Genomic DNA, 288358 nt, shown 5'->3' on the forward strand with positions numbered 1-288358 from the left:
CTGGAAGGGCCTCTACCTATTAAATTAAAGCCCTTCGAGTTAGCTTTCCAATGCAATTGGTTTCACCTCATTCCGAGTTAGGATGAAGGAGTTATGATCATTTTTGTAAAACCTGTCGGAGCAGAATTTCAATTTCCAGTAGCTAAAGTTACTGTAGCGGCTGGACGTTTTTCTTTTATAAAAAAGAGGATTGTCCCATACTTAGTTATATTTCTTTCTAGCTTCAAAACACTCAAAAACACTCACTAATCCCTCTCCAAAATTCCACCAAGATCTTCAACCAAATTCAAACATCTCAAGTTTTAATTCCGGATTCAAGACTCAATCTCAAGCATCAATTCTCCATTCCAATCCTCATCAAGGATTCTCCAAAGTTGAGGTATGTGGGTTGATTGTGGAAACCTTCCTTTCCACAAGTCCAACCATTTATCCTCTATTTTACTTCAAGTTTATGGGTCCTTATGATCATTTATGAACTCTTGAATTATGGAATTACTACTACACATTCTATTATGGTCTATTTTTGCATATTATCATGAAATGGAATTATTATGTGATGTTTATGGTTTTCATGCTTCCATGATCAAATTATGAAGGTTGATATATATATGTATGTTGTTGGTGGGCTGATTTATATGTATTTCGGAATTGGTTGGACTTAGTACTCTTGAAAGATATGATTTTATCTACATGAACAATAGCCCACCATGTGTTTGATAAAATGTCATTTATAGAATTCATAGGAAATGGAAGGTCCAAGGTACATCCTATAAGTCGGATGATTATATAATTATTGAAATGATGATGAAAGTGATACATGTATATGATTTTCTCTATAAAAGTGTTGTGAGTCGACCAAGCCTAGTACGGGGGGTAGTAGGCCCGTATAACCGTATCAAGGGGTTGGTACCTTGGTTGCCTAGTACGGGGGGTAGTAGGCCCGTATAACCATATCGAGGGGTTTGTACCTTGGTCCCTAGCTCGGGGGGTGGTAGGCCCGGGTAACCACATTGAGGGGTTTGTACCTCTTTCACCTCTTCAAGGGGGTGGTAGGCCTTGGAAATACTATATTGATGGTCACTCACCACACATGTACTACGTCCCACTAAATATGATTTTTATGTAAGCGTCATTATATATATCATTTCATTTATGTGCTATCTATCGGGTATGATTATGCATTTTTTCCTATGATGTCCATCTATTGTGGCATTGCATTGCATCTCATATACTTAGTACATTCAAACGTACTAACACATACTCTATGCCTACATGATGTCACCATGTAGGAACCGGAGCACCGCTTGACCATCCTCCTCCGCGTGGCTAATACGATTTCCTATCAAGGTTATTGGTGAGTCCTCCATTCCGGGGACGTTGCTCATGATCTTTTGCTATGTATAAGACTTTTCTTTTTAGTTATGTTTTGACTATGAGGGTGAGCCCGGTAGTTTGTCTTGGCCCCCGCTAAGTACTCATGTTTAGAGGTGGTGTTGGACAAGTTGTGTATTATGCTTGAGCTTGACTCATCTATGGTATTTATGTATCATTTCTTTTTTTTTTCTTGCTCCCTTAGTCCCGATTTCCCCCTTTGATTATGCTTATCGCTTATGGTCATTTTAATTGCTTCCGCGACCAAGGATGTGTAATGATATGCTATGAGGCTTGTTTGGGGTTCCTTCGGGTTCCCCATTCGCCGGTCACGTCTAGGCCCTAGGCTTGGGTCGTGACAGAGGTAACCCGAGAGTTTGTCTTTTAGCATATATTCCCGTTGTATTTTATTTGAATAGGCTAGTTTAGTTTAGTTTTAGTTATAGGTTAGTGCAGTTATCTTAAAAGTTGTAATTTGTAATTTAAAAAACCAAAACAAACAATTTTTGGGGTGAGAAAATAGTGGAGTCCGCGACCTCATAGCGTCGCGGACTTGTTTCTACAAGAGGAGAGCCCCAAGAGAAATTGGGGCGCGAAACCAGTGGAGTTCGCGACAGGAGCGCGTCGCGGACTTGTTTCCTCCAGGTGATGGATGCCCCAGGCAAAGTTATGACAAAAACATCAAGGCATGTCCGCGATAGCTCCGCGGACCTGGTGAGTTTTTTGGGTATTTTTTAATTAAAAAGTCGGGCTTTACCCGGCTAATTGGGTAAAAACCCGACCCCCATTCCCTTTTATTCCCCAAATCCATCTCTTTAACCCTCATTTTCCATTTTAAATTGCTTTCTCTTTCTTTCCCCTTCAACCCTAACTCCTTCTAAGATCAAATCCATGTCACGAAGTGGAAATTTCTCCCCAAGTTCTTCAGTTTTTGTGGGTCTAAGCACACAAGGTATGTGTCCTAATCTTTTATTTCTTTCGTTGGGATGATTCACAAAAGTAGGGCTAGTATTGATGCGCATGATAGATGAGTTCTTGTGATATATTTAAATTGTTGCCTATTTGTGGTTTTCTGCTTCTTTATGGCTATGGTTGATGGGAAAAATCTGTTGGAGTTCACTAGGATAATTATAATGAGGAAAATTTTTGTGGGGAAATTAATAATTGGGGGTTGTGAATTCTTGGGTAGCAACTTGGTGATGGGGGAAGTGATTGAAATAGAAGAATGGGTGTTGGTTCGAATTCTGGAGTAGAATCTGAGATGTTTGGTTTTGTATGTTTAGGCTATGGTGAATTATGTGAATCATATGCTGAAAATGACATTGGGAAGTCTGAGTACCATGTTGTTTGTGAGTTTTGTCTGATTGCAGGTTACCATGTCTAGCACACAAAGGTCGGGCCAAGTGGTGGTGTCTAGCAGCCATAAGAGAGTAAGAACGGGCACCACCATTCCCCCGGCACTCGCAGTCCCAAGAGGACAAACTCAGCGCTACGGGGACAAGGTTGTCACATCGGAGGGCAAGAAGTGGTACAAATCACACACGGAAGCCAAGTACTTTTCGGATGTGATACTTGATGATGTCAACTTGGAGATGGAGTTCCCACACATTATGTGTCGCCTGCAAGAGCTGCACATGGGTGTCATCTTTCAAGATCCATCAGAGTGCAATGTTAGTGTGGTGTGGGAATTCTACGCAAATTGGAATCCCGATGCTCGTTCTCACTTTGTAACCGTGCGAGGCGTGGAGGTCCCTCTGACACCTTCAACTATAAATCAAATACTGGGGACTGCAGATGCCCCTTCTGATGTCCTCATGGGGATCAATATCAGCCCTCCATATCAGCATATCCGACATGCTTTGTGTGGGGTGCAGTCCACTGCGAAATGGATTCGACATGGGCACCGTGGTTATCACCAGTCATATCCTTATGCTCACATCAATCGAGAAGCTTGGGTGTGATAAAAAATTATAATGAATTGTCTGATACCAGGGCTGCATTTTACCGAGGTGACGAGAGACCGAGTATGCTTGGTCCATGCTCTAATGAAAGACCTACCTATCAATGTAGAAGTAGTGCTAAAATCAGTCATACGCAAGGCTAGAGTATATCGAGGTTGAAGGTACGCATTTGGGGGACTAATTACTAATTTGTGCAGGCGAGCTGGAGTTCCAGAGGAGAGTGTGGATTACATGGCGCCTCTATTCACCACACCCCTACATGTCACAAAGACAGAGGGGCCGGAGAACATGCTTGGACCCACCCTCACCACAACAGAGTGCAACCGGAGGGATGAGATGATCATGGCACGCATGTTTGGATTAGAAATGCTGCGTCATTAAAATAGATGCCTAGCTTCAACTCAAGAGCAGTTGGATGAAATTGCAACGAAGTACCCCCTGAATGAACACGCTGATGCATTGCTGGGACTTGGACTTGCATTTATCGAACTCGTATGGGATGATGTTCTAACTGATGAAGACAGGAGGCAAACCATGTTGGATAGTGAATTCGATTCGAAAGCAGAAGAGGATGACCTTTTGGCTCTTGAGGGCACCGACGGTGATGGCGACACAGATGAATGATCAAGGAAGTCCACCCGCCCTACCTTGCTTTCTTTTTTACTTATGTCACACTGTGGACAGTGTTGAGTTTTCAATGTGGGGTGGGGACTATATCTGTGTAAATAGTTTTTGTTTGTGTTTGCTATTTTGTTTTGGGTTCCTTGGTAGTTGTTTTCGGTTCTTTAACCAAGGACAGTCCCGTTGAACCGTAGAAAAAAAGATTTTGTTTCTTAAGATTGAGTTAGTGTCATAGTTGAGTTAAGCCGCCCTATGATAGATGGATGACGACCGTGTTAAGGTCAGTTTTCGTCATTTGGGTCTGTAGGATTGGCTTTTGGCTAAGGCTGCGCAACTGTTTTGAGTTGGAATGAAAGTTGAAAACATTGAATGACTTTGTGTTGAGACAACTAGGCTCTTTTATGTGACTCTAAATGGCGTATGCTTAAAATGAATTTGTGTCAGTGATTGAGAAGTAGTATATAGTGACCAGTTCTGAGTTGAATGTGTGCCAAGTGTGTAAGATTTGTGTATTCCTTGCTATTAATTGAGGTCCAGAACTTGCCTGATTTGTCTGCTTAGCGAAAAAAGAGGATAAGGAATTTGGGAAGTGATATAGGCAATTCTTGATATCCCGGATTGTGCCTTCCTGTACCCACCTTGATGTATATCTCTAGTTAACCCCTTCGAGCCTTGAACTTATTCTTTGGTAGCCTATTTTAAAGCTAATACCCATTCCTTCTCTTGCCTATAAATTTGATCCAAAAGATCCTGAGCACTTTGTGTGAACAAGAATGAAGGAAGCAGAAGTTCCAGTGGCAAGCCCCAACATAAGTTTAGCTCGTAAAAAAAAATCAATTCAATAAATAAATAAACTTTGGTTAATAAAGTTAGAATGAAAATGGTGAGAAGAGGTGAATGTAAAGGCTTTGCAACAAGGGGCCAATGGTTCCAAGAAAAGGAGCTTAAGGAGGAGGTTATTGAGAGAAGGTCCAAAAATGAAGGTTGTTGTGCATTAAAGCGCTTGGGAATACAGTCACTATTTATATCTGAAAAAATAGTTCCTACCTGTCCCCTAGCATGCATTACAATCCTTAAAAGATCTAATTGATCTTGAACTTCTGAATTCTCAAAAGTAGTGAGGCAGTACACTAAGGGAAAGCCTATGGTTCGTTGGTTGTGGCATGTGAATTCTTTCGAGAGTGAGCAAAATTGCTTCCCGCACTTATTTTTGTATGAAAATGTTATGTGTGAGTAAATCAGGGTGTTCATTTGTGGTGAGGGCACATGTTTAATGAGGTCTGATAACTAATATATCTGTGGATCCAGAAGTTGTGCATGAGTTTTCTGCGTTATAAGAGTCTATTCTTGAGGCTAGATGGTCTTGCACGTGTTGTCCTAATGAATGCATAGTATTTGTCATGTTGTGTGAAGCTATGATAGTTGTTGTGGCCAAAGCTAAAATGCCATTAGGGGAAGTGTAGTAGAGTCGTCGTATGTTTGAAAGTGTATAAGTGTTCAAGGACGAACAAAGCTGTAAGTGTGGGGTAGTGATCTTAGGCGTATTTATGTGCCTAATAACCAATTTATCCCATATATAAAACTAAATTGAGAGCATTTTTCGTTGTCGGAATTAAGTTTTGAGAGTCTTTTGATGTCGCTTTTTCTAACCAATATGATTAGATGTTTCAGGGTGAAAAACAAAGAAGAACGAGCCAAAATAAGGCACCTGGTCAGAGGTCGGAAAATAGAAGACGAAGTTGCGGAGAAAAAGGGCCAAGAAGCGGGAGAATACACTACAAGGGAGCATCTCGACGTCGCGAAGCTGATATGTGTGTGCATAAAAGGAACTCCACTTAACAGTGGAGTGCGCGATAGGAGCACGTCGCGGAGAGGTTTCACCTGTGCGCAACTATAGACGAGGGAACAGGTCCGCGTCGCGAACCTGGACACCAAAAATTGGCCACGTGTTTTATTTTAGACTATAAATAGTTTAAGTGTGTTATTTTATTATTATCTAGTTTTTAAAAGACGAGAGCAGTTCAATTTGGGCGATTTGACTAACATTTTCTAGGGCTTTTCTTCTACTCCTTCATTTTGGTAAACCCTTTTATGATCCATAAACATTACTTGATGATCTTTTGTTCTATGAGTAGCTAAAGTCCCTCATTCTAGGGTTGTAGCTACGATTAATGGTATATTAGTATTTGTTCCTAGCATGAGATGGGTTTTCTTGTGATTTATGCTTACATTCTTGTTTAACTATTTTAATGCATGATTAACATTAAAATAAACTCGTTGTCTGCTCTTGAACTCAGAAGATGAATAGAGGGATAGACCAAAGAATGTGGGAAGTTTGTTCACTCTAGAGTAAAATTAGAGTGTTTCGTATATATGATAGTCTTATACCTATATACCGCGCTTGATTAATCTGCAAGATGATAGCTTAATGCTCCGCCAATTGTTCATGCCTATCCCCGCTCAACGATGTAGTTAGGTTGTCATTGGTGGTAGGCGATTAGAATGAGATATGTAGGCGACCTATGTTAGCCTCGGTTGTTTCCTTATCAAAATTTTCTATTCTATCAATCCTCGAGAGGGGAACTACGCTTGACCTGATTCTTGCCTCAACGGGATACGTAGGCGCCACAACGGTTCGATCATATTCCCAATAAGATTTCCATTTCCCTTCATAATGGGAACTGAGACAGAATTTTTGAGAGGATCTCAAAAATTCTATAAGAAGAGTCATTTCCTACAAACAAGAGTCAAGGATCATATTGAAATGTGCAACTGGGAATAATTTTGAGGAGATCTCAAATTCATGACTCCCGTGATCATCATCAGATTTGTTTTTGAAACATCTAACTGGGACAAAAATTTTGAGGAAGGCCTCAAAAATTCCATCAAGGGTACTCAGAACTTCAAATTTAACTTCAAGTACCTCAATGTGACATATTCTTAAGGAGTTCTAAAGTTGCCAGCAAGTTACCTCTCATGTCAAAAATCTGAGACAAAGGATGTTTTGTTCGTGTCGTGCATGTCGTGATAGTTAATTGGCAGAGAACTTTTCAAACTATTTTTCAAAATTTCATACCTAGAAAATGTTTTAATTTAAATATGATCTTTTCTTTTGTCTACGGCGATTCGTAGGATCAACCAAACTTCCAAAGATAACGAGACAAAGAGCAAGGCTGTTGACACCCAATTTTGGCTCTCCACATTTATTTAACTAAAGTTTTAATAATAATAATATTAATAATAGTTATAATAATAATAATAGTAATAATAATAATAATAATAATAATAATAATAATAATAATAATAATAATAATAATAATAATAATAGTAATAGTAGTAATAACAATAATAATAATAATAATAATAATAATAATAATAATAATAATAATAATAATAATAATAATAATAATAATAATAATATATGAAAATTTATAGGAATACAAAAAGATTTTGATAATTTATTTTACCTAATAAATTTATTTCATAAGTGTAATTTCTTATAAAAATTAAAAATATTATATTACTACTTACTTTCTCATTTTTAAATAAGTGTCGTTCTTAAGAATTGAATCTATTTTTTGTTCAAATATAATTTCTTTTGTCGCAATAGATATTTTTCGTACATTGTTTAAAATTAGAAAGCTTAATTAATTAATGAGTTACTAATTTATATTAATTTAATTTTAAGAGTGACTAATTTTATCAAATAAGCTAATCTTGCAAAAACTAATTATTTTTAATTTAATAAATTATGACTATTTAATAAAGAAGAGGTTATAATTTAAATGAATTTAATTTGAACAATTTTGGCAATCCAAGTCCCCTTAAACCGGCCAATATGTGTGTGCCACATAGACGAGCACATGGATTGTGCTTCTTAGCTTTTAATCTCAACCTTCTATTTTAATCCAACGGCTTTAATTAATTCATCTTTTTAATATATATATATATATATATATATATATATATATATATTGTATTAATCTTTTTTAACCCTTGATTTTTATTAACCGTTCGATTAAACAATCGGACGGCCGAGATCAAACCAAAGACTTTTCAACATAGACTCCTACGCTACCTATACTCTGTTTTTGCCCAGAGATCACGTTCACCATCCCCTTTTATCTTTCCTAAAGAACACCTCGACGATCTTCTTTTTTCCAAAAATCGAACGCTCCAGGCTCCTTTTCATGGCCGCCCCCACGTGCTCCCCCATCCCTTTCGTTAGAAAACGGCTCTGGGCCATCGGAAAAATGCCCAATCAGTCACTCAGCCCTCTCAAATCGACCTAAAAAGGTCGATTTTTTCTTCCCCTTCAAGATTTCTTTGTTGTTTCCTCTAAGAGTTGTGTTTCCAAGAATTCAAAGCCCAAACTGACTATAAAAGGACTTCGGGTCTCAACAAAACATGCAGGATTGATCGAAAAATCACCAAGGCAAAAACGTAACAAAAGCTTTCGAGTTCAAAAAAATATTTATCTCATCTTTTCTGGTCCTTCTATTTTCTATTTTGAATTTTAGTTTCGAGGAAGTTTGAAGTTGAAATCGCTTGACATTAAAGCTCTTGTTTGCTGCTCTACATAAGATTTAGATATGCCAACAGATTCAAAATACAAGGTACATACATATATATGTCATATGCAGAAAGGTACAAAATTTCATATTTTTTTAGTTTGCTCTATACGTGTCTTATTACTTGGATACACTTCGTTTTTTTTTTTTATAATTTATAAATTCCTACACTTTAATTTACACATTATTTTACTATAGATTTCCACCCGACTACTATATCATTTTATTTTATTTTTCTTTCACGTCTTAATCCTATATATAAATAAGACGACAAATTTTCATATCATTTAAACTAAACATTTATTTTGGATACACATCTATCTTTTTCAACATATAAAATTGTCATACATTTTTAGTACGTTTATTTATTTATATTTTACTATATGATAAACATATTACTATTAAATTTAATTTAGAGACGTATATATGTCGTGCCTTGTATTTTACTCGTTTTCTTAAACTAGCAAAATTTACTTATCATTGATTTTAAAGCAAACGAATGAACAAATTTTCCTGATTATTTTTCCTAAATTGAGTATAAGGACTATCTTCGGATAGGCTCTGAGGAATGCTTAATACCTTCCCCTCGAGTAACCAAAACCCTCACTTAGATCTCACTGGTTTCGCAGATTAAAACAGAGTTTACATTCACATATTTAAAAAATGGTTTTTCTAATATTTTCGTTAAAATTTAGGAGGCAACTCTAAATACAAAAACAAAATTTTCAAAAAAAATAATCAAAGTGACAGCCATATTATGTTATGAACTATTTCGGCTAGTTCAAAATAGGGTGTGATAGCTTGGCAACTCCGCTGGGGATCTTACTTAGGTTTTAACCTTAGAAAACTTAATTTAGGAGCAATACTTGTGATTACTTGTTCATTTCTGCTTGTTTGCTTTACCGAATTGATATACTATTTTGACTAAAAGGTTGCAAGTGAAATTCAAGCTTGTGTTCCTTATTTGTTTTAAAACACTACTTGTTACTGCTTTCTCTACACTATCATTTGTACTTTCTGCCGAGTCTTTGGCCGTACACGCAAACACTATACATGCGAGGGGTGCTCTGCACTCCTTCGAAACTCTTTTTGGATTCCTTAGTTTCAGAGTTGGTGCAATTAAGATAGTGCACATTTTCGCAATTACTCATTCCCACTCTCAATCATCTAGGAAAAAATATTACTCTTAAAATAGGTCATGTTGCATAGTCTTAGGCAAGACAATATACGGTATTGTCGTTGCGTTTATGAAACCACCAAAATGTCAATGAGTTTCTTCTTTAAAACTCGACGACATAAACTTTGTATGAAATTAATATAAATTATCCAAACTAAAACACTTAACGAATTTGGAGCAAATAAACTCATCACACCCTTTACCCTTCTTTCAGATGAACCTCAACCAAGACTCGTCATATATCCAAATGGTTGTTTCAGCGCCACACATCCTACAAAATTGGTGGCAAAATATCTGCAGGATACATGGGGCTGAGATTCGAGGGCATTTGGGAGCATTATTGTCACTTCTAGGGACACAATGCGACAAAGTCTTTGTAACTCAGCTGATGGGGTTTTGGGAACCGAGCACCGTAACTTTCAAATTCCTAGATTTTGAGATCACTCCTACACTAGAGGAGTTCATTAGTCTTGCCGAGCTACCGGTTAGAGGGAGGCTACCGATGATCCCGTCAGCTATCTGTACATGTGATTTTTTAAGTCTCCTGGATCTGCATATATTTCGGTTATTGAGATATGTGGACAGCGGACAGGTCGAGTTAGACTATCTCTTTCAGAGGTTTGGGCGTTCGAAAGGTTACTATGAATATCAGTGTGAATTTAAATGAACTCGCAGAGCATGAGAACATATGAGACCGAGAGTATTCATTTTGGCTTTTCTGGGAGTTATGGTGTTCCCAATAAGGTCCCATTCGGTTGACATCAACATATTGCCGATGGTTATAAACATCTTCAACGATCCATAAAGATTTTCTTTGGTGCCCATGATCCTCGCCAAAGTTCTTTGTTCAATGGCAGACTGCATTAGGAGGCACAACTTCTTCGGGGGATGCAATTTACCACTACAAATTTGGGCGAGAGAGCATTTCTATCATCGTGATCCACAAATGGATTTCTACATAGGTGCACGTAACAGGATCAAAAGCCATGAATATCTTCTCCAAAATTGGGTGGGCGCACTGACAGGAAGGGAAGAGTGGCGCACATATTCCTGAACTACCTTACATGAGATGCCATCCAATTGAAGTTTTCTTGGATAAGATAAGTGGCGTTGGAAGCTTTTCAAGAGATACTCTCTCTGTGTATTGAAATCTGGCAGAGTCTTCTTCCTGCTTATGCCTGGGTGGGGCAAGTCTAATCTGTCTGTACGAGGACCCGATATTTTTTCTTTATTGAGTTAATTGGGTTGAGGGGAATTTAACAATATGCACCTTTTCGGGTTATGCGGCAATTTGGAGTCATTCAAGACATTTTGCTATGGTTAATCATGGGGTCACATAAAGATGTTTTCACTTCAGTCTCGCTGGAACATATAAGAAATTTGTAAGCCGAGTGGGAATACACGATCGATTTGGAAATAGGAGAGGAAAAATGGTGTACGCCGGAGTATTACGCTTGGTGGAATACTATGAGTCATATGGCTTATCCAAGCGTACTAAGGCACTGGGGTTTGTAGACAACCAACAACTTGATTGGATTAGAGAATCAGTGTTTTATCGCATGAGATTCACCACATCCATTTATAATCAGATTGTTCCCGGATCTATCGATTATTTAATTCAGGTGGTTGAAGAAGAAGAAGAAGAAGAAAAGGAAGAAGACCCGGAAGAGGACCCAGAACAGAATCCCGAAGAAGACCCAGAAGAGGACCCTGAAGAAGAGGTGGAGAAAGACCACATGGAGGTTTCTGAAATGGGTTCTAACATCTATGACCCAAGAGATGTAGGGGTGATAGACACGTCTCCCGAACGTGGCCCCGACGAGTCTCTAGAGTACCACCCAGGGTCATATTATGGTGGGGACGATGACGATGATGATACTCCAACCTGGTCGGAGATTCGTCTTTCTTCTTTGAACTCTTTTCATAAGCTCTTCAAAGTGTCATGTGGCCTATCTCTCTTGTATGCCTTATGGCCCCCCGTGCTTTCATTTATTAGGTTTTTGATTGCCTACCTCAATGTAACATCCAAGACTACCTTAATCAATGAAGTTATGTTTGCTCCAAATCTAAAATGTGTTTAAATAGATAATTTATTATCAAATTGATTGCAACGTAGGCTTACCTCAGGCAAAAATAGGTTCTACATTAGGACGAGTTTTGAATGTCGCCAAATTGGTGTATATATGTGTTATACTTACATATTTGTTACATCTTTCAATATTTCCCAAACTAACATATTTCCCTTTTTCTTTGTTTTCTTTCCTTTATTTATCCCAAGTAGGTTGATTTATGTTGACTTGCAAACTAGATGACTCACGATACAACCTTCGATCCAAAGAAAATATGACTGATAAAGACGAGTTAAACGCTGCTTTAAACATAACGATACCCATTGAGAACCCCGATGGTTCTCAAAACATGACGGACATTCAAAATGAAGAGAAAATGGCTCGCATGGAGCAAGAACTCGAGATCTTGAAAGAAGAATTACGCCAAGTGCGAGAATTGGCCAAACTGTCGGCTACCACTTTCCTTACTTTCAAGACGTCTAACTACTTCGCAAAGGTTGACTTGCCTTCTCCCGACCTGCCAAATCAACCAGAACAAACTCAACACACTCCCGCACACGGTCGAGTTCCACCAGCCTCTCTAACCGCAGTCATGACCATTCCTGACCTCTCTAATCGCGACCCTACCGTACCTACAATGCAGAAAATACTTGGGGCACATGTCGACTGTCACGACACGAGTCTAGGTCCCGAATGCGACACGGCGTACTCGACTCCGAAGGGGGTCTAATACAAGCCTCATAGCATTCATTCAACTCATAGCTATTAGAAATTGTACGAAATTAAAACTTTTCATTCAAAACCATACGATTCAAAAGGTACCAAACATTTAAAACATTGCAGCGGAAGTCTACTTGTCTCACATGGCCATTTTAATACAATCGTAGAAAACCAACATAAGTAGGGTCACGACCCTTTACACTTGAAAAGCCTAGAAAGAGTCTAATACGAAGAAGTAGAACAAAACATAAAGCTTCTAAAATGTGTCCCCGAATGATGAGGACATACCACTCTAACTTGGGAGTCTCAATCCAAGTCTTCACTAGAACTAGCAAGTCACTTGCCGGAACCTACACTTGTAGACATAGAGGGAAATATGGAGTTAGTACACAAAAATGTACTAAGTATGATAACCATGCAAAAACATGCTAAAATAGACATTTTGGTTTGGAAACCATGCATGATACCAATTTCAAGATATTCCATGAACATAAGAATAAGAGGCATCAAATACAAGTATTACCAACAACCAAGACATTATCATCATAATTCCACCAAAGGTGAACTTACCCTTCTCCTCATGCTCCTTCAATGTCAAGACACAATACAAGAACATATACATCAAGCAGGGCATCTCAATCATCTTAGTGTCCTTATCTATAATAGCCCTAAGACCCCACTTAAGTAAGATATGAAGTGGCATCCCATACTACCTCTTCACACCACAACTAAGTGTTCTTCTAGGCCACCACAAATAAGACTCCTTGCATTTCAACATATCATGCTAAACAACTTGTATCACCAACTCAAGTGAAACATGCTTCATATCATTTGTTCAATTACGACATGCATTATATCATGGAAGACATGAGTCATTTCATATAGACACGCGAGACATACATCATATCATGTGAACATAAAGGTAACTTACTTCATTTGTTCATTTAGAACACATTCTTTCATTAGGAAGTAGAGATTCTCACTATAGCCCTCTTGAAGCCTACTCGTGCAAATGCATGGATTGCATCCCATACTACTACCCACGCGTCATAGAACTTGTCAAGAAACCATAATGGGTACCTCACATGATGGGAATAAGCATTTAACCGACATAGACTATGAGAGCTAAATCATAGAATCCAGTGTCATGTAATCCCACACCGTAAAAAGGTGATCAACTTGCCTGGGGTCAATTGGTGATTAGCCTAATGGATCCACTAGCTATTCTATGTGGGCACATAGTTAAGTGACAAAGAGCTTGCTACTTGACACCCCGCCTCGACTAACATATGGGCATCCATCACAAGGGATTGCTACTAGATGCCCCGCTCAACTGTCATGAGAGCATCCATCCTACTCAATGCCTTTTAGTGCTTAGCCTTCATTCCCATTGAGTAGTTCATGTCATTTGTTCATTAAGGAAGAGAGATTGTAACCAGATAACCCACCTCAACTAACTTATAGGTATCCATCTCATTCCAACTTGCGTAAGTCTTTTGGGGATAAAAATTGTTGCTAGATAACCCTGCCTCAACTAACATATGGGCATCCATCTCCAAGGATTGCTACTAAATAACCAGACTCAACTATCGTATGGGCATCCACCTCTCCCAACATGAGGATAGCTCATAGATTCAAACATGAGAATAACCTTTCATATATGAATTTCTTGACATGCTTTAGTGAAGAGTTGAGAATAACCTTTCAAATCAACACATCATAACATTCATGATCATATAACTTCATACATGTTTTTAAGAAAAGAAAACCTATCTCTACCAATTCAAGATACATAAAAAAAAGGAAGAAACCTTCCACATACAAACGTCTTCGTTCATAAGTGCATAATTTAGAATGTCCTTTCAATACTAGCACACTTGCATTCTAGGCATAGACCACACACACATTCTGCATATCATGTTCAGACTTACATTATTCATATCACACATTCATGCATCTATTCTTAACAATTAAGGTAATAAGAAGAGTTCTATTGATTTAATTACCATTATGTACATAGGAAGTAACCACCTCCACCATAAGTGGATCACACATCAATAGATCACACTTCCATATCAATATAAGCTAAATCATGGATTTGCCTTACAAGGCCATAATCAATACATCACCACATACCAACAATTCTTCATAATTAGGCATGCATAATCATATTAATTCAATAAACTCATTCAATTTAAGCATCTCATAGTCACATGCCTTAACAATCCACAAACCCACTTCCTAGGGCGCCATTGAAGAATTTAGGAAAATATGGGTTCTTTGAGAGGGTTTTTCATAAAACCACCATTTAACATCAATACAACCACATTACTTCATAATAAAGCCATTTAAAATAATAAAAGTTTGAATTCATGTTGAAAAGTGAAAGATCTAGGTTTTGAAGTTTTGCAAGCTTTGAAAAACACTTTGATAGGACTCTAGGGTGAGAGATAACCCTAGATAAAGAGCCACGATACCTTAATCCGAAGAAATCCTCAAGAAATTGAGAAGAAATGACCTTGAAATCTCCAAACCCTAGCCTCAATAGCTTCCTTCTTCTCCTTCTCTAATAGAGAGTTTTTAGTGAGAGAAAATTTGAGAGGAGATGGGTTTCTTTTAATTCTATTTGGAGGGGCTTAAAATGAAAGGATTAGGTCATAATAAGGTTATATAGTTTATAGGGAAAGAATAGAATAGTATAGGGTCAATTTCGGAAAAGAATTAAGGACCCTAAAGTTTTAACTTAAAATTTATGTCCCTTGCCCGCTTGAGTTCGCCCTTTGGACACTTGGGCTTGCCAAGTGCACTAGGTGATTCGCCTAATGCACACTTGGTCCACCCTTTGTTCCAGTGGCTCAGTCAAGGGGGATGTCCAATGGGCGTTTGGAGGGGAAAAGGGCGACATGCCAAGCAAGTCGGCGATCATGCACCTAGGTCGCCCTTTGGAAACTTGGGCTTGCCAAGTGCACTAGGCGACTCGCCAAGTGCACACTTAGCTCGCCCATTTTTCCAATAGGTTCACTAGGTGGGCAGTCCACTAGGCGAGGTGGGGAGCCATTGATCCCATTGGGTGACCAAGGCTGCCCATCGCCAAAAGGTTCTAAACAGCCCATACATCAACTCAAGGTCACATTAACCCAAACGTCAAGGCTCTAGTTCATCCTATCATTTTCCGAGTCGTTACATTATCCCCCACTTAGGAACATTCGTCCTCGAATGGCACTTAAACACATGAAGGGAAAAAGACTCGAGAATAGCATCCCAACAAACATACAATATCATAATCCATGCACAAACTAAAAGAAACATCAACTTTATCTCAACATGTATTCATTGCATTCTACAAACTCATTAGGCACACATACTTTATCATTTCGTACTTTAAATGGAGGAAATACCTTCTCTGATCATAAGCATGCTCATTATAACAACATGAAGCTAAGATATTAAATCACTCTCCAAAGCACACATAGGCGTGATCATACATTCACTTCTTGAATTCACAACAAGTATCTCATACTAATTGCACAACAATATGAGGGAATATAGATCAATTACTCATTTATCATTGTATCATAATCTTTTCGAGAGCATGAATAACATAAGGAAACCATCAACACATAATCATGCATGACTCCAAAACATGAAATAAGCTACTAAGAACACTAAGTCTCAAGCTTGAATACGAATAGAAGAAAGTGATAAGGATACCATAATTCTTCACAATCTCATAATCAACATACAATCCCCCACTTAAGGAAGAACTCATACTCATAATATACTAACATGAACACAACATAAAGGACCTCAACATCACATTCTAAATCAAAAGGAACCATCACTTACCGATGTCTTCACCCGGATGACTTTTCTTACTCTCCTTAGCTTGAAGCACATAGAAACGATTTTTCTTGGGAGCATTAGGATCCGAACCACTATAAGAAGCTTGATTGGCCTCTCTCTCCTTATCCATGAGTGTAGGACAATCTCTCATCTTATGTCCCTTATTTCCACACCCAAAGCAACCATCCGTACCGGCAAAACATTTACCCAAATGGTGTTTTCCACAATTAGCACATGCAGGCCTATCATAAGGAGAACCACCTCCACTTCCTCCTTGAGATTTAGGGATAGACACCCCACCTTTGCTCACCATAGAAGAATCATAGGAGGAATTTTGGTTGGTTGACCTCTTTTTGAACTTAGGTTGACCTTGATCATCGAATCTAGACTTTTTCAATTCCCTATTCTTTTCTTGGAGCTTTTCATCCTCCATTTGCTTAGCATAAACCATAAGACGAGATATATCCATGTTAGTATGAAGCATAACCGAATGACATTCTTTTCTCACCAAGCTAGACACACTCGTCACGAACCTACTCATTTCATCTCTAGGATCCGCAACCATAAAAGGACATATTTAGACAACTCAGTGAACTTAAGAGAATACTCCTGAACACCTATACCTCCTTGACGAAGGTTGATAAACTCTTCTACCCTTGCTTCCCTTTTCTGTCTAGGGAAGAACCTATCAAGGAAAGCTCTCTTGAACACCTCCCAACATATAGCATTCGCTCCTTCTGGCCTATTCCTCTTCCATTGAGTATGCCACATTTGTGCCACACCCTTCAATTGATAAGCGGCCAGCTCCGCTTTCTCCCAAGTAGTAACCCCCAGAGCATCTACAATCTTATAAACCTCATCTAGGAACTCTTGAGGGTCTTCACCCACTTGAGAGCCAAAGAACTTAGGAGGATTCGTTCTAGTGAAATCTCGAAGCCATAGTGCTCTCATTAGGGTTCTTATGAGCTCTAGTATCCCTAGTCACTTGAGCCGTCAAAGCATAAGTCAAGATTTGGAGAGCCGTCCTTATCTCCACATTAGTCATAGCTCCTTCATCAATAGGAACTTGAGGATCATGAAGGACTTCCTCATCTTGGGGAACTTCACCACCTAGAGGAACTTGATTACCTTGAGGAGCTTGAATCTCTAGAAGAGGAGCTGCTCTATTCACACCCTCTCCTTCCACCTTCCTCGCGTTATTCCTTCTTGTATTCATATCCTATATAAGGGGTCAGGAAAATGACACTATAAATCTAGCTCTAAGGCATGACATATGAGTATAAAGAAAGTGAAACATCCTAATGTCCTATAGCCTCTCACTCATAGATGTGTCGAGACTCACACCGATGAACAAGACTCTACTATACATGGCTTGTGAGACGACATCCTAAAAGTACTATACCAAAATCTTTGCTCTGATACCATGTTTGTCATGATCCGAGTCTAGGCCCCGGATAGACACGGCGTACTCGATCCCGAAGGGGGTCTAATACAAGCCTCATAGCATTCATTCATCGCATAGCTATTAGAAATTGTACGAAATTAAAAAATTTCATTCAAAACCATACGATTCAAAACATTTAAAACATTGCAGAAGAAGTCTACTTGTCTCACATGGCCATCTTAATACAATCTTAGAAAACCAACATAAGTAGGGTCACGACCCTTTACACTTGAAAGGCCTGGAAAGAGTCTAATACGAAGAAATAGAACAAAACATAAAGCTTCTAAAACGTGTCCCCGAATGATGAGGACATACCACTCTAACTTGGGAGTCTCAATCCAAGTCTTCACTAGAACTAGTAAGTCACTTGCCGGAACCTACACTTGTAGACATAGAGGAAAATATGGAGTTAGTACACAAAAATGTACCAAGTATGATGACCATGCAAACACATGCTAAAACAGACATTTTGGTTTGGAAACCATACATGATACCAATTTCAAGATATTCCATGAACATAAGAATAAGAGGCATCAAATACAAGTATTACCAACAACCAAGTCGTTATCATCACAATTCCACCAAAGGTGAACTTACCTTTCTCCTTATGCTCATTCAATGTCAAGACACAATACAAGAACGTATACATCAAGAAGGGCATCTCAATCATCTTAGGGTCCTTATCTATAATAGCCGAAAGACCCACTTAAGTAAGATAAGAAGTGGCATCCCATACTACCTCTTCACTTCACACCTAAGTGTTCATCTAGGCCACCATAGATAAGACTCCTTGCATTTCAACATATCATGCTAAACAAATTATATCACCAACTCAAGTGAAACATGTTTCATTTCATTTGGTCAATTACGACATACATTATATCATGGAAGACATGCGTCATTGCATATAGACATACGAGACATACATCATATCATGTGAACATAAAGGTAACTTACTTCATTTGTTCATTTAAAACACATTCTTTCATTAGGAAGTAGAGATTCTCACTATAGCCCTCTTGAAGCCTATTCGAGCAAATGCATAGATACCATCCCATACTACTACCCACACGTCATAAAACTTCTCAAGAAACCATAATGGGTACATCACATGATGGGAGTAAGCATTTAACCGACATAGACTATGAGAGTTAAATCATATAATCATATGTCATGTAACCCCACACCATAAAAAGGTGATCAACTTGTCTAGGGTTGATCGGTGATTAGCCTGATGGATCCACTAGCTATCCTATGTGGCCACATAGTTAAGGGACAAAGAGCTTGCTACATGACACCCCGCCTCGACTAACATATTGGCATCCATCACAAGTGATTGCTACTAGATACCCCACTTCAACTGTCTTGAGAGCATCCATCCCACTCAATGACCTCTCGGTGCTTAGCCTTCATTCCCATAGAGTAGTTCATGCCATTTGTTCATTAAGGAAGAGAGATTGTAACCAGATAACCCCGCTTCAACTAACGTATGAGTATCCATCTCATTCCAAATTGCATAAGTCTTTTGGGGATAGAGATTGTTGCTAGATAACCCCGCCTCAACTAACGTATGGGCATCATCTCCAAGGATTGCTATTGGATACCCCGCCTCAACTATCGTATCGGTATCCACCTCTCCCAACATGAGGATAGCTCATAGATTCAAACATGAGAATAACCTTTCATATAAGAATCCCTTAACATGCTTTAGTGAAGAGTTGAGAATAACCTTTCAAATCAACACATCATAACATTCATGATCATATAACTTCATACATGCTTTCAAGAAAAGGGAAACCTAAGTCTACCAATTAAAGATACATAAAAAAAAAAAACCTTCCACATTCAAACATCTTCGTTCATAAGTGCATAATTGAGAATGTCCTTTCAATACTAGCACACTTGCATTCTAAGCATAGACCACACACACATTCTTCATATCATGTTCATACTTACACTATTAATATCACATTCATGCATCTATTCTTCACAATTAAGGTAATAAGAAGAGTTCTATTGATTTAATTACCATTATGTACGTAGGAAGTAACCACCTCCACCATAAGTAGATCATACATCAATAGATCACACTTCTATATCAATATAAGCTAAATCATGAATTTGCCTTACAAGGCCATAATCAATACATCACCACATACCAACAATTCTTCATAATTAGGCATGCATAATCATATTACTTCAATAATCTCATTCAATTTAAGCATCTCATAGTCACAAGCACCCACTTCTTAGGGCGCCATTGAAATTTTAGTAAAACATGGAGTCTTTGAGATAGTTTTTTCATAAAATCACCATTCAACATCAATACAACCACATTACTTCATAATAAATCCATTTAAAACAATAAAAGTTTGAATTTGAAGTTTTGCAAGGTTTGAAAAACACTTTGATAGGACTCTAGGGTGAGAGATAACCCTAGATAAAGAGCCACCACACCTTAATCCGAAGAAATCCACAAGAAATTGAGAAGAAAGACCTTGAAATCTCCAAACCCTAGGTTCAATAGCTCCCTTCTTCTTATTCTCTAATGGAGGGTTTTTAGTGAGAGAAAATTTGAGAGGAGATGGGTTTCTTTTAATTCTATTTGGAGGGGCTTAAAATGAAAGGAATTAGGTCATAATAAGGTTATATAGTTTCTAGGGAAAGAATAGAATAGTATAGGGTCAATTTCGGAAAAGAACTAAGGGCCCTAAAGTTTTAACTTATAATTTCTTCCCCTTGCCCGCTTGAGTTCACCCTTTGGACACTTGGGCTCGCCAAGTCCACTAGGCGATTTGCCTAATGCACACTTGGTCCGCCCTTTGGTCTAGTGGCTCCCTTAAGGGGGATGTCCAATGGGTGATTGAAGGGGAAAAGGGCGACACGCCAAGGAAGTCGGCAATCATGCACCTAGGTAGACCTTTGGAAACTTGGGCTAGCCAAGTGCACTAGGCGACTCGCCAAGTGTACACTTAACTCTTTCCAGTAGGCTCACTAGGTGATCAGTCCACTAGGCGAGGTGGGAAGCCATTGGGCGACCAAGGCTGCCCATCGCGAAAAGGTCTTAACCAGCCCATACATCAACTCAAGGTCACATTAACCCAAATGTCAAGGCTCTAGTTCATCTTATCATTTTACAAGTTGTTTACATCGCCGCTCCCTATGAGCCACATGTTCCACCCATATATGCCGCTGGAGCTCCTACCTTCACAACGCCAACTGTGGTTAATATCCCGTACGAAGTCGATCAATATGTAGAAATGGAGAAAAATGCTCGGTTGAAAGAGGATGCATCGATTAATGCCCAACTTCATGGTCTGAGAAAGGCATTGAAAAGTTTGCAAGTCACTAGAGGAGCAGAGAGTCAGGATTATGATGACATGTGCATCCATCCAGACATTGACATGCCAGTAAGGTACAAACCACCAAATTTTGACCTGTTTGATGGAAAAGGGTGACCCTCACGCACATTTAAGGGCATATTGTGGCAAGTTAGTCAATGTAGGGAGAAATGAGAAGTTGAAGATGAAGTTGTTCATCCGGAGTTTTTCTGGAGAATCATTAACCTGGTATACCCGTCAAGACCCTCGCAAATGGCGTGATTGACAGGAAATGGCTGAGGACTTCATGAATCGTTTCAGACTCAATACTGAAATTACTGTTGACATATTCTCATTGGCCAACATACAGAAGAAGGCATCAGAGAATTTCCAGGAGTACGCACGACGTTGGAGAACTGAAGCCGCAAGGGTGAAACCACCACTAGATGAGAGTGAGCTTTTGAATTACTTTATTCGAGCTCAAGAAGGTGTCTACTTTGAAAAGATGATGTCAATGATGGGCCAGAAGTTCTCAGAATTTTTCAAGATGGGAGACTTTATAGAGGAGGGTGTTAAATCCAAAAATATTTAGTCTATGGTCGCATTGCAAGCTCCAAGTATGGCTATACAATCAGGTTCCATTGGCGGCATCAAAAAGAAAAGGGAGGATGTTTCAGCTGTCACTTACCAACAAGGAGGACCGTCCCACCGGTACCCCAACAATCCCCAAATCGATGTGCATACTTGATGCGTCCCATACCCAGTATATAATACCCAACGATACTATAATCCACCCCAAGCACCAGCATGCCAAAATCCTTCAAGACCATATGTCCCTGTCTAAGCACCAATCCACTAAACTAGACCAGCATATGCACCGAGACCACGTCCAAATCTTGAAGCTAGAAATGCTCACACTTACACACCGATTGCAGAACCCTACACCCAATTGTTTGAGAGGTTGAGGACAATGGGAGTGCTGCAACCAGTAGAAGAAAAACTTCCTGATCTAATCCCTCGTAACTTCGATGGAAACAAGCGATGCGCTTACCACTCGGGAATCCAAGTACATAACACAAAAGATTGTTACGGTTTGAAGAACCAAATTGAGTCTTTGATCAAGAAAGGAGTAATCAAATGCACTCCAGTGCCTCCCAATGTGAACAACAACCCCTTGCCAAACCATGAGAATCAAGAAGTCAACATAGTCACTCTAGATGAAGAATATGGGGGCCCTGACTGTCCAGACATAGATGAACCACATGCCATGACATCTTCGGCTCAACATGTTATCACTGTTCAGCTAAGGGAACCTCTGACTATCCAAACATATCTCCCAAGAGTTGTAGTGACCTCTCTAAATGCTAGAAAGCTTGAATATGACACCAAAGCAGTCCCATGGGACTATCGAGCAGATGCCAAGGGAAAAATGATCAACATTGTCGTAGCTCAAGGGATGACCAGGTCGGGGAGGTGTTATGCCCCCAGAGGATCTAAATCAAAGAGCTCTTGGAAAAGAACAGAATCCAAATAAGAATGTTACTGATGCTGAAGTCACAGAATTTTGGAAAAAGATGCAGTCTAAAGACTATTCAGTTGAAGAGCAGTTGAAGAAGACGCCAGCCCACATATCTATTTTGTCTCTGCTTATGAGTTCTGAAGCTCATAGGAATGCTTTGATGGAAGTGTTAGACGGAGTGAACATTCAGAAAGAGACCACGAGTGAAACCTTAGCTTCAACGATTGGAAGAATAGCTTAAGCTAACAAGATTTCTTTCCATGATGATGAGTTGCCTACAGAAGGGGTTGGGCACAACAAAGCGCTTCACATCGCAGTCACATGTTGTGATAAGATTGTGACTCGAGTTCTAATTGATGGTGGTTCTGGATACAATATCTTCCCTTTCACCACTCTGAGGGATTTAGGTGTTAATATGGGAGATATAAGGGAAAATCGTGTGAAAGTTAGAGCTTTTGATGGAGCGCAAAGAAGTGTCATTGGAGCGATCTATCTCACATTGTAGGTAGGGCCAGCTGAATTCCCCATTCTATTTCACATGATGGATGTATCATCCAACTACAACCTGTTGTTAGGAAGACCATGGGTTCACATAGTGATATCGGTTCCTAATTCCACTATTCATCAACGTGTAAAGTTTGAGTGGGGTCGCACAGAAGTTACCATCCATGGGGAGCTCAGCCACCCCATCCTTTCTGTTAATTTTATCCCAGTCACTGATGAGTTAGACGGAGCCATTTTGCACACTTTGGAAATCATGCAAGCTATAAGGGTCAATGAGAAAGTAGAGTCAGATGATACAAACTTTCCAAGTGCAGCAAAAATGGTTGCGTCAAAGATGTTGAATTATGGGTACCAGCCAAAAAGTGAACTTGGACCAAAGTCCAATGGCATAGTTGAGCCAATCCAGCTGAAGCATCAGAGAGGCAACAACGGACTCGAATATAAGCCTGCCTTGGGAAGAGTCCACCAGGGGGCAAGCGATACAATATTTTTGTACCAGAAAAATCTTTGATTCCAGATCAAGCTAGCGTTGATGACATCGTAGAAGGATTAGGCAATCTGTTCGTGGCCATGGCTGGAGAAGAGGAGGAGATAAATCTCAGTAAATTGACCATTCGTGATACTGAACCCGGAGAACTCTTGCAGAACTGGACCATCAGTCCATCCCTGTTTCAACCAAAGTCCTGGTAGTGTGGAAAAGTGGTCTTAATTTTAAAATTCGCATGATCAAATTAAGGCTTGAATCATGCCTAATCTTTTGTTGCTTGCCTCATCTAACAGCTAGAATGCTTTGAAATAAAAAGTCTTTATTTAAAAAAATTCTCATTATTTCAATATCTATTTATTTTTACTTACCTTTTGCACTTTTCAGCACTCATATTAATAAAAATCCTCGTTCAACGGTTATGACATGTAACGAATCCACCGAGCAAGGTGAAAACGATTAACAAAATCACGAAGAGTACGATGAAAGCATGATGCCGGAATATCTACCACATGAGATCGAGCAGGTTGAAGGTCAGAAGAAATCCAATATGGATGAAACAGAGGTTGTCAACTCAGGAGATGAGAAAATCATGAAGGAGACATGAGTCAGCATATATTTAAAGGCTGACAGAAAGCAAGAGTTAATAGAATTGCTTAAGCAGTATATTGATGTATTTGTTTGGTCTTATAATGACATGCCAGGATTAAGCATTATATTGTCTCGCACAAATTACCGACTGATCCCACTTGTCTACCTAGTAAGCAAAAGACAAGAAAATTCAAGCCAAATTTGAGTTTAAGGATCAAGGAAGAGGTAGCTAAGCAAATTGAGGCGAACGTTGTAAGGGTTACAAATTACCCCACATGGTTAGCCAATATTGTGCCTGTGCCAAAAAAGGATGGAAGATCAGAATATGTGTGGACTATTGAGATCTCAACAGGGCCAGTCCTAAGGATGATTTCCCTCTTCCAAATATTCATATACTCATCGATAATTGTGCAAAACATGAGTTGAAATTGTTTGTCGATTGTTTTGCAGGGTATCACCAAATCCTGATGGATGAAGATGATGCAGAGAAGACAACGTTTATCACTCCATGGGGAGTATTGCTATAGAGTAATGTCATTTGGTCTCAAAAATGCCGATGCAACCTACATTAGGGCTATGACTACCCTTTTTCACAATATGATCCACAAGGAAATTGAAGTGTACGTGGATGATGTCATTATCAAATCCAAAAGAAGTTCAGACCACCTGGATGACTTACGAAAGTTCTTTGAGAGGTTGCGTATGTATAATCTGAAGTTGAACCCAACAAAGTGTACATTTGGAGTACCCACGGGAAAATTATTGGAATTCATCGTTAGCAGGAAAGGCATAGAGTTGGATCCATCGAAGATAAAGGCAATTCAAGAGCTACCTCTACCCAAGACCAGGAAGGACGTGATGAGTTCTTGGGAAGACTGAATTACATCAGTCGGTTCATAACTCAATCCACAGTGATCTGTTAACCCATATTCAAGTTACTGAAGAAGGATGCTTCCATGAAATGGACAGAGGAATGTCAAAAATCTTTCGATAGAATCAAAGAATACTTGTCCAACCCACCAGTATTGGTCCCACCGGAGTCGGGAAAGCCTTTGTTATTGTATCCATCTGTCATGGATAATATGTTTGGATGTGTATTGGGACAACATGATGAAACATGTAGAAGAGAGCAAGCCATTTACTATTTGAGCAAGAAGTTTACACCATACGAGGCAAGATACACCTTATTGGAATGAACATGTTGCGCTTTAACTTGGATCGCGCAAAAAATTAGGCATTACCTGTCTGCATACACCACATACTTGATCTCAAGAATGGATCCACTCAAGTACATCTTTCAGAACTCGATGCCTACCGATAAACTGGCAAAATGGCAAATTTTGTTGAGCGAGTTTGATATTGTGTACGTAACACAGAAGGCCATCAAAGGACAAGCCTTGGCTGATCACCTCACAGAAAACCTGGTGGACCAGGATTACAAGCCGCTCACAACCTACTTCCCTGATGAAAAATTTTTGTTTGTAGGAGAAGACATATCAAAGTCGTATGATGGATGGAGGATGTTCTTTGATGGAGCATCAAACTCTATTGGAGTTGGAATAGGAGCAGTCTTAATTTCAGAAACAGGTCAGTATTACCCAATCTCAGCTAAGATTAGGTTTTACTGTACCAGTAACATGGCATAATATAAAGCTTGTATTCTCGGACTCAGGATAGCCATTGACATGAACATCAAAGAACTTTTGGTGGTAGGAGATTTCGACTTATTGGTTCACTAGGTGCAAGGAAAATGCACCACTAAGAATGTCAAGATCCTGCCTTATCTGTATTGCATAAAAGATTTGAGTAGGAGATTCGCAAGGATTGAGTTCAAGCATGTCCCTCGAGTTCAAAATGAGTTTGCCGATGCTTTGGCAACATTGTCCTCGATGATTCAACATCCAGACAAGAATTACATCGACCCTATCGATACAGAGATATATGATCAACATGCATATTGTTTTCATGTAGATGAAGAACTAGATGAAAAGCCCTTGTACTATGACATCAGAAGATTGATAGAAGCACAAGAATATCCTGAAAATGCCACAAGTAAGCAGAAACGAACTTTTAGGAGGATGGCCAACCATTACTTCCTTAACGGAGAACTTCGAATTTAGGATTTCTGAGGTGTGTCGACGCCGCAGAAGCGACAAGGCTTTTGGAAGAAATACATGTAGGAACATGTGGACCTCACATGAATGGGTTCACTTTGGCAAAGAAGATTTTAAGAGCTGGATATTTTTGGATGACCATAGAGAGAGACAGCATCCGGTATGTGCAAAAGTGTCAGCAATGTCAAGTGCATAGAGATTTTATACGGGTTCCACCAAATGAGCACAATGTGATGGGTTCCCCTTGGCCATTTGCCGCTTGGGGCATGGATGTTATTGGACCCATAGAGCCTCCCACATCAACTAGACTTCGTTTCATTCTGGTGGCTATCGATTATTTCTCAAAAATGGGTTGAAGCTTCGACATACAAGCCAGTGACAAAGAAGGTGGTAGCAGACTTTGTTCGCAACAATATAGTTTGTCGGTTTGGAATTCCAGAATATATCATAACAGATAATGCAGCCAACCTCAACAACGATCTTATGAGGGAAACTTATGAAAGGTTCAAGATTGCTCATCGAAATTCCATAGTTTACCGGGCACAGATGAATGGAGCAGTTGAGGCTGCAAATAAGAATATCAAGAAGATTTTAAGGAAAATAGTGGACAGTCACATGCAATGGCATGAGAATCTACTATATGCTTTACTCGGTTATCGCACCACAATCAGAACATCAACTGGGCAACTCCTTATATGTTGGTTTATGGTTCGGAGGCAGTAATACCTATCGAGGTAGAAATACCATCTTTAAGGATTATCCAAGAGGTTGGTCTGGATGATGCAAAATGGATACGTAACAGGCATGAACAACTGATGCTCATCGATGAAAAGAGGATTAACGCGGTTTGTCATGGACAAGTCTATCAGAATAGAATGAACAAAACATTCAACAAGAAAGTCAAACCTCGACAGTTCACACTGGGGCAATTAGTATTGAAGAAGATCTTTCCTCACCAAGGAGAAGCCAAAGGGAAATTTGCACTAAATTGGCAAGGACCCTACATGGTTCATAGAGTACTCTCTGGAGGAGCGGTAAACTTAGCAGAAATGGACGGCAGAGTGAGCACAAAGTCAATCAATTCAGACGCCATCAAGAAATACTACATCTGAAGATCTCAAGATTAGTGCTCATTTCTTGTACTTTTGCATTTTTGATGTAACAGAACTACGTCTAGACCTGACATCCCACGGTGGGGTACGTAGGCAACCCACATCGGATTCGGTCTTCCTTAGAAAACCCAAAATCATCATTTCCATGTATTTAGAACTACGCTCGACCTGAATTCCCTCGGTAGGATAGGTAGGCAATCCTTGTCAGATTCGGTCCCTTGCATGTCATATTTTTCACTCTCCCCTGTTGTATTTGAACGACGTCCTAACCTGATTCCGCTTGGATACGTAGGCATCCTGAGTCAAGCCCGATCATTGCATTTCATATTTTCACTTTCCTTTTGTATTTGAACTACTTCCTGACCTGACCTGATTCCGCTTGGATACGTAGGTAGCCTGAGTTAGGCCCAGTCATTGCATTTCATATTTTTCACTTTCCTTTTGTATTTGAACTACGTCCTGACCTGATTCCGCTTGGATACGTAGGCAGCATGAGTCAGGCTCGGTCATTACATTACACGTTTCTTACTTTTCCTTCATATTTTTCAATCTTCTATTGTAATTGAACTATATTACGACCTAATTCCATTTGGATACGTAGGCAACTTGAGTCAAGCTCGGTCATTGCATTACATACTTCTATTTCTCCCACTTGTATTTGAACTACGTTACAATCTGATTCCTACTTTGGGGATACGCAGGAAGCCTGAGTCAGGCTCGATCAATGCACTGCATAATTTCCATTTTTTTCTTACCCTCAGGAAACACTTCCTCATAATTAGCATAACCTCATATTATGAAGAATCTCGATCGTTGCAGTGTCTGCAAAAGTGCTAGACAAGCTTCATCATGAGGGAAAAAGCTACAAGAAGACTATGTTGGATATAGCCAACAAAATGGAAAGCTCGATGGACTTCGAAACATATCGTAATCTAAAAACGCTGGAGAATTACTACATATATATATACCTAATATATAAGTAATATACTTATTTTCTAAAAAAACAAGCTAATTTTTTTCAAAAGATTATGTCTAAGAATATTTTATTTAAATTTTTTGTAGGTACACTCAAGATTCGAATCAAATACGGAAGAAAAGAGGGCCCCGTAGGAAAATAAGATAGTTAGTTTTCTGTCAAAATAACTCCACCAACTGGAGCTTGTAATGTAACCTCATCAATAACTCCACCGATCGGAGGCTATACATAGCAAACATCGTCGAACTCTGCCAATCGGAGGCTGTACATAGCAAACATCGATCGAATTTCGCCAATCAGAGCCTGTATATAAGCAAAAGAAGCAACACTCCGCCAATCGGAGACTAACATCGTAGCGACGTCACCGAAGTTCCACCGACTGGGGGCATGCAAGCATAGCGACGTTGTCATATGCTAACAATAATATGTTACATTACAAGCTTTACACAGCCGGATCCAGGCTTTTATATTACAACAGCCCCGCCAAGCGGAGGTCTACATTACAAGTTTGACACAGCCGGATACAGGCTTTCACATTACAACAGCCCCGCCAGTCAGTCTTTACATTATAAGTTACTTTATCTATATCACATTCACAGCACAAAAAGGGGGACATCAACAATCGTTTGAACATCTACACTCTACTCTTTACATTACTATTTCAATTTATAATTTTTGAACCGCAACAGGTACTTTTCACCCTTTTACACGTTTTGCAGGACAACGCATTACAACGAGGAACTCCCTCTAAGCAGCAAACTAGGGCAAGTTAGTGCAATGTCAAGCATCACTAGCTACGTCAAGAATTCACTTTCAAAACTCAACTCGACTCAATTTTCAGAAGTTCAGATTTAAATTTCACTTATAACTCTTTCATGTCTCAGTTCATTGTAACTCGACACTAGGGAAGTCTTTTAAAAAATTCATCTTTCTACCATAAGTCTTCAGTAGAAATTGCTACGGAGCATTTCTCAGTCAAGTTTCTTTAGAACTATATCTCGTCCCTCTATTCGTGCTAATCTCTTCATACCTCGCTACCAAAAGATTTCAGTATTACCATAATTCGATACTGGGCCAAATTTTAATAAAATTTGCTATGTTCCTACACTCTCAAACTACATATGGCCTGGTTTCTCATGAAACATGAGATATGTAGGCAACTCAAAAGCCAGAGTTTGGCCATAACTCCATAAATATTTCTTGCCAAGTTTTGCTCAAGGTGTATTTTGGTGGGTCGCCTAAAATTGGATTGTGTCAGTATTTCTTTGTTCACGTCTTCTTTACTCTCGTCCATGGACAAAGAAATGGGCAAGCTGTTGACACCCAATTTTGGCTCTCCACATTTATTTAACTAAAGTTTTAATAATAATAATAATAATAATAATAATAATAAAATTTTATAGGAATACGAAAAGATTTTTGATTATTTATTTTACCTAATAAATTTATTTCATAAGTGTTATTTCTTATAAAAATTAAAAATATTATATTAATACTTACTTTCTCATTTTTAAATAAGTGTCGTTCTTAAGAATTGAATCTATTTTTTGTTCAAATATAATTTCTTTTTTCGCAATAGATACTTTTCGTACATTGTTTAAAATTAGAAAGCTTAATTAATTAATGAGCTACTAATTTATATTAATTTAATTTTAAGAGTGACTAATTTTATCAAATAAGCTAATCTTGCAAAAAACAATTATTTTTTATTTAATAAATTATGACTATTTAATAAAGAAGAGGTTATAATTTAAATGAATTTAATTTGAGCAATTTTGGCAATCCAAGTCCCCTTAAACCGGCCAATCCGTGTGTGCCACGTAGGCGAGCACATGGATTATGCTTCTTAACTTTTAATCTTAACCCTCTATTTTAATCCAACGGCTTTAATTAATTCATATTTTTAATATATATATTATTAATCTTTTTTAACCCTTGATTTTTATTAACCGTCTGATCAAACGATCGGACGACCGAGATCAAACCAAAGACTTTTCAACATAGACTCCTACGCTACCTATACTCTGTTTTTGCCCAAAGATCACGTTCACCATCCCCTTTCATCTTCCCCAAAGATCACCTCGACGGTCTTCCTTTTTCCAGAAATCGGACGCTCCAAGATCGTCTCCATGGCCGCCCCCACGTGCTCCCCCATCCCCTTCGTCAGAAAACGGCTCTGGGCCACTGAAAATTCCCCATCAGTCACTCAACCCTCTCAAATCGACCTGAAAAGGTCAATTTTTTCTTCCCCTTCATGATTTCTTTGTTGTATCCTCTGAGAGTTGCGTTTCCAAGAATTCAAAATTTGAATTCTTGTATCCCAAATCGACTATAAAAGGAGGACTTCGGGCCTCAACAAAACACCCAGGAATGATCGGAAAATCACCAAGGCAAAAGCGTAACAAAAGCTTTCGAGTTCAAAAAAATATTTATCTCATCTTTTTTGGTCCTTCTATTTTCTGTTTTGAATTTGAGTTTCGAGGAAGTTTGAAGTTGAAATCGCTTGACGTTGAAGCTCTTGTTTGCTGCTCTACACAAGATTTAGATATGTCAACAGGTTCAAAATACAAGGTACATACATGTATATGTCATACGCAAAAAGGTACAAAATTTCATATTTTTTTGAGTTTTCTCTATACGTAGCATATTACTTGGTTACACTTCATTTTCTTTCTCATATCTACTATCACTTTTACAAATGATACTTATTTTTTTTATAATTTATAAATCCCTACACTTTAATATACACATTATTTTACTACAGATTTGCACCCGATTACTATCTCATTTTATTTTATTTTTCTTTCACATCTTAATCCTATATATAAATAAGACGACAAATTTTCATATCATTTAAACTCAACATTTATTTTGGATACACATCTATCTTTTTCAACATATAAAATTGTCATACATTTTTAGTACGTTTATTTATTTATTTTTTACTATATGATAAACATACTACTATTAGATTTATTTTAGAGACGTATATATGTCGTACCTTGTATTTTATTCTTTTTCTTAACTGACAAATTTTACTTATCATTGATTTTAAAGCAAACGACTGAACAAATTTTCCTAATTATTTTTCCTAAATTGAGTATAAGGACTATCTTCGGATAGGCTCTGAAGGATGCTTAATACCTTCCCCTCGAGTAACCAAAACCCTCACTCAGATCTCACGGGTTTCGCAGATTAAAACAGAGTTTACATTCACATATTTAAAAAATGGTTTTCCTAATATTTTCCTTAAAATTTAGGTGGTGACTCTAAAACAAAGAATATTTTTTTTTCAAAAATCAGAGTGGCAGTCATATTATGTTGTGAACTATTTTGGTTAGTTCGAAATAGGGGTGCGACAAAGGCGACTTGAAGATATCAACGCAGATCAGTGTTCCAAAACTAACATTTTTTTTGTGGATGCAGGGTATAATAAGATCATCAAAGATGCTATATTTATCAACCAACTAATTCAAGAGAACATATCGGCAAATATCTGATAGTGAGTGTAACATTTCTTCTTGACCAAAGAGGATGACATTCATAGTCAAAGTCTTTGCATATTCAAATTTCCAAGAAGGACATCATATTCAAATTGCCGAGAAGGCCATCATATCCAAATTGCCGAGAGGGACATCATATCCAAATTGTCGAGAGGGCCATCATATTCAAATTGCCAAGAGGGCCATTTATATTCAAACCGCCAAGAGGACCATTCATATTCAAACCGCCGAGAGGGCCACTCATATTCAAAATGCCAAGAGGGACATTCATATTCAAACTATCGAGAGGTCCATTCATATTTAAATCGTCGAGAGGGCCATCATATTCAAACCGCCAAGAGGGCTATTCATATTCAAACCACCAAAAGGGTCATTCATATTTAAACCGCCAAGAGGGTCATTCATATTCAAACAACCAAAAGGGCCATCATATTCAAATCGTCGAGAGGGCCATCATATTCAAACCGCCAAGAGGGCCATTCATATTCAAACCGCCGAGAGGGCCATCATATTCAAACTGTCGAGAGGGTTATTCATAATCAAATGCTAAGAGGTCCATTGCATATTTAAATTGCCGAGAGGGCCATCATATTCAAATTGCCAAGAGGGCCATCATATTTAAACCGCCAAGAGGGCCATTCATATTCAAACCGCCGAGAGGGCCATCATATTCAAAACTGCCAAAAGGGCCATTCATATTCAAACGGTCGAGATGGCCATTCATATTTGAATTGCCAAGAGGGCTATTGCATATCAAAACGTCGAGAGGGCCATTGCATATTCAGACCATCAAGAGAACCATCAACATATTACATCAGTCTATTTTACTGCTATGATATCAAAAATAGAGTACATTAAATAATTATATTGAAAATATGAGATACAAGCTTTATTTGCTTTGTGTCAAACTGAAAGAAGCCGTCGTTAAATATTCAAAGAGAGCAATTGAGGGTGAAAATAGTAAAATGCACTCTCTCCATTTGAATTATATTTTACTCTAATGAGTTTTATCTCAGTCTTTGTCGAGAGCATCCAAGAGGATGAATTCTCAAATCAAACCACAGGTGTGGATGACATCAAAAGGGATGCAGCACAACGTGGAACTTTTTCTTAGCAGCGAACTGGAACGTAGTCCGAAGAGGAGTATCAAACTCTTAGGATGCGACCTGAGGAGCGACTTCCACCATTATCAAACCACACTCCTATCAAAAGGCATGTGGGCATTTCTTTGGGTTTATCAGTTCCAATTTCGCATCCGAAAAACTTTCCACTCTCACTGGAGGCAACTTTTCAATTTGAGTGACAATGCACCAAGAGTTTTGAAAATTATGTCCGTGTAAGTTCTTGCTTATGGATGTGAATATCTCCACATTCATGGCCAAGAGGTTGCAAGCCTCTTTTTCATAATTCGATTTATTTGTCACTCTTCCAGAACCAAAGGTTATCTAGCATAATAGATTTCCTTTTCAACCGATCGAGTCGAAATACAAACAACCTAATTCCTAAGGTCTAAGGATATGTAGGCAGGCTCAATGTTGAAAACTCAGCTGTATTCTGACATCCTCTCTCAAATCTTATTCTCGAGCATTCCGGTCTCTTCATAATTTGATATCGGGATAACTTCGAATTCTTTCATAATGGTGCGTCAAATCAAGTGTATCAAACTACAAGTGGCCTGAATTCTCATATAGTCTGAGATATGTGGGAAATCCAATTCCAGGGTTCGGTCATAATTCCTAAAGTCCATACCAAAACCCCTTTCCGAAAGGATGAAGATGTGGTCGGTCAAAATTGGATTCGTCAATTTCATTAGCCTCGAATTTCTTTCATAAATCTAAGTCAAACGAGGGACAACTGTTGACACCCAATTTTGACCCTCCATAATATAAATTAATCATCGAGTTCCTTCAATTTCAAATGATTTAAAATAATTAGTTTTATAAAATTTCAAAAAAATAAATAAATAATATAATATAATATAATATAGTTTGCAAGTCACTTTAAATAGTTTGTCATTTTTATAATGTTTAAATAATATATATGTTCTATATAATGATATATAATTAGTATATTTTATAAATATTCAAAAATCATCTCAAAAAGATTTTATTTTTAAATATTTTATTGAATTAGTTAGTTTAAAACTATGGCTAAGATTTTAAATTATCTAGTTTATAGTTAAATTAATTATTTTATTTTGTTAAGATTAAGAAGCTCGTAAATTAATTGTATTAATTCTTAACTAAGCTTGGTTGTGTTTTTAAAATTCCAATTGACTATAATTTAGATTCATATGGTCAAACCTTAAATTCGATTCCCAATCACAATTTAGTTTTATCCTAAACCCACTTCTTTAAGACCAAGTTTTGGGCATGTTGGTATCCAGTAGCCCATTACTTCCTCTTCATCCAAACACATCAGCCCAGTCAGCAAATACTAATAATCAGCCCACCAGCAATACAATTCTAGAAACCCACCAGCAATACAATTCCAATTAAATACCCATTTTTCTCTATTCCCAGCCCAACCCATCAGCAAACATACAACAACAACACCAAATACCCAGTGTACAACAGTAGTGCCAAACAACTCTTGCGCGTGTTTCTTCTTCACACTGCCAAACCCAAAAAAACCAGCAAGCAATAGTCATACCCGACCCCACCCTTTCATATTCTTCGCAAAAAAGTCAAAGAAAGAAACCCAAAATTGCACGCTTTTTCTTCTTTGCGAAGAAATCGGTACGTAACCCATCTGTAAACCCATAACCATATCAACCTAATCCATCAAGTCATTGTTCCTTTTTCCCCATTTTCAGGGATCTTCAAATCTCTTTCACTGTTGGTCTTGGAAAGGACGAAAGAAAATTCAAATTTTTTTTGAATTTTTCCAATGGATTTCCCCCCTAAATCACTCCATTTTCCCCTATAAATAACCCTCTACACTCAAGTGAATGGGGAGAGGTTTTTGAGTTTAGTCCTAAAGCAATAGTCATTATACACTCGAGAGATCTGGTATATTTGATTCTCTGATCTTAATTTTTTTTTAAAAAGGCTCAGATTCTACCTAAAGGTCTCGTTTTGTTGCTGGTATTCAATTTGTGTAGGGGAAGAATCGCTGCCCTCCAAGCTAGTCATAGTCCCAGTCGCTGCCCGGAGAAAGGTAATGCTCCTCTTTCAATAGCGTTATCTTCGTCTCTTTCCTATTTTGATGTGATGATTTTGATATCGGATGATCTTGATTTTGTGGTTGTTTGTTATTAAATACTAGTTGTTTGGTGATATGTATGTTCTTGGACGATTTTGCGGCTTTGTCTTACTGTCGAGCGAAAGATTTTTTACCATTCTGAGCTTAGTTTGGTTGCCTCTCTGGTTGGAGTCGAGTTCCTATTTTGTAGTTTTAGTTTATTTTGATGGAAGATAGTTATTGTTCTTACTTTAGCCTTCACTTTGTAGTATTTTAGCTTCGATTTGCTCTAATTGTAATCTCTCTCCATCTTGTTTCTTTGGTAATATAGTTGTTCTTTTTTAATGAGTCTCGAACCAGACTTCAATGTAAGTTTAGTTACTGGTTTGTTTCTGCTGATTATGATCTGTTTTGATGAGCCGTTTTCTGCCCGAGTTCATGAATGTGCTTGCCCTTTTCTGTTTCCCTTTTTATTTTGTTCATGAGTTTATTTTGAAGAAGCATGTCCCTTAGGCTCACGTAGGCACTGTTGAGAATATTTTGTGCTCATTTTATCACCTATCGGAATTATCAATGAATCACCTAGGCGGCGTGGTTATTATCCTAATAAAGATGATGTTGTAGCCTTTGTCATCTTTCACTTAAATAAAAAAATAAAAATATTAGTCTTGTATGTCAAACTGGAATAAGAGTATATTTAGCACTGATAAGTTTTTCCTCTTAAAACAATTTTAAAATAAATGATGGTATATATATATATATATATATCCATTTGTCGTCTCTATATTTAGATAGTAAGAATCTTGCCTAAATGTAGTTCTGATTGGTCGATTTTAGCTACTGTCTTTGTCACATAATTGCTCATATATATTCATAATGTCCTTGTCTTTAGCATTTAGTATTAATCCATTTTTTATTTTTTGTCATCTACTATTTCTTACAATCCCATATGGGTTTAGGCATTTAAATAATTTGTGAATAAATTTTTGTGGATATACTAGGCGGAAAGCATTAATATTGTTATGCATCTTCCTTTTACTACTTGTAGTTGATTATGAAAGCTTTGAATGAGTTATGTCATTTTTTTTTAATAATAACATTAATTCAAATCCTTACTAATCCTTGTCTTTTTTTCCTACACGAAACGCTCCCGTATGAGTCCATACGGACTCCTCCCTTGCATTTAGAGTTGGGATGAAACCCAACTCCATTATCGAGTCAATCATAATGAATTACGGGTCTCGGAAAGTGAAATACAAGTGATCGGAAGCAAGAAATGCATGGAAAGAGCCGATAAACACACTGATATACACCGGTATACAATTTGTGTATACAAAACAGAAATTGGGTTAAAGCCAATTAATTGCAATGAATTTGGCCCAAGAAAGGCCCAAATTCAATCTCTCCCTTACTCTTAAATTATTTAATTGTGATTATTTATTGTTTATTGTTTATTAACTCTAACTTTAGAATTGTTAATTAACTTAATTAGATTCCCCAAAAGACGAATTATTTTCTTCGTGTTGGTTCATTTTCAATACATTTTTTTTGTGTCGATTTATTTTATCAAGTAAGTAGTTGGTCAAATTTTATCACTTTAAGTAAGTTGAATCTTTTTGTTAAAAAAAAAAAAAAAGGAAAATGTTCTTTGGTGCTTCTTCACTTAATCATATTTTATTCATTTTTAAAATTATTTAAGTTAGAGAATTTTCTCAAATACACTTAAAAATAATTAAAACGTTTTCCTTTCCTTACTTAGTCATTTTCTAAAAAATTTAACCCAATTTACCCTCCAACCAATTTAAAATGGTTTAAGTTCAAATTATTATTTTCTAAAATGATTCGAATAATTTCTAATTAATCTAGTTTTGTTAAAATTCTAATCACTTGTAATTTAATTCAATGTTCCAATTTAGGACCCTTTCTTTTTAAATAATAAAACGAAATGTGTCCTTTATTTAATTATTTTCTCATGTAATTTTTTTTTAAATCATTTTTTCTTAAAAAATAGTCAATAAGTATTTTAGTCAAGTCATAGGATAACCGCATGTTAGCGGACACTTCAAATGCCTTAAAAATCTTTTTGAAGTGTAAATGAGAACCTCTTATCCATTTTCTCTAAATTTATAAAGATTTAATCTGTTAAAAAAAAATTAAATTAAGTTTTCTTAATTTCTTTAAAAAATTAAGTGGCGACTCTTTCTAAGTATTTTTTTCAAAATATTTTATACTTAGAACATTTCAAAAAGTGATTATTCTAAAGATAGTAAAATTACGGCATAACAAGGTGTATTTGACCTGTTCATTCTGTATATCTAAACATTTCTTCTAAAATTAGTATTATATTATCTGTTGGCATTCATGCTACAAGAAGACTAAATAGTTTGATTGGTTAAAGGTTAAAGGTTGAAGATTGAGTTATTTACCTAGAGGACTATGAATCAATTTTCATTAAATACATGTGTTTTCCTTCTGATTTATTAATGGAGCACCCATATTCTAAAAATTCTAAATTCATCACTACGGTTAGTTAGGGTTGAAATTATAAATTTGTCATATCTATTAACACTATTTACATACAATCCCAAATTCTCACAAAAAAGAGATCGTAAATATCTTTTTTAGAAAAATATTTGACACGTGGTATAGAGGGAGAGCTTAGAAAGAGTTAATTAAACTACAAACTAGTAGTTGTACCTTTTGATTTGGAGTTGGCATGCAGTCTTCACTTGTTTGAATATTTGATTGTCTTTTTTGTTGTTGCATTTTTAATTCGTACCTTTAAAATTTGGATTTATAATTTTGTCTATTTTGGTACAATTTTGAATGTATCATGAGCCATATTCATTACACCTAGCTCTCCCCAAAGAAACTATAAATGTTATAGAGTGAAATACATTGCACTTCTTATAGTATGTTCATATGTTATGAGAAGAAATCTTCTCTATTAATGCTTGCATAAGTACGCAAGAGGGAATAAATAAGAATATTTCATGAGTTAGAAATATTATATGTAATTATTTTGTTTTACTTTTTATATGGGATAATAATCTTACTATTTTAATATAAATGATAGGATAAAATAATTTTAAAATTAATTAATACCTTATTTCTAATATAATAAAATATAAATCAAATATATAATAAGAAATAATATCAACATAGCTTATCTTGCGACCAAACAACCCCTTAATTATGAAGGTATTAGTAGTGAATATTGATGACTCATCAAATTAAAATTAATGCAAAGTGGAGTTTACTTGAGCTAATTTCCAAATATCCCTCCCTCTCTCTCACCTTAGAAAATCATTTCCCTAAGAAAATTACTAAAATCAGAAGTAGTTGTGTTCCAGCAGATTTAATCATTTTACGGTTTATGTGGCTATCCAATTTTTGAAACCAAATGATGATCTATAATATTAACTTGCTTCTCTTGCTATATATATAATTGTAATTAATTAAGAGTTAGAAAAATATATAGCGGATAGAATAAAGTTGAGTTCGAAGTCAGAAGAGCTATTTTTTAAAAAGTAAAAAGGTCAAAAGGGACAATGCTTTTTGAGAAAGACCAAACGAGATAATACACTTGAAATTCATAGACAAACAATTTTCTTAAAAACTGAGGGTCATTTCAGTTAAAAAGATATGAAATTTGACTTTATCAAGTTAATAACTTCAGTAGAGAAGGTTCTAAATTGACCTTGACAAGCATACCAAACTTAGACAAAAATGTTTAAAATTTGGCCTTAACAAGGTCATTATTCAGATAAAAAAATCTTAAGTCAAAATGAATTTTAATTCCAGTTAAGTATGTCAAAATTGTTCCCAAATGAGTGTCTTTCCCCCCAAAAAAGGATACGAGTTAAATGACGGCTCAAAATTAAAGCTAATATTTATGAAAAAACTACCCAATTTCTATCATATATATACTAGTCTTCTCTATTTTAAAACTATTACATGTCTCACTAATTAATAATTTCATATCAGATTTTAAGTCAGATACACCATTCCCTCGCTCTATCCTTCTTTCTCCCGCTCTCTCCAATCTTTCTTCTTTCCCTCTTTTTCTGCTCTCTCTGCATGGATACATGCCGAATGTATTAGTGCATTTTTTATACTAGACTAGATATATGTATCCTTGATAGCAGATACATAGGGAGAGAGGCGAGCGAGAGAATCTGTGTATTCCGTATACATGCGAACCACTTTTGGATATAATGTATTACGCCTAATTTGATGCTTATGCATCCTAGATGCACGTATCTAAGAGCACTAGATACATGCAAGTGGCAAAGAAAAGATGATATGAAAGTTAATTTCCAATGAGGGCACATAATCAAGACCTAAACTAGTGAAATTTGTATTTTTAGCTCTATATTTTTACACTTGGGCTCATTTATTAATGCACATATGCATTATGGTGGGTGGTCTTCAAATTGTTTGGCTTGATTTGGGTGCCAATATTTTCTTTCTATAAGAGCAAGGTGATTAGGCCACTCTCACTTGACAAGTAGCACCAGTGCTATAGTGCAATATGCCTCGTTTATTTTTACAGATGCCTAAAAAAGTACCCTAAAAAAGGGCCTAAAGAAGCAATGTATCAATCCATTTGCCTGATTGACTAGTGTCTAATGCATCATACAAAGAGTTAAAGCTGGAGAAAATTAGAGCTGTATAATTCTCAACTTTTTCTATATAAGCCTTTTGTTAATCCTGTACTGTTTGCATTTTTACATCCAAACATCTCTGGTGCAGCTTTCTTACAAGGTTCATTTGATTTAGTAACTCAAACGGTCAAATCAACCATAGCGTATTTCATCACACGAACAAGATATATCCCCTCTCATCCACACCAATTTCAGGTAAGTAGGAAGTTATCACATAGTTATAATAGCCATCGATTTGCCTCGGCCCATGGAGAATCCCTTAGTGCCATCTGGCATACGAGGTACAGAAGATTGCTTGGGTGCTGCTGACTGCTCAAGAACAGGCTGCCCTACACCAGCACGATTGATATTTGAGAGGGCATTTCGCACATTGCTTCCACGATTCACGTTTGATATGGGAGCTCCTAGATGACCTCCACGATTATTTTGATGAGATTGGGGACGTCCACGTCTCTGACCCTGTCCCTTACCCCGACCCCGACCCTGACCACGACCACGCCTCTGCCCATCACTGCCATGCTCCTCCTGTAGATGTAAAATAAAAATGATAATACAATACCCACTACAGTATAAATCTTGTTAAAAACTAGTCTCTGCAGGATTATGTGGTGCAGTTACTAAATACTAACTGGATACGTCACCATGTTCTAGGAATAAAAGGAGATTCACTTACTGCAAGCTCATTGGATTTAGCATCAATATGGTGGCTCGACTCTTCATTAAGCTTCTCGTTGACCTCTAATGCAGAACCATCATCCCCCTTGAAGTTTTCACTTTCATGACCAGCTTTTTTCCCTTGAGCTTGACCAGATTTTTCCTGTGAGTTTAACCAAAATCCTTACATACATGATAGTAATAAAAAATGAAAATCAAATACATCCAGTAATATTTATTTATGGCAAGAAGGCTTAATTTGAACTTATCTCACAACTGGAACAGTAGTCAAGAAACTATTTCTTTTAGTAAGTGAAAAAATTGGGTAAGATCCACTGGATCTGGTAACAGGTAAAGCCCAAAAGCTACTCCTAATACTGCCAAGGGAGATTCCGGTATCCAACCATAGAAATTCTTCAGCAATGACTGCTTCTGAATGGAAAGGCAAGGGATGGATTGGAAACAATGAATAACATAATAAGATATGACTTAAAAATTCAAAGTTTCCTTGTCGATCTATTTCTTTTCCTTCAAATGCTTCAGAACAATCAATTTATTTAGATGCATAATTGACAAACAAATCTTGGTGCACTCAGAACAAACTTGGACTACAAATATGTAGTCTTGAGTATCTAAATGATGCCAGTAACATTAATCATCAGTTCTGAATGCTCATTCTTCTTTCACTAAAACAGAATAATATGCTCCTTAAAAAGAGAAGGGAAAGACTGTTCAAGACTCACTGAGCTTCTGAGGAGTAACCGGACTTTCAGAGCATTTCTCCAGTTATCATCATTTAATTCTACAACCTGTAACATAAGATCACAAAAGAAATTATAGGATGCCAGAGACGGAGATATTGAAAATGTTACTAGAAACAACATTATATTAACTTACCGCCCTCTCGGCCAATTCGGCGGTTTCGTATTCCACAAATGTGTGCAACTGCATCAGGTATTCAATTCAGATTTTAGAAAAGGAAAACCTTTATACCAAGTACAAATATAGACCCTTTGTTATTTTATATGCAAAACTACAGAACTATGTAGCAGTACCAATTGATTCCAGTTATTGTTCTTTGTATACTCGCATTGGTAGTAAAGTCGAGCTTTATTTACCAAAAACAGAATATAAACAACTCAAACATGACAATAACCATTTCTTAAGTTAATTCTGGCTGTAGTTGGGCGAAGGCATCGAGTTCAAAATTTCACATGGATGAATGAACTACTATATTGCACTATCAGCAAGTAAATCACACCATCTGATGCCTACCTTGTTGCTGTGAAGCGTACTATCTGACTTTGCTGTTCTAGATCCTGAAGATGCCCCACCATTGGAAGACTGAGGTAAGCAGGTGCGTATCATTTTAACGCTGATGCAGTAAGCAAGAGTTTTAGAAAGGCTGATGATATTTTATGTTAAGCATATCTTCTGAACATATAGACCATAAAAGGTATTCTACCTTCCAACTGCTGAGAAAATCTTCATGAGATTCTGATGGCAATGATCCTCAGGCAAATTTTCAGCAATCACTATTCGAGACTAAAAATGACAAACAGGAACCAGAACAGCAAAATACTGATAAATATCTGATATCAACTACTAGATGGAAATAAATGTTCCATCAAACTTTGTTTGTTGTAAATCAGCACAGCTAGAAACAAAAAGAGACCTACTTGCAATTCTTCCAAGTCGGTTTCGGTCAAAGGAATTTTGCGTTTAACCTTCATTCCATCTTCACTAACAACCTAGGAGGACAAAAAGCAAATAACGAAATACATTAAAATGAGTAAATTAACGAAGAGCTATGTGTTTGAGAGAAATTATGCTGGAACTTACATGGTGGAAGCTTGTGATTAGCAAAAGAAAAATACTTAACATAGGCAGCGAGATTAATTTTGGGTGGGAAAGGGGTGGAAGGTGAAAAGGAAAAACTCACCAGCTTTGAAGAGCTCCGCAGAACTTGAGCAAGCTGTGCATGATTACGTATAAGAGCTTTAATCTTCTTGAACAACGCAACCACAGATATTGGTACTGTAGCAAAGAAAAGAAGTCCAGGTTGTCTTAAGAAAGATCTCATCAGAAACAAATACTTCAAATATCTATAAAACAAAAATTAGCAAGGAGAAACTCGAAGCACAAAGGCTAAGGACCTTACCCCCACCCACCCACCCCACCCTTTATCACACAAAGTCAAGGCTCAAGGCAGTGTTGTGAAAGACGATCACCTCGTCGCCAATGGCAAGAGGCGAGGCGACCCTCATCGGCTATTAGCTTTGTGACAAGGCGATCTTCAAAAGGCGACAAAGGCAAGAGGCTTGTATTTTCTTAAAAAAAAGACTACCAATTTAGGGTTTTAAAAGTTAAAATTATTTTAGGGTTTTCTTTCCAAATTTGCACAGCTGCACTCTTAGACTGCGACTGCGACACCAACTAGTCGACCCAACTAGACTTCTCCGGCGGCCAGCCAGACTTTTCCGATGACTCCAAGGTCCAACCAATACATGTTTCTTCTTTTCTTCTACCTTTGCTTCTTTTTCCTTCTCCTTCTTCAGACTTCAGAGTTACTTTTACCTCTATATGTTTTCTCATTGTTTTGACTTTTATTTTGTTTTTCTCATTCAAGATCTAGACTTTTAGTATGTACTATCCTAAGTTGCTCGGACTCGGGTGCGGGTATCCGAGAAGGATGCGAATCCGAGAGTCGGATTCGGCAAAATTTAAATTTTAAGATTCGGGGGTGCGAATCCAAGTATGGATACGGGTGCGGGGATACGGCTAATTGGTATACATGGTATATATAATATAAGGTGTAATATATTATATATACATGGTATAATTGTTTATTATTTTTAGAGTACCTCGAAAAATAAATTATATCAATAACAACAATAATAATATATCTAGTATAATCAAATAAGTGGATATATATATATATATATATATATATATATATATATATATATAAAATAAAATATTATTAAAAATATTTATGAAATATATTTAATAATGAATTGCATATTTTGGTATAATTACATACAAAATAAAAGGAGTATAATTGTTAAAGAAAAGAGAGAATATAATAAACATTAAAAGTATTAATTTATTTTATAAATAAAAAAGGACACACTTATCTAGAGAAACCCTTAGCCTTTAGTTTTCTTTTTCAAGAAAAGTTGAAAAGACTTTACTTTTTCAAAAAAATAAAAAAGCTGTACTTCCTGTACTTTTTCAAGAAAAAACTCCTCCTCTTTCTTCTTCTCTTTACTTTTTCAATGAAGAAAAAACTCCTCTTTCTTCTTCTTTTTACTTTTTCAAGCTTCTTACAGCTCCGCCGCCTCTCTGAAGAGGTCGCCGGAAACTGATCTCTTTTTCCCCAAATTTTTTTCTCGGCTCTGGTCAAAGTGTCCGGATCGGATTGACCGAATCCGACACGCACCACGCACCCGCACCCGCACCAGTGTCGCGTCGAGACGGGTTCGCCTTCAAAAATGAAGAGTCCGCGCAACATAGGTACTATCTATTTTCAATTTTTAAATTGAAATATTTGCTAATTTGTTATTCTATTGAGATTTTGATTATTTATATATGCAATTAAATATTATAATTATTTTGTATTAATGAAGTGCTGCCCTTGTCGCATTTTGTCGCCTTTCACCGTCCAAAACAATGGCTAAAGGACAACTTACCGTAACCTTCCTGATCCTCGAGCATATGCTTTATTAAATGATCAGTTGTTGCCAAATTTAAATCACTGAAATAGAACTCCACCTACAGACAACGGAAACACATCGGAATTAGTATAATACACAAAGAAATAACACACCGTGTCTTACTCTTATACAATTTAACACACACTTAGAAACTTTTCTAAAATCTAGCAGCACTATCTTGGAGCTTCAAAAGAGTTCGGTAAGTTAAGAATGTACATTGCAGTATCAGTTTGTTATCTACTTACAGCTAGTACTATAAGCTCAACGGAATTATGAAGAAATAAATCAGTAATGCACACTTCTACTCAATCATACATAAAATCCACACTATATATGCAACTCTAAACACACACCCAAATTTCAATTTAGCATTTGCATAGAACCAAAATCGAAAGAAACAAACACAACATAAGAAACAATACAGGGCACCCAAGGGTGTGGCCTAGTGATCAATGAGGTAGAATAAGAACCATGAGGTCTCAAGTTCAAATTCCAGCAAAGATAAAAACACTATGTGATTTCTTCACATCTCATCAGTTGCTCATGAGTGGTGGCAAGTATCAAGTGGAATTAGTCAAGTGTGCGAAGACTGATCACAAATACTCAATACAGCAAGAATTACTACTACTACCACTCCACTACATCTAGGCGGCTACATTCCAATACTCAATAATTCATCTTTTAGAACAAATCCAGTTTTCTCCTAAACTAGAGATTAAACATCAAGTGTAAGAATCAGAATAATATATACATAAAACTTTATGCTTACTTGATTAACAATCTTTAGAGCAGCTTCATCAGTTAACCCTCCACGTTTACTAGCACTAGCATGATCTAAATCAGCTGCACCACCACCACCAACCTCTTGTACACCACCGCCATAATACGGTGATGGATACTGAACCTGCAACTGAGGAGGATATACATAATGGTTCCGAACTGGATGAAAACCAGCCTGATTCAAATCTGTCAGAGACGGCGTAGGAGAAATCGACGCCGATGACGATGAGGTTCGCGGAACGAATGCCGGCGCCAACGCGTTAAGTCTGGTGGGGGAAGGGAGATCAGACGGTGGAGAACAAGAATCGGTGTGATCAGACGGTGGAGATGTAGCCGATGAATCGGTGAGTAAATCTACGGCAATTGCCGATTCTTCCATAGCCATAATCGATCAAAATCTTGTTAGGGTTTAGAGAAAAAATATTAGTTCTTCATTCATAGAGAAAACAATGAAAAATAATTTCTGGCTTAAAGCAAGTATAAGTAGACAAGTACTCAATGCTGTTATTTGGAATTGATGGGACCAAATCATTGACTCCCTTTACTCTTTATTTCTTCTCTTTTCCACCTCCACCATAAATAAATAAATAACATAATATATTATTATTTTTGGTAAGTAAATTTTATTTATCAAGTAAACGTTTTAAATCAAGAAAAAATCAACTAGTATGGACATCAGCTTCATTCTTGCTAAGCTTGACAATTATAACTAATTTAGCTACATCTTATGGATATATTTTCAAATCATGCATTCGAGCATTTATTCGAGAATATTTACTGTCTCTATCGTGAATTTTCTGAATAATGTGTTCGATAAGTGAACTTGCTGGTTGCTGCTTATGCTGGAAGATTCTGTTATAGCGCTCTAATCATAAACAATAAATTGTGTTTGCCAGTGTCAATTTATACACGAGTGTTGTACTATTTTTGCCATTCATAAACTTGATTGCTCATTGAACCTCATATGTCCAGCTCATAGTGTCTCTACTAACCCTTGCTAAGTTGATACACTAGTTTAGACCTCTGGAGCATATGTACACGGATAGAATAGGCGGTCAAGATCCTCATTCTCCTGCTGACATAAAGGACAAATAGGGGCCTTGATCAAATTTCATTTAGTTGATCTATCTTTAATTACAATCATTTAGGAGCTTCAATGTTTGTACATACCAGTAATCTTCATTCTACCCTCTCCATTTTACCTTTTTCTGTCAATAGAGTACTTTTTCATGCCTCTTACACATGTCTTAGTATATAACTAACCTATTGTACATGTTTAGCAACTTTCAAAAATTATTTATACCACCCAGGAAGCTTGTTTAGCTTGTATGTTCCATACATCATTCTGCCCATAATAGCTAATGAATCCAAGCAATTCATGAATTGTCTTTTTTCTGGCATAAATTTCATAGTAGTTTACCAATAGCAACCTTGTTCCATGCATGTCAAGGAAATTCAGACCTCCACTTGCTTTGGGGCTACACGACTTTTCGCATGCAATCAAAGCTTTTCTTGAGGTCTCAATATTATCACTGCATAGAAATCTTCACATAGCCTTCACTGTTTGAATGATTTTTGGGGAAGGGCAAATTGTTGAGACCAAAACATTTGAATAGCATACAATACACTCTTGATAAGTTGATCTCTACCAGCATATGATAAGAATTTAGGGATGAGGCTCCTCTCCAGTGATGATCTCTTCAGTTTCCCCCAGTGCTATCTTGTATACTTGATGTCATGCCCCAAACTCAAGGGGCGCAACTGGCTCCTAATGTCAAAACTCAGGCCCTAGCCGACCCTGCTGAACCATTTGCTACTAGCGCATGGCAGACACACGCAATCAAGAAAAAAAACTAGTATATCCCAGCTTAAACCTAATCCCTCGGCCGGTAAGTCCCCTGTCAACATATATATAAAAGAAACAGCTACTCCCAAAAGTTCATATAAAGAAATAGCTAATTAGCACAAAAGCCCTGACTGGGCCGTCGAGGCCACCATGATATCTATACAAAAACTGGAAGCAGGTATATATCAAGACAATACATCAAACAGCTCTCAAGCTTCAGTAAACCAACAAAACTAGGCCAGCATGGCCATAACCTAGATGTACACCCCCACACACTAGTCTGCAAGTCTCAAAGAGTAGTAAATATTGGCAGGACAGGGCCTAGCCTACCCATAAAAATATACACAACAAAAACTAACAAACCTCCAAACTATGGCAGCTCCGGAGGAAAGGGGCTAGCCAACCGGATAGAAGTCAATCCTGCTATTGAGGAGGTCTACTCGGTCGTTTGTCAGGACCTGCATGCATGAATGCAGCACCCCCAGGCAATGGGGCATCAGTACAAAATTTTATACAGAGTATGAAAGGTTGTAGACTAAATAAGCAAGTATCATAATATACCAAAAGCAATCAGGTAAGGAAATCAAATTTAGATAAGCATGCCAACCCACTACTGAATCTAATAAAATACAATAATGATCAAACATCAACCTAACCATGCCCCCATAAGCCCGGTAGGTACATATATCATACCACCTACTTAGGCCCCCATAAGCCCAGAAGGTACCAAATCAATCTACATAACCTTATCAGTAGCCCCTTGTCTTTGTAAGAAGTCACATAGCCCTTTTTGGCAACAATATAGCCCTGTAGGCAGCGCATAGCCCTCTTAGGCAACATCATAGCATTGTGGGCTTCAAGTTGCCCTCTTTTGCATCATATAGCCTTGTAGGCAATACATAGCCTCTTTGGCGTCAAAATAGCCCCCGTAGGCAACACATAACACTCTTTGGCATCAATATAGCCCCGTGGGCAACACATAGCCCTCTTTGGCAATAACATAGTCCTATTAGACAACATCATAGCCCCCATAGGCAGTTCATAGCTCAACAGCTAACCACAATAGCCCCAAGGGCGACAACAAATAATTAAATAGGCTGAAGGCGAGCAATTTAGCTATAAACAATATATATGAATAATGTCCAAGTCGTTCCTAACTTAGGGTTGTTCTGAACAGATTATGAGTCCCTAAAATGATGGTTTATAACCACTCAATCAGCCAACCACTCATAATTACATCTACAACATAACTAACATTAACTACCCTATTATATCACTTCCAAGCTCTAAGGAAACATGCCGAACGAAGGGAGTAGCCTTAACATACCTTTTCCTTTATAATTTATGCTGAAAATACCTCTGTCCACACCACTACAACACTAAAGAAAAAGGTAAAATCAATCAATATTTAAGGATAAAAATTACTACGATAATTCGACAATCGATACAGATTCCTATCGTAAACTACAATCCAAGACCTAAGGTATCTGTAAACTGATAAAAGGTGATTCCTACCTTTCTTTAAATGACCAGAACACTTGAATACAATCACTCCACTGGAAAAAAAAAAAACTACTGCCACAACCTCCACGAAGCTACGCCGCTCAATTCACCGTGAAAATTATACCAAAATGATGAGTTCGCGACATAGGGCAATTTTCGATAAGAGGCCAAGAAGAGATCATGAACACACAAGGATGATTTGAGGAGTATTTCTCTGATTTTCGTGGGTTTCTCATGATTTGGAATGAAGAAAAATGAAGAAGATGCTATCTTATAAGCTTTCACCGACTTGGGGACACGCCTCACGTGCCTGCTTGCGCAGTCTCGCAAAAATGTGAATATCTCTCTATGCTGAAGTCGTATGAACAAATCGTTTGATGCATTGGAAACTAGACTTGTAGACCTTCTATATAATGGGTTGTGGGCTGCATAATTCATTATAGATTGGGAGAAAACTTCCAAAACATTTGACCCAAATTTCAGAGAAATCTTTAGAAAGGAACTTACGATAACTTTCGCCCACTTTTATTTTGCAACTTACCTTACTTCAAAACTTGAGATACAACCCTTGAACACTTAAAATATGACATACCACATCATTCTTAATTTATTACTCACCCTCTTTGTCTTTCCACGAATGTACGAATTAATTTAGACGTTTAGAAAAGTCGGGGTGTTACATCCTTCCCCCCTTAGAAACATTCCCCCCGTAGAAACATTCGTCCTCGAATGAAAAATCTGAGTCACATAGTTATATCCTTAGGAGTTGCCAAAGTTTAGACAAAGTATCCTTTGTGAATATGACTATGCAGAACTTGAAACGCATAAATTTTTAACCTAGGCGTCTCACAGGACGACATAAATAGCTAAGCACTATAGCTCCACAATAACAGTGTGAGCAAAAATACAACAACGACAATCATAATAATAAGCAATAATATAAAAAATTTGATAGGTATCTTACCCCACTGCACTAATATAAACTGATATGCCATCAACCTGGGGTATGAAACAAGTGAGGATATTTGGACCTCATGTCATCCTCAGCTTCCCAGGTGACCTCTTCTCTATTCTTGTTTCTCCACAATACATTAACCGAAGCCACCTCTTTGGTCCTCAATTTATGGACCTGTCGATCTAATATGGCAATTGGAGTTTCCTTGTAGGACAAATCCTCTATGATCTGAACATCCTCAACTGGGACAACCCGATAAGGGTCTCTTATGCACTTCCGTAGCATCGATACATAGAAAACTGGATGAACAGATTCTAGCCCCGAAGGAAATTCTAACTCATAAGCCACTCGTCCTACCCTTCGGAGGATCCGATATGGCCCAATGAATCTTGGACTAAGCTTGCCTTTTTTGCCAAATCTCATAACACCCTTCATAGGCGAGACTTTTAAGAATACCCAGTCATCGACACAAAATTCTAAGTCATTTCATCGCACATCTAAGTATGAATTCTGTCGGCTTTGAGTTGTTAGCAACCTCTCTCGAATGAGCTTAACCTGCTCCACTATTGTACTAAGTCGGGTCCAACCAACGCTGATTCACCTACCTCGAACCATCCAATAGGGGACCTATATTTTCGCCTATACAAAGCCTCATAAGGTGTCATCCCGATGCTGGAATGATAACTATTATTGTATGAGAACTCAATAAGAGGCAAATAGTCATCTCAACTTCCCTTGAAGTCTAGCGCGTATGCCCTTAACATATCCTCGAGTGTCAAAATTGTACACTCAGCCTGGCCATTTGTCTGAGGGTGAAAGGTTGTACTAAGATTAACCTGTGTCCCTAGTCTTTTCTAGAAGGACTTCCAGAAGTTGGCGGTAAATTGTGCTCCTCTATCAGAGATAATAAATATTGGGACACCGTGTAGCCTAACAATCTCTCTAATATAGAGCCCTGCATAGTCTTCGGCCGTAAAAGTAGCCCTGACTGGTAAGAAGTGGGCTGATTTTGTTAGTCTATCAACAATTACCCAAATAGAGTCAAACTTGCAACACGATCGAGGTAACCCTGTAATAAAATACATATTAATTTCTTCTCACTTCCACAAAGGAATGGCTATCTCCTGAACTAGCCTAGCGGGCTTTTGGTGCTCAACATTCACCTGTTGGCAGTTAGGACACACGCAATCAAGAAAACAAGCTAGTATATCCCGGCTTAAAACTAAGTCATCGGCCGGTAAGGCCCCTGTCAACATATATATAAAAGAAATAACTACTCCCAAGAATTCATATAAAGAAATAGCCAACTAGCACAAAAGTCCTGACTGGGCCATCGAGGCCACCATGATATCTATACAAAAATTGGAAGCATGTATATATCAAGACAATACATCAAACATCTCACAAGATTCAGTAAACCAACAAAACTAGGCCAGCATGGCCAAAACCTAGTTGTACACCCCCACACACTAGTATGCAAGCCTCAAAGAGTAGTAAAGATTGGCGGGACAGGTCCCCAGCCTACCCATAAAAATATACACAACAAAAGCTAGCAAACCTACAAACTCTGGCAGCTCCAGAGGAAAGGGGCTAGCCAACCGGTTAGAAGTCAATCCTGCTACTAAAGAGGTCTACTCGGTCGTCTGTCACGACCTACATACATGAATGCAACGCCCCAAGCAATGGGGCATCAATACAAAATAATGTACATAGTATGAAAGGTTATAGACTAAATGAGCAAGTATCATAATATACCAAAAGCAATCAGGTAAGGAAATCAAATTTAGATAAGCATGCCAACCCAATACTGAATCTAATAAAATACAATTATGATTAAACATCAACCTAACCAAGCTCCCATAAGCCCGGTAGTTACAAACAACATACCACCTACTTAGGCCTCCATAAGCCCAGAAGGTGTCAAATTAATCTACATAACCTTATCGATAGCCCCTTGTCTTTGTAAGAAGTCACATAGCCCTTTTTGGCAATGATATAGCCCTGTAGGCAGCGCATAGCCCTCTTAGACAACATCATAGCTCTGTGGGCTACACGTAGCCCTCTTTTGCATCACATAGCCTTGTAGGCAATACATAGCCCTCTTTGGCGCCAAAATATCCCCTAGGCAACACATAACACTCTTTGGCATCGATAAGCCCCGTGAACAACACATAGCCCTCTTTGGCAATAACATAGTCCTATTAGACAACATATTTGCCCCTATAGGAAGTTCATAGCTCAACAACTAACCACAATAGTCCCAAGGGCGACAACAAACAATTAAATAGGCTGAAGGTGAGCAATTTAGCTATAAACAATATATATGAATAATGTCCAAGTCGTTCCTAACTTAGGGTTGTTCTGAACAAATTATGAGACCCTAAAATGAGGGTTTATAACCACTCAATCAGCCAACCACTCACAATTACATCTACAACATCACTAACATTAACTACCCTATTATATCACTCCCAAGCTCTAAGGAAACATGTCGAACGAAGGGAGTCGCCTTGACATACCTTTTCCTTCATAATTTATGCTGAAAATACCTCTGTCCACACTACTACAACACTAAAGAAAAAGGTAAAATCAATCAATATTTAAGGCTAAAAATTACTACGATAATTTGACAATCGATACGGATTCCTATCGTAAACTACAATCCAAGACCTAAGGTATCCATAAACTGATAAAAGGTGATTCCTACCTTTCTTTAAATGACCAGAACACTTGAATATAATCACTCCACTGATAAAAAAAAAAACCCTGCTGCCACAACCTCCACGGAGCTACACTGCTCAATTCACCGTAAAAATTATACCAAAACGACGAGCTCGCAACGTAGGGCAATTTTCGATAAGAGGCCAAGAAGATATAATGAACACACAAAGATGATTTGAGGAGTACTTCTCTGATTTTCGTGGGTTTCTCATGATTTGGAATGAAGAAAAATGAAAAATATGTTATCTTATAAGCTTCCACTGACTTAGGGGACCCACCTCATGTGCCTGCTTGCGCAGTCTCGCAAAAAACATGAATATCTCTCTATTCTGAAGTCGTATGAACAAACCGTTTGATGCGTTGAAAACTAGACTCGTAAACCTTTAATATAATAGGTCGTGAGCCCCATAACTCGTTATAGATTGGGAGAAAACTTCCGAAACATTTAATCCAAATTTCAGAGAAATCTTTAGAAAGGAATTTACGATAACTTTCGCCCACTTTTATTTTGCGACTTACCTTACTTCAAAACTTGAGATACAACCCTTGATACTTAAAATATTACATACCACATCATTCTTAATTTATTACTCACCCTCTTTGTCTTTCCACGAATGTACGAATTAATTTAGACGTTTAGAAAAGTCGGGGTGTTATAGTTGACATGTGTTCATTTAATTTTTAATAGACCAAATTAATTTTCTTGGTCAAATATCATTAACCATGGTTATTACTATTTCTCTTTCTCTCTCATTTCTCATCTCTTTCTTTCTTATTTAATTTTATAACAAACTTTTTCTCAATCAGTAAAGAATTTGATTTGTTAACAACAAATCGCTTTTTCTTTCCATTATTTTCACACCGTGATAAAAGAAGACAGAATTCAAAGGATGAACTTGGGTTATAAAATTTAAAAAATCCAACCCATGCGACTACTTCTTTGAAGCTTGGTTCGGTCACAATGGTGATCCACAAAACTCTATCGTCTTCTTCGTAACTTCAATTTTTTCAATTTGGAGTTTCTGCAAAAGCCAACTAAAGGATCTGGAAAGGGTACGAAAAATGGGTAGGAAAATATCTTTTCATATACTATTTTTTTCTAGTGAAATGCTCCATTAATTTTTTGGGTCTTCTTTTCTTGTGGTATTTATAACTGTAATCTTTAATTGGGGCTAATCACTCCATTTCAGTCTTTCTCTTTTGAGACTCTCCCTAGTTGTTCATATGTAAATGTAAAAACATTATAATATTGATGTAATTTTAATTTTCAATTGCTTGATTGCTCTGTATTTCGGAGAGTTTTGGAAGGGGAATAAGTGTTTCTTTGCTGATTGAGAAAGGAATGAGAGGAGAGAATTACTAATAACCATGGTTAATGACCTTTGGTCAAGAGAATTAATCTGATCCATTAAAAATTAAATGGACACGTGTTAACTATATGAAATAGCACTGGGGAAAACTGGAGATGAGCCTTTTCTAGAATTTAGTAATCCAGCTTATAATCTTACCAACAAGGGAGGACCTACGTGGTCTCCAAGGGGTTCACCCGAACCCCCTCGATAAAAAATTACACTGTTTATATAAGGTAAATTTTCTAAATTTATGTAGATATAATAATTTTGAACCACCTTATGAATACGAAGTAAGTTGTAGCATAGTGATAGATCTCCTTTTAGATTGGCCCTCACGTCCAAAGTTCGAATTTCACTGTGGTCATTTTATTTTTTTACTTTTTTACCTTCTCATTTTTTATTTTTTAAAAAAAGAGTAGATTTAAACCCAAAAAAATCCAAATGTGCTAAAAGGTCTCTGTTAGAACTAACCTTTTGCACTTATAAACTATATACTAGTACTTTCTTGAAATTGTATTTTGTTGGCTTATTCACACGTTTATATTTTTATTTTTCGAACCCCTGAATGAAATCTTGGATCCGCCACTGCTTACCAAGCATCTTATATAAAAGTGGCTTGCATTGGACTATAGATATCTTTTTAGTACTCAAAGGTACTTAAAGATATATAAAAGAAGGCTCCCCTATTCCTCTAATATCTAGTCTTATAGTTTTTGCTTAACTTCACCAAAATAGACAGAGAACATCATAAAGCACTAAAAAACACTTCACTGGTTTTATATCTCATATGCAGATTATCAATAAATTATGAATTGTCACGCCCCGAGCCTACACCCTAGGCGGGACTGGCACTCGAGAACCATTGTTGGCCTTAAGCGAACCCTTGCTCTGGCTTACTTACTCAGCGGAAGTCTCAAACACAAGAAACAGTCTCAAAGGATAACTCATACAAATGTCTTTAAGAAATATTAAACTTAGCCAAAATGGCAACTCAAGTCTCAACCATTAAAAATAGGAAATGGAAAACTCAAGAACTAACATCTGACTGTCTATGAAGCCTCTAAATAACTAAGATGGATGTCGGGACAAGAGCCACGACATCCTAATAAAACTAAAACTACTAAAAAGTAATAAAGCGGATCCTCCGGAAGCAAAGAGGCTCACCAACAAGTCTGGAGCTCAGCCAGAATCAACGATGCGCTGGATGTTGATCCTGGTTACCTGTATCTGCGCCATTAAAAGATGCAGGCTAAATGCATGAGTACATTGAATGTACGAGTATGTGAGGGGAATTCTAAAACAAGACATAAGCTTGAAAGGAACTGAAGAACTTACATAGATCAACTCAACTTAACTGAACTCAATTCAATATAAAGTAGTATAATACAAGTACAATATAAAGTAAAGCTTTTTAAAACATGGATGTCAACTATGTGTATTTGAAAATACAATAATACTCTGTGTGTATGCAAAGATACAATATAACTCTGAAATGTATCTAAAAATACAATTAAACTGTTTATATAAGAATACAAATACTATTGTAGGAGTTTCTCTAATCGACAACTATCACATAAGAGCTATTGTGATGATACAACATTTTGCCTCACGCTGCCAGGGCCGTCCTATACCCTGCCGAGGGTATAGAACCTTACTACTAAGTGGATCCAGTAGGCATCCACTAGTCTATGCTAAAAAGCACCAATGAATCATCTAAAAAGTATGACCCTTTTCTACCCATGATGGCTACATGGTTTATGGGGGCTGTGAGTTGTCTGAACTCTCTCCCGTATCGGTGTTCAATACTACTCCCAAAATATGATACTAGCTCTTCTATTTAAAAACATACTTCTTTCTGTGATTTGAGATAATTTCTCAAAAACTTAGCTCAAAGGCTATCTTGGAAATCAAAGTTTCCCCTCTAGCTTAATTGTGAAAGTGTTTACTCTTTTCTGAAAACTAGCTCAAAGGCTCTTTAGAAATCAAGGTTTCCTTCTCTTGTTTAAATGTGAAAACATTTTAAACTCTTTGGGAATACATAGTCCCCATATACTTTTGAAGAAATGAACTTCAATCTTTACTCTTTACTCTTTGCTCAACTTGAACTCTAAGTCTTAAAACAAAGTTAAAACATTGGAAAAGAATTTTGGAAAACTCTAAGAACTTCTCTTGACTTGACTCTTACTTCTCTTGACTATGAACTTAACTTTCCTTGAATTGGATTATGGAATCAAGGTTCATGATCTCATGTTTATGGATGATTTCATGATGTTTAGACGTACCTTAGAGTGTTGGAATCAAATAGAAAATGTAGGTACATTGCTAAGGAACTAGTACGGAAAGATTGGGAAAGAATGGGAAGAACTAGCGTCCCTGGAGCTCTGAAAGGCGCGAGGTGCAAACCTTAAAACTTCAGAGGTTGGGGTGGGGCGCTCTGGCTGGCGCGGCGTCCCAGAGCCCAAACTTTAGCGGCCCCTTCTTGGGGTTCTGAGAGGGGTGACGTCCCAGGCCCCTGCCCAGGTGCACTCCGATTTTTCTCCTTCGTTTTTCATCTTTAAACCCCCTATTTCAACTTAGTTCTTTCCCCCAAATACTTAGAATCAACTATACCATTAATATATGCAAGATTCTATTCGAATTCACACTTAAAATCACGAATTTGGATCAACAACTCCTCAACAATTTCAACAAATCAAGAACTCAATAGAACTTCAACAAAACCCATTAAGAACTCAATTTCTAAAACCTTCAAGAACATAAATTCACTTAAATAAATCATGATTGGCGCGTGGGTGAACTAACCCAAAGCTATGTGATCTCACATACCTCGTAGGATTGAATCCTTGGCGAAATCCATAACCAAACTTGAACGTTCTTGACGAATCTTGACTTTTCTTTCTCCTTTCTCCTATTTTCTCTTTTCTCCAAGCCCTAGCGTGAACTTCAAATTTTCTAAATTGATCTAATTCTGATTATACCCCAAATAAACTCCTAAAAACGAATTAAAATAATTGAGTAAGGAAAAGACTAAAATACCCTTTCAAAAATCCGCTTTAGACTTTCCTTATTTGAACAGCCCAACTTCAAATGGGAATATCTCACTCATACGAACTCAGAATCGTGCAAACTCAGAGACGTTGGAAAGATAATTCCAAGATCTTTCCTATGGTATCTTGGAGCACACCTAAATCATCCTGAGCTATGAGTTATGGTTGTTTTAATTTGACCCAAAAGTTAAACTTAACATTACTTAACCAAATTTTTCACATTTTCATTCTTTCCAAAAATGGCTCTTTCTAATTCTAGTTCTTTCTAGTTATGGACCGTTACATGAACAAAGCTCAACTGAACTATCCTTTGATTTTTGTATTTAGGATGATAGTGGAGATCATAATTTATCTGCAAGGTCCTCAAAATTCTTGTCAAATAATTCATAACTAATACAAATATATAAGGAAATATTGGATCTCTTTGTCTTTCCCCTCTCCTTGCTTCAAATAGTATTGTACTGTGTCCATTAATCTGAATGAAATAAGTGATTGTTGTATCATACTGAATTATCCATTTGATGACTCTTGTATGAATTTGTGGGAAGAAAAGAGGAAGGGGGGGAGAGGAAGAGAAAGAGAAAGAGAAAGAGAAAGAAAGAGAAAAATTATGAAATATTTTTTCGACAAAAAATATGGAGGTTGGTGATGGTAGATTTAGAAAAGCAATACAATAAAGAAGAAAAAAATATAGTTTACAGAAGAGGTATAGAAGCAGGTGTCAGTAAAAGAAGCAACTAAAGTGTCTCCTCAGAAACAGCCAGACCAGATGATCTTGATGAAGAATGGGTTTGATACACTATCTATGTATGAACATGGAAGTGCAAGCAAAGGGGAAGGAAGTTGTCTGTACAAAGGAGAGAACAATCCTTATGCAGTTAGTCACCTGGAACACTAGAGGGATAAATAAACTTCATAAACAGAAGGAACTTAAACTGTTTATGAAGGAGAATAATGTTAGTATTATAGCAATTTTGGAACATAAAGTAAAGGAAGGTACAGCAAATGAAGTGATCAGCAAAATTGCTCCAAGATGGAAGTATGAGGAAAATTATGCATTTACTACTAAAGGTAGAATTTGGATACCATGGAACCCTAAATATGTAGAATGTAATGTGGGAACTAAATCTAATCAGTTTATACAAGCAAAAGTGCAAGTTAAAAGTAGTCGTCTTGAATTTACGTTTGTAGCAGTATATGGATTGCATACAATACAGTATAGAGTGAGCTCTGGGAAGACCTTAGATGTCTGATTGTTAATGCTCAGGGGCCAGTTCTATGTATGGGAGATTATAATGCAATACTAAAGGCAGAGGATAGGCCCCAAGGCAGTCCAGTGGAGGATATAGAAGTTAAAAATTTCAATGAATTTATACTAGATGCTGGGATGAATGAATTGACAACAGTTGGTGGCTCTTATACTTGGCCTAATGGGCACACTTGTAGCAGGATTGATAGGGCTATAGTAAATGTTGAATGGATGCTTCACGTGCCAGTCGTGCAGGTAAGGATTTTAAGGCCAGGAATGTCGGATTATTCCCCTCTGAGTCTGGGTTTGAACACAAGCTGCAAGAACACTGGCAAAGCATTTAGGTTCTTCAATTGCATAGAAGATCACCCTAAATTCCTTCAAATAGTTGAACAAGCTTGTCAAAGACATAAAAGAGGAGACATGAAGACAATTTGGTGGAAACTTAAAATGGTGAAAATTGAGTTGAAAGAATTGAATAATTCTGAATTCAAAAGTGTGAAGGACAAGATCAAGCACATTAGAGAACAACTTCATACAATCCAAACATATATGATAGATCATAATGTGGTACCTGCTAATAGGGAACAAGAAAAGGAAGTGAGGAAGCAGTTGGAGAAATGAAACATGGTGGAGAAAAGTGTCACAAGACAGAAATCCAGGTGCAATGGTTGAACCTAGGGGATGCTAATACAAGATACTACTTTGCTCATATGAAAAATAGAGTGACACAAAATACTATCACTAATCTTACTACTGTTGTAGGTACAATTGTATATTCCCAGGAGAGCATTGAGGAAGAGGCACTCAAATTCTATTAAGGATTACTTGGACAGGCTATTTCATGTCTACCAAGTGTAGATACCACTATAATGAGAAGGGAGGAATGCTAAACAAAGATCAACAGATTCAGATAGAAGCCTCAATAACAAGGATAGACGTGGAAACAACTTTGCAAAGAATCAGTGATCTAAAAGCTCCAGGAATATATTAATTAAATGTTGTATTTTTCAAAAGAACGTGGCTGATAGTGGGGGTGGAGATCATACAAGCAATATTAAAGTAATTTGATACTTGTGAGATGTACCGACCAATCAATTGTACTGATGTAACACTCGTACCAAAGATGGAGAACCCAATAAGAATCAGTGAATATAGGCCAATTTCATGCTTCTCAACAATAAATAAAGTTATATCAAAAGTGATCACTGCTAGATTGAAGAAGTTTGTGGAGAAAAGTAGTGTTTACTTTGGTGGAGTGAAACAAGAGCTGTAAAAGGAGATACTGGAAGAACTTCAATTTATCAAAGGGGTTTTACCTTTCAGATACCTTGGGAGTTCCTCTAGGTACTAAGAGGATATCTTTAGTTCAAGGCAAACCACTTCTGGAGAAGATGTTGGGTAGAATCATAAGTTGGACCACCAAATTCTTGTCATATGCCGGAAGATCCCAACTCATCAAGAATGTATTGTATGCCATCCAAATGTTTTGGTCCCAATTATTCTCTCTACCAAAGAAAATCATTCAAACAGTGGAAGCTATGTGTAGGAGATTCTTATGGACTGGTAATATTGAGACTTCTAGGAAGGCTTTGATTGCATGCGATGAGCTGTGTAGGCGCAAGTCAAATGGAGGATTGCACTTCCTTGATATATATATACCTGGAATAAGGCTGCAATTGGGAAGCTAATGTGGAATTTGTGCAGGAATAAAGACAAACTCTGGGTGGCTTGGATTCATAGCTATTATGGACAGCATGGTGTATGGAACATACAAACAAAGCAAACTTCTTGGATAGTGCAAAGAATCTTCAAAGCAGCTCAATATCTCCAAGAGGTTGGATTAAATGAGGCATGTGTAAGAAACATGGAAAGCTACTCTATTGGTAAAATATATATACAGATGAGGGGTTTCATGGAGATGGTAGAATGAAGGTCATTGGTATGGAAAAATGTGAGGGCTCCTAAATGGTTATTCATAATGTATTTAACAGTAAATGGAAGGCTTGCAACTAAAGATAGACTGGCTAAATGGAGTGTCATACAATCTCCTGAATGTCCTCTCTGTCTGATGAAGAATGAAGACCTTGATCATATGTTCTTTCAATGTCCCTATACTGCAGAAGTGTGGAGAAGAGTCTTAACTTGGCAAGGGATTAACAGAAGCACAATGCACTGGACAGCTGAAGTCCAATGGGCAGGTAAATATATAAAAGAGAGAAGTAGCACAACACTTGTGTACAAACTAGCAATGGCAAGTTCCATATATCACCTATGGCTAGAACGCAACAGCAGAATATTCACACAGAAGAAGCAGCAGACAAGCACAATTGTTAGGCATATTATCCAGGAGGCGCATGGACGAGGTAGTAGATATCCTAAATTAGCCAATAGACTACATACTATGAATATGTATCCGTAAAATGTAAAGTGAGACTGTTGTTTGAAGATAGCAAGGATGGAGCTTATGTTCATGCCTGCTTAGATTTTTTTTCCCGCTTTGTAATGCTCACTTGGTAAATAAAATCATTTACTTACAAAAAAAATACTATAGTTTAAGAACAAATTTGAATAAAAAATTTTGACATTCATTTTAGAAAGTTTAAGTTTGAAAAAATGATAGAAGGTAGTAGCTTGAGAAATGGAGAAGAAGAAGAGAAAAATAAAATAAAATGATTAAATATAAGTCTTTCACGCGTCATTGATGAGTGTATCACACTCACTTTGTCATATCAAAAAAAGTTTCAAAATAACACTTCTAAACCTGATAAAAAATGTATAAAATGAACAAAGCTCAGTTGAAGTGATTAAGTAACATGATAAACCCCCTCCTCCTTAGCCCATGACAGCAAGATCAAGAAGAGTCAACAATACATAAAAAAAAAAGGCAGTTAATTAATTGATACCATTGTCACTTTCTTTTTGATCAATTCAAGATATGTTTCATTGCTTCTTTTACAATGTTCTCAATCATGTATTTTTCCTTAGATGTATTTCAGCGACAATCTCTAATAATTTACATTTGTAGGATACACCTACTAGAGTGATGAACAAAAAAAACTTGCATCAACTTAATAAGATGTGTTCAGATACCCAACATTTGAAGTGTATGTAATTGAAACTAAGAGACAATGATTAATATAGAGTATAATTTTTTAGATGTTGTCATAGTATGGTGTAATATTTTTAAGAGTGAGCACGCACACTTAATGTTTACTATATATTTAATTAAACAAAATAGAGATTAACTTGTGTGCATTGACTATGTAAAGTTTTTTTCACTCAATCAGTTAATTTTAACAGTGATAGTCAACAGTTAAACTTTAGTTTTAATCTATTTCTTTTTTATATTTTAATATACTCATTTATTAAAAAAAAACTCTTTTTACGCTCCATAATCGTTAGACTTGAAAAAATTATATTATTCAAGAGAAAAAGTTCTTTATAAACAATTTATCCTAAGTTGTTATTAAATTCGAGTATTTTTCAAAGTAAAGTATATCAAATATAATGAATGATGATAAAAAGTAACTATGACTTTATAAGTGGAATCATTTTCCATGTTCACATATTTAACATTTGAAATAGAAAAAATAATGAATAAATAGTTACCATAGATTCCATTGATGATAATTTTAAATTGTTTCAATGGTGGAGGATGGTGATTTGAAAAAACGATGAAACAAGAACGATGATGAAATATTTTCAGTAAATCAAAAGTAGAATCATAAACTAATTTGATAAAATAAATTTAGAATCCTAGTTGCCTTATACTGATATACTTAATATTAATGTTCAATTAAATAAAAAGTAAAAGTAAATTGAAAAACTTACTTTTTGTGTGCCTTAGAGTTAAATGACACTGTAAAAAAAGTTTCACAGTCAGTGCACACAAATTACTCTCAAATAAATAACACGTTGGGTATGTGCTATGCACAAGCTTTGCCCAGCTACTAATATACTACCCACTTAAAGAAGAAAAATTACTTGGCAGAGTACTTTTTTAATAAATAATTACTGATTTTAGAGATATCTTTTTATTTATTAACATTTATAACAATATCTAGTAATATTATGATAAATCTGCGCTATGTATTAAAATTGAATTATGCATACAATACAGATTGATTATAAGTGTTTTAAAATATAGTATGCTTGCTTGGTGAGACATTGATACAATGTATTAGAAGTGTATTAAAGTGTGTTATAAATATATTATCTATTAATCGAATTTATATTATATGTGTTTTATAAATTGTTCTATGTAACATACATTAAATTGTATTATAAATGTATTATAAGTGTCCAGTGAAAAAGAAAATATTGTTACTATAGATAGTAAATATTTTCTTAATATTGCATATCAATATAAATTTTCCATTAAAGAATGAAAACGTAATTCAATCTTGAATAGTAAAAAAAGGTATGAATTTATCAATAAAAATATTATGTTTCACCTCAAATTCAAATCGTAGATAAGTGGAATAATGATAAAGATTTAAAAAAATATTCATTTATTTTAAAATATAAATAATATACTACAAGAAATATAGACAAGAGATATGGAGAGTTGAATGTAGAGATCATCTTATTCAATCGTCTTCAAGTCTTTTACAATAGTAAATGGCAATCCTATTTGTAGATTGTGAAATCACTCTAAAAATTACTATATTAAATACTCAAATTAATGGATATATTCTTATCCAAATTAATGAGTAGAAAATATACATAAGTAAATATAAATAGTCCATGTATAGAGTAAATGGATAATCCACCTCATCTTTAATTTAAGTTTTTTTTTTTTACAAAGGGGGATATTATATATTCTCTCTGTCCCAATTTATGTGACTTACTTTCTTTTTTAGTCAGTCCCAAAAAGAATGACACATTTCTATATTAAGTAACAATTTAACTATAAAATGTCTATTTTACCCTTAATGAAATGATTTATAGTCACACAAATTTCTATCATTCATTTTGGACCACAAGTTTTAAAAGTCTTCATTTCTTTCTTAAACTTCGTGCCGAGTCAAACTACCTCACATTAAATGGGACGGAGAGAGTATATATATATATATATAGTTACGTACTGAACATTACATTATCTCTATTAGTACTTGCGATTACATATAGGTTTTCAAAACGAGTTAACTATTACATGTAGACCGTACTACTATTTTACTAGAAGTTACTTCATCTCGATCTTCTGTTAGCTTCTTCTTAAATATATCTGGCGGGGGTAGGAGGATACATGGATTATTGGTATGTGTTAGCTCGCAACCTAATCTGGACAAAACGTCGGCTACCTTGTTCCCTTGACGGAGGCTAAGGCGGACCACTGGATTCCCCAAATTCTTCAATATTGACCTGCAATGCAAAATAATGGAGCGGTAAGTTGGGTGCATATTCTCCAAAAGTTTTATGGCTTCGACGGAATCCATTTGTATTTCAATTGGCATTAAATTATATGAGTGGGTAATGTTTAAGCCATTTAGGAGGGCTTCCAGTTCAGTCATAGTATGATTATGACTAGACCTTCTTTTGTGAAAGCCCAAAATCCAGTTCCTAGTGGCATCACGAATGACGCCGACAATCCCGCCCTTTCTTTTGTGTTTTGAGAAAGCACCGTTCGTGTTTAGCTTGTAAGAACCAATAGGGGGAGGAAACCATTTGACGTGAATATCCACCGTAGCATTATGGTTGCTAGGGGAATGATTGTCGATGATGTATTCAATGGTTTTATTTTTAACCATGGAGGTAAGAGGAAGGTCACTTTTACTGTTATGGGTGTTGTGGTTTTTGTTGAGCCAAAGTTGCCACAGAGCAAAGGGCATAAGGTCAATCCATTGGTAGGAACTTTGAGGACAGCGGGAGTGCTGCAACCAGTCGAAGGATAACTTCCTGATCCAATCCCTCGTAATTTTGATGGAAACAAGCTATGCGCTTACCACTTGGGAATCCAAGGACACGACATAGAAGATTGTTATGGGTTAAAGAACCAGATTGAGTCTTTGATTAGAAGAGGAGTAATCAAATGCACTCCAGTGCCTCCTAATGTGAACAACAACCCCTTGTCAAACCATGAGAATCGGGAAGTCAACATGGTTACTCTTGATGAAGAATATGGGGGCCCTGACTGTCCAGACATAAATGAACTAGATGCCATGACATCTTCGGTGCAACCTGTTATCACTGTTCAACTAAGGGAACCTTTGACTGTCCAAACATATCTCCCAAGAGTTGTAGTGACCACTCTAATTGCTAGAAAGCCTGAATATGACACCAAAGCAGTCCCATGGGACTATCGAGCGAACACCAAGGGCAAGATGATCGACACTGTCGTAGCTCAAAGGATGACCAGGTCAGGGAGGTGTTATGCCCCGGAGGATCTAAATCAAAGAACTCTTGGAAAAGAACAGAATCCAAAGAAGAATGTTACCGATGCTGAAGCCGCAGAATTATGGAAGAAGATGCAGCCTAAAGACTATTCAGTCAAAGAGCAGCTGAAGAAGACGCCTGCCCACATATCTATTTTGTCTCTACTTATGAATTCTGAAGCTAATAGGAATGCTTTGATAGAAGTGTTAGACAGAGTGAATATTCCAAAAGAGACCACCAGTGAAACCTTAGCTTCAACGATTGGAAGAATAGTGGAAGCTAACAAGATTTCTTTCCATGATGATGAGCTGCCTGCAGAAGGGGCTGGGCACAACAAAGCGCTTCACATCACAGTAAAGTGTTGTGATAAGGTTGTGACTCGAGTTCTAATTGATGGTGGTTCTGGATGCAATATCTGTCATTTCACCACTCTGAAGGATTTAGGTATAAATATGGGAGAGATAAAGGAAAGTCGTGTGAAAGTTACAGCTTTTGATGAAGCGCAAAGAAGTGTCATTGGAGAGATCTATCTCACATTGCAAGTGGGGCCGGCTGAATTCCCCATCCTATTTCAAGTGATGGATGTATCATCCAACTACAACCTGTTGTTGGGAAGACCATAGGTTCACATGGCAAGAGCGGTTCCTTCCACTCTTCACCAATGTGTAAAGTTTGAATGGGGTCGCACAGAAGTTACCATCCACGGAGAGCTTAGTCACCACATCCTTTCTGTTAATTCTATCCCAGTCGCTGACAAGTTAGACGGAGCCACCTTTCACACTTTGGAAATTATGCAAGCTATAAGGGTCGGTGAGGAAGCAGAGAGAGGTAATACAAAATTGTCAAGTGCGGCGAAAATGTTTGCATCAGAGATGTTGAAGTATGGATATCAGCCTAAGAATGGACTTGGACCTAAGTCCAATGGCATCGTTGAGCCGATCCAGCTAAAGCATCAGAGAGGCACCAACGGACTCAGATATGAGCCTGCCTCGGGAAGAGACTGTCACGGGTCAAGCGATACAATCTTTGTACTAGAACAAGCTATGATTCTAGATTAAGCCGGCGTTGATGACATCATGGAAGGAATAGGCAATCTGTTCGTGGCCATGGCTGGAGAAGAAGAAGGGATAAATCTCAACGAGTTGATCATTCGTGATGTCGAACTTGGAGAAATCTTGCAGAATTGGACCATCAGCCCGTCCCTGTTTCAACCAGAGTCCTGGTAGTGTGGAAAAGTAGTCTTGATTTTAAAATTCGCATGATCAAATTAAGGCTTGAATCATGCCTAATATTTTGTTGCTTGCCTCTTCTAAAAGCTAGAATGCTTTGAAATAAAAAGTCTTTATTTTCTTTGAAAATTTCTCGTTATTTTAAATATCTATTTATTTCTACTTACCTTTTGCAATTTTCAGCGGTTATATTAATAAAAATCCTCGTTCGACGGTTATGACATGTAATGAGTCCATCGAGCAAGGTGAAATTAATGAACAAGATCATGAAGAATATGATGAAAGCATGATGCTTAAAAATCTACCACATGAGATCGAGCAAGTTGAAAGTCAGAAGAAGCCCAATATGGATGAAACAGAGGTTGTCAACTTAGGAGATGAGGAAATCGTGAAGAAGACACGAGTATGCATATATTTGGAGGCTGAAAGAAAGCAAGAGTTAATAGAGTTGCTTAAGCAATATGTTGACATATTTGCTTGGTCTTATGATGACATGCCAGGATTAAGCACTGATATTGTCTCGCACAAATTATCGACTGATCTCACTTGTCTTCTCGTAAGCAAAAGACAAGAAAATTCAAGCCAGATTTGAGTTTAAGGATCAAGGAGGAGGTAACTAAGCAAATTGAGGCGAAAGTTGTGAGGGTTACAAATTACCCCACATGGTTAGCCAATATTGTGCCAGTGCCAAAAAAGGATGGAAAGATCAGAATATGTGTAGACTATCGAGATCTCAACAGGGCCAGTCCTAAAGATGAAAATATTCATATACTCATCGATAATTGTGCAAAACATGAGATGCAATCATTTGTCGATTTCTTTGCAGGATATCACCAAATCCTGATGGATGAAGATGATGCAGAGAAAATAGCATTTATCACTCCATGGGGAGTGTATTGCTACAGAGTAATGTCATTTGGTCTAAAAAATGCTGGTGCAACCTACATGAGAGCCATGACTACCATTTTTCACGATATGATCCACAAGGAAATTGAGGTGTACGTGGATGACGTCGTTATCAAATCCAAAAGAAGTCCAGACCACCTGAATGACTTACGAAAGTTCTTTGAGAGGGTACGTAAGTATAATCTGAAGTTGAATCCCGCAAAATGTGCATTTGGAGTACCCGCGGGAAAACTATTGGGATTCATCGTTAGCAGGAAAAGCATAGAGTTGGATCCATCAAAGATAAAGGCAATCCAAAAGCTACCTCCACCTAAGACCAGGAAGGACGTGATGAGTTTTTTGGGAAGACTGAATTACATCAGTTGGTTCATAGCTCAATCCACAGTGATCTGTGAACCCATATTCAAGTTACTGAAGAAGGATGCTGCCACGAAATGGACCGAGGAATGCCAAAGGGCTTTCGATAGAATCAAAGAATACTTGTCCAACCCACCAGTATTGGTCCCACCAGAGCCTGGAAAGCCTTTGTTATTGTATCTATCTGTCATGGATAATACATTTAGATGTGTACTGGGGCAGTATGATGAGACGGGTAGAAGAGAGCAAGTTATATACTATTTGAGCAAGAAGTTCACACCATATGAGGCAAGATACACCTTGTTGGAACGAACATATTGTGCTTTGAATTGGATTGCGCAAAAATTTAGGCATTACCTGTCTGCATACACCACGTACTTGATCTCAAGAATGGATCCACTAAAGTACATCTTTCAGAAGCCTATGCCTACGGGTAAACTGGTGAAGTGGCAAATTTTGTTGAGTGAATTTGATAGTGTACGTGACACAAAAGGCCATCAAAGGACAAGCCATGGCTAATCACCTCGCAGAAAACCCGGTGGACCAGGATTACAAGCCGCTCACAACCTACTTCCCTGATGAAGAGGTTTTGTTTGTAGGAGAAGACATATCAGACTCGTATGATGGATGTAGGATGTTCTTTGATGGAGCATCAAACTCTATTGGAGTTGGAATATGAGCAGTCTTAATTTCAAAAACAGGTCAGTATTACCCAATCTCAGCTAAGATTAGGTTCTACTGTACCAATAACATGGCAGAATATGAAGCTTGTATTCTCGGACTCAGGATGGCTATCGACATGAACATCAAAGAACTCTTGGTGATAGGAGATTCCGACTTATTGGTTCACCAGGTGCAAGGAGAATGGACCACTAAGAATGTCAAGATCCTACCTTATTTGCATCACATAAAAGAGTTGATTAGGAGATTCACAAGGATTGAGTTCAAGCATGTACCTCGAGCTCAAAATGAGTTTGTTGATGCTTTGGCTACATTGTCCTCGATGATTCAACACCCAGACAAGAATTACATCGACCCTATCGAAATAGAGATACATGATCAACATGCATATTGTTTTCATGTAGATGAGGAACTGGATGGAAAACCATGGTACTATGTCATCAGAAGATTGATAGAAGCACAAGAATAAACTGAAAACACTACAAGCAAGCAGAAACGAACTTTGAGGAGGATGGCCAATCATTTCTTCCTTAACGAAGAAATCTTATATAGGAGAACTTCAGATTTGGGATTGTTGAGATGTGTCGACACTGCAGAAGCGACAAGGCTTTTGGAAGAAATACATGCAGGAACATGTGGACCTCGCATGAATAGGTTCACTTTGGCAAAGAAGATTTTAAGAGATGGATATTTTTGGATGACTATGGAGAGAGATAGCATCTGGTATGTGCAAAAGTGTCATCAGTGTTAAGTGCATGGAGATTTTATACGGGTTCCACCGAATGAGCTTAATGTGATGGGTTCCCCTTGGCCATTTGCTGCTTGGGGCATGGATGTTATTAGACCCATAGAGCCTCCCGCGTCAAATGGACATCGTTTTATCCTGGTGGCTATCGATTATTTCACAAAATGGGTCGAAGCTTCAACATACAAGGTAGTGACAAAGAAGGTGGTAGCAGACTTTGTTCGCGACAATATAGTTTGTCAGTTTGGAATTCCAGAATCAATCATAACAGATAATGCGGCCAACCTCAACAGCGATCTTATGAAGGAAACTTGTGAAAGGTTCAAGATTGCTCATCAAAATTCCACGGTTTACCGTCCACAGATGAATGGAGCAGTTGAGGCTGCAAATAAGAATATCAAGAAGATTTTAAGAAAATAGTGGACAGTCACAGGTAATGGCATGAGAAGCTACCATATGCTTTACTCGGTTATCGCACCACAATCAGAACATCAACTGGGGCAACTCCTTATATGTTGGTTTATGGTTCGGAAGCAGTAATACCTGCTAAGGTAGAAATACCATCTTTAAGGATTATTCAGGAGGTTGGTCTAGACGATGCAGAATGGATACGTAGCAGGCATGAACAATTGATGCTCATCGATGTAAAGAGGATGGATGCAATTTGTCATGGTCAACTCTATTAGAGTAGAATGACCAAAGCATTCAACAAGAAAGTCAAACCTCGATGGTTCACACCGGGGCAGTTAGTATTGAAGAAGATCTTTCCTCACCAAGGAGAAGCCAAAGGGAAATTTGCACCAAATTGGCAAGGACCCTACATGGTTCATAGAGTACTCTCTGGAGGAGCGGTAATCTTAGCAAAAATGGATGGTAGAGTAAGCACAAAGCCAATCAATTCAGACGCCATTAAGAAATACTACATCTGAAGACTTTAAGATTAGTCTTTATTTCTTGTACTTTTGCATTTTGATGTAACATAACTACGTCTAGACCTGACTTTCCATGGTGGGGTACGTAGGCAACCCACATCGGATTCGGTCTCCCTTAGAAAACCCAAAATCATCATTTCCATGTATTCAGAACTACGCTCGACCTGAATTCCCTCGGTGGGATACGCAGGCAATCCCTGTCAGATTCGGTCCCTTGCATTTCATATTTTTCACTTTCCTTTGTATTTGAACTACGTCCTGACCTGATTCCACTTGGATACGTAGGCAGCCTGAGTCAGGCCCAGTCATTGCATGTCATATCTTTCACTCTCCCCTGTTGTATTTGAACTACGTCCTGACCTGATTCCGTTTGGATACGTAGGCAGCCTGAGTCAGGCCTGATCCATGCATTTCATATTTTTTACTCTCTCATGTTGTATTTGAACTACGTCCTGACCTGATTCCACTTGGATATGTAGGCAGCCTGAGTCAGGCTCGGTCATTGCATCACAAGTTTCTTATTTTTCCTTTATATTTTTCAGTCTTCTATTGTAATCGAACTACGTTACGACCTGATTCCACTTGGATACGTAGGCAGCTTGAGTCAAGCTCGGTCATTGCATTACATACTTATATTTCTCACACTTGTATTCAAACTACGTTACGATCTGATTCCTACTTTGGGGATACGTAGGTAGCCTGAGTCAGGCTCGATCAATGCACTGCATAATTTCCATTTTTTCTTACCCTTAGGAAACACTTCCTCATAGTTAGCATAACCTCAGAATATGAAGAATCTCGATTGTCGCGGTGTCTGCAAAAGAGAAACACAAGCTTCAGCATGAGGGTAAAAGCTACAAGAAGACTATGTTGGATATAGTCAACAAAATGGAAAGCTCGATGGACTTCGAAACATGTCATAATCTAAAAACACTGGAGAATTACTACGTATATATATACCTAATATATAAGTAATATACTTCTTTTCTTCAAAAAAAAAAGCTAATTCTTTTCAAAGGATTTTTCTACTCTTCCACCTAACAAGTCTCTAAGTTAAGAAACTATGTGCATGCTAAGAAGATGTCGAAAGATTCCAGTGACGAGGTTTCAATCCGCGAGTCGATACAAATCAACACCCCCTCCCAAACTAAAAATTTTCTTTGAGCGCAGGAACACATGAATTAAGAAAATAACATCAAGTCTCAGTGCATGACCGGAGGCGCCACTCGACCTCTACAATCATGAGCCAAAATACTATTTCCCTACTTTATTTCCCAGAAGTACTTCAACTTGCATCTTATGTCTAAGAATATTTTATTTAAATTTTTTGTAGGTACGCTCAAGATCCAGATAAAATGCTGAAGAAAAAAGGGCCCTCGTAGGAAAGTAGAATAGTTAGATTTCTGTCAAAATAACTCCACCAACTGGAGCTTGTAATCTAACCTCATCAACAACTCCGCCAATCAGAGACCACCGTCTAACATTGTCGAACTCCACAAGCCTGGGGTTGTACATAGAAAATGTCACTCAAACTCCACTGATTGGAGGTTGTACATAGCAAACATCGTCAAACTCCGTCGATATGAGGCTGTACATAGCGAATATCGTCAAACTCCGCCAATCGAAGGCTGTACATACCAAACATCGACCGAACTCCACCAGTCGAAACCTGTATATAAGCAAAGAAGCAACACTCCGCCAATCAGAGACCACATCATAGTGACATCACCGAAGCTCCACCAACCGGAGGTATGCAAGCACAATAACACTTTCTTACACTAACAATAACATGTTACATTACAAGCTTTACAAAGCCGGATACAGGTTTTTACTTTACAACAGCCCCACCAAGTGGAGGTCTACATTACAAGCTTTACACAGCCGGATACAAGCTTTTACATTACAACAGCCCCGTCAGTCGAGGGCCTTTACTTTACAAGTTACTTTACCTATATCACATTCACAACACAAAAAATGGAGACATCAACAATCGTTTGGACATCTACACTCTACTCTTTACATTCCAATTTTAATTCATTATTTTTTAACCGCAACAGGTACTTTTCACCTTTTTACATGTTTTGCAGGACAACACATTACAACGAGGAACTCCCTCTAAGCAGCAAACTAGGGCAAGTTAGTGCATTGTCAAGCATCACTAGCTACGTCAAGGATTCACTTTCAAAACTCAACTCGACTCGATTTTCAAAAGTTCAGATAACTCTCTCAGGTCTCACTTCTTTATAACCCGACACTTGGGCATTCTTTTAAAAAATCATCCCTCTACAACATTTCTCATTCATGTTCTTTAAAACTATATCTCGTCCCTCTATTCGTGTCAATCTCTTCAAACCTCACCACCAAAATATTTCAGTATTACCATAATTCGATACTAGGGCAAAAATTTTAACAAAAATTTGCTATGTTCCTACACTCTCGAACTACATATGGCTTGATTTCTCATGAAACATGAGATATGTAGGCAACTCAGAAACCAGAGTTCGGCCATAACTCCATAAACATTTCTTGCCGAGTTTTGCTCAAGGTGTATTTTAGTAGGTCGCCTAAAATTGGATCGTGTCAATGTTTCTTTGTCCACGTCTTCTTTACTCTCTTCCATGGACAAAGAAAGGGGCAAGTTGTTGACACCCAATTTTGGCTCTCAACATGTAACTAAAATAATAATATTAATAATAATAAAATATATATGTCATGAAAGTTTTATAGGGATACAAAATAAATCTTTTTTGTTTATTTTTAATTAATAAATTTATTTCATAAATGTTATTTCTTATAAAAATTAAATATATTAGATTACTACTTACTTTCTCATTTTTAAATAAGTGTCGTTCTTAAGAATTGAGTCTATTATTTTTGTTCAAATATAATTTCTTTTGTCGTAATAGATATTTTTCGTACATTGTTTAAAAGTAGAAAGCTTAATTAATTAATGAGTTACTAATTTATATTAATTTAATTTTAAGAGTGACTAATTTTATCAAATAAACTAGTTTTGCAAAATAATTATTTTTAATTTAATAAATTATAGTTAGTTAATAAAGAAGAGGTCATAATTTAAATGAATTTAATTTGAACAAAACTTGGCAATCCAAGTCCCCTTAAACCGGCCAATCCGTGTGTGCCACGTTGGCGAGCACATGGATTGTGCTTCTTAACTTTTAATCTCAACCCTCTATTTTAATCCAACGGCTTTATATATTGTTATTATTAAACATATTTTTAAAACCTTTTATTTTTTATTAACCGTCCGATCAAACGATCAGACGGTCCAAAAATAACAAAGACTTTTTACCTTTCCCAAAATAGACTCCACCGCCCTATACTCTATTTTTGCCCAAAATTCACGTTTTTCTTCCCCAGAGAGAACGTTTCTCCATCAGCCGCCCATGCCTCTTCCTCTTCCCCAAAAACCAACGCCTCAAGATCCTCTCCCATGGTCCCATCACCGCCCCACGTGATCTCTCACCCCTTCGTCATAAACGGCTCTGGGCTGCCGGAAAAATGTCAATTCTAGCAGTTCCTGGCCCCATCAGTCACTCATCCCTCTCAAATCGACCTGAAAAGGTCGATTTTTTCTTCCCCTTCATGATTTCTTTGTTGTTTCCTCTAAGAGTTGCATTTCCAAGAATTCAAAATTTGAATTCTTGGAGCCCAAATTGGCTATAAAAGGGAACCATTTGGTTCCCATAAGGGGAATCGGATCAACATCCGGAAATCAAGGAGAAAATCCAAGAATCGATGTAAAAGATCCAGGAACGAGCAAGAAAATCCAATAATCATCTGAGAATCACAAAATAGCTCCGCTTCATTTCTTTTACTTCTCTGTTTTTCGTTTGGCTTCGAGTTTGAGTTGAGGTTGGAATCTTGACAACAAGCTCTAGTTTGCTGCCCTATACAAGGTCAGTAGTCGTCATTATCTTTTTATATATTTTGATTTTTGGTTTCTGAAACTTTGTGGCCATTTGAATATCCTCACTTCATATAATCTTGTATTTCTAAATGTTTCCTAGAATTTGGTTCATGTAGCTTTGATTAAAAACATCTTGTAAGTAGTTTGTATAAAATTATGATGTTCGTATCTTGTTAGAATTGTGAATTCAAGAATGACTAATGGTCTGTCTTTTACTCCATTAACGATCATCACACAAAGGAGTTAATATGAAATTATTCCCTTTTGAGAAGACTATATGAAGTGTTAAAATAAAACCATACAAACTTGGACATAGCCGTCCTGAAATTAAGTGTTAATACCGTAAGAGATTTATCTTTACATGAGCTTTGTTGGCGAGTAAGCACGTCTTTATGTTTGTAAAGTATCATTCTCACATATGTTCGAACTAAGATTAGAGTAGGGATGGAAATTTTCTCTCTTAAGATGTTTGTTTGAATTCAAGTATGTCTAAATTACTGTAAAGTTGGGTTGGGAGAACCTAACCTTTTTGTTTTGTAGTCATCTTAGCTTACCGTTTGGCTTGATATGACCTGCTAAATAAATGTCATTTATAGACTTCTCCAATTTGTGGTTGTTTTACGTAATTACATTATAGGCATAGTTATTATGTTCTAAAGTCTATAATGATAGCGGAGGAAGTGTTAGGTTAGTCACTGTTTCCTGTTGTTTATATTTGTAATTGAACGCTAAAACGGTCATGTGAATTTCTGCTTCTTCGGACACTTATGTGAGTTTCACTAATTTCCACAAGTTTGTGACTTTGTATAAGCCACGTGTTTTCGAAATCTTTAATTTTTAGAGTGAAGTTTTCCCCGTAGAGATTACATTATTTTTAAAAAAATAAAAAAAATAAAGAATCATTACGTAATAGGTTCAAGGCCAAAGTTATGAATCTAGTTGGGGAAATTACTATCTGATTGGACTCCGAAATGTGATAAATGATTAACTTTGAGCCTGTTCTGCCTTCATATGTTCAGCATACTGCATACATAGTTTTAAATTAAGCTAAACTTTAGATTAGTTATTCACTAAACTGATCAGATTCAAGAGTCTACACTAGTTGTCTTGTCGCTCTTTTTTATTTTCCCAAAGGATTCCTCCATTTTCTATATAAATTTTGATAAGTTTCCCTCTTTGTTCTCACATCTCGACTAAGTGACTTGAAGAATCATGTGTTGGCGCCTAATATTTCACATCTGGGATAGCCAAACTTAGTCCATATATTGATAGTCTAAATAATTTATCATTTTAGCGTCTTACAAGATTCTATGAACTTGTTCTTGTCCAATGTACTTATCATGATTGCGCTCTAAGTATTGACCCCCACCTTGTATTTTCAGTTAGCTCTATTTGATCTGTTGTCGTCAACTCCATGCTCTGTTTCAACCCTTTTTTTTATAGAAACTTTTGCCTTCAAATCTTGATCAATATGCATACAGTTAATGTTTCCTTAATTTGTTTCTTTGGGTGGCATTTATGTGTATCTAAGAAAGTTGAAACATTTATGTTGCTAGTAGAGGACTGTCAATATGTCACAATGGTAGGACTGCAAGGTTTTAAGCTTTATCTATCATTTTTACTATATGATAATTGTGCATGTTGACATTCCTGGATACCATGGAACATTTCTATAAATTAGAAAAAGCAATAATAAGGTGAAAATATGTTTGCCATGCTAGCCACACTCTTCTTTTGGCAGTGTTTCTTTTAGCAACTAATTATTGGTTTATCGTAATTCTTGTTATTATTTGACCATATTTGTAATCTTATTGATAGGGTTAAGGTTGAAACATTGATCATTATTTTATTTTATTTGTCTTAGAAACGTTATATGTGGACATTGTTTGCTTCCTTTGATAGACTAAAAATGATAAATACATTCTTGTGTTTCAATAGACAGTTGCAGATATACTTAAGCTCACTTTATGGTGTTGAAAATATATTAAAAACTATGTACTCCAAATCTAACTTACATAAAGAGGTTAATCTGTAGAAAATCATTGTCGATTAGAATGTGATTGTTGGTACAAGTTAACTTAAATTTGGGTCAACGGATGACTACATGAAATTTATTTTGATTTGCTTTCTTACAAGTTCGATGCTCATTTACTAATTTTATCTATTTTTTTTGCATATGTACCCTTGGGAGCGCGTTTGGAGTTGTTTACGACTCTATCTCTGTCCAAATCAGAGAAGCGATCGATATACTTGCATTCTTCGTGTCTAGAGCAGCTTACTCATTAAAAAGAGTCCAACACTTCCACTCCAACTCGAAGCTTTACATTTTTTTGTATACATATATGCGTTGTTACTTTGACTAACATTTTACACATGAGTATTTCACTTATATTTATGTTTGCTTTCATTTTATTTGGGTTTATAGAAACCGAGAAGGATAGTAAAACATAGTCATTCATCCCCCATCCCTCTAGATATTGAGTTTAGTATGACCATTTGTCTTAGGACGACGCTTTCTAACTTAGTTTCATTTGTTACTTAACATATCTTTTGGTCGTGAAAGCTTAACCCTTTAAAAGTGAACTTGGGAGTGATTTCTTCTATTTCATTAAATAAGAATATATCCATTTAAAATTTCTTTTAATGAGAGTTGAAAACAGTTTTCAGCAACTTAATGAATGCAAATTTTGAGGTTCAAAATTGCAAATTTTAGCTCGAAAATTCCAAATTTTAAGAGGTAAAAAATTGCAGATTTTAACAGCTTTACAGTGCAAATTTTTAGTGCAAATGTGTATATAAAAAAAAAACACTTTGTTATGAGAGTTTTATGAGGCGATATTTTGGGGTACAAAATGATGTATTTTCAGTTTTAAAAAGAGTGCATATTTTAAAGTTAAAGGGCTTTAAAGGTTAGCGACTTGATTAAAAAAAAAAGCAGATTTTGAGAGACGAAACTGTCATTTTTTTATCCCTTTGTGCAGATTTTTTTTTTTAGTCTAAAAAATGTAGTTTTTCACTGTAGTTTAAAAACGCCATTTTTTAGGATCTAAAAGTACATTTTTGGAGCTAACCACTATACTTTGAGAGTTTAAAAGAGCAGTAGTTTGGGTCCAAAGGTGACTTTAAAATACTACTTTCAAAAGGAAAATATGATTTTAAAAGACCAAAATGGATGATACAAGGCTTGCTAGAATTATTACCTTTTTTTTGTCTTAAAAGATACATACAGCTTAAGTTATTTATTTCGAGAAGGACCAAAATGTTTATTGGCTTTACTTATCGACCCTTACTTAGGCCTTTATGTTAAGAAAAACTTATCATTTAAAGACTTTCAAAATGACTTTGAGATTAGTTTAAAGGCGAAAATAATTACCTTTTAGGAAATGTGTGTATATTTTTTTAGAAAATATAAATAAGAAAGCCGACCTATATATTTTTAACAAAAAATAAATAATTAACTATAGAATAAGTCACAATAGTTAGGCCCATTTTATATTATTTTTTTACATTACCCCTTTGTGAAGAAATTATATTTACTATTATTATTATCTCTATTTTATAAAACACATATTGCTAAAATATTTTAATCTCTTAACATGCTATTTTCAAGATCTTAGATATGCAACAGGTTCAAAATACAAGGTACCTACATATATATCTCATATGCAAAAAGGTACAAAATTCTATATTTTTTGTTTTCTCTATACGTAGCTTATTATTTGGTTACACTTCATATTATTATTTTTTCCATATCTACTATCACTTTTACAAATGTTACCTTTTTTTTTTAATCCCTACACTTTAATATACACATTATTTTACTACATATTTACACCCGGTTACTATCCCATTTTATCTTTATTTTTCTTTCATGTCTTAATTCTATATATAAATAAAACGATAAATTTTCATATCCTTTAAACTCAACATTTTTATATTTAGGATAAGTTTATATAAGGTACATCTATACTTTCCAACATATAAATTTATCATACATTTAAGTACATTTATTTTACCGTATGATAAATATACTACTGTTAATTTTATTTAATAGACATATATATGTCATACCTTGTATTTTACTTTTTTCTTAAACTAATAATATTTACTTACCATTGATTTTAAAGCAACTAAATAAACAAGTTTTTTTCCTAATTATGTTATCCTAAATTGAGTTTAAGGACTGTCTTCGGATAGGCTCTGAGGGATGCTTAACACCTTCCCCTCGAGTAACCAAAACTCTTACTCAGAATCTCACTGGTTTCGCAAATCAAAACAGAGTTTACATCTACATATTCAAAAAATGGTTTTCCTAATATTTTCCTTAAAATTTAGGTGGCGACTCTAAAACAAAGAAATTTTTTTCAAAAATCAGAGTGTCAGCCATAATATGTTGTGAACTGTTTCGGCTGGTTCAAAATATGGTGCGACAAGGGGTGATGAGTTTTTGGACAGATTTGGTGGTGAAGATACCATTACTATTGAGGGCCCAGTAGGTTTTGTCGAGAGCACCCAAATCTTTATTAGGGCTTATACCGGAGGCTTGGAGAGTTAATGAGGTGGGTAGCTTGAATGATACCTTTGACCAGTCCCAACCCTCTCCATTCCAAAGAGAATATAAATTGAGGTGATCCTCACCTTGTTGCAAGGGACATGAAGAATAGATCTAAGAGGGGGTGTTTCTGGAATCCATCGATGATGCCATATGTTGATAGAAATGCTTGTCGCATGTTCTAGGCAGTTGCTTGGGAGAAAATTTTTCCTCTGATGAGGATGTTCTTCCAAATAAAGGAATGTGAAGAAGGTGTAGGCCTAGAGTGGTACCGATCAATCAGGGTGTTGGCCCATAGGGAGGTGTGGTTAGTGTAAAGCCGCCAGGTGAGGCTAGTTAGAATAGTTTTATTTTTAACCTCGTCGGGCAGTAACCCTAGACCACCAAAATCCTTTGGTGATGCTACCTTATCCCAAGGACACATAATGTAGCCTTTTCATTTGACAGTTGTTCCCCATAAGAAGTCTCTTTGGATCTTATCGGTTGAGTTGGAAGTTTTTTTGGGGAGATTTAAATACTGCATAGCATAAGCACGAATGGAGTTCAAATTTGATGTGGCTAAAGTCAATTGTCTAGCTATAGTCAATAAGTTAACTTTCCAATTAGCAAGCATTTTCCTCATGTTATCAATAATGTACTGGAAGTTCGTGGTTTAGGTTTGTGATTTAGGATGGAGAAACCAAGGTATTTACCAAAGGAAGTGGTAGTTGTAATGTTAAAGAGTCATTAAACTAAGTCCCTACTACTACCATTGCAATATTTGGAGAACATAGATTTGAATTTTACGGCGTTGATCTTTTGTCCCGATAGATCGCAGAACAGGGACATGCATTTATGCATAGTGTGAATGGAATTATGATTCCCACTAGATATAAGAGTTAGGTCATCTGCAAAAAAACAAATGGGAGAATTGAGGTCCCCTAGGTTGAATAGTGACAAGCTCCCAGAGGATGTCAACTTGGTGGTTTATATAATTGGATAAAAGTTACATGCATAGAATGAAGATATAAGGAGGCATAGGAAAACGATGTTAGAGGTACTAATGCAATTCATAATAAGATAAGAGATTTTTTGAGGGAATTTGAAGTGGTGAAGAGTTCGGTAGACAAACAACCATTCTAGTCGATCAAAGCCTTTCTCAAGATCAAGTTTGAGGATAAGGCAGCCTTTCTAATTTTTTGTCCTACTTAGATGGGAAACGAGTTCTTGAATTACGATGGCGTTATCACAAGCCCTACGACCCTTGAGAAAAATCTTTTGGTAGGGGCCTATGAGTTTGACCAAGTGTGGTTTGATGCGATTGGCAATAAATTTAGCGATGATCTTGTAAATGGTGTTGCAAAGACCTATAGGTCGGAAATTTTTCAATTGATTCGCGTTGAGAAACTTCGGGATAAGACATAAAAAAGTCATCTTGTTAATGGATGGAGAAACAATTTGGGACTGGAAAACATGATGGCAAAAATGTAGGATAGACTTTCCGGGACCAGGTCCCTTGCTGAGTTCTTTGCTACTTGAGTTCTTGAAAAAGACTTGCTAGCTTTCTCTCTTCTTGAATGAATAATATTGTTTGTTTATTGTTGTATATATCAATTACCAACACGGGTTTGACCACTTAAATAAACAACTCTGTCCGCCATTCCTATTGGTGAAGTACGTTGCACATCTCACCAACCAACCTGACAAGACAACTATAAAGATAGCTTTACAGTTGTGCACCACTTTGAATCTGGACGGAGGTACTCTGCCAGGGACCGGGTCCCTGTATTTGTAAGGATCATCAAAACACCTAGAATATAAAATTTTCCCCCTTTTTGATGAAGACACACAAATATTCCTCATGCTGAGTTTATTCATTCACTGCCTATTTTATCAGTCTCAATACTAGAGGACCATTTCCTGGATCTAGTCCCTGGTTAGATTCTACATTTGTTAGGATAATCAAAACACCTAGAATATAGCATTTTCCCCCTTTTTGATGATGACGCACAAATGTTCCTCACGTTGAGTTTATTCATTAATTTTCCATGTCGTTAGTCCCAATAACAAGGATTTGGTCCCTTGTTAGATCCCCGAGTCTGTTAAATCATCAAAACTTAACATCAGCTTCAACATAGCATGTTCCCCCTTTTTGATGATAACAGACTTATTCAACTTCTTTCCCCTATCATCAGTTTCCCTATCAGCATGCCTCTTCAGGTAACTGGATTGGTCCCCTTTTTACATCACTCTCGAAGTTTGTCAAATCATCAAAACTTCACATCGACAACAAAACAGCATTTTCCCCGTTTTTGATTATGACAAACTTTTTCAACTTCTTCCCCCTATCGGCATGATCATATCCTCTTTAAGTAGCACTTTTTCCCCCTATCAGCATGACCATGTCCTCTTCAAGTAACACAGTTTCCCCCTGTCGGCATTACCATGTCATCCATGTCATCATTGATTACCATCATTGATCTCATACCCTAACAATCTTTCCCCTTTTGACATCATAAAAAGGGGTTAAAGTAGTAAACCAAGTTGCCAGAAATATAGTTCAAGCAAATCCATGGCCACTTGGGCAATACTGAGCATGAGTAAAAATGCATAAAGTAATGAGACCAGTCAGTAGAAACAAGACAGTTTTCATTCACAAATAAAAGATCAGCCATCGAAGCATTGCAGACATCATTATGAATGAGAACCATGACAATACCCACTGAGTTTCAATAGAAAAAGAGGAGGACTGACAAGGGAATTTAGGAAGAGATGGGATGGCTTAGAGGCAAGGGATGAAAGGAATAGAATTAGTAGAACATATCCCTTAGCATGGTTGTTTTTTCTTTTTTAGAAGCTTCTCTTAAAGTTCGGCATGCTTTGCTGCCGACCTTCAGGGCTGCCAGTTTTTTTTATATTTTCAACCTGGTCCCTCTAATTGTTCCTTCAGAAGCTAAGCATATAAACAAACTATTTTAGTTCCATGTGCAACTGACATAACTTTCATATCAAGCCCGAGTTTCTCATGACAGAAAGATTAGTAAGATTAAACTTACACAACGCCTCTGAGATGAATAGATCAATAAATGAGAAACCATTTCCATTTTTCATTTCATTTTTTTTCAAGGTCAAACACACTCATATTCAGAATACTTTGAGCTCTCAGAATATCACCCTCTTCCTTTTTTAATATCATTTTTTCCACCTTCTTCTTTGTGCTTGTCGGACCAAGTCCCTCGTCACACTCAAAAATTTCTCCATCCGAAAATTCCCCAGTAGGAACAAAGGGTTGAAACATTTAAAGTATTTTTTAGAGAAGAGAAAAAAGGGTTTTGAAAACTCTGATTTCTGAAAAGGGATTTTAATTTTCTGGGGAGATGGAAAGAAAGGTGAAGTATAAGGGAAGTAAAAGGGTGTATTGTGTGAAACAAAGTGTCATCTTGGTATTCAAATGATGGCACAACGATTAGATAACTGAATGAAAGATATGTGGCAATTTCAGCGGTTCTCATGCATAATTCAAAATGCAATGTTTAGAGTGCTAACCTTCGAGAGCGGACCGAGTCCTTCTCTATAGTTTGAATGTGATTGTCTTGATTTGTCCTGGCCTTCCTTTTCCGTCAGCCTTGCCATGTGTGTATACCTACAAAAGGTATGAAACTGAACTTGCTAAAACATACACAACTAAAAAAACAAGGATACCTGCTCCCTTTTCATAGTCATGAGAGGCTGATTGCTTCAGGCAGGATCCATTCAGTTCAGTTTCAGTATCTCCAACTTCAATTTGTTTATCTTGACCAGGTCTTCTAAGAGCTTCAAGGTGCTGCTTGATCTACAAGAGTTGATCACCTCAAGTTGCACTTGCTACATTCTCTGCCTCAGTTGTTGAAAGAGCAATTGAATCTTGCATTTTAGTTCCTCATGAGTAAGAGATCAACCTAGAACATAAGTCATTCATAAGGTACTCTTTCTACCAACTGGTTATCTAGCATGATCAACATCACAAAAAAAATCTCCTGATGAGAAGAATAGAACCAGGTCCCTATCTTCTTCAAATGTCTTAGGATTCTTTGAACAACCTTCAAATGTGATTCAGTTGGATAATCTTGGAATCTTGCATGAATCCTAGCACTTGCATCATTTACATCTAAACTAGATCCATCTGCATCTAGCTTCGAGTTGTTTCCCATGGGAGTATCAATTAACTTGGCATCCATAATATGAAACTTCTTTAGCAGCTTCTCTAAGCTTGAACCGGGTCCCTTTATGAAAAGTTGGTCCTTGCTTAGGGCTTTACGAATACATCTTCCATCATGCTCAGTTAGAACTCACTACCCATGAGTGCGGCAACCTCCTCATATAACATCTCAAAAGTTGCTTCACAGATGATATCATTAATATATACTTGAATAATCATCAATGTTTTTCCTGTCAGCTTGTCCGGAAACTGAGTGTCATACTTTGAACTGCATCATCTTTGCTCAGCATTGTCTACCGAACCAGGTCCCTCATTAGGTTCATCATCTGCATCAGCTCCTTTGGGATTGCTGGATTCATGAAGAGGATGTTCTTCAGCAAGCTCATTGTTTAGGTCATCTTTCTGAATCTGTAACATCGCTTTCATCTCAGAATCTTCTTTGTTTTTCAACTTGCTTCTCAATTCTCCCAAACTCATCAAAAATCACATGAACATCTTTTTCAATCCACACATTTACTCTTTCAACATTATTGAGATTAAACTTCTCAATATCATCATTTTGGTCACAAAACATGGACTATTCACCGCTTCAGCCAGAACATTCTTTGGAAGATTAGCAGCCTGCTTATTCCACTTGAAGGATGATCTGATATGCTTCTCTTTAACACAAGCATCACAAACTTTGTCATCTAAAAATTTTATTTTGGGCAGACCGTGACCAGTTCCCTCGACACAAGTTTGTTCAGAGAGAAGAGCTCACATGACCAAGTCTCATGTATCATAGATCAATATTCTCACCTTGAGCATCAAGGGAAGTGAGAATGTTACAAGCGGTGTTGAGATCAGTAGTACATTTTCTTAAATCTCCCTTTTTGTCAACATTATCATCTAAGAGATCAAGTTGTGACCACACATTTGTCTGATAAGAGCTTGACTTCATTTCCTTTATCACAGATATGTGAAACACTTAGAGGACTGTACTTCAACCCATTGACATAGTACACAACTTCGAAAGAGTGTTCCACTGACTTTCAAGTCCTGCCTTCACAAAAACAAGTACCATTTCCTGCCCCAAAGAGACACCTCCACCTTGAAGTGCCTTGAGAGAGAGAGGAAGTTTTTAATTTACCAGTCACGTGCTTTGAGCATCCGCCACTCATGAACCAACATTGACTAATGTTACTTCCTCTCACCTGCATACCATATCACTTGATATCCTTGGGAACCCATTTTAGTCTGAGTCCCCAGTAAACAGATGAAGGCATGATAAGTGAACTTTTTGACCAATGAGGCAGGACAATCTTTTCATTTTGGGAGTTCTGGCAGTGGGAGCAGGTCCTCTTTTCTGTGCAGCTTTTAGTCTGGTGTAGGAAGAAAGGTTTTCTTGAGACATTTTAAAGGCTAGACAATCCTTCTTCAGATGACCATTGCGGCAACAATGAAGGCATAACAAATTGTCAAATACAGACATATGGGAGGACTGATGTTTGAACTTCCTAAACCCTTCTTGTTGTTAGGACATTGATTGGTGGCATTTGAGAGTAGTTTAGAAGAGTTAGTCCATCTCAGAGAATTTTTCAGTTCTTCTCTGAGACGGACCAGGTCCCTTTCCATTTGATCATTTCTTTCCAAGGCCAATGCAAGTCTGGTTTCAGCAGTGTTCAGACTAGCTTCTAGCTCCATTTGCAAACTACTAGCCTCTCCTTTCCCTTTGCCAGATTTCTCACTCAGCATCTTCAATTTCTCCTTGATTTCTAGATTTTCAGTCTCTAGAACAGTCAATTGTTCCTCGATAACGGACACATGATCAGTCAAGGCTAACTTCTCTTCATTGAAACTATCTAGATTGTTGTTCATAGAGTCTTTTTCCGTAGTTAACTCTATAACAGAGTCAATCAGAACAGCAGCTAGATTTCTCAACTTCCTAACATAGTAAGCATTCAAGTTTTGTTTAAGGTCAAAGAGAGTTACCTTTTCTTCATCTTCCTCCTCGTCAGAATTTACCATGAATGCGAACATGCCATCAAACACATTATCATCGTCTTTGACAGCTAGCATGGATGCACCTTCGGGACATTCTAATTCTTCTGACTCGCTTGAGGAGTCTCCCCATGCAGCAAAAGCTTTCTTCACAACGTAGTCAACTGCAACTTTTCTTGCTTTCTTATCGGGGACCAAGTCCCATTTTTTGTCTTTCTCTCCTCTAGGTCTTTGATACTCTTTGGCTTCAACCTTATGCATGGGAAAATCTCTAATGAAATTCCCTAGCTTTCCATACGTGTGGCATAGGTAGTTTGTATTTGCAGCTCTGTTTAAGTTTCCTGCCTTCCGTAAACCTCTATGTTTCCTCATTATTTTTTGCAACCTTCTCGTGAGGTATGTCATGTCCTCATCTTCATCAAAAAGTTTCACCAGATATCACCTTGAGAGCTAGAGACTTGTCTTTCTTCAACTCCTTCTTTGACGCTTCTTGATTTTTGTTCAGTGGAGCAACCATCTTTTCACAGGAATCTCTCTTGGTGTTAACCAGCCAGAGAGCACCTGCTCTGATACCAATTGATAGAATATAGGTGTCCACTAAGAATCAATGGACCAGGTCCCTTGACAAAAATAAGAATAGAATGTAAGCACAGGCAATAGCCAGCATCCCCTATACGTCAATGGACCAGGTCCCGTGACTCAGTAAGGACAGTAGCTGAAATAAGTGCAGAAAGTAAATAGTTGAAGGTAAAATCTGCACAAGGATTTTACGTGGAAACGTGCTCAAGGGAGTAAAACCACGGCCTGTCTCATAGGATTTTCAACTGTTTCACTAATCTTCTTTAAGCAAAAGTGAACAACAGTTACAGCCAACGTGAGAAGAAGTTATTAATCTCACAACCAAGTAATAACTCTATTACTTGAAGAGCCTAAGCATATACCACACTGCCCACTAAGCTATCACCACTAGACAACTTAGACTTCAACTAAGCAACACACAGGTTGCCGACTAAACCACCACCCTCTGGACAATTTAGACTTTGACTAAGCAACAACAATGTTGCCCACTAAACCACCTAACTCTTAGATGATTTAGACTTCAACTAAGCAGATACAACACTGCCCACTAAACCATCCCACCTAGATGACTTAGACTTTTAGATGAACTGAACAACAATCTAATTCATTTATAGATTAGGAATAAATTTACAATGTAAGCACGGAAGATATAATCCTAAGACAACTAGACAACTTGCAGCTCTATCAGGTCCATGTTGCTCTTGAGGATAATACTTCTTGAAGATGGCCTTTGCTTTTGAGCTTTTTGGATTTTCTGAAATCCAAAACTTTGTTTGCCAAAACTTGGGTTTGTGTTTTGGAGAAGAGACTATATCAAAGTGGACACAAACCTTTGGGACCAGGCTATTGGCTGAGTGCCTACTGTCATGAAAAGATGTGCACCAACCACATCAGAGTTGGCAGCTTTTTGACAACTGTATTTTCGTCCTTTTCTCGTACGCAGACTTTTCGGGACCAGGTCCCTTGCTGAGTTCTTTGCTGCTTGAGTTATTGTAAAAGACTTGCTAGTTTTCTCACTTCTTGAATGAATAATGTTGTTTTTTTATTGTTGTATACATCAGTTACCAACACGGGTTTTGACCACTTAAACAAATAAATCTGTCCGCCCTTCATATTGATGAAGTACGCTGCACATCTCACCAACCAACCTGACAAGACAACTGTAAAGATAGCTTTACAGTTGTGCACCACTTTGAGTCTGGACGGAGGTACTCTGCCAGGGACCGGGTCCCTGTATTTGTGAGGATCATCAAAACACCTAGAATATAACATTTTCCCCCGTTTTGATGAAGACACAAAAATATTCCTCATGCTGAGTTTATTCATTCACTGCCCATTTTATCAGTCCCAATACCAGAGGACCCTTTCCTAGATCTGGTCCCTGGTTAGATTATGCATTTGTGAGGATCATCAAAACAACTAGAATATAGCAGTAAGAGATATTGTTTCTTCTTCTTCTGTTAACAACTGAGAGGTGAAAATTTTTTATATTAGCATCACCATGCGCAATCCAGTTGATACGAGATCTTAACTTCCAGTGGTCCTCTTCGATTTTAAGGATATGGTTATACTTTTTCCTTAAGTCAGAATCCTGATTCTGAAGCAAGGAGCTTGTAGCGAGGGTACTAGAGTTTTGAATACCCGCTAGTCTAGCTAGGAGTCTGTATTTCTTTCTAAAAATATTTCAAAAGGTTCTCGTGCTCCGGTCAGAAGCACTAGTTGTGAATGTTCGAAGGGCTTCTTGGAGAGTTCTATTCGTCCAACTATCTTTCACTAAATTACTAAAATTTGGGTGATCCATCCAGTATTTTTCGAGTTTGAAGGATTTTTCCCTCCTGCTGGATCTGGAACCAGTGAGAGTGATTAAGGGAGGATTATGGTTCGAGTGAGTCTTAGGAAGATGAATGATATGGGTATTCCAATGGTCAAAAATCAGTGTCTCAACTCAAATTCAAATTACAAATAAGTGAGATAATGATAAAGAACTAAAAAGATATTTATCTTCAATTCATATTTTTGACTATATATTTTTAATTCAAATTGAAGATAAGTACGATTATGATAAAGAATCAAAATGATTATGATAAAATATTCATATTAATTAATTTTTAATATTAAGTCTTGAAAAACGATTTAGAAAATAAGTACTTAATGTTGATGTTAAAAATATTTTTTTTAAAAGTATCTTAATATATTAATAGTGCAAAAAAAAATATTGGACAAATAAAAGAACGGAAGAAATATTTGATAACTTTCTACTATTTTTCAATGGTAAGATCTGTATTGCCCGAAAATTCAAAGGACAATGGGAATGTGTTGTAGCAACTGCGTGTTCTTTTTGTTGATATGAAAAAGAAGAAAAATTGTTTGTATGGTGGCATATTTTCTTTCACTTTTAAGTTACCCGTTTGGCTGTAAAATTATGATTCACATTTTTTGCAAAATAAATTTTATTTTATTAAAAACAATGTTTGTACATGAAAAGTTCAAATTTCAATTTGAAGTTGTGTTTCCAAATCCGGGAACAAGTTATAACTATTTTCAAACTCAATTTTGTAATAATAATACATTCAAATATGAATAGAAATCCACATATTATAAAATGTATAACCAAACAAAACTCCAAGTTCATAAATTCAAATAAAATGAAAAATATTTTAAATAAATTAGTGCCTTGAATAGAAAAAAATTGAAGCATAATTAATTAATTTTTTTATTATTTGTTGTTATTGATAAATATTATTACATTTTATAACTAGGTGTGAATTGTACTCACCTTCCTCTCCCTCTCTTGCTTGCCTCTATCCTCTCATGTTACCTTCTCGCCCCATATCTCTCATCTTCTCCATAATTCAATGTGTGAATCTTTCTTTTTCATCCTTTCTGTTTTATATAAATACGCCTCATTGATGTTTTACTTGAATTATTTTTATCTACACCTGTAATTTTTGGTCCTCAATATTTTTGGGTAACTGCTGATTATTGATTTATTTTTATATTGAATTAACGTCGATATATTAAAAAAATCATTTTGGATTCTTGATTTGTTATTCAATGTTTGAAATTCTCTCTTCTTAGAATGATATAACTAATTGTATCTATGTATTAAAAAAATTGTGTTTGTGATATAAAAAAAAAATGATACACCTATGATCAGACTATATCTTCTTCAATTGATACATCCAATTTTATCTATGTATTAAAAAGAACTAAAATTATATGTGTACAAAAAAATGTTGATACAACTATTATCATATTGTATCTATATATCAGGAAAAAAAATATAATTATTATCAGAAAATGTTATGTTTATAGGTCTTCAACAACTTCTTTTGTCACTAGCCAATAGTCACTATGATCGAACGTTAACATGTCTACTCACCTTGTATGCAATGATGTGGTTGTGATATAATATGTATCTATGTGTGTCTATGTTTCAATCTTAAAGTTTATGTGCACTTGTATATTTGTATGCAAATTTAGAAGAGAGGAGAGCGAAATTTGGGAGAGAGAGAAAGAGGAGGTTCTGTAATTGTGTATATATGATCCGTATATCTCAATTTCAATTGAGATATAGATTGTATCTAAGATACAATTTGCATGTCTCTTTCCTTTGTCTCACTCAACTCTCTCTTCTCTAACTCTGTTATTATTAATTGTAATTAGACAAATTATAACTACTATTTTTTTATGAAAATATCACTAAAATGTAATGATTTCCCAATATTTTCCCCCTAAAATAACAAATGCGAAAAAAAAAAGTTCACCGACATTTTTATTAGGCTGCAACTTTATTTCCCAATAAATAATAAATAATCTATTTGTTTGGACAGTGGTAGGGAATGGGTTGGTGATGATCTACCTTAAAAGATATAATTAAAATAAATATTTTTTATCTTTTTGTCTTTACAATGAACATAATCATTTTATCGCATAATATATTAACGTGTTTTTTAATTTGAATTTAGTTGATATTTAACCTATTTTTTAATTTTGGATGTACATTTGTAGACATTTAAATTTGTATAAAATTGAACAAGTAGACACATGTGTCCAATGTGACATAATACACGTAGAATGTGAATTGCTACGCAAAACGTCATGTAGAACACATGAGTCTACTTGCTCAATTTTATACGAGTTTAAATGTTTATTTATGCACACCTAAAATTAAAGAATATAAATATCAGCTAAAATCAAATTAAATGGCACGTTTACGTAGTATTTCAATTTTTATTTATTTTCAAATGAAACACAATTATTCAGACACTAATCAAGTCATTTCTTGGTGTAGACCAAAGTTCCAACACATACCAAACTAATAATTCTACAAACTGTGGCTGACGTCCACCTTGAAATTATAATCTTGGAGACAATATTGAAAATTTTGGTCCGGTAATTTTAATTTTGTTTTATAAAAATATTATATTATTATCATAATAAATTAACTTAATATGATACGATATTTTTAAGCTAAATTTTGATGATAATCATAGTTTATTTGACTTCGATTTACATATAGATAATAAATAATTATGCCTTAAAATTTGTAAAAACGTTTCAATTATATCATATTGACACCTTAAACATGTAGAAATATTCAAAAGAAAGTACAAGCAATTCTCTGCATTAATCAATTACACAAAAGACATTTCAATCGAGATATAGTCTAGTTTATAAATTTGTCAGTATTATAATAATATACCATATGTATTATATATGTAATAAAATATACTTCAATACGATGTTTCTTATTTTGAAGAAAATAAAATATAAATACATAATACCAAAAAAAAATAAAAAAAATAATGTACCAAATTATGTGGTCTATTCAATTTTCAGCCTACCATAATATTATGATATAAATAATCAAGAAAATTGCCTACAAAACATGGAATAAACTGCTCTAAAAAAGAATGACCTCTTTCTTTTTCGGTAACATTTTAATTTCACCTTTCCACGTAACATGTTTAAGGCCACAAGATTAAAAGGCAATTTTGTACATTTGACATAACTTTAATTTTGGACTACAAGATTCAAAAGTCTTCTTTATTTACTTAAATTCCGTGTCAAGTCAAACCAGGCCATTCTTCGTGAAACGGAGGACTATAATCTTACTCCTAACCAAATTAATCCCAAAATTATTATCTCTTGTCCTTCAAACCAAACAACCCTAAGTCCTCCCCTTTGGCAGTGAAGAATATTAGGAAGTCACAAATCCTAATACAATTATTTTATTTATGGAAAAAAAGACAAATATACCCCCAAACTATCGTAAATGGTATGTATATACCCTCCGTCATTCTTTTGGGACATTGGTGCCCTGTCATCCAAAAACTAGAGCATATATGCCCTTCACTCTAACAGAAGATTAAATAGGGACACGTGACACAATCTTATCCGTCGATCCAATATTTAATAAATGTCGGGTCGGTGGATAAGATTATGACACGTGTATTCCCGTTAGTATAAAGGGTATATATGCTCTAGTTTTTGGACGGCAGGGGCACCAATGTCCCAAAAGTATGACGGAGAGTATCTGCATACCATTTACAATAATTCGAAGGTATATTTGTCCTTTTTCCCTTTATTTATTTGTAATGGATCAAGACTATTTTACACGCACCTCGACTATTCTAGGATTACTTACTTATACTAACAAAATAACTCTATCCACCAAGACTTGACGACCCAAAAAGGATGCCCAAACATTTTATTTCTACGGAGATTTTAAAATCTACATACATCTCTTCTATATTCTTCCTCAAGCTGAAAGATACAAAACCACTCTTCAAGGGTGTGTTCGGTAAATATTTTCCAATTTTCTCATGTTCGGTTGGTCAAATATTTTGGAAAACATTTTCTCTAAAAAGGCAAGCTCCTTAAAAATGGGAAATATGAGCTCCCTCATGAAAGTAGGGAAAACAAGTTGTACTATATCGTGTCCTCCCCACACTCCAACACACCTAATCTTCACCCCCACCTCTCATAGTATGTCTAAATTATATACAAATGCTTTGACGATAATATATTTTGCTTACCTACCGAACACAAGAAAATAAATAGTTTTCCGTCATACTGAACACACCCCTAAATCCAAATAGATGGAGGAAAGATAAGGGAATCAACTTCCTGATATTTCAAATTATAGAAACTACAGATAGTTAATGTTCAAAGCTAGAACTTAAGCTGAACAGAATGAAATAGGATTCCGAATTTACAGAACAAGTTGCAGTTGATAACACAAATAGCAAAACAGAAAAGGGTAGTCAGTATCTGTTGGATATAACCTTTTTATTAGTTAGTCCTGCTACTAAGATGAATATTACAACAATATTGCTGCTTCTGTGCTTTGTTTTCCAGTCAGCTTCTCCTTTATGGCTTCCCAAAATGTCGGTATTGCAACCTCATCAGGAACTTCCTTAAACGATGGGAGGTAATTTACATCAACAATGACATGGTCACCGGTGCTTTCCTGGATCTGAGATTCGATTCAAAAGTCATTATCACAACGTGTGCTGCTCGAGTCCTATTCCCTTTAACTAATATTTATAACTATCTATTTCACTTAGTTGTGGCAAAATTATCAGCTTAGCAACAAGGATATAGAAGAAGCTGAGATTTGAGAACTTTTAGTTTAGAGCGAAATCATGGATATGATTGTTTTTGGCCCTGGCAAATGTTATTTAAAACCTTGTTATGGTTTTACCTTTCAATTAGAAATCAATTATCCCAACAGCACAAAAGCTAATAGGCAACTATAAAACATCAAAGAAGAGGTACCATAGGCAAAGGCCCAAAGAAGAGGCTTGCTGATAAGAGTTAAGTCTGTTTTTAATGTTACATTCATTTTACAATTACATTGCTGAACTGACAAGCACAAGGCCCTCTCTTCGTAGTGGACAGAAAGAAGAATCAAAGCACTACATAAGGGAGTCGAGGAATAATTTATTTTGGTGGAGAGATCTATCTTTACCTAGAGATTGTCAATACTTGGAACTTTGACAAAAGGATAGGGACGAATTGTACATATATGCTTGTCCACAATCACTGAGTGAACCTGTCCTATTTGACGCCTCACCACACAGCTCTCGCGAGATTATTAGATGATTCAGTCTTACTACAAGTTAAAGCATTTCAGTGGGATGTTGGTTTATAGCATGGATGGAAATGATGTATCTTTGTGCATATCTTTTTAACAGCTATTGATGAAGGGCATCTTATTCTCCTAAAGCTGATCCAATTTATTTCTCTTTAATTTCCCAGAAAAAATGAAGACAAAAGGCTAATCAGCTAAAACATAGGTTGTAAGGGGTGAGGAATATGAAAGTACTTACCACAACATCAAAGCCAAAAATAGTAAGGTCAAGCACCCTTCTCAACCAATTTGCAGCATCAGTGACTAGCTCATGATCAATCCGTGTATTATCTTCATTTTGGCTTTTTTGCTTGTCAACAGGTAGAGATTTTAAACTGCAAAAATAGGTGTTCTTAAGAGGCATAGAAAATGCATATAGCAGACAGAGGAATTTGAAGTGGTAAAATACCTATCAAAAAGTAATGGCTTCAACTCGTTTTCTTCAGCTAACTTTATCAAGGTATCTGCATTAGGTGTAGACTTCTTAATTGCAAAGAAAATCTTCTTCCCAACAACGTAAAACTTGAACATAGTGGATGAATGATCCACATATTCCTGCAGTTACACTTGTCTTCATATTTAACTTGGAGGAGAAAGCTTATGTTAGAAGGAAATAATCTATTTAGATGACAACTGTTGTTTGCACAATATCCGTGCTTCCAAAACATCTCGCAAATCCGTATCTGATACAATCAAGTGCCTACCCATTGCCATTTGCATATAAGGAAAGCATCTTACATATGGATGAGAAAATACACAACACTTTCACAAAGGCACCAACTTAGAATGTTCAAGTTAAACCAGTTCTACCATTCAAGAGGCTGATGATAAAAATTATGTTCATTACATATAGCCCCTTATTTACCTGCACAATAGCTGGAAGAGGGACATTGAGGTCTTTGTAGCTGTCTGCCTTAAAGACAATTGCCTGTCCATTAAAAATTCTACGTAAGACTGCCATACAAGAAAAATCACTTATCAAAAAGAAAGTTGCAAAATCAATCGACAATTCACAGGACAAATGGAAAAAAAAAAGATGGAAGATATATATATAAAGGCAAAGCTTGGAGCTGAAGCAAAGATAGTCAGTACAGGATTAAAAAATTTACTAACATCAAAAGGAGGAATCCATATACCAAACCTTTTATGGAGTAGAAGTTCCAAGTATAAATGTACAGAGAGAAAGAGAGAGGGACAAAGAGTATTATTGAGAATTCAGTATTACCATGCTGTGAGCATCAGCAACTCCACAAGCAACTTGGGGTTTTACAATGTTCGGAAGTGACAGTTTTGCATCGACTAGCTTGTCTTCCAACTTGGGCTCACGAAAATCGACAACCTGCACGAAGAAATGCATGTTAAATCAAACATCTAGCAAGTAGAGAAAACTGATGTTCACATACCTACAGATGTATATGATAAATGATGAAATGAGCAGTGAACTTACCATAAACTGAAGTGTTGTAGCATTTTCTTATCCAATTTTTGGGTTCACAGTTCGGTTTTAGATCTTTAAATAGTGAGGCAAAAGGAGCTTCATTTCAGGAACACATACAAAGATCTTAATCTCAAGAAATATAAGATACAGATAAAATCTTTTAAGTATTTATGTTTAATTAAATTTTTCAACTTTAAATTTAACCTGCCTGATCTAAGCAGTGATAAAAACAGAACAAAATGATTAACTTTAAACAAAAATGGTCCCAGGTAAACTCTTGAAAACAGTCTTACAGCCTAATGGTGACTGAAAGATGTCCCCATTAACTGTGAAGAGAGCTCATAATGAGCAAACAACAAAACCCAAAAACGATGCATAAGCATCTAAATACTATATAGTTGAATATGCAACAAATGAGAGTCATGAGACTAAAAAACCAGTGGCACACAATTCAATTAAAATGACTTGTCGTAGCATAATATTTTCCTTCTTTTCGGCCATGTTTTATTCTCAGGTAAGGTTCTATATAACCATATCAACTACTGCATTGGTTGGACAAAAAATTCCATAGTAAAAACAATTTCATCCCAACCAAGCAATTTCAACTTGGATGGCCATTGTAAAGCAACAAAGTGACTGATCTTTCTCATTCATGAAGTGGGAAAAGCCTAAAACTCTCTCCTGGACTAACCAAGCTGATCCACTATTGTTATCACTTATCCCCACTTAAAGACACCATCAACTCAGATTGCAGAAAGCCTATAGCACTTGATCCCACCCAAAACACATTGTAGCCATATACTTGGTGGGAACTGACACCCCAAAATAAGGCATCGCTTAACATAGCTTCAGAAAAGTAGGCTGCTTAATGAAGAAAATAAAGAAACAGATGATGCAATTATGAATCAATAAGGAAAAGATTAGGGACTGAAGTCACAAAGATTTCACCGTAGATTTTTCAATGTAAGCATAACATGGGTACCATTAAGGAAAAGGGACCTTTAGAAAATGGGGACCTCTGATTTTACTGCAGCTTTTACTGTTAAGATTTTCCAAACCACCTAGAATCTGCTGTATTTTCAACCGATCAAGAACAGGATATATGTTGGTGAATGGGTCAATCACACAACAGTCAGGATGGCATCCGATGTACCTGAACAGAAAATAACCAAAGGAGATTTAGTGTGATTTAAACCAACTCCTCTGACATGAACTTATTGCAGCTCAAACAGAAAGTTCTAAATGCATTTCAGAAACTTCCATCCAAGTTTCCAGAAATTAATTCGATACTCATTACCAGTTCAAGCTGAAAACAATGTGATGCAATGCATCTTTCAGATGGATACAGGCTAAAAACAATCAGGAAAAAAAAAGATAATGCAAAAATATTAAAGATGTCATTCAGCTGCTTGAAGAAAGTCATTTCCATCAAGAAATTACAACGATCTATGAACAGCATCCACATTTTGCTATCAACAGATTATCATTATCAGAGAGGCTATAAGAGAATGAATGAAAGCATTAAATCTTTTTGATCGCTCCAAGCCATCATGAGCTTTACAGAGCATAAGGTAAAGATACAAACTTATTTCGACTGACAGGGTATAGCTCTCCGATCTAAACATGAACTAGGGCACATAGTTAGAGCTAGCTAAAACTGTCTTATCATCTACATCGTGTTATTAGTATTATTTAGCTTTTAGATTTTCAATTCTAGCTTAAACAATAGGGTCTCTTGGCCCTCATAACAGTCCTCGGTATGTCTCTATTGGATTACCTCTAACAACTTCATGCTTAGAAGTTTTGAGGATGAGCTTAGTTGGACAGACTTCCAGTGTCTAGTATATAGCTATGAATTTTTTAACACCCTATTTTCTCAGGTTGACAAAATAAAGGGTACTAAGGCGATTCACATAAAGAAATGACAAATTGAGATTCTTATCAAGTAAAAATTTACCCATACCAGGTGTTTACACCAAACAAATAGATGCATGGTATTTGTTTCCTCAAACACTTCTCCGACTAATCACTTAACCATGATATGTAAACACTGGGTGCGGGCAAGTTTTGACCTTCTTATCATGTAGTGTACGGGCAAGTTTTTACCTTCTTATCATGTAGTTGTGAAAGAAGTTTGAAGGCGCTTAAAGGAGATATAGTAAAGAATCATCACCCCTTTTTCTATTCTGCAGTATATTATTAACCCATTATAAGTTAACAACAGGAAGTCACCTTTGTAACTCTTGCATGCCCTCTGTATAAGTAACTTTGTTTTCAAAATCTGAAGAGCCGCTCATTTCAACAGTAATGATGTCATCAGTTGCTTTATGTAGAACACCATCAATTTCTTGTAACTGCTGTGATATAGGGAGCGCGTAGGTAAGGGGCACAAAAATTAACCCGTTTGGTGTAGGTTTTATGGGGAATGCCCCTCTCTGCAAAACATAAGAAAAATGTCAAGTCTCAAAACATATCATGAAAGGTTCCTAAGTCAAGCAAAGCACTAACTACATTTCATCATATGAACCAACAGAAAAACCCTACTTCAAAAATTTTAAGCCGGGGATCATGGAGAAGACATACACAAAACATCAACTATTTGAAATTATGCAAGAAGTTTGGATGCTTGACACCCATTTATGCATAATAAGTAAGTACTCAACTCATTTTGCCACCAGAACAGACCTTGGCAAAATCTTCTTCACGAGAAGGCTTCATCAAGTAACCAACCGTCTTGACATCCTTGCCCATTGCCTGCTTACCCCATAGCATAAAATAAAGAACCCTTAAGAACATTAATCGTTACGCTCCCAAACAATTTCTAAAGGATACAAAAAAAATTCTTCATTAGTTAACTATACTTTTTTTTTAACAATAAAAAAAACTACACTCAAGAGTTAAGTATTGTTTAGACAGCATTAAAATGGCTCTATGTTCCTGCCACTGCCAGTGAATAAATAAATAAGAGGATCTGTTCACTAAATATGTTTCTTACACATCAGTAACAATATCGAATTGGGGTGCAATTTCTCACTAAAGATTCGTTCTTTATGATTTCTTTGGATAGGATAATAGTCATTCAGCTACAGAAGAAACTAACTATTCTAAGATCTTTGAGAAACTAAACTCTTCCACAATTTTCACGTTTCTGGACATATACACTTCCTCTTTATTACATTCTTTTTACTCAAGATGATGAAATATGTACCAGGATCATCCCATCATCCCATGGAATCAAAAGCCTCAGCAAAATATAAATTTTACAATGCCCCTCAAGTAATTGATCCGATGCCATAATGATAAGCAGTTGTAGTAATTGATCATGAGCAATCAATATGGAAAAAAAGAGAATAGCAGAAGTAATGAATGGTAGCGACTTGTAGCAAATCTTGTCTATCAAAAGATAGCAAAGTAATCGGCAACAAAATACCCTCTTTAACTTAGATGTCCTTCCCATACCAATAAACCACTGCATAACCTTCATTGACCACAGTGAAGTGGAGAGGGAGGTAAGATTTCACGCACTGACAGCTGAAGATATTGGGGAAAACTGGAGACAGAAAGCAAAAGAATGACTTGTATATCATGGTAGAAGGATCTGGTTTTATATGAACAAATACTAGCACCAACTTTCTGAAAAATGGTGGGTAAACTGGTCTAGTAAATAACATGAAAGTACATTCTAAGAAGCAAGAGGTAAATGGAGAGAGAGAGAAATTCAGCAACAAGGTGGAGGTCCTTGGAAGAAGAGTTATTGTACCTAAGTATGGCCTCCAAGAGGGAAGGTGGAGGGTGGACATCATAATGTCGCCTTATGGATGCTGATTATAGAAAAATATTTTGGGTGGGGATTATTCAATGGCAACATCATTTAAAGCATGAAATGGAAATAGTATCAGTTGTAACTTTTTGTTAACCTAGTTGGTGCAGTGACGACGCCCTCAGTCATGCCTTTCATGAACTTTAGCATATTGAGCCAGAGAGTTACTGCAATAACTCGAGTACATAGGGCACAAGACAGTGGAACTTTTGGAATTTGAGATTCATGAGAAACCTATTAGATTGGGAGATCTAAGAGTTCCAAAATCTCATGGAATTACTCTACGAGCAAATCATCACATGGTGACCAGGATGCTTGGAAATGCAAAGGAAGGGATGTGAAACTAGCTTGATGAAATCCTTCCACAAACCACTAAGGAGAGAAGATACAATGTTCAAGCACCGATCGGTGTAGATTTCCCAGCACTCGGAAGAAGGGATGAAACCCCACCTAGCCGATAACAAATGTGCTGCAAGGGGGGATTTGTACATCTAAAAGTATGAGGAAAAGAAGGATAACATATGTTAGCTGGTGATACATGTGTGTTACACTGAAAATGCTCCGAAGAAGACGCCGACCACTAGTTTCTAACTTGGTTGGGAATACAGTGGGCAATGTCGGCTATCATCAAGGATGTGATGTTCAGCTAGGTTTTTAAAAGAAGGAAAGAAGACACAGAGCATTGGATGTAGCCCCTTTCACTATCATGTCAGTACTTCGGAGGGGGAAAGTAAAAAAGAGCTTCTCAAAGTGTGAAAATTGAATTTGTACAAATGAGGAACTACCTTTTGTTTCTAGTCATTTTTTGTACAACATGAGGCTCCTGTTAGTATAGATGATTGGGGGCTGGTTGTGTAGAACGAACCATACGTCCACAACCCTATGTAGGCTCCCTACTTTTGTATACCACCTGTATAGCGGTAACTTCCCCACCGTGTTAATAAAACTATTATTTTACTAAGATAAAACTAAAAAAAGGTCATGTTGAAAGCCAGAGGATGCATTGAAGCCCAGCCTGGAGAAAAACATCATGTGGTACAAACTAACAGTAGCTTCAGAAAGGAATAAATGACCAAATGTTTCGGAGAAGCCACTATGGTAGAGCTGTTACAGAGTTTCCAGTAAATCTTATTTAAGAAGCTCAAGGAATTCCAAATGCACACCAGTACATGATATTTCTTCTCACCTTTTTATTCAAATGGCAGATAATCAGAGGCAGTTCTTCAAGCTTGTTAATGAAAATCTTGCTTGGATTTTCAGTTCCAGTACTATATTCAACATCTGACGTGAATGTAGAAATTTTAAGATTCAGAAGAAAACAACAATCTCACCACTTGACAGAGGCCAACAAATTTCTTCAATATGAATTACAACAGCAATTCACAAGCTAGAACAAAGGAGTTCCCCAGAGAATGAGAAAGAAATCCTTTAAACTGTTTGAAACTATTGTTTGAAGGGACAAGATAGTTGTGAGCTTATACCTGATGCTTTTCCAGGAGATCCTGCAAAAATAGGTCAGATGATGAGATGCTTGCAAGCACATATGTGAGAGAATGACAACAAACTTTCCACACACAGTGACTACAGATATCAAACCTCCTGCGGATAATTATCATACCCACTCACCTCAAAAATAAAAAACAGGTTATATGTTGGTAAGGACTTTAGTTTGGTAATGTAAGTGATTTTAAGTTTTGAGGAAAGTGCAGCCTTTTTGAGTTTTGGAACCCTTTCATGGAGCATACATTTGAAAATCCAATGATCCTCAAAAAGAACCTTCTAAATGTTAGGTCTATAGAGTGAAATGCTTTAAGAAATAGGTCGCTATAAAAACTAAAAACAGTCAATCATTTAGCAACAAGTAAAGGAAACATCTCAGTTACTTAAATCAGAAGCTTCATGAGGTTTCTTCTTGTTTCTCTTTTTCCCTTTTTCTATAGGTTATCAATGCATAGGTGGGCTTATCAAAACAAAAAAAGAACAGAAGGTCAATGCATTGGAACTCACGTAGAACAGTGATCAGCCAGCCAGAGCTTATCATTTGGGCAATCTCCTCGTCTTTGTAACTGGAAACTACATGCATATAACTTCCAGTATTGTCGCCCCATTCCAAAGAAACCTCACTTACAAAGCTGTCTATGGCTGATGGCCTGAAGACAAAACAATTGTAGGAATATAGTCTTGCACTTTCTTGGAGGAGGCGCACCTAAAACAAGCAGTTGCAATTGTTTGAGATTCCAATTTTTCTGAAAATATCAGTCCACATCATTGTTGTAGTGCCGCTCATAAGGTGAATAAATTTGGGACTTGAGAACTAAAATAACAAGCCAAGGGCCAAGTATTGAAGAAAAATGTAGAAATAGAAGGAAATGGATATAAAAACTATTGATGAAGACATTTAAACTATTTTGGTAGGAAAGGGAAATTTTGAGACAATAGGAATACTAGCGCAAAAAATTTCTTTACACAACCATATCAATAAACGTGATACACCAAAAGAAATGCAAAACAAAAAAGCAGAAAGGACATCACCTTAGGAGCAGAAAGATCAAGTCCATAGGATATACCCTGCAAAAATTGAAAGGTATAACATTTCATTTATAAAACCAAACAATTCCTCAACTACCGCAAATAATTAATAGGAGAAGAAAAATTACTCACAACCCATAAATCCAATTATTTCAGCAATACAGAAAATTTCCTCAAAAGAATCATCTTTGCCCAAATGAGAATAACAAAAAAGAAGAAACAATTTGGCAAAATTAGATTGAACAATGATTATCGTCAAGCTATTGTAAGAACTGCCAATTACATGGCTAATCAAAAAGGCCCTCAGAAGTTAAACAACTAGATAGAAGACAACTGTGTCTATGTGAGTTACACACGGCCAAGGGCGGATCTAGGAGGGGGTGAAGGTATCCATCCTAACCCCTCGGCAAAAAATTACACTATATAGGAAAGTATGTTTTTTTATTTTTAGTATATAATATTGAATCCCCTGAACACAAGACTAGACGTTAGCTTAGTGGTTTAGGGGTTCAAAATTCACCTTTGAGGTTCCAATTTCAAAACCCAAAAATGAAAAATCCTGGAGCACACAGCACAGTCAATTTCCAAAACCCAAATAAAGAACAACACTAAAAGACAATTCTTTGATGCAATAACCCCATAAACCAAAAGATCCATATACCAAATCCAACTAATTTGAAATTGAAACTTAATTAATTGATTGCATGTAACTTAACAGAAACATAACGCATACACAAACACTCATAAACCCAACTAATTTGCAAAACAATTCTTGGGTATTCTACAATTTTTCAAGAATCAAGAAGAAAACAATAAAATGGCAAAAAAAAATCAAGAAAAAGTTGATATTTTTACAGTGAAGATGTTGGAGTATCGAAGCTTGCGAAGAACATAAACAGCATCAGGTCTAAGAGAGGGACTCCCATTTTCATCATCACCAGCTTTCAACAGAATTGAAGCGTCCAGCACAATACCCTTCACTCCACACATTGTTCTTTCTGTGTTTTCTCCAAAGTTAGCTTTGCATAGAACTGCGTGAGCTTAACATTCATAAAAAGTGGAATCTTTTGGGGAAATTGGAAATGTTTGGTTAGGTCCCAAAACAATTTTATCATGTCAAATTGTGTATTCAATTTCTTTGTTAGTTCTAAAATGATCCTACAAAGATTAATAATTACTAGTTTGTTTGGATGGTTCTTACATGTTGTATCGTACTGTGTATGGTAAATTTATTGTCTCTAAAAATATTTCTATTATTATTTAATGGGTTAAAATGTCTTTTTTTTATGTAACGATCCGATTCATTGATATTAAAGGGCATCTCGTATGGAGTCTCAAAAGTCTAGAAGTGCGGTGCAAGAATTTTTAAAATTTAAGCGCACAACTATTTTGGCCCAAATTTAATTTTGGTCTAGGCTTACGTTAGCCCGCCGTAGTGGGAGGCTTCCCGTTATGGCGGCGCCGCTATAGCGGTCTGAGTTTCACTATAGCGGGTTGGCGAAATTCTGCAACTTAATTAATGCATTATTTTTTATTTTTCTCCCACTTTGAAAGAAAAAAATAGGTGAGGTGTTGGAATGTGTGCATCCACTATTAGTCAACGGACCAGGTTCATTGACTCAGCAAGAACAGTAACTGAAATAAAAGTGCGGAAAATAAATAGCTCAAAGTAAATCAGACACAAGGATTTTACGTTGAAATTCCCTTGCTCAAGGATGGTGAAAACCACGACCTTTACTCACAAGATTTCAACCCAAACTCCATTTCACTCAAACGAAACAACGATTCAGATTACAGGCTCTTGTAACCTAGGAATTTAACTTTAAATCCCTTCCCCCTCTAAGCAACAACTCTGTTGCCTACAGAATCAACTAACTCTAATTGATTCAAACCTCTTTTCTAACTAAGCAACAACTATGTTTCCCACTGAATCAACTAACTCTAATTGATTCAGACTTCTTTTCTAACTAAGCAACAACTTTGTTGCCCACTAAACCAACTAACTCTAGTTGACTTAGACTTCATCTACTGGCCATAGCTAACTCTAGCAATGACTCAAGATTAACACTGAAATGAAACACTAATCTAATTCCTTTATAACTTAGGAATAGATCTACAAAGATAAGCACTGAATATAAACCCTAAGACAACTAAAGACTCTAACAGCTCTATCATGTCATGTTGTTCTTGAGGAAAATACTTCTGGAAAGGATGGTTTTTGTTGTGTTCTTGAACTTTTTAGGAATGCAAAAACTAATATTGTGTCTATTGAAGCGAGCTTTATATGTGATAGACACAAAAACCCTAGAGGCAGGTTATTGGCCAACGACCCTGCCATACGGCACAGACACGCACCACCTCCTGCAGTCCAATAGATGGCAGACTGTACTCTGTGCAGAATACTTTTTCAACTGTCCTTTTCGCGCATAGGAATACCATTCTCACAATAGGATTAGGTACCCTCATCAGGTCCCATGATTTGTCAAATAGCTAACTCTAGCAACCACCTCCGATCTACAAGATAAGTCAAGATAAGGTTTGGGAGTCTGGGCTATATTACTATCAATGGTTGCAGTATGTTAATTTTTTATGGACAAGTCAATGCTTAGGGATTTATTTTCACAATTATTTCAACAATTGAGCTGAGTTTATGTGGACTCAGTTCTTAGTTGTTTCTAATTGTATTTATTATTTATCATGATGAGCTTGGCTTTTAAATGGTGTTGGGTTTAGTTTGAGTATGAAAGAGTCGAAGGTGTCAGTTTTATTTACTGTTTCAAAAAAGGTTAGGGAGTTGACATGATAAATTGAGAATAGATAGCATAATGGTTGATCAGGCTAGTGATGGTCTTGTATTCGTGGATATCTATGTAGTAGAAGGGTTAGGCTATGATTGACATTTAGGATGGTGTAACAGAGATGCACGGGATCGAGGTGCTTTAGTTATGTCATTTACCCGGGGAGGGTAAAAGTATGTGGATTGAAGTGGGGTGGGGTAACTTTTATATTGCATACTTTCTTCTGATTTTTTAGCATTACAGATCAGTAACACAAGCAAATTGGACAACTCTAATTTTGCAACAACATTCAATCTCCACTATCACTACTATAAGTACCTTACAACAATATCATCATTAATCTAGCTAAGTATCGTGCATCTTCACAGTGTAAAAATTCAAAATTTGCAATACATAGCTTAGTCTTGATTTTATTCTTCCTCTTATATGCACATTTTGAACTACTTGTATTGACATCATTGCAAGGGTTCTTGTTATCTTTTCCTGTAAAATAACATAAACACTTACCGCTAGTGCTATTATATATACCTCAGCTCGTGCTTGCTTGCCTTTGTAATACACATTTATTCAAATTGTTTCCTCTTCTCATCCTTAAGTCTCCCTATTGATACTTTGCCAATAGAGTACAGAACAAACATTGAAAGAATATTTGATTATGGCTTTTATAGGACACACTTGACATCTTCTACACATCCCCATATTATTACTCGATCCCTTGTGAGTATCCTGCTTTGTAATGCTAAGTATAAAATGAAAATCCACTTAGGAGAAGTTGTGTTGTTACAAGTAAGCCTTATCTACTCCACCTTGTAGTAATCTCCTCTAAGAGTTTTATATAGTTATTTTATCGAGAACTTGTCAATATGTTTGAAATACTTTTCATTCCAGCCAATAATCGTAAGTTCTTAATGCACTTGAAGTATTTTCCTCACCATCTATGAAGCTTGAGGTGCTAGAACACTCCATAAGGGCCCTTGTTTCCCATAATAAATGTGAACCCACTTTATCCATATTCTATCTTTTTTAGTACTCAAATTTCATAGTGACTTGTTTATTGCAACCTTATTCCATGTATGGATATTCAGTAAATTGAGTCCCCTCTAGTTTTAGGGCTACATAATTGCTCACATGCAATTAATGCAATCCTAGATGCATCTGCCCCTCTTGTCCATAAAAATGTCATGAATAATGTTTCAATATATATATTTGACAACTTTTTTGGAAAATATAAACATATGTGACCAAAACACATGGATAGAGAACAAAATAATCTTAATCAATTGAGCCCTTCAAGCATAAAAGAGAAACCTGAAAGTCCAATTATGTATTCTACTCATAATCTTATCAATCAATGGTTGATATTGTTGATAGACACTTTTTTAGTACTAAGTGGGATTCCTAAGTGCCTAAAGATAGATGTCTGTAACATCTCGCAAATTGAAAGAACTAAAAAGAGTGATTTTTGGAAATAATAAAAATCTGGAAAATTGGTTAAGTTAATTTAAGTTTGAGTTTTTAGTCAACTTCAAATGACCATAAATCCTAGCTCATTATGACTTAGGTGTACTTCCAGATATGGTTAGAAATATCTTGGAATGATCTTTCCAACGCTGCCGAGTTTGCGCAATTCCGAGTTTGTATGAGTAAGTTATGCCCTTTGGAAGTTGGGCTGTTAGATTAAGGAAAGTCTAATCCGGATTTTGGAAGGGTAATCTAGTCTTTTCCTTACCTAATTATTCTAATTCGTTTTTAGGAGTTTAATTGGGGTAAATTCAGATTTTAGTCAGTTTTAGAAAAGTGAATTTCATGCTAGGTCTTGGAGAAAGGAGAAAAGATGAGAAAGGAGAAGAACGTTCAAGATTCGTCGAGATTAGCTTATGGATTTCGTCGGGGTTGATTCCTACAAGGTATGTGAGATCACATAGCGTTGGGTCCATTCACCCACACACCAATCACGTTTAATTCAGCGATTTTCGTCCTAAAAGAGTTAGAATTTGATGTTCTTGAGTTGTGTTCTTGAATTGTTTTCATTCTTGAACTTACATGTGATTGATGGGTTTTCTTGAGAAGTTTTAGCGATGTTAAGAGTTGATTCGAGTTAGATTCTAGTGTACATGTGTTGGGTATCTGAATCTAAGAAAGTATTGAGAAAAGGAATCTATTTAAAATGATTTAGGATCAGAAAACGAGTTGAAAAACTCGTCAGACGCACTTGGGGAGGGCCAGGAGCATCGCGCCCGCATAGCGCCAGGAGGCTGGGGCTGCACGCCTGCAGTGCGCCCAAAGTGATCCCCAGAAAGTTGGGGCTTGGCACGACGTGCCCCGAATGTCCCCGGATAGTCGTTTTTCACCCAGTTTTTGTCATCCAATCCGTTTAAGCCTTTCTAAAGTGTATTAACACTTCCTATTGATTCTAACTACTCTAAATGACTTCTAAACATCTAGAAATCATCTAGAAACATGATTTACAACCTTGAATCCATAACTTCAAATTCAAGGAAAGTTAAGAGCCAAGTCTAGAAAGTTCTTAGAGTCGTTTCAAGAAGTCTTTTGCAAATGCTTTTAACTTTGTTTTAAGACTTAAAGTTCAGGTTGAGTAAAGAGTAAAGAGTAAAGAGTAAAGCTTGAAGTTCATTTCTTCAAAAGTATATAGGGACTATGTATTCCCAAAGGGTTTAAAATGTTTTCACATTCAAACAAGAAAGGAAACCTCGATTTCCAAAAAGCCTTTGGGCTAGTTTTTAGAAAAGAGTAATCGCTTTCTAAATGAAGAAAGAGGGGAAACTTTGATTTCCAAGATAGCCTGTGAGCTAAGTTTTTTAGCACTAATCTCAAATCACAGAAGAAGTATGTTTTTAAACATAAGAGCTAATATTATATTTTTGGGAGTAGTACTGAGCACCGATATGGGGGAGAGTTCAGACAACTCACATCCCCCATAAACCATGTAGCCACCATGGGTAGAAAAGGGTCATACTTTTTAGATGATTCCTTTAGTCGCTTTTTAGCATAGACTAGTGGATCCACTTAGTAGTTCAGGTTCTATACTCATGGCAAGGTATAGGACGGCCCTGGCAGCGTGAGGTAAAATGTTGTATCATCACAATAGCTCTTACGTGATGGTTGTCGGTTAGAGAAACTCCCACAAAAGTTATTGTATTCTTATATACATAGTTATTTGTATTTTTACATACATTTCAGAGTTATGTTGTATCCTTGCATACACACAGAGTTGACATCATATTTTTAAATAGCTTTTCTTTATATTCCACTTGTTTTAAACTGCTTTATATTGACATGAGTTCAGTTATATTGAGTTGAGCCAGATAAGTTCTTCAGATTCCTTTCAAGCCTATGTTGTGTTTAGCATTCCAACTCGCATACTCGTACATTCAATGTACTGATGCCAGTTGGCCTGCATCGTCTTATAATGCAGATACAGGTAACTAGGATCGGCATCCAGCGCACCGTTGATCCAGTTGAGCACCCCAGAGTCAGTTGGTGAGCCTCCTTGCATTCCGGAGGACTCCTTTTTATTGCTTTCAGTTTTATTATCAGTTCATTAGGATGTTGTGGGGTTTGTCCCAACATCCATCTCAGTTGTTTTAGAGGCTTCATAGATAGTGAGACAGTTAGTTATGAGTCTTTTCGCTTTGTATTTCAGATGTTTTGCTATGAGACTTGAGTAGCCATTTTGGCTAGTTTGAATGCTTTTTTTAAAGACATTCTAAGATTTTTCATAAGTTCTTTATTTGAGGTTATTTCTGAAGTTTAAGTCTTCCGCTGAGTAAGTAAGTCAGGCCAAGAGTTCGCTTGGGACCAGCAATGATTCTCGAGTGCCAACCACGTCCGGGGTGTAGGCTCGGGGTGTGACAATACCCTTGTAAGAAACTTAGTTCTTGAAGAATTTTTGTTTGCACAGTTGTTGGCACATCTCCAAAAAAAATGGAGCTCTTATCAAAATTATCATTAGCCCAGAAGGTAGGGAGAATTCTTTAAATATACCAAATAACAGCTTAACTGATCCAATGTCTCCTTTACTAAAAAGTAAAAGATCATTAGCATAATTGAGCTGCATAATCTACATTCTCTCACATTTTGGGTGGAAACTGGAGTTAGGATCATGCTTCAGCGTGCACAATCACAATGAACAATAACACTTGAAACCACAAGTAAATAAGTTCATTGCATGAGATGATCAATATAATGTCGTTTCATGTCATTTCCTTTATTTTTATCAATATGCATCGGACCGGTGATCCTATAAAGCAGTAGACATGTATGCATACATAACTTGGAAAATATACAGTCATCACCTACCGCATGTAACCTTCAAAACAATCCTCGATTCTTCTCAAATTTGTCCACAAATCTCTTCACATGCAACACCCAACCATACCATAAAACAACCACCATTAATTAACAATTGCTATCAACCTAACCTCCTTAGCCACAAGCTTAATCATCGAGACTCCGTGCCCGAAGTCCTATGCATGCAACCTCCAAAAATTCACAAGACATAATGCAGTAAAAATGGGTTTAACTACTCAGTTAAAGGAAATCTAGCCTATTTGGGCGCCATGTATCATCTGATGAACCTCGACTATGAGTTTCCAACTCCGTGAGAGCCTACCGTGATGAAAAAACACCAAAATTTCTTAAGTTTTCACCTACCTTGCACTGTAATTATTTCCCTTCATTGCTCCCTTGCCTCTGGGTGCTTTTGGAGGATTTTTTTTAGCTACCCTCGTCTATTTTCTCCTTACAAAAAGTAAAAGTAAAATAAAAGAGGTCGCATTAACTAGAGTCTGATTTTCCATCAGCCTGTTATAGCGGCCGTGCAGGCACAATAGCGGTGTCGCCATAGCGGGAGGCTTCCCGCTATGGCGGGCTGATGACAGCCCGACTATTTCAAAATAAGTCAATTTCGTCGTGTGCTTCAAAAATTTAAATTTGACACCGTATTTTTAAAATTTTAGAATTCCACATAAGATGACCTGGAGTAATGAAAAATCGGTTGGTTACGTTAAAGTTCTCAATATAAAGCCAAATGCCTAAGATCTAAGCAAAAAAAATGTTAATCAAACATTTCGAAGATTTTGTTGAACCAGAAAATATTGCAAGACAATCAGAACAAGATAATAATTTGATCAAATAAATATTGTATATTTATGAAAGACCGCAATGATAAAATAACTTTACAATGAAGAAGGTAAAACAACTAATGAATTCATATTTTATATTTTGGTACAAAGCTTAGGTTTAAATCTATCTTATCCAAAACAATAATAGGGTGAGAGACATATAACTTTGATCCACTTCCTCTAAATATGGGATGACTAAGATACCAACATCATAATCTTTGAAAGCCTCTCTTCAATGAAAGACATTTAAATATATTGAATCTTAAGTCGGAAAGTATAATTGTTTGATGCTAACCATCAATTGAAATCTATAGAACTAGAGGTTATAACTCTGATGTATCGTTCAAAACAAATCAAATTTAAGAAGGTACTCAAAAAAATCTTACTTATTAGTAAATCTTAAAAGATGCAAAAAAATTAAAAAGTTTGTCGGATTGTCCAAAATGTAAAAATATATTCAAAGCATGAAAAATCATAAAAACCTAATTTATGAGCACAATATATAAATGTATGAACAAATATATCCTTTCATTAATATCCCAGAAATGTACACAATTTTTTTGAGATGCATTATATACACATACAAAAAACTCAAAAAGAATAACAAGGTATAAAAATATGTCACTTAAGTCCTAAGAAAGATAAGCCTTTCAAGTTTAAGAGACACTTTGATATACTTGCAGCCCATAAAATTACCAAAATGAGAAAAAGTTTGAATACACCCTTATTAGATAACTTTACGTGTATCAAAAATTTGACAAGACAAATATCACAACAAAAGGTGATATTAAGTTCTAAAGCTATTAAAGTAAAAAATGGATGAAAAATTATCACTAATCCCTTTGTCGACTTTGTCCTTAGCTTCTTCCTTATCCTTATCGGCAACCTCAATAATCGACAAGAAAAATGATAACAAATATAAAGATAAGGAAGAGGTAGAAGTTGAGGAAGAAGCAAAGCATGAATCTAAGATATGATCGTAGAAGAAAAGAAAATCGATGATAGAGGAGAAAAACTCTTCGTTTTGTTATGAAAAACATAATTAGAAGAATTTTTTGAAAGAGAAAAGTGATGAAACAATTCACAATAAAAAGAAATATTTATAGTAGATGAAATGATATGTTAAAAGATACTTAAAAAATGATAAAAAGGAAAAAAGAAGAAGATATTCTTAGTAAAATCTTATGATGCTTCAAAAGAAAACAAAAAAAGCAAAAAAGGAAATTGAAGATTTTGATAGAATAATAATGCTTCAAAAATTTAATCTACACGAGAAGAACTAATTATATGTCACCACTTGTTTTGAAAAGATTTGAACAACTGACCTATGTCAGAATCATTAATTAGATGGTCACTTCAATACCTTTTACCGAAAGATTCGATTCAAAAACAAGGTAAAAATCTAAAATCCATTAAGCAAAGAAAACACATTATTTACATTCACCAGACAAAGAAAGAATTCATTCCAAAAAACGTGAATACTATATGTATATGACAAATATAAATTAGTCACGTGAACGTATTAAAGAATGATATGTAAAAATAAACATGAGCAATGTTGCTATATCGAAAATCGATAATACAATTCACTTCTCTGGATTATGATCGGATCAAGCCCGAACATATAGAGCAATATCGTCAAAAGACATCAGTCGTTATGTAACTATTTTAGAGGTATCGCCGAGCGTTACTCTTTTTCACTCTTAAATATCATTTGATAAGTTACTTAACATAGGTTAATAGGATATGATCTAGCCATTAGATCTTAATGATTCTTGCCTATAAAAGCACATATCTTCACATTGTAATCAATGAAGTTTGAATACATCTTTCTTGCAATATCAAATTATTAGCACTTGTTTATTAATCTCAAAACTCTTGTCAAGTCATATCGGGCATATCTATCAAGAATATTATCGAATCATGCCAACATAGGTTGCATTTATTTATTATTTCTTATTTTATCATTTAGAATGAATCAATCCACTAATTCTTAAACTTACATATAAATTCAACTATACCTTTTTAGAGGTAAACAATGAAGAGTTCAAAAAGAGAAAGAAAGTAGAACACAAACAACATAGGAGTATCTCAAACGACAACCATGAAATTGGAAAACAAAACTAACATAAATGAAAAGAACTCGATAAATTCTGAACAGTTAGCTTTTCTACGTGTGCCTTGTAGGAAGAATAGATCCAGATAAATGGATAAAAAGTAACAAATTCAACTATAGATTAAAAGAAACGTAATAAAATCAATTACCATGTCAATCTTGATTCTCATTCGCTCTTCTATAATAGTAATAAAATAATAATAAGAATAATAACCTTTTAGATGATACTCATATCTTATTGGACATAACATTAATTTATTATTATTAACATAACTAATTGTTTAACCATTGTTTTTATAAGAGGTACTTGTCAAAATGATTGGTCAATTAGGCATCTAGTATCTTTTTGAGCTTGCAAGGCACTTGTCCAGCAGGATGACACTTATGGTTGTTGTGTTGACTACAATACTCAAATATTGCTTTTTAAAAAAAGTTAGTAAAATAAAAGAGAAGTTGGAGATTTTTGTGTTGAAAAAAATTGAAGTAAAATACTAGTAAACCACAAACACAAAAAGGGAATAAAAAGGGATGTCCTTTGTCCAAAATTTGTAAACCTATCGTCTCTCACCTGTCCATCCGTGTGAAAGAAAGAACTCAAAAAGGGGGCTTTGGATTTGAAGAAAAAGTGAAGTAAAAAGTAGTCAAGAAACTCAAAAAGTTTTTGCTAGTTGTGGCAAAAATCAAGAATGCTAACTTCTTCATTGAGGCTTCCTTTTTTGCCTCTTCCTCACTCTCATCCTGTGTTTTCCCCTTTGAATTTCACTAAAGTTGTTCACTTTTACAACCCCAATTGTCCCCTCAATCCTATTTCATCTTCCAAAAGATGTGGTTCAACAAGTTCATCTTCCAATGGACATACGGTATTACTACTTTTCTCTCTGTGTTAATAGCTAAAATGGGGTTTTAATTTTTGTACTTCTGCTTGCAATTGACTTTATGGTAATTGGGAGAAATGGGTTCTTGTAAAATTTGGTGTTTGATGGTAGGAAAGCTCAAATCTTCTTAATAGCTAAAATGCATATGTTGGGTTTTAATTTTTGTACTTCTGCTTTCTATTGACTTTGTGATAATTGGGAAAAATGGGTTCTTGAAAAATTTGGCATTTGATGGGTGGAAAGCTCAAAACTTCTTAATGGCTAAAATGCTTATGTTGGGTTTTAATTTTTGACTTCTGCTTGATGTTGACTTCGTGATAATTGGAAAAAAATGGGTTCTTGGCAATTTGGTGTTTGATGGGAGGAAAGCTCAAAACTTTATTGTTGTTCTGACTTGTCCAGGAAAAAAAAGGGATATGATGTTCTCCCTTTACTTGGAGTTTGTTTGTGTAGTGTTAGATAGCTATCTCTTGCTGCTGTATTGGTGACTGGTAATGCTTTCTATGTAATATAGAAAAGTAACTTTCTTTTATCAGAAAATCAAATGTTTCTGGATTTGAAACAAGCAATTGTATGCTTTTATCATGGTTGGTTATTGTCATTTGAGTAGGTTTGGGACTTTTGTTAGAAAGGAAGAAGTTTCCCTATTTCATCTTGTTTGTCGTCTTTTTTTCTTTTCATTGTATTGGTCTTTCCATTGTTGAACTGGAAAGTGAAGTTGTTAGAGAAAAACCACTTGGTTAGAATGAGTGGAACAAGTTTGCATATCCTACTACTAACAACAGTCTTAAGTTGCTCGGACTCTTCACTTGTCGACACACGTGGGTGTGGGATCCGTACCCGATTTGGTCAGTCGGTTTTGGGTACTTAGACCAAATTCGAGGAAGAAATTCTGGTCAGATTCAGTGATTTCTATTACCAAAACAAAAACTAAGGTGAAATTGATGAAAATGGAATACCTTGTATATATAAATTTCTATTGTCACTCCTTTTCCTTTTTATCTCCTTCCAAGATTCTCGTCTTGATCAATATTTCTCCTTAAGTTCCACATAATATCTCATAATTTTGGTTTTATAACTTTGTTTTTAGATATTTGAATTATTTTTAGTGAAGTTGCTCGGACTAGGGTGCGTGTGTCCGATACGGGTGTGGATCTAGAGGTCGGATCCTTCATGATTTAATTTTTAAGATTCAGGGATATGGATCCATACGTGTGCAAGGATTCGCCTATAAATAATTAAAATATCTTAAAATCGAGTTATAAAACCTAAATTATGAGATATAATGGGGAGAACTTGAGTAGAATCCTGGAAGGAGATTAAAGTAAAAGGAGTGACATAGAAATTTCTATATAAAAGGTATTCCATTTTATTCAATTTCACCTTAGCTTTTGTATTGATTACAAAAATCATTAAAATTGTCTGGTCTTTCCCATCGATTTTGGTCAAAGTACCCAAAATCAGTTGACCAAATTGAACACGTATCCCACATCCACAGCCATACCCATGTCGTGTCGACATGGGTGCAGCACCAAAAGTGAAGAGTCCAAGCAACTTAGATTTTTAGCCAAATCTTGACACCCGTATCCATGCATGGATTTGTATCCTTGAATCTTAAAATTTAGATCATAAAGGATTTAACCTTTAGATGCGCACCTGTACTGGACATCCACACGGACCACACCCGAGTCTGAGCAACTTATCACATCATCTATGGCATGTTTGGATATTCTTTAGCTCTAGCCTCAAATTGTTGAGCTTTTTTAGGCTGCATAAATTTTCAGTAACTGCCAACCACACAAACTAGAGGCTCTCATAATAATGCATTTTCATGCATCAGTTGGTTTTCACTTATGATTTACTGCCAGGGGCCTCTGTTTTCTGTGTGCTGGTATAGTGGCCAGATGGAGATGCTGAAAGATATTGCAGCAATGATAATTTGAGGAATGAAGATGATTATGCAATTCAGATGTTTGGTTCTGATGAAGAACTCAGCTCTCAGATTCCAACTCAAGCTCAGACTCTTGTTGAAGGCTCAGGATCAGTTTTGGTATCAGAGTATAAGCCAGTTCCAGATGTGGACTATCTGCAGGTTTGACTTCTTTTTACTCTTCGATGGACGATGTATTATATTCCCTCCATTCCAAAATAAATGAATTATGGGGTATGACACATCCCTAAGAAAGTTAATGAAAGACATTAGTTAAAAAGTAATTTGTCAATATCACCCCTTTGCTTCTTCCCAAACTTTTCTTAAAACTATAGATAGTCGATGAAGAACCCATTAAAGTGAAGGGTAATTTTGGAAATTAATAATTAATACATCTTTGAACTTTGAAAAATCCATTCATTTTGGACCATTAAAAAAGTGCCAGAAATTTATTTATTTAAACTGCGATGACATTTAAGAGTATATTGCTTGTTTACCCTCCTCCTTTGGATATTTATTACCTGCAGATAGTCCACTTCAATATTATTTGAGTAATCATCTTCCATTTGGCATTTAACATCTTTAGTTAAGTAAACGAATATGATAGATCAGATCAAATTGCTAGTAATTTTCTACTAAATTACTAGTTACGTCTAATTGTGGTTGGGTTATTATGTCTTTGTTTTGATGGATCAAAATTTTAGATTGGACTTGCACTTTTCCTTAATTTTGTGAATTCCTGAGTGATTCAACCTCTGGTCTATGTAATCTTGGGAAGGAGCTTCTTGGGTAGCCATCTATAAGCCATTCTTCTTTGTTAGGTGGTCTTCTGAAACTGCATTGAAAACCTGAGAGTGATATCTCTTTAGATTATGAGAAAGAAGTAATCCGTCAAATTGTTGCTGGCAAGTAGTCTAAAGCTATTTGGCCAATTCAAGTGTCACTTTGAGCCAACAAAATCGACTAGTTTGATGTTTCTGCTGTGTCTATGAATGTACTTATCCGATGTGTCTGTGAATGTAAATAAGAGAGATATTGCTCCTTTCATGTTTTCAGGAGTTGTTAGCTATTCAACAACAAGGTCCAAGAAATATTGGCTTTTTTGGGACACGAAACATGGGATTTATGCATCAAGAACTTATTGAGATTCTAAGCTACGCCTTGGTCATTACGGTATGGTTCTCTTGTCTTAGTTGAAGGGGATAGTGAATTAATGACTTCGAGCTTTTCAATGTTTCTTCAACTTCTTCTTTTTCCAGAAAAATCACATCTTTACTTCTGGAGCAGCAGGCACCAATGCTGCTGTCATAAGAGGTGCTCTTCGTGCTGAGAAACCGGAGCTGCTAACTGTGATATTGCCACAGAGCTTGGAAAAACAACCTCCGGAAAGTCAGGAGTTATTGTCAAAAGTAAATGCATTTACATTTTGTTTTTGGTTGCTATTCATAAAATTGTGCTTCATTGTGACAGGAATGTCACTCTTGTTATCTTTCCATTAAAGAAAAGAAAAGAACCGTCATTGGTGGTATCACAAAACAATTTGCGAAAAAGAATATATCATCTTTGTTGTTCCTCGTTCAAATACTTTTCTTTCTCTCTTCCCCTGTTATGAACAACCACAGTCGTTGCACTGTGTCTCGTGGATTTAACTATCTTTGAAAGAGTCTTCCTCTTTTTTTGATGTTTTTTTGGGTTTAAATTGTTAGATATGGAGGAGAGAGAACATTTCTTTTAAATATTATTTGCTTCTTACTAGCCCAGAAAATAAGTCTTCCTCCTCTTGTGTATTCCTTTCTTAAGTAGAAGGAATCATTCGTAAGAGCTGCAATCTCTGATCTTCTCTGACTACATGTACTGTTTAATAATCAAATTGTTATATACTGAAACATTTGGAGTCAACATCTCTTGGAATATTTTATTTCAGAGGCTAAATTACTGAAGGTGTTGACCTGAAAGTCGATGGGCATACATACTATTGTGCATCTTATTAAACTTCTTAAGAGTTGATACAAACTGCAGTTGTATGTATTTATTTTATTTAGGTACAAACAGGAACTGCAAAAATTAGTTGAAACAGACCTGTGGCACCATCTACCATTAGGTCTTTTAATTTTTAAAATTTACTTGTACTCCTTTATATTGCTAAGCAAGATGAGTAAGGAGTTGCAAGAGTTAATTTCCTACGTTTTGTTTGTTTAGCTAATTTCATATATTCACCATACAACCAACAACACCTGAGTTCTAAACTAGTTGGGGTCAGCTATATGTATCATTAGTTACCATTCGACTCTTTCTGAAGTCCATTTCATTCAAATATTATATGATTTGATTTTGAAGGAAATTCGGGTTCTCTAAAGCCTAAAGCTATTTCTCTCACTCACACCCTTATTACTAACAGATGAACAAGTTTCTAACTTTGGCATCTCCAGACATAGCATTAGTGTAACAATGACAATTAAGTGTCGTCCCAACTAGTTGGTATTATATACGGATCATTTGAATCCACTATATTATGTTCTTATCTAAGTCGGCATTTTTGAAAAGATTATAGGTCTGTGAGACACTTTCTCGGTGTGATTTTCATTATAGGCCTACCACATCTTTTACCATCTTCGTTCATTCACACCTATGAGCCGGTGCTTGTGGAGGCTTACATAGGACACGGCCAAACCGCCTCATGTTGCATTCTCGCATTTTATCCTTTGTGTGTGTGCTAGAACCCTTTGTTTGATGTAATCATTTCTAATCTTGTCCAATCTTTTGTGACAACATCCATCTTAACATAGGCATTGTACGATATTCATCTTGTGGATGCATTGAGTGCTAATATTTCTGGTCTTACAACTGTTATGTAGACAGTACCTTTTACACTGTTGGGTATTTTTTCATCCCATGCTCCGTAAGTAAGCACTTGTCTGTTTTAGCTATCATCTTCTAATTCGTGTGTTACATCTTTTCTATCATGCTATTCTCTTGGAAGGCTGAGCTTAGATATTTGAATTGTATACAAATATGCATCATAATCCTGTTTAATTTCACTATACCTTTGTTATTCTTATGGGGAGCTAAACTTGCGGCATATATATTATGTCTTACTTTTAGATTTTTTTGATAAAGTAAATAACTTGATTGGGAGAACCCCTATACAAGCCGTATACCAAATGAAAAGAACCTACACCTATGTCTTACTTTTAGTTGTCCTAAGCTATGTTGCTCGGACTCTTCAAAAATGTCAGCATGTGCATGTTGGATTCTCCAAAAGTAGTGTATTTTTGGAGAATCCGAAACGGGTGCGGCAACGAAAGTGGAGTCCGTGCAACTTAGGTCCTAAGAACCTTGTACCAAATGAAAAGAACCTACACCTATGTCTTACTTTTAGTTGTCCTAAGAACCTTTCTCCTCAAAGTGCTTCTCGACAATTCCAACTTTTGGTTGAGTTTCTCACCAGTTTCTTCCGTTGACTCAATCTCATATGAAAATAGCATTTCACCGTGGAATCTTATCGTTCATATTATTGGTTACCTCACCCTATTTAGGTAACAAGTATAGATTTGAGCCTAGTCCCTAGTATACACCTACAGTAATGGAAAACTCCTTAATATCTCCTTATATTGATCCTTCACTTGTGACTGCTCTTTTGTACATGTGTTTTATGAAATTATATATTTGATATCAATTTCTTTCTTCTCAAGCATCCATTGACAAACTATTTCTTGATGCTAATACCATTTGAAAAGCCTTCTTTCTTTCTCTATAAGTTTTCATCTATCTTTATAGCAAAAATTTAGTTTCTTGTGGATCTACAGCCAATATCAAAACTATCCATCTGTCACCCTTCGTATTGTCTCTTTATCTTTGCTTTTTTCTTGTACAACTCATAAGTTTGATACCATGACAGTTTGCAAAACTTTGAAAATCTTCTTTGTTCTTACTCTCTTTATTCCATTTTATCTGATATCATTTTCTTTTTAGTCTATTTGAAAAATAACACCTTTCTTTCTATATTTGGAAACGATTTACTTTAGGCATCCTATTTTACTTTAAATGATATGCTTTTATAGCCACACAGATGTGATGGCATGTTTGATGCCACAAGTTTCAAAAGTCTTTATAATTTTGAAAAAGTTGTATGTGCATACTTTCCACATTTAATGTACATTTATAATTTTTGTTGCCATACTACCACAACCACTTCAAGAGCTTCCAAGACTCTATAGGGATACCATCCAACATGCTTTTCTACTCCAACATTTTCATGGCATCCTTTACCGTAGAACTAATTCTACGAGTGTAACTAAGGTTTCTATATGTCAAGGACCTATGAAGGTCTGTAAAGTTATCCCTGTCATTTGTGTTGAGTGATTGATCTATCTCGTCATTATAAGTTGAATGCTAGATGTTCAATGTATAGTTGCATCATTTTCCATATAGATCTAACATATTATGTAAGTTTTACCACATTCTTATTTAAGCTAAAAATCCAGTTGAATTGAAAATTTCTGTAGGTTCAAACTTCTAATGAAGCAAGTTTTGTATCTCTATAACCCTCAATTAAGATTTGTCATCAAATGACTTCATTGTGGTTAGATTCTGAAAATTAAAATGCACTTCTTCTGTTGCTCTTTTAGTGGACATGAGTATTGGATACCCAGAAGTTTTTGACAAGGGAGATGGCTAAGACGAAATTTTAACGATCTGAATGATGGAGTTTTGAAATTATTTAGTCTTTTCTAAATTTCGTGTTTTGAAGAAAAAAGTAACATGTATACGTAAGATGGCTTGCTAATGTTACTCATGATGGATTCCAAGTTTCAAGAGAGGAGGAACCAAGGCTTCTTCCGCTTTAAACAACTACTTTATAATGACTTCTGATTGAATGTACAGGCTGAATTTGGTCTCCGAGTCGTTTATAACTCATTAAGAAGAGTTCAATCTTCAAGTTGATTTCCACCAAGTTTGTTTGTGAAATGCAACAATAGTGCAGTAGTTAGTAGCACTTCCAAACGGTATCATAATGTTGACTTTCTTGGATTTGCAGGTGAAACATGTGATAGAGAAACCTCACAATGACCATCTCTCACTGCTAGAAGCTAGCAGGTACGAAAAGAGCATCCTTTTTGAATGAATTGGGTATACAATCTCCATTTCAAGTTGAACCAGTTCCCTTGTATGTTTTAGCAGGGAAACATGAACATCTGATGTCTTGTACACTTTTCAAACATCTATAGGTCTTCAATAGTCATTCTTCCATTTTGTAGTCAAGTTGATTTGTTTCTTGGCAGAAACTGCTTTTTATGATATGAAGTTCCCTGCCTTGGTGCAGAACTGTGTAGAAGTGACGTGCTGAAATGAAATATCATGATACGACATAACCTAGCTATGTTCTAGATGTTCTACTTCATATTTTTCGTAAAAGTGGAACTAGTTCTGAATGTGTTTTTTATCATCATACTTCATAACATAGGAGTGCATTGTCTTGTTGTCCGTCCATGCTAGTAGTCGTAGTATTTCTCTTGTAGTTTCTTGTCCTTCGATTTCTCTTACTATTTGTTGTTTCTTGTACTTCGACTATCGTATTATTTTGTCATAGACCTATTTGTTACTATATGTTGTTTCTTGTACTTCTTTAGTTTTTTCTGAACTGCTTTGATCTGTTACTTTTATTTTTTATTTTTTTAAGGTGAGGGTCTGTCGGAAACAACCTCTCTACCTCTGAGGTAGGGGTAAGGTTTGTGTACACTCTACCCTGATCTAGATCCCATTTTGTGGAACTACACGGGGAATGTATGTGTGTTGTCATATTGCGTGTTTTACTGTATCCGTGGTGAATTCTAACGGGTGGTTGATCCCCTTTGAATTGGTTTTGCTGGTGATGTAGGCTGTGTAACATGGACATCATTTCGCAAGTGCAGCAAGTTATTTGCTTTGCCTTTCATGATAGCAGATTGCTTATGGAAACATGTCAAGAAGCCAAGAATCTTAGGAAGATTGTTACTCTATTTTACTTGGACTAATGAGTAGCAACAACTTGTGTTCATAGATTCTTTGCTATTGAATATGTTCTCTGCTGATTAAGGGGGGAATATATACATGCTATGGCAAATACTGCAATGCAGAAATGTTGTTCATACCCATGCCATAGAGGTAGATGTCTGTCTCGTCGATTTCGACATGATTTATAGATGTATTTATTTTTGCATGAGGTTCAATGCTTCCTTGTATTTCTACATATCTTGCTCTACTTAGTTGAACAACTATATGTTTTGTCTGGTAATGTAAAGCAAAGTTCATCTATATGTCAATCTACTAAAGTATAATTTGTCGGCAGAATGACCTAGAAGACCCTTGAACTTTGACGGATCTGTTTGTCAGTTGGATCCTCACACTTATCACTTTACTTGTATTATTTATTTCTGCTGCTTGTTTAGCTGTACTGTTGTATATATTTGCCCCACCATCTATATAAACCTTCCTCTCCAATATCTTCTCTCCACAAAACCTTCTTTTCCTTCTTAATTTTCACACTAGAACCACAAATTTCATGAAACATTCAAAAAGTAGGGGCGTCGTAATTATCTCTGGAAGTCGCCCCTACAACCCCTTGACTCATGCGGGCTACGTTCGTTCCTAACTGCGCGCGGACCGGGCTTAGAGCGCGTGAAACTCATCACTACCTCGTAAGGGCGTTGAGACCATAGCATGTTACACGAAAGCGTTGCTTTTTGTGTAGTGTTGTCACACAGTTGCCCGCCTAAAAGAGCAACTCGCTCTGTAGTGTTGTCACACAAGATAAGCACGCCGCCCGCCTGCTGGCCGGGCGAATCGAAGTTATCTTCTGGACCAAAAATTGAATAATATTGTAAATTGAGTCAAATTGAAAAAATCTAATTAATGGTTTACTTAGTTTGGTATTGGAAAAATAATCTGATTATACTAAAGTTGGTTTGGTTTTAACTACAAAAACTTAACCTGAGATCAAATCAATTTGACCTTATATATATAATTTTTTTAAAACTTTATTTTATATATAAAAATATTTCCTTTGATAAAATTTCTAAATATTCTTTTTATTTTTTCATAATCATTATCTTTTAACATATTATTTCAAGTTTTTGAGATTTAGAATTTTGAACGGTCCAATAAAAGTTATTGTTCGTAGATATTAATAATTTAATAAATCTCAAATCAAAATTAAATTAATACTAATGCTAACAAAAAAAATTAATCCAATACTAAAAATAACAATATTGTTGAATATTGATTCTTTAGATTTATATTGATATAGACATTTAAAATTAATACAATATGTGGTTGACAATTTGAAAATTTACATAATTAATATCCATAAAAATAATGAAAGAATCTGTTTACTATTTTATACAAAGTATAAAATATAATAATTTATATATGAATAGCTAATATCTACATAAATTCATGACTAATCCTTGCTACTAATGACATAATGTCAACTAAGTATCAAATAACTAGAGCCGTTAATATGGGCTAGGTTCGTTGGGCTGGCTGCTGGCCTAGCTTAATATTCATGATTTAACAGGGCTAGGTTCGTTGGGTTGGCTGCTAGTCTAGCTCAATATCCGTGATTTAACAGGGTTAGGCTATAATTTTTGAAGCTCATTTAAGAAAAACAAATTTAAGCCCGATCTGGATAAGCCTGCTGGTTTGTGGGCTTGAGCAATACGGGTTGGACCGTTCTGTGGCTAGATAAAAAAAAATTAAAAAATAAAAATAAAATATAGTATTAAAAATAACAAAAAGTCCAAACTTAAATCCTATTGAAAGTTTGAAATATTAAGATTTAGAATCATCAATCGTAATGTACCTATTATTCCTCTTACACTGTATCATCAGAATCATCATTCAACATTGGTGGACGTATTCTCACCAAGCATAAAAGTTGCATCCATCATGAAAATATTCAAACACTTAATTATAGCTATTCGAAATTGGTTGCATGATTTTTCTCAAACTAATAATATTTTTTGTGTATATTTAAATACTATACGTAGTTCTTAAATTTAGCTATTATTTAATGTTTCACTAATTGATATTGCATATAAATTGTAGATGAAAATGAAGATATCTTGTCCATATTTAAATTAACATTTTTAAATTATAATTTAATTTAAAAAAATATAAAATAATATATTTTAAAAAGTGGGCTGACCTAACACGATCCACAGTCTCCAGCTTGATTTGACCCGTCAAGTCTCAAAACTTATAGGCATAATACATAAATTGGACTCTTAACTTGGCTTCAAATTATAACTTTGACCTTTAACTTTGTGAGTGCACAAATAGGCACTTTAACTATCCAAAACTTAAACAAAAAAAACACTCGGATCCTACCTGGCAAAATGCGTGAAATAAACTCAAATTAGGCGCGTCAGATGTAAAAATCGAGGGGCCCAACTGTAAAAAAAGCATTGAAAGGACAATTAAACCCTCTTTATATTTTTTCAACAATTTCCCCCTTTTTTTTTGCATTATTTGTTGTTCACTGCAAAATGCAAGTGACATTTAATAAAAAAATTTGTTATTGCGAAAAAAAATTATAATGAAGTTTTTTTTTTGGCAAGATGGGTGAGTATACACTTGTAAAAGTCGAATGTAATTTAAGTTCGAAGGTTCTCGATCAATGAATCCGATCCACACTTAAGGGACTCCTTACATTTTGATTAGGTATCAGATTGCTACTCATATTTGACAAAAATCTCTAAAAAATTCATTCAGACAATTTATCAAACATTTTAAGTGCACCATTTTACTTAATAATTTTTAGCACTGTATGTTCATTTTTTGGCCTCCAAAAATTCATAATTGTAATTTGCTATTCACTATGACAATCACAATACACAAAACACCCTATTTTTTCCATTAAGTATTTGACAACTTAAAGCACAAAATACACTTTAACTAAAGAAAAGAAGGAGAAGTTCATTGATTCTCATGTCTTCCCATATTTATGAGCTGCTCTGAAATAATTTTGCAACAAAAACAATAGTCAAAAAATGCTGAAATGACAACTCTACCCCTCGAATTCTAGCCAATCTCCGGCAACGCAAAACCCCCGTTCATTTTCTTCTTTTTCAAGCAAAATGCAACCACCAAATGACCCCCAAACAAGTACCTCCAACCCAGCCGTTCTCCTTCTTCCTCACACCGGAGCACAACCCATGAAGCGAACTAGCTTCGAGCTCGCTAAACCCACCAAATACCCGACCCCAAACCCATCAGATCCACCATCTCCGGCGAGAATCATCACGAAACAACACTGCTGCAACCAGCAGCTCGAACCAGACACAAAACAGCAACCAAATGACCCCCCAAACCCCATGAAAACAGACCCAATGAGCTCCAAGCTAGCAAAACCATTAGGAGGAATTAATTTTGATTCTTGTATATAAATTAAAATTAATTTTGATTTTTTTTAGTTCTAAAATGACGTGTAAAATATTTAATTAGTTGGCAGTCATTGAGTGGTTCACTAATACACGTGGGAGCGTTTGCATTTCACGCTCTTTGGCTTCGAAAATCGTGTGTTTATTTATTTAAAGATAAGATAGTTAAAGTGCCTATTTGTGTATTATGAAAATTGAAGGTCAAAGTTAAAATTTGAAGTCAAATTTAGAAGCCAATATATATATTATGCCAAACTTATATAAGCTAATCCAAAGAGAGTGAATCAGCTCATATCGACAACTCTACAAATAATCAGTACGAAATAAGACAAGTGAGGAGACCTGCATTAATGAGAACACACGGAAGAAACAAAGGGTTTTGATTAAAGAATTCAAGTAGGCAAATGGACTGACACATGATATAATTAATAATCACAAATTTATCATATTTTACTTTTTCATGCTAAAATTTTGTAAGTGCACAAGAATATAATAAATACAAGAAAAATTATGAAATATTGAAGTCTAGAGAAACAATTAGAAAATGCACAAAATGGGGGATCGGAGTAATTGTTTTAGGTTAAGATTTTATTAATTTATAATATATATATATATATATATATTAAAACAATTATTATATGAATTATTAACATAATTTTATAAATAACAAATAAATAAATTTTAAATAAAGACAAGGATTAAAATCATAAAATCTGATTCAACAATTAGATAACTTGACATATCTACTTGTAATATATAGGTTTAATGTAATGATTGAAAATTTAAGAGGAAAGAGATTTTTTTTTATTATCAACATTATTTTTTGACTATTAATTCATATTTTTGACAAAAAATTACTCTATCTTATTAATTAAATATTTGAAAAAAGAGATCAAATGCAAAAGGAGTTTAAAAGAATAAATAATGTGAGTATTTGAAAAGGGAAGGTAAGAAAACAAAACAATATTTTCTTGATTTTTCCATTTGGATAGGGTTAAAAAGAATAAATTAACATACTCTAATTTTTTTTAAAAGAAAAAGCAATATTTTTATTATAAAAGTCTAAGGCAAATACTGTTTATAATTTGAAAAAAAATTTATAAAAAAATTATCACATTATTATACATCATTTTATATAGATCTGAAAACGAAGAATAAAAAAAATGAAGAGCTCTCTATTCTATAATGGCTCGAAAGAGATTTGGCTTCCCGAAATTTAATTTAAAAATACTATCACCGTCTACTTTCACTTGTCATCATTTCCTTTTTAGAGTTAAGCGATAAGTACTTTGACTAATATTTTATGATATATTCTTTTTATCATATTAATATGTAAAAAATTATAATTTATAATATTTTTCGTATATTTTTTTAATATCTAAATTTTTTGTTTACAATATTGAATTAATGAAATCTAATTTCACTTTGAAAATTAGTCAAATTGACTTTCGAAAAGCGCAATATGACAATTAAAAGTTGACGGAGGGAGTATATTGGTAGTTCAAATATTAATAATTATAGGGCTGAGTATGGACATTTCGGATTTTGGGATTCAAGCAAATTTATCTTTGATCGTAAATTTTTCATATATCTTTTAAATATTTTGAATTGTCAATTTTATGACTTATAGTACTTTTTACGTAGTTTACAAATATATAAATTTTATTTTAAAAGAATTGAAGATTTTATACACAAATTTCAGATCAAACTTAAATCGCTTGACTTTCTAAAAACGAAATGTATCACATAAATTAAAATAATAATAATAATAAAAAAATTAAAATAAATATGTTCTACAGCAAAGTGTGCTATTCATAAGTTATTAAACTCCACTGCACAAGGAAGATGCGATATGGGTATCAAAATTGAGGCACATAATTAATTACTCCATTCTTCTTATTATATTAATTGTTCATTTTTCTATACGTCATTTAGAAATTTTAAATAATTTAAAAAATATATTAATTTGTTCTTTTTTTATTTTCTTTTTTGAAACTTTACAACTTATTCACACTTTTAAAAAAAATTAATTAATTAGTTTTGTTTTAATTTTGTACATTAACAAGTACTCTGTCTATTTCATATATTACTTTGTCTGTGCTGACCTGGTAAGTTCCTTAAGAAAATTTTAACTAGAGTGTATTTAATTGAACTAACATTATTAATAATGCTTTAAAATTATAAATTTGACTGCTATTACTTTATGTAATTATTTAATATTATTCTTAAGAATAATATAGAAAAAGTATAATATATTTTTTTTATCTACTAAAATGGTCTGAAAAATAAAATAAAAAATCTATTTTTCTATAGAATACAAATAAAATAAAATAGATCAAAACAATTTTAAATAGCATGAACAATCAATATAAACAAAGGAAAACGAGATGCTATAAAATTTAATGAAGTGCCGTATCGTATAGTGTATTCCCTCAAGGTACAGATTTCCATCAATAAAGTATTATCCAAAGTCCAAATAGCTATAAATCAAAAAAGAAATTCATTGTTTTTATAAAAATACTAATTTTTTATTTATTTTTACAATTGTTTTTTTATAAAAAAAATGTAAATATATTGTATACTTATTTCCAATTCCACAGTGCCGCTGCACCTCAACCACCACTATAACATAGCCACCATTCGTTTCTTTTTCTCTATCGAATCTTATTCTTTTCACCAACGTCAATAATACACTATTGCTATCCAATCACCTTTTATTCTAATGGCATTAAACCTTTCACTCGTTCTATTCATCTTTCTTTCTCTAATAATCATTTATTATCACAATTACATGGGGAAAAAAATGAAGATCTGTCAAAAAAAAAAATCAATAACTTTGCTAGAATATTATTTTCATCGGAAATAATAGAGAGAAAAAAATATTATTTCTGATTGCTCTACGCGCTTAAGGAGGATGGTGTATACATTTTTTTGCCATGTCAGTATTTTGTGTCTTATTGGAATGACTTTTGAATATATATAAAGTGTTCAATAGGACAAGGCTAAATTAAGGTATCTAAGTGAAATTTACGAATAACTTTAGAAATTTGTGTATGACTTGAGCCAAATAAAAAAATATGATAAGATTTTTGGGACTTATCTTCCTCGATCATGTGCATGCGGCTCAAGACATGGCTTGCTGTCTTAAAACTAATCACATGCATGATTAATTAAAAATAAATAAGGATGGGGGGCTAGGGTGAGGGGCTTATTAGGGTTTCATTTGATTCTCACATAACTTATAGTCTTATACCTTATTAGTTACGTGGAATCATAAGTATTTATATATCTTTAATTAGATGTATTGGGTTCGAGCTCAATACTCCATAGACCAAAAGTATTTAAAAAAATAAAAATAAAATACCATCAACTAAAATATGAAATAATTTTTTAAGAAAAGTTTTGTGATTTTCAATTTTTTATAAAGTTCAAAATTAGTGAATAATTTATGGGGTTTAAATTTTTTCTATAAAATTTTAAAATCAAGACGTGATTTATTGGGTTAATTCAAACTTTTATAAATACAAAATCAAGGAACAATAATCCAGGAGATTTAAGCATTTACAAATTCATACATAAATTTAAATAGAGCTATTTTTTATCCGAATTTTATGTTTTCATTAAAGTATAACTATTTTATTAGAGTTTTTTTTTTCTAAATTTTTACATTACTTAAACGGATGGAATTCAATTATAATTGCATTTTACGTCAAAAAGATTTTTTCATTGAGTAAAAGACTATGATAATAGGACCCTAGTTAAGTCTAGATAAGTCTCTGGGATTTCATCAAGTCATAGTCTAGGGAGGTACTTATGCCTTATCCCAAAATAATATATACACAAATTAAGTTATAAAAAGTATACACCAAATTTAAGATTTAAAATTTATATTATAAAGATATACATAAAAATGACTAGGTATATTAGAGACTTGATTAAAGACTTATAATTAATTTTATGTTAAATTAATAGTTTTTTATGATATAAATAATAATAAAAAATAATAAAAAAGTGATTTGGTGTTGATGAATGGTATCGCACTAAATTTGATATAATACTATCCACGAACTAAATTAGTGTTGCGTTGGAATCCCAAAACACTAAGTTTTACGCCAAAAAATTTTGATGTCAGAATTGATATTGAGTTGGAGATGGTCTATTGCTTACCATCTCCATCCCCTTTTTAAATCAATTATATTAGCGTATATTGTATCAACTATCAACGAAGAAGGCACGAAAAAAACTATATGTAGTATGTATATTAGCTTTGTTTGTATTGTGCATTTGCTACGAAACTCAAAATGTAACTATGATCCGATAAGTATTAAACTGGTGGAAAAAAAAGAAATTATAACATTTCATAGTTTTTTAATTAAAACACAAGTTGTGCATAGTAAATACAATTTTGACATTTATCAAGTTGAGTAACTTTTCCTACTTATTACTATAATTAAACAGACAAAAATAATATAATATTCTATCAATATTAAATTTAAGTTGAACTAATCAATGGTCACTCACAATTTTTTCTTTATATATACTTTTACCCTCTACCTATCTCTTTATCTCTTTTCTTTCTTCATCCTTCTTTCTTCTTAGCATTTTTCTCCAAAATTTGGCTAATTATATAGTCATAATTTTCAAAAAAGCTTGAAGTAATGGGAGAGGTTAATGGGTAAATACATCAATCATTCTAATATGAGGGGACAAAAAAGTTTTCTAATTTATTATGATAACATTTCGTAATATTATCGTTGTATTGGATAAAGTTCAGTTATTTTAGTACGAAAAATGTTATAACAAGTAATCAAAATATGTTCACATTTAATTTGCAGATTTAAGGGACATGATATGTTGGCACCCTTTACAGCGGGATGGCAAATTGATATGGGACCTTTAGTTATAGAAAGGGCTGAGGTTAGATATTTTCGTCACGAGCTTTAAGTTATATGTATCGTTAGTATAATAATTTTTTTTTAAGTGTTATATTTGTAATTTTTAAATTTTTTTTTGTGTACATTGTGTTTGGTTTTGCTCTGATTTTCTAATCGTAGTAGAAGAATAAAAGCGTTTTCGTAATTATTTTTTTAATTTTTCTGGAAAAAAAACATAAGTCTCTTTCGTATTAGGTTGTTCTCGTACAAAAATACAATAACATTTTCATAATATATAGGTCACTTGATCAAATCATATTAAATAATATGTCTTTTAGTATAATTATTTTTTGTCATCTGATTTATCGTCATGATGATGCGTAATTATCAACTTATATTTTATGCTTTGATAATTTCAATCCCAACATATTGTTGGTTATTTATAATTTTAAAAATAAGATAAATTATATATCATAACATGTAAGTATTTTTTATAATACGTAATAATGATATATATAACTTAAATTTTGTTGATCATTTACTTGAGAAATTTCAATTCCTTTATATATGTTTTAACATTTGTGTAATTTTTGTTATAGGGTTCTTATGTCTATGATATAAATGGGAAGAAGTATCTTGATTCTTTATCTGGTTTATGGTGCACATCATTAGGTACTTATTTTTTTGGTTATACTCTAAATATTTATTTATAATACATAGATGCCATTCTTATGAATTAATTTTTCCTATTGGCTAGTTATGTCTTTCATTTGATTCTGTTTTCTCTTTTGATTTATGGGGTTTTTCTTTAATTTGTGGAAGCAAATTTACACTCCTTTCATATATTTTTAGTTGTTATATTGCGCTTTTCAAAAGTTAATTTGACTAATTTTTAAAGTTAAATTAGATTATATTAATTCGATATTTTAAACAAAAAATTTAGATATTCAAAAATTATACGAAAAGTATTATAAAATGCAACTTTTTGTATATCAATGTGATAAAAAATATATCGTAAAATGTTAGTCAAAATTCTTGTCATTTGATTCTAAAAAAGAAAATCATAACAAATAAGAATAAACGAAATCGCAATGCAAGAGCATTTATTGGTTGTCACAATCTAGATATTCTCAAAAGATGCTGAGCATATTTTTATTTATTTTGAATAGCTAACCCTAATTGTCGTATTAATATAAAATATTTTTACTTTTACAATACCCATAATACTACTGTACATTATAAGTGTGAATGTTGGGAGCTTAGGGTCAGCTAATCAATTGATCGATTTGTCCTTTTTCTTAACTTTTTCTATTTATATATCGTATTTTATCTGTTTAAATTTATTTGTATTTTAATATTTTCTTTCTATATGTTATGTATTTACAAAAATAGTAGTAAGAATCAACTTAAAATATATAAATTTGATCAACACTCAAAATTTCACCCGTACTGCATATAATTGAGACTGGAAAAGTAACTTATATTATTTAAAAATTACATTAAGAGTACCGTAAATCACAATAATTAACAATTTAAAATTTTTGAAAACATATTAAAATGTGATTAATCCTCAAAATTTCACTTGTGCCATATAAATTGGGATAAAGCGAGTAACATATATTATTTGAAAATTACATTAAGAGTATCATTAATCACAACTTAAAGTATTTAAAAACATATTAAAAATTTGATCAACTCTCAAAATTGAACACGTGTCACATAATTTGGGACAAGAGACATAACATATATTATTTAAAAATTACGTACTTATAGTATTTTTATAAATATATCAAAATTTAATTAACTCTCAAAATATCACATATGCCATATATATTATTTGAAAAGTACGTTAAAAATATAATAAAAATAATCAACAATAAAAATATTTAAAAATTTAATTGACTCATCAAATCTCATGTGTATCACATAAATTAAAATAACTAAACTGATATATATTGGGCCTGAGTGAATTAGCACCTCATTCTACATGGGTGGACCAACCTAATAAATCTTTTCAACAATTATACTTATGGTGTGTTTGACAGAAAAAAACTTTAACTCAATATCCAACATTTTATAAAATTTAAAAATTATTTAAATTAAAGTAAGAGAAAAATATAAGAAAATAAAACATTTTTCTCTTTTAATTAATCTTTAATTTGATTGCTAGAAAATGACTTTTTTTTAAAAATAAAATAAAATAAATTCTTTCATGCTCTCTTTGATTCCCACGTGTTGAAAGCTATCTTTTGATGGATCCTTAAAGCTTGTGAAATTCTTAATTGAATTATGTTATATACTAATTAATTGTGTAAATAATATTTTTATACATTATACTTAGAAGATGACTTTCACGACATAAGAATATGACGTGATAATGAATAAAAATCCTTCATTTTTATTTAGATATTTCGAATTTAAATTCGAAAAAGGTAAAAACTTCTTACAATAAGAGTTTTTTCATTTTAATGAATCTTATGCGAACGAATCTGAATTATTGTAGGAGGGAGTGAGGCCCGTCTTATTGAAGCTGCAAATAAACAACTCAACACGTTGCCATTTTACCATTCATTTTGGAATCGTACCACAAAACCTTCTCTGGTATATATATGAGCAAATTTTTAGTTCAATAATATGGCAATTAATTTATTATTAGTATTACTCCTTCCATCTCAAAAATATTTATTTTGCTTCTCGAGAATCAAATTGTATCAATTTCTACGAACATTTTAAGTTTAAAATATTGAATAAATTCAATTTAATTAAATTATAATAATTTAATCAGTTTGATTCTTGAGGAGCAAAATGTGATAATTATTTTGGATAGAAGGAGAAGATTACTTATTGATTAATTAATTTTTTTTTTTTTTTTTGATATATATACAGGATCTTGCAAAGGAGCTCCTAGATATGTTTACTGCAAAAAAAATGGCAAAAGTTTTTTTCACAAATAGTGGATCAGAAGCTAATGACACTCAGGTTTGTTAATCATCGAGAAAATTTTAGAAATAGCAAAGATAATAAATATAATAAGACTCTATAGTCAGTGGCGGAGGGAGGATTTTCGTCAAGGGGGTTCAAAAAAAAAAATTAATCACATAAATAATATCCACAAATAAATTAAACGGGTCGAATCGGATATAAACGGGTCGGATTAAATTGTCGAATCAAGAAGAAAAGGGTTTTTTAATATTTGACTTTATAATTAGGGATTAAACTAATAAATCCTAAATTCCCAATCAGCGTTTAATTTTTTGGAACTAAACATCATTTTCTGATTGCATTATTATATTTTTAAATAAATTAAAATGCCTAAAATATAAGCTGATAAAAGAAATGCCTCTGCCCGGATTCGAACACGCGACCTCGCGTGCAGTAGAGTGAATTCCTGAACCCCCAACGCCACTGAGCTACGCCTTTGGTGTATGTTCAGGGGGTTCAGTACTATATATATACACATATATTAAAAATTTAATCTAATATATATAGTGTAATTTTTCAACAAAGGGGGTTCAGATGAACCCCCTTCGTCCTACGTAAATCCGCCCCTGTCTATAGTTATGTTTCGGTAATTGTGCTTTATAACTATAGTTCTGTCTGCTATGGAGGTTGTTGTTTGTATATTTCGTTTATTCGTTTGTATATTTCACTTGTGCATTTGCTATGGAGGTTGTTGTTTGTATATTTTGTTTATTCGTTTGTATATTTCACTTGTCCATTTGTATATTTTGCTTGCAAATATACAAATAGGGTAAGTATATACAAATGAAGGTTGTGGTTTGTATATTTCGCTTGCCCATTGGGTAAGTATATACAAATCTATATTTATACATTTAGGAATTTTTGAGAATTCCGTTTATATATTTCTCTTGCCAATATAATTTACTATGAATTTTTCATAAATCATATTCAAATAACTAGTGTAAGCATACACAAATTCTGAATTTTTACAATAAAAAATTGAATTATTCAAATTCTGAGTTTATATAATCAGGGACCGAATTATACAAATTATGATTTATACCATTAGAAAACCGAATAGCAAAATTTCACGAAATTATAGCTACGGATTAAAAATATTATGTAATTTGATTTGTTATGACATGATATTTATTATTTATTTTAATTATTATTAAATAAGTAACCTTTGACTTTACATGTTAATTATATATCTGTAGGTGAAGTTGGTGTGGTATTACAACAATGCCCTTGGAAGGCCAAACAAAAAGAAAATTATTGCTCAAGAAAACTCGTAATCTTTTTTTTTTTTTAATTTATTTTTTTAATATGCTTTTTTGTTTTTAATTAAATTTGGCTGACACAATATTCTTCAAACAGATACCATGGTTCCACTTACCTGACTGCTGGTCTCTCTGGGTAATATACTGTCGATTTTTATTTTCTATAGCGATATTTGATTAAACATAAAATTTAAATAAAAAATAATATTTTTTTATATATTCAATTTTTAAAAAAATTATAATTTTAAACAAATCATAATCATTTTTTTTATAAATAAATTAAAATTAAAGAGTTTTCAAATATATAAAATTTATCATTTTTCTAAAGTAGATTGAAAAAAAAAACATCGTATAAAAATGGTAATATTTGTTTTCAACAGGAGTGAAAATTTTCAGGTGAAAATATAATTCTTTTTATCTATTTAAATTTAGATAGATTATGTAGTACCTTTTAACTCAATCTATTTTAATCATTAGAGGATCTAAAGAATCAAAAAGGTATTTATCTAAATCCTTTCGATACAAAATAGTATCATGTATAAGGTATATTTTATATATATATATATATAATTTTTTAAAATATCTTAAATAATAGGCACAATGTTAACTCAACTCTGTAGTCTAGGACATTGAAATGCACCCCAGCATTCAATATTCAATTTTCATCAGCTATAATATTTTGAACCTCATGAGTAAAAAATCTCCACCGTTAATTTCAATTCAAATAACTTTTAAATATGTTAAATTCAATTTATTTTAATCCGTTCATAGTTAACCCAATCTCATTCAACTTTTTTTTTTTAGGCTTCCTGTACTACATCAAAAATTTGATTTGCCACCTCCACGTATTTTGCACACTCAGTGCCCTCATTATTGGAGCAATCACTTGCCTGGTATACTTTTATTTATTTTCTCTTCTTATTGTATAAGATATAATATTGATCTTATATTATATGGTCTAAAATATAATATGTATGTCAGGTGAGACAGAAGAGGAGTTCTCAACTAGGTTGGCAAATAATTTGGAAAATCTTATACTCAAAGAAGGGCCTGAAACAGTAATTTCCATCTACTTTTATTAACTTATTATAATGTTTGTTTTTCTATCGTAAAGTAAGATATGCGCATATCTTATCTTTACTTTCGTGAGGTCAAGAAACTATAGACCCTCAATCAAGAAAATCATTTTTTAGAAAATAGTTTGAAAAAGAAATGGAAGAGTAAAATTTATGATAAAAATATTGAAGAAGAAAAATACCGACGGATCAATAAATATTAAAGATAATCAAAGTAGGAGAAATACAGTAGTAATGATATCGAAGAATATGAAAATACTAACATAATTGTAATAATATTGATAAGATTACAGATAGATGCTCCAAACTAGAACGCTGCCCTATAACTGTTAAGAAAGACAATGCTTTACTATCTACTAATCGTCCTACCTAGCTCTATCTCTCCTCAAATGTACCACCGTCAACCTCTCGAACCTCTTCATCACTGTCATCTATGCTCATCCTTGCTTCTTATTTCCAAACTATCTTAGTTTTGCTTCCCGCATAATGCCTGCACCTTACCCTACATATTTTTGTTCCTAATTTCTTTCTTCTCTCTTTTAGTATGTCCTCATATCCATTCAAGCATTCAAAATTAGTAAACTTTTTAGTATATATATAAAATTTAAGTAAATTTTTTATTGAATTTACGTGAATTCATACCCAACGTAACTCTCTAAATCCGCTCATAGATATTTTATCTTATTACTTTATTACTTATTGATCAGGTAGCTGCTTTCATTGCGGAACCAGTCATGGGAGGAGCAGGTGTCATAGTTCCTCCGGCTACCTATTTTGATAAGGTTCTGATCTATTACCGTCTCTATCTCAATTTATGTAATGATATTTAATTAAATATAAAGTTTAAGTAAAAAAAAGAAAATTTCAAAAATATGTTATAAATATATTTATGAAATTATTATTCATCTCATTGAGGATAAGATAGACATTTTAAAGTTACAATATTACTAAATATATAAAAATAACATTTATTTTTGGGAAATGGTACTTCTTTCTATTTCCATGCCCAAATTAAAATTCTAACTCCCTCTTCGTCTCATTTTTCTTGTAAAATACTTCCTACATTATATCTTTGTAAATAACTATAAGAGCATTTTAGTTATTTAATATTCATTTTAACTTTTAAAAAAAATGTTGATTTGAATTGACAAAAATAACTCCTTCCTATTTATTTTTAGATCCAAGTTGTTTTAAAGAAGTATGACATTCTCTTTATCGCGGATGAGGTGATATGTGGATTTGGAAGACTTGGGACAATGTTTGGCTGTGATAAGTACAACATTAAACCTGATCTTGTCTCTTTGGCAAAGGTAAGTTGAACAACTATAGCTTGAATTTAATTTATACACACTGATAATATTAATTATCTTTTTACATTATTAATATATTTTAAATATGTTATAACGAAATACATAATAATATTTTTAAGTAATCAAATTAATTAGGGACATAAATTGAATATCCTAATAGTGAAAATACTTTTGTGATAACAGATTAGTTATCCATTTTACTAAATTACCAATTAATACTTATTATTAAGAGATGTATATGTACTTATCTAATAAGCTACTTAGTATGATTATGTAGCATTTGTTTATATTGTTAGTACATAAACTTAAACTCGAGTTAAAAATGTGCACCAATAATATCGATAATATTTATGTAATCAGATCACTTCAGCTTTTGAATTTTTTTTACATTTGTCTCTCTTAACTGTTTTTAGGCTCTTTCTGGTGGATATGTACCAATTGGTGCTGTGCTTGTAAGCCCTGAAATTTCCAATGTCATACTTTCTGAAAGCAACAAAATTGGTGAGTATACTATATTAGTGTGATTGTATATTTTGTTAACCTAATTTTTCAAAGTTTTTTAATTTTATTATATTTTTTTGTGTTCATTTATTTATATAATAATTGTTTTTTTTTTTGCAACTAGGTGTTTTTTGCCATGGATTTACTTATTCTGGGCATCCTGTTGCGTGCGCGGTTGCGTTGGAAGCCCTAAAAATCTATAAGTATGTAACTTTTTATCTATTGATTTATATAAAAAATATGTTATAATTTAAACTTTTTTCGAAAATAAATTTCCATTGAACTGTAATATACATTATCAAGGTCTTATCCCACTTATGATTTGATTGTTTTGAATATTTTTTATATCGTTGATATTATTAAAATATTTAAATAATTATTATTTTTTTCAGAGAAAGAAATATTCTTGAGGTAGTGAACAAACTATCATCAAAGTTCCAAGAAGGCTTGAAAGCATTTGCCGATAGTCCCATTATTGGGGAGGTAAAATACACTTTTTATACATTTAAGTTATATACATCGATGTTTTGCTTATTATTATTGATATCTTAATTTTCTATAACAGATTATTTATCATTTATTTTGTGTTAGCCCTTATCATCAATGATTCAACGCTATTAAATAGTATTACCTGCAATTAACTTTTAACTTTTATGTTATGTTGTAATCAAAATTTTCATTAGAAAAATTAAAATATAAAAAAGTAAATATTCAATATGTAGTATGTATACATAAAAAACATATTAACCTATCTATATAGTAAAATTTACCAAGAAAAGAGTGTTACGATTTGACTCCCCTCATGCAAGAATATGCTTCATCCCTAATTGATTTGATTAGATAAATATCTTCCGTACCATTAATGCAGAAAACTTAACCTAATATTGTTATTCACTTTTTTTTTTTTTTATACAGATAAGGGGAACCGGTTTGGTACTTTCTACGGACTTTGTAAATAACAAATCTCCTAATGATCCATTTCCATATGATTGGGGTAAGTTTTTTTTCTTTTTTTCTTGTTGCTTTTTCAAATTAAGTTAAAATCTAAAGTTCGATTATATTTTACAAATTATTTAATTGTTCATTCTTTGGTTAATTAAGGTGTTGGTACATATTTTGGAGCACAATGTCAAAAGTATGGAATGTTGGTAAGTTTTTCTGGTGATCACGTAAATATGGCTCCTCCATTCAGCATGACTCTTGAAGAACTTGATGAGGTAATAAAAATCACTTTTTATTTATTAGAAATATTCTAAGATATTTTTTGAGTATGCAATGTGCCTTTGAGTCGAGGGTCTTATAAGAAAATAACTTCTCTATTTGTATAAAGTATAGTAATAAGATTTGTGTACATTATGAAAATTACACTAGATATGTTGTTATTATTATTGTTTTGAATAAACAATATCTAGCGATTCCTCTTTTTGTTTGCCTATGAAGTTGTGGAAGTAAATAAATTAAGAACTCTTTTATTTGAACCGAATATTTACACCAAGTCATACTTAATTAGAATAGACATTCATTTCATATAAATTGAAATACAATTAAATTCATTATCATTTTTTTTTTTTTTTTTTTTTGCAGATGATAAGCATATATAAGAAAGCATTGAAGGACACTGAGAAGAGAGTAGAAGAACTTAAGGCTATGAAGAAGTAAAAAGTCATGGCAAAAGGTTGATGATCCTAAGAAAGAAAAGTGAGGAAAAAGGATCATTTTTAGTTTCAATAAAACTGTCTTCTTGTAGTTTGTTTTGGATGGTTGTCAATCGTAATAAATCGAATAATATCGTATTGCTTTTCATAAAAAGAATGGTTAAAATACTTAAATTCCTATTATGTGACATTGAAACGCTGATAAATAATGAGCATATGAGTTCCACGATTGTGTCCACAAATCGTGGTACTAATTCACAACTCGTATGGAAAAAAACTTACAACCTAGGTAAAAATAATAGTCCAAGAAAGTATGGAAATTGTCTTTGGTGTGAATACTTCTGGAGTGGATGTCAGTGTTTGAAACTATGTCTCAAGTGGGCATCGAGGTGAATCCAGGATTTGAAGACGACATGTGCATCAACGATTAATGCACATTAGTTAAAGTATATATTACCAAATATCGATTCATATGATAATTTTATTAAACATAAAAATATAAACTATTGTATTAATGTATAAATATAAATTAAATGACTCTTTTAAATAAAGTTTGCTTTATGGAGTGATGATTTTAAATTTCACTTTGCACCATGAGGTCGCAAGTACGAAACTAGTCATCGAAAAAAAAAGAAAAATAGCAAATGAGATTCAAACCCAGTCCCTCGCGTAAAGAAATTCATCGTCTAAACTAGCAAGCCTAATAATATATATATATATATATATATATATATATATATATAAACATAATTTTCTAAAGTTAACGGGTGCACGCGCACCCTCAAGGGCATACATGAGTCCGCCTCTCAGTGGGAACAACCACTAACATCTCCATCTAGTCGCAATCATAATTGTCATATACGCTGGAAATGAAAGCTCTCACTCTTGATGAGTCAAATTTAAAACTTTGCCTCAAAAATTCACAAAAGGTAGAGTAGGATCAATGACGTAAAGGTAAGTTCTAATTTTTCCTTTTAACTTACTTTTTCCAATGATTATGATGAAAATCGCCCTATGTCGCCTCTGCACTTCCCCAAAACGTCTTAGTTGATTATGGACAGTTTTTGGTTGTTTTATGTACTTTTAACGACCAATCCCACTATAGTGGTGGCATTGTATAGTGGGATATATTCTGGTTTAGAGGGAATTAGTTTGGGCCACCGTAGCGGCATGCGCCCTCGCTGCAGCGGCTTGCATGAGGCAGAACCTCAAAAATCCTTCAAAAATAGCTCATTTCTCCACACACCTCCGAACCTTAACGTTCTTAAGTAACCCATTCATGTCAAGTTCTATATCGAGAGTTCTACTTATCCAAATTCATTTCTGACAAGTCCTACAAACTCCTTAATGTCTTAGCAATAACGAAATTAGACTTTACTTAGATGTTTCCCCAATCCTTTCCCCGGATCTCTTGATCAAATCTTACCTCACTCAGATTTCGTCCAAGCTAGCTAGTCTAGCCTAACATTTATAACTCTTCAAATCAAGCTTTTCTCCCTCATTTTCTATCACTAATGACTCACCCATTCGTTACAGTACAAAGGCCTCTTAGATAATTGTAATATAATTTGAATTCAATATTATACATTGTTGTGAATTCGATAGTTGTTATTATAGAACAAGTATACTACATTTCTAATAACGTAAACTAATTTAAATACTACTTGAATATTTGAAATTCACAATAATACTTATAATATATTTGTATTAAAAATGTGTTAGTTATATATTCACCACGTGCATTGAAACATATATACCTATAATATGTAATTATGTATAATATATTGAATTCAAAATGTATGACCTTTTTTTTATTTTGCTCTTCTTGATAACGATGTTAAAAATATATTACACCCGAATTTTAAAAATTCAAATACTATTCAAATTAGTTGATGTGTTATTACATTAAGATCATGTTAGAAATGTGTTATAAATGTAAGAGAAAATACATAAAAACACTCTCGAACTTGGCAGCAAAACTTACTTTAACACTTTAACTTTACGAGTAATTATTTACCCCCCTAAACTTAATTCAAGTGAATTTAATATCACCTTACACATACAATACCAGTTTCATACCTATGGGTGAAATGCACGCGAGCCACTTAAGCGCCACCTCTATGCCACATCGATGACACGTCAGATAATTGAAAAAAAAATACTTCTTCTTTATTTTTACTTCCCCACGTTTTTTAAAAGTTTTGTTTCACTATTCACCCATCCTCTTCATTATTTCATATGGGTTAAGTTCTTAACATCTAAAATTTCACTCTGACCAATTCATCCTATTTTTCATTACTTTGTAATTATTTATTATTACTTCCATCAATCACCATACTTTCTTTTTTTAGCTAAGTGAAACTATCAACTTATATCAACAATTGACGCTTTTAAATTTGTGCAAAATCAGTGTGCTTAATTTTTTTAGATCTGTTGTTAATTTTCGTGTTTAACTGCCTAATGCATATCCAGGTTTAGAATAAGTAATGTTTAAAGTTAGATGATTAATTATTTTTTAAGGTTCTGACACTTTGTTAATTCTTTATTAATCAAATCATGGTTGAATTATTTTAGAGATTTGCTGTTTTGATTTGAAACTTTCTCTTTTATTATAAACTACTTAGAAGAAGGAGAAAATCGAAGATATAGGATGAAGAAACAAATAGAGGAACAAGAGGAGAGGTGTGGAGGCTGTGAGGAAGAAGAAAAGAAATTGGTTGGGTTTGGGGTAATGGGCGTAAGGAAGAAGAAGAAGAAATGGAAAAAACTGTATTGGCTGAAAAGAAAAAAGAAAAAGGGTCCCATTTAATTTTTTTTCTTTATTTACGCGCTGATATTGTTATAATTTTCCACGTCAGCCATTCGAGTGATATAAAATTCACTTGTAATAAGATAAGGGGTAAATAATTACCCGTAAAGTTAAAGTATTAAAATAAGTTTTACTGTCAAGTTCAAATGTGTTTTTATGTATTTTCCCTAAATGTAATTCGCTATTTCTCATGAGAAAAATAAGACTAATATGTGTAATAGTAAAATATGTACTATAACTCGTACGTTAGACTATATAATATATGCTCCAAATTATAGCTACTTATAAAATTTCTCCAAAAATTAAAAAATAATTCATTTAAAAAACAAAACGTGCAATTTTATGTCTAAAAATCCCTAATCTCAAAATTAATTCGAATGATCGACTCGAATCAACCCGTATAAGAACTGTCATTGTTGACACAAGCATAGATGGTAATCGTGTGTTACGTCCTCAGGCTTCATCATTGATGACTTATTTAAAGGATAAAACGTACAATTTTATGGCTAAAAGATCCATACCCATAGGAAAAAAGTCCAAACCGTGACCCGACCCGACCCGACCCGAATTGCCATTGTTGACACAGGAAGTGATGGTAATCAGTGTGTTGCATCTTTCACGCTTCATCAATGAGAACCCATTTGTCTACCTGCTGTGGCCTTCTCTTCAACACTTTCCCACTAACTTCTCCGCTCAGTAGACTAACAATGGCAAGAAGCAATACATCAAAGCCTAAAGTCGACAAACTGCAACAGCTACTTCATTCTGACCCTTCTGGTAAAACCCCCCTTCTTCTTTTTTTCAAGAAAAGTTGAATCTTTTTATCTCAAATACAAATTTGATTATCTGTAATGATAGGTGGTTGGGATAAATGTTGGGAGAAAGGAATGACACCTTGGGATTTGGGTCAGCCTACCCCAATTCTTGTTCATCTTCATCAAACAGGTACCCTTCCTAAAGGCAGGGCTCTGATCCCTGGTTGTGGCAGTGTAAGTGTCCTGTAAAAGCCCTTTGGGGCAATTTTATTGTTATACTTGATGATTTGGCTTATAAGAAAAAAAAATAGGGTTATCTGCAATTTAGCTTACTGGTAATGTCCAGATATTGAGAGGTTAGCGCGGTAGCTCCCAAGGGTGTGGCCTAGTGCTCAATGAAGTGGTTGAGAGTCATCGGAGACGAAAAAATACTAGATGATTTTTGGCATTTGTCGTAACCTTGGTTGACAAAGTTACCTGGTAGTTGTTGTTGGGAGGGGGCATATATCCTGTGGAATTAGTTGAGATGCGCGAAGCTAGTCTGAACACCAGGTTCACAAAACAAAAGAAAAGAATTTGAGAGGTTTTCCATAATTATGGAATGAAAGTCAAGTAGAATGTTTTCTTCTAATCAATACACATCATGAGCTCAGCCACTAGGCTAGTGTAATCCCACAAGTGGATTTGAGGAGGGTGGTGTGTATGCGGACCTTACCCCTAAGTTGTGAAGCTAGAGAGGTTGTTTCCGTCTTTCCGATAGATCCTCGGAAACACGCCATGAGATCAACCATGTATTTTTGTATGCAAGAAATGAGTCCAATATTGTCATCAGAAGGATATTATACACCCAAATATTCATGGGTATAATCATCCGATTTAGTCTTTCAGTTTTTCCTTTTGTTTCATCACACGCAGAACCACCTTGTTGTACTGCTTAATTGCACGAAAAGCTTATTTTCTTTCTTTTTACTGTTCTGGTACTGTTTCTTTTTGATTAGTTGAAGTATATGTTGTGACAGGGTCATGATGTGGTGGCAATTGCTAGCCCTGAACGCTTTGTTGTTGGCTTGGATGTATCAGAAAATGCTATTAAGCAAGCTACAAAAGTAAGAGCTAATACTTTTGTTTTCCTTGATTTGGTTCTCCAAAGTTTCAAAGATTTATGTTACAAGACTGCAATATTATGCAACCTCTCTGCTTAGTCTTCAGTACTTACCTGCCTTTTGAGGTATAGTTTACTTTTCAATGCAATGTGCAGTGGAAACTAAATGATTTCAAGACTGTTTTTGCCATAGGTGCATCTTTGGCTAAAAATTTCCCTTCTGCAAACAAGCATTTGAATGAACATCTCTTAAAAGATTATGTTGGAAGTCTGTTTCTCATGGACTAAAAGAGATATGGCATATGGCATTTGTCAGAATCCAATTAGGAAGGCGTTAGGTCTGTAACCATTTGAGACAATATGGTGGGAACAATTTCTAGGAGATTGGGTGATGGAAGGTGTAATTCATCTTTAATGGGAAATGTCCTTCTGATTGTATACCTTTATGTTTTCTTTGTTGCTCAACACGGTGGGGAGGTGATGTTTGAGGGTAATGCTTTCTAGGAGACACCATTGTGGTGTAAGGAAGGAGCTTTGTTTAGGTAATTTGGCATGTTCTATAATCGATTGTAGGAAGAGGAGTATCGGATCCTTGAGAGCCAAATGTTATGTAATAGAAACTGACCGGGAGCTAGAAGTAGCCAGCTACAGATTCTGAATGAAACTCAAATTTTCTATTGCATGTATATTTTTATTACATTCTCTTTTGTTTTATTGGGTGGATAATTTTTTACACTCTTCGATCACTTAGCTATGTCTTTCTCAGTTTGGTTGTTGATTGTGTTCCTTTATGAAAATCGTGAATTTTGATCTTGGGTGTTTCACCTTTTTGTCCAGAATTTTGAGTGACACAGAAGCTCAATTATGCGACTGACATTTAATATTTCTATTGTCATTATGGTCAAAGAAATGCAATTCAGAGTAGCACTCTAGCCAACACAAACGTTTATGTTTCATTAGTTGTCTGTTGTTCTTGAGGACCCTTTTCAATTCTTAGTTCTAACTTCTTGAATTGGTTCAGAGGACAGGTTTATAGTAGTAATTTGTTGGTTTAGTTCATACATTCTGATGCTTTCTCAAAGTATCTACACATTTTTTTGCACAAGGTAGCTGTTTTCATCATCAAAAAGTGCGGAGAATTTTGCTTTCCTAGAGGCAGATTTCTTCTCCTGGCGTCCCACTCAATTGTTTGATCTTATCTTTGACTACACGTAAGATTGGCATGACCATGTGTTTTCTTATCTTACGAAATGACCAGTTGTGTGACAGCATTACTTTCAAATTGGCAGTTTCTTTTGTGCCATTGAGCCAGAGATGAGATCACGATGGGCCAGTAAAATTCGAGATCTTCTAAAACCAGATGGGGAGCTTATAACACTGATTTTTCCGGTTTGTCAATAGTTCTTTTGCCGTTAACTTTCTTCCCTTATCGTTTACAACTTGTGATCATTTAAATTCTTCCAATATCATAGGAAGTTTTATGTTATGCTCATGTAATAGATATAATAGAGGATCCGTTAGTTTTCCAAGTGAGTATCCTACAGGATATCAATGAAATTGTCAGTCTTAATGTTTTTGCTGTACCAATTGAAACGTCAGTTACATGTCCTCTTTACCGCAAAGGTGAAGGGGGGAAAGATAGTTGTGTTGCACGTCACACCTACTATATGCTAAACAGACTGGTAGCTCACTGTAATAATTGGCCATGAGTTGGTAGATTGGCTATTCTTGACATTATTTCCTTTTATTTCTTGGTTTTGAGATTCTTGTTGTTTCTCAGATAAGTGACCATGAAGGCGGGCCTCCATATAAAGTATCAGTTTCCAAGTAATCTCTATTTTCTTCTAGTCTATTTCTAGATATGCTCCCCTCAAAGACTTCTCATCTTGTAGCAATAATGTCGTTGAATTTCAGCTAGCTTCTTTCTTGAGTTCATTGATACGAATGACTAACTTTTACAATTTCTCTGACTAGTTATGAAGAAGTCTTGCATCCGATGGGGATCAGGGCAGAGTCGATTGTGGAGAATCACTTGGCTATTCCACCGCGGAGAGTGAGTAAATTTGCTTAATGTTAGGCAGTGACACTTGCATATTTCCTTTACTGGGATATTGTGTATATCAATTTCTCCCTTTGCTAGGAGTCTTAAGTACAATGCTTTTCTTGTTGTCTTTGCAGGGAAGAGAAAAGCTGGGAAGGTGGAAGAGATCAATATGCAAGTCCTTGCTCTGAATATCATTTCACCTTGCAGTGGCATACACAAGATTTTCTATATGTGATATCGACATTTAAAGGAAGTGAACAAATAACAAATCATTACTAATCAAACACAACTCATGTGTAAATTACTATAATTCTCCTCAGCGAGTTTTCATATTATGAAACATATTTATGATTGCCTCATCAGAAATAGTATTTATTGAATGCTTCTTTTTCTGTATAAGCTCTTTCAATTGCAGCTGTAGATTTCCTGAATGAGTTTTCATATTTGTATCTGTATTCAAGGTACCAAACAACAACTTAAAATCTCATCATTCATTTGAGTATGTAAATTAATCTTTATCAACCTGAGACCTAATCCAAACTTAGGACTCGACCCCGACCTCAACTTGGAACTTGACCCTTAACTCGACCTTGGACTAACCCTAAATTGAGACTTGACCAACAACCTCGACCTGAGATCCAAACACCGATCTCAACCTCAATCCAGACTCGAGGTTGAGTTTTGTATTAGGGTCATAGTTGAATCCTTAGTTAGGGTTGAGTCCCACAATTCGGGGTTATAGTAGAGTCTTAGGCCGATGTTGGATTTTGGTCCTGTATAATGTACAGAGTCAGGATTTTGTCGTGGGTTGAGTCCCGAGCTAAAGTTAAGTCTTGAATCAGGATTAGGGTCGGGGTCGAGTTGTCGAGGCATGGGTAGAGGGAGGAACGAGTGGTATAGGCCTTTGCAGAAGGTTGGGGTGGGGTATCGAGGGCAGGGTGGGCCGCGTGGTGAGGTGGTAGGTCGAGGGGCATTGGGGGCCGGGGAAATGTGGCGTTTGGATGTGGATTAGTCTATTAGATGGTGTTAGTGGGGTGGAGAGGTTGAAAGAGAGTTTCTCATACTTTTGGTAGAAAAGTCATTTTTTTTTCTTAAATGGGAGGAAAATAAATTTATTTGAAAAATATTTCTCAAATCGTTTTAGCCAACTAAACATGAAAAAATACGTTGGAAATAAACATCATCTATTTTTCTTCATACCAAGCACCCCCCTAATGTTCATTATTTTAAAGTTAGGTTAATACCTATATGGATACTCACATGATTTTAGTTTTTCTTCCTCTCTTCTTCTGTATTATATTTTCGAAAATAGATAAAAGTAAATGTCAATAGATAATTAAATAGCAAAGTTAAGGAATCGAATTTACCAAATATCTATGTAGTATGCACGTTGAAGTTTATTATTTTTCAAAAAATAATCTTTGTGGTGAACCTCTTTCCTTATTATAATTAATTACATCTATTGGGAAAAAAACATGCCCTCCAATGTTCCAAGATTTAACAACATTAGTATCCATTGTCTATTATTTTTATTTTGGAAAAAATATTCAACATGATTTCTATTTAAGTCTTCCAAAATTAACTAATTCAACACAAAGAACATAAGGTATAAAATAAACAATAAATATATAAAAGAGAAATTTTCAAAGGAAGAACAGTCAAATATCATGGAGAGTAGTGATAACCATGATGATATGTATAGACCAAAGACACAAGAGCTAGTTGTAGTTTTTTAAAAAAATTTATTTTGTAAAGTAATTTTTCAAAAGAAGAGTGGGACAATTGAATATTCTTTCACAACTTGAGTATAAAGAATCTTGTTATTGTAAATACAAATGTTTTATTAAGGTTTTACGACTGATTGAGGCTAGCTAGTTCATATAATTAAATAAGGTGATATATTAAGGTCAGAGTGTACCTCGATTGGAATAGGCATGAGATATTATGACTTATTGAGGGTAAAATATATAATCAAGGAGGTGATATATTAATTGATTTTAAGTGGTTAACTGATCTACGTATGGGCATTTGAAGGCATGTGCAAAAGTTTTAAAAAAAAAATTGAATTGAATGTGTCTAATAAGAATATTTTATCATGTGTGTAGATGCTCAAATTAGAACAAAACGTAATTCAAATTTCTAAATGAATTTTATTGACAAATTTAAGAGACTGTTGATGATGTACTGATCATTAAGCCAAATATTTTTTTTGTAAGGTGGAGAGAGAAGAGTGAGACAATAGTAAAAATAAAATGAAAATGAAGAGAAAAAAAAGATTGAGATTTTTTATTTTGGTTGATTTTCTTCCTTTTCTATTGAATGGCAAAATGCACCTTTACTACGACTTTCCCTATTTACCTCTAATTCGAAATATGGCAATTTTCCTTAAAAGAAAACCATAAGAAAAGAAAGGATGAAGAGAAAATAACCATATTATTTCAAAGGATTGTTAGATTATAATATCAGAAATTGTAATACAAGAATTAAAAATCACTTGATTATTTTATATAGTGCATAAAATTTTCATATATATATATATATATATTGTTAGGTGTATTATAATGAGAATATTAGTACAATCTTTATAAGAAAATTACAAACATGAAAAATGTATTTAAAGAGGGATATGATAACTCACCATCGCACTAACAATTAAGAAGCAAAATTAAATATAGTGAACAAAATTTTGTTATTGATATTAAAAGTCAAAATTATGTTGATGTCGATACACGAAAACATACTCTAAACAATAAGGTAAAAGAAAAAACAAACTACATTATATATGGAAGGAATAATATAACGTTAATTAGCAATAACAGAAAAAATTATGGTAAAACAGAAGGTGATACAACTTATATTTGTGCTAAAAAACCCCCGGAAATCATCTATCAAGAAACTTTACATTATATTATACATAATATATATAAATTGAAGGAAACATCTGTCCTCGATTACCAATTTGTGCATTATTACTTCTCAATGGTGTAGTGAAGTCATATGTACAAATGAATATAAGAGGCTAACAAGGAAAATAATCTTAAGCTTTTATATTCATCTGTACACATAACCTACACCCACTACACCATTAAGGAGTAATGAACAAAATAGTAACGAAGAGAATCGTTCCATAAATTAATCTACTTATTAGATATAACTCTTTCATCCAATTTCACTTCTATAAATAATAATGTAACGTAAAAAACATTAATAAGAATAGTAACATTTTAAAAAAATAATTGAAAAATAAAATAAAATTTTATCATTGTTATCTTCATCTGAATATTTATCTGAATTATATACAAATATTTTTAAAATAATTTTTTTTATTTATAAAACCAAAAAAATTTTTTTTTTTTTAAAAAAACCTAGCCAACACACCCAAAATAGATAATTGCTTTTTTTTTTTTCTTATAAAAAAATATTTCTCTATTTAAAAAATAGAAAAGAGGGACAGTTTTTATTAGAACATTTCTATCCGTAGAATGAGAGCAAGCTCCGCCTAATTCCCTCCTCAATTCCCTCTTCTTTTTCATGCATGTCCACTTTCTTCTCTCTTCACTCATATTTTCCCATTTTCTTTCAATACTACTTCTTCTTTCTCTTTTACGTCAACGTGTTGTTCAAATCCTGAATCCGTCTCTTCAGATTATCTCAATTTTCAAATTTATTTGAACATACAATAGAATACAATACAATGGACGTCGTCGAGAAATTTGAAGACGACGAGAAAAATGCATTAGAAGGTCTAACCGAAGCTCCACCACCACGACGAAAAGCACATTCGTATAGCCATCAACTCCGTACAAATACAGGTACCCATCATAAACGGCATCACCAAGTCCGTAACCACAGCCTCGATGTTGATTATATGCCTAATAGCATTAATAACTCCGGCCTATACGAAGATTCCTCTGATGATGAAAATGAAGGTTTCTATCCTTATTCGACTAATTCAAATGAAATTAGTTGTAGTAGTAGTAATAATAATAGTACTACCACGACGACCACTGCTTGTGCTGCTGCTGTTTCAGCTGATAGACAGGATTTTCATTTGATGACTCAGAATTTTAGTGGACTTGGTGTGATTCCTGATTGTTTGGATGATGATCAGCAACTTCCGTTGCCGGAATTTGCTGCATCTGGTGGTGGAGTTGGAATGTTTAAAGTACCAACTCGTGCTGCTGTGCATCCGTCTCGTCCATCGTGCCACGAGTTGAGACCTCATCCCCTTAGAGAAACTCAGGTAACAAATCTCTTAATTTGCTCCTTTTTTTAAAAATTACATTGGGGTCGGGGAATGGGAAATGGGGGAGGGGATTGTAAGGTGGGGAATTAGAATTCTGACTAATAAGTGAAACTTCAGGTAGTCAACCAAACTAAGCTGCTAATATCTCCTTTTTTACTTTTGTCATTTTTGTACTATTATGTTTATGTGTTTTGGGGGAAGGTAAAAAATGTCCTCATTCATAGAAAATATGTTAGTATGTCTGTTTCAAATCTGTTTGTTTGGTTTTGACTCGACTTGACACGGAAGTTAAGAATGTAACGAAAACTTTTGAATCTTGTAGTTTTAAGCTAAAGATATGTAGACTAAGAAAGGAAAGTAAGAGAAACAAAATTGAAACGGAGGGGGTAATTTTATCCTTCGTTATACTCTTGAGTTGATTCATACACTTGTCTTACCAAATTGTGTTGTAGTTTACCTAGATCCAAATGGAGCTCTAGCTTGAGTGGGAAAATGACGGGAAGTGGTGAGTGAAATGGGAGCAGCCATATTTAGAACCTCCTCCATTTAGATTTGTCCAAGGATGTCCATTGTATGTAGTAATAAACATAATTAAGTTGAAACAATATCGAAAATGGAAGAGATGGTCTTCATGAACAGTAGATGTCTTCATGTTGATTTTCTCCTCGTTTTAATGAAACATAATTTCAGGTTGGGAGATTTTTGAGGACTATTGCCTGCACAGACACACAACTATGGGCAGGACAAGAATGTGGTGTAAGAGTATGGAATTTCTCGGATCAATATGAGGCAGGATTAGGACTTAATGGAAGAGCAAAAAGAGGCGATGAGGATGCTGCACCATTTTACGAGTCAGTAAATACATCGCCTGCTATATGCTTGATAGTTGATAGTGGGAATAAGTTGGTATGGAGTGGGCATAAGGATGGAAAGATTAGATCTTGGAGGATGGACCAACCTAATTCTGATGATTCTCCTTTTAAGGAAGGCCTCTCTTGGCAGGCTCATCGCGGTTCAGTTCTTTCGATGGTCATATCTTCTTATGGTAATATCTAATTTTCCTTCACACATGTGTAATATACATATGTTCCAAGATCAATGTTTACTATAAGCTCAATTTATAGAAAATCTCTCCTCTTTATGAGCTCAAGGTTGCGATATACTTAACATTCTCAACACATATGCTCCAACAAGATATTCTTTGTTTCTTGGAAATCTATGATTTTTCCTTGTGTTATTCTGTTTTACAGATCATTGTGAAACTCACTTGCTAATAACTTATATCAGCGTTTTAAATACCGGTGAATGACTTCTTGCTTCTAGTTGTGTTCCAAATGACAACTATGACTAATTGCTTGTTGATCCAGGTGATATATGGTCTGGGTCTGAGGGTGGAGTCATAAAGGTCTGGCCATGGGAATCTGTTGAGAAGTCCCTCTCTTTATCACCAGAGGAAAAACATATGGCTGCTTTACTCGTAGAAAGGTCAGCGATTGACCTTAGGACCCTAGTCACAGTAAATGGTGTGTGTAACATCTCATCTTCTGAGGTGAAGTGTCTGTTATCTGATCATGTACGGGCGAAAGTGTGGGCAGCTGGTTCTTTATCCTTCTCATTATGGTATGTCCCTCATTGTTGCTTCCATCAGAAATTTTATGCAATGCATTTCTTTCGACGTTTAAGTCATAGGAAATAGTCAAGAGTTTCTTTACAGATTAGTTGTCACTCCTAATAACTCCGATAGTTGGGAAACTGCAGGGATGCACGGAATAGGGAACTCTTGAAAGTGTACAATGTAGAAGGTCAGATTGAGAATCGGGTTGATATATCATCAGTGCAAGACCAATCAACGGAAGACGATCTAAATGTTAAGTTTGTTTCTAAATCCAAAAAGGAAAAGTCACAGGGAAGTAGCTTTTTGCAGCGGTCACGTAATGCTATAATGGGAGCTGCAGATGCTGTTCGTCGAGTTGCAACAAAGGGGGCATTTGTAGAAGATAGTAAGAAAACAGAAGTTCTTGTGCTTGCAGCTGATGGAATGATTTGGAGTGGATGTTCAAGTGGTTTACTTGTCCAGTGGGATGGGAATGGCAACCGTTTGCAAGATTTTCATCACCACCGTTGTGCAGTTCTGTGCTTATGTGCTCATGGTTCTCGAATATGGGTTGGCTACGTAAGTGGTATGGTACAGGCACTGGACCTTGATGGGAATTTACTAGCTGGTTGGGTTGCACATAATGGGCCTGTAATAAAAATGGCAGTTGGGAATGACTATGTTTATAGCTTGGCAAACCATGGTGGTATACGTGGATGGAACCTTACGTCTCCAGGGCCTATTGACAACATTTTACGACCACAATTAGCTGAGAAAGAAAATCTATACACTAGTCAAGAAAATGTCAGGGTTTTAATTGGAACCTGGAATGTCGGTCAAGGAAGGGCCTCCCAGGAAGCACTTGCAACATGGCTCGGTTCTGCAGTTTCAGATGTCGGGATTATTGTAGTTGGGTTGCAAGAAGTAGAAATGGGAGCAGGTTTTCTTGCTATGTCTGCTGCGAAAGAAACTGTAAGCTATCGACTAACACCCTTTGATGTATACTCATGTGTATGTAGAGCTAACAGTAAGATGCTCTATTTAGATGTAAAAACTTATGTATGTAGCGGTATCCTAATAATTCATGTCAACTTTAGGTAGGACTGGAAGGAAGTTCTGTTGGACAATGGTGGCAGGATGCGATAGGGAAGGCATTGAACGAAGGATCAGCTTTTGAACGAGTAGGATCAAGACAACTAGCTGCCTTGCTTATTGCTATATGGTATGAACCTTTGTAGATTCGGATGATCTCTTCTCTATTTTGTAGGCTGAAGTCCTCCCCAGTCTTTCTCATCGTACCTCATCCTTAATTAAGATTCGTCTTTCTGACTGAATGGGGGTGAAATAGCCATCCCATTGGCTCCTGCCTATGAATACTAATAATCTTGATTCCACTCTATAACTCAGGGTGAGAAAATCTATAAGGAATCATGTGGGGGACCTAGATGTTGGAGCAGTTGCGTGTGGAATAGGGCGTGCAATTGGTAATAAGGTAAGTTTAGCTCGGCTTCTTTAGATAATAATCACTTCTCAAACCAGTCAGGAACTGTTGTTTTCTCCTTCGGAACAATAAAATGTCTGATATAACTGTATCATGGTTACACATTTCCAAATGCAGGGTGGAGTTGGTCTGAGGTTAAGAGTCTTTGATCGAATAATGTGCTTTACAAACTGTCATTTTGCCGCACATTTAGAAGCAGTCAACCGTCGCAATGCTGATTTTAACCATATATTTAGAACAATGGTTTTCACCAAATCCTCCAGCCTTCTAAATAATTCTGTTGGTATGCTCCTTTTACCTGTTTTTATCTTCTCCATGTATTGATTTTGGCTCTTTACTCATCTGACTTGTATGGATCCTCCTCTCTTGCAGCTGGTGTCTCATCTTCTGCTCAGATGCTTCGCGGTGCAAATGTCTGGGCCTGAAATTGTAGTAATTATCACATCTTGTTATCTTATGTATTTCATGTTAAACTAACTCTTTTTATTATGACATAGACTGCACAAATTAATCCAGACGAAGGAAGACCCGAGCTTGGTGAAGCTGACTTGGTCATATTCACTGGTGATTTCAACTATCGTCTTTTTGGAATATCGTATGATGAAGCAAGGGACTTTGTGTCACAAAGATGCTTCGATTGGCTTCGAGAAAAAGATCAACTGAGAGCAGAAATGATAAGTGGTAAGGTTTTCCAAGGGATGAGGGAAGCAATCATCAGATTTCCTCCAACTTACAAGTTTGAAAGGGGAAAACCAGGATTAGGAGGTGAGACATATTTGTAATCAACTCATCTTCTTACTTTTTTCTTTACAAACAACCGTTTCGTTTCAAGGACCAGTTAGATACATCTCTTTTTTCAAATTTCAGGATATGATTCGGGGGAGAAGAAACGAATTCCAGCTTGGTGTGACCGAGTACTATATAGAGACAACAGGGCAACTCCTTCAGTAGAATGCAGTTTACAATGTCCTGTAGTTGCTTCCATTATACAGTAAGGCTGCATTCGTTTTAATTAAAATTAAGACGTTTGAATCTAAATATACATCTGAATGATTAAGATGTTGTCTATAGATTTGAACACTGAATGATTAAGACCGTTTGTTTTTTAACAACTGAATATGCATCGTCACATCGGCCCTTCTTGCTTGCATCATCTTGAAACTTTGTATTTTTCTCATGTGTTGTAGGTATGAGGCTTGCATGGAAGTGACAGAAAGTGATCATAAACCAGTAAGGTGCAAGTTTCATGTTGAAATTGCTCATGTTGATAGATCAGTTAGGAGACAAATGTTTGGTGATATTTTCCAGAACAATGAAAAAATCAAGTCTTTACTACAAGAATTTCGTTATATTCCGGAAACTCTAGTTAGCACTAGCCAGATAGTTCTTCAGAATCAAGACACATACAACTTAAGAATCAGCAGCAGAAGCAGAGAAGACAAACTTTTTTTCAAGATAACTTGTGGAGGTCAATCCACCATCAAAGAGGATGAGCAAGCATCAGAGTATCATCCGAGAGCGTCTTTTGGTTTTCCCCGGTGGCTTGAGGTAAGTTCTTCATTTCCTAGATGCTCGTACGTTGTAACTCTCTCTTCTTGTACATGTTACCATGTTTCAAGGCAATGGAAGACAATGTCTATTCATATGCTTAACCAAGTTCTAACACCTCTTCTTGAGTCCAATGAGTTTATTTTATCATTATTATTACTCCCTCGGTTTCAATTTGTTTGTCTTACTTTCCTTTTTAGTTCGTTTCAAAATCTCTTTAGTTCAAGCATTAGAATGCATTTTGATACATGACTCAAAAAGTCCTCCTTACTTTCTTAAACTCCGTGCCAAGTGAAAACCAAACAAACAAATTAAAGCGGAGGGAGTATTATTATTGTAGTTTTGGTACTTCGTTCTGCAAACACTGCTATCTTATGATTTTGTTATTCAGGTAACACCTGCTTCTGGCATCATCAAACCAGATCAAACTGCTGAAATCTTGGTACGTCACGAAGAGTTCAATAAGTTAGAAGAAACTGTTGATGGAATACCACAAAGCTGGTGGTGTGAGGATACCAGAGATAAGGAGGTGATTTTGCTGATCAATGTGACAGCCAGTCGCTCGACAGAGGCAAGAACACATAAGGTGAATGTTCGACACAGCTTCTCAGCTAATGCAGTTCGGACAACTTCAAAAAGCAGTTCAAGAAGAAGCCAAGGTGGTAGCTCTCACCATAGATCTGCACTTCGACATGTGGGAAGTGGCTCTGAATCAATGACAGACCATCAAAGCCTTCGGGGTCCTTGATAGCTAGCATGAAAAACAAAAAGTTTGATTTCCAAGACAATGCTCAGATGTTTAACTCTTGAGATTTCTTTGCTAGCATTACTACTTGATAGGATCTTGATGTAAATACTCATAGACAAATTTAGTATGGAGCTGAGCCTCCACCTCAAAAATCTCGATAGAGGGGTATAAAGTCACCCACCCATTTTTTGTAGAATCATATCTTAAATTTCTGTATTGATATGCTACTTTTTAACTGAAAACTCTAAGATCAATTTTGCATTTTGATCATATCAGAAAAGACAATTTTGTTCCAGATATGCATACTGCTATGGCAGTTCATTTTTGGTTAAGTTGTTTCACAGTCCTATACTGATGTTTGATAAATTCAGAGAGAACCTGTGAAAATCTCTCCATGCCAGGACATATACATGTCACATTAGTAAACTACAATAACTGATACACGAAAATCCAGCTCCACGAGCCATCTCAGTATATTAGTAATTGAAGGCAGAACAGTGTGAAAGTTGTTAGAAACTAACTCAGTTTGTTAGTTGACAAACTTCTCTTCTTCTTTTACTGATCAGAAGCATACGAAATCAAAGGTCAGCAGAGTGAGAACTGAGAAGTTAGTATTTGATCATGCAAAGATACTACCGTCTAGTTGGAGCAAGAAATGTTCTACCTCATCATCTGGAAGAGCAGTGGCAAAAAAGCTGTATTTTATAAAGAGAAGAACTACAATGAATTATATCACAAAAAAAATAAATAACATTTTTGTCTGTACATTTTCATTTAGAAGTTTGTTTTGTATATCAGCCATCTACACCTTGCTACCAAGCTGCTCTCTTGTTTTGCTACTTTTTGTAGCCATATAGTAGGAAACTTCCAGATAACTTGCTCTTGAACTGCTAAATGTTGTGGAAACAAAACTGAATGATTTGTTAGAGCCTCAATCTCGAACTTCTAAGCAAGACTTGCCTCAGGTTGCAAATTCTAGTGTTGCAAGAACACCATATCAGAGAATTGCCATATGACTGCGGTATTATTGCATATACTAGTGGAAGCATTCTCTTTAGTTCCTAACTAGCATAAATCCTTCGTATGCTAGACCATTTGGAACCTCGTGCTATGAAGAGACGTTCACCAAACTTTACGGTTTAGAACTGCATATATTAACTTGTCCTTTTCATCCATGGAGCTTGAGATTTGACACCATAGGCAAAAAGTTTTCTGTTTGTTCCTAGACTGCATACATCCTCTTGTAGCTTTCACCATAGAGCTCTGTATCTGATGCCACAGACATAGCGTATGAATGTGAATGAGTCCCTGCCCTTCTTATACTCCTCATCTTTGACTCTTCTAGCCTATGTCGAACCACACAGTAACACATGGAACCAATTGTAGTGATCATTATGGTGCTACCAATCACAGTTGCAAAGATAGCAAGCCATCTTTCTTTCGATCCAACAACCACATAAGCAAGTGAAATAAAGGACACTGAGATGAAGAGACAAGCTGCCCACATGAGCCTGTTTATCCAAAATATGAGTAGCTTCTTTGCTCTCGGTTCAATCACAACCAGAGAGGTCTGGACAACAACAACAGCAATGGAAATAAACAAGGCCATACTGTCAAACAAGAAGAAGATTATGAAAGCTGCTTTTTCAGCTACATTTGCTTCACCAAGCGAAAAGCCATCTTTTTTCTGTTCAACATACTGACCAGGCACAGTAAAGATGGCAGCAAAAGCTACAGTAGCAATAAGGACAGCAACAACTGTGGCATTGTTTATGGCATTGTTGAGACCACTAATGTGGAGCTTCTTCACTTTCTTAGCAATTTTCCGTACTTTGAAGCCTGTCTGACGACTCTGTTGGAGTTGGGACTGAACATCATGTCTTATATCACTGACAGTCTGCTTGAGTTGCTTAGTATTATTTGGGGGCTTCCCATGATCTTTGGAATGGGCAGCTCCCGCCACCTTCAGAATGGAAACAACCTCTGGCATTCCAAACTTTTCTGCAATATCAAGAGCTGTTTCTCCGGACTTATTAATGGCATTCAGATCGATGCATTCAATTGATATCAGACATTGTACCATCTGCAATTGCAACATAGCAGCATTTCAACATGAATGCTAAAAACAGAGAGAGCAAGAGAAGGACACTTTTCTTAAAAGAAAAAATAAATAGAAATTGGGGGTTGGGGAAGAGATTACAAGGTGGGAAACCGAACCCTCGCCAACAAGGTGAAAATTCAGGTAGTCAACCAACTGAGCTACTAAGATTTCCAAGAAAGAAGGACAATGGATTGCCTAAATGGAGCATTTAATCAACCAAAGAACCTAATATTTTTGTTTGTTTCTAGCTGGGTTATTCTTCATTAACCAGGTTTTGAAACAAATCTGTGCCATAACCAGTAAACACATAAATTCTGAAATGATTTTTTAACAGGAAACATACATACAAACAAACACAAACCTGTGGCCGTCCCTTTTTTGTTGCAATATGAAGAGCTCTATTTCCTTTGTTATCTTCCAAGGCCAATACAGAAGGATTCGGTTTTATTAACTCGAGCACAATGCCAACATTTTGTCCTTTTACAGCCATGTGCAAGGCACTTTGGCCTTTACTATCTGTTCGAAAGCCAATCTCAGGATCTTTGCTCAGAAGGGACTTAACTATTTCCAAGTGTCCCATTCTCGCTGCTGTATGGAGCACAGTTTTCCCATTGTTCCGAGCTATCTTAGCAAGGTTCGAATCAATCTCCAGAAGCAGATTTACGACATCAACGTGTCCCTGGGCAGCTGCTGTATGTAAGGCTGTAGAATTGGATGAATCTGTAGCCATAACCAGGTTTGGAAACGAATGTAACAGTTCCTTCAGTACTTCTGCAATGTCATACCATGAAAAAAGTTACTAAGGGGTTTAAGTAAGAAAAGAACGTTCTGAATTCCAGTTTGACATGTGTCATTAGAACAAGCTTCAAGCAATTACCCACTGAATTTTTCTTTTTCCTAACAAACACCTAAGCTATATTTTTCTGGCGTTACGACCATTGAAGCAATAATATCAGCTTGATGCAGAGATGTATTTTGCCATCATGTTATTCAAATTGTATAGTTATATTGGTCAGACCAATTTGATCTTTAACAATACAGTTTCACAACTTCTCTGAATATTTTACCATGTAATTGAGAATAATAGAGCATAACACGGATTTGATCACCATAAAAAGAAATAACAGAAGTGAAGAAATCATGACAAAACACTACAGAAAGAATGACTAAGCCTTCTGAAAAAAAGGAACAGTAACTACACCAAAATAAGAGATAATCGAAGTATAAGAAACAGTAGATAGTAACAGAAATTTAATAACAAGAAACTACATGAGTAATACTACGACTACCGGTATGGATGAAAGATTAATTGCATCAACACCAAATCAGAACTTCATATGATTAATTGAAACTTACCAAGATGACCTTGCTTTGCTGCAACATGGAATGCATCATATCCATTATTTGCTACAAGAGAAGCAACTTGAAGGTCCAAATGTTTCAAAATCTCTACAACAACCAAAGTATGTCCATTTTCTGCAGCAATATATAATGCAGTCTCACCTTGCTGGTTTTGCAAGGACAACAACTCCTTAACCCCTTTGCTAATATCAAACTTTTGAATAATTTCTTTCACCTTTCCTAAATTCCCTGCTCTAGCTGCAAGATGAAGAGGGGCATCCCCTCTTTTCCCTGGTGATTCCTTATCCCTTTTCTTCTCAATACTAAAACTAACTTGCCTCTCCATTACTATCCTAAAACTTTTCTGCTTCTCCATAACCCCATTTTGCTGTTTTTCCATTTTTTCACTTTGAAAACTAACTTCTTTTTCCATAACACTTGTTTCCACTTTCAAATTGTTACAAAAAATCTTGAAGTTTTTCTCTAAGTTTAAGCAAAAAGATCACATCTTTGGCTCATTTCTAAGTTCAAAACACTTGAAAACATGGAAAATCTACAGACCCACAAAATTTTAAAGCAAAAGGAAGCTTCAAGCAAAATCAAGAACTCAAATTCAGACTAAAAAATTCAAGCTTTCACAAAGTATATTGCTCAAAACCTGATGGTGGATGAAACCCATAAGCTGAAATCAAGAGATATTGTGGAATTTCTGGTCATCAAGGCAGTGGGTAGCTGCTACTTTATTGGGTTCTTGAAAAAAGCCAAAAAATCAAGAAAATGTTGAGACGAAACTTCCTTCCCAGGTGACATATAAAATCACATGTCAAAATTTCTTCTACCTCAAAAATTTTATTTTATTTTTTAAAATATTTTTAGAGGGAAGTATTGGAAACACCATCAAACCTAAATTGTTGACGCCTTAAAAACATACTTCTATTTGATTAACTAAACTTAGATATATCATGATTCTTCAATCTGCCACATGACATAACAAGTAATCTCAAATTCTTGTAAAATAATGAAACTCTTAATTAAAAGTCTACAGAAGTGTCGAAAAGACCTCTAAATTTGGCAAGAATTTAGGAGTATATTTCACTTATATTGCAAAATCTAGGTATATATAAGTTGAGGCAATCAAGTAAAAAAATATTTTTAAGACTCACATAGTTCAAGAATAAAACTAATAATTCACACTAAATTTAGGAATATAATCAATACTTCTCTTCAATTTTTATATCAAATTAAAGTAAACATAAAAATTACAATGAAAAAAATATTTAATATTTATGTCACGTGAATTAACATTTTTATTATTATGTAAAACCCCCCACATATTCCCACTAATTTAGTAAGTACAAAATCATTTTGCCTCTCTCAAGAATTGACTCATACCAAAAAAAGAAGAAGACATAATTTGACTAATATAACTCTTTTATGATTTGATTAGTCAAACTTTCATAAAATCCAGTCAAGAAAATCTGCAAGAAGACCGGCGGCTTTTCACTTTTGAACAATTTAAAAATAAAATTAATACCTTTAAAAACTAAAAAAGCATCGAGAATTTTAGTAGACACAATTGATTGGCTATATAATTTTTTATTTTATCTATGGGATTTAATTCTTCACTTTATAATATTTTAAAAAATAATAATCATATATTACTAATTTTTAAAAATAAATAAAAAATAAAAACTTTTGTACTAAATATTTTATCATTAATTAATATCCTTTTAAATTATAATATTTTCTACCTGAATATTATTTTGTTTTTTTCAAACTATCAGACTAATATATAAAAGAGAATAAAGATAATGAACTTAACTAGCTATAACAGAGAAATTTCATGTGCCAAGTGTAGCTAAATTCCCAAACAAATAGACATTTGATTGGTCTTTAACATATGTATCACATGTCATTCAAGTGTTGTACCTATATAAGTGTAGTTAAATTCCCAAGCAAATAGACATTTGATCGGTCTTCATCGAAAATCGAATCAAACAGCAGATCGAGTTAAATCAGAAAAAAATATGATTAATGGTTTGGTTTGATTTGATTTGGTATTGAAAAAAAATTGATTATATTTGGATTGGTTTAGTTTTAACTAAAAAGTCAACTCGAGATCAAATCAACCCGACATTATATATATAATTTTTAAAAATTATTTTATACGAGAAAAGGTATAGATTCCCTCCTGAACTTGTTCCAAAAAGTCAATTACACGCTTAAGCTATTATTACGCCCTATTATACACCTTTACTACTTAAAAGTGAATTTATCTACCCCCTAAAACTGATGTGGCAAAATAATTTAAAAAAAAATAAAAATAGGAGCATCAGATTTATAGAAGTAGAAAAAATAAATCAAAATTCAATTAAACCCCATCCACCCTCCACATCTCTTCTTCTTCACAACTCATCCCCTTCTTCTTCTTCACCCCACCCTCTTGAAGAAGCACATTTTTCTCCTCTTTCTTTTAAGCCAAAATCTCTCCTTCTTCCTTCTTTGACTTTTCTCAGCTTGCTTAGCAAATTACTTATCATCAATTTAAGTTTTGTGGGTTTGGATTTGTGTTGGTTAACAAAGGGTTTTTTAATGTCATCGGCGGAATAGAATTTTGGGGGATTCTTAGCCGCCACAGTTATGGTGGGCTTCTTTGAGTGAACGGAAGAAGAATTTTGGGGGTTTCTTAGCCGCCACAGTTATGGTGGGCTTCTTTGAGTGAACGGAAGAATGTCCTACTCCATGAATCAACTCCAGATTTTGATTAGTGTTCTTGGCGGCCATTGTTGAAATTTTTTTCTTTGTAATTTTACTATGAAGAAAATATAATTATTAGAGAGTTTTTGTTAATTAATTAGAGATTAATTAGTGTAGAATAAAGTTAACAAAAGAAAAGTTAATTAAAAATAAAAAGGAACATAATTTTTTTAAATTTCTGACATGGCGCTAACATGTCAGTGATGTGGTAGCGAGTGTAATACACCACATATTGTGAGAGTGGTGTTACACATCCCGGGGGTAACTAAATTCACTTTTAAATAGTAAAGGTGTGTAATAGGTCGTCATAATAGTTTAAGCGTGTAACTGACTTTTCGAGATAAGATCAGGGGGGAATCTATGCATTTTTCGTATTTTATACATAAAAGTATTTACTTTGATATAATTTCTAAATATTACTTTTACTCCCTCCGTTTAAAAAAGAATGACCTCATTTCCTTTTTAGTTTGTTTAAAAAAGAATGACCTTTTTCTTTTTTTGGTAACATTTTACTTTCAGCTTTCCACGTGACATGTTTAAGGCCACAAGATTAAAGGACAATTTTGTACATTTGACATAATTTTAATTTAGGACCACAAAATTCAAAAGTCTTCTTTATTTTCTTAAACTTCGTGCCAAGTCAAACTAGGTTATTCTTTATGAAACGGAGGGAGTATATTTTTTCATTATTTTCATCTTTTAACATATTTTTTTCAAGGTTTTTGAAACTTAAAAACTTGCTGCTCACAAGTGTATTTGGTCACGCAAGTAATATAGTGGCTCTAAAAGAACGGATTATCGAACCCAAAGAAATTGTCAATAAACTATTTTACTAAATTATACTAGTCTAATTATTAAAATTCAGGTATGCCAAAAGTATTTCATTTATATTTAAATACTAAGAATGCAAGAATGAAACAATAAAATTTACTTATAATGGTTGGAAAATTTCAGGGCTACAACATACTTAAGGTTTCCTATATCACATCTCATATAATGAATTAACTACGGTTATCAAATTACTGATTTACAGGGTTGATTTTATGATCACGATCTCTCGTCCTCTAATCGCCTACTCCAATTGACTGTCTAATTACATCGTTGAGCCAGGATAGACAGACTAAATTGGTGAGCATTTATATTTCATCTTGTTTGGTAACCAAGCCCGATGTTCGTTCCACTACAAAAAAGTGTGAATTACATGGGGATTTTCATGGGCATTAGTATGAAATCCGCAGGAAACTTATTTTCCTTCAAATTTTCATACTAATCCCTAGGATAATCCCCATGTAATTCACAGTTTTCTTGTAGTGTTCGGGTGTCAATCCTAAACACGAATATGAACAAGTGATCATATGCAAGAGAGATCGAGCTCTTTGTATCCTTTGGTCTATGGTCTATCTACCTCTTCGTCTCCCAAGTTTAAGAGTACGTAGACAATATATTTGTTTCTATGGTGATCAAGCATGAAATACTAAAAAAAGAATACAAAAGTAATGTAAGTGATAACCAACATTAATTCAAAACAATCGATGTTCCAAAATTACCCGTAGCCGCAACACCAGAACAAGAGTGTTTAGCTACTAATATCTAAGAAAAGAAGAAGAGGAGGAACCCTAATGGTGAATTCTATTTGTTGCCTCTTGCGCTACTAAAAAATAGTGTTTAGCGACGGATATTAGCGATGGACAATATTCTGTCACTATATAACGACGGATTTGCGACGGAATAACCATTTTGTTGAAAAATTAACAAATAATTTTTTGATTTATAATATAGCGATGGATTTGCAACGGAATATTTAATTCGTCGCTAAATATTAGCATGAAATTTTGGCGTCTAATTTTCCCTACAGATTTAGTAACAAAGTAGGGGTGACAAATTTAACTAATATTGGGCGACGAAATTAGTGACGAAAAAAGGTTGCTAAACTTTTAAATATATTTTTATAAAATTTATATTATATAGTGACGAAAATATCTGTCAATATAATTTTTTCTAAATATATATATTTATTTGAGAGCGACGAATGTTAGAATCTGTCACTAGTTCTGTTGCTAAACTTTTTAAAGTGATATATTCTAGGGCACAAAATTTTCAACATTTCAAGTCCCTCTCTAGAAACTCACGCTCTCAAGCTCTGAAACTCCAATGAAGACTCTCAAGCTCTGAAGCTTCCATATCTTCCTAGTCTCCATCTCGAAGCTCTGAGGCAAATGTTTTGAAGTCTCCACCATCTCGAAAGGTAAGCGCTCAAACTCACATCTCTATTTCGATTTCATTTAACTCAAACCCAAACTAAATAGGAGTATCTTTCAACTCTTCTCTTTGCAAAATAGGAACCCCAACTAGGAATTTCGATCAGATTCCGGCATTTGGATATCAGATTAACTCGGCATACCATTGTTTTCCAATTTCAACTCGACACACCATTGTTTTTCAGTTGCAAAATATGAACCCTAACTCTGAACTCTTTGGTCAGAATCGTTTCACATGACACACCATTGAAAATAGAGATTTTAGTGGTTTTGGTGTTATGAAAATATGATATTTTAACTTTGAACTCTTTCCATTTCATTCAGCTTGAAGTAAGATTGGTACTTTCTCAAAAATAGGGGTTCTAGAAATTTGAATGCTCCGAAAGTAGAGGATTGTTTAGTAGTAAAGTTTTCTGAAAATAGGTGTTAGGGTTCAAGCAAACATTTGGAGTTAGGTTCAGGCATTTTACATTGATTGCACATTGATTTGTTTTAGTTTTATATTGCAAGTAACTTTTATTGTTGTGACTACTGACTACCGACACATTCTCTATGTAAAAGGTATCTCTCTTTTTCTCACCTCCACAATAGCTTTTTTTTCCATTAAAATGTGTTGATATAAATTTTTTCTTTATACTTTTGTTTGGGTTCATTTTTTGATAATAAATAATGTTAGCGTAATATTGAATCTAGTGCTAAAAAGTTGTTTTTGATTGATTTTGGTATTTCGATTTAGGATCTTTTGAACTTGTGTGTTATATAACTTCTTTTTAGTTTTCCGATTAATATTCTAAAGTGGTTCTCTATGTTTTTCTCACTTGAAATGTACTCGAGCCGCAAGTTTATTAAAACACTCTCTCTATCTAAACCAAAAATATTAGATTAGACATTTATTAATCATCAAAATTTTATGTTCAAGGAGAGAATGAACAATTTATACACTATAAAGTCTAGGCTAGATGTGGTACAGTGAGTTGTTGCTGAAATAAGTAATGTGAAACTTCAATAACATAGTAATATAATGAAATAAAAGATTTCTCAAAGTGTTGAAATAAGCCTCAAGAATCTGTTGAAATAAGGAACTTCTCAGAGTGCATTTAGAAACAACATTGGATAATCTAATGTTCCATGCTGAAATAAGCCTCAATTAAAGCTGACGACTCCTAGAAGTCGACATTATTAGTTGTAGAATTATTTGAAATCAATTTTGGTTACCTTTCAGAAAATAAATACATCATCGCTTTTTCAGTTTAAGTTCATCAGTGTCTTGCTTCTCTGCCAAGTGTTTAGACGTTGACGCTATTTTGTTTTCTCATGGTGCCACAAGTTTTGGAGCTGCTTGATTTACTAAACACGCAGTTAATAATATATTCTAACACGTGCAAGCTAACTCGACTAAATGAACCTCTAGTCCTCATGATGGAAGAGGCTAAATGAAGTCAAGCTCTTTCATTTCATCAATGTTCTGCCTGATTAAGAGAACAAAGTGAAGTTTGTAATAGCATTTGATATGAGGCCTTTACATGTTCTTAATTCGCCAATTAAACTTGCGAAGAAAATTATATACTGTTATTGTTCCATGTTCTTGTTAATTATCAAGACAATCTAATGTTAAAATATTACAGATATTTGTTGCTATAACCTCATCATCAAGATCTAGTTGATATTCGCTTGAAGTAAGCCTTGCTCTTCATTTCTATCTCTGATTTAGCTCAAGATTTAAGTCTCGAGGTATTTACTTTACTAAATCTAATAAGGATGAAGATTGTTGTCATTATCTTGAGACTATTCGAGTTAGAGCTTTTTTTAAGAGATTAATGAAAAGATTGAAGAATTCTTATTCTGTTGTTGTGGTGGGGTTTTTGGCGATTAGTTCCTGTTGGAAGAATGCATTTCTAAATTTTAACTTGTTCATTGATTTTATTTGCTAGAAGAATACATTCTAGACTTTAACTTTTTTCATTGATTTTATTTGTTGGAGTAATTGTTGTACTTATAGAGGAAAGTCATGTGACTGTCTTATAAATTGTCTTTCTGAAATAAAGATTCTTGTTTTTGCTTATTTTTTTGGCATAGCGGGTGCTAAAGTCTTTTAATGTTCATATTTCATATATTGTGCTTTCATGTGTTCGCTGTTAGTTGACTTTAAACACGTTTTTCCCCTGATTTTAACCATCTTAATTAGTCATACCCTATAAGGGTAGAGCGGCTGATCTGATAGGTCCATATCTAGTATAGTATTTGTCTTCAATTTCTTTTCTTCCTCTAGTTTTTCTAATTTCAGACAATTTTAGAAGCATACAACTCCTACCAATTTGAATGATGTTCAGACCATATATAACTTTACTGAAGCCAGATATAAGTTTGTGAAGGAGAATTAGTTCTTTCTCTTCTGATTTGTTTCACTGTTCAGCAGATCTGAAGAGTGAATCTCTTTTCAATTACTTCTTTTTAATCTTGAAACCATTAGTTACATGTCATTTTTTTTAAAACGATAAAATTGATTAGCCAACTACTTGTTCATTAGTAAGTTTTACATGTAATGACCTTCTGTTTGTTGTTGGTGAAGTGTAGTATTTGGCACCAATTTCTTTTCTTCCTCTAATTTTTCACACACAGGAAATGTTGTTTGTACTACAAGTTGACTGTAATGCTTCAATTCCTTTTGTTTATCATCAATTTTGTGAGATTAATATAGTAAGCAGATAGTTTCAATAAGTTGACTGTAACTAGAATGCTTAAGTATGTTGATTATTTGAATTAGAAATTTTTAATTGTTCTGTAAGTTGACTAAAGTTAGAATGCTTTAGTAATTGTTTTGTAAGTTTCCTATAATCACTAACTGCTTTAGTAGCTCATAAGTTTTTTTTAAGTCTGCCTAGTGAACAACTTTAAAAATTGTTCTTGATTTGTCAATATGCATATTTTGTCAGAATTCGATGAATATGAATGAGAATACCTTCGGGTAAATTAGTTTTTGCTTGTTACTAATTACTTTGTAAATTTAAACATTATTAGGAACATGAATAATCTAGAGCGTGATTGGATGTATGAGAGGTTGGATGGCCGAGGGGGTATTAATTCTAATTCCGTAACTGAAGTGGATAAATTTATCCAATTTACATGTTCGCAACAAAATCGATTGCATGAGCGACAACAAAGTTAGATGTCCATGTAAAAAAGGTCACAACTTTTAGTTCATGGATGTTAAAACTATTAAACATCACATTTATAAGTCTGGATTTGTTGATAACTATTTTGTTTGAAAGCATCAAGGGGAAAAAGATGTGATCGATGATATTTCTTCTTATTAGAATTTGTATAGTGGTGCTCAACCTAAATTAGGATATGATAATCCATACCGACAAATGATTTTTGATGCAGCTGGTCCTAACTTTTCCCAAGGTTCGAGTGGCAATCTTTTAGAAATATTGAACCCGAGTCATCTCATCTTTGTGAACCTTCAATGGAGGAAGATCCAAATCCCGAGTCCCAAAAGTTATATGATTTTCTACAGTAACTAATTCAAAATTATATCCTGATTCTTCCCTCTCTCAACTTGAGGTTGTCTCTCGAATATTAAATATTAAAATAGAGAACAATATGTCACAAAAAGGCTATAACCAAATGATGCAATTGTTGAAAGAGGCTTTACCTAAAGATAACATAGTGCATGATAGCTATTATTAGACCAAGAAGCTAGTGCATAGCTTGGGTTTGCCAGTTGAAAAGATTGATTGTTGTGAGTCAAAATGTATATTGTATTGGGGTGATGATGAACACCTTACATCTTGTACATTTTGTGGCCATGAGAGATACAAGTGTTGTGTTGGCTCTCGTAATAGGAAATTGATCCCTTTACACATTCCTGGAGGTAAATTATAAGGTGTGACAATCACTGGCCATGAAAAGTATTTACTCCTAGACTGCCTAAAGGGATCAATTTCCTCTTACGACAGCCAACACGACGCTTGTATCTCTCATGGCCACAAAATTTACATGATGTAAGGTGTTCATCATCACCCCAATACAACATACATCCTGATTCACAACAATCAATCTTTTCAACTGGCAAACCCAAGCTACGCACTAGTTTCTTGGTCTGATAATAACTATCAAGAACTATGTTATCTTCAGGTAAAGCCTCTTCCAACAATTGCATCATTTGGTTATAGCCTCTATGTGACATATTGTTCTTCATCTTAATATTTAACATTCGAGAGACAATCGCAAATTGAGAGAGGGAAGAACCAGGATATAGTTTTGCATCAGCTGCCTGTAGCAAATCATATAACTTTTGAGACTCGAGATTAGGATCTTCCTCCATTGAAGGTTCACAAGGATGAGACGACTCGGATTCAATATTTCTAAAATATTGCCAACTCGAATCTTGGGAAAGTTAGGACCAACTGCATCAAAAATCATTTGTCGGTATGGATTATCATATCCTAATTCAGGTTGAGCACCATTATAAAAATCCTGATCAGAAGAAATCTCATCGATCACATTATTTCCCCTTGATGCTTCCAATCAAAATGGTTATCAACAAATCCAGACTTGTAAAGGTGATGTTTAACAGTTTCAACATCCATGAACTTAAAGTTGTGACATTTTTTACATGGACATCTAACTTTGTTGCCACTCATGCGATTCTGTTGCGAACATGTAAATTAGATAAATTTATCTACTCCAGTTACGAAATTAAAATTAATAGCCCCTCTGCCATCCAGCCTCTCATACATCCAACTACGCTCTGGATTATTCATGTACCTAATAATGTTTAAATTTACAAAGTAATTAGTAACAAGCAAAAACTAATTGACCAGAAGGTACTCTCATTCATATTCATCAAATTCTGACAAAATATGCATATTGACAAAGCAAGAACAATTTCTAAAGTTTCTCACTAGACAGACTTAAAAAAAGCTTATGAGCTACTAAAGCACTTAGTGATTATAGTAAACTTACAAAACAGTTACTAAAGCATTCTAATTTTAGTCAACTTACTAAACTATTAAAGCATTTTAATTCAAATAATCAACATATTTAAGAATTCTAGTTACAGTCAACCTATTGAAACTATCTACTTACTATATTAATCTCACAAATTGATGATAAACAAAAGGAATTGAAACATTACAGTCAACTTGTAGTACAAAACAACACTTTCTTGTGTGTGAAAAAACTAGAGGAAGAAAAGAAATAAGAGCCAAATACTACACTTCACCAGCAACAAACAGAAGGTCATTACATGTAAAGCTTACTAATATACAAGTAGTTGGCTAATCAATTTTATCTTAAAGGTAGAAAATGACATGTAACTAATGATTTCAAGATTAAAAAGAAGAAATTGAAAAGAGATTCACTCATCAGATTTGCTGAACAGTGAAACAGATCAGAAGAGAAAGAACTAATTCTCCTTCACAAACTTATCTTTCTCTGATTTGGCTTCAGTAAAGCTATATATGGTCCGAACATCATCCAAATTGGTAGGAGTTGTTTGCTTCTAAAATTGTCTGAAATTAGAAAAACTAGAGGAAGAAAACAAATTGAAGGTAAATACTACACTAGATATGGACCTATCAGATCAGCCGCTCTACCCTTATAAGGTATGACTAATTAAGATGATTAAAATCAGGAGAAGAACATGTTTAAAGTCAACTAACAGATAACACGTGAAATCACAATATATGAAATATGAACATTAAAAGCCTTTAACACCCATTATGTCAAAAAAATTAGAAAAATAAGAATTTTATTTCAAAAAGACAATTTATAAGACAATCACGTGACTTTCCTCTATAAGTACAACAATTCCTCCAACAAATAAAATTAGTGAAAAAAGTTAAAGTCTAGAATGCATTCTTCTAGCAAATAAAACCAATGAACAAGTTAAAATTTAGAAATGCATTCCTCCAACAAGAACTAATTGCCAAAAACACCCACCACAACAACATAATAAGAATCCTTCAAACTTTTCATTAATCTCACAGTCTCAAGATAATGAAAACAATCTTCATCCTTATTAGATTTAGTAAAGTAAATACCTCGAGACTTAAATCTTGAGCTAAATCAGAGATAGAAATGAAGAGCAAGGCTTACTTCGAGCGAATATCAACCAGATCTTGATGATGAGGTTATAGCAACAAATATTTGTAACATTTTAACATTAGATTGTCTTGATAATTAACAAGAACATGGAACAATAACAGTATATAATTTTATTCTCAAGTTTAATTGGCGAATTAAGAACATGTAAAGGCCTCCTACCAGACGCTATTACAAACTTCACTATGTTTTCTTAATCATGCAACACATTGATGAAATGCAAAGTGCTTTACTTCATTTAGCATCTTCCATCATGAGGACTAGAGGTTTATTTAGTCGAGTTAGCTTGCACGTGATAGAATATATTATTAACTGCGTGTTTAGTTAATCATGCAGCTCTCAATCTTGTGGCACCATGAGAAAACAAAATAGCGTCAATGTCTAAACACTTGGCAGAGAAGCAAGACACTGATGAACTTAAACTGAAAAAGCGATGATGTATTGATTTTCTAAAAGGTAAACAGAATTGATTTCAAACAATTCTACAACTAATAATGCCGGCTTTTAGGAGTCGTTAGCTTTAATTGAGACTTATTTTAGCATGGAACATTAGATTATCCAATGTTGTTTCTAAATACACTCTGAGAAGTTCCTTATTTCAATAGATTATTGAGGCTTATTTCAGCACTTTGAGAAAATCTTTATTTCATTATATTACTATGTTATTGAAGTTTCACATTACTTATTTCAGCAACAACTCATTGTACCACATCTAACCTAGACTTTATAGTGTATAAACTGATCATTATCTCCTTGAACATAAATTTTTGATGATTATTAAATGTCTAATCTAATATTTTTGATTTAGATAGAGAGGTTGTTTTAATAAACTCCCAGCACGAGTACATTTCAAGTGAGAAAAACATAAAGAACCATTTTAGAATATCAATCGCAAAACTAAAAAGAAGTTATATATCACACAAGTTCAAAAGATCCTAAATCGGAATACCAAAATCAAACAGAAGCAGTTGTTTAACACTAGATTCAATATTATACTAACATTATTTATTACCAAAAAATGAACCCAAACAAAAGTATAAACATAAAATTTATATCAACACATTTTACTGGAAAAGAAAGCTATTGTTAAGGTGATAAAAAGAGATACCTTTTAGAGAGAGAATGTGTCGGTAGTCAGTAGTCACAACAATAAAAGTTACCTGCAATATAAAACTATAACAAACTAGTAAAATGCTTGAACCTAACTCCAAATGCTTGCTTGAACCCTAACATCTATTTTCAGAAAAATTTACTTCTAAAAAAAATCTCTATTTTCAGAACATTCAAATTTCTAGAACCCCTATTTTTGAGAAAGTACCAATCTTACTTCAAGCTAAATGAAATGGAAAAAGTTCAGAGTTAAAATATCATATTTTCATAACACCCAAACCACTAAAATCTTTATTTTCAGTGGTGTGTCAAGCAGTGGGGGAGTTAGGATTTTTAATAAGGGGTTCAATATCTAAAGAACTAACACACGAACTAACCGAAGAAGGTTCAACATCTATTATATACATAAAAAAATAATTTTAACCACGTATAAATAATAAAAAATTTCGCCGCAGGGGATTCGAATGAACCCCCTAACAGAAGGCTGGCTCCACCCCTGGTGTCAAGTGAAACGATTCTTACCAAAGAGTTCAGAGTTAGGGTTCATATTTTGCAACTGAAAAACAATAGTGTGTCGAGTTGAAACTAGAAAACAATGGTATGTCGAGTTAATCTGGTATCCAAATGCAGGAATCTGACCTAAATTCCTAGTTGGGGTTCCTATTTTGCAGAGAGAAGAGTTGAAAGATACTTCTATTTTGTTTGGGTTTGAGCTAAATGAAATCGAAATGGAGATGAGAGTTTGAGCGCTTACCTTTCAAGATCGAGACTTCAAAACGTTTGCTTCAGAGATTAGAGATGGAGACTGGGAACATATGGAAGCTTGAGAGCCTTCATTGGAGTTTCAGAGCTTGAGAGCGTGAGTTTCTAGAGAGGGACATGAAATGTTGAAAATTTTGTGCCCTAGAATATATCACTTTAAAAAGTTTTGCAACGGAATTAGTGACGGATTCTAACATCCGTCGCTTTTAAATAAATATATATATTTAGAAAAAATTATATTGACGAATATTTTCGTCACTATATAATATAAATTTTATAAAAATATATTTAAAAGTTTAGCAACCTTTTTGTCGCACTAATTCCATCGCCCAATATTAATTAAATTTGTCACCCCTACTTTGTTATTAAATCCATAGGGAAAACTAGGCGTCAAAATTTTACAGTAATATATAGCGACGAATTAAATATTTCATTGCAAATCCATCACTATATTATAAATTAAAAAATTATTTGTTAATTTTGCAACAAAATGGTTATTCCGTCGTAAATTCATTGTGTTATAGTGACGAAACATTGTTCGTCGCTAATATCCAGCGCTAAACGTTGTTCTTTCAGGAGTGAATGTGACACATGTCGTACTATGTTTAAAAGAGCTTTTGATCTTTTATTATTGTAATGGTTTGACAGTTCGTGATATTATATTATTTTAACATTGTTTGGACATTTTTTAACTGTTCAAATTTTCAAGTATCAAAATCAGTAAATGTGAGGAGTTTTTAGTTTTTTTAAAAAATATTGTTGTCTCTACCGTCTTTGATAATAAAAAATTGTTCTCTCTGTCACCTTCCTCCCCCCTTCATCTTCTTTCACAATCTTGTTTTTAAACCTAAATCATTTCTCTACTTTTTTTATTTGTTTTGTTCTTAGATTTATATTTATTAACTTCACATTGTAATATTGTTATTTTTAAAACTAATGATTAATTACCGTTAACAAGATGTTAGCTATGTGATTGCAATATCTTATCTTGGATGTTAACAGTAGTTAAAATATTATTTATAAATATAAGATTTGAATTATTTAATTCAAAGTTCTAAAATATTTCTGTTTTTTTTTTCTAGAGGTAAACTTTGTACTTTTTTCTTATATTATTTATTACAATTTCCAATAATGTTTAATGTGAAAATTTATATATTCTAGTCTGATTTGGATTTACAGTTTGGTGTTTGAGTTTTTCTAATTCTAGTATGGTAGTTTGTTTCTAACCATTAATTTCCGTCAATTTCTTTGTAAGGAAACAACATTCAAATATAATAGTTGAAATTTAAAAAGTTGTTGATTCTGAAATAATCAAGTGTTATACATATGCGAAAGTTAACAAAACAAATTAATCTAGAATGATGATAAATTATACCAAAAGGAAAAGTATTCTGAAAGAGGCTTGATACTTTTATATAATTTGATCAATTGATATACATATGATAAAATTAGTATAATAAAAAATATAAAATAATAGCAACAATAGTCTCCCCTAAAAAATAATCTTTTAGTGACTATTATTTAGTTAGTAAATATAATTATTTTAATAAAAAATATTTTCATCCATTTATTTTATGATTAGTTAAGTGTGTCAATCACTCATTTTTGGTCAATCAAATGTATATATTAGTGAAATGTTAAATTCGTGTCGTAAATCATGAGTTTCCTACTTAATCAGATCACTAAAAAAAATGCATGATGAAAAACAAATTCTCATTAAATTAGTGGAAAATTTTCAAATTTTTCTGTATGAAAATATTATTATTTTTTCTTTTCTCACCAATTCAATCAAAAAATTTGTGAAAATAACCTCTGAACATTTTTCAATATAACTTTCTGTGGAAAAACAATAATTTTTTTAATAGTAATCAAACCCAATGTAAGCTAGTGAATAATGATTGCTAAACACCTAACGTGTACACCAACTCTCAACGAGGTCATTAAATTGATAATATAGAAGAAAAAAAGACTAATTTGATTGATAATCACCCAACTTCTATTTTATTATACAAAAATTGTCACTAAATTTTTTTGGGGAACTTTCACATATAGCCACTCAAAAAATAGCTTAATTATGCTTCATAGCTATAGTTTGCTAATTACGATTCGTAGCTATATAGGGAGGAGAGTGGCGAGTGAGATTGAGAGAGGGAGGAGAGAGGCGAGCGAGAGAGGGAAGAGAGTGGAGAGAGGTGAATTGTATATGTATATCTGTCAAATAATTGTATATATGTAACAAGTATACATTTGTATTTATATATCTGGCGAGCGAGATGGGAAAGGGAGGAGAGAGGCAAGCAAGAGAGGACAGAGAGTGGAGAGAGACGAACTGTATATGTATATCTGTAGATAATTGTATATATATAACTGATATACATATGTATTTGTATATTTGGCAAGAGAGATTGGGAGAGGGTGGAGAGAGGCGAGCGAGATTGGGAGACAGAGAGGAGAGAGGCGAGTGAGAAAGGTCAAAGAGTGGAGAGAGGCTAATTGTATTTGTATATATGTCACATAATTATATACATATGTGTATAATTTGTATTTGTATATGTATAAAAGAGGACAAGTGACGTAAGCTAAGCTAAAATTAAGTTGCGAGCCGTTATTAATTCAAACTATAGCTATATTAGCTAATTAACTAGTATATGTTTGTTTTTCTACGTAATTTTCCAAAAAATATTTGATGTAATGTAAAGTATATAATTCAACTCACTTTATAAGTATCACGAAAGTTATTAAACCATTTTTTATAACAAAAGAGACACAATTTTGCCTGACTAAATTGTTACCACAATCATGAGAAAATCGATAGTTACAATTATCTCTTTATTTCAAAACTAATTAACGAACAAGACTGAAAAATAAGAGACCTCATGAGAAATGAGTTTCTTTTCCTATATTTTATTTTCAATTGGTTGAAAAGTCGAAAATATAATATACACACAACAAGCTAGTATCATGTATCATATCATCATAATTAGTCAGTACTCCCTTCCATATTATATGGTGTTTTTAGAAACAACTCCGAGGAAGGACCGTGCCACGATGTGTGCCTTGTGCATTTTTACAATATGTTAAGGCTGGTCTTTTCAAATGAGGATCCACAAAAGTGAGCTTTATATCTTGTAATGTGATACCACTACATGGATTTGTTTGGCTGCAATCTAATTTTATTGCTTCTTGTGTTGAAGATGTCCCTTTTATATTCTTGTATGTTACTTGACTCACCTTCACTCCTGAATTCTGCATTAATATATTCAAAATTTAGTAAAATAATAAATAGAATAAACAAAATGAGTTTCACTTTATTAGAGGTGAAAGAGCAATACATTTCGAAAACACAAAAATATAGTACTCTTGATTTTCTAATAATGATCTTTAGTCTATTGGAATATCCGATCTAACAACTAAAAATACTTTTTTGGAACATGATTTTTTGTCGTATAAAACATAATACTAATTATAACAAATAACAATATAAATGAGTAGGCTCTAGTTAATACAATGACCATACAATTCCTCTTTATGGTGGATAATGGCTTGTTGATAATTATGAGATTTTAGGTCTAAATTTTTGTAGAGATAAAAATATTAGGTAATTTTCTCCATTTATCCTAATCTTAATGAATTGAGACAAGTTGTATATTAGGTAATTTTCTCCATTTATCCTAATCTTAATGAATAGAGCCGAGTTGTATATGTTAGGTAATTTTCTTCACATTGTCATTACCTTAGAAGATATATACTTTTTGTACAAATTTAGAATGCAGTAATAACTGTAAATCATCTAATTTGAATTATACCACTTTTAAATAGAATTTATGAACGTATATATAAACATCGACAATATAAAAAGTTATACCTGCTGTGGACAATTGTTATCAGGGCAATAATTTTGATCAATGAGAATAGGGTAGCCAACATTCCTCATAACAAGATTTCTGAAGATGAGATTTTTAGCATAGCTATTACTTGGCCTTGCCCATGACTTAACCCTCACACCATTTTGTGTTTTTGTGAATACTGAATTTGCCACTGTTATATTCTGGACTCCTGCTTCATTTAGGCTATTGGCCAAACTTCCTATGCTGCAATATATATCACAAAACATATAGTCGGCGTTTGGACATAAAAATGTAATATTTACGGTATCAGAAAGATGAAATGTGATGGCAGACGTTGAAATTTTGTGAAATTTTACAAGACGTGTTTAATTCGAGTTGAGACTCTATAAAGTGTGTTCAGTTTCAATTATGATTCTTGGAGGCTACTCAACCCTAAACGCTAGTTCATGCCTATATCAATGGTACTATATTTCCCTTGAAAAGGCATCTCGAAAGTTCCACAAATTAATGGAATATTCATAGAGAGATCAAAATCAATCATCCTAGTTCGAGAAATATGCCACCTAACGACCCTCAAATCATGGATAAATATTATGAGAGTAGAATCAAGGGAGGAACAGATTTGTACCTACATATCTTTATCAATAAAATCATGTTTCTTCATATTTTATTTGTGATTGTAATTTATTTTCTGTCACTTTAAAATTTATTACAAACTGTGATATTTCAAAAACGGATATTGGATGTTATTTTAGAATTTTGTAAGAATATTTTATATATGTAACTATATTCTACATTGAAGGTATTGAATTTCTTAAATCAATAAATATAAGATTTAAATTTTTAATGTTGTGAGTTGTATCCAATGGGGAATTAGAAAGGACAAAAATAAGAATATAAAATGAACGCATTATATAAGTGGGCAGCAAAATGCCCTAACGACTATCTCGATAAATGTTTCAACTTTCAAAAATTGTCAAACTTGCATTATAAAACAGATGGATGAAAATGTATTATTTTAAACAAAAATAAAATATATTTTTTTTCATCAACTAATAAACTTCTATATTCTATTTAGAATTAGAATTAATGAATATATATATTTGTCTAAATTTGTTGCTTATCCGATTTAATTTATTTTTTAAAAAAAATCTGTTAGCTAAAGGTTGTGTGACTAATCACTATTCGAAACAAAGATTTTTCCTATCATCAATCAGTGAAAATTTATGCTATAGGACATAATTTTTTCACGAAAACATCACACTGAAAAAAATGCATAGTAGAAAACAGATTCTCATGTAATAGTGGAAAACTTCCTAATTTACACATATGAAAACATTACTATTTTTCTTTTCTCATTGATTCATTCAAAATATTTATTACTATTTTTTTCTTTTCTCACCGGTTCAATCAAAATATTTTACCACTCATTTTTCTTTTAACAATTTAAAAAACACACATTTCTATATTTAGTAACAATTTAAATATAAAATATATATTCATTTTACCCTTGATGAAATTATTTATACCCGCACATACATATATGATTTATTTTAGAACACAAATTTCAAAAGTTTTTTTTTAATTCTTAAACTCCGTGTCAAGTTAAACTACATCACATATATAAATTGAAACAAAAGAACTGCTATATTTTTTCGATTTAGTCAAAATAATTTAAAATTTTAAATATGCCTCGAAAATAATTTACCTTATGCCATGTCCAGGGCCACAACCAATCTTTTGAATCCACATATTCATAGAACCGGAGCCAATAGATATACAATCATCTCCGGTCTGAATAATGCTATCTGTGATAGTAATATCTCTTGAATTCTCTATATGAATTCCATCAGTATTTGGACTTCCACTTGGAGATCTTATTCTTATTTTCTCAATTCTTACATGGCTACTATAATCAATTGCCATATTCATTATCTGACTATTTAATGATTTTAATCCACTTACCACTACATTATCACACCATGACAATGTAATTGACTGCATTCAAACAAAAAAATTACAATCAAGTAGTGATTGAAGATATTGCACAATATTATAATAACGTTGTTTGTTCAGATATTTTTTATGATACAAAACATATAGACTAAGGATGAATATTAGAAAGTCTAATGCTACAACTTTTCTGAATAGCTTTATTACGTGTCTCACACAACTGATGATACTAGTTAATTATGCGAGACATTTTTTTCGTCTCACAAAAATGTGAACCCAATTCTTATATATACTACTTTTGAGTTTTTATATTTTGTGAGACTTAATTAAAGGCGCCTTACGCAACTAATGGCAGTTTATGTGAGACACAAAATAAAGTTTTCAAAAATAACAAACAATTACGTATCATTATTCAAAAAAATATTGTTTTCCCCTGAAAAATATTCTGTGACTATTTTCACTGATATTTTGATTGAATTGGTGAGAAAAGAGAAAAATAGTAATGTTTTCATACGAAAATTTTTGGAAGGTTCCAAGTATTTCAGTAATAATTTGCTTCCTACCATGTGTTTTTTCAGTGAGCTGGTTTGTTCAAAGGGAAAAAGGACAAATATACCCTCAAACTATTGTAAATGGTATGCAGATACCCTCCGTCATACTTTTGGGACAGTGGTGCCCCTGCCGTCCAAAAATTAGAGCATATATGCCCTTCACTCTAACGGATGATCTAAATAAGGACACGTGGTGCAATCTTATTCGTCGATCCGATATTTAATAAATGTCGGGTCGGTGGATAAGTTTATGACACGTGTATGTCTGTTCATGTAAAGGGTATATATGCTCTACTTTTTGAACGGCAGAGGCACCAATGTCTCTAAAGTATGACGGAGGGTATCTGCATACCATTTACGATAGTTCGGAAATATATTTGTCCTTTTTCCCTTGTTGAGAAAATCTTGTTTTATAGGACAAATCACTATTTTCGGTAGTAAACAATATATATATATATATATATATTATCATACACTAAATGAACTGATATTATAAAATTCTTTACATTAGTTAATATTCTATAGAAATTAAACTTTTGTTATATTAAGTTACATACTAAGTTGATTAAAAACATAATTACTTACCCTAGCTCCAGGAGGACAAGAATGTCCAGATCTTCTACATGACCAAAAACTATGTCCTTTAGCATCAATTGTTCCACCATAGATAGAAAGTCTACTAACTTTATAAAACAAAATCCAAAAATTTGAACTTCCAATGATATTATAATCAACCGGAGCAACAATAGTTCCGTCAATACGGAACTCAATTCTGCTCCGGCAAGGGCCAGTGAATGTCACTGGCCTTATAAGGTACGTTCCCTTAGGAACGTACACGTTGGATGGACTAGTTGAGCTGCATGCAGACATCCAAGCGCGAAGAAATGGCGCGGTTGAGTCTGTCTTTCCATCTCCTTTAGCTCCAAAATTAACCACATTGTAAGCTAAACAAGAAGGTATAAGCAATAAGAGTGAAATTGAAGAGAAAAAGAAAAATTGTAATGATACAATTGATTTGAAGTTGGACATGTTGTTTTGGAGTAATGTGAGGAGTTTAAGGTTGTAATGAGCATGAAGATTAATTATGTGTATATTTATAAAGAATATATAATCCCTTCATATCATATTATGCTGTACACGTAATTAAAAATAGTTGTCCCAAACTATTCGTCAATTTACAAAATCAAAATAGAATTAATTATTTTTTTTCATTTTATCTTTAAAATTAATTCTTGTTTGTTGGTTTCAGATCGATTGTAGGCAAATAAAATATCGAGATTGCTAGCCAGTTTTTAATGGTTTTTTTAACTAGTGTAAAATTCTGAAAAAGTTTCTTAAATGGTAACTTAGTAAAACTATCCTACTTATTTATGGTTTTTAAAAGGCGTGTAAAGAAAAAAATGGACAATTAATATGAAACGAAGGAAATATTTCTTAATTCTTAGTTTGGATCTAATAGGAACAGAACAATAAAGGTAATGATTCAAATGTCAACCGTACGTTGCGTACTAATGTGAAATAATTAATTTCAAATTATTTCTTAGATGAATCCTTGGGAGATGTGTAGGTGTAACTAATTAATGTGACATAAAATATTTTTTCAAAATTAGAAGAAAACTCACGAGATTAAGCTTAATGATTTATGTAAGATCCATGAAGAACGCCAAGAAATGCATTGGTTTGAGTAAAACATCAACATGTGAGTTGCCAATGCTTTAGTCATTAATTAGCTACATCTTTGAATAGAAGACATACTCCCTCGGTGGCAGAGCTAGGATTTTAATAAAGGGTTCAAAATCTGAAGAAGTAAATACACGAACTAATAAAAGAGGATTTGACATATACTATATATACATAAAAAATAATTTTAACCATGTATAAAGAATAAAAATTTTCACCAAAGGAGGTTCAGATGACCCCTCCCCTTCCGACAGTATGTTGGCTCTGCCCCTGTCTCTCAGTCTCAAATTATCTATTGTGATTTTAAATTATACCCTTCATCTCATATTAGATGATCACTTTTTATTTTACACGGTGTTAAAGAAATCATAAATATAAAGATAGTTTTACTAATTTACCCTTTAAAAAACTTGGGAATTTTACAAATAAATGTGAACACTCTAAAAAAAATTATTTGCAAGGGTAATATAATTTTTTTTTAATTCTTTCTTGATTTAACAAGGTAGACAATTACTAATATGTAACAACTATTTTTAGTATGATGATCAATTAATATAGAACAGTGGGAATATCATAAATAATTTATTGTTTTAAAATTTCAAGACAAAATTAATTATTTTTTTCCACTTATCATTAATAGTACTTTCTCTGTTTTATATTAATTACTCCCTCCGCCCCCATTTTATATGCCATCCCTTTCTATAAATAGTTGGTCCATAATACTTGTCATTTCATAAAATCAATGCATAAATTACCATATTGTTCCTTTTTTACCCTTGTGAGTTATTAGCCTTGAAAATATACATTTGACCAACTTAGAAAAGCTAAGTAAATGATTCATGTTTATTGGTTAAATTAATTAATCAAAATAAATTAATTCATATTCATTGATTGAAAACTTGAGTTCCAAAAAAACTAAATAAAGGTAGAAGGGTAAAATTACATCATTTCTTAATGCAAGTGCAAAGTAAAAATGTGACATATAAAATGGAACGGAGGGAGTATATCTACTTTCTCATTTTCATGTACCTTAAGAGATCATAAATAAGAAGGATTTACTTAGTGGTAAAGACAATCTTGCTCACATTTTCAAAAAAGAACTTTAATTGTAAGAGTAAGAAGAAGAAATTAATTCTCTCTTAATTTTGTAAATTTACAAATAATCTGGGATAACTATTTTTAATAAGGTGAACAACTAATATTTTCTTGAGAGTGTGTAAATAAAAAGTACAGCAAGTACTTTGAGACGAAGGAGTAATTCCTAAGCAATAAAAAAAATAAAAACTGAGTTGCGTGATTGGTATGAAAGGAAAATATATTCCTAGAAAATGTTTTATTAGAAAACAAATTGGTTTCTAGCTTATATTTTCATGTTTGGTTGGTGAGTGAAAAATATTTTCTAGAAAATATCTCTTATTTTTTTGCTAGAGAGTAGAAAATATTTTTTAGGAAAATAGCTTTTGACACGAAAACAATCTCGATAACATATTTTAGACCCAACCCGACACCCGAACTAGGACAGGACTTCGATGACAGATTTGAGATTCAACTTGAAATTTGACCCCGACTCCCAATCTGAGACTCGACATTCGAACTGGGACTCGACTCTGACCTTGACACCTGAATTGGGACACAACCCCAATGATCGATCGACTTCAAGACTCGATCCAGGATCTAACTCTGACCTTCGATCCAAGACTTGATCTCGACACCCGAACTTGTACATAATCTTGATGATCGATTCAGAATTTGACCTCGACATCCGATTTGAGACATGACCCCAACTCCTGAATCGAGATCCAATATCCAAACTGGATCTGATCTTGACTCTGATACCAACACCGACTTCCGATCCCGATGATTGATTCAGGTCCCGATACTGATACTGGACTCAAGACCCGTCTCTTAGACTTGACACCCAAATCGGGAAACGACAACATAACCTGACTTCTTAACTAGGACCCAACCTCGACGGAAGACCCGAGACCTGAATCGGGGCCCAACACTGAATCCCGATTCCATACCCGACTTCCGAACTAGGATCCAACCTTGATACTCGACGCTCGGTGTAGACGATCGATCTGGGACCCAAACATGTCCCTTGACCTGGGATTTAACCTCAAACTCTTGACCCCAAATTTGATTCCAACCTCCGACTCAGGACTCCACCCCAACACCTGAATTGGGATCCAACCTCGATACTTGATTCGAAATTCGACCTCGAATCCTAATCCAGAGCCTGACACCCAAATCGAAATCTAATCCCAGACTGACCTGAAATTCAAGAGTTGAGTCTCGCATGGAGATCGGGAGTCAGGTCTCGAATCAAGAATTAAGAGTCGAGTCTTGATTAGTATCAGGAATCGATACCCGAGACTTGAGTTAGGGTGGAAATTTAAGGTGTGAGGTTGATAAACAGTTTTGAAAAATGTTTTTCCTTACTTATTGTAGGTCAGTGATTTTCTTTAAATTTGAGGGAAATAAGTTTATTTGGAAAATATTTTCTAAAACATTTAAGCCAACTATACATAAGAAAATTGAAAAACATTTTCTAAAAAATATTTTCCTTCATACCAAACACACTTTGAAGTTGTGTATGGGCGTTGATTTTTCTTTGTAAAAGGTAATTTTTCTTTTAAAAATAAAAATGATATTAGAAAATTGAGGTTGTAATTGATCATGAATATAAATTAGAGTTGTGTTTTTGACTTTTTCTTAGTAATTTAGAGTGAAATCACTTTTTTTTTTGTTGTTTTTCAAATTCTTGAAAATTCTAAAATTCAATTTGAAATTGAATTCCAGAATTTTATGGCCGTACAATCGAAGTTGAACTCCGAATAAAGTGAAAAAAGTTCATGGTACCGAAAGTGTTAGTTCTACGTTGATTGTTGTAGCCCGTGGCTTATACGTGTAATACTAATTAATAAATGATTTAACTTCTATGTATTTAAAAAAATATACATAAGTTTTACTATGTATTGACAATGTACAAATATTTTATACCATTTAAGTTGACATAAAACTTGTTATATTTACTCAAATTATATTGTTAGTGTAATTTTTATTTATTTTTTTACAATTTTAAAGTATATAACTTAAATTATTATTTACTATAGACCTTATATCTTTTCATTTTTGAATTGACACACCTATTAAGAAAACAATTATTGATATAGTGAGTTTACCATTTTACCCTATTAATTATGAAATAGGTGAATTAAAAATTTAAGATTTTCAAGAAATTCTACATTTTTCAAAGTAATTAATTGAAGATTTAATAAGTAAAAAATATTTGCCATTTCTGACAAATAATTAGGGATAACTATAAAAAAAAAATGGACAATTAATTAGGGATAGAGGGAATAATTTTGTTGGTTGTTTTAAAAACTTATTTTCCTAGATTTGGATTTGGGTGGAAAATTAAGTTGGAAATGGGAAATATTCTTTTGATTGGTTTAACCGACGACAAAGGCGACACTTAAGCTTTATCTAATTAATTAATTAATTATCATTTGGCATGTTATTCCACATTTAAATATTCAATAATAACATAGTAGAGCTGCCATCATGGATGACGTTCACCATCACAAACTATATTATTCCTTTTTTTCCCCCCTACAATTTCAAATCTATGAAAAAAATATTTTTAAAAATAGTTTTCAAGAAAATTATTTATAAAAGATTAAGAGAGAAATATTGAAAATATCTCTGAACTTAACGTGAATTGTTACTTTTGTCTCCGAACTATTGACAGCCTTAAAAACACTCATATATTTGACTAACGAAAAATTTTAAGATGATAGAGATCCAATCAACCATAGGCTCCATTCAATTTTTGACACTTGAATTTGTGAGCCCATTTGTACTCTTTTACCTCCAACTCACCACCCCACCCAGTTCTCCTCATCCGTGCCCCTATTCTTTTTCCCTTTTCTTTACTTTTGTCTTTTTCACTTTTTTCCACAAAATGCAGTTCTTTAAAAATGGAAATGTGAAAGATGATAAAAATATATTCTTTCTTTTGGTAATTGAAAAAAAGTTAAAACTAAAAGACGATAAATGATATATTAAAGCATGCACTTATATACACAGAAAATAAATGAGGTTGATACAGTATAATAGAAGTTAATTTATTTTATTTAATTATTTTTTATTCACAAAGTTTTTGAAAATATTTAATCGTAAGTTCATAACTAAATATTAATAAAAATACTAGAATTAAAGATGATTGATTCAGCTTAATTTAAGTAATTTTTAGGTATACGTACTTAAAAATACTTTTTAAGTGCTTAAGCTCAATTTAGAAATAAAAAGATAAAAATGTTGAAACAGAGATAATGTAATTTATTAAAAAGAATAGTGATAAATAACTTATTTGTTGGAATAACTAAAATGTTTTTAAAATTGTTAATAGTAAAAAATAAACTTATTATCCAATATTTTTAATAGTATCAAACAAACACAAACACAAATAATAGTATTAAACTAAGTCAAAACTTAAATTAATTGCGTTTCATTCACTTTAGAATATAAATTAATTAGATGCAATTATTTTTAATAATACAAACTATTTATCTAAATAGCATGCAATAATTAGCAATTTGACTAAAAAAATAAATTTCTCCATAACTACTTATTCAAAAATACTCCAGCAAACTCATAAATAAAAATAAGAAAAAGAAGACCTTTTTTTCCTTTCTGTTTAGATTTTATTTTGTAAGACAAATCTCTAAAATAAAATGAAGTATTTGTAACATGAACTCAATCTAAAATTGATTATTTTTTAATTGTATTTGGAAGTTAATTTTATTTTTATTATTAGATAGAAAAATGAAAAAGAAAAATGAAGAGTAGTGGGTGGATAAGGGAACTGGGTGGGGTGGTGAGTATGACTCGATAATGTTTAAAAAATGGTCATTTTGACTCGCACAACTCTTTAAAAAATTGAATGGAGCCTCATACAACTCTTTAAAAACTGGTCATTTTGACTCGATAATGTTTCATGTTACCAAAGGGAGCCAATGTATAGCTGATTCGGCCGAATTCATTTAGCTTTTGTCAAGTTTATTTTAAAAATTTATTGAATGTGTTTTTTTTATTATTAATTTAAAATTCAATAATTTTTAAGAATTAAACTTCTAAATTTCAATTTATTGAATGTGTTTTTATTATTAAGTTAAGCCTCAGGCCCAACAACTTGGCCAGCCATTTTCACAACACAAAACACACCTTAAAGATTGGTAATTGCTAATATTATCAACAAACCAAATAATGTTTTGAAAAAACATTTTAACAATAAAGACGATACGTGTAACAAGTCACCATGCACACATTGCTATCTTGTATGATAACACGACTGTTGGTGCTCTTTCAAGCTGAGAGATAAAAGGATTGGAATTGAGCAACTTTAACATCAACCAAATCCCTCATACACCAAGTTAAAACCTTTTTTTTTTTAAGAATGTTACATTGTCATGGTATCTCTTCATAACACTTTCTTGGAGAATCTCAAAATGGCAACAACCAACAGGTTAAGAAAGACATTGAAATTGATCTGAAGATAAATAAACAGTCCAAAGAAAGCATCCATCTCTTAATGAACCATACACAAAACAAAAAAAAACTTATCCTTAACAGATATGTAGTCATCTAGTACCAAAATTGTTGATTTAACTTCAAATATGTTCTTATGAAATCGGTGTATAATCTTAGAACCAGTTTGCTAGCACTTACTCTTCTTCAACTATTCTTCCCTTCTCACTGACATAGATACCATCCAAAAACTTACGGATATCTTTGTTTTTCACATGGCATTTCTGTCAAAAGAAAGAGAGCGAGTTTAGTAAACATGCAGAACTGTATGTATGAATGAATGGACACATATAGAGGGGAAAAGATATGGGAGTTTTACTTGGTTAATGAGGGCAGCAGACCGAGAAACAAGTTCGATGTCATTTCCATCCAATACCAATTCATCCTTAACTTTTTCAGAACGGACAACTGTAACCCCATCAAGCATATCGACTTTCCTCACCTGAAAGCAAAGAAGTTAGTTCCTTACTAACCTGCAGTAACATCTCAAAGGTAGACTCCTGTCCATCAAGAAAATTTGTGACAGACACATATTATGGAAAGCATTTTAAGCATCATAACATTATTCAAACAATAAATGTTATAGACTACTGCAAAGTGATCCCCATAGTATGGTGACAAAACTAGACTCAAGGAAGCAATTTAATTCCAACAATGTAGCAAAATATTATAAACACTTAGTAGCAGAAGAAATTAAAAGAGCACATCAATCCATCAAAGACGGCTTCGTATAATAATGTCATTCCTTATGGGATGAGGCTTAAAGCATCTTCACTTATATTAAAACTCAAACATCCCTCCGTTCATCTATTGATTGCACTTCCCTTCTTTATTAGCAACAAGTATTTCAATCAAGATCTCTAGTTCCTCACGTTTATTTACTCGTGGAGATAAAGCAGAGGCATGAATAGTCAGTCACAAACTACTTCACTTCATAGAAACAATAACCCAAACAATAGTACAATAACATTGTCTAAGTGCACGTCCCTATTTAAACGTTAAGACACAAATTTCAGCAAAACGGAGGACTTAAAAGAGCATTGTTCAGTGCTAATAGAGGCCCTACAACGTTTAGCTGTTGTAGCATCCAAATACACCTAAGTTTTACTATCTACCAACATAAGACTAATTTCTCAGACATCTCAATTGCAAAACAAGCCATTTGATAATTTAACATACAGTTGTGGATAACTAAGCTGTAAAAAGCCCTCCTTTTTTCGAAAAGCAAAAAAGTCGTATTTTAACAGAATTTCCAATTTGCTTTAGGAATCTACTCCACATCAGCAATAGAAATATTAGCAGTTAAATACATCAACTTTATAAGCAAATCCCCTGAAAATGCACCACAGAAACGGTATACTCCCAACGTTTCAATTTGTTTGACAACTTTCTAAACAACATGTGTAAGACCACAAGATTAAAAAGCATTTTGGTACATTTAACATAAACGACTAACAAGATTCAAATTTTCTGTCCCAAGTCAAAATAGGCCAAACAAATTATAGCGGAGACAATAATATACAAAGCAAGAGCAAATAAAACACAAAAAAATTGAAAGAAATAGTAAGAAAGGGTACCTTTTTCTCACCGAGAAAGTTCCTAATCTCAATAGACTTGTTCCCACCAGAGATTGAAGCATTGATAGGAAAATGTGCATACACAAAACGCATTTTGTAACGGTACCCTTTAGTAACACCAGTGATGAGATTCTCAACGTGACTAAGTGCAGTTCGAATAGCAGCAGTAGTCTTCCGAGATCCAAACCAAGCATCAATTTTTAGCTTCTTCTTACAAGTTTCTTCATCCTTTATCAACTGAAAATCAAGGTTCAAGTGCTTGAAATTGCGAGTCAGCTTTCCTCTTGGTCCTTCAACTTCAATTTGCTTTGCTTTTACCTTGATGGTTATCCCCTCAGGGATATCCATTGTCTCCGATGAGAGTATAGTCTTCATTCTTCTTCTATCTCTCGGTGATTCTGCCTTCGATTTCTGCTTATGGAGAATCAGAAACCCTAGAAAAATGAGTATCAACTCGCCATTGATGTTTTATTTGGGGCCAAGTAGAGCTCCGAATGACAAGCCCAATTCATTGAGGGAAGAGATAATTAAGGCCCAATGTCCTTCATAGCCTCAAGTCATGGGCACTTTTGACTCTCATTTTTTCGTGGAATATAAGTTTATGTTTTCACATCATAATATTTGACAAGGTATATTTCGTGCTCTAAAAAAAAATTTATGTCTCACCATACATAAGTTCGATTGTTAAGGACAAAAGAATAAAAATCGATCCAAGTAGGTTGGTTGCACGTTGTTGGTAGTGTGACGTTCGTATTCAGTTATATTATTTTACTATCTTTACATATATAATCGGTACACTATTTCATACTCACACTCTGAGTGTGGTGGCTGTAGATCGGATTTTCACTAGTTGGTTGGCGTTAAGCTTGGTTGGTAAGCTTTACTTCCTCCAAAGTTATTAGGTTTTGGATTTGTGTACATATTTAGTTGTAAAGATTGGAGACGTAAGTAATTAAGTTTGAAATTATTAATATGTCATGTGTGGTGAATATTTGTTTATTCATTTGGGTTAAGACATAAGTGTTATTTATAATATTCTATAGTTTAAGGCTTTGGTTAGTAGATTAATCTAGTCCATTGAATATATAAGTAGACACGTGTAATAAATTTAAAGGCCTACTGGAGGCACCGGAGGAAATCCCCACTGGACGGGATCCAAACCCAGGCAGAGATATTAGGTAAATGATTTTTGAATCTTATGGTCTTAAATTAAATATATATCAAATATATCAAACTATTCTTTAATCTTGTAGAGAATATATTATTTATACATTTTATATATATAGACATGCGCACACACCTCATGTTATATAGATATTAAAATTAGAAAATAACAAAAATGAAAAGGGTTTTATGATAACTCCGAAAAGAAGTTAAAAATAACATTAAAATATTCATGAATTTATGAAATTCAATGTAAAAATTTGTCAATTACTCCAAATATAAAATTTATCAGGTTGTGTTCATTGCAAATTGTTTGCATTAGTCATAACTCATACGTAAGTATCCTTGATGGGAATACTAAATTGAATTTTGTGAGAAAAGGACCTTAGAAAAGTTAGTCTACCTAAGAGAATGGAGTAAATAGTTTTAATATAATCTTTTAAAAGAAATTCTTGTAAATCATAAAGCATAAAGTTATTTGAGTTAGAGTATCTCCTAGATTATAAAATGTAGTCCACAACTATATATAATTTTTAAATTCTTACTTTCTTGGTAGTAGTATATTTGGCATGTTGGAGATATAACTGACTGTAAAGTTTCAGATATTTGTGCAAAGACACACATCCAACACAGATTCCATGGAAGCTTGAAGATCAGATTAAGGGTGTGTTTGGTATGAAGGAAAATGTTTTTTGGGAGAACAAGTAGATTTTTTACTTATTTTCTCATGTTTGGTTAGTGAGTAGAAAATATTTTTCGAAAAAGATTTTTAGTGTTTGATTTATGAATGAAAAATGTTTTTGAGAAATATCTTAAATTTTTTTTTTGGGGTGGGGGGATAGAGGGGGGGGGGGTCGAGGGTAGGGGTGAAAAAATAAAAATTTGAAGTTGAAAATATTTTTAAAAAACAAACTTAAAATTTTTTTTGGGGGGGTGGGTGGTGGCGGGGGGGGGGGGGGCTGGTGGGGTAGTGGGGGTCGAGGGTAGGGTGAAAAAATGAAATTTTAAAGTTGAAAATATTTTTTAAAAACAAATTCAAATTTATTTTTTTGGGGGGGACAAAATAAATTGATTTTTTCAACAAAAAAAATTGTAATTTGAAGTTGGAAGATAGTTTTGGAAAATGTTTTCCTGAAGTTTTGAAGGGAAGTTATTTTCCTTAAATTTGAGGAAAATGAGTTGATTTGAAAAACATTTTCCAAAACATATAACCCAACCAAACATGAGAAAATTAGAAAATATTTTCCTTCATACCAAACACACCCTAAGAGAAAAATGAGAGGAACTTGTTCATACAAAATGAATTGAATCTGTTACTTCAGCAGCTAATTACCCTATGCTTCATATAGTAATCTAACCGACTTATGACAACTGTTAAACGTCTAACTAACTAACCACATAAGATTAGCTAATTACAAAGTGGCCCTGTACAGAACTAAGGCACATCTATCTAATACTTTTACATCCCCTCAAGCTAGGTGCAATGAAGATATTCTTCATGCCTAGCTTGGATAAAAGAAACTGATGTTGAAGACAAGTAAGACCCTTGGTGAGCAGATCAGCAGGTTGTTGATCAGAAGCAAGATACAATGTCTTAATGAGGCCAAGTTGCAATTTCTCCCAAATGAAATGACAATCTCTATCAATATGCTTGGTGCGCTCATGAAAAACAGCCCGTGCTTATTTCACTGGAGGATTAACGAAACAATAGGATTATTGCAATGCGATAGTAGTTTCGTGGTTAATGGGGAATGTGAACAAAAATTTGCTTGCTGGAATTCTTTATGGCTCGAGTGCAGCTATAATTTGGAAGGATCTGGAAGAACGTTTCGATAAGGTCAACGATTCACGATCCTATTACTTACATAGAGAAATTGCCATATTGACACAGGGGATTTCTACTATTTCGGTGTATTTTTCTAAGCTGAAAGACTTATGGGATGAGTACAATACTCTAGTCCCCCCTCCTTGTGATTGTGAGAGATCGAGGGATTTTATTGCACATTTTGAAAAACAACGATTGTTTCAGGTCTTAATGGGTCTAGATGATAGTCATGTTCGTAGCCAAATCTTAATGATGAAGCCATTGCCTAGTATAAATCAAATTTATGCCATGTTAGTTCAAGCCATGGACCTATGCTAACACAAGAGCAGTATGATCAGATTCTAGCAAGGCCTGTGCTCACCCTCGAACAACATAACAAGGTGTTAGCCATGCTGAATAATACATCTGTCAATGAAGGAAGTGCACATATGGCAGCTAATTGTTTTTTTGAACCTGTTAATAAGCAAGATGATCATGAATGGAATATTGTAGATACTGGTGCAACTAACCATATGATTGGAGATAAGAATTTGTTGAAAAGTGATACATTAATAGAAAGTGCAGAGAGAGTTCAATTGCCAACATGAGAGTCTACTAAGATAACACATGTTGGAAGTAGCCAGTTATCTGGAGGTGATACTATATCCAACATTTATTGTGTGTCAGCTTTTAAGTTTAATCTTTTGTCAGTGTCAAAATTGACAAAAGAACTTAACTGTTGTGCTTCTTTCTATCCAAATTTTTTCCTTCTCCAGGATCTCTGTACTGGGAAGGTTAAGGAGATTGGTAGGGAGCTGGAAGGTTTATATGTGATCAACATGAAACAAAAGGAGGATTCTCAGAGGAAGGGTTGCTCATCAGCAAGAAACATGGCGTCTGAGGACCTTTGGCATCAAAGAATGGGGCATGTTCCCATTCCAGTTCTCAAGAGAGTTTATGCTTTACCTTTTCATAGTTCTTCTACTTTGAACAATTGTGATGTCTGTCCACGAGCAAGACAACGTAGACTTCCTTTTCCAATAAGTCATAGCAAGTTCTGAAAATTTTCAATTAGTACACATGGATGTTTGGGGACCCTATAAAACTGCTACTCATCATGGAATGAAATGACAATCTATATCAATGTGCTTGTTGCACTCATGAAAAACAGGATTCGCAGCGATCTGGATGGCCGACTTGCTGTCACAATGAAGAGGAATAGGCATTGAAACAGTGACCCCAAGTTCTTTGAATAAACCAACTAACCAGACTAGTTCAACAACAATGGAGGATAGACTCTTGTACTGTGCCTCAGCCGATCTCCTAGAGACTGTGGACTGTTTTTTTTTTATTTCCATGAAATAGGAGAATCACAAAACTTGATTAGATACCCAGTAATGGACCTTCTGGAGTTTGGGCAAGCCCCCCAGTCTGCATTACAAATGGCCTGAATCGTAGACCCTGCCTGGAAAGATAACAAAATACCAAATCCAGGGGCTGACTTTAAGTACCTCACCACCCTAAGAGAAGCTTCCATATGGGACAACTTGGGAGAGTGCATATACTGACTCAGGTTCTGGACAACATATGAAATATCTGGTTTGGTCATAGTAATGTATAACAGTCGACCAATAAGTCTTTGATAACTGGTAAGATCAGGTAACAAAGAATCTTCAGAGGAACCAACATGGACATCAAACTCAACAGATGTGAGTTTATGGTTCAATTCAAGAGGAGCTAAGACAGGCTTACATCATGATAAACCAGCATCTGAAATCAGTTCCAAAGCATATTTGCATTGATGCATGAGAATACCATCTTTGTTTCTAGCTAATTCAATATCCAAAAAATATTTGAGGGGACCAAGATCTTTGATCTTGAAAGCACGCTGCAAGCAATCCTTGGTCTCCTGAATAAGGCCACTATGACTGCCAGTGATGAGTAAATCATCTACATATACAAGAACCACTACAATGTGGCAATCAACCTTCCTTGTAAAGAGAGAATAGTTTAAGTGACTCTGAGAGAAACCAGACTCAATGAGAGTAGTAGTCAACTTGATGTTCCACTGCCTCGAAGCCTGTTTGAGTCCATATAAAGACTTTAGCAATTTGCATGCCTTCCCTGCCTTATCTGAACATGAAAAATCCTGTGGAAGAGTCATATACACTTGTTCATGCAAATCTCCTTGGAGAAAAGCATTATAAACATCCATTTGATGAATGTCCCAATTCTTAGATGCTGCAATAGAAAAATTGATCTCACAATTACCATCTTAACAACTGGGGAAAAAGTCTCTTGGTAGTCGATGCCTTCTGTTTGACTATATCCCTTGGCAACTAGCCTTGCCTTGAACCTTTCAACGTTTCCATTGGCCTTATACTTGATCTTGTATACCCACCCATCTACAACCTATAGCCCTTTTATTAGGTGGAAGTGTGACAACTTTCCATGTTTTATTGTCCTCCAAAGCTGTAATTTCAGGTTTCATCGCCTCAACCCACCTATCATCTTTTGTAGCTTCACCATAAGATGTAGGTTCAGTTTCTAAGGATGTGTGAGCTATGAAGGATTGGTAAGAAGGAGAAAGTCCAGAATAACATAAAGCATTACCAATTGGATAATGAGCTTTAGGTACTACATAGTCCTTTTGCCAAATAGGAGGTCTAGATGCCCTAGTGGATCTCCTAGCATCCATTATCACATCACCAGATGGTACAGGGAGCACAACAGGATCAGTAAATAGGTACAACACAAGGAGGAACAACATTAATGTGTGGTGGGGAGATATTAGGAGACACTGCTGAAATAGTATCATCCTGTGGAGGTGAAGTAGGAATCACCAATGGAATAGTAGAAGAGTCACTAGAGGAATCACAATTTTAATAATCCCTTCATATTTTAAATATTAGTACCACTTTAATCCACTACGTAATATCTGTTAAAATTTAAACGTCAAGAACTTTTCCACGTGCCCAATCATCCAACTCCTCCTATTGTGAATTGGACAAAAAAATCTTCTTGTGAATTGTGATTACATTCTATACTTAAAATTAGGAAAAATTTTCAAAACAACAATATTTTAGCTTTTAGTGGGTCTCCTTAGCATTATTTTAGTTTGTTAAGGAATTAGTTATGTATTTATTTTATTTTGATTAATTTGAAAGAATACAAATAATTAATAATAGAACAGAGAAAATCATGGAACAAAAAAATTCAAAAAAGGTAAAAAAGATTTTAAATACATATCAGTTACGTTTTGAAGCATAAATAGCCATCTTTCCGTCGAGCGTTTTTTTGCTTTCTTCTTAAGAACATAAAAAAAAAACTAAAATAATTTAGTTTGTCTTCTGAATCATTCATTTGATAACTTTCAAAGCTTCTTCAAGTTGAATACGACATATTTTTGAAACAGAATTTTTTAAAATTGACAACTATAAATTTGTCGCATCTAGTGAACAATCGAAAAACAATCTGGTATTTTTTTCGATTTTTTTATTTGTTTGGATGAGATATTTGTATATGTCGAGTACAAGAGTGTTTTTTTTTTTCCTGATTGAATCAATGAAATCTTTGTATGCATTGGGATTTATAGCTTTTTTTGGATGTTTTGTATCCAAATTATGATGTATAACGAATGAAATTGTTTTTTTTTTAGTTTAGTAGTTGTTTTTTCTGTTTGAATGCATACAATAATTTGTATCCCATTAAGTTAATGTAACTAATCGATCATGAACTATATGTTGAATACAACAATATATGAATACAAAAGTGAGATGAAAATACAAAGTGAGATTGAATATAAAGTTGTGAATACAAAAGAAATACTCTCTTCATTTGAAATACAAAGTGACTTTGAAAGGTAAAATACAACTAACGGATCATGAACTATATATGTTGAATACAACAATATATGAATACAAAAGTGAGATGAAAATACAAAGTTATAAATACAAAGTGAGATTGAATGTAAAGTTGTGAATACAAAAGAAATTAAATACTCTTTTCATTTGAAATACAAAGTGACTTTGAAAGGTAAAGTAGGCACATAAAATACAAAATTTGTTGGTATACAGTTATGTTGAATACAAAACAAAAGAGAAATACAAACTTGTTCACATATAAATTGAGATTGAAATACAGAATGAATACCCAATAAAATACAAAATTGTTAGCATACAGTTAGGATGAATTACAAATTAAGAAGGAAATACAAACATGTTGTATACTAATTGAGATTTAAATACAATGTAAAAACAAAAAATGTAAAACTTGTTGATATATAGATAGAATGAATACAAAATAAACGGTTGATTTAGACATTGTAGACAGACAAATGCTTTCCCCAAATCTGAAACCCTAAAAGCAAATATAAATGTATTAAAAATCAAACAAAATAAAATATGAATGAATTTGTAGATTCTAATAAATCTGAAATATTAAACGAAATCAGAAAAAAATTGTTTAATCGACTAAAAATCTAAAATACATAAATTTTACATGAATATGTAAACAAACTTGCATAACAATCGAAAAAAGTAACGGAAAATCCTTAATATGTACAATGCGAAATATAAATCATAAACGGTGATATTGAAAACAAATCAAAAGAAATCTAAATAACTAATTGAAATACATAAATATTAGATGAATATGTAAACAAACTTGCATAAAAATCAAAAAAATTTACGGAAAATCCGTAATATGTACAATGCGAAATATAAACCATAAACGGTGATATTGAAAATAAATCAAAAGAAATCAAAATAACTAATCGAAATGGATAATGAAAATTACCTTGCCAATCGAGAAATTTGCTTGAATTAATAAAGAGATTTTGTTGAAAATTTCTTGATGAACAACAATTTAGCACCTTGAAGAAAGATAAACTTGAAACGTGAAAGGTGGGGAAGAAATGTGAAAGTTGGGGAAGAAACGTGAATGGTGATGAAAAAAGGTTAATGGTATAGGTTTAATTTTTTTTTTTCACTTTAAACGGTTATTGTTATATAATTTGGTCCAATATAGGACTCTTTCCATAAATAAAATTAATTTAAAATACTAAAATCTGAATACATATTATTTTATAAAAATATTGTCATTCTGTCATTTTAAATAAATATTTTAAATTGTTGTTATTTTGACTAATTATATTAGATATTCATGACTTAATTGCTAATTTTTCCTTAAAATTATCATTAGTGATGATTAGGGGTGGCAATTGGACTAATAAAAATGGATTAGGACAATAAACGGATCAAGATTTTGGGCCAAAATGAATTGGATTAAAACAAGTTAGATAACGAGTCATAACCCAATTCAAATCTAAACGAATTGTGTCGGGTTGGGCGGGTTGGAATTAATTTTAATTTTGCCACCCCAGTGATGATTACAAGCATATCAACAAATTTGAAATAAAATTTTAAAGTATATATATACAAGGAATATTATTCCTTTACACATAATAGATGTGAGAGTTGATTTCTCACACAATTACTTGACTTTTAAAATATTATCTCAAACAATTATTTTTTTATTAAGTTACTAATAATTTGAGATTGTGTGTTTTATCCCTAACAGTAATATATATATTATTTTACTTTTTATTTTAATATCCTTTATTAAAAATCCTGACTTTTGTTGATCCAAAATTTACTTGAGAAATCTCAACTCCTTATCTATATAGCCAATTGTTTAGTTTGTTTTAGTAATATGAAAGAATGTGAAAGGCGATTATTTCGCCTGAAAAAACTCCATCACTCATTGATCCCATGTGTCTATTTTTTTTTCATTTGTCAACTAAAGCCTAATATTAACGTTGACAAAATAGAAACTAATACTCTGTTTTAATTTAAATAACACTTTTTTTTCATTCAATTTTTAAAAAAATGACATATCCTATATTTTGTAACAATATAACTTTAAAATAGTCATTTTATTGTTAATGAGATTTATACTCATGTAAACATCTTTGATTTTTTTTATATCAGAAGTTTCAATTTTTTTTTTCTTAATTAAATTTCATGTCAAGTCAAATAATATGACGTGAATTTGTTTTACTTAATTACAGTCACATTCATGCACTTAACTGACTAATTTGTTGATGAGGCTTTGCTACATCTTAAAGTTTAAGATCTGCCTTTATAAGTTGGTAAAGTTCTAAGTTGTTTGGAGAATATTCATATATAAAACTTTTTTTTTGATTTTATTTTTTAGTATTTTAGGGAAAAGACTTAATATGTCATCGAATTTTGAAAAAAGTTAAGGTTTATCTATATGATTCGTTAAAAGTTTGGCTCATCTATGCCATTTTCGTTTGAGAAAAAAAGCTCATTCATACCATTATTTGTTGACTGAAAATAGTTTTGATTATGCAAAATCATTTTTTAACGTGGTCAATTATGATTCAGCCACGAAATTAATTAAATCATTTTTTAAAAAGGAAAAAGGCTCAAATATGTCAAATCAAACTTTGAGAAAAGACACATGTATACTATCCGTTAAAAGTTTGGCTCATATATGCCATTTCATCCCTCGAGCATAAAGTACACTATATATCCTTGGAGAGACTTTAACCACATCTTAACCTGAATGAGGCGATCAAGAAAGTCCTCCCCTGGAAAAGATAACCAAAGATCTTATCTTTCCTTTTCGTTACAAACAAAGCGAAGGCGCTACTTTTAGCCCTTTCAAGAATGAAGGCCCACGCGACACTCGGAGTTAACAAATATTGACATAAATGAATCGTTTTTCATACAAAAACAATAGATGAGTTGAATTTTTAACGAATAACATAGATGAATCTTTCTCAAAGTTGATGAGATTATTTAAGATTTTTTTTAATGATGATAATTAACTAAGAGTATGTTTGTAGGTCTATTCATGGGATCAAAATCACTTTATATATTTTTTTTACTTTAATAAAAGTTTAACTTGAAAGTGACACCACTGCTTACATAAAATTCTACATTTTGTGATAAAATGATGAATATTAATTTAGAATTTTTTAACTTATCAAGCAGTACTAAAAAAATCAAATAAAAAATAACTTGGATTAATGAACCAATGATGAGACAATCATTGATCAATTTATTTCCTCTTCCATATTCCTTAGTTCCAATTTATGCTCTACATAAATATGACGTTGAATAGCCGTTCTTTAATTATTTTGACTTGGCACATGCAATTTTCCTTTTTTTTTTCTAAATAAATATGCCAATTTAAAATGACTACTTGACTATATTAATTATCATTAGAATATGATTCTTCTCCACTTAATTAAAAATCTCGTGTTTAAGCATTAAAGATGAGTTAAATTTTAATAGGAAACACTTTCTTTTTAATAAATCTTTTACGTGATGCAAATTCAAACTAGTTGACATTGTAAGTACCCAAAATCGAGTGAGAAATAAAAAAAAAAAAACAAGACTATTTATGCTAGTTTCTAATCATAGTTCATTAAATTAGACTTTGAAGATTTATCTTCAAATATCAGTTTGATCAAATTATGAAAATTTGATCTTGTCAAATACAATTTTATTCAAAAACTCAATTTTTTAAGTTTCAACTTCAAAATCTACGACTAAATACATTTGTACATGCACATGGTTAGATGCTACAGGCAAACATGCTCTTATCACATGGTTGCCGTACATATCACAACATGAAATTAAAGTAAGCTTTGACCTTTTATTGGTTAGTTAGCTTTTGCGATTCTAATCATTGTCCAATTATTTCTAAAATTATTAACTAATCAAAACAGTTACGACTTGTTTGGTTGGAGAATAAGTTATTCCAAAATTATTATTTCATCCTCGATGTGAGATAATAATAACATTATAACCTCGAGATAACTAGTTTCAGAATAAGTTATCCTAACCAAAACATAAAATATACTCATTCTGAAAGTAATTTCGAGATCAGTTATTCCTTATCCCTCATACTATATGAGCCCTTAATATAATCCAAAAACAAAATCAGTCCCACTACTTAAAAAAACACTTTAAATACCCCCTTTCCCCTATCCTCTAACATAGAGAAAAAAAAACAACAACAACAACAATAAAATGTCTAAGGTTTTAGTAACTTTTTGGTGTTGTGTCTTCTTTTCATTTCGATTCATTTTCTTGAATTCAAATGCATCTTCAGTAACATTCAATGTGTTAAATTTTGGAGCAAAATCAGATGGCAAAAGTGATGCAACTCAACCTTTTTTGAAAGCTTGGGTAGCCGCGTGTAGCTCACTGAACGCGGCTACCATTTATGTTCCACGTGGAAAATACACGATTAAGTCGGTTACTTTTAGAGGGCCATGCAAAAACAAAATTACTGTACAAATTGATGGAACCCTTGTGGCTCCATCCGATTATAATGCACTTGGCAACTCTGGCTACTGGATTTTGTTTATTAAGGTTAACCGGATTTCGGTCATCGGAGGAACTCTTGATGGAAATGGAGCTGGATTTTGGGATTGTAGGAAGTTAGGGAAGAATTGTCCTGTTGGAGCTAGGGTATGTACTCAATTTATAGCGTTTTATTTTTTTTAAAAATATTTTTTTATCATTTCACATTTGAATAGTTTTCATTTTCAAAGTTTGAAATTCAGACTTTTAATTAAGGATGAAAAAACAACAGTAGAATCAAAAAATTCTAATGTAGAGATTCAAAAAAATTACTAAATGTCACATTTGTGATTTGAACATGTGATGCTGCAATTTTTTTTATTAACATACATTAGAAGCTTGTTTTATGCCCTTTATACTTCATCGTTTTAATAACGTTTAATATTATTTTGTAGTTTAGTAAACTATACATTATGTTTATTACTGAAATGACACTTATTTTGAGATGTATGCAGTAACTTGTTAACTAATTTCTTATTGAATAGTATTTTAATATCTGATTTTGTATGCAGTCTATAACCTTCAATTGGGCAAATGATGTTGTGATTAGTGGCTTAACCTCACTCAACAGCCAGTTAATGCACTTGGTGATTAATAGCTGCAAGAATGTTATGGTTAAAAATGTAAGAATAATAGCACCTGATTTTAGTCCAAATACTGATGGAATTCATGTACAGTCTTCAATTGGTGTTACTATTAGTGACACAAGTATTCAAACTGGAGATGATTGTATATCTATTGGTCCTGCCACAAGAAATCTTTGGATGGACAAGATTCAATGTGGCCCTGGACATGGTGTTAGGTAAATTCTTCTTGTCACAATTTTATGTGACACATTTCGAATTTTAAGATTCAAACAAGTCTATCTTTGACAATAAATTTTTCATATATCTTTTAAATATTTTGAATTGTCAATTATTGTGACTTATAGTACTTTTTATGTAGTTTATAAATATATAAATTTCATTTAAAAAAAATTGAAGATCTCATGAGCAAATTCATGATCAAATTTAAAGTGTTTGACTCTCGAAAAACGAAACGTGTCACATAAATTGAGTCTGTATCGGTATGAGTCTAATATATATTATTCTTTTTGTTTCAATTTATGTGACACATATGGAATTTAGAGTTACAATTTTTTATTTTTTTATAATGAGGAAATAGTTTAGATATACCTTTATATATATATAAAAATTGTTTTATATTTGTCCTTTGTTTACCTTTCGATCCATGAAAGTCCACAGACTATTAGAAATAACGGTTCTTCCCACCATAAATAAGTGAAAAAGATTGTGTCATAGAGCATGATTTTTTTCATACATTTCTTACCGAACCAGTTTATTGAAAAAATGCATGGTGAGAAACAAATTATCACTGAAATAATAAAAAAATTCCTAATATTTTCATATAATAACATTACTATTTTTTCCTCACTAATCAAATCAAAATATCTGTATATGAGAATAATCACTGAATATTATTTACTATGAAAAATAGTGATTTTGAATAAATTCCTAATATTATTGTGTATGATTTGTATTGCAGCATTGGAAGTCTAGCTAGAGATTATAATGAAGATGGTGTGCAAAATGTGACATTAATTAATTCAGTGTTTACTGGATCTGATAATGGATTAAGGATAAAGTCTTGGGCAAGGGCTAGCACTGGTTTTGTCACAAATATCAATTATCAAAACATAATGATGAAGAATGTTGACAATCCAATAATCATCGATCAAAACTATTGCCCCAACAACCAAGGTTGTCCTAGCCAGGTAACTCCTATATTTTTTTTTAAAATAATCTAACTATAACAATATATCCATTATAATCTCACATATTGAATTCGAGAACAATATAGAGTACTATACATATAAATTATTTTTATCTAGTCAAGGTATAAATTTTTTCAAAAGACCCTCAACTTTAATAATGCATATCAAAATAGTGTTAAAAATATAGGACGTAACAAACAATAGGAAAAACGTTACATAATATTCAATAAACAAAGACCGGTACAATAGCCAAATAATATGATAATCAAAGCATAAAAATAATAATCAAACATAAATCCTAGAATAAGAAACTATGAGAATAATGTTATTACTACTGGTATGAAAGGAGAAACACGTATGGTGCATCAAACTATCAGCAAGCTTATTCTGTAGGACCTACTAACCTTCTATTCTATCCTGACATCTAAAAAATAGAAATCAACGATAAATAATTAAATATTATAGTTAAACAATAAAATAAGTTAAGTGATGATTCGACTTGATATTGATGAATTGCTCATGAATTGACAGGCATCTGGCATAAAGATCAATCAAGTGACATACCAAAATATATTTGGAACATCAACAACACAAGTAGCAATGAATTTTGAATGCAGTTCAAGCAATCCATGTAGTGGAATCAAATTACAAGACATAAAACTTACTTATTTGAATAACAAAAAAGCTCAATCTATTTGCAAGAATATTAGAGGAAATACTGGAGGAGTCATTTTGCCTGATAATTGTTTATTATAACCCAACCTTGGGTTATTTTTTTGTTTTTTTTTAGGGGTGGGTGGGAGGAAGGAGGCACATGCTAGGACCATTTGTCGCTATATATATTATTTTTAGCAGCAATAATAAATATGAGTAGTTATAATTTATATTAGTTTATGTAAATGTCGCTAAAGACATTAGAGACTTTGGACACAATAATATCAACTCAATTACCACTAAATATTTTACAACAATGCTAAACAGAATATTTGTTACTATTAAATATCGCTTTTGTTGTAATGTATTGTGTTTCATATGGACCTTTTCTCGACCGTAAGTATGCATATGCAACATTATTATTATTTACTTTAAAAAAAAGCAAGGTAGTTCTTGGAAAAATATGGATAAATCATGGATTGATTATAAGTAGGAGTAGCAAACGAGCGAGTCGAGTCGAATATGAGTCGATCAAAAATGAGTTAAATAAAAATAGGTAAAATACTCGACTCAACTTATATTTTAAATGGGTAAAAACGAGTTACCCAATAGATAATATGGGTATCCATATTTACCCATATTATTATAGGGATCATCTTAAAAGCTTCAAAAGCAAAATCTCTTATCCCATTCATCACCCCCCACCCCATCCCAACCCCAACCCCAACCCCAACTCCAACCCCAACGCCTCAAAAATTAAATTCATATTTTACTACTTCGATCCCCCCCCTCCCCACACACACACACCACCACCACTATCCCCTCCCCCTCCCCCTTCCCCCCCAAAAAATTGTTTTTAAAAAGAAAATCAATTTTTTTTCCTTATCCCACCCATCTCTACCCCCGACCACCTTAGAAAAATATTAATGCCACTTTTATTTCTTTTATAAATGAGTCTCTTTTGTCCATTTTATCTATTTAACTATCTACTTTTAACTGGGTCATATGAGTTTGACTTATTTTTTATGTATTTTAAATGAATTGGATGGATAATTTGAATGAGTATCCATATAAATTACCCATTCTGCCATTCCTAATTATGAGTAAATATATATGGTTGTATGTGTACCTCATATATGGGTTTTTCTTTCAAGTCTTACTAGAGATATGATTCCAAGATTATTTTTTAAAATTCTTAGGAAGGAAAATATTTTATGTGTTCAGTTGGTCAAAATATTCTGATACGTGTGTGATCTTTTTTTTATTACAAAAAGGTGTGATTTTGGCTCTTATTCTTTACTAGAACCAGTAATTACATTAATAGTTGAGGAAATATTCAATGTCTTTAAATAGTTTTATATTAAAAATGGTTGAAGAGTGTTGAATCAAAAACATACAATAAACGTCTTTATTATGGACGCTTTATCCTGTCTTCACTTTATATTAAATAAAATTAGAACCTTACAAATATATGAAATATTTCCAAATTTTATATCCGCATGAATGATGTCCAAAGTATTAGATCTTCTTGAAAAGGCAACATGAACAATATATGTTGAATCATAATCTCAAAAAAAAAAAAACATATTAAATAAATATTGAAGTAAGAAAAAACATCAAAATGGAATTTTTTACATCTATTTATTTTCTCACAGCAATAGGAATTCTAACAAAATGCTTGCCATCACTCCATGCCAAACTTCCAAAATTAAAATTACTCTTTCTTTGGTAAGTTGATATTATTTCAACCTCAAAGGAAATCTTCTTTGTGTTGGAATTGAACTTCAACACAGTTGGATTTACTTTAATCGTGGTATTTTTTAGAGATTTAACCACCAATTTATATATCGAGTTGACATCTCCAACGTTTGTAACAGTTCTCCTAACAATAATCGAATTCTTAAGATTTGGAATCGATATTGAAGGAAGATTCAAATCCAACCTAGAAGGTAAGGACATATAGTCGAATTTTTCATATCGAAAAAATACAAAGTTGCATTTTGAACCATATCATTTTTATAGCCCAAGGTGCAAGATAATTCAAATAATCATTTTTATCCATATCATATATTAAGCCAGGATCCATTGCTCCATTTGGATTACTAATGCCACCTCCAAAATCAAATGGATTAGTAAGGTTGTTTGTTCCTTAGCTTCTGAATAGATTTCAGATGTATATGTATCCTCGTTCCATGCTACACAATTTAAATTGATAAATATTAGGTAATTATAAATTACAAGATTAAAGTGATCAATAACAAATAGGTATTTATCTATAAGACTAAATAAATATTTTCCATCCCATTCCACTGTAAACATAAAAAAACATTAAAATCATAAATATTGTGAATTTTATTAGGGATAGTTTATCCATACAAAACTATTGTTAAAATTCTTGAAACGAGGATAAAACTTTCACGAAATTATGTCTATATAAGATAATTTTAAACACATAAAAAAAAACAACAATTGTAAAAATTAAAATACTTAGGAATCATTGAAAACTAAATTCATGGCCCCACGAGCATCCAAGCTGAGTCCTTGGAGTCGACTAACATTAGTAAAAAACATTAGTATCAGGACTAATGCTTTTGACTAGCATTAGTATCCCCGATTCGATCTTCAGAGGGGTGTCCAAATGGATAAGCATTGTTATCTAGGGTAAAACTCTCAATTTGTTGTTTCAGCACCATACATTGTACAAAGTTCATTAGCCTTTTTCAAGAGATTAGTGCGACGCTTTGGCAAAATGACTTTTAAGAGCCTTCCATTCAACATCCTTTCATTAAGAATTTTCATTATGTCAATTCTCTTCCGACCGGTACTTTTTCTTGGCATGTTTAAACTCTTTGATATAAAATACTAAGATAAGATGTGATTTTGGTCTCAACATAAGAATTATTTATAGTGAGAAAATATTATCTTAATGTTTTGCATAGTCAAAGATATTCATATTTACTCCTTTTTTATAAGGGTTTGACTTTGATCATAAAATACAATCAGATTTCATTCTTTCTATCATTGTATTACTTAGAAATATGTATTGACTTGCATTTAGACCACCATTTATTTATCAAATAAGAACAAGTTGAGAAAAGTAATGAATATACAAATTGGGAAAAGTAATGAATAAGTTACCTTTTATGCAGGGTGGGAGCGGAGAAATTAGATTTATTGTGTATTTCTTTCATGGTAGAAGTTTTAGTAAGTTCACATATAAAATAAATAAAAATTCAATAAACCTTTCTTTTATGATAAAATTTTAGAACCTCACATATAAAATAATAGAGATTTATTTGGTATACGTGGTTGATTATGATTCGTCCACATCATTAATTGAATCATTTTTTTTAAAAAGGAAAAAGGTTCAAATATGTCATCGAACTTTAAGAAAAGATTCATCTATGCCATCCGCCAAAAGTTTGGCTCATTTATGCCATTTCAGTTAACAAATAATGACATGGATATGCCTTTTCTCAAACGGAAATGGAATAGATGAACCAAACATTTAACAAATGACATAAATGAGTCTTTTCTCAAAGTTCGATGACATATTTGAGCCTTTGATGAGTAACTTTGTAACATCTCGCTATTTGAAAGAATTAGAAAGAGTTAGAATTGGAAAGAGTCATTTTAGGAAAGAATGAAAAATTTGAAAATTTGGTATAGTTAAGTTAAGTTTGAGTTTTTGGTCAACTTCAAATGACCATATATAACTCCTAGATTCGGATGATTTAGGAGTTCTTCCAAGGAAAGATCTTGGAATTATCTTTCCAACGCCGTTGAGTTTGCGCGATTCTGAGTTCGTATGAGTGAGATATGTCTATTTGAAGTTGGGCTGTTCAAATAAGAAAAGTCTAATCCGGATTTTGATAGGGTAGTTTGGTCTTTTCCTTACCCAATTATTTTATTTTTGTTTTAGGGGTTTAATTGGGATCTAATCAGAATTACATCAGTTTAGAAAATTAGAAAATTCACGCTAGGGTTTGGAGAAAGGAGAAAAGAGGAGAAAAGAAGAAGAAAAGTCAAGATTCGTCGATTTCTTGGAGAATTGCGTGTGGATTTCGCCAAGAGTTAATCCCTACGAGGTATGTGAGATCACATAGCTTTGGGTTAGTTCACCCACGCGCCAATCATGATTCAATTCAGCGAAGTTGTATTGTTTTGAAAGCAAATCTTATGAGTTATTGATGATAATTCGTTTGAAATCTTGTGGGTTCTTGTTGTTGAAGTTTCTTGAGATTGATTCATGAATTTAGGTGTGTTTTCGAGTAGAATCTTGTGTATTTTGAACATAAAGTTGATTCTAAGTGTTTGAGAAAAGAACTAAGTGAAATTAGAGGATTTAGAGTTGAAAAACGAAGGAGGAATTTCGTCGAAAATCTGGGGAAGGGGCTGGGGCGCCGCGCCAGCCAGAGCGCCCCAAGTCATTCTCTGAAATTTCAAGGTTGGCGCTCCGCACCACTCAGAGCGCCAGGGATGCTAGTTCTCTTAATTCCCCCCCTTCTTTCCGTACTAATTCGTTAGCATCGTACCTATGTTTCCTAGTCGATTTCTATACTCTAAGGTATGTCTAAACATCATGAAATCATCATTAATTAACATGAGATCATGAGCCTTGAATCCATACTTCAATTCAAGGAAAGTTAAGAGTCAAGTCAAAAGGTTAAAAATTAAGTCAGAGAAGTTCATAAATTTCTCCAAAAGTTTTTCACAAACATTTTAACTTTGTTTTAAGACTTAAACTTTGAGTTGAGTAAAGAGTAAGAGTAAAGTTCATTTCTTCAAAGATTATTCGGGAACTAAGTATTCTTAAGAGTTAAAATGTTTTCACATTTGAGCACGAAAGGAAACACCAATTTCCAAGAGAGGTTTTAAGCTAAGTTTTGAGTAATTATCTCAAACCAAAGAAAGAGGTTTGTTTAAAAACATATGAGCTGAGTATATTTTGGGAGTAGTATTGAACACCGATATGGGGACGCGAGTTCATAATAACTCAAGTCTCTATAAACCATGTAGCCATCATGGGTAGAAAATGATTATACTTTTTAGATGATTCCTTAAGTGCATTTTTCGCATAGACTACTGGATCCACTTAGTTAAGGCGTTCTATATGACAACAAAGTATAGGACAGTTCTGGCAGCGTGGGCAAGACACTGTATCATCACTTAGGCTCATAATGGTGGTTGTCGGTTAGAGAAACTCCCATAGTATTATATTACTTTACATGTAAACTGAATTGTTATTGCATTTCTTAACAAATTGAGTTGCTACTACTGTTTTAAATGCTTTGTATAACTGTACCATTATTTTTGTTTTACTTTGCATTTGAGTTGAGTTATTCATGAGTTGAGTAAAGCCAAGGTAAACGTTCTTTTCAGATTTCTTTCAAGCTTATATCTGTTTAGTATTCCCCTCGCATACTCGTACATTCAATGTACTGATGCCATTTGTCCTGCATCATTTTATAATGTAGACACAGGTAACCAGGATCAGCATCCAGTGCCTCGTTGATCTAGTTGAGTACTCATAGTCAGTTGGTGAGCCTCCTTACTTTAGAGGCTTCATAGATAGTTAGTAATTCAGTTGTCTTTACATTGTTATTTCTTATGTTAAGACTTGAGTTGCCATCTATGGCTAGTTGAAATTTTTATCCTTAAACGTTTTGAGTTTAATTTGATACAGTTGTAAGTGCATTTGATCATTGTAATAAGCTTAGAGTCTTCCGCTAAGAGTCTAACGAGGCTAAGGGTTCGCTTGGGGCAAAAAATAGTTCTTGAGTGCCAGTCCCGCCCATGGTGTAGGCTCGGGGAGTGACAAACTTGGTATCAGAGCACAGAGTTCAAGAGTCCTAGGGAGTCTATGAAGCTGTGTCTATAGAGTCCTAGTTATCAGTGTGAAGCGCGCCACATCTATAATTAGAAGGCTGCAACACTTTGGAAATTACCTCACTTCTTTCACACTTATTTCATGTGTTAGAGTTTGATCTCTAAAAAGTTTCTTCTAATTTGTGCTTGTGCGTGTCTTTTAGTTAATCATGCCTCCACGAAGAGCTGGCCGAGGTCGTCCTGCTAGGAGGAACGTTGAGGAGAAAGGGGTACCTAATGCACGTGAAGTGCAACCCCAAGGAGAAGTAACGAATGCTGAGTTCAGGGAAGCAATTCGAATGTTAAGCCAATTTGTGACTAACCAGGTTGGGCAGCAAAGAGGAGCTAGACATGAAGTAACTGATACTTCGAGGATTCGAGAGTTCTTGAGGATGAATCCTCCAAGTTTCACTGGTTCAAGAACTACTAATGATCCGGAGAATTTTGTTGAGGAATTGTAAAAGGTATTTGAGGTTATGTATGTTGCCGATGCTGAACGAGTAGAAGTAGATGCATATCAACTGAATAATATTGCTAGGACTTGGTTTGACTAGTGGAAGAAGGGTAGAGCTGAGGGAGCACCACCTGGTAGTTGGGTTTGTTTTAAGGAGGGCTTCTTGTGGCGTTTCTTTCCCCGAGAACTGAGAGAGGCAAAGGTACGAGAGTTTCTCACCCTTAAGCAGGACTCACTAAGTTTTCATGAGTACAGCTTGAAGTTCACCCAACTTTCCCGATATGCTCCGAAGATGGTTGCAGATATGAGAAGCAGGATGAGTCTTTTTGTTGCTGGGTTGTCCCATCTATCAAGCAAAGAGGGAAAGGTAACCATGCTAATTGGGGACATGGTTATCACCAGGTTGATGGTCTATGTGCAGCAGGTTGAGGAATAAAAGCTGAGGGATAAAGAGGATTTTAGAAACAAGAAAACGAAGACAGGGAATGAGTTCGGGTAATAAAGAAATAATGTGAACCGGTCTTCTTTCTAACAAAAGCAAAAACGACCTGCTCCATCATCTGCTAGTGTTCCTACACCCAGAAACAAATGTGAGTACAATAGTTAGAATTCACAGCACTTCAGAGCTAGACCTGCACAGTGTCAGGGTAGTGTGGCACAAGAAGGTAACTGGGATCCTGTATGTGCTAAGTGTGGTAAAACCCACCCAAGTATATGTCGCGATGGCTCCACATATTGTTTCAAGTGTGGACAAGATGGCCATTTCATGAAAGAGTGCCCTAAGAACCGGCAAGGTAATGGAAATCAGGGCAATAAAGCCCAATCTTCATTAGTTGCTCCACCAGACAGGGCTGCACCTAAAGGATCTACTTCTGGTACTGGCAGAGGAGCAATCTGCCTTTATGCAATCACTAGTCGTCAAGAGTAAGAGAATTCTCCAAATGTTGTCACTGGTATGATCAAAGTCTTTACTCTTGATGTTTATGCTTTGATAAACCTAGGAGCAAGTTTATCTTTTGTGACTCCTTATGTTGCAAATAATTTTGATGTTATTCCTGATAAACTTTGTGAACCCTTTTGTGTTTCTACACCTGTTGGGTAGTCTATTCTAGCTGAGCGAGTATATCGTGATTGTGTCATTTCCATCAATCACAATAACACCATGGCTGATTTAGTTAAGTAAGACATGGTAGATTTCGATGTCATTCTTGGTATGGACTGGCTTCATGCTTGTTATGCCTCCATTGATTGTAGAACTCGAGTTGTTAGGTTCCAAATTCCTAATGAGCCAGTTATAGAGTGGAGTAACAGTTCAACAGTGCCTAAGGGTCGTTTCATTTCATACCTTAAGGCGAGAAAGTTAGTTTCCAAGGGTTGTGTCTATCACTTAGTTCCGAGTTAATGACTCTAGTGTTGAGATACCACCTATTCAGTTAGTTTCAGTAGTAAAAGTGTTTCCAGAAGTCTTTCATGATGATCTTCCCGGAGTCTATCCTGAGAGAGAAATAGACTTCAATATAGACATTCTTCTAGATACTCGTCCTATATCTATTCCGCCATATAAAATGGCTCCAACAGAGTTAAAAGAGCTTAAAGAGTAGTTGAAAGATCTCATTGATAAGGGTTTTATTCGACCAAGTGTCTCACCTTGGGACGCTCCGGTCTTGTTTGTGAGGAAGAAGGATGGTTCCGTTAAGATGTGTATAGACTACCACCAATTGAACAAGGTTACCATCAAGAATACGTACCCTCTTCTGAGAATTGATGATCTCTTCGATCAACTCAGGGTGCTACTTGTTTCTTTAAGATAGCCCTCAGATCAGGCTACCATCAGTTGAGGGTAAGGGAATGCGATATTCCAAAGAAAACATTCAAGACCCGTTATGGTCATTATGAATTCCAAGTTATGTCCTTTGGTTTGACCAATGCACCTGCAGCGTTCATGGACCTTATGACTAGAGTATTTAAACCTTATTTAGATATGTTTGTTATCGTATTCATTGATGACATACTAATCTATTCGAAGAATGAAGAAGATCATGTTAGTCATCTCAGAATAGTTCTCCAAACTCTAAAGGATAGAGAGTTGTATGCCAAATTCCCTAAGTGTGGTTTTGGCTTGAGTGTGTGGTATTCTTAGGCCATATTGTGTCTGGAGAGGGAATTAAAGTTGATACCCAAAAAATAGAGGCAATGCAGAATTGGCCTAGACCCACATCTCCAACTGATATTAGGAGTTTCTTCGGGTTGGATGGATATTATAGAAGGTTTGTAGAGGGGTTCTCACCTATTTCATCCCCTTTGACCAAGTTAAGTCAGAAAAGAGTGAAATTTCAATGGTCTGAAGCTTGTGAAAAAAGCTTTTGGGAAGTGAAAAAGAGGTTGACTACTGCCCCAGTATTGATCTTACTAGAAGGTATGCAAGATTTTGTTGTGTATTGTGATGCGTCTAGAATTTGTTTGGGTTGTGTGTTAATGCAGAATGGCAAGGTTATAGCTTATGCCTCTAGATAGTTAAAAGTTCATGAGAAGAACTACCCAACACCCACGATCTAGAGTTGGCTGCCGTAGTATTTGCTTTGAAAATATGGCACTATTACCTTTATGGTGTTCATGTGGATGTGTTCACCGATCACAAGAGTCTTCAGTATGTGTTTACTCATAAAGAGCTTAATCTCAAACAAAGAAGGTGGTAAGAATTATTCAAGGATTATGACATGAGTATTCTTTACCACCTAGGTAAGGCTAATGTTGTTGCTGATGCCTTGAGCAGGTTGTCTATGGTAGTACCGCCCATTTTGAGGAATATAAGAATGAGCTAGCAAGAGATGTGCATAGACTTGCATGATTGGGAGTTCAACTAATGGATTCCAGAGAACGAGGAGTAGTGGTGATGAATGGGGCTGAATCATCATTAGTGTCAGAAGTAAAAGAGAAGTAAGACCATGATCCTATTTTGCTTGAATTGAAGGCAAATGTTCATAAGCAATTTTTTTTAGCTTTTGAACATGGGGGAGATGGCTTATTAAGGTATCAATGTAGGTTGTGTACCAAGGGTAGATGAACTCCAAGAGAGGATCATGGAGGAAGCTCATAGCTCCAGATATTCCATTCATCCGAGTTCCACAAAAATGTACTGTGACTTGAGAGAAGTTTATTGGTGGAGTAGTATGAAGAGGGCATTGCAGAATTTGTTGCTAAGTGTCCGAATTGCCAACAAGTTAAAGTAGAGCACCACTGGCCTAGTGGTATGACTCATAATATAGAACTTTCAGAATGGAAATGGGAGATGATCAATATGGACTTCATTACAGGTTTACCAAGGTCTCGCAGGCAGCATGATTCTATTTAGGTGATTTTGGATTGAATGACCAAATCAACCCACTTTTTGCCGTCAAAGACTACCCATACAACAGAGGATTATGCTAAGTTGTATATTCAAGAGGTAGTTAGACTTCGTGGGGTGCCAGTTTTGATTATTTCAGATAGAGGTGCCTAATTTACTGCACAGCTCTGGAAATCTTTTCAGAAAGGCTTGGGTTCAAAGGTGAGCTTAAGTACTGCTTTCCATCCTCAGACAAATAGTTAAGTAGAGCGCACAATTTAGACCTTATAGGATATGTTGAGGGCTTTTGTGATTGATTTATGATGAGTCGATAAATTTGACTCATTTAGGGCTATATTTTAATAGATATTGTGTCCTCAAATGTTTATTTTATCTCAATATATGATAAAAACCCTTAGATTTCAGTATTTGAAGTGTTAAGGAAAGCATGGACACTACGTCGCAAAAAGGAACGAAAAAGCTGAAAAAATGAAGAAATGAAAGACTTGAGGATCACCAACTCCACTTGGTGAGTCGCCGAAGGGTCTTACTTCGCCTTTTGTTCCAGTGTGCTGAGCCTTGAAGGAAAGGATCAAGTCGGCGGAAAAAAGGAGCAGTCGGCGCATCGCCGAGAAGTTCCGCAAAACAGTACCATGTCACCCAATGACCAAGAGCATGACGATGCTGAAGGCTGGTGCAAAACGGCGTTGAATTACACCAAAGAGCGAATCGCCGAGTTGATCGGCGATTCCGACTAACTACGCCGAATGATCCGCTGCAACACAAATTTGTGAAAACTATAAATACTAGTTAGATGTGTAGTTTTAGGTGTGGAACAATTATTATAATTTTCATATAAAATAGTACTTTTTGATATTTTTGCTCTAAGTTTGAGAGGGTTTTGAAGACTTGAAGATCCAGGGTGTTCCATCTTCAAAATTTGGATTTGGGAATCTTGGATTCTTAAATTTTGGCCTGTATCAAGAATTAAATCTTCATACCCAGTTGAATGCGAGCTCAATTTGGTATAAATTTCTATCTTTTATACATGTGTGGCTAAAACCCCTAATTCTTGGGTTGTGATTTAACGAATATGGGTTAAGATAATTGTTGGGTCTTGCTTGCTGTTAGTTTAATCGTAGTTTAATTGTGATTTCGTTTAGTAGTTGTGGATGAATTTAATGAATTTGTAGTTGCAAATACACGTTTATTTATGTGTTTTCGGCTTGCCCTAGAGCGAGGTCGTAAAACTAAAACTACTAAATTGACGGTCGGTGGGAGTGGGTCTACATAAGGTTCAGCTCGAGAGAGTGAATCGTAGTCTTATTCCCACACACTCAGCTCGAGAAAGTGAGTGGGTGAAGGCGTAGGCTGGTCTTCATGCAGCAAGTGGGTGTCCAAGAGGAACACATTTGAAACAGGGTAAGTTGCTTGAGAGAGAGAGAGCTTATCCCACTTAAAGCTTAGCCTAGTCACAATTATTCTATGAATCTTCTATCGAAAGCATATACCCAATAATCTAGCTTAACCTGTATTCCCGTCACGTCCCAATGATCCCCTCTCATTACTTAGAAATCCTTGTTTATTTTGCTGTTTTTACTTACTTGTGACAAAACCCCCCATTGTTGATTGACACTCTTGTGTCTTCCTTTAATTTATAATATTTTTAATCGTTAATGTCTTTAGCTACGACTAGTTAGAACTAAATTTTATTTTTCTATTAATTCTCAAAACCACTCCCTTGAGAACGATCCCAACCCTTGGTTGGGTTACTAAGTTATTGTACGATCATAGACACTTACATCGGAAGTTGTGTCTTGATTACACAAACATCAAAATGGCGCCGCAGCTAGGGAGTGGAGTTATTTGAGAATTCTTAGATTATTAGAATTTTTGTTCTTATTAGTCGTAGTCTACATACTTAATTTTCAGTTTTGTTTTTAGTGTTTGTGTGTTTCAACACACATATGAGTGTGAATGGCGAAAATAGCTGCCAAGGAGGCCATCCAACAGGTTATGCTTTTCATCTATACGATATTGATGATATTAATAGTGTGTACAACCCTGCCCAAGTGGGTGATGGGTGCAATTTGCATGTCACAAGCAGGTGGAAGTGCAACAGTTGAAGTTACTAGCACAACACTCCATCTCATACATTCAAGTGGTTTATACGGAGGGTTAGAGCATGAAGATTCATATGAGCATATACGAAGCTTCATAGAAGTGTGTACCCCTCTGTCAGTCAATAATCTACCGCAACAGTTCATACGGCTTCGCTTATTTCCATTATCATTGATCAGGGGAACCACTAACTGGTTGGTCGAGCTTCCAAAGAACTCCATCAAGTCATGGGAGGAGTTGGTTACGACTTTTCATGAAAGATTCTTCTCTCCATCAAAGATGATGAACTGAGAGACGACATTCAAAATTTTAATCAAAAGGAGGGCGAACCAATTCACGAATCATGGACAAGATTTAAGAGATTTTTGCGAAAATGTCCAACGCATGGACTGCCGAGTGAGTTATTGCTCCAATACTTTTACCGTAGTCTGGATTCGATTAATAAAAGGATAGCTGATGAGCTGGTGCAAAAAGGAATAATGTTACGATCATTTGAAGTATCCTGATTCCTCCTAGATGGCATGACTAGAGTAAATCAAGCATGGTACACAAAAGATGACCAAGTTTTCCCACTGTGTTTCAAATTAACGCAAGAACAACTCGATAAAGAAAGGGAGAGGGATGAAAACATCAAAAAGATGTTGTCTCAAATGGAAGTGATACAAGAGCACATGAAGGGGACGTATGGATTATTTCGAGTTGAAGAGGGTTTTTTATCTGATTTCTTAAGACCGGGGGATAATAAAGGTTGGAACTCCACAAGATACGAGGAGGGTTTCCACTCGCGCTATCAACAGCAGGGCAAAAATCAAGGTTGGAACCATCATAGGAGAGAAGAACCAAGGAGATATTGCCACGATTGGGCTGAGCAAGATGACCATGAGGAAGACCATACATAATTGAGTGAAAGCCCGAAATCAAAAGGGAGTGCAAGTAGTCCTCGGGTAAATAATCTATTGTCACGCATACTTGATAAAGTTGAGGGCTCTGATGATTTGCTAAAAGGGATGAGATATGACTTTTCATCATTAAATAGTAAAGTGAATTCTCATGCTGATGTCATGAAAATGCTAAAAGGTCAATTGAGTCTATTATCAGCTCAATTAACATCCAGGACACTGATGAAAGATAATAGAAGAGGGCTGGCTGTAGTTACCCGTAGTGGAAAGATGGCAAAAAGGAATGTGATGGAGGATGAGGAACCTCGAATGCAGGAAGAGAGCCGGGTATAGAGGAACAAGAATTGCCTATTCAACAAAACCTTGCCAAAGAACCACAAGAGGATGTAGAGCAACATGTTCAAGTTCCAAAAGGCACGCACCTTTTGTCCAAAATACCTCCACTATTTCCTCAACGTTTGAAAAAGAAGAATGAAGATGAGAAGTTCAAAAAATTCTTGTCAGTATTCAAGAACTTATCAATTAACCTTCCTCTGGTGGAAGCATTGTTGGAAATGCTGGGATACGCTAAATTCATGAAAGAGCTGGTTACAAAGAAGAGGAGCTTGGAATATGAAACGATTGAGGTGCCCCATAGTTGTAGTGCAATTATGACAAATGAGTCAATCATTAAGAGATAAGATGCTGGGGCATTCACAATCCCGTGCACAAATGGCATGCTCCAATTCGCTAAAGCTTTGTGCAATTTAGAAGCAAACATTAACTTGATGCCCTATGCAATATACAAGCAACTTGATTTGGGTGAACCAAAGGTAACCACAATGAGACTCCTTATGGCTGATCGATCAATCAAGCATCCAGTGGGGATACTCTATGACATATTGGTAAAAGTAGATCGGTTCATCTTTCTGGCTGATTTTGTGATTCTAGATTGTGAGATCGATGCTGAAATCCCGATTATTTTGGGAAGGCCATTCTTAGCTACCGGGAGAGCATTGGTGTATGTCAAAAGTGCGAAATTGAAGTTTCGTGTGAACGATGATGAGGTGACCTTCAATATCTATAAATCCGTGAAGCAACTGAGTTATATCCATGTGGTGTCTACTGAGGATGTTATATATGAGGAAGTGGCCAGTGTGAGCCATTTAATACGCAAGAGTGAACCCCTTGAATATGTACTTGCCAATTATGATGAATCCGAAGTTCAAGGCTATGAGGAAATGGTACCTGCCTTATCAGGGTTAGGAGTATATTCAAGGAATCTAATCAAGTTGGATATCGACTTGAAAACCAGAGAAATTCCTCCTGCAAAGCCATCATCAGAAGAACCACCGAATCTGGAGTTAAAAGCCCTACCCTTTCTTCTCAAATATTCCTTCTTAGGAGCCAATAATACTTTAACAGTGATTATCTCAGCCGATTTGCTTGAAAGGCAGGTGAAATTACTTATTGAAGTACTGCGGAAGCTTATAAAAGCTATTGGATGGACAATAGACGATCTAGTTGGAATTCCTCCTGGCATCTGTACTCACAAGATTCGACTCAACAGTGAATGTAAACCTAGTGTGGAGCATTAACGGAGATTGAACCCTCCAATGCAAGAGGTGGTGAAAAAGGAGATCATCAAGTGGCTAGATGCGGTAGTGATCTACCCTATTGTAGATAGTAAGTGGGTAAGTCCGGTGCAATGTGTACCGAAAAAAGGAGGTATAATCGTAGTCCCAAATGCAAAAGGAGAACTTGTGCCGACAACACCAGTGACTGGGTGGAAAATATGCATGGACTATCGAAAGCTGAACTCATGGACCGATAAAGTCCATTTTTCAATACCTTTTATAGACCAGATGCTTGACTGGTTATCAGAAAGAGGGTGGTATTGGTTTTTGGATGGGTACTCCGGTTACAATCTCTATTGCACTGGAAGACCAAGAAAAAATCACTTTCACTTGCCCTTATGGAACATTTGCATTCAAAAGAATGCCATTCGGACTATGTTATGCCCCAGCCACATTTCAACGTTGCATGTTGTCTATCTTTGCAGATATGGTTGAAGACTCTATGGAAGAATTTATGGATGACTTTTCAGTCACAGGGGATACGTTTGAAGAGTGGTTAACGCACTTAGGGCAAGTGCTTCAAAGATGCGCGAAAACGAATCTGTACCTAAAATTGGGAGAAATGTAATTTCATGGTGAAAAAAGGTATTGTTCTAGGACACAAGGTATCGCAACAATGGCTAGGAGTTGATAAGGGAAAAATTGAGGTAATTGAGAAAGTGCCCTCTCCAATTTCAATAAAGGGTATTCGCAGCTTCTTGGGGCATACAGGTTTCTACCGAAGGTCCATTAAAGACTTCTCAAAGATTGCACACCCACTATGAAAACTCCTAGAGAAGGAAGTGAAGTTCTATTTTGATGATGCATGTATGGACGCATATAAGTTTTAGAAAGAAAAAATCGTACCTACGCCGATTATTGTCAGTCCTGATCGATCCGAATCTTTCGAAGTAATGTGTGATGTTAGTGGTATGGCATTGGGGGTAGTGTTGAGGAAAAAGCGCAATAAACTATTTCACCCAATTTATTACACAAACAAAACTCTGAATAGTGCCCAACGAAATTATACGGTCATTGAACAAGAGTTGCTAGCACTGGTCTATACATTTGAAAAGTTCCGAGCATACTTGTTAGGCACCAAAGTAATAATACACACTGATCATGCTGCACTTCATTACTTGATGGCGAAGAAAGATGCAAAAATAAGATTGATAAGGTGGGTGCTACTATTACATGAGTTCTATTTTGAGGTAAGAGATTGAAAAGGCTGTGAAAATCAAGTGGCTGACCATTATCGCGGTTGGAAGGAAGGGAAGATGCCGAGCGTGAGGTCAACATAGACGACTCCTTCCCCGACGAACAAGTGTTTGCTATATCTCTCAAACCTACACCATGGTATGCAGATTTTGCAAATTTCATTGTGAGTGGATTGATGCCGGATGAGCTGACCTTTTACCAACAAAAGAGATTCATGTTCGACGTTAAAAAGTACTTTTGGGATGAACCATATTTGTTTCGAGAATGTATTGACCATGTTACTATGAGGTGTGTTCCGGAAGAAGAAGCGGTAGAAATTCTCCATGCTTGCCATGCATCTCCAGTGGGAGGTCACCTTAGTGGTATTCGTAGTGCCGCTAAAATTCTCCAAAGTGGTTATTACTGGCCGTCCTTATACAAGGATGCACATGAATTTACGAAGAAATGCTCTCAATGTTAGTAGCAAGGCGGAGTGTCTAGAAGGCACGAATTGCCTCTCACTTCTATTTTGGAAGTCGAGCTATTCGATGTATGGGGGATCGATTTCATGGGCCCATTTGTGAGCTCATTTGGAAATAAGTATTTCTTGGTGGCTGTAGATTATATTTCCAAATGGATGGAAGCCATCACTCTTCCAAACAATGAAGGAAAAAATGTTGTCCAATTTCTGAAACGCTATATCTTCACAAGATTTGGCACTCCTAGGGAAATCATTAGAGATGGGGTGTCCCATTTTTGCAATAGATGGTTTTCAATGGCACTAAGCAAATATGGGGTGAAACACAAGATGTCAACCCCATATCATCCCCAAATAAGTGGCCAAGTCGAAGTGTCAAATCGGGAAATCAGAAGCATCCTGGCAAAGACAGTAAATGCCAACAGAACTGACTGGTCTAGGAAACTCGATGATGCACTATGGGCATATCGGACCGCTTACAAAACACCTACCGGTATGTCTCCATATCAGTTGGTTTATGGTAAGGCTTATCATTTTCTTGTCTAGTTAGAACACAAAGCATTGTGGGCATTGAAAGCTTTAAATTTGTACTGGTCAAAAACTTCAAGGGAGAGGGTAGAGCAGTTGAACAAACTGGATGAATTTAGACTAAGATCGTATAAAAGTTCAGCCATCTACAAAGAGAAGTTGACGAAATGGCATGATGCTCGGATACTCAAGCGGGATTTCAAGGTAGGAGATTGGGTTTTGTTATACAACTCTCGACTTAGACTCTTTCCTAGAAAGCTCAAATCCAAATGGTCTGGACTTTTTAGAGTAATGCGAGTGTTCACCAATGGTGGCATAAAAGTTGAACATCACGAAGGACTTCCATTTAAAGTGAATAGTCAGCGTCTAAAATTATATTTTGGGGATTGTCAAGAGATTTCTTTGGTTGAAGTGGTGTATTTGGAAGACGCCTGAAGGCGCTGCTGCGTCATGCCGCGACGTTAACTAAGGCGCTGTTTGGGAGGCAATCCAAAACCCCTTTAATTTCTTTTTATTTCTTGGTAAAATAATGGTGTGTTGTTTGTACAGGTTACAGTATGAGAAATGTTTGAAAAAGTGAAGGATGGTGAGCAATAGATCTAGTCAGTGAATCGCCGAAAGGGTCAGCGAATCTGACCTTATCCTTCATTTGACTCAAGACATCTTCAACATTGGAGTCTGTAAAACTTGGCGAGCTTTGGAAATTATTGACAAATCACCGACCATGTCTGCGATCACGATGGAAACCGCCGTTTGGACCCTCAGTAAACCAGAGGTCCAGTAAATTTCAGCGAAGAAACAAACCAGTTGGCGTTCCGCCGAGTGAGTAGGCGAGCTTGACTAATGTCGCCGAGTGGGCAAAAACTGGACGGTTTTTGCAAGCGAAATGTTTAAAAGTTTCCACTTCATTCACTTTCCCTTACTTTTTATCTGTCCAAACTCACACCTGCAATCTAGTTTGTATATTTCTTGTATTTTTAGAGTATTATTAGTGCTGATTTATGCTCGGGATTGGATTACATTGCCGCCTAGTGTTTCAATCTTCTCTTTGTCGACACCAATGACATGACTAAATCAAATGCTGTGGAGAGAATAAAACCTGCCCAAGAGAAGTCAAAAGGGAGTGCGATAAATGAGGAGACAACTACGTCGAAAGGCAAAGCTACGAAACTGACCACAACTACTGGGAAAGGCAAGGGCAAAAGGCACACTTCTGCCAGCAAGACCATTACCCTGGACCCTAATATTCCATCATAGGCCAGGGGATTTTGCAGAGCGGTGCATATCTTTCTTCCAGACACACACTCAATAGACCTTGGTGAATCCGGTACCGGTGTTCCCCTTGAGGTGAATTCGGGTACTGATGCCCATATTCAGAGTACTACATCGGGTATTGAGACCCAGACAGATGGAGCGACTGCTTAGACAGGATCCCTTCTTTACCTTCCTCTTTGTCTTTCTTTATTTTACATTTCAGATTCTGTGTTATTTGAATGTGAGGACCAATTATTTTTATTTATGGTGGGGTGAGGCCCACACCTTTTGTTTGCTACTTTTGTTTGTGTTTTATGTATATATTTGGGTTGTTCTGTTTAAAATTGTGTTAATACTGCTTTTCTGTAGATTTTTAAGCTTGTGGCTCATTTTATTTTAAATTACAAAATGATTTTGACCCTTTCGATTTTTTTTGAATTTTTCGAACATTTTCGCTAGCCTTTGTATGCTCGTGTGTTGAATGTGGCTGTTCCTTGGCAAATTTAAGTCTCAGTTTCGATCAATATCGATGACTTGAATAGTGTTTACAATCAAACTAACATGAATGTACGGCTATAATGAGGCCAAATAAAGTTGCATAGACAATATGTGAACTCTTTGCATCTCGCTGTGATTAGCCATTTATCTAATTGATTCTCTTGTGATGACCGTTGCACACTAGAGAAAGTGTGGAGTCTTGTTTGTTTTAAGTGTCGATGCCTTGTGTGATAAGCTTACCTGGAACCGTGCATGACAACACCTAGAATTTGCCATGTTGGTCCGGTTGACTAAGTAAGACTTTCTCTTGATATGATCTTAGGTAACTTCGAAAAGTGTGAACCAATTTGACATATATCTCTTTTGTGATCTACTTTGTGAGCGTGTGATTCTCTCTTGAACACCCTTTGAGCCTTACCTTTCTTTGAAAGAAACTTGATGAAAACTAGACCTTTCTTAATCCATTACCTATAGTCCTCTTGAATTGTGGTTAATTGAATAGCCAACTTAGGCCAAAAGCCTAAGTTGGGGGTGTGGTGAAAAAGAAAAGGGAAAGTTAAGAAGTGCAAGGAAAGTCTCCTTTAACCCATGGTGTTGAGAAAAATGGAACCCCTCCATATATAAAAAAAAAGAGAAGAAAAGAATTTTAAAAAAAAGAAAAAAAAAGAGAAAGTTGTGGAATAAAGTACCAAAGAAATAGGGTTCCGAACAATTCATGGGAAGCGAATAATAGGATGACCTATGATGCCCTAATGAAAATGATGAAGGAAAAAGAAATGAAGTGTTGAGAGCACCACATTTCATGAGGATAAAAGTCATTGAGCCTAAATGACCATACCTTTGCACTCAACCATGTTAAAAGCCTTGTTAAAACCTTTGTGATGTTGTAGAACTGCTGAACTTGAGTTTTACTTGAGGACAAGCAAAAGTTTAAGTTGGGGGTGTTGATGAGTCTACAAATTGGACTTATTTAGGGGTATATTTTAATAGAAATTGTGTCCTCAAATGCTTATTTTATCTTAATATCTAATGAAAATCCTTAAGTTTTAGGTATTTGAAGTGTTGAAGGAAAGCATGGACACTACATCGTAAAAAGGAATGAAAAGACTGAAAAGAACGAAGAAATGAAGGCTTGAGGATCGCCGAGTCCATTTGGTGAGTCGCCGAAGGGTCTTACTTCGCGTTTTGCTCTAGTGTGCTGAGCCCTGAAGGAAAGGGTCAAGTCGGCAAAAAAAGGGAGTAGTTGGCGCATCGCCGAGAAGTTCCGCGAAGCAGTACCGTGTCACCCAATGAAGAGCACGACGATGCTGAAGCCTGGTGCAAGACGACGATGAACCACACCAAAGGGCAAATCGTCGAGTTGATCGGCGATTCCGACTAACGACATTGAATGATCCGCTGCAACACAAATTTGTGAAAACTATAAATACTAGTTAGATGTGTAGTTTTAGGTGTGGAACAATTGTTATAATTTTCATATAGAAGTTTTTGCTCTAAGTTTGAGAGGGTTTCGGAGACTTGAAGATCCAAAGGGTTCCATCTTCAAGATTTGGATTTGGGTCTCTTGGATTCTTAAATTTTGGCCCGTATCAAGACTTAAATCTTCATACCCAGTTGAATGCGAGCTCAATTTGGTATAAATTTCTATCTCTTAAACATGTGTGGCTAAAAACCCCAATTCTTGGGGTGTGATTTAGTGAATATGGGTTGAGATAATTGTTGTGTCTTGCTTGATGTTAGTTTAATCGTAGTTTAATTATGATTTTGTTTAGTAGTTGTGGATGAATTTAATGAATTTGTAGTTGCAAATACAAATTTCTTTATGTGTTTTTGGCTTGCTCGAGAGAGAGGTCATAAAACTAAAACTACTAAATTGATTGCCGGTGGGAGTGGGTCGACATGAGGTTCAACTCGAGAGAGTGAATCTTAGTCTCATTCCTACACACTCAGCTCGAGAGAGTGAGTGGTTAAGGCGTAGGCTGGTCTTCATGCAGCAAGTGGGTGTCCGAGAGGAACACATTTGAAACGAGGTAAGTTGCTCGAGAGAGAGAGCTTATCCACCTTAAAGCTTAGCCTAATCACAATCATTCTATGAATCTTGTATCGAAAGCATGTACCCAATAATCTAGCTTAACCCGTATTTTTGTCACATCCCAAGGATTCCCTCTCATTACTTAGAAATCCTTGTTTATTTTGCTTTTTTTTTACTTGTGACAAAACCCCCCATTGTTAGTTGACACTCTTGTGTCCCCCTTTAATTTACAATGTTTTTAATCGTTAATGTGTTTAGCTACGACTAGTTAGAACTAAATTTTATTTTTCTATTAATTCTCAAAACCGCTCCCTTGGGATTGATCCCGACCCTTGGTTGGGTTACTAAACTATTGTACAATCGTAGACACTTGCATCGAAAGTTGTGTCTTGATTACGCAAACATCAATTTCAAAGGTAATTGGGATGATCACCTACCTCTTATTGAATTTGCTTACAACAATAGTTACCACTCTAGCATCCAAATGACTCCTTATGAAGCTCTTTATGAGAGAAGATGCATATATCCAATTAGATGGTTTGAAGTTGGTGAAGCTGGGTTGATAGGACCAAGCTTAGGTCATCAAGCTATGGAGAAAGTGAAAGTGATTCAAGATAGGTTGAAAACAGCGCATAGTCATCAGAAATTCTACACTATTGTTAGGAGAAGGGAGTTGGAGTTTGAAGTAGATGATTGGGTATAATTAAAAGTTTCACTCATGAAGGGTGTTATGAGTTTTTGTAAAAAGGGGAAGTTAGTCCCCGGTCTATTGGTCCTTACAGAATATCCAAAAGGATTGACAATGTAGCTTATGAGTTAGAGCTACCACAAGAATTAGCTGCGGTTCATCTGGTATTTCATGTCTGCTTGTTGAAAAAGTGCATGTGAGATCCTTCACTTATCATACCAACTGGGGATATTGGTATCAAAGATAACTTGTCCTATAAGGAGATCCCGATTCAGATTCTAGATCGCTAAGTCCGCAAGTTGAGGACAAAGGAAGTGGCATCAATCAAATTCCTTTGGAATAACCAGTTTGTTGAGGAAGCTACTTGGGAAGCTGAGGAGTATATGAAGAAGATATATCCACATCTCTCTTAGCCCGGAGAAATTACTGACCAAGGTACTAATTCTCTTTTTCGTACTCTTTAATTTATATACTTGATGTGTTAGATTTGATTATTGGGTGTTTTAGCTGAATGTTAGATGTTACACCCTTAGCCTACTATGAATAATCTCATTCAAGGATGAATGTTCCCAAGGAGGAGATATTGTAACATCTCGCTATTTGAAAGGACTAGAAAGAGTTAGAATTGGAAAGAGTCATTTTAGGAAAGAATGAAAAATTTGGAAAATTGGTTTAGTCAAGTTAAGTTTGAGTTTTTGGTCAACTTCAAACAACCATAACTCCTTGCTCAGGATGAGTTAGGTGTGCTTCGAGATACCGTAGGAAATATCTTGGAATTATCTTACCAACGCCGCTGAGTTTGCATGATTCTGAGTTCGTATGAGTGAGATACGCTTATTTGAAGTTGGGTTGTTCAAATAAGGAAAGTCTTATCCCGATTTTGGAAGGGTAGTTTGGTCTTTTCCTTACCCAATTATTTTATTTCTTTTTTAGGGGTTTAATTGGGATTTTATAAGAATTAGATTAGTTTAGAAAATAGGAAATTCACGCTAGGGCTTGGAGAAAGGAGAAAAGAGCAAAAAGAAGAAGAAAAGTCAAGATTCATCGATTTCTTGGAGAATTACGTGTGGATTTCGCCAAGGGTTAATCCCTACGAGGTATGTGAGATCACATAACGTTGGGTTAGTTCACCCACGCGCCAATCATGATTCAATTCAGCGAAGTTGTTTTGTTTTGAAAGCAAATCTTATGAGTTCTTGATGATAATTCGTTTGAAATCTTGTGGTTCTTGTTGTTGAAGTTTGTTGAGATCGATTCATGAATTTAGGTGTGTTTTTGAGTAGAATCTTGTGTATTTTGTACATATAGTCGATTCTAAGTGTTTGGGAAAAGAACCAAGTGAAATTAGAGGGTTTAGCGTTGAAAAACGAAGGAGAAATTTCATCGAAAATCTGGGGAAGGGGCTAGGGTGCCTTGCCTCTCAGCACCCCCCAAAGCAGCCCCTGAAATATGACCTCTGGGGCGCCGCACCAACCAGAGCGCCCTAAGTCATTCTCTGAAATTTCAGGGCTGGCTCCCCGCGCCACTCAGAGCGCTTGGGATGCCAGTTCTCCTAATTTCCCTCTTCTTTCTGTATTAGTTCCTTAGCATCGTACCTATGTTTCCTAGTCAATTTCTATACTCTAAGGTATGTCTAAACATCATGAAATCATCATTAACATGATATCATGAGCCTTGAGTTCATACTTCAATTCAAGGAAAGTTAAGAGTCAAGTCAAAAGGTTAAAAGTTAAGTCAAGTCTGTTCATAAAATTCTCCAAAAGTCTTTCACAAACGTTTTAAATTTGTTTTAAGACTTAAGCTTTGCGTTGAGTAAAGAGTAAGAGCAAAGTTCATTTCTTCAAAGATTATTCGAGAACTAAGTATTTCCAAGAGTTAAAATGTTTTCACATTTGATCAAGAAGGGAAACACCTATTTCAAAGAGAGCTTTTAAGCTAAGTTTTAAGTAATGATCATAAACCAAAGAAAGCGTTTTGTTTTAAAAAAATATGAGCTGAGTATATTGTGGGAGTAGGATTGAGCATCGATATGGGGACGTGAGTTCATAATAACTCAAGTCTTCATAAACCATGTAGCCATCATGGGTAGAAAAGGATCATACTTTTTAGATGATTCCTTAAGTGTTTTTTTAGCATAGACTAGTGGATCCACTTAGTGAAGGTGTTCTATATTACGACAAAGTATAAGACAGTTCTGGCAGCGTGGGAAAGACGTTGTATCATCACTTAGGCTCATAGTGATGGTTGTCGGGTAGAGAAACTCCCACAATATTATATTACTTTACATGTAAACTGAGTTGTTATTGCATATATTTAACAAATTGAGTTACTACTATTGTTTTAAATGCTTTGTATAACTGTACCATTATTGTAGTTTTACTTTGCATTTGAGTTGAGTTATTCATGAGTTGAGTAAAGTCATAGTAAGTGTTTTTTTCAGATTCCTTTCAAGCTTATGTCTGTTTAGTATTCCCCTCGCATACTCGTACATTCAATGTACTGATGCCATTTGGCCTACATCATTTTATGATGCAGTCACAGGTAACCAGGATCAGCACCCAACGCTTCGTTGATCCAGTTGAGTACTCAGAGTCAGTTGGTAAGCCTCTTTGCTTTCTGGAGGGCTCCTTTTACATTGCTTTAGTACTTTAGTTGTTAGGATGATCGGGGGTCTTATCTCGACATCCCTCCTTTTTTTAGAGGCTTCATAGACAATTAGTAGTTCAGTTGTCTTGACATTGTTATTTCTTATGTTAAGACTTGAGTTGCCATCTATGACTATTTGAATGTTTTTTCCTTAAATGTTCTGAGTTTAATTTGAGATAATTGTTTTATAATTACATTTGATCATTGTAATAGTGCTTAGAGTCTTCCGCTGAGAGTCTAGAGAGGCTAAGGGTTTGCTTGGGGCCAAAAATGGTTCTCGAGTGCCAATCCCGCCTAGGGTGTAGGCTCGGGGAGTGACAAACTTATAGCCTTTTATAATCTAATAAATTCTAATCATAATATGTACAATAGCTGAAGAATTTTGTGATTCAATCCGTAAACAAAAATGTGGTTTACGTTACATTAAGAATTACCTAACCTTAAAATTGATTCCCAGTTTTAGGTCCCAAGAAGAAAATGTTCTCTGGGTTGAAAGCTTTTCTATCAATGAAGTTTTTCGAATGAGAGAAACTTGACTAGATTTCAAACAAGTATATCTCCTAAAATTAAAAAGTTATGTGTCCCATAACATATCAAATTAAATATATTTGATTCTAGTTTTCAAAGCGATAAATTATTCTTCAATAGGATATTTTTATACAAAGTTATGCCTATTTTACTAGAGACTGTCTTGCTGCACCTAACCAAGCTGCCAACTTTGTGATAGCGCACCCAAAGACAATGGCTACTGCCTTGATATGCGCTAACTAAGCGTCTAAGATGTATTCTGTATGATAGTGCACATTAGAAAAGTTATAATAACCCCTAAAGATGTGGTTCACCTCCCAAGTTAAAAAATTTATCCTAGAAAGAGAAGTTCTCAAGAAATTAACTCACTCCCTCCAAGGTTCATCTTTCATCCAAGATAAGATTTGCCCATAAAATATTGATGATTTATTTATCTTATCACCAATTGACACCTTGTACTCATGAAATCTATAGGTTTTCAAGAAAATTCACCTGTAGGGTTCAAGAAAAAGTTTTTGATATCTTTTCCTCCAAAGATCATACCTTTCTCAATAATCTAGAGTGTTTAAGGTATGTAAGGTTGTCGCCATGTCTGGGTCATCTTGTTTTTCCTCACGAATTATATTTTCATGTTTTCATAGTATCTGCCATGAATGAGTTGGGATTTGAAAGAAACTCTATGTTCTTGAATTATTCTTGATTCTTTATGAAACCCCAAGTACCCTCCATAAAAACATCATATTTCACATGAAGATTCTTACTCCCATGAGTTTACAAGATTTCCTCCGTGAAATTATGAATAATTATGGAACTAACAGTTTCTATTTTGAAAACTAGGTCTAATGATTTTTTAGTAACTTCTTAATTCTCATGTTATAAATCCTAGAATTATGAACTATGATATTCCCCAAATGTAAATCTTATGATGCTATCATATATTTCCTTGACTACATTATTATGATAGAATATATGTCTCTCATCAATGCAAAGTTATAATTATTGTAACCTCATGATATAAAGATATGAAAAAAATTTATAAACTAATGTCCTTGAAAGTTATGATTATGGACATTCAGACTAATCCATGAACACATAAGTTTAAGAGAGCTAAATGATTAATCGAAAAGGCAAAAGTCTAAATGATGAATGCATGAAATCACGTCTATTAATGTAGGTTAAGGATCGTACCATTGGTTTGTATAACTTCTTCTTTTATGTTCCTAGTAAGAGCTAGTTATGGATCTACATGACATGTACACGCATGTCTCATACCCAACAAGGTAAGAGAGGACTTAGCTGATCGAACTGAGATTAGACTACATTCATTCATATGGTAGTTTATATCGAATACACTATTATACTCCCATAATGAACTAATATGATGATAGAAGTACCCCTAAGGAAGTCCAAATGAACTTATCTCTTAACCTTCGTATGTTACGATTATGACTATGTTAGTTTGTTCTGATCTTGATATGTACGACTATGTTTTATTTTGCCATTTTGACATACAATACTTTGTCACATGTATTCAAGTTCTTTTTGTTGGGCTGCTTCATCAATTTTATTGATGCAGGATTAGGTACGCAAACACGTGACAAGCCACTCATTAGGTTTTATATCTTTTGAATTCCTAATATTATTGTGCATGATTTGTTCATTGCAGCATTGGAAGTCTAGCTAGATATTATAATGAAGATGGTGTGCAAAATGTAACATTAATTAATTCAGTGTTTACTGGATCTGATAATGGATTAAGGATAGAGTCTTGGACAAGGGCTAGCACTGGTTTTGTCACAAATATTAATTATCAAAACATTATGATGAAGAATGTTGGCAATCCAATCATCATTGATCAAAACTATTGCCCCAACAACCAAGGCTGTCCTTGCCAGGTAACTTATATATTTTTTAAAAAAAATTCCAACTATAACAATATACCCATTGTAATCTCACATATTGAATTCGAGAACAATAGAGTATACATATACATTATTTTTATCTAGTCAAGGTACACAAAAATTTAAAAATACTCCGGACTCAAATAACAATAGCCAAATAACGGGATAATCAAAGCATAAAAATAGCAATCAAACATAAATCATAGGATAAGAAACTATATGAATAATATTGTCACGACCCAATCCGTCGCGATTGGCACCCACACTAACCCTCCGGTGAGAGAACCATTACTACAACCCAACTAAGCAATGAACATAAAACTAAGCATTTAAAGATACTGAAGCAAGTTTAAATGACTAAATAAAATACGGAGTTCCCATAAACTTTGAGGGTCTAACAAAATAACTATTGCGAAAATTCAATCCCTAGAACTGAAAGTCATTGTACCAAAACTCTACCAATCAGCAAGTCTAAGAAATAGGGGTGCAACCCCGAAAACTAGACATAAGTAAAAGTCTAAACATATAGTTTAAGTCTGAAAATAAAGAACTAAACAAGTGACGGATCCATGGCAGCCTGAAAGAACTGGCTCACCCTTGAATTCGGTCGCGGTCAATAATATCCTAACTGAGGTCTGTCAATAGCAGCCTGAAGATGCCTTGTATTCAACAAAGAAAGAGCAAGTGCAGTATCAGTACACGAAACCTATATTCATCATATGAAAAATTTGGAAAAAAGTAATATCATAAAGCATGGAGGAAGAATGACTAGAAATGCAACGGAAAGAGAGATAAATAGAAACATTCATCTGTTGACTGTTTGTAGATATCCCTGGCTTATTAATGTGCCCAAGTCCTGACCTCATATTATTCAATTCTTGGAATCATTTACCCATATTATTTCTTGCAAAGTTATTACATGGAGATGTCCTATTGCAAGAAGTTATAAATGCAGCACTGATGGTTCTAGTAAATACAATAGTCAATGCAGTTCAAAGGCTTTTTGTGTAAGAGATAGCCAAGGAAGTTTGGTTTTTGCTGAAGCTGAAAGAATTGATTTTTGTGATGATTTAGAAGCTGAAGTTACAACATTCAAGGATGGATTGAATCACTGTGTACAAAATAATCTACTGCCTCTTGTGATGGAAATAGATTCATTGATTATCAGAAGGATATTAGATGGCGATTGGGAAATTCCATGGAATATTTTAGTGCATATTAGATATGTTCAAGAGATATTAAAAGAGAAGGGGGTGGTGGTTGCACACATCTTCAGGAATGGAAATACACTGGCAATTTTTTTAGCTAACAGTGTGTATGGTTTTGCAGGTACAAAAATCCAATTTTCCTCAAATGAAGAGTTACCAATTCAAACGAGAACAATATTACAATATGACAAGCAAGGCAAACCAAATCTTAGAACAAAGATCTATCAACACCTAAATCATGAATCAAGGTAATCGATTCATATGAACAGAACAACTACTAATCCACAGAAGGGTTACATGACAGAAAATGGAATGATCAATCTCAGGAAAGTGTAATATACGGAATTAAAAATGCTTATCGACCAATATTGGAAAATACCTGGGACAACCTTAAATTTGATGTAGTGGTATTAGTTCCCCAGAGCTCAATTGCACGATTTAAGGATGGATCAGTGTATTTCTTCTGATTAAGGTTGACTCAGATATCAATAGAAGGATTGGTCCTTACCTTGAAGTAAGAAGATGACATAATGTTGAACTGAAGAAGTCTTCAGCGAGTTTGGATTCATGGTACTCGTGAGATCTTTGAACACACAAATGAATACCACTCAAGTTCAATGCAATTCCGCCATGCTTGCTTCAAAGAGTGACGGATTTTAGAGCTCCAATGGAAGACCTTCGACGCTATGGAAGGATGCAATTCCGACAACCCATGTACTGTTTTCACTATTTTGTTTCAATAAATAGGCTTTTCCGAGATAAATCTTTAAAAAAGTACACGAAACCAAGGTGTACTAGTAGGATCACGCGGCTACTCCCGTAAGCACAATATATACAAGCAATTACAACATAGTAAGCACACATATACAAAATACACAGTTCAATTATCATTTTAGGAACAACATACAATTACCCAATATCAATAAACGTTAAACATGAATGTAATAATCAAAAGTGTTCCTCTCATGGAATCCACGCCCAAACTGTTAGTGTGTCGGAACGTGACACTCGATCCAGTATACATGAGTTGGAACGTGACACTCGGTCTAATATATGTGTCGAAGCGTGACACCTGATCCAATATATGTGTCGGAATGTGACACACGATCAAGTCAGCACAACCACAGTCACAATCACACCTATAATGAACAGTACTCATAGTCATACAATCAAGTAGCATGTTCATGGCATGTATTGTTCACACATAATCATTTCATTAGATTTGATTCACATTTCCCTATTCACATACATGCACGCATACAATGAAATAATTAACTGACATATATCACACAACAGGAAATCAAACCATCACATACCTCGAAACCAAACCTGAATACTCCTAAGACACTTGAGCCTTCCCTTTCTGAAGTCTTTCACCTTGTTCTTGGTCTATAAACAGGTAATTAACGCAAGGATCAATAAATAAGGCCTAATTTACTCGGATAATAATCAAACTATCAATCAAAGGCCAAACCCAAGATCCTAATACTCAACTAGGGCTTTTCCCACCATCAACTTCAGGCCAAAACCCTCACCTAACGATAATTACCCAAGATTCTAAATTCTAGGAATCGAAATACGGATTAGGGGAGTAATTTCTTTACCTTTAGCGCTGGAAATCATGAAAAACTTTCAAGAATCATCCTGGGTCGTCCCTTAGCTCTTAAGAATAAAGTTTTGCAGAAAATAACGAAATTGGGGTTTTTGCTCTTCTTAATTCGCGACTGGCCCGCCACAGTGGCCCTTCCCTTGCTGCATTACTCCCACCCCAACGGCTTGCACTGAGAAAGAAGCTCGGAATTTGAGTTCCAAACTCCCATTTCCCAACACACCTTCAAACCGGGATGTGCTAAAACTACACTTTCATGCTAAGATCAGTTTCAGGAGTTCTACTCGCATGAATTCGATTTCGTAAAGCCGTACAGACTCCTTAACGTCTTGGATATCCACTCATGTGATCAAATTCATAAGTAGATTCCCCATTCATTACCAGATTTCCCTAGACCTCACCTGACTCAGATTTTGTCTAAGTCTGGCCTAGGTTAGAAATTTCCAAGTTACTACTCAGAAGTATTTTGGCCCAAATTCCTTCTCCATTGGCTTTTCCATAACCACTGGAACAAGTTGTTACAATAGATACCAATTTACCCATCACTCGTTCCCGAGTGACAAACTAGGAAAAATGGGCTAAGGTAATAGTAGAGTAGTACCTTAATCGTCAAATAACTTGGGATACTTTTCTTGCATGTCCCTCTCAGTTTCCAAGTAGCTTCCTCAACCGGACGATGCTTCCATTAAACTTTCACAGACTCTATCTCTTTGGTCCTCAGCTTCCGGACATCGCGATCAAGAATTGGAACCTATTCCTCCTTATAGTGAAGGTCTTTGTGTAACAAAACTGAGTCCCATTTTATGATGTAGTCTCCGTCCCCATGATACTTCTTCAACATGGACACATGAAACACTGGATGGACTTCATATAGGCTAGTTGGTAAAGCAAACATATAAGGCACTGACCCTACACAGTCAAGAATCTAAAATGGCCTAATGTATCGATGACTAAGCTTGCCCTTCTTGCCGAACCTCATCACCCCTTTCATGGGTAACACCTTTAGAAGAACTTGCTCACCAGCCGAAAATGTCATGTCCCTTACCTTACGGTTTGCATACTTATTCCATGGACTTTGGGCTGCTAGAAGCTTAGCTTGGATACTTCTTACCTTATCCTGAGCATCTTTCACTAAATCAATCCCTAAAGGTTTCACATCTCCAGCCTCAAACCACCATAGGGGTAATCTACATCTCTTCTCATAAAGTGCCTCGAATAGTGACATGCCAATGATGGAGTGGTAACTGTTATTATATGAGAACTCACACAACAATATGAATTTATCCCAATGCTCTCCAAAGTCAATCACACATGACCTCAACATGTCCTCTAACATTTGAATAGTTTTCTCTAACTGCCCATCCATCTGTGGATGGAAAGCTGTGCTAAAAGTGAGTTGAGTGCCCAACTCCTCATGCAATTTTCCCCAAAACTTGGATGTGAATTGCATACCATGGTCCGAGATGATGGAAAGGGGCACCCCATGCAGCCTCACTATCTCTTTCACATAAACCATAGCCAACTGTTGAGCATTATATTCTACTCTGACTGGAATGAAGTGGGCGGACTTAGTCTGTCAACCACCACCCAAATGGAGTCAAACTTTCCCAAGGTCTTAGGAAGATTAACAACGAAATCCATAGCTATCCTTTCCCACTTCTATTCCGGGATTGACATTCGCTGAAGCAAACCTGCAGGCCTTTGGTGCTCTTACTTTACTTGCTGACAGTTTTGGCACTTAAGCACAAACTCCTCTATGTCTTTCTTCATGCCAGACCACCAATAAAGCCGTTTCAAATCTCGATCTTGGTCACACCCGGATGAATGAAATATCGCGAACCATGGGATTCTGACAACATCTTCTGAATCAAGTCATCCACCCGGGGAACACAAATTCTTCCCTTAAAACTGAGCACACCTCCCGCATCAAGAACCATATCTTGTGCCTTACCAGATATTGTCTTCTTTCTGAGCTCATTCAAACTCTCATCCTCAAACTGCTTGGCCTTGATCTCCTCAATGAAAGTGGGCCTAATCTCAATGCTAGCTAACACCCTACCTTTCTCTGAGATGCCCAACTGCATGAACTTAGACTCCAAAGTCTGAATCTCCTTGACCAAAGGTCGCTTGGGTAAACCCAAGCAATATAAACTACCCATACTTACCGTCTTCCGTATTAGTGCATCTGCCACCACATTCGCCTTACCCGGATGATACTGGATGGTAACATCATAATCCTTGAGTAACTCCATCCACATTCTCTGCCTCAAATTCAGGTCCTTCTGAGTGAATACATGATGTACACTATGATGATCAATAAACACCTCACACTTGACATCATGAAGGTAATGCCGCCAGATCTTGAGAGCAAACACTATCGCTGCCAACTCCAAGTCATGTGTCGGGTAATTTCTCTCATGCACCTTAAGCTGTCAAGATGCATAAGCTATGAAATTTCTTTCCTGCATCAACACATCACCTAAGCCCGAATGTGAAGCATCACAATAAACAATGAAATCTTTACCTTCCACCGACAATGTCAGAATAAGTGTTGTGGTCAGAAGAGTCTTGAGTTTCTGGAATCTCTCTTCACATTTGCCAGTCCACTCGAAAAGTACCTCATTTTAGTAAGCCTTGTCAAATGCGTGGTGATAGAAGCAATATTTTTCACAAATCGACGATAGTAGCTCACGAGCCCCACAAAAATCCTAACTTCAGTCACAGAGCTAGGCCGGACCCAATTCTCGACTACTTCGATCTTTTGGGGATTTACCATTACCCCTTCATTTGAAACCACATGCCCCAAAAAGGCAACTTAAGTCAACCAGAACTCACACTTGGAAAATTTTACATACAATTTCTGTACTCCAAGGACACCCAAAACGATACGAAGATGGTTGGCATGCTCTTCCTTACTCTTCGAATAAATCAAGATGTCATCAATAAAGATGATATGAAAAGAAATGGTTTGAACACACTATTCGTCAAACTCACGAAGGCTGCGGGGGGCAATTGGTTAACTCAAACGACATCACTAAGAACTCATAGTGTCCATAACGGGTTCTGAATGTCGTTTTGGGTACATCCTCAGGCCTAATCTTTAATTGATGGTAACCAGACCTTAGGTCAATCTTAGAGAAATTTGATGCACCCTGTAACTAGTCAAAAAAATCATTTATTCGAGGCAACATATACTTATTTCGAATGGTGACCTTATTTAACTATCGGTAGTCTATGCATATCCTCAAACTACCATCCTTCTTCTTAACAAACAAGACAGGAGCACCCCACGGGGAAGCACTAGATTTGAGCTTTAAGCTCTCTTAATTCTGCTAGAGCCATGCAATAAAAAGGAATGAAGATGGGGCGAGTGCTCGGTTCCAAGTTAATGGAGAAATATTTATCCTTATCCGGAGGCATACCAGACAAATTAGTAGAAAACACTTCCTTGAATTCAGACACTACATGCATAGATTCATTAGAGGGAGACTCAGCCTCAACATCCCGAATATGAGCCAAATATACCAAACACCCTTGCCCCACCAGTTTCCTATCCCGAACGAAAGATATGACCTTAGCTGGCTTAGGCTTGTACACACTTTCCCACTTTAACTTTTCCCTACCCCGGATCTCTAGAGTCACAGACTTAGCATTACAATTAAACAAAGCATAATAGGGGGACAACCAAGTCATGTCTAAGATTATATCAAAGTAAGTCATATCCAGAATAACCAATTCAACCCAGGTCTGAAAACCCATAAACAAAACAGGACAAACACGATACACATGGGTGACTATGATAGACTCTCCAACTTGGTATAAACATGGATGGGGGCATCAAGTACATCACAAACCGCATCAAATCCCAAGGCAAACTGAACTGACACATATGAATAATTAGAACCCAGATAAATAAAACAGTAGTCATTCGGTCACAAATAAGAATAGTACGTGTGATCGCTGCATCAGACACCTCAGCCTCGGTCTTGCCTGTAAAGGCATAACACTGAGACCTATCATTAGGACAGGTAACCTCCTTGCCTGGCTGCATTGCTCCTTTACCTGCATTACCATTTCCCCGGCCTCAACGACCTCGCTGATTTCCTCCTCTCCCACCTTGTGGACGTCCTCTACCATTACTACCGCTGTCCACTGGTACCACTGCTTTGGTCTGCTGCTGCATGGGGTCAGACATATCTGCTTTGGTCTGATGCTACACGGGGTCAGACATATGTGGATGGGGACAATTTCTTCTCATGTGCCCAGGTTCTCCACTTGTAACAACTGCGGGAAAAAGACAACCTGTTGCCCGATGCAGGTCCGGATCCCTGACTATCCCAAATGGAATTCTGCTGTGGAATTCCCGAGTAACCAATTGTAGAAGCGGGAATGGCTAAATGAATTGGCCGGGCCGCAAGTGTCGGCCTACCTGAACTTCTGGAGTAAGAACCATGAAAGTTACATGCGCTATTGGGCTTCTTAGCCAAAGCCTTGGCCTGCCCATCACGTCGAACTGCTTCCACTTTTTTCATGAAGTCTATCACCTCATTAAAACTTTTACCTGCAGAGGTCATGTGAACAGACAATACTTGTAACTTGGGATTCAATCCTTTGACGAATAGATGAATCCTCTCCTCCTCTGAAGTTACCAACTGGTAGCTTATCTGGACAAGGCATGGAACTTCGCCTCATAGGCAACTACAGTCATACCACCCTGCTCCAAAGCCATAAACTCATCCTTCTTACGATCCCTGAATGTCCGGGGTATATACTTCCAAGAACAGAGCATGGAACTGCGTCCAAGTGAGTTGGGGAAAGATTAGCGATCTGCATTCCACATAGGCCCTCCACTACTACTTAGCCTCACCTTGAAGCTGAAAGGTCACGAACTCTACTCCATGCTGATGTATAATTCCCAACTTGTGAAGCCTCTCATAGCAATCCAAAATGAACTCATAGACATCCTTACTCTCAGAACCATGGAACACATGCGACTTCAATTTCAGAAACTTAGTCAACATCTCATGCTCAGTACCAGTCATCACAGGACCCAATAGGGGACGGAAGATGGCATCAGTGCCTGGTGCTCCATCCATCTTGGGAACAATAGCAGCAATGGGGAGGTTGGCCGGTGGTTGAGCCGATTGCACTGTGGGAAGGACTCCGGGGCTGACCAACCCCTTCAAAATGGTTATGATCTGCTGAGCTAACACTGGGTGGTTAAGCCGCTTGCACTGTGGGAAGGACTCTGGGGCCGACCCCTTCAAAAAGTCCATGATCTGCTGAGCTAACATTGGGTCTAAGGGAGGAATGCCGGTATTCCCAACTTGTGCATCCTCTTTTGGTCTAATATCCTCCTCGTCTTCGATTTCCACATTCTCTTTTAACTCTTCTTGGGGTGCAAGAGGGTCCTCTTCCCTAGGAACATTCTCAGCTGGGACTCCACTCCTGGCGGGTGCCATTCTTCCTCGGCCTCTCCCCATTCATCTTCCCCTACCCTTGCCTTGACCATAGCCTCTGGCTGCAGACTCCTCTATTGAATCATTGGTGGGAGCTACGGGCCTGACGCTATTGTATTATGTGTTAACCATATGCAGACAGAAGAGTGAAGGAGATTAGATACCAATTTGGATCGCCAAATACCAATTGGAATCAAGTCATAGCACGAAAGGAGAAGAAAACAGAGAGATTTCCTAAAGTCCGGTAGCCTCTTGAAGAAAAATACAGACGTCTCCGTACCGTTCCGTAAGACTCTACTAGAATCATTTCGGTACAAGGAGATCATCGAACCTAGGGATCTGATACCAACTTTGTCACGACCCAAACCGTCGCGATTGGCACCCACACAAACCCTCCGATGGCAGAATCATTACTACAACCCAACTAAGCAATGAACAGAAAACTAAGCATTTAAAGATACAGAAATAAGTTTAAATGACTAAATAAAATATGGAGTTCCCATAAACTCTAAGGGTTTAACAAAACAAATATTGCAAAAATTCAACCCCTAGAATTCTACCAATCAACAAGTCTAAGAAAGATGGGTGCCACTCCAAAAACTAAACATAAGTAAAAGTCTAAATATGTAGTCTAAGTCCGAAAAAAAAGAACTAAAAAAGTGAAGGATCCATGGCAGCCTGAAAGAACCGGCTCACTCTTGAATCCAGTCGTGGTCAATAATCTCCTAACTGAGGTGTGTCAATAGCCGCCTGAAAAATTCCCTGTAGTCAACACAGAAAGAGCAAGTGCATTATCAGTACACGAAACCATGATGTACTGGTAGGATCACGCGACTACTCCTGTAAGCACAATATATACTAGCAATTACAACATAGTAAGCACACATATACATAATACACAGTTCAGTTATCATTTAGGAGCAACATACAATTACCGAATATCAATAACAATAAAACATGAACGTAATAATCAAAAGTGATCCTCTTATGGAACCCACACCCAAATTGTTAGTATGTCGGAACATAACACCCGATCCAGTATACATGTGTCGGGACGTAACACCCGGTCCAATATATGTGTCAGAATGTGACACCTGATCAAATATATCTGTTGGAACGTGACACCCGATCCAGTCAGCACAGCAACAATCACAATCACACCCATAATGAACAATATTCATAGTCATACAATCAAGTAACAGGTTCATGGCATGTCTTGTTCACACATAATCATTTAATTATATTTGATTCAGATTTCTCTATTCACATACATGCACGCATACAATGAAGCAATTAACTGGCATATATCATACAACAGGAAATCAAACCATTGTCTACCTCGAAACCAAGCTTGAATACTCCTTAGACACTTGAGCCTTCCCTTTCCGAAGTCTTTCAACTTGTTCTTGGTCTATAAACAAGTAATTAATGCAAGGATCAACAAACAAGGCCTAATTTACCCGGATAATGATCAAACTATCAATCCAAGGCCAAACCCAAGATCCTAATACTCAACTAGGGCTTTTTTCACCATTAAATTCAGGTCAAAACCCTCCCCCAACGATAATTATAAAAAATTCTAAGTTCTAGGAATTGAAATATGGATTAGGGGAGTAATTTCCTTACCTTTAGCACTAGAAATCGTGGAAAACTGTCAAGAATCACCTGGGTCGTTCGTTAGCTCTTAAGAACGAAGTTTTGCAGAAAATAACAAAATTGAGGTTTTTCTCCATCTTAATTCGTGACTGGCCCGCCACGACGGACCCTATCTCGCCACAGCGGCCCCGCCCTGGCGGCATTAATCTTGCCCCATCGGCTTGCACAGAGACAAAAACTATTCTTTTCCCCTCATCGCTAGCCAGTCGGGATGCTATCTCTTTTTTCCTTCGTCACTCAACCACCAAAATATGGTATATAATTAACAAACTCTTTTTTTCTACTTAAAACTATGCTGAACCACCTATCTATTCCTTTTTTGGCACTGTTCCGACACTGATGATCATCACTTAGGCCTTCATTCATGATACTCTGCTAGGATCTGCAACGCTTCAGAAGCTCGGAATTTGAGTTCCAAGCTCCCATTTCACAACACACCTTCAAATCGGGATGTTCTAAAACTACCCTTTCACACCAAGATCAGTTTCGGGAGTTCTACTCGCCCGAATTTGATTATGTAAAGCCGTACATAATCCTTAACATCAAATTCACAATTGGATCCTCCATTCATTACCAGATTTTCCTAGACCCCACTTGACTCAGATTTCGTCCAAGTCTGGCCTAGGCTAGAAATTTCCAAGTTACTACTCAGAAGTTTTCTGGCTCAAGTTCCTTCCCCATTGGCTTTTCCATAACGACTGGAACAGGTCGTTACAAATGCTATTATTACTGAATACTGATATCAAAGGAGACACACGTATGGTGCATCAAACTACCAACAAGCATATTTTACCGGACCTACTAACCTTCTATTCTATCCTGACATCTAAAAAAATCGAAATCAGTAATAAATAATTAAATATTATAGTTAAACAATAAAATAATTAGTTAAGTTATGATTCTAATTGGTATTGAATTGCTCATGAATTGACAGGCTTCTGGCATAAAGATCAATCAGTGACATACCAAAATATATTTGGAACATCAACAACACAAGTAGCAATGAATTTTGAATGCAGTCCAAGCAATCCATGTAGTGGAGTCAAATTACAAGACATAAAACTTACTTATTTGAATAACAAAAAAGATCAATCTATTTGCAAGAATATTAGAGGAAATACAGGTGGAGTCATTTTGCCTGATAATTGTTTGTTATAACCCAACCTTGGGTTATTTTTATTTTTATTTTTAGGGGTGAGTGGGAGGAAGGAGGCACATGCTGGGATCATTCTTTTTCTATAGGGTTCCAAATTGTTGTGGTAATTATTTATCGGTAATAATATAACTGTTGTTATATTATTTTTAGCAACAATAACATATATGAGTATTTATAATCAATACTAGTTTATGTAAATGCCGTTAAAGACTTAAACGACTTTGAATGCAATAACATTAACTCAATTACCGCTAAATAATTTTGCAACAATGCTAAACAGAAAATCTGTTATTACTACTAAATATCGCTTTTGTTGTAATCATTTTGATCTGTATATGATTTTTTTTTAATTACAAATAAATTTGATTTTGGCTCTTATTCTTAACTAGAACCAGTAATTGCATTAATAGTTTAGGAAATATTCAATGTCTTTAAATAGTTTTATATTTAAACATGACTTTATATTAAATAAAATTAGAACCTTACAAATATATGAAATAGTTTCAAATTTTATATCCGCATGAATGATGTCCGAAGTATTAAATCTTCTTGAAAAGGCAACATGAACAATATATGTTAAATCATAAACTCAAACAAACAAAAAAAAACATATTAAATAAATATTGAAGTAAGAAAAAAACATCAAAATGGAATTTTTTACATCTATTTATTTTCTCATAGCAATAGGAATTCTAACAAAATGCTTGCCATCACTCCATGCCAAACTTCCAAAATTAAAATTACTCTTTCTTTGGTAAGTTGATATAATTTCAACCTCAAAGGAAATCTTCTTTGTGTTGGAATTGAACTTCAACACATTTGGATTGACTTTAATCGCGGTATTTTTTGGAGGTTTAACCACCAACTTATATATCGAGTTGACATCTCCAACATTTGTAATAGTTCTTCTAACAATAATCGAATTCTTAAGATTTGGAATCGATATTGAAGGAAGATTCAAATCCAACCTAGAAGGTACTTCATTAGGACATATAGTCGAATTTTTCGTATCGAAAAAATACGAAGTTGCATTTTGAACCATATCATTTTTATAACCCAAGGTGCAAACATAATTCAAATAATCATTTTTATCCATATCATATATTAAGCCAGGATCCATTGCTCCATTTGGATTACTAATGCCACCTCCAAAATCAAATGGATTAGCAAGATTGTTTGTTCCTTCTGAATAGATTTCAGATGTATATGTATCCTCGTTCCATGCTACACAATTTAAATTGATAAATATTGGGTAATCATAAATTACACACAATAGTGCAAAACCTATTTGAATGATGAGATTAAAGTGATCAATAACAATGGGTATTTATCTACAAGAAGCTTAATTTATTAACAGAGAAAATAAAGTAGACAACCTATTAATATTGTAAAAATAACCTATATAAGTTAAAACTATTTTCTCAATGAAATTTGGGAGGGTATAAGTAGTGTAAGTTATACACACAAATATTTTATAAGTATTTTAGCACCATTATGTAAAATTGACCTAAAACAATGGTAAATTGCATGAATGTTGTAACACTTTTAAGTAGTGTCAATATACAGTTCATCTGTATTATTTTATGTGATACTTTTTTCTTTTTAGTTCGTTGAAAAAAATGTCACCATACTCTATATTTAGAAATAATATAATTTTTAAACCCCCTTTTACTCTTAATATAATGTTTTACAACGACACAAATATATATTTAATGATTGTTTTAGATCACAAGTTTCAAAATTCTTTCTTTTTTCTTAAATACCATGCCAAGTCAAATGCTGCCTCATAAAATGGAAAAAAGGTAGGACCAGAGAGCTAAGGAGCTTGTAATGACCCAGTCGGTCATTTTTGGAAAATTTCTTGAATGAACCATTTTGCCCCTCCCAATATTGACCTTGAGTCTTTTATGTTTGAATTTCGGAAGTTAGTTTCAAACTTTGTGTTCAAAGTTGAGAATTTTGTAAGTTTTGAGTTTGAAAGGCTAAAGTGGTTTTCGACGTCTTTTGGAGTTTCGAGGGTCGAAATGAAATTCCGTCGATTCCATCAGTCCTAAATTGTGAAATTTGATAAGTGAGAATTGTCGGTCTAAGGATTTGAGGTCCTAAGTTGTGAAATTATGGAAATTTAGTCTTTGGGTTGACCTTGGACAGGGGTCGGATGCTCGGAGCGGAATTTCGAGAGTACTTCCGTTGGATTCAAGGGATGGTTTTAGGCCTAGGTGAGGTCTTGGGTTGATTTTTGAGAGGTCCCGATCTTTTTTTTAACCTTTTTAGGCATTGAGTTAGTTTTCTTGTGGTTTTCACGAATGTTGTATCAAGAAGACCTCAGATTCTTATTTTGATGGTTCCATTAAGTGCAGAACGTCGAGTATAATTATTTTGCATGTTGTTTGTGTGCACATGATTCTAAATGAATTTCGATGGTTGATTTGATGTTTTGGTCTTGACAATGTTTTCTGGTGCTGCATGCCTCACTTTTGTGGAGGTCATGTCGCTTAAGCGAACCCCTAGTTGTTTTATGACATCTGAGAGGGGTTTAACCTGTCATTTTTGGAGTTTAAGCCTCATTCTTCTATTTTTGAGTTTGGGAAACCTTTGGTGGTGTTTTTGAAAGGATATCTTGTGCCAAATCAGTTGGGTAATGATTCATAACTTTCAAACTTCATTTCCCTTTGATTATTTATGAATTCTAACATCAAAATTTGGGATTTTGATTGGTAAATGACAAGGTTTTTCAAGAACTCGAGTTCTTAACTAAATTGGAGATTGTGAATTGATTTTAAGTCCTTTTTCGAAATGATTTTCACCAATGAGTTCCTAATGCCTTGAATAACATTTTCAAGTATTAAATTTTGGATTCAAACCTCATTTTCGAAATTGAGTTTTGAGTTGATTGACTCATTTTTCAAAGAAATTGATGTATGTATGTTATTTCAAGAATGTGATTATGAATACTTGATTAATATAGATTGTGTGGATTTGGAAGTGATTCGGAAGGGTAAAGTTCAACTCTTGGAGTGATTATTGATTGATTTAAGGCAAGTGATCTCCTAAACCTTGAATTCTAGTAGAATCCGTGTATTCCCTTTGTTGTTTGTGTGTTCGGAGTAATGGGGACGAGATGAGTTAATTGTCCACTTGATAAATCTTAATGAATAAAAATGGGTTGAAATAAAAAGGCTATGTGATGAACATGATCATGTGTATTGCCTTATTGTGATTCTTATTGATTGATTAATGAAATGCTTGATAACATGAATGTGGACTTGAATCGCATGAATTGTTGTCTTTTCCATGTGGTGTGATATTGCTTGTGTGCATTGACTGTTGGACACCGTAATGAGACTTATGATGGTGATGATGTCGAGATCTTTTTCGACAAGTGTTTATGATGCTGAGGTCATTGTCAGTGAGTGTTATAAAGCCGACGAAAAATAGTTCCGGCTAGTGCAATAAAATCGATGGAAAATTGTTCCAGCTAGTGATATAAAACCGATGAGAAATGGTTCCAGATAGTGAATTGATATAAAGCCGATAGAAAATGGTTCCGACTAGTGATTTGATATAAAGTTGTTGAAAAATGGTTCTGGCGAGGGATTGATTATTGTGACTTGATGCATTTGATGCTTATTTGTGACTTGCTGCTTGTTAATTGTGATTGATGTTTTTGTTGCGTGTGACTGATCTACTTGACATTGAGATTGACTTACTTGATTTGTTTGCTGATTTTTGACTATTGAACTGCGGATATTGGGCCTTGTGAGTCGTATATTGTAGTATTGTTAGGTTGGGCTGATTTCTGAGTAGGTTGTAGTTTGAGGAGGTTCGGTTGAACTGTAAGGGGTATTAGATTTCTAGCTAGATGTCTTGTTTATTAGATTTCTTGTTGGGTACCGTGTTGTTGGTACTTAACCCTTCATTGAATACATATTGGTATAATATAGTATTTTGAACACTCTTAGAATCAACAACTGGAGATATATAGTGCAATGATAATGGTATGCATGAAACTTATACAGTGCCCAGGTTCGATTCCTTGTGTCCATAAGATATTAAGAAACACACAATTTTGATTTGAAGTGAGCAGTAGCACGGTGACAATTGGGGGTAGAAGTATGCAGGGCATGCAAGATTGAATTTATAGAGTTACTCTTTTTTTTTTTGGAATCTACTATTCAAAATTTGGACACTTTTCATGAAATTTCTGACTACGCCCACTGACAAAAAAATATATAATATAAATTGAGAAAATATTACCTGTAGTCACAAGTGCAGATTTAATAGCTGCAGGAGACCAATCAGGATGTGCCACTTTAAGAAGTGCAACAATTCCTGAGACATGAGGAGCTGCCATGGATGTTCCTGACATGAGTTGGAACCCATTGTTTCCCTTGTTAGGAGGAGCTGCTGCTAGTATACCAACTCCAGGAGCTGCAACATCAGGCTACAATAATATTTGGAAAAATTAGAGAAAATATCAGTCCATTTCAATTCAATTGAGGCATGAAGTTTAATAGTAATTAAATCTTTTGTTTGGTAGAGTGTATTAGAAAAAAAATAATGTATGTATTAGTTTTGTGTATTAGTAATAATTTATTTGGTTTGCTTTTTAAGCACTTTATTGTGTATTGAGGTGCGTATTACTATTGCTAATACCATTGATTTCCATGTATTAGTAACGCAAACGTTTTAATGCATGTATTAGCATCTTTAAAGAAATCATTGCTCCTCAAAATATTGTTTTACATCTTTTTCACCATATTTATGGAGAGTATCTTTGAAAATAATTATTAAAAAAAGTGTAACGCATGCTATTTTTAATACATCAAACAAACAATGCATAAGAAACAATCTTTGCATAATTAATGCAAGCATAACTAAGAACTTGTTTGAAATTGCTATAATTGACAGGCCAAAATCACATATTTTGAGAAAAACCACTTATATTGCAAATTAAGGCGGTCGCCAAATTAGTTAAGCTACTTTTAAATGAAAGTAGAAGCAGTTTTTTGGTAGTTGGGAAGAAGCTAGAATTTTCCGCTTCTTAAAAAAAAGAAGTAAGAGGGACAAATTAATTTTTTCAAGACCAAAATATCCCTACTATACATACATATTTGTCAATATATCCTTTATTATTTAATTAACATATCTCATAAGTTTGATTTTTTCAATTTATTTTTCATTTTTATATAGCAAATTTTTTAATTTTACGTTTATGTATTATTATCTTATATTATATATATTATTTTACGTATTATTTTGCAGGATTAGAAAAAGAGAAACTACTATTGATTTGAAAATTTGAATTCAGAAAAAGAGAAACTAATATTGATTTGAAAATTTGAATTTGTACATTTTAATTTAATTTAAAAATTTATAATAGTTATTTAAAATGTTTTCTCTATAAAATAATATTTATACTAAAGTAATTAATACTTGCCCTTTTCATAAGTTGACTCTCCAATTTTATCTTCTTCTTTTTTTTTAATTAAAAAGACACAATCTGCTTATTAAAAATACTTTTCAAATGTATTAGCCAAATATAAATTATTTTATTTTAAAAGCATCTCTCTAAAAAATTATTTTTAAAAAGTCCTTCTAAAAATAAGCAGATTTTTAGCAACAATGTCAAATAGGCTCTAATACAAAACATTACTAACATACTCTATTTAATATTATTCTTATACACCCTACCAAGTGTTTCATGTCTTAAACTAAAGAGGTGGGTCATGTAGCAAATTGTTGTTTGAATCTTGCGATTTTAAACAAGTCATGTGAATTATTAAAATTAGAGAGCTACTAAATTTGCAAAGAATCATACTTTTATAAAAAAAACTAGAAAGAAAAATAAGACACTTGAATTGAAACAGAGGATGTAATATTCACTGAATATTTTTTCATATGGTGATTTTCACATATAGTTGTATACTATATATAAAAAATAATGAATTCAATTGAACCCGTGAATTTATGCTGCACTCATTAATAATTTTGAGACTCTTAGTGATGTAAGTTATTTGAGGAATTTCATCATGTCAAAATAATGCATAATTATATATTTACCTTCAAAATGTCTGGAGCAAAGGAATTTGGACCTCTTGATGAGAACTTAGCCACCTCTTGGAATACCTCATTGCCCTCAACAACCCTAGTTTGACCCAATTTAATCATAGGATCTTGGTTACTGTTGCAAACAATAAATTAATGTAATTACTATAACATATTATACTAAGGTTTATGTATTGAATAATATTAAATAGGGGTATGAAAGTAAGAGATAATTGTAAGGGAAAATGACTTCTGCTCAAAAGAGAAGGAAGTTAGGTTTTTCTGATAATTAAACACTAGAAAGTAACTAATTTATGTCAAATCAAATACTCCCTCCGTTCTGTTTTTACTTGTCCATTATACTAAAAATAGTTGTCCAATAATATTTGTCCAGTTTGAAAAACCAAGAGATAATTTACCTTGTTGTGTTTATTTTACCTTTGGTATTAAACACAATTCAATATGTAATACATTTCCCAGAAAATATATTATTCCTATTATTTATTATTTCTTAAAATGTGTGTCAAGTCAATAACATACAACTATTGTCGGACAGATGGAGTATATCGTTAAAATCTTCCAACTATAAGAAAATACATAAAGAAATGAAATATAAAAAAAAGAGTTAAGAGGGATATATACATACTTTGATTTGCATTGTTGAAAATAATCTAGTATTTGAGTTCCTTGCTCCACATCAACAGTAAAAAATGGTATAGGAACACCAATAAGTTGATTGAAGTCAGTATTTTGTTCAAGAGGGGGAGTAACACAAATTAAAGCCAAGACCCCAGTATTATTTAGAGTTGTCAAATAAAACAATACATCTTTTTTGTCTTCTAAGAAAATCATTACAATTTTTCCTTTCACCTCTTTAACAATAGATTTAAGCTCTTCTTTACTGCAAATAAAAAATAAAAATATTAACAATGTCACATAGTTGATTAATTTTTTTTTAAAAGAGAGAGAGAGGTTTTGTAATCTTTATTGAATGATGCAATATATATACATTTCACTTACTTTGTTACATCTCTAGCAACCAACAAAGGAGCAAAGGCTTGATTCTTCCCTTGAAAAATTTCTTGAGCCTACAATTTTAGTCAAATACTTTTAAAAGTCTATACTAAATTACTAATAGGTACATGGAAGAAGCAAGCAAATTATTAGAAACTCGTAGAACTAATACATTATTAATTTTCGTATAATTTATACAATGCTAATTGGTAGTTTGATAGGAAATAATTTTTTCATGTATAAAATTAGTGTAAATTTCATATATGACATATATTATAGTACTATTTTCAGGCTATAGCAGTAGATTTAGACTTTCAAGTTATAACATTAAAAATTTCAGGTTATAACAAATTCACAAATAAAAAAAATGTTTTTATTAATTCGAAAAAAGTTAAAAAAAAAACGAAAATTAAAAAAAATGGAATTATAGATAATAAAGTAAAAAACTGAAAGTGTGGCTTGTAATTTAATTTGAATTTATTGTAGATAATTAATGATTAGCATGAAATAAGGGATTCAAACAAATTAACAATATTTTTTATCCTTAATTCACTCAAAATCAGTTAAGATAAATTAAAAAATCAGATCATATCATTCTTTTGTATATAATTAATAAATAGCACGAATTAAGGGATTTAAACTAATTAAGATTATTTAGTATCCTTAATTCACTCAAATCAGTTAAAATCAAATAAAAATTCAGATTTTATCTTCTTCTTTTTTTCAACGTTTCTCTCTCTTCAATTTGCAACAAAAAAAATTCAACGTTTCTCTCTTCAATTTTCAACAAAAAAAAAATTCCACATTCGAGTAATTGAAGTTTTTTTCATCTTCGAAAATTCTTGATTTTGTTGTGATGGACAACTACATATCAGTTTTAATCAAACATGGTGAAAGATGGGATCCTTTGGGTTAGTATTTATTATTGTTTAAAGTTTGTTTTAGAATGATAGCGAAATGAAACAAAAATGATCAAATTGTCGATTAATTGAGGTGGAGTCATATTTTGTTAACTGTTGATATCATATTATGTTTACTATTGTGAAATGTAAAAAATTTAGTGTTTTTTTTTTGTTTATTTGTTTATTTGTTTATTTGTTTATTTTGTATACGGTTATTGTTTTGTGAAATTATAAATTTAGCGTGATTTTATGAATAAATTTGATAGAATAAATTAAATGAAATTTGTATGAAAGTGTGTTAATTATTCTGTAAAAATAATTTAATTATAAAGTTGACGAATTTATGAAAATTTATTTTATTTGATAATGAATTTGATAGTATAAGTCAAATGAATTATGTATGAAAAGTGTGTTAAGAAATATGTAAAAAAAAAATTGGAATTCTTGACGAAGTGTATTACAAGTGTTTTAAATTGGTATTAAATGTGAAATTGTTGAGTTTATATTAGTTTTGTTATTTTTGTTAAAAGTTGGGTGACAGTAATTAATTATTTGGGACGAGAAATGTATATAGTTTGAATGAATAATCGTTTTGTATGAAATGTGTATTAAATGAGTATGAAAATGTATAAATTTGGTATGAATGATGATTGTTGTATGAAATGTGTATTAAGTGAATATTAAATGTGAAATATTATGTTTTGTATGAAATTTGTTTTGTAATGTACTGTTTGAATGATATTTGTATGAAAAAAATAATGACGAGTGTGTATAATTTTGTTGTTATTATAATGATTTTGATGGATGAAATTTGTATTGTCTTTGAAATGAAAAGTTAATATTATTTAACATAATTTTAATTGATTTGTATAATGTTAGACTAATTGTTTTTTTTTTAATGAAACAGAGAATTATGTTGATTTTCAAAAGAAGTGAATTATATATGAAAGAGAGTTGCTGATGTGAAATTCAAAAGGTCCAAAGTTACTTGCAGTAAATGTTGTCAAGTTGGCCACAACATGAAGCATATTCAAATTATCATGTGCAAAACCAATGATTGTTTATTTGTTTAGACTATATATAATTTTTATTTTATTTTGTCGTTTAGATTAATGTTTTGTTTTGATATGAAACATAATTGATTTGAAGTGCATTATAAACTTAGTGTTTAATATACCGTTCATTCTTTATACATTGTTCATTTATTAATCATACAGATTGCATATTGTTAAAAATAAAATTTATTCCAGCTTAATACATAAGATAGTGTAAATATTAGTGATAATTATAAAAGGTAATTATGGTATCCTGAGTATTTAATTTAATGTAAGTTTACATGAATATTAATTTGGTTTTCAACTGGTGTCCTACTATAAATAAATTTAAAACAAATTGCAGTTAGTGTTTCATTCCCACACTAACTTTAGTTAGTGTCATACACATATTAATCAAAATTTCATAGACATTTTATCCAAACAACATGTATAAAAATTGATAAATTCATATAATCACACAATTTATACCATTTGTATATCAATATTATATCACAATTCATACAATATCCAACAATAAAATATTAAACTCATAGGCATACACGTATTAATCAGATTTCATACATGTTTCATCCAAAAACATGTTTAGAATATAAAGTAAGCATAATGTGATTTTTTTTTTAGAAAAAATCAGTGGTTTGACAAATCATATCATTTTCATACCAATTTAATAATTTATATCATAAACACAGTTAATAGACAATCACACCAATGTTAAAACGCAATTCATATCATTTGTATACCATTATTATATCACAATTCATAAAATTTTCAAAATCAAAACATTTAAGCATAGTCATACACATATTAATCAGATTTCATACAAATTTCATCCAATAAATGTACAGTTTGGAAATACACTAATATTTTCAAAATAGTATCTTAAAATTGTAATAGACCATCAGTAATTCATATGTAAACGGTATCGGCCTGAAAGAAAACATATGATATTATATATCATCAAATACTTAAACACAAAAAAATTGTCCAAAAGTTAAAAAAAATAACTTTTTGTTGTTCATCTTGTTGATGGTTTTGAAGATGCTCCAACTTCTACATTTTTTTTTTCTTTTTTTTCTTTTTGATTCCAGTAACAAAATCAAAATCGGAATCAGAAGGGGTTTCAACAATTTTCCCCTTCATCTTCTTCCCCTTTTAATTTGCAGGGGTGACCTTTTTTTTCTTCATTTTTTCTCTCTTTGTCGCTCCTTCAACTTAGATGAACCATCCATCGAAGGATTTTAAATATTCGCCGGATTTTCAACAATTTCACCCAATCTGGGACTCTTTTGAGGCGTTTCAATGGATTTCTTAGACATAATTTAGTTGGGGAAAAAATTTGGACGAAAGATTGAATGTTGGTGTAGTTGGCTGATGAGAAAAATGGGAGAGAAGAAGGTGAAAGTGGAGTAATAGTGTGTATAGTTGGATATGTGTGGGGGAATGGTGGTGGGATTGACTAATGGGAGGTTATGAGAGTATAACATTAAACAAGGAAGTGTAATCAATGTAAAATCCCTATAATTGTGTAAGAGATAATTATGGGGTATTCTTTATTTAAATAATTTAATAATAATATTAAATTACAAAAAATTACTTATTTAATAAAGTAAAATTTAATTAATTTATAAATAATTAGTGATATGTTATAACCCGTAATTAAACTGTTATAAGCAAGAATTTTTTAAAAGTAGATTTAAAACCTGTAATATTGACTCTTAAATGTGTATATGGGGTGATTTTTCCATAAAATTAATACAAAATTTAGTTGATAGCTTAGAAACTTGCATAACTAATACATGTATAAATTTAAAGAGAATCTATGTATTATTTTATGCAGGATAGAATAAGATGGAATAACGAATACATGTATAACTAATCCATGCATAACAAATACATGCATAAAAGAATACATAAATTCATTCATAACTAATTCCTACATTAACAATACATGCATAACTCTAACCAACTACCAGATGACCCCTTATAACTTACAATTAATCATAAAATCTAGAGATTTACTAGTACTATCAGCTTGTTGTTTCCAAGTTTTAGTCTTACTAGTATTGTCTTGTAATATGAAGTACTTATTTCTTTATATAATAATAAGAAGCAAGTGAGTTTATCCATTGTTATCTATATCAAATATTGGATCAGATCAAATATTTATCCATTTTGTGCCAATTCATATTTGACTCGAATGGCTCATTTCTTACCCTACGTATAACTTACAATTAATTATAAAAGTTCTAGAGACTTACTAGTATTGTCTTGTTGTTTCCAAGTTCTAGAGACTTACTATTATTGTCTTAAGTGGGCTTACTCACTTTATCGATATCAAATATGGATCAGATTGAATATTTATCCGTTTTCACTTGATTCATTTCCGGTCAATCTATATTATACTCAATCCGTTTATTTATTACCCTTATCATTTACAATTAATCATAAAAGTTCCATAGACTTACTAGTATTGTATTTGTCTTGTTGTATCCAAGTTCTAGAGACTTATTAGTATTGTCTTCTAATATGAAGTAGTTATTTCTTTACATAACAAGAAGCAAGTTGATTTAACCATTTTTATCCGTATCAAATATGGGACCTGTCGAATACTTATCTGCTTTCACCTGATTTATTTCCAATCAACCTATATTCGACTTGATCTACCCATTTGCCATCTCTAAGTTTAACTTACAATTACTCAAAAAAATTCTAGAGACTTGCTAGTATTTTCTTGTTTTACATAATAAGAAGCAAGTTAATTCACCGATTTTTATTCATATCAAATATAGGTCGTGTCGAATACTTATCTGCTTTCCCTTGACTCATTTCCTATCAATTCATATTTGACTCGACCAACTCATTTGTCACCCCAACATATAACTAACAATTAATCATAAAAATTCCAGAGACTTATACCAGTATTATATTGTCTTGTAATATGAAGTACTTATTTTAAAAAGCAAGTTCATTTATCCATTTTTATCCATATCAATTATTGATCGTATCGAATACTTATCCGCTTCCACATGACTCATTTCCTATCAACTCATATTCGATTGGACCCACCCATCCCTACATATAACATATAGACAATATAATAATAAAAGTTGTAGAGACTTACTAGTATTGTGTTGTTGTTTCCAAGTGTTAAAGGAGTAACAATATCTCTATCTTCATTGCTAGCAGCAACAGTTATTATCCATGGAGAAACATTACCAATAGTGTTTGGTTCAGGTCCAGTATTTCCACCAGCAGCAACAAAAGGTATGCCATGTGATACTGCAAGAAAAGATCCTATCCCTAAAAGACTTTCAAAATCAACTTCACTAAATACACGACCATTAAAACCAATAGATGCTGATATTATGTCAACTCCATCTTTTATAGCATCATCAATAGCAGCAAGGGCATCAGCACCACCTAAATAAGTTTCTCCATTTACCTTATTAATCCAACATACCTGTTCAAAACAATTAAACTAATATCAGCTAGTGCAGAGGCCAAGCTAGGTGGGGGTTCCTGAGTTCAGACGTCTGAACCTAGTAGCTTTTCTGTAGATCCTATATTTGTACAAGAAAATTAAATAAATATATATGTATATTAACTTGTGAACCCCTAACAAAATTGATTGATGACTCAATCGTAAGTAGGTGTGTCAATGGTACGGTTTGGTCGGTTATTTTTTAAAAGAAAAAAGGATAAATATATCCCCGAACTGACGTAAATGGTATGCAGATACCCTCCGTCATACTTTTGGGACATTGGTGCCCCTGCCATCCAAAAATTAGACCATATATACCCTTCACCCTAAAGAGCGGCAAAATAGGAACACGTGGCACAATCTTATTCGTCGATCCGATATTTAATAAATATCGGATCGGTGGATAAAATTATGACACGTGTATGTCCGTTAGTATAAAGGGTATATATGCTTTAGTTTTTGGACGGCAGGACCACCAATGTCCCAAAAGTGCTAGTGTAGAGGCGGAGCTAGGTGGGGGTTCCTGGGTTCAGACGAACCTAGTAACTTTTTTGTAGATCCTATATTTGTACTAGAAAATTAAATAAGATAGATTAATTTTCCAACCATACCTTATAAATTGCTAATCTTGCAAGTGGTGCTCCTCCTCTTGATGTTCCCATGTTAAGACCATAGTATTGAATATTATTAACATAAGAACCAGCAGCTGTATAGGCAACATGTGTACCATGTCCATCTTCATCTAATGGTGATAAATTATATGATTTTTCAGCCATTGTTTGGTTTAGTTTATATTCTTCCATCAATCCTTTTATGTACCAACGAGCTCCAATAATTTTTTTGTTACAATGTTTTGTGGCACTGAAATTTGCTTCTGATTTGCAACTACCTTTCCATCGAGACGGAATTGGACCTAGCTCTTTATCGTTAAAACCTTCTAAGTCTCCCCATATACCTATAAAAAATTGTCTTTTAGCGTGTAACTTCTACACATATCAATCGTTATATAAAATACTTTATTGATAACAACAAGAACTATCTAGGATAAGTGGGATCTACGAAGAAGAGATAGTACGATATGTAGACTTTATGACGAATTGTTTCTGATAGACCTTCAACTCAAGATAAATCATATCAAAGCATTCGGAAAAGTATTTTATTGAGTTGAGGTGTATGTCCAAGATTTTATCGGAAAAATAAGTATTTTTTGGTAGTAGCAGAAGTTATTTTTCAAAAGCCAGAAAATAATGTACGTATATTTTTCATAAAATACTTTTTGAACATTGACTAAAACACATACTATTTCTCTATTGTTGATAAAAGTATTTTTCAAATTGATTAGTTAAATACAAACTGTTACAAACACTAACGATAAAACACTTTAAAAATAAGTAGATTTTGAAAGTTTGACCAAACAAACTATTAGTACAAATAGTATTTAGACTGAAATATTTAGATGTGTATTCAGATTTTAATCATCTTAAATCTTAATTTTACGTAAAAAGTTAAAAAAAAATTAAACCTGTATCCACAACGCCAATGATTATTCCATCACCCTGATTTGTTTTGTTGAGAAGATTGTTGGGATCACTTTTAGAAAGACCCAAAAAATCCCAACTTCTTGTTGTATGAGTCTTGTAAATTTGATTTTGTATAACTCCAATCACACCAGGTAATTCTGAAATACAATTTAAACACATATATCAACTTTATAATAAATAACACATTGAATTTCTAGAATTTTTTAAATTTTTTTAGAAGGAAAAAGACTCAAATAAGTCATCGACCTTTGAGATTTTTTTTATCTATATCATAAGTTAAAAGTCTGCCTCATCTATGTCATTTTCGTTTGAGAAAAAGCTCATCCATGTCATTATTTATCAACCATAAAATAATTTTGATTTTACGAAACCATTTTTATACGTGGTCAATTATGATTCGGCCACATCATTAGTTAAATCATTTTTTAAAGAGAAAAAACTCAAATATGTTATTGTACTTTGAAAAAAGGCACATCATTTCAGTTAACAAATAATGACATGGATGAGCCGTTTTTCAAACAGAAACAACATAAATGACCCCTTTCTCAAAATTTGACGACATAGTTGAATCTTTTCTCAAAATTCGATGTATATTTAAGTATTTTCCGGATCATACATATGCTAGTTTTATAAGGTACAAATGCATGTTTGTGGAAGTATTTTTTTTTAACCAAAAGAAATAACAATATACCTCTAATTTGTTTAGCTTGAGAATCAGTTAGCTTAGCAGCAAATCCAGAGAAGCCATGTCTATAGCTATATACCATATTTTTTTTGCCTTCTTCTTTACTGCATGACCAGAAAATACGAGTTTAAGTTTTATGTAAACTATAAAATATTTTTACAATCAGATCGCTCATAAGATAATTACAAATAAATTTCTGTGATAAGCATTATGAGTAACTATTTATACATTAATTGTGTAAAATACTTTTGTGCATTGTAGATAAAAAATGATATAGTCATATTAATGTATTAATTATCATTAATAGGCATTTATAATAACATAATATATACCTACCTCCCAATCACTTGACCTAATATGTCATGATGTGAATCAGTGATAAGTTCATGATCATCATGTGGCTTGTGTCCCAAGTAAATGATGTAAAGCTGTAAATCAAAGGGTATAAAATCAACAGCCAATCATAATTTATCTCAATGGCATGTTGGCGCTCAATTGTGTGTTTATTACCTTTTCTTAATAGTAAAATATGTATATAAAATTATTTACCTTAAAATAATAATGTGAAGAAAAAGTTATGTTGAAAGTAAGAAGTATGAAAATTTGAGATCAAATGATAAATACCAATAATAAGATATACCTTGTTTATGTTTCATTTCTTCAATAAATTTAGTAATGAGCATCATGATGGTTCTATTGTTTCGATGTAGAGAAAAATCTATGATTAACTATTAAGAAAAATTTCAATTTTAACGAAATCTTTTTTTTATTAAAACTGTGTTCAACTCTATCCCTAGAGTATATTGAATAAACATAAATGGATATAACATAGTTTCTCTTATTAGTATTAATTATAGGTCTAGGAACAATATTTTATGCGGTGCTTACGATTTAGTAACTATCTTTCTAACCCAGAATATTTCAGTTTATGCTCCTGCCTGTTATCTAGATATACCAAGAAATATGTACGGTGGAATTAGGCTACTATAAAATATTTACTAATGGGTAAGAATTATTCTTTAAATTTATGTTTTCATAATGGTGTCTAAAATGCAAAAATAACAAGTAAATCCCAAAAAATAATAAAAGAAGCACAAGTTTCCAATACTTTTTTTTTTTAAAAAAAACCTTTATATAAAATTCAATAATTTAACAAAAAATATACCTTAGTATCAGCTTCTTCTGCTTTTGCAATTATTTCACATAAACATGTAAAGATTAACAAAAATAATAAAAGAACATAGGAAAAAGTTGGATTATTCATTTTTTTTTAATTCTCTCCTTTCTATGATAAAAATTGTGAAAGGGAGAAGATAACCCAACTTTTGGATGAATTTCAAAAACAACTTTGATTAATTAAATTAGATAATACTTGCAAGGTTTATATAGCTTATTACACGAACCCCACCGAGTAGAGAAAAATAATGTGTGCCTCATATTTTAAGTACAAGTATTAGCCATTTAATTAGTTTCGTACAAATAAATTGTTGCTACTTCTACTCCTTTAATGTAATTATGCCTCACAAAAAAAATGAAGGGGTATTTTTGTGTTTATGGAAATTAAGGCTTTCAAGAATATGTTGCATAAGTTGAGGTAGAATATTATCACGATTCAAAAATCGGGTGTGATGACACCTGTCTTATCCCACCAAGACAAGTCAGTCTAAACGATCCTCGATAAAGTAAATGTGGAAGTAAGAACGAAATTTAGATCTAATCATATGTACACGCCACTAAATCATAAAAGCAAAAATGAGAGATAATTACAAATCTCAAAGTATTTGTTTCTCAATTAGAACTAAGCATAAACATAAAGGAAAAAAAGAACCCGCCAACTACCTCTCAAAGTCTTTCGACAAGACTCAGTATAAGAAGAAGAGCAATCACGTGGAACCAAACTCGAAACCTACACAAGTGTAGATTGAAGGAGTGAGTACTAAACAACACAATACTCATCAAGCCACCTAATAAACAAAACAAAACTAGCTAGAAAATGAGTACTGATTTCATCTGAACCTCCTAGAACTACTATGTCACAACCCGAGCCTACACTTTGGATGTCGCCGACACTCGAGAAATATTGCTGGTCCCCAAGCGAATCTTCATCCTGGCTGACTACAAGCGTAAGACTAATTCGAGCATACATAAACATCAAATTGAAAGAAATACTAAATCAATTAGTGTATTAAATCTCAAAAATCTCTGAATATACCGAGTATTAAACATAAGCTTTAAAGAAAACCTCTGAAACTGAAAGACTCTCCAAAACTGTCTATCTAGAAGCCTCAACTATACAAACGTGAGTGTCGGGACAAGACCCACGACTCCTCAAGGGAACTACTACTAACAACTCATAAAACTGGAGTCCTCTAGAAGCAACGAGGTCTTACTCAAAAGCTAATGAGCAGATGAAGTGATCTCAATGGACTCTTGTTGAGGATTCTAAGAACCTGTATCTACATCATTAAAAGATGCAAGTTGAACGACATCAACAAGAAATCTATTGAATGTATGAGTATGTAATAAGCTAAATAACAAATAACTGAATGAAAGGACTACAATAGATATAAATATATATACTCAATTGAAAGTAAGGAAATAAATGAGTTAAATGAATTAAAGCTTTAAAAAAATACTTACTCATCTTTGAACTCAACATATTAAGTGATATAATACAAAATACACTTTTAACTCTATTTTGGAGATTCTCTAACCAACAACCATCACTATGAGCTACGTGATGATACATCGTCTTGCCCACGCTGCCAGAACTGTCCTACATCATGCCGGGGTATAGAACTTCTCAACTAAGTGGATCCATTAAGCAATAAAGATTCATCAAAAAAGTATGATCATGTACCCATGTTGGCAAGATATTATTTATGAGGATTTTGAGTTGTCTGAACTCATCCCCATATCAGTGCTAAATACTACTCCCAATAGTATATACTCATGCTCAAATGTATAAAACATACTCTTTCTTTGGTTTGAGATAATTGCTCAAATTGTCCTCTTAAAAGAGGTAACGCCTCTGAAATATCTCTGAACTCATAAACTCGTTTAGGAATCAAAGTTTCTCTTTTCTTAATGTAACAAAATAATACATCTGGGACTACTTAGTTCCCTTAAACTTTACTTAAAAAATTCTCTTTAAACTCTACTCAAACTCTAATTTACTTTCTCAGAAAAAAAAGTTTTTAAATAAACATTTATTGTGATTTTGTCATTGATGACTCGGGAACTCATATTACATAAAAATTGATGACATATCTAGATAATGTCATACTACTTAAACATTGGTGGCATACTCGACTGTCATACTAATCATGAATCTTAGTTCTTTTCTCAATGTGAAAATAGTTCTTTTGGAACCATTTGTGTTCCTTTTAAAGTCTTTTTTCAAAATAATGCTTTTAAACTTTTCTCTTAAACTCGCTTTAGTTTTGAATGTGCACTAAGACAAGTGATTAGGATATGCAGGGATTTTCAAAGTTAAATGAAGCTTATAGGAGCTAATATAGAGAAGGGGTAACGTGGACACAACTTAAAGGAGCACACACCGGATAAAACAAAGAAAAGAATCGGCCCAACGACCCTTGGAGCACTACTGGCGCAGGGTGCCAGACCTTGAACTTCGGTGGTCAGGCCTGGGCGCACTATTGATGCACCGCCGCAAGACCTGTAGTACTTGGGCGAGGTCTGGGCGAACTTCTTGCGTGCCGCCCCAGTCCCCTCCCCAGCGTCCCCGACAAACTTTCAAGTTAAAATACGGACCCAAATTAGTTTAGAATTGATAAATTTTCCTAATCTCTTCTTGTTTCTCAGACCCAAAATCAATACATGAGAATTTTCATACAATTCTTTAGAAAAACATAACTTTACTAAATCAATAGGGTTTATGTGATACTAAGCATGAACAACACTATAATATTCACAAAACAAAAAATCAAAACCTTAACTGTTAAAGTACCGATTTTTAGTATCAGGAACTACAAATGGATCCTTTAGATGCAACGATTTCTGACTGAATTGAGATGTAGAGCGTGAGTACGAACTAGTCCAATACTAGGATAGCCTTACATACCTAAAATGAACAAAGGTTCTTGGTAAATCTATGGAAACTTGAAAAATGCTTGAACCCTAGTTTTTTCTCCTCTTGAAACCTTGCTTTAATTATTCTAAGTGTTACAGAACGTGAAAAGATGTTTTAACACTGATTATACCCTTAATTAGGTGAAGAAAAAATGTGTCTTAGGCTTAGAAGGAGTGGGAAAAGACCAAACTACCCCTCTAAAAACGGTTGAGGTGCCTTACAAAAAGATGCTTCACTAAAATAGGCATATCTTTTTACTCCGAACTCGAAATTAAGCAGACTTAGGACTCAAAGACGTTTAATTTGATAGGTCATGGGCCACCTAATTCTTTATGTTCTGAGAGATATGACTATTTGAAGTTAATCGATAAGGAAGCTTTCAACTCAACTTTGTGCTAGGGGATTCTGGTGACCTTAATTGATATCGAGAATCATTCCAACACTAATGAATTGACCTTAGAATCTAAGAACAGTTAAGGAGCACTCGGTACGACCTTATACACAATTCAAGAATGGTTCGGGTCTTAAATTAGAAATTTTTGGGGTGTTACATACAACCTGCATGGAAATCGGCCTAATCCAACAGTTTCACAATACATCGTTCACAAGGTTTAACAACAACAGTTCAACAATCTTCAAATATCAAGTATGATAATCAAAAGTGTCAAGCTCACCAAAACACAAGTACAATCAACACAAAATTGGAAGATTTATCATGCACAATATCAATCGGAACTCAAGAAATCACCCATAGTTCATGAACTCACTGGTTATGACCTCGACATCAATACAACTCACCGTAAATGACCTTGACATCAATAACACTTGCCAAAAATTACCTTGGCATCAATAGCACTCATCGAAAATGACCTCTGCATCAGTAACTCTTTCCAGAAATGACCTCGACATCGATAACCATCACATATCTCATCATGGTACACAAAAATCAAATCAAATAATTAATTTCACACCAAAAGAAAGAGACAATAACTCAAGTAAATCGAGGCCACAATAATGTCATCAAAGCATTTCATCAATCAACACATTAGGGTTCACAACAAGGCAAATTCACAAAGTATTATGATCAACACATTGCCTTTTAATTCATTAATATCAATCAAGTGGAATAATTAAACCCATCACCTCGTTTGATTACTCCATACACATACAAATAAAGGGAAAATACACGATTTTACTAATTTAACAAGGTTTAGGAGATCATTTGCCTCAATTTCAATCATTAGTCAATCCAAGACTCGAGTCTTCTCTTTCCGAACAATGTCCAAAGATACACAATCAAATTCAATCAAGTAATCACAATAACATTGCGGAAATAACAACATCAAAATCAAACACTTTAAAAAATGGGTCAAAACAACTCGAAAATCCAATTTGAAAAAATGAGGTTTGAATCCAAAAATCTTTACTTGAAAATGCTACCCAAGGCATTTGGAACTCATTGGTGAAAGCCACTTAAAAAACGGATTTAAATACAACTCAAAATCACCATTTTACCAAGTTCTTTGGTTCTTGATGAAACCCCAAATTATCATTCCAAAAATCTTGACTTGAACATTTAAATTCATAAATAATAATGGGTAAATGGACATTTAAGATTAGGAATCGTTACCCAAATATTTCTTCTAAAAATCCTTGTTCAAATCACCTCCTAAAGCTCCAACACTAAAAAATGGAGAAATGGGGTTGGAACCCCGATTTTAAAAAATATTTTTTCAAGGACCCCTACCCACAAACGCGTACCCCTATCCGCGAATGCAAGATTTAATGAACCGAGACTCCACAAATGTGACAAGGCTATTGCGAACGCGAAGGTCAACATCTTGAACCTCCATGAACGTTGTCGAGCCTCCACAAATGTAGGGGTCCCCATAATTCCTCTCAGCAAACGCGGTCACAAGCTCCTCAAATGCGGAGAATTGACACCAATAATAGAAACAAAAAAAATTAGCAATCTCCAAGTCTCTAATTGGACCTTCGAGATTCACTCGGAATCCCATATACACAAACCATATATGTAAATTGACTAAAATCAACATTTTGGACTCAATGGAACCATCAAAACACCAATTCGAGGTTTCCTTAACCTGAAACTCATAAAAGTCACAACAAATGAATATAGCCTAAAAATGCCAAATCAAGCTCAGAACCTATAAAAATTCAACCAAGATTTCTCTTAGGCCAAAATTCATACGCTTAATACAATGGAACTCACGAAATTTCGATACGAGCATCCAAACCCTGAATGTTGACCAAAGTCAACCCAGAGCAAAACTTTTCAACAAATTTTTAACTTAGGACCTCAAATCTTCAAAAAGACTCAGAATCTAAAAACTCTCTTGGACCAATTTCCATATTCGGGGATGGATGAAATCGAGGGAATTCCATCCGACACTCAAAACTCTAAAAGACACTGAAAACCACTTTTTAACAACTTCAGCCTTTCAAATTCTCAAATTCACAACTTTTAACTCAAAACTTGAAACCAATTTCAAAACTCATTCAAAAAAATGACTCGGGGACAATATCGAGAGGGAAAAAGGTAATTTTATGAATATTTCCAAAATTGAGCAACCGGGTCATAACATTATCTACCACTATGTACATCCTCGAACATAAGGATAAAACAAAGTACCTGGAGCCTTGAAAAGATGAGGATACCTACCACGCATGTCGGACTCTGTCTCCCAAGTCGTATCACCAAGGTAACAGTGCTTCCACTACATCTTTAGTGAATCAATATCCTTAGTCCTAAGCTTTCATACCTGCCTATCCATGATAGATATAGGCTCCTCCTCAAAAGAAAGTCAGGACCTAACACAATTGAATCAAGAGAAAGCACATGAGACTCATTTGACACATACTTCGGAAGCATGGAGACATGGAACACATGATTCACAACTGGAAAGCTAGGTATCAAGGCTAATTTATAGTCCACCTCTCTCACTCGGCTCAAAATCTCAAAAGGTCTGATGAATTTAAGGCTAAGCTCGCCCTTTTTTTCCAAACCTCATCATACCCTTCATGGTTGACACTCAAAGCCAAACATGATCACCTCCATAAACACTAGGCTCGAACTATCCGATCTATATAACTCCTATGTCGACTCTAAGTTGTCCTCAATCTACCTTAAATCATACAAACTTGCTCTATAACATCTATAAGAAAGTCTGTATCTAAAGAGTCTATCTCAGATGAATCAAACCAACCGATCGGAGATCTACAATGTCTACCATATAATGCCTTAAATGGGGCCATTTGAATACTGAAGTGATAACTGTTGTTGTAGGCAAACTCTAAGGGTAAATACTGATCTTATCTAGCACCAAAATTAATCACATAAGTTCGGAGCATGTCCTTCAACACTTGAATCATCCGCTTGGACTGACCATCTGTCTAAGGGTGAAAACGATGTACACATATCTAACCGAGTACCCAAACCATGATGGGAGGTCTTCCATAAATGGGGTGTGAATAATAAACCTTAATTAGAGATAAAGAAACTGAGGCCTAATGTAGTTGCATAATTGATTGATGTAAAGCTCGGCTAACTTCTCCTCTATATACTTCATACGAACTGGGATAAAATGGGAAGATTTGGTCAGTCTGTCAACAGTAACCGAAATGGAGTCATAACCACCCACTATGGTAGGTGAACCTATAACGAAATCCATAGTTATCCGTTCCCACTTCCAAGTAGGAATAAACATCCTCTGAGATATACCTTCGGGCAGTTGGTGCTCACACTTGACCTGTTGACAAGTCAAGCACCTAGAAACAAAATCTTCAATATACCTCTTCATGCCATGCCACCACTTATGCTGACTTAGATCATGATACATCTTTTCCTCTCCCGGATGGGTGGAATATCGAGAACAATGGGCTTCATCAAGAATCAATCTAATCAACTCACCCACCTTGGGCATACAAATACTACCTCCTATCCTCAAGACACCATCAGAATCAAGGACAACCTCCTTGAATCCCCCTCTCATCACTTTGACTTGAATGAGACACAACTTTTCATCATCAAACTAGTGCTCACAGATCTTTTCAACTAAGAAAGAATGAGGCTCTATAAAAACAATTAAATTACCACTCTTCTCAAAAATCTATAAATGGAAAAGGCTACTGGCTAACCTCTGAACATCTCTAGCTAATGGTCTCTCCTCATCACTGAGAGTGGTAACTCCTCATACTAGAAATCTTCCTATTCAATGCATCGACCACCATATTGGCCTTCCTCAAATAATACAAGATGGTGATTTCATAGTCCTTTAGTAGTTCAAGTCATCTGTACTGCCTCAAGTTAAGATCCCTCTGACTGAAGATGTACTGAAGACTCCGATGGTCAATGAAGACCTCACAATGTACCCTATACAAATAATGTCGCCATAACATAGGCATAAAGACTACGAATTATAACTCCAAGTCATGAGTATGGTAGTTCTTCTCATGGGTCTTCAACTGTCTATAAGCATAGACGATCACCTTCCTATTCTACATTAGAATACCACCTAACCCAATTCTAGAAGTCTCACTGTATACGGTAAATTCTACACCCTCTTTGGGTAAGGTCAACAAAAGAGTCGAAGTCAACAAGGTTTTGAGCTTTGAAATCTCTCCTCACACTTATCAAAACATAGAAAGCTCACACTCTGTCGATTAAATTTGTTCAAAAGAGATGCAATAGTCGAGAATGTCTGGATAAATCATCTCTAATAGCCTGCAAGTCCCACAAAACTCTGAATCTTAGTAACTGAAGTAGGCTGGTCTAACCTCTAATTGCCTCAATCTTGGTTGGATCCACCTGAACACCCTCTTAGATACCACGTGTCCTTAAAATGCAATAGAATCAAGTCAAAAATCGCACTTCGAGAACTTGACATACAATTTCTCCTCCCTCGATCTTTGGAGCACAATACTCAAATGTCAATCATGATATTCCTCAGTCATGGAGTACACCAAGATGTCATCAATGAAGACTATCACTAAAGAATCTAGATAAAGTCGGAACACTCCATTCATCAACTCCATGAACATTGTAGGGGTGTTAGTCAAAATGAAAGACATCACAAGAAATTCATAGTTCCCATAACGAGTGTCACGCCCCGAGCCTGCACCCCGGACATGGCCGACACTCAAGAAACCATTTTTTATCCTCAAGCGAACCTTTGGCCTGACTGACTACTTAGAGGACGAATACTCAAGTGATAAAAGACTTAGAAACACAATTTAGCTTAACATAACTCAACTGGAATGTTTGAAAATACCCATTTCAATAATCATAATAGTTTACAAAACATATTTAAGGAAAATATTGAGAGAATCCTCAACTAAATCTATAAAGCCTCGAATACTAGGATAGATGTTAGGACAAGACCCACGACAACTCAACAATAATAGGAAAATAAATGTGAAATCCTCCGGAAAGCAAGAAGGCTCACCAAAGCTATCTGAAGCGCAAAGTGATCTCAATGAAATGCGTGTTGATGATCCTAAACACATGTATCTGCACCATAAAAGATGCAGGTCGAATGACATTAGTACATTGAATGCACGAGTATGTAATATAGTCGAGGCGAAATAACTAAATGAAAAGACTGCACTAGATGCAACATGAACTCAAGTGAATGTAAAGAATTAAAGGAATTAAATCATTTAACTTTACAAAAATACTTACCCATCTCTGACTCCACATAATAACTGTTATATGAAAAATACACTTTAACTATATTGAGAGATTCTCTATGAGCTACGTGATGATACATCGTCATGTCCACACTGCCACAACTATTCTATATCATGTCGGGATATAGGTGTCACGACCCAACCCACCGGGCCGTGCGGACACCTACATACTACCACCTAAGTAGGAGAAGCCTCTTATCACAATAGTTACAACATGCGGAAAATTAGATAAAATGGAAATAAATATACTAACAGAATTTTATAAATGGAAAAGGGTCAAAATTACCCCTAAACTATGTGAAATAGACCACTTATACCCTTCGTTACATTTTGGGATAAAAAATGACCTTGTTGTTATCCTAAGAGACCACAAATACCCTCAAGAGTTAACACCCCAAATTTTTATTGGCGTGGCAAGCCACGTGGGACTAATTCTTCCACCTAAACATTGCCAACTAGGATTCACTCCAAAAGAACAAGACCTTTAGCGGCGACAACAGTTGCCACAAAAGCCCAGAAAATCGTCACTAAACGTTTTTAACATTAAATTCTAATTTTGTGTTTTTTCTTCATTATTTTTAAAAAAACCAAAAATGATATCGATTATGTAGGAGTTTGAAGACACTGTATGTTTTATTTTTATGTCATATGTAAATGTATAAAATGTACAATGATGCATTATATAGTTGGAGATTTGAATCGAGAAGTAATATTGATGATTTTTCGTAATAATATTGGATGTTTTTAATATTGATATTGCAAGTTATTTATTTTAGAAAATTACGTTGCAATCAAAAATTAATTATCATATTTTTTTGTTGACAAAATAGGTTTTACTAGCGAATGGTTGTTGGAGCCTTAGTCGCCACTAAAAATCACTCATAACCTTTAGTGGTAATATTTTGAGATTGTGGCGACTTTGTCGCCACTAAAGGTCAAGTTCTTTTGTAGTGAATCTTAGTCGGCAACGCTTAGGTGGAGGGATTAGTCCCATGTGGCTTGCCATGTCACTAAAAATTTGGGGTGTTAACTCTTGAGGGTATTTGTGGTCTCCTGGGATGACGGCGAGGGTATTTTTTATCCCAAAATATAACGGAGGGTAAAAGTGGCCTATTTTGCATAGTTCAGGGGCAATTTTGACCTTTTTCCATTTTATAAATAAGAACTTTTAACACAATTTTGGTTAAGATTTGTAAAGTAATCAACACCCCCAAGGATCTAGTCTAAATAGGTACAAGAGCTGTTAAGAGTACAAACTGAACATAATAATAAATGACATAGCTCCCACCATGCGGAAGGAAAAGTAGAAGTTGTTGGAGAATTCTTTGTCTTCATCAATGAAACATCACCAATCTGCATCCAGACTATGCCAAAAATGCATAGCAAGAGTAGTATCAGTACAAAACCACACGTACTGGTAGTCTTCATCGGTCAACCCAACGCCCACCGCAAAACATAAGAAATCAACTAGCAAGAGTATGCAATAACCCACCGCTTCTCCACCTTTACCCTCTCTCGACTACCTAAAATTACACTATTACCCTTACTACTAACCACCCCTCATTCAACCTACTTACAAGGTTCTTGATCAAAGTGTAAGACCCCTCAAAAAAATGAAATAGGATAATTAGAGCTTCACGTGCGTGTTAGTAGTTAATATACTTGTATAAAGGGTTGGTAAATTCCCCCCTTGGCTAATTAAATGTTTGGGCATTTATTTTAAGTAGTTTTTATTATTTTAGGTATATTAGATTATTTAATTGAGGGTTATAACTTTATTCTTCAAATTAGAATTTCCAAAATCATCCTCTCTCTAAAAAAAAACTCTCTCTAGTTCAAGGAAGAAGAAGGGTGAAGAACTAGGGTTTCAAATTGGAGGCTTCTTTCATCGATTTTCATGGGCTTTCTCAATATTAAGGTATGGGGACTCTTTATCTTTGATTCCGTTTTTAATCAAAGAGCCAATTCAAAGTATTTTCAAAGTTCTTCAAAAAAAACCTTAAAGTCCTAATTTCGATTCTAGCATGGGTTCTTGCATAAAAAGGTTTTAAATGATGATTTATATTGTTATTAATGATTATTAATGGTTTTTAGAAAGAAATCTCCATGAACCCATGTTTTCTCAAATTCTCTAAATTTCACCATAAAGTGGGTGTATTGATTTTGAGTAGATGACTATAGAATTGCGTTTAGTATGGTATGGTCTGTTCATATATGGTATTATATATGTTGAATTATGAAGAATTGATGTTGAATTGAAGGATATGAGATTTGAGTCTTGCATGGGCAAATAGTGAATCGGTCCTTATGTTGATTATTAGATTATGTTTAGCTTGTATTGTATAGCTAAATTCTACTATTATCTATGTTATTCTATTGTGATATTATGGAGAATTAAGGATGGTGATTGTGGCTTGGAAAGGATGGTAAGTTGACCTACTTTATGAATAATGTTGAATTAGTAGGGAATTGAGTATTTTGGCTTATGGCCTTTGAAAAGGTGGTAAGATGGCTTGATCTCTTAATATTGTTATAATTTCTTCTTAGGTTGGATCCACCTTTGGTGGAAGTGTTGCTTGTTGCTTTGGAATTATGATTGTGGCCATGAAGGGCATTGTATGAGTATTGTTATATTGTTGTGTTATTATATATAAATGAGGCTATATGTAAAGTCCTATATGAAGCTATATATATAGTTTTATGTGAAGCTATATGTGAAGGCATGATATGAATGAGTTTATGTGATCTTGTGATGATCCTATGTAAAGTGGATAGCATTGTGATTTAAAGTATGATTTCTCATGATGGATATATGAAATGATGTTGGATTATGAAGTATCCTTAGATGATAATGATGTGACTTGGTTGGTAGACTAAAGTGTCTCTCCTTGTTACTTAAAGTCTTGAATGCATGAATGTGTGAAATGGGCTAGAACTAAGAAATGGTGCCCTTTCTATAAATGCTAAAAGAGGAATTCTAGGCCACGACTTGAATCGGTAGAACTAAGAAATGGTGCCCTTTCATAAGTCTAGTTTTCCTAAGTAAATGTATAACCTTGAAGGATGGGCCTTAGGGGGATGTTCCCTTCTTGAGTGAAATGATAGACTTAGAGATGATGGACCGGAATGTTAACAAACTCTCTCTAAGAAAGTCAATGAGCTATCCTTATGAACCTTGATTGGCTATGACTAAGAAATGGGGCCTATGAGTTGGTTGAACTAGAAAAGGAACCCTCTCTAGTACATATGTGAATGAAATACTCTATGGGAAATAAGGCTAGCACCGAGTGGATGTGGTTAGGAAGGTGGCCTAGTTGAGTATGAGATTAGGCATAATGAACTTCCTTGGACATCCCCTAAACCATGTGCCTACATGGGTTGCTTACTAGTTCTACCTTTGGCAAGTAGGACAACCTCTACGGAGTAGGATAGACTCCGGATTCCATGTCTAGCCAGTATGGTCTATGCGGTTATGCATATTCCCATCATATGGGATGTGCACTCTAGTTATTGGATAGGTTCTACAATGTGTAGGTAGTAGTATGGGATGCTATCTACACATGGCACGAGTAGGCTTTGAAGATACTAAAGTAAGTTCCCTAAGTCTAACGACTATTATGTGAAAGTCCCCTTATGTGCTTGAATGTCTCCTAAATGGTTTCTTAAAGAATGTTGGTCTATTGATGTTATGTTATAAAGGAAATGTCCTTATCTAAGGTAATCTTGAGGAACACTTAAGTGTGCTTGAAGAGGTTGTATGGGCGGTCACTTCTTGTCTCACTCAAGTGTGTCTTAAGGTGATATTAGGTAGAGGTCCTACGGTAATGAAATGGCGTGTGTTCTTTTAAAGTTAAGCATGGGTTGTATATGAATATATGTTGAGTATGTATATGGTTGGCTATGGTTTTATATGTGAACATTGACTTGTATTATGTCTCTTATACTTGTGAAGTGAAGGTTTTATCAAAATAATATGAAAGCATTTATTCCTTGTAAATGTCCGTTTTGGCATGTTTTTGCATGGTCTCCATACTTAGTACTTAATTGCACTAACCCTTTTCTTTCCCTTTTTGACTAAAGTGTAGGGATTTGGAGATGGTGACATGTCATAGCTACTTGATTAGGTTTATAAGGTGTTTGAAGATGAAGACTTGGTGAGTTCTCATAGGTTCGAGGACAATACCCTACATGTTCTTTTTTTATGTCTTTCTAGTATTTGCTTAAGTTTTGTATGGGCTTAGTCCCAATGGTGTATTCAAAGTATTAGATGGTTTGAGACATAAGTGTATAAAGTCTTGAAGTCTTCCACTTGCTATTTTTAAATGAAATGTCTTCTTTGTAACAAAAGTTTTTAATTCCTTATGGTTTTTAGTGTCTATGCGATGAATGAATGCTAAGAGGCTTGTATTAGACCTTCGAGAGGTCGAGTACGCCGGTTACGACTAGGGAGTGCTCTCGGGTCGTGACACAAGCCTAACCATTCTAATACATAAAAGAGACAACAAATTAGACTACATGCATTCCAACTAACAGCCCACAACAAACCCTTACTTCCTCTTTTATATTACCCATCCTTTGCCACATGGTACTTTATGCCAAGCTACCTAACTACCAACCACGAATCTCTTTCTCCAAGGCAAAATCTGCTTAAGTATTTACATCACGTACACTACCTCCACAACTCACCCTTGCAACATATGGACCTCCCTTGTTTCTTGACATTAACACCCTTGAACACTTTGGCCCTTCCAGTTAATTCAACAACGAGATACATAACGGGTTAAATCAACATAGTAGAAAAAACATAAATAGGCCCTCATAATCACTTAAAATTCCGGGGAAACAACATCAATTATCACTTGTGAACAATGCACAGTTTCACAGTACCAAAATACACATTCATGTCAAGTCATTGGTCCTCTCATGGGACCCAAACCCAAACTGTTAGCATATCAAAACGTGGTACCCGATCTAATGTTTTTGCCGAAACCTGGCAACCGATCCCATATTTATGCCAGAATGTGGCAACCGATCCAAGTTAGTGTGTTGGAATGCAACACCTAATCCATTCAATAAGCCACAACCACAATCACAAGTATATTCTCAAAATCATACAATCAAGTCATGATTCGTGGGATACCTCATTCAATTATTCTCATATACGATTAGTGTGATCCACAACGCAGCATTCACATACATGCATGCATTATAAAGAAGTAAGAACGAACATACATCACCCAATCATGAAATCACAACCATCATAATGAAGTATTTATCGACGTATATCACTTAAACAATAACTCAACCATACTTAGACCTAGTTCATCCTCTAAGGCTTCTTCTTATGATTTAATCATCTTTTGTTCGATGCACGAAGGCCTACACATAATTCCTACCATTGATTTACATTAAATTACATCGTGAGCACAAATTTATAACTACTCAATTAAATAAAACCTAGCCTACTTGGGCGCCAAGCGGCTGTACAGAGTTTTGAAATCGATTCTTGTTTCTGGACTTCATGATGGTGATCTTGACCGAAAATCCGCCATCCACCGCACTTCTCATGCTAGAAATTTCCTTCTCCTTTCTTCCCAATCTTAGAGCAACTTTTGGGGGGTTTCTAGGGTGGTTAACGTCTAAATTAGGTATTTTATGAAGAAGGAGGAATTAATATTTCACGTTATTTATATTTTGTCTCGCCTATCCCGCTCTGGCGCCAGCTTACCCCGCCGTGGCACCGTCATCCTAGTGGCATCATGCCCGCCCTGGTAGGACAGTGGCCGAGTAATTTTATAAGTTTTTGCTTTTCCTAAATAACGATGGTTTGGGTCGTTACAATAAATACCAATTTACCCTTCATTCGTCCCTGAAAGACTAGTGCACGAAACATCACACGCTCTATTTCGGAGTACTTCTAACTACCGAATTGGTCTATCATAAAAACCACGACGAATGGTGACTCTTTCAATCGAAACACAATAATGCCTTACTCAAAGGGGTCGATTAGGTATTTAAGGCAACACAAGAAGAAACGAACGTGTTTAATTTACACAGCCTGACCCGCCAGGGTGGAAGACTTTCCGCTAATGTGGGGCCGCTGTGGTGAGGGATATCCCACTGAGGTGGGAGATCGGGAAACAATACATAGGGGGAAAAGTTCATTTTCCTCCATTTGTTCCAAACTCCCAAAATTCCCAAAATTCCCAAAAACACTCTCTATCGCTTCGCTCTGAACATCAAAACCAAGGTAATGTTCTTGCTTCTTACTCTCTTTACTTCGTTACTTACTTAGCTACGAATGCAAGATGATAATTGATTGGTTAGAATAGCCTTGGGTTAGTTTTCAAAATTCTGAAAAAAGATTGCTTGATTTGCCAGAAAAACGTAGCATGGGTACTTCCCTTATGTCCCTGATGTCTCCACAACGTCCTGGGCGTAAGGATTTTGTAAAAATATAGTCGAATCGGTACCAAAATGGGTGGGGGAAGTTGAAAAGTCTCTTGGTGTAAAACTAAATCTGGATGTTATTTAGAGGTTATTTTGCGGAAATAATTGCATATTTAGGTTCTAGGGTAGTTAATACACTCTGATCTACTGAAATTTTATTGAAAATGAGGATTTTAGGATGAAGAAAAACCATGATCGCGCCTGGTGTTCATCCCAGATGAAGGCTGCTCTAGCGGCCTTTATCCCGCTATAGCAGCCTCCATCATCTCGCTGTGGCGGGATTTGGGCCGCTGTGGCGGGACATCGGGAACCAGTGGCCTGCATCTCATTAAGGCTAGAAAATTCCTTTTTCCCTTTAACCAGATATTGTCCAGCCCCATGGAGTCCTAACGTAAATCATTCATATCTTGCAGGCTTATCTAATGACAGGTCTAAATAAAGAAAATTTGCCTTATGTCCGATTTCCTGACACTGCTAGTCAAGAGAGATTTCTTAACTTTCAGAACAATAAGTTTTTCTGTGAGAGGGGCTTCGTCTTACTCGGGCTAGAGGAGAAAGAGCATGCCTTCTATGCTCGTCTGATAGAGTTCAGGTAGGCTCCACTGACTGAGGCTCCCCTTACCGTTCGTGTTGACTGGGTGCGGGAGTTTTATGCTATCCTGCCCATGGTCCGTTGGAACGACCCTCACCCCATCATTTGCATTCGGGGAGTTTACATCCCCTTGAACACCACTACTATAAATGAGGTACTAGAGTTGTCTGAGGCCTCGAATGCTGAGTACGAGGCTAAGCTGAGGGAGATAGATCTGGGATGGCTGAGGGACACACTGGTGGAGCCTTCAAGCCGGGGCAGAGTCTATTGGCCTACTACTGAGGGGATTACTAGTGCAAAATGGTCACCGAATGCTTAATGGTGGCTTCACTTGGTCACTAGGAGGATTCGCCCGTCGGGCAGTCACACATATGCGACATTTCCTCAGGCCTTGGTAGTGGCGTGCCCGGTGCAGGGCATTGAGCTTAATGTGAGGGCGCATATCATCTCCCAATGGAATATGTTTTATCGGGGTAACAAAAAGGCATTCTTCCTTCTCAAACTTATCATTGTGTTGTGCAAACAAGCGGGGGTTCCCCTCCTAGATACTAATGAGGTAGTTCTTATGGATCCCTCCTTCAACCTCTTTTGGTTAGACATGACTCTACTTCTCAAAGCAAAAGGAGGAGGACGGATAGTGCCAGCAGTGGATTCAGACGATGAGGGAGGCGACGACACTCGTCCTACCGGGTCCCAGCCTCCACTCTCAGCTGCACAGGTAGAGGAGGACTTGATAGCTATCCGGAAGATAATGGGGCGTCTTATTGCTTACACCACTCCAGTTCCCCTCAGCACTACCCTAGAGCTTGAGATGCTCCTTCGTGAGCGGCACCAGGAGAGGAGAAAGAGTCTGGCGAGGGGCCGTCTGCTGGATCGGATATGGAAGGCAGTGAAAATCATGTTCACTTACGTCGCCCCCAGATAAGAGATTCCCATAGTTGATAAGGGAGATTTCCATCAATTATCTTGTCTGGAGGAGGCCATGACAAGACTGGTGCCCCTAGAGGGTCTAGAATCCGACGATGACACCTCCCAGTCCCAGGGTTCTTGATTGTTTTCTTCGCCCTTTTTTGCGCTTGTAATTTAGGACAAAACTTTACCTTTATCTTTTCATCCTTCCTTAAGTTGTTTTGTAGCACTTGGATGCTGGTTTTTCTACTTTTTCCGCAGTATATGGTTAATTATTAAGTTTTATAAACTATTATCGATTGCTGAACACTGATTGAATTAAAGGGGTTAGCCCGGATACCATTTGGGGTCCTTAATGGGTAACTTGGAAAAAGAAAGGAGGCAGGCTGAAGTTCTGCCTCGCCTCATCCCGCTCTGGCGGGAGAAATCCTGTTATGGCTGTCTCACCTTGGCGGGAATAATCCCACCCCAGCGGCTCAGACGGAACCAGAACCTGGGCCAAGACTTTTCTGGGGGTTTTATCTTTTCTAAATTTCACAAAGGTTCCCAGCTTTACCAAACAAATTTAGGATAATTTTCTCAACTAGGAGAAATCCTTGACTACTCCAAGTTAGACCTACGATACACGAACCAATACGTTCTTATTAATTCAACACCACAACCCACACTTCCCCAGGATATACCTAGACGCTCACACGGTTATTATTCAAGTGCAAGACACGTCTAGATCTTTCTTACAATCATCTCGCAATTTATCTAGGCCCTTGCATCGAACTCAGACGGGATCTTCTTTTCACCAAAAGTTTCACGAAACTAAAGCATTTACAACTCGCATAACTTCAACAACTAGGCCAACATATTGCACGTATCAAAGTTCAGATACACATGTATAGTACACGTAATCATATCAGCACATTCGAGCAAATTCAACTTCACATTCACAGTTAATTCAGAAACACGAAGCACGCATTAACAGTTTCAAGTTACACTCACAGAACAGTCCAAATTCTTAATTAGTTAGCTCGCCCCACGGATGACCATTCCTGATCATCCATGCAATCACACCACCCCTAGGGCCATATATCTATTGGAACCTTCTCAATTTCCAATTTGCTTTGCTTGTGGCCTATCAGTCATGACCACGACGTCCGATTTACTTTGTTGAGTTACCAATTGGAATAGAGAGATACCAATTGGACCCAACTCATACCACAAGCGACACATGCACGAAAGAAGAAAATAAGTGGAACAACTTCCTAGAATGTTTTTGTGCTTCATGAAGATTAGATGCATGTGGACATCAACACACCAATTCGGAAGAGTCTAATCCATATTTTGCTCTTATACGGGGAGACCAGTAATCTGGGATCTTATACCAATTTGTCAAGACCCAACCCACCAGGCCATGCGGGCACCTACATACTACCACCTAAGTAGGAGAACCCTCTTATCCCAATAGTTACAACATGCAGAAAATTAGATAAAATGGAAATAAATATACTAACAAAATTTTATAAATAAGATCTTTTAACACAATTTCGATTAAAACTTGTAAAGTAATTAACACCTCAAGGATCTAGTCTAAACAGGTACAAGAGCTGCTAAGAGTACAAACTAGACATAATAATAAATGACACAGCTCCCACCATGCGGAAGGAAAAGTAGAAGCTGTTGGAGAATTCTTTGTCTTCACCAATGAAACATCACCAACCTGCATCCAGACTATTCCAAAAAGGCATACCTAGAGTAGTATCAGTACAAAACCACCCGTACTGGTAGGCATCATCGATCAACCCGACGCCCACCGCATAACATAAGAAATCAACTAGTAAGAGTATGCAATAATCCACTTGCTTCTCCATATTTACCCTCTCTTGACTACCTCAAATTACATTAGTACCCTTATTACTAACCACCCCTCATTCAACCTACTTACTAGGTTCTTGATCAAAGCCTAACCATTCTAACACATAGAAGAGACCACGAATTTTACTACAAGCATTTCCACTAACCGTCCACAACAAACCCTTACTTCCTCCTTTATATTACCCATCATTTGCCACATCGTACTTTATGCCAAGCTTCTTAACTACCAACCACAAATCTCTTTCTTCAAGGCGAAATCTACTTAAGTATTTACATCACGTACACTATCTCCACTTCTCACCCTTGCAACATATGGACATCCATTGTCTCTCGACATTAACACCCTTGAACCCTTGGCCCTTCCACTTCATTCAACAACGAGATACATAACAGGTTAAATCAACATAGTAGAACAAACATAAATAGGTTTTCATAATAACTTACAATTCTGGGGAAACAACATCAATTATCACTTGCGAACAACGCACATTTTCACAATACTAAAATACACATTCATGTCAAGTCATTGGTCCTCTCATAGGACCCAAACCCAAACTGTTAGCCTACTGGAACGTGGTACCAGATCCAATGTTTATGCCGAAACATGGAAACCGATCCTATATTTATGTCGAAATGTGGCAACCGATCCAAGTTAGTGTGTCGAAATGCAAGACTTCATCCATTCAATAAGCCACAACCACAATCACAAGTATATTCTCAAATTATACAATCAAGTCATGATTCATGTCATACCTCATTCAATTATTCTCATATACGATTAGTGTGATCCACAACGCAATATTCGCATACATACATGCATTATAACGAAGCAAGAACGAACATACATTACCCAATCATGAAATTCTGTCTCGCCATAATTTCATTCTATCTCACCTATCCCGCTCTGGCGCCAGCTTACCCCACCGTGGTGCCGCTGCCCTAACGGTATCTGGCCCGCCCTAGCGGGATAGTGACCAGTAATTTCCCAATTTTTTGCTTTTCCTAAATAATGACGGTTTGAGTCGTTACAATAGGAAACCTCAACTAAGTGGATTCACTAAGATCTACCCTAAGGAACTAAGGTTCATCTAAAAAAATATGATCATCTACTCATGTTTGTAAGACATGCTTTATGGGGGCTGTAAGTTGTCTGAACTCTCCCCCATATCAGGGTTCAATACTACTTTCAATAATATATATTTTTTCTCAAATGTATAAAAGCATTCTCTTTCTCTGAACTGATGTAAGTGCTCAAACTATCTTCTTAAAAGAGGTAACTGCTTTGAAATATCTCTGAAATTCATTGCTCATTCAGAAAATAAGGTTTCTCTTTGCTCATTGTAAAAATACAGTATGGGTTGAGATAATACTCAAAAAGGGCCTCTTTAAGAGGTAACTTCTCTGTACTTAATACTATGATAGTCTTACATACCTGGAAGAACTAAGTTCTTTGGCAAAATCGAAGAAACTTGAATAATGTTTAAACACTATATTTTTCTTCTCTTAGAACCTTGTTCTAATGTCTTGAAATGTTAATGAATGTAAAAGAATTGACTAACACTTTCTAAGACCTTAATCAGGTTTAAAATATTGTGGTTTAGGCTTAGAACATGGGTTAAAATGACGTAGTTTAAGTACCAAACGCATAGTGAAAAGACCAAAACGACCTCAACTTTTAAAATTGAAAAGGTGACTTAAACAGGAGGTTTTACGTGTAACACCTTGCTATTTGAAAGAACTAGAAAGAACTAGAATTAGAAAGAAACCATTTTTGGAAATAATCAAATTTGGAAAGTTTGACAAAGTTAAGCTAAGTATGAGTTTTGGGTCCAATTTAAATGACCATAACTCCTAACTCAAGATGATTTAGGTGTGCTACAAGATACCGTAGGAAATATCTTCAAATTATCTTTCCAACGCCGTCAAGTTTGCTCAATTTCGATTTCGTATGAGGGTGATATGCCCATTTGAAGTTGGGTTGTCAAGATAAGGAAAGTCAAAACCGGATTTTAGAAGGGTATTATGGTCTTTTCACTACCCAATTATTTAATTTCATTTTTGGTAATTAAGTTGGGGTCAAAACTGATTTGGTTTAGTTTACGCTTCATCAAAATAAGTTAGGGTTTTGAGAGAAGAGAAAATACGAGGAGAAAACAGAAGAAAAAATAATGAATCATCAAGTTCTTAATGCTAGACTTGTGGATTTCGCCAAGGGATAATCCTTACGAGGTATGTGAGATCATATCGCGTGGGGTTTGTTCACCCACGTGCCAATCATGATTTAATTCAATGAAATTATGTTCTTGAAAGTATAGAAATTGAGTTCTTGGTGGGTTTTGTTGAAGTTCTATTGGGTTCTTGATTTGTTGAAGTTGTTGAGAAGTTCTTGAGTTAAATTCATGAAAATTGATGTTGATTTGAGTAGATTCTTGCATATTTTTGTTGTGTAGTCGAATCTAAGTGTTTGGGGAAAGAACCAATCGAATCTATAAGGTTTAGAGTTGAAAAACGAGCAAGAAAATTCAGGGATTTTTGGGCAGGGATCTGGGGCACCGCACTAGCCAGAGCGCCCCACTGTGGGGTCTGTTGTTTGGGCTCTAGGGCACCATGTCAGCCAGTGCGCCCCAACCCAGGTTCTGTAGTGTTGGGTCTGGCGCCCCGGCCACTCAGAGCGCCAGGGACGCCAATTCTTCTACCCTTCCCACTTTTTTCCGTTTGAGTTCCCTTGAAACGAACCTATGTTTTCTAGTCGATTTCTACACTCTAAGGTACATCTAAACAACATGAAATCATCCATAATATGAGATCATAAGCCTTGAATCCATAATTCAATTCAAGGAAAGTTAAGAGTCAAGTCAAAAGAAGTTCATAGAGTCTTCCAAAGGTCTTTTACAAATATTTTAACTTTGTTTTAAGACTTGAGTTTTGAGTTGAGTAAAGAGTAAAGGTTGAAGTTCATTTATTTAAAAGTGTATATGGGGACTGTGTATTCCCAAAGAGTTAAAATGTTTTCACATTTAAATGAGAAAGGAAACTGAGATTTCCAAAGGAGCCTTAGAGCTAGCTTTCAGTAAAGAGTAAATGCTTTCACAATTAAGCAAGAAAGGAAACACTGATTTCCAAGAGAGCCTTTGGGCTAGTTTTTGAGTAATTATCTCAAACCACAAAGTTATGTTTTTAAACATATGAGCTATTATAACTTGGGAATAGTATTGAGCACCGATATGGGAGAGAGACAGACAACTCCCAGCCCCCATAAACCATGTAGCCATCATGGGTAAAAAAGGGTCATACTTTTTAGATGATTCCTTAGTATTTTTTAGCATAGACTGGTGGATCCACTTAGTAGTCAGGTTCTATATCCCTGGCAAGGTATAGGACGGCCCTGGCAGCGTGAGGCAAAACATTGTATCACCACATAGCTCTTAAGTGATGTTTGTCGGTTAGAGAAACTCCCACAAAAGTATTTTGTCATCCTATATACACAGAGTTAATTGTATTTTCATATACAACTAGAGTTTATATTGTAGGTTTGCAAACAAATTGAGTTACTATTGCATTCTAAGTACAGAAAGTTGTTACCATGTTTTAAAGCTTTTCTTTATACTGTTTTATATTGAAATGAGTTCAGTTCAGTTCAGTTGAGACCAGGTTTGTTCTTTCAGTTCCTTTTCAAGCTTATGTCTTATTTTAGAATTCCCCTCACATGCTCGTACATTCAATGTACTGATGCCATTTGTCTTACATCGTTGTTATGATTAGATAAAGCTAACCAGGATCAGCACCCAACACTTCGTTGATCCAGTTGAGCATTCAGAGTCTTGTGATGAGCCTCTGTGCTTTCCAGGAGACCCCATTTATATTGCTTTAGTAGTTTTTAGTTGTTAGGATGATCGAGGGCATTGTCCCGACATCTCTCCTAGTTTAGAGGTTTTATAAACAGTTAGTTAGTTTATTTGTCATTATCTTGTTATTGGTTTTTGTTTTGAGACTTGAGTTGCCATCTTGGCTAGTTTAATGTTTCTTTTAAGACATTCTAAGTTTATTTCATGAGTTTATCTTTTGAGACTATTTCCTTGTTATTTAAGTCTTCCGCTGAGTAGTAAGCCAGGGCACGGGTTAGCTTGGAGCCAACAATGGTTCTCGAGTGCCAGTCCCACCCAGGGTGTAGGCTCGGGGTGTGACATCACAGATCGTATAAGGCTTCACGATTCGTGAAACTCTTCATGGGTCGTCTAGCCGGTCGTCAAGCTTCACTTGCCCAACAGTGCTTCACTAAAATAGGCATAATGTTTTGCTCCAAACTTAAAATAAGGCAAACTTGGTGGCTTTAGGAAGAGGACTTAAAGTACTTTAATTCGATAAGTCATGGGCTATCTAATTCATTCTGTGCTGAGAGATATAACCATTGGAAGTTGAAAAAGAACTTAAAAACGGATGGATCCCTTTCACGAATAACTTTGCGGTCCGTGTGAAGCTTCACGGACAATCCAAGTGTATGTGAACATTCGTGGGTGTTGGGTTCAACTTCACAGGCGAGGTGACGGGTCGTGGACCCCTTCATGGCCTGTGAACCTCTTTGTAATGTAGATTTCTATGTTTACCCTTCACCACGGTTCGTTGTACGGTCTATGACACCCTATACAGACCATAGAGCCTTCCATACTTGTACACTTGTACTCAACTGAAGCCTTTTCTCTTTTACATTCCAAGTTCCAATTTTTGAGGTGTTACAATGAGTTCTGAAGGTTTTCTTAGGGATATCTGAAGTCCTAATATTCAATTGATGATAACCGAACCTCAAATCAATCTTAGAAAACAAAGATGCTCTATGAAGTTGATCAAATAAGTCATCAATATGAGGAAGACGATACTTGTTCTTCATTGTTACTTTGTTCAACTGTCGATAATCAATACACATTCTCATGGTTCCATCCTTCTTCCTTACAAACAACACAAGAGGACCCCAAGTAGACACACTGGGGTGGATGAATTCCTTACTCAAGAAGTCTTGTAATTGATCCTTCAACTCTGCTGGAGCCATGCGATAAGGAGGAATAGAGATGGGCTTGACACCCAACTCTACGTCAATAGAAAAATCAATATCCCTATCTAGATGAATACATGGAAGATCACTAGGAAAAACATCTGAACCTCTCTAACAACGGGCACATAATCCATGGAAGGTGGCTCAACATTATTATCCCGAATAAAGGCCAAATAAGACAAACACCCTCTATCAACCAATCTATGAGCTCGAATCAACCAATTCTCATACATTTTACCATATATTTTAGGAATACTTAATTATTAATTCTCATAATATCTCTTACCATATATTCAAGTACTCCTTAATTATTAATTTTCCCAATACCTCTTTCCGTATATTTTCTCTTACCACATATTTTAGAACTCCTTAATTTTAAATATTATAAAAATAATAAATCAAAAAGATTAGAAATATAGTAAATGATAATTTTGTCTATTTTAGAATTTTTTAATGAAGATTAAAAAATCCTATCAACAGTTCTAATTACCTTTATGCTTTTAATATAATATGTAGATAGTAAAAATAGGTCAAAATCAATAAGTTGGAAATCCTACCTTATGAGTTTTGACTTATAAATGACTTTTAACTTATAAGTCATAACCCTTTCCAAACAAGCTCTAAATTAATATAGTTTACCACACACACTAAACTAAAACCAACAATTATAACAAAATTAACACTCTATTGTGTTTATAGTAAGAAAAACTTAAATGCATGAAAAGATTATTATGATAGTGGAACTTCTTGTGTTGGTGTTTTTTTAAAATGGAGCAACACAAAAGGATTGAAAATGTTTCTCAATATTTTATTAAGCATAACAGTGCTTTAAATAGCCACTTGATAACCTAATCTGCAGAAAATCTGCATAACAAGAATTTAAAAATACTAAATAATCTCAACAATTAAAACAACCTAACAAATATTTAAATTCCAAATTCATCCTAAAACTAGGTAACTTAGTATTTTTTTGTTTAAATGACTGCACTAACTAAAAGCAAACTCAACACTCCTCCATTGCTTTAGATACTGCAATTTAAAAAAGTTGTTGTCATGACCCAACCCACCGGGCCATGCGGGGACCTACTCTAATACCTAAGTAGGAGAACCCTTGATTCTTAAACGATTGAAAATATGCGGAAAATTAGGAAGACTGGAAATAAAAGGAATTTCATGAGGTTTTTATATAATAAAGATTTTTAAACAACCCAAAGTCAAATTTACAAAATAATTAACACCCCCAAGGATCTAGTCTAAACAAGTACAACAGCTTCTAAGATTACAAAGTATAAATACATCAACTACTGACACAGCTTCCAACACGTGTAAGGAAGAGTAAAATTTGTTGGATATTGTCTTCGTCTTCACCTATGAAATATCACTGACCCTGCAACCAGACTATGCCCAAGGCATAGCAAGAGTAGTATCAGTACAAACCAACCGTACTGATAGGCATCATCGGTCAACCTGATGCCCACCGCATAATATAAAGAAATCGACCAGCATAAAATATGCAATAAGGAAGTACACCCATCAACCTTTATCCTCCTATCTTTGCCATTCACGAGTACCTTAAAACCTACTAACACTTGACTACCACCCCCTAGTCCATCACCCTCCTTTACTCCGCTTCTTGATCATAACTTAACTGCTCTATCTCGTAGAGGAGTTATCGATTATAGTCAATACCAACCCGGCCAGCCACTCACGACATACCCTCACTTCTTCTGCATCACAATTTAACCCTTGACTACACAGTATACCCTCTCTAGTCTCGCGAACTATTTCAAATACGAATCCCCTTCCCAGGTAGGATCTAACTACTATTTAGATCATAAACACTACTCTACTCCTCATTAATTAAGAACACAGACATCCCCTTTAACCATATTCCATAATAACACCTGGACCCTCGGTCTCCTCTTACCAGACTACATATCGGTGGGCCCGCTAATTCACAATCAATTCCAACGACTAGATATAAGCCATTTAATTACAACACAATAAACACACATATACAAGATGCATAATTCAATTATATTTTAAGGTTACGTATAATTTCCCAATGGCAATAGCAGGTAGACATAAATGTCATGATCACTAATGGTTCTCTCATGGAACCCACACCCAAATTGTTAGTGTGTTGGAATGTGGCACCCGATCCAATATATATGTGTCGAAATGTAACATCTCGCAATTTGAAATAACTATAAAGAAGATTAAAATCTGGAAATAGTCATTTTTGGAAAGTATAAGGAAATTTGGAAAATTTTAAGTTAAAGTGAGTTTTTGGACAACTTCAAATGACCATAACTCCAAGCTTAGGATGAGTTAGGTGTAGTTCCAGATATGGTTAGAAAGCTCTTGGAATTATCTTTCCAACGCCGCCAAGTTTGCACAATTCCGAATTTGTATGAGTACGTTATGCCTTTCAGAAGTTGGTTGTTGGATTAAGGAAAGTCCAAATCCGGATTTGTGAAGGGTAAACTAGTCTTTTCCTTACCTGATTTCCCTATTTCGTTTTTAGGAATTAATTGGGGTAAAAAAAGATTTTATTCAGTTTAGAAAAATTAGAATTACGCTAGGGCTTGGAGAGGAGAAGAAAGAAGAGAAAAGAGGAGAGAAATCAAGAAATCGCCAACAACGTTCAAGCTTTGCGAGTGGAATTCGTCGGGGGTGATCCCTACAAGGTATGTGAGATCGCATAGTGTTGGGTTAGTTCATCCACATGCCAAACTTGTTTCAATTCAGCAAAATTGGAGTTACTGCTCAGTTTATCTTTAGTATGCTTATGATTATGCCAGCAGGGTTAGCTTGGGGTCACTCGTGATCCTAGGTCCCGTGTCCGCATCCAGGGGGTAGCCTCGGGGCGTGACATTGGGGACAGTGATAACAATAGGGGGATTGGCAGGAGGTTGAGTTGCTTGAACAGAGGGAAGCATTCCAGGACCAACCAATCCTTTTAAGAACGACATAATTTATTGAGCTAACACTGGGTCTAAGGGAGGAATACATGTAGTCTCAGCCTGCACCTCCTCCTCTTTTCCAACATTCTCCTTATTCTAAACCTTTATATTCTCATCTACCGCTTCATGATGCGCAAGAGGGGCCTCATTTCTGGGAGCATTCTCAACTGGTGCTCCACCCCTAGTAGGCGTTATCCTTCCTTGGCCTCTACCCCTAGCTCTTCCTCTACCTCGGCCTCGGCCGCGACCTCTTGCTGCAGATTCCTCAGCTGGAACATTGACGGGAGCTACGGGCTTGATGCCGTTGAACCTAGTGTTAACCATCTGCGGACAGAAGAGTGAAGGAGGTTAGATACCAATTTGGATCGCCAGATACCAATTGGAATCAAGTTATAGCACGAAAGGAGACAAGAGAAAACAGAGAGATTTCCTAAAGACCTATAGTCTCTCAAACAAAAGTACAGACGTCTTCGTACCGTTCCGCAAGACTCTATTAGACTCGTTTCGGTACATCGAGATCAACAAACCTAGGATCTGATACCAACTTTGTCACGACCCAAACCGTCGTGATTGGCACCCACATTAACCCTCTGATGGGAGAACCATTAATACGAATTAGCTAACCAAGAACTACACAACATAATCTAAACTAAGGCATTTAAAGTACGAAAGCAGGTTGAAATGCTAAAGGAAAAATAGAGTTCCCATAAACTCCAAAAGTCTAATCAAACAAATGCGGAAATAATACTTAGAACCTAAAAGTCAATGTACCAAAACTCTAACAAGGATCATAAATCTAAGGAATTGGGTACAACCCAATTAAATATACGAAAATCTAAAGTACTAATCTAAACCCAACTAATCATATATTCAAGTCATGATTCATGCATACAATTATTCTATCATCATCATTTACTATTAGTGTGATCAATAATGCAACATTCGCATATATACATGCATCATAATGAAGTAATTACAAATACATATCACACCAACATGAAATCACAACCATCACCTACCTCGAACAAAGCTGGAATTCCCTAAGAAACTTGATTCTTTCCTCTTCAGATTATTTCCACTTGTTCTTGGTCTACAAATAATCAATATAACACGAGGATCAATAAACGACGTCTAATTACCCGGATTACAATCAGCTCTATCAACCCTAGATCAAACCCATGATCCTAATATCCAAATTAGTGCTTTTTCCACCATCCAAACAGTTCCAAAACCCTTCCCCAACAATAATTACCCACAAAACTCGGTACTACGGATCGAAAAAGGGATTCGGGGAGTGAAAACCTTACCTTTAGCCTCAAGAATGGTGCAAAACTGTCAATAAAAAACCTGGGGTCGTTCCATAGCTCTCAAAGTCGAAAAAGTGTAGAATAAAACGTTTTTGGGGTTTATTTTTTACTTAATTGATGACTGTCCCGCCATGGCGAGCTTTGTCCCGCTAGAGCGGCCCTGCCCTGGCGGGAATAATCCCGCCACAGTGGTTTGCACGGAACCAGTGAGTCGAATTAAAAGTTCCAAACTCCCATTTCACAACACACCTTCAACCCATGACACTCAGAAACTATTTGTTCACACTAAGATCGGTTTCGGAAGTTCTACTCGCCCGAATTCAGATTCGTAAAGTGGCACGGGTTCCTTAACATCTTAAGTATATACTCATGTGATCAAAATCATAATTAGATCACCCAATTGTTACCAGATTTCCCTAGATCTTACTTACTCCGATTTCGTCCAAATCTGGACTAGGTTGGGAAATTCCAAGTTACTACGAAAAAGTTTTTCGACCCAAAATTTTCCCCGTTGGCTTTTCTATAACGACGAGAATAGGTCCTTACAAAGATATTCATATTTATTCCTTTTTTAAAAGGGTTTGACTTTGACCACAAAATAAAATTGAATTTCATTCTTTGTATCATTATATTAGGATCATAATTAAATAAAAATTAATTTTCTTACTTTGAAGTATGTATTGATTTGCACTTAGACCACCATTTATTTTAATAATAACAAATTGAGAAAAATAATGAATAAACAAATGGTAAAAATAAATTTATTATGTATTTCTTTTTTGGTAGAAGTTTTAGTAAGTTCACATATAAAATAAAATAAAAATTGAATATATCTTTCTTTTATAACTAAGTTTTAGAAGTTTACATGTAAAAGATTGAGATTTGTTAGGTAAGCAGTTCTTTTAGAGATACGTGTAAGCCTTAGATACTAATAAAATAATTATAATACCTTATGCATATTAAACTGTGAAAAATTGAATATTAAATTTGAAACTTTTAGACAATTAGTGAGTAACATATAGTTTTTTATAAACTCGTAAGTTCTAATCGTAATATGTACGATAGGCCAATAGCCGTAGAATTTTGTTATTCAATCCCAAAACTCAAATGTGATTTACAATACATTAAGAATTACCTGACCTCAAAAAGTTTCCCAGTTTTAGGTCCTAAGAAGAAAAAATTCTCTCTGGGTTGAAGCTTCTTTGTCGAAAAAGTTTTTCGTATGCAATAAGCATAGCTCGATTTCAAACAAGCATATCTCCTAAAATATAAAAATATATGTGTGTCGTAACCTATCAAATCAAAGGTATTTGATTCTAGCTTTCAGCCCAATAAATTATTTGTCTATTGGATGTATTTACACAAAGGTATGTGCATTTTACTAGAGATTGTCTTGCTGTGCAGCCAGCCGCCCACACTGTCAATTGCGTGATAGCGCAATGAATGTTGTGGCTACTGCTTTGTTATGTGCTAACTGAGCGTCCTTAGAACTCCTTAATTTTAAATATTATAAAAATATTTAATCAAAAATTTGAGAAATATAGTAAATGATAATTTTATCTATTTTAGAGTTTTTAATGAAGGGTAAAAGATCTTATCAACATTTCTAATAACCTTCATTCCTTTAATATAATATGTAGACAATAAAAATAGATCAAAATCCATAAGTTGGAAATCCTACCTTATGGTTTTGGACTTATAAATGACTTTTAACTTATAAGTTATAACAATTTCCAAACAAGCTCTAAATTGATATAGTTTACCCCACACGCTAAACTAAACCAACAATTATAATAAAATCCACATTCAATTATGTTTATAATAAGGAAATTTTTTATGCATAATTAAGAAGTAGATCCTGTTTCTACGAAAGTTGAATCTTATAGTTCTGTTTTGAAATGTCAAAGAGTATGCTATGAAATCTATGCCAATCAACCATTAATTACCATACACTAAATAAATAATTTTCATTCCATTCCATTTTAAACATAAAAAAACATTAAACCATAAATATTGCGAATTTTATTAGGGATAGTTTATCCATACAAAACTATAATTAACATTCTTGTCACGACCCAGACTGCCATGATTTACACCTACACCAACCCTCTGGTGGGAGAACCATTACTACAACCCAACTAAGCAACTTAACGAAAAACTAAACATTTAAAGATACGGAAGTAAGTTTAAATGTCTAAAGAAATGTGGAGTTCCCATAAATTTTGAAAGTTTAACAAATCCAACTACCAAAACATTTGCGAAAAACAACTCCTAGAACCTGAATGTCATTGTACCAAAACTCTAATTTCAACAAGTCTAAGAAAAGAGGTACAACTCCAACCAAGCATAAGAAATATCGAAAGCACTAGTCTGAGTCTGAAGAGAATGAACTAAACAAAAGAGAACCCATGGAAACCTGGAAAAATTGGCTAACCCTTGAATTTTGTCTCGATCAGTGACCTCCTAACTGAGGTCTGTCAATAGTTGCATCAAGATGCCCCGTACTCAACAAAGAAAGAGCAAGTGCAGTATCACTATATAACCACAATGTACTGGTAGGATCACGCGGCTACTCGCATAAGCGCAATATACAACGAACAATCACAACATAGTAAGCACACACATACATAATACAGTTTAGTTATCATTTCAGAGCAACATACAGTATCCCATTATCAATGACAAGTAGACATAAACATAATAATCACAAGTAGTTCTCTCATGGAACCCATGCCCAAACTGTTGGTGTCAGAACGTGACACTTGATCCAATGCATGTGTCGGAACATGACACCTGATCCAATATATGTGTCACAACGTGACACGTGATCTAATGTATGTGTCAGAACGTGACACCCAATCCAATCAACACAACCACAATCACGATCACATCCATAATGAACAATACGCAAATCATACAATCAAGTAACAGGTTCATGGCATGTATTGTTCACACATAAACATTTCATTAGGTTCAATTCACATTTCCCTATTCACATACACGCATGCATATAATGTAGCAATCAATCGACATACATCACACACATAGGAAATCAAACCGTCACCTACCTCGAAACCAAGCTTGAATCCTCCTAAGACACTTGAGCATTCCTTTTCCAGATTTTTTCCGTTTGTTCTAGGTCTACAAACGAGTAATTTACACAAGGATCAATAATTAAGGTCTATTTTACCCGGATTATAACAAACCCAATTACCTAAGACCAAACTCATGATCCAAATGTTCAGCTAGGGCTTTTCCCCACTATCCACTTCAGGCCAAAACCCTTCCTTACCGAAGATTTTAAGTTCTAGGAATCCAAATACGAATTAGGGGAGTAATTTCCTTACCTTTAGCCTTAGAAATTGTGGAAACTATCAAGAATCACCCTGGGTCGCCTTCTAGCTCTCAAGAATGAAGTTTTGAAGAAAATAACGATATTGGGGTTTTTCCAGACATAAATTCGCGACTGTCCCGCCACAGCGGGACCCAACCCGCCACAAGCCCTGGCGGAACTAACCCCGCCCCGGTGGCTTGCACTGAGACAGAAACTCAAAATTTGAGTTCCAAGCTCCCATTTTGCAACACACCTTCAACCCTTGACATTTAGAAACTACCTTTCACGCCTAGATCAATTTCGAGAGTTCTACTTGCCCGAATTCGATTTCATAAAGCCATACAGACTACTTAACTTCTTAGCTATCTACTCATATGATCAAATACATAATTAGATTCCCCTTCATTACCAGGTTTCTCAAGACCTCAGTTGACTCAGATTTCGTCCAAGTCTTGCATTGGTTAGAAATTTACAAGTTACTACTCAAAAGTTTTCTGGCCCAAATTCCTTCCCCATTGGCTTTTCGATAATGATGGAAATCGGTCGTTACAATAGTTACCAATTTACCCATCACTCGTCTCCGAGTGACAAACTAGGAAAAACTGTCTAAGGTAAGAGTATAGTAGTACTTGAATCATCAAATAACTAGATACTTATCTCGCATGCCATTCTCAGTTTCCCAAGTAGCTTCCTCAACCGGACGTTGCTTCCACTGAATTTTCACAGACTTTATCTCCTTGATCTTCAGCTTTCAGATATCATGATCGATAATTGCAATCGGTTCCTCCTAATACTGAAGGTCTTTGTCTAACAAATTGAGTCCCACTTTATGATGTAATCTCCATCCCCATGATACTTCTTCAACATGGACACATGGGGCACTGGATGTACTCCATATAGGCTAGGTGGTAAAGCCAACCTACAAGCCACTAGCCCTACCCAGTCAAGAAATTCAAATAGACCAATGTATCGAGGACTAAGATTTCCCTTCTTACCAAATCTCATAACCCTTTCATGGGTGACACCTTTAAAAGAACTTGATCACCCGCCTGAAATGTCATGTTCCTTACCTTACTATCCGCATACTTTTTCTGTCGACTATGGAATGCTAGAAGCTTAGCTTGGATACTTCTCACTTTATTCTGAGCATCCTTCACTAAATCAACCCCCAACAATTTCACATCTCCAGCCTCAAACCACCCTATGGGTGATCTACATCTAATCCCATAAAGTGCCTCAAACGGTGCCATGTCAATGTTAGAGTGGTAACTGTTATTATAGGAGAACTCCCACAATGGTAGGAACTTATCCCAATGCCTTCCAAAGTCAATCACACATGCCCTCAACATGTCCTCTTACACTTGAATCGTTCTCTCTGCCTTTCCGTCCGTCTGTGGATGGAAAGTTGTGCTAAAAGCGAGTTGAGTGCCCAACTCCTCATTCAATTTTCCCTAAAACTTGGATGTGAACTGCGTACCACGGTCTAAGATAATAGAAATGGGCACCCCATGCAGCCTCACTATCTCTTTCACATAAACTTTATCCAACTGTTGAGCATTATAGTCTACTCTGACAGGAATAAAATGGGCTGAGTTAGTCAGTCGGTCAACCACTACCCAAATGGAATCAAACTTTCCTAAGGTCTTGGGAAGACCAACTATGAAATCGATAGCTATCCTCTCCCACTTCCATTCCGGAATAGGCATTCGCTGAAGCAAATCTGCAGGCCTTTAGTGCCCATACTTTACATGCTGACAGTTTTGACACTTAGCCACAAACTCAGCAATGTCTTTCTTCATATCAGGTCACCAATAAAGGCGTTTCAAATCTCGGTACATCTTGGTCATACCCAGATGAATGGAATACCGTGAACCATGGGATTCTGCCAACATCTACTGAATCAAGTCATCTACTCGGGGAACACAAACTCTCCTCTTAAAACTAAGTACACCTCCTGTATCAAGAACCACATCTTGTGCCTTTTCTTTCTAAGGTCATTCGAACTCTCATCCTCAAACTACTTGGCCTTTATCTCCTCAATGAAAGTGGGCCTAATCTCAATGCTAGATAACACCCTACCTCTCTCTGATATGCCCAACTGCATGAACTTAGACTCCAAAGTCTGAATCTCCTTTGGCAAAGGTCACTTGGACACACCCAAGCAAACTAAACTACCCATACTTACCGTCTTCCGGCTTAGTGCGTCTGCCACTACATTTGCCTTACCCGAATGACACTGGATGGTAACATCATAATCCTTGAGTAACTCCATCCACCTTCTTTATCTCAAATTAGATCCTTTTGAGTGAATACATGTTGTAGACTACGATGATCAGTAAACACCTCACACTTGACATCATTAAGGTAATGCCACCAGATCTTGAGAGCAAACACTACCGCTGCCAACTTCAAATCATGTGTCGAGTAATTTCTCTCATGCACCTTCAATTTTCACGATGCATAAGCTATGACATTTTTTTCCTTCATTAACACATCATCCAATCCCGAATATGAAGCATCACAATAAATAAGGAAATCCTCATCTTCAATCGGTAGGGTCAGAATAGGTGTTATGGTTAGAAGAGTCTCGAGCTTTTGGAAGCGCTCCTCACATTTGCTGGTCCACTTGAAAGGCACCTCATTTTTGGTCAACCTTGTCAAATGTGTGGCAATAGAAGCAAAGTTTTTCACTAACCGGTGACAGTAGCTATCGAACCCCACAAAACTCCCAACTTCAGTCACAAATTTAGGCCGAACACAATTCTTAACCGCTTCAATCTTTTGGGGATATACCATTACCCCTTCATTTGGAACAACATGCACCAAAAAGACAATTGAAGTCAAATAGAATTCACACTTGGAAAATTTGGCAAACAATTCATGTTCCCTAAGAACACCCAAAATAATATGGAGATGGTCGGCATGCTCTTCCTTACTTTTCGAATAAACCAAAATATCATCAATAAAGACGATAACAAAAGAATCTAGGAATGGCTTAAACACACCATTCATCAAACTCATGAAGGCAGCAGGCACATTAGTCATTCCAAATGACATCACTAAAAACTCATAGTGCCTATAGCATGTCCTGAATATCATTTTGGGTACATCCTCAGGCCTAATCTTTACCTGATGGCAACCAGACCTTAGATCATTCTTAGAGAAAACTGACGCACCTTGCAATTGGTCAAACAGATCATCCATCCAAGGCAGTGGGGACAACCAAGTCATGCCTAAGGTTATATCAAAGTCAGTCATATCCAGAATAACCAAATCAATCTAAGTCTGAAAACCTATAAACAAGACAGGACAAGCACGGTATATATGGGTGACTATTACTGACTCTCCAACTGAGTAGAAACATAGATGGGACATCAAGTACATCACAAACCATATAGAATCCCAAGGCAAAATGAACTGACACATATGAATAGGTAGAACTCGGATCAAACAAGACAGTAGCCATCCGGTAACAGATAAGAATAGTACATTTGATCATTGCTTCAGACGCCTTAGCCTCAGTCTTGCCCGGAAAGGCATAACAATAAGCCATGTCATCATGACGGACGACCTCCTTGCCTGGTTGCACTGCTCCTCTACCTGCATTACCATTTCCCCGGCCTTTATGACCTCATTTATTTCCTTCTCGCCGACTCTATGGATGCCCTCTACCATTATTACCACTACCCGCTGGTATCACTGCTCTTGTCTACTGCTGCACTGGATCAAACGTGCGCGTATGTGGACAATTTATCCTCATATACCCCGGTTCTCCACCATTATAACAAGTATGGTCAAAAGATGTCATGCTGCCCACCGGAGGTGCGACTCCCTAGCTATCTTAAATAAAATTTTGTTATGGAGTTCTCGAGTAACTACTTTTAGAAGTGGGCAAGGCGGACTGAATTGATCGGGCTGCAAGTGTCGACCTACCTGAACCTCTAGAGTAGGAACCATGGAAGTTACATGTGCTCTTAAGCTTCTTTGCCACGTTTAACTTATTCCACTTTCATCACAAAGTTTGTCACCTCATTAAAACTTTTACCTGCAGAGGTCATGTGAACACACAATACCTGTAATTTAATTTGGAGCTCAATCCCTTGACGAATAGACGAATCCTCTTCTCCTCTAAAGTAACCAACTGAGTATCATATCTAGACAAGGCATGGAACTTCTCCTCATAGGCAACTACAATCATACCACTCTGCCTCAATTCTATAAACACATTCTTCTTACGATCCCTTAAGATCCGGGGCATATACTTCTCCAAGAATGGAGCATGGAACTGCATCCAAGTGAGTGGGGGCAAAACTCTGCATTTCACATAGGCCCTTCACCACTACTTAGCCTCACCTTGAAGCTAAAAGGTCACGAACTCTACTCCGTGATGTTGTACAATACCCAACTTATGAAGATCTCATAACAATACAAAATGAACTCATAGGCGTCCTCAATCTTAGAACCATGGAACACAGGCGACTTCAACTTCAAAAACTTAGTCAATATTTCATGCTCATTACTAGTCATCACAGACCCAACAAGGGATGGAAGAAGGCATCAGTGCCTAATGCTCCATCCACTCTGGAGTAGTAGAAGCGATAACGGGGTGTTCGATAGAAGGTTGAGAAGCTTACACTGTTTGAAGGACTCAAGGGCAAACTAACCCCTTCAAGAAAGACATGATCTTCTGAGCTGACACTGGGTCTAAGGGAGGAACACTTGTATTCCTACCCGGTGCATCCTCTTCCTGTCCAACATCCCCCTCGTCTTCAATTTACACATTATCTTCTACCTCTTCTTGAGGTGCGGGAGGGGACTCTTCCCTCGGAACATTCTCAGTTGGGGCTCTACCCCTAGTGGGTGCCACTCTTCCTCTACCCCTGCCCCTTACTCTTCCCCTACCCCTGCCTCGACCATGGCCTCTAGCTGCGGACTCCTCTGCTAGCTCATTAGTGGGGGCTACGGGCCTGACGCCATTGAATCTAATGTTAACCATATGCGGACAGAAGAGTGAAGAAGATTAGATACCAATTTGGATCACCATGTATCAATTGGAATCAAGTTATAGCACGAAAAGAGGCAAGAAAAGACAGAGAGATTTCCTAAAGTCCTATAGCCTCTCGAAGAAAAGTGCAGATCGATGTCTCCGTACCGTTCTGCAAGACTCTACTAGACTCGTTTTGGAAAAATGAGATTAATGAACCTAGAGCTCTGATACTAACTTTGTCACGACCCAGACCACTGTGATTGGTACCCACATTAACCCTCCGGTAGGAGAACCATTATTACAACCCAACTACGCAACTTAACGACAAACTAAACATTTAAAGATACAAAAGCAGGTTTAAATGTCTAAAGAAAATTGGAGTTCCCATATGCTCCGAAAGTTAAACAAAAACAACTACCAAAATATTTGCGGAAAACAACTCCTAGAACCTGAAAGTCATTGTACCAAAAACTCTAATTTCAACAAGTCTAAGAAAAGGGGTACAACCCCAACCAAAAATAAGAAATATCTAAAGAAATAGTTTAAGTCCGAAGATAATGGACTAAACAAAAGAGAACCCATGGTAGCCTAGAAGAACTAGCTCACCCTTGAATTCGGTCTCGATCAGTGATTTCCTAACTGAGGTATGTAAGTAACCGTCTGAAGATGCCCTATACTCAACAAAGAAAGAGCAATTGTATATCAGTACACAGTCATAGTGTACTGGTAGGATCACGCGGCTACTCCCATAAGCACAATATACAACGAACATTCACAACACAGAAATCACACATATACATAATACCATTCAGTTATCATTTCAAAGAAACATACAGTCTCTCATTATCAATGACAAATAGACATAAACATAATAATCACAAGTAGTTCGCTCATGGAACCCATACCCAAATCGTTAGTGTGTCGAAAAGTGACACCCGATCCAATATATCTATCGGAATAGACACCCGATCCAATGTATGTGGTCGAACGTGACACTCGATCCAATTAGCACAACCACAATCACAATCATATCCATAATGAACAATACTTAAATCATACAATCAAGTAACAGGTTCATGGAATGTATTGTTCACACATAATCATTTCATTAGGTTCGATTCACATTTCCCTATTCACATACACACATGCATACAATATAGCAATAAATCTGCATATATCACACAAACAGGAAATCAAACCGTCACCTACCTCGAAACCAAGCTTGAATCCTCCTAAGACACTTGAGCCTTCACTTTCGGATTTTTTCCGCTTGTTTTAGGTTTACAAATGAGTAATTTATGCAAGGATCAATAATTAAGGTCTAATTTACCCAGATTATAATAAACCCAATAACCCAAGATCAAACCCATCATCCAAATGTTAAACTAGGGCTTTTCCCCACCATCCACTTCAGGCCAAAACCTTCCCCCAACGATAATTACCCAAGATTTTAAGTTATAGGAATCAAAATACAGATTAGGGGAGTAATTTCCTTACATTTAGCATTAGCAATCGTGGAAAACTGTCAAGAATTGCCCTGGGTCGCCTCCTAGGTCTCAAGAATGAAGTTTTGCAGAAAATAATGAAAGTTGGGTTTTGCCCAACTTAAGTTCGCGATTGTCCCGCCACAACTGGACCAACCTGCCACAGTGGCCCCGCCCTGGTGGAACTAACCCTACCCAGGCGGCTTACGTGGAGACAAAAACTTAGAATTTGAGTTCCAAGTTCCCTTTTCGCAACACACCTTCAACCCTTGAAGTTCAGAAACTTCCCTTTCACGCCAAGATCAGTTTCGGGAGCCTTACTCACCCGAATTCAATTTCGTAAAGCCGTGCAAACTCCTTAACGTCTTGGCTATCCACTCATGTGATCAAATTCATAATTAGATCCCCCTTTCATTACCATATTTCTCTACACCTCACCTGACTCAGATTTCGTCCAAGTCTAGCCTTGGCTAGAAATTTCCAAGTTCCTACTTAGAAGTTTTCTAGCCCAAATTCCTTCCCCGTTGGCTTTTCCATAACGATGAAAATCGGTCATTACAATTCTTGAAACGAGGATAAAGCTTACATGAAAATATGTCTATATAAGATAATTTTAAACACAAACAAACATAACAATTATAAAACTTAAACTACATAGGAATTATTGAAAACCAAATTCATGGCCCCATGGGACTCCAAGTTGAATCCTTGGAATCGACTAACATTAGTCATAAGCATTAGTATCAGGACTAATGTTTTTTACTAGCATTAGTATCCCCGGCTAGATCTTCAGAGGGGTTCCCAAATGGATAAGCATTGTTATCAGGGGTAAAATCCTCAATGGTTGTTTCAGCACCATACCGTGTACAAAGTTCATTAGCTTTTTTCAAGAGATTACCACAACGCTTCGGCAAAGTGACTTTTAAAATCCTTTCATTCGACGTCCTTTCATTAAGAATTTTCACTATGTCAATTCTCTTTCGACTAGTACTTTTTCTTGGCATGTTTAAACTCTTTGATATAAAATACTAAGATAAAATGTGATTTTGAGTCTCAACATAAGAATTATTTATAGTAAAAATCTTACTATTTCTCTAAGTCAAAGATATTCATGTTTATTC

At 35.0% G+C, this 288358-nt stretch overlaps 14 protein-coding genes across 15 annotated transcripts; 8 read left to right on the top strand and 6 right to left on the bottom strand.

Moving 5' to 3' along the window:
• Nucleotides 1-39738: 39738 nt before the first annotated feature.
• LOC125835978 (la-related protein 6B-like) lies at nucleotides 39739-45359 on the bottom strand. Its single transcript, XM_049515072.1, has 10 exons — nucleotides 44890-45359; nucleotides 44097-44178; nucleotides 42347-42441; nucleotides 42084-42155; nucleotides 41870-41949; nucleotides 41680-41779; nucleotides 41302-41349; nucleotides 41148-41213; nucleotides 40424-40567; nucleotides 39739-40275 (listed from the first exon to the last, which is right to left on the bottom strand). The coding sequence occupies exons 1-10, from the start codon at nucleotides 45283-45285 to the stop codon at nucleotides 39961-39963; spliced, it is 1398 nt and encodes a 465-aa protein (XP_049371029.1). The 5' UTR covers nucleotides 45286-45359; the 3' UTR covers nucleotides 39739-39960.
• A 44827-nt stretch (nucleotides 45360-90186) lies between these two features.
• LOC125836024 (inositol 1,3,4-trisphosphate 5/6-kinase 4) lies at nucleotides 90187-99996 on the bottom strand. Of its 2 annotated transcripts, none has more exons than XM_049515117.1 (13): nucleotides 99801-99996; nucleotides 98949-98984; nucleotides 98424-98622; nucleotides 97898-97918; nucleotides 97603-97697; nucleotides 95282-95350; nucleotides 94829-95031; nucleotides 93596-93749; nucleotides 92384-92497; nucleotides 92024-92086; nucleotides 91568-91713; nucleotides 91358-91493; nucleotides 90187-90501 (listed from the first exon to the last, which is right to left on the bottom strand). In XM_049515117.1, exons 1-13 carry the CDS (start codon nucleotides 99933-99935, stop codon nucleotides 90346-90348), a joined length of 1527 nt encoding a protein of 508 aa, XP_049371074.1. In that variant the 5' UTR covers nucleotides 99936-99996; the 3' UTR covers nucleotides 90187-90345. The 2 variants fall into 2 exon arrangements, with proteins under 2 accessions (XP_049371074.1, XP_049371075.1); XM_049515118.1 differs by having other exon boundaries at nucleotides 98424-98662; nucleotides 99801-99876.
• Nucleotides 99997-109472: 9476 nt separating this feature from the next.
• LOC125836004 (uncharacterized) lies at nucleotides 109473-118102 on the top strand. The gene is made up of 6 exons (XM_049515097.1): nucleotides 109473-109863; nucleotides 111776-111970; nucleotides 112865-112981; nucleotides 113068-113217; nucleotides 116847-116905; nucleotides 117687-118102. The coding sequence occupies exons 1-6, from the start codon at nucleotides 109690-109692 to the stop codon at nucleotides 117820-117822; spliced, it is 831 nt and encodes a 276-aa protein (XP_049371054.1). The 5' UTR covers nucleotides 109473-109689; the 3' UTR covers nucleotides 117823-118102.
• Nucleotides 118103-125838: 7736 nt separating this feature from the next.
• On the top strand, nucleotides 125839-134897 carry LOC125835994 (gamma aminobutyrate transaminase 2-like). Its single transcript, XM_049515088.1, has 17 exons — nucleotides 125839-125902; nucleotides 126063-126144; nucleotides 126701-126773; nucleotides 128605-128702; nucleotides 128988-129080; nucleotides 130280-130353; nucleotides 130440-130478; nucleotides 131147-131235; nucleotides 131324-131400; nucleotides 132126-132200; nucleotides 132597-132728; nucleotides 133142-133229; nucleotides 133354-133432; nucleotides 133622-133712; nucleotides 134145-134223; nucleotides 134331-134446; nucleotides 134814-134897. The coding sequence occupies exons 1-17, from the start codon at nucleotides 125886-125888 to the stop codon at nucleotides 134886-134888; spliced, it is 1377 nt and encodes a 458-aa protein (XP_049371045.1). The 5' UTR covers nucleotides 125839-125885; the 3' UTR covers nucleotides 134889-134897.
• A 3241-nt stretch (nucleotides 134898-138138) lies between these two features.
• On the top strand, nucleotides 138139-141972 carry LOC125836005 (thiocyanate methyltransferase 1). The gene is made up of 8 exons (XM_049515098.1): nucleotides 138139-138470; nucleotides 138552-138682; nucleotides 139468-139554; nucleotides 140661-140761; nucleotides 140840-140939; nucleotides 141331-141377; nucleotides 141525-141603; nucleotides 141729-141972. Exons 1-8 carry the CDS (start codon nucleotides 138323-138325, stop codon nucleotides 141780-141782), a joined length of 747 nt encoding a protein of 248 aa, XP_049371055.1. The 5' UTR covers nucleotides 138139-138322; the 3' UTR covers nucleotides 141783-141972.
• A 3312-nt stretch (nucleotides 141973-145284) lies between these two features.
• Nucleotides 145285-151241, top strand: LOC125835979 (type I inositol polyphosphate 5-phosphatase 12-like). Its single transcript, XM_049515073.1, has 12 exons — nucleotides 145285-145837; nucleotides 146531-146885; nucleotides 147208-147460; nucleotides 147599-148406; nucleotides 148532-148656; nucleotides 148842-148926; nucleotides 149053-149218; nucleotides 149308-149348; nucleotides 149433-149700; nucleotides 149803-149926; nucleotides 150123-150483; nucleotides 150875-151241. Exons 1-12 carry the CDS (start codon nucleotides 145289-145291, stop codon nucleotides 151229-151231), a joined length of 3492 nt encoding a protein of 1163 aa, XP_049371030.1. The 5' UTR covers nucleotides 145285-145288; the 3' UTR covers nucleotides 151232-151241.
• A 674-nt stretch (nucleotides 151242-151915) lies between these two features.
• On the bottom strand, nucleotides 151916-155379 carry LOC125835985 (ankyrin repeat-containing protein At5g02620-like). Its single transcript, XM_049515079.1, has 3 exons — nucleotides 154689-155379; nucleotides 153694-154103; nucleotides 151916-153314 (listed from the first exon to the last, which is right to left on the bottom strand). Exons 1-3 carry the CDS (start codon nucleotides 155104-155106, stop codon nucleotides 152454-152456), a joined length of 1689 nt encoding a protein of 562 aa, XP_049371036.1. The 5' UTR covers nucleotides 155107-155379; the 3' UTR covers nucleotides 151916-152453.
• Nucleotides 155380-170683: 15304 nt separating this feature from the next.
• On the bottom strand, nucleotides 170684-175049 carry LOC125836000 (polygalacturonase-like). Its single transcript, XM_049515095.1, has 4 exons — nucleotides 174606-175049; nucleotides 173225-173514; nucleotides 171534-171759; nucleotides 170684-170914 (listed from the first exon to the last, which is right to left on the bottom strand). Exons 1-4 carry the CDS (start codon nucleotides 175047-175049, stop codon nucleotides 170684-170686), a joined length of 1191 nt encoding a protein of 396 aa, XP_049371052.1.
• A 6226-nt stretch (nucleotides 175050-181275) lies between these two features.
• LOC125836006 (60S ribosomal protein L9-1-like) lies at nucleotides 181276-183365 on the bottom strand. The gene is made up of 3 exons (XM_049515100.1): nucleotides 182870-183365; nucleotides 181612-181734; nucleotides 181276-181516 (listed from the first exon to the last, which is right to left on the bottom strand). Exons 1-3 carry the CDS (start codon nucleotides 183242-183244, stop codon nucleotides 181430-181432), a joined length of 585 nt encoding a protein of 194 aa, XP_049371057.1. The 5' UTR covers nucleotides 183245-183365; the 3' UTR covers nucleotides 181276-181429.
• A 2412-nt stretch (nucleotides 183366-185777) lies between these two features.
• On the top strand, nucleotides 185778-187066 carry LOC125836056 (uncharacterized). The gene is made up of 4 exons (XM_049515142.1): nucleotides 185778-186089; nucleotides 186188-186427; nucleotides 186614-186891; nucleotides 187009-187066. The coding sequence occupies exons 1-4, from the start codon at nucleotides 185778-185780 to the stop codon at nucleotides 187064-187066; spliced, it is 888 nt and encodes a 295-aa protein (XP_049371099.1).
• A 6837-nt stretch (nucleotides 187067-193903) lies between these two features.
• Nucleotides 193904-196769, top strand: LOC125836057 (polygalacturonase-like). Its single transcript, XM_049515143.1, has 4 exons — nucleotides 193904-194347; nucleotides 194752-195041; nucleotides 195785-196013; nucleotides 196545-196769. The coding sequence occupies exons 1-4, from the start codon at nucleotides 193904-193906 to the stop codon at nucleotides 196767-196769; spliced, it is 1188 nt and encodes a 395-aa protein (XP_049371100.1).
• A 5936-nt stretch (nucleotides 196770-202705) lies between these two features.
• Nucleotides 202706-203917, top strand: LOC125836058 (uncharacterized). Its single transcript, XM_049515144.1, has 4 exons — nucleotides 202706-202981; nucleotides 203090-203356; nucleotides 203606-203668; nucleotides 203765-203917. Exons 1-4 carry the CDS (start codon nucleotides 202706-202708, stop codon nucleotides 203915-203917), a joined length of 759 nt encoding a protein of 252 aa, XP_049371101.1.
• Nucleotides 203918-211522: 7605 nt separating this feature from the next.
• Nucleotides 211523-214389, top strand: LOC125836084 (uncharacterized). The gene is made up of 5 exons (XM_049515170.1): nucleotides 211523-211661; nucleotides 212198-212602; nucleotides 212747-213066; nucleotides 213151-213336; nucleotides 214165-214389. The coding sequence occupies exons 1-5, from the start codon at nucleotides 211523-211525 to the stop codon at nucleotides 214387-214389; spliced, it is 1275 nt and encodes a 424-aa protein (XP_049371127.1).
• Nucleotides 214390-234434: 20045 nt separating this feature from the next.
• On the bottom strand, nucleotides 234435-254604 carry LOC125836086 (subtilisin-like protease SBT3.10). Its single transcript, XM_049515171.1, has 11 exons — nucleotides 254413-254604; nucleotides 248830-248921; nucleotides 248500-248597; nucleotides 247790-247945; nucleotides 246879-247222; nucleotides 245908-246246; nucleotides 240836-240903; nucleotides 240462-240716; nucleotides 239831-239951; nucleotides 238025-238211; nucleotides 234435-234991 (listed from the first exon to the last, which is right to left on the bottom strand). The coding sequence occupies exons 1-11, from the start codon at nucleotides 254602-254604 to the stop codon at nucleotides 234435-234437; spliced, it is 2409 nt and encodes an 802-aa protein (XP_049371128.1).
• Nucleotides 254605-288358: the final 33754 nt, after the last annotated feature.

Source organism: Solanum verrucosum, unplaced genomic scaffold, assembly GCF_900185275.1.
Source record: "Solanum verrucosum unplaced genomic scaffold, falcon-dt-bn FXZP01000208.1, whole genome shotgun sequence".
Classification (NCBI taxonomy): Eukaryota; Viridiplantae; Streptophyta; class Magnoliopsida; order Solanales; family Solanaceae; genus Solanum; species Solanum verrucosum.

Bases quoted from the DNA above. Each gene is read 5' to 3' on its own strand.
- LOC125835978 (XM_049515072.1), bottom strand. From the start codon at position 45,285: ATGGCTATGGAAGAATCGGCAATTGCCGTAGATTTACTCACCGATTCA. The intron at 42,442-44,096 runs GTAAGTTGTCCT...TCTTTGCTACAG, and splicing joins CGAGGATCAGGAAGGTTACG to TACCAATATCTGTGGTTGCG. The intron at 41,350-41,679 runs GTAGGCATCAGA...TACCTGATGCAG, and splicing joins GTACGCTTCACAGCAACAAG to TTGCACACATTTGTGGAATA.
- LOC125836024 (XM_049515117.1), bottom strand. From the start codon at position 99,935: ATGTGTGGAGTGAAGGGTATTGTGCTGGACGCTTCAATTCTGTTGAAA. The intron at 97,698-97,897 runs GTATAAGCTCAC...CATTCACGTCAG, and splicing joins ATCTCCTGGAAAAGCATCAG to ATGTTGAATATAGTACTGGA. The intron at 95,032-95,281 runs GTCTGTTCTGGT...TATGTTTTGCAG, and splicing joins GTGAAGAAGATTTTGCCAAG to AGAGGGGCATTCCCCATAAA.
- LOC125836004 (XM_049515097.1), top strand. From the start codon at position 109,690: ATGCTAACTTCTTCATTGAGGCTTCCTTTTTTGCCTCTTCCTCACTCT. The intron at 111,971-112,864 runs GTTTGACTTCTT...TCATGTTTTCAG, and splicing joins CAGATGTGGACTATCTGCAG to GAGTTGTTAGCTATTCAACA. The intron at 113,218-116,846 runs GTAAATGCATTT...TTGGATTTGCAG, and splicing joins GTCAGGAGTTATTGTCAAAA to GTGAAACATGTGATAGAGAA.
- LOC125835994 (XM_049515088.1), top strand. The intron at 133,433-133,621 runs GTATGTAACTTT...TATTTTTTTCAG, and splicing joins GAAGCCCTAAAAATCTATAA to AGAAAGAAATATTCTTGAGG. The intron at 134,447-134,813 runs GTAATAAAAATC...TTTTTTTTGCAG, and splicing joins CTCTTGAAGAACTTGATGAG to ATGATAAGCATATATAAGAA.
- LOC125836005 (XM_049515098.1), top strand. From the start codon at position 138,323: ATGAGAACCCATTTGTCTACCTGCTGTGGCCTTCTCTTCAACACTTTC. The intron at 138,683-139,467 runs GTAAGTGTCCTG...ATGTTGTGACAG, and splicing joins TGATCCCTGGTTGTGGCAGT to GGTCATGATGTGGTGGCAAT. The intron at 140,940-141,330 runs GTTTGTCAATAG...GTTGTTTCTCAG, and splicing joins TTATAACACTGATTTTTCCG to ATAAGTGACCATGAAGGCGG.
- LOC125835979 (XM_049515073.1), top strand. From the start codon at position 145,289: ATGGACGTCGTCGAGAAATTTGAAGACGACGAGAAAAATGCATTAGAA. The intron at 149,701-149,802 runs GTGAGACATATT...TTCAAATTTCAG, and splicing joins GGGAAAACCAGGATTAGGAG to GATATGATTCGGGGGAGAAG. The intron at 149,927-150,122 runs GTAAGGCTGCAT...CATGTGTTGTAG, and splicing joins GTAGTTGCTTCCATTATACA to GTATGAGGCTTGCATGGAAG.
- LOC125835985 (XM_049515079.1), bottom strand. From the start codon at position 155,106: ATGGAAAAAGAAGTTAGTTTTCAAAGTGAAAAAATGGAAAAACAGCAA. The intron at 154,104-154,688 runs GTAAGTTTCAAT...ATGACATTGCAG, and splicing joins AGCAAAGCAAGGTCATCTTG to AAGTACTGAAGGAACTGTTA. The intron at 153,315-153,693 runs GTTTGTGTTTGT...TTGCAATTGCAG, and splicing joins CAAAAAAGGGACGGCCACAG to ATGGTACAATGTCTGATATC.
- LOC125836000 (XM_049515095.1), bottom strand. From the start codon at position 175,049: ATGTCCAACTTCAAATCAATTGTATCATTACAATTTTTCTTTTTCTCT. The intron at 171,760-173,224 runs GTAAATTATTTT...TATATATTGCAG, and splicing joins GGCCCTGGACATGGCATAAG to CATAGGAAGTTTGGCCAATA. The intron at 170,915-171,533 runs GTATAACTTTTT...ATATTAATGCAG, and splicing joins ATAACAATTGTCCACAGCAG to AATTCAGGAGTGAAGGTGAG.
- LOC125836006 (XM_049515100.1), bottom strand. From the start codon at position 183,244: ATGAAGACTATACTCTCATCGGAGACAATGGATATCCCTGAGGGGATA. The intron at 181,735-182,869 runs GTACCCTTTCTT...CTTTGCTTTCAG, and splicing joins ACTTTCTCGGTGAGAAAAAG to GTGAGGAAAGTCGATATGCT. The intron at 181,517-181,611 runs GTAAAACTCCCA...TTCTTTTGACAG, and splicing joins CTGCTGCCCTCATTAACCAA to AAATGCCATGTGAAAAACAA.
- LOC125836056 (XM_049515142.1), top strand. From the start codon at position 185,778: ATGGGGAATGTGAACAAAAATTTGCTTGCTGGAATTCTTTATGGCTCG. The intron at 186,090-186,187 runs GTTCGTAGCCAA...ACACAAGAGCAG, and splicing joins TGGGTCTAGATGATAGTCAT to TATGATCAGATTCTAGCAAG. The intron at 186,892-187,008 runs GTTCTGAAAATT...CATGAAAAACAG, and splicing joins TTTCCAATAAGTCATAGCAA to GATTCGCAGCGATCTGGATG.
- LOC125836057 (XM_049515143.1), top strand. From the start codon at position 193,904: ATGTCTAAGGTTTTAGTAACTTTTTGGTGTTGTGTCTTCTTTTCATTT. The intron at 194,348-194,751 runs GTATGTACTCAA...TTTTGTATGCAG, and splicing joins ATTGTCCTGTTGGAGCTAGG to TCTATAACCTTCAATTGGGC. The intron at 196,014-196,544 runs GTAACTCCTATA...ATGAATTGACAG, and splicing joins ACCAAGGTTGTCCTAGCCAG to GCATCTGGCATAAAGATCAA.
- LOC125836058 (XM_049515144.1), top strand. From the start codon at position 202,706: ATGCCTCCACGAAGAGCTGGCCGAGGTCGTCCTGCTAGGAGGAACGTT. The intron at 202,982-203,089 runs GTTGAGGAATTG...TGGTTTGACTAG, and splicing joins CTAATGATCCGGAGAATTTT to TGGAAGAAGGGTAGAGCTGA. The intron at 203,669-203,764 runs GTATGTGCTAAG...TTCATGAAAGAG, and splicing joins AAGAAGGTAACTGGGATCCT to TGCCCTAAGAACCGGCAAGG.
- LOC125836084 (XM_049515170.1), top strand. From the start codon at position 211,523: ATGGTGAAAAAAGGTATTGTTCTAGGACACAAGGTATCGCAACAATGG. The intron at 211,662-212,197 runs GTTTCTACCGAA...CGCGGTTGGAAG, and splicing joins CAGCTTCTTGGGGCATACAG to GAAGGGAAGATGCCGAGCGT. The intron at 213,067-213,150 runs GCATATCGGACC...TTTCTTGTCTAG, and splicing joins AACTCGATGATGCACTATGG to TTAGAACACAAAGCATTGTG.
- LOC125836086 (XM_049515171.1), bottom strand. From the start codon at position 254,604: ATGGGATTCCGAGTGAATCTCGAAGGTCCAATTAGAGACTTGGAGATT. The intron at 248,598-248,829 runs GTAGGTATATAT...CTGGTCATGCAG, and splicing joins TTAGGTCAAGTGATTGGGAG to TAAAGAAGAAGGCAAAAAAA. The intron at 240,904-245,907 runs GTAAGTCTCTAC...CTAAAATTGTAG, and splicing joins GAAACAACAACACAATACTA to GCTCAAGAAATTTTTCAAGG.